Here is a 288,358-nt window from a genome sequence, read left to right on the forward strand (position 1 = left end):
TCTGAAATGAAACCAAGCCTAAGGAAAAAGTATAAGAAAAGTCATGTCCAATTGTCAGACTTCTCCACCTCCTTTTACCTCTACTCCCGGCCAGCCAGTGTCTTAACACAAAATCCTAAAAGCCTGGGTTCCTACCACTGTGGTTCCCTACATGCTCTCAAATATTAAGTATACACCTGTACTCTCTCTGCATCAACTTTATTGGATCTAAGTTCTATTGCTTTGTGCTCTTATTCTTCCAATAGGTCACTGAGAAGTATTATGCTTCTGATTTAAAGGCCTGTCCGTTACTGAAAATATTTCCTCAACTCTTTTTTTTTAACCTCCTCTACTCTTTATGGTCAATGTGGACCTCTGACTCTCTCTAATGAAAAAAAATGTCTCAGTCCTAAGACTGTGGCAGATTGTTTTATTTGTTAACAATTCTTCCTTCCCTCCCTGTCCTTGACATGGTTCCCTGTGGGCAGAGGTTAGTACTGAGGCATGCCACTTGATACCAGAGAAATCATTTCTAATCCGCATCATGAAGAAACATTTTTCTTGCTCCACAGATATCTTACACCACAGATAAAATATCATATGAGCACCTTTCCCCTAAACAGCCAGGGCACCTCAGCACAGAGAAGCAGCTTTATACTCCCTGCCCATCACTTTGCACAGCACATGCAGATACTCAGGGGCCGCAAATTGGCTGTACCCAGTTTTTACTTTTAGTATTTCCTCAAGATCAGAAGGTGCTACATCTTCACTGTGAATGGAAGAGCATGTGGATTGGCTTCTAGGTACAACGTCTTTTCTTCATGAACCCATCAACTTCTTATCTGTACATGAAACTTATGCTCTGTCAGTCCTGCCTCCTGAGGACTTTTCCAGTCTCATATATAATGGTGAACCAAAAGAAAAATCTCTTCCCCTATAGCACAAGTTTTCAGTGATAAATGAACAAAGCATCACCAAGTGCTCCTCCCTGAACAAATGCCAAAAGCTGATTCATTCTCTGCATGACATTGGTGGTTTCATCCAACCATAAAGTGAAATATCTGCTAGCGTGCACTTGATAGTAATCGCTCTTCCCTACTCCACTGATATTATGCAACAGCCAACCATGTCATTTGACAAAGGAATTCTCTCAATAACTTCTGGTTTCTCTCTAAGGATAATGTTTGTCTTTAACTTTCCAGCTGATTTTCCAGGCGTCTCTTCAATAAAATGACTTATACTTACTTCTGTTACAAGGATCCTTTAATGAAGCTACTAGCGTTTTAATCTCTTACCCACCGTTAGCAGTATAATACATTAATTTTGTAACAGAAAACATCATTGGGTACTTTCCCTGGGAAACTTGAATAGTATAACAAGGAAGCCACTGTGCTTTGTTTGAACATGACACCAAAACATCCATGGCTTCACAGACAACGTTTCATAACAGGCAATGACTGGGGACTAGGAGCGAATGGATGGCATGCCCAATAAAAAGCAGTTTTGAGATAGTCATCATCATACTTCCATATGCACTTTTCCATTTCAGCTACAGTTTTGAAATCATCACTCTCACAAGCGTCCTTGTTTTTACACATACAGATACACATTTTATATTCGGAATGGGATTCGTTTCTGTAAGTATGTTTATGACATTCTGAACTGCAGCATTTACATCACTATTTTCATCACTATTTTCACACTGCAATGAACCACTTTTGAGCCACTGATCTATTTTTGTGAAATTGAGATACAATTTAAGACCAGCAACAACAAACTATACTATATTAACAAATAAAAAATAAGCAAATGACATAAAAAGTATATTAACCAAGATGAAGTGCACCATGATAAAGTGCTTATGAAATGTAAGCTATATTGACCCGTGCAGTCTTCACAGCATGAACACAGTTTTTCATACCATAATAACTTTTAAGAACATAATGGGATTTCTGCTGAAATTATAATTACTCTCACATCTCAAGGTCCTACATACTCTGCCACTCCTACACCATCTTTTTGATTCACATTTCAAAGTCCCCCCCAACACCCCACCCCCTTGTGTTGGTCTTCTTGCTAACCTTTGAACACATCCAAACACATCCTCTCCTTCAGGCCTTCGCACTGGCTGTTCCCTCTGCCTGGAACACTCCTCCCCAGGTATCTGTATGAGTAACTTCTGTCACTTCCTTTAAGTTTTTCTTAAGGTCTCTTTCTTCATGAAAGCTACTCAACTACATTTATCCTGTTCTACTTTCTTTCTTTCAAAGCACTTCTCCCCTTCTACCATGCTATATAATTTGGTTTATTGTGCATCTCCCACTCCTACCCCTCCACTCCCAACTGAAAGAAAACTTCACAAGGGCAGTTTTATTCATTCAGCACCTAGATTCATGGAAGGTGCTCAATAAATAGTAGTTGAATGAATGAATGAATAAGTGAAATTTTTCACTGCTTTTCCTTTTTAACCACCAATCTGTCTGTGGATCTTACTTTGAGAATTAAACAGAAAACGGAGAACTATCAAATGATTTAAGCAAGAGAACTACACAAGTTCAGAAGATGATTTAAAGTCTGGAGAGGCTGGACATTTTTTTAGTTTCAAAGTCAACCCATGAAAGAAATGATGAAAGTCACAATTTTCCAGATGACTAGGTCTTCATAAGTAGTTAATTTCAACCCCACAATACACATCTCTATAGATATATGATCAATGTTTGTATATATACACATACACACATATGGATGCACACAATAGACATATGTTGAACAAATCTAGAAGAAGCTAGGGACATTTTTCCATCATATGGGTATTCTTCATATAAAAGCTAATGACTTAGGTAATAGTTAAGACAACCATCCATCATAATTTTCTTGGGGTAGCCCCGTTTATACTGTTTGATCTGGTGCCCCTTCCAGTTAGTATCCCCTTTTACCCTCAAAAGTGTCCTTATCTGAGCAAAAATAACTACATGGTTATCCTACTCATAAAGAAGATACATACATTTCTTCTTCTTCTTCTTCTTCTTTTTTTTTTTTTTTTTTGCAGTACGCAGGCCTCTCACTGTTGTGGCCTCTCCCATTGTGGAGCACAGGCTCCGGACGCACAGGCTCAGTGGCCATGGCTCACTCTGCGGCACATACATTTCTTCTTATTCAAGCATGCCAACCAAGCTTTTGAGGATTTTAGTGGAGTGGGTGTGGAAAAAAGTGACAGCCATAATTAATTGTAACACCTGCTGGCCAACACTGCAAGTGAACTCTTTCAAACAGGCAATTCTTTAGCCAAGGAGCACAGCCATTGTTGAAGTACATGCCACAAGCTTCATATATCTAGCTTTAGAACTCAAATCCCCCACCAGGTCACCTGCACAATCTCCAGCCCCTATGAGAATGTTCACGTGATGAGTGGGCACAGCACATTCTTCTCTGCAAGCCCTTTGTCTGAAAAACTGAGACCCAAACCCAAGACTCTAGTCAGAAGAGAGGGCAGAAAACAAAGGCTGTTCTATTATCCTCGTGGCCTAGAGGGCTTGGAAACTAGGAGAATGTGGAGTCAAGTCTTCACAACAACACATGTGTTTTGGTCTCTCAGTAAATTCCAAGAACTTGACCAAACACTAGATCTTGAAACTTTCATTCATATCTGCAAATGCCATGCACCCATCAGGTCTGCAAACAGAATTTTGTTGAAGCTGCTCTCCCAAATCATAGTTGTTCCAATTCATGCCGGCCCTAGGTAAACAGGTACTCATTCTTACTGTGCTCAAAGACAATAATAACCTGGGCTCAGAGCCAGAGTAGACACTTAATATGTCAAGGAAAAAAACTATTTTATTTCTTATATGTATAAATAGATGACAAGCAACCAATTACGTCAGTCTTTTGTCTTCCTTGCTATTTCTTTTTTACTTATGCATTGTTGGGAGTTTTGGGTTTTTTTTTTTTTTTTTTTTTTTTTTTTGCGGTACATGGGCCTCTCACTGCTGTGGCTTCTCCCGTTGCAGAGCACAGGTTCCGGACATGCAGGCTCAGCGGCCATGGCTCATGAGCCTAGCCACTCTGCGGCATGTGGGATCCTCCCGGTCCGGGGCACGAACCCATGTTCCCTGCCTTGGCAGGCGGACTCTCAACCACTGCGCCACCAGGGAAGCCCTGGGTGTTTTTTTTTTTTTTTTTACCTTTCTTACCTTTGCATTTAACAAATTAAAGAATGAAATAAAGCCAGACTCAAAATTTGAAGTCAGGAGAGGGTGGTGAAGAAAATAGTGAAGATTCCTTAATATCTAGGGTGACCACATAATGTATCATCCAAACCAGGGCACTCTGAAATGTGAAAGGGGATGCATTTGATAATTCAGATAGGTCAAGAGGAAAAAAAAACAGGACTACTGCAGGCTAAGCAGAGGGTGTAGTCACCTTTCTAACCCCTCATACATTTTCCCACACAAAAGGCATCCTGTGCATAAAGAAGCAATTCTGCCTCTGCTACATCAAGTGAACTTCAAATATAGTCCTCTCTCTTTTAAGCCAGGCATGGCTTTCCACAAGGGAGCTGAAAATGTTTTCACTCCACCCTGCCATTCCCTATTCATGCAAAACTGGTTCCATTTTTACTCAAGAAAGCAGGCAGCAACACACTAGAATGTGGATACAGGCCAGGTGCCCAGTAAGCCCCAGGTCTGGTGCCTCGGGTTTCTCATAAAGGAATATTTCACTAGAAAGGAAGCAACCTGGTGAGAAGGTACACAGATACCAGCCTCAGATTTAACGATCTGAATGTGAATGTTAGACCCTTTTGTTGATGCCAAGGCACACGCTGAAACAGAACAGAGCCTGAAAGCCACCTTTCCAGCAGCACACATTCATCCAAAAGAAATAGCTATGGCATCTGTCCTCAGCTACAGGCAACAACCTTGGTTTCTTTGCCTTTTGCTGAGATCAGTTGTGCAGAAGGATTTGAAAAAAGTAAGAAGATATGTTTTTTTCGCTCAAGATCACAGTTCTCACGTTAAACAGAGCCAGTGCTTACTATTACCCCATACTTCCTGTTCAGGGGGGTCAAACATTGCTCATGCTCTTCATTACATTTAGTCCTGTGGTTAGTGACTATTAATTTACTGGAATAGTCTCCCTCACATGCATCCAGAGGGGAGACCAATTTTGCAATCTAATTGGAATCTACAGCACATAAAGAATCTATGATGGTGGCAGGAGCAGAAAAGCTCCAGTGGGCTTATCTCAAATGGTCAGAATGACTGATTTCTTCACAGACTCCACAGTCATTCAAAAAGATTCACTGCCCAAGGCTGTTCAATGCTGTGATGGAGGCAATGATAAAGCAAATGTCTTAGGCTGTTAAGCCTTATAAAAGTAGAGTACTACCCATAGCTGAGAGTCTCATGACAAATGCTGGGAGCCAGGGAACCACCTGTCACGGAGATGGTAGAAGAAACTCCTTTTGGATTCATGCAGATTGGACTAAAGTCCTTCCAGCTAGGAGACACTATGAGTCCAATGAGGAGGCCATTTGTATACAAGAACTGCTGTTTTCCCAGTGGTATGATAATCTTAAATTCAAAGACATTTTTGTTAATATAACTGTTTAAACTGCTTCACATAACCACAATTGAGGCCAAAATGGGCCGAAGGAATAATTAAAACAAACAGCTCAATAATGACTTTTTAAATGTTCAAAGAAAGAAGAAACTAACTGGTTAGGCTGCTGGATGATAAGGTTACAATGCCTCCTTTGGGAGATGAAAATTATGTCTTCCCCACCTGACCCCATCTCCCAACAGTGAAGTGGATAATTTCTGAAGAATACAATGACCCTTTATGCTGGGCTTCTCTTGTCTGCTAGGGATGCCATCTGTCTCCCACACTATATAAACAATCCCTGCAGGAATCTTCTGATGCCCAAACAGATTAGCAAACTCCAGATTTTCACACCATTAATAATATCCCTATCCATATTAGGCTCCTTGCTTTAATAACTCCAAAGATAAGCCTAATAACTGATCCTTTTTGTTTACAAGTAATGTGAGTGTCATTTTAAAGAAAACCTCTCAGAACACACAGCCATCTGTTGGAGGGGGAGCGAGTGGAGCTCTCTCTAGGTAACAGAAGAAATGAGCCCTTGAGGGAACAGGAGAAATAGTAAAATGAAAATTATACTTATGAGACAAATGAAAGCATGAAATTTCACAGGTCTAATAGAAGACTCTAATAATTACATTAAAATCTTTTTCTTCCAAATGACAAACTAGAAAAGTATTCAAAAAAAGACAAGTTTCACACTTAGACAAAGGCATACGTACAATGAGAATTCAGAGTTTGCTTGACTCTAGGACGGTGAAAGCAGAAACCGTACTGGGAAGGCTAAAGGCCCCCGGGGAAGTTTGCCTACTGTTCACCTCTACCTACGAGGACTGCTGATGCTTGCCTTCTCCAAGTTTAATATCGATTGATCCCCTGTGATCAATCTGTGAGCTTGATCTGTGAGCTCTCTGTATTGTCTCCAAAGACTTCCAACTCTAAAAGAAATAAATGTACCTGTAAAGATGTTCCTAAATTAATAATAATAATCAAGGAAAAACACCTGAGCTCTGCTAATAGCGGAAAACACAAGGCATGGAAGAGCCAGACCTCTGCAGTTGCACGTCCTCGGAAACGTCTACGTCTAAATCTGCAGCCCCAGCTTCCTCCAGGCCCCAAGCCCCCACAGAGGATGTTCACAACACGTTCCGAACCAAAACGGAAATGAAGCCTCCGCTCCCTCAAGTGACGCTCAGATGGACCCAAAAGTCTCAGCTCCCCGGGAGAAACAAACCTTGAAACACGTCCCAGTGCCTCTCACCCGCGTCTCTGGGCAGCGGAAGCCGAAATGTCAAATGAATGACCGCGCCGGACCGAGAGGGAGGAAAACAAAGCCACCTCCCGCTGTCCGGTACCTGCGGCGCGAGGGCCGGGCCAGGGCCGCGCACTCACCTGGGTCTCGGCGCCCACTGCCGCCGACTGCGGGTGGGGACGGGGCCGCCAGGCAGCAGGGCGCCCCCACAGTCGCCCGGACCCGCGGCCCCGGCGCCCTCCGGCCGGCCGAGCACGCCGCGGGGAAAGCAGACGACCAGGAGCGCCGCCGCGCGTAGCATGCAGCTCCCAACTGCGGTGGCCGCTGCCACGGGGCCGAGGGATCCTACGCGGCCGTCTCCGACCCGGCGACTCCGAGGCAGCGACGAGAGACGCAGCGCGGAGCCGACCGCGCCCAGCGCAGCGCTCAGCGGATCTTCCCGCCGCCTTCCGCAGCGGGCCGGGTCTCGGCTCGCCTTTGTGCTGGCATCCTCCTTCGCTCCCGACGACACCCGGAGCTTCCCGGGCGGCTCCGCGCCGCCGCCCAGCCCCGGGTTACGCCGCGCCCCCCGCGCGGCCCGCCGATACTGTCGAGTCAGCGGCGGCGGCGGCGGCGGCGGCGGCGGCGGCGGCGGGGACGCGCGAAGCCATATCTCCCGCCCGCGCTCGGGAAGGCGCCAGGGGTCTGGGCGTCCGGAGCGGGTTTACGGGCGAGCTCGCCGGCCCAGGCGCGGCGCGTCCCCGAGCGGCCCCGCAGCGCCTTGCTCCCCGCCGCTCGCTCTCCAGGCGTCGCCCGCGAGCCGCGCGCCGGCCCGCCCGCGTCGCCCTCTCTCGCCGCTCCCCGCGGGCTCGCCCGGCCTCCCTCGCGCTGCCACCTTCCTCGGGCCCAGCGTGCCCGGTGCCCGCCCTTGCCCTCGGGGGGCGAAGGGTGCGGGCCGCTCACCTCCCGCGGCGTCGGCGCCCCTCCCGCTGGACACCCGGGCGGCATCTGCCCACACCTCCCTGCGGGTCGCTGGGCTGGGGGCTTCCTGCACGTCAGGAACCAGAGTGGGGGAGGCGAGACGGGTGAGGGGAGAGGACGGGAGGGACTGCCAGACCTTGGCCAGTTGGACCTTCCCAGGGAAGGTGTGGGAGAGCGGGGCAGATGCAGCTGGGCGAAGGACGAATGCGGAGGCTGCGGCGGAGACCGTGCTGCTCTCCTTCTGCGACGCCGAAGGACGTGAGGGTTCCGAGAGGCGCCGCGGAGGAAGAAGACCCTCTGAGGTCAAGCAGGCTGGACTCTTCCTAAATCCCTCCGCAAGTTTGAATGGAGGCGTGTCATGCCTCGGTTTCCCCAACTGCAAGGGCAAGACGGTAATACTCAGGTCACCTACACGGGGCGTGGTCACGATTAAAAATGGATTATTGAAAGCCCTCCCAGCTACTTTGCCTAAAGAGGGCACTCAAATTAAAAATTACCGTATTAATACTTTCAGCTTTCTGTTTACTTCTTTTGTAGCATCTTCATTGACTCAGTCCCACTTAGGAGAAAGAGTAAAAACGCTGACATATAAAACGATTACCCCCTATGCGTGATATCTATCTGGATAAGGGAAAGATTTACTCGATTTTACAGTTTAACTACAACCATAGGAAAGAAGTCCCAAAACATTTTTTCCACAAATAATGGATATCCTTATTTATGGTGTTTTGAGGATGTACTTTTAGTATTATCCATTTCTCTGATAACAGCTATTCATTTTTCCTTTGGGAACTACCCCTCCCCACTTGCCCACGAGTCTTTGTGGTTCCAGGATACTGACACCTCCCACCCTCACTCCCCAGAACTGGCCAGTCTTCATATTCCAGACCACAGTGATTGGTTCTGGGATGGACATATTGGTCCAGGAACTCAATCTGGGGCTTTTGCTGAATCAGTTCAGAAAAAGAAGCCCTTCAAACTAGAATAACTTATTTGGAAGGATATAAGCCAGTGATAAGTACCACCAATGCCTGTAAATGAAGTCAAGTCAACTTCAAGAGAAGGCAAAGTGTGGGAGAGGGGATGATATCTTTGGAGACTTAGGAGGCAAATGTATCTGAAGTGAACTCTACCCCCAAGGCAAAAATCCCCCTCCTTTCCTCAAGGCAGTTTCAGTTGTGTTCTGTCACATGTCACAAAAAGCCCTGACTCATTATTCCTCTGGATCTTTCCATCCCAGGCATCATTGCTAGGCTACACTAATGAATTGATGAACAACCCCCCCCCACACACACACACAAAGGAAAAAAATGGTCCTATTCTTGTACTTGCTGGAAGAGTAGGGATCCCGAAAGATCCCACATGATATTCTCTTTCTACAACTTGCTCTAGACTCAGCAACCCCACAACTGCAACCCTTAATCGCCTGTGTTGATTAAGCACTGTCTTACAATCTGGCTTTAAACAAAAAAGCATAAAATTAAATAGAGCTAAAATGGATCATTCTTGCTGCCCTTAGGTTTAAATAAACAAAAACAAAACCTTTTTCTCTCACCTTAAAAGCGGTCCCATCTATCTTTAAAACTCTCTATGTATCAGGCATTAAACATGAGGCCGAGGCTTCAAATAAGGTTAATAGCAAAGTCATCTTAAAATCTCAGACTTGCAAAAGTGTGTAAACGTTAGGTTCTTTCATACCACACTCCCCATCCCTGTCACTACCACTCCCCGAACTGGGGCCTCCCCTTCACAGGATCCCTGACTGGTTCTCATTTAGCCTCTTCCTGAGCTATTCCTGTGAAGAAAACTCAGTATTTCATTAGCTAGTCAATTCTACATTTAAACTGGCCTAACATTAGATAGCGATTCCTTATATTGAGTTGAAATACTTCTTTCACCTCACAGGACTACAAGGACTAAAGACAGACTTGGGAACCCCTTGAATTTTCTCTTCCAAGATCTTTGCATGGCCCTTAGCTGTTTATCATAAGGCAGAGAGTCCTGACCCTTCGTCATCCTCCATTACCTCCTTTCTATGAACGTGCTCACCTTTGAGCACTCCTCCTGAAGCATTCAAAGCTAAACCCAAAGGCAGATTCCAGGAAGCTTAAAATTCAAGCCTCTTCCAGCACCACAAGAAGGGTCCTAGAAGTATATTCATGTGGTATTATGTTTCTGTAAAAGTTTTGGAAGTAAAATATTTTCATCTTAAAAGATTGCTGTCTCTGTGTACTCTAACTTCGCTTCAGTCATAATTTTCCTTGTGTCCAGAAGCACTGAAGTGATTGCTGGCATTTTGGGGATCTGGCTAAGGGGAAGCTGAGTTAGTTAAATGGAAAAAAATTATGTGGTTCATGGGCATTACAGCCCATTGGAACAGTAGCATCTATTCTGACTGCTTGAAGGCCTACTGTCACCTGGGTCACTTGGTATTGTGACACGAAGGTGGATGGCCAGAGGCCCATCAGCAAATGAATGCTTTGGGACCCAGCACAGAAGCATGGGGTAATGTTTGAAATGTATGGATCCAGAACTAGAACTGGAAAATCCTCCCACATCTTATTCTGTATATGTAAAAGAAATTTGGTACAGATTTTCCCAAATTTGACCACTATCTTAAAAAATGTATGTAACTTTCGCAATAATGAGTTGTAGACTGGAAAGAAACTCTTCTAAACTACCAATAATAAAAACAAATTTCAATCAACTCCACTAGTACAAAGACTGAACTATCTATTAACTCTATGGAACAAAATGTAACAAAATCATTTTCATATGAAGAAGAAATCAAAGAGCATGCAGTCAAAAGATGTCGGAAAATGTATTGTTAAAGGTATACTAGGCAGTTAATTAATTTAAAACATCAAGATATTTTTCTGAATTTGGTGATGTCTGGTTCTTGTGAATTTTTAAATTTGTAATTGGTTGTGACTTTTATTCTAAATAAATACTTTTTGTACCTTCTTTTATACTTGTGGGTTTTTTCTTAAAGAAGCCTCTGTATTGTGTAAAATTCAGACTCCACAAAATGTGGATCTATCCCCTATTGAACCTGATACTCTGAATGTAGTCTAATCACTGTAGCATTCAGGGAGTGGGAGCTTCCAATGGAAGAAATAACTAAGCACAATAATACTTGAGACATCCATTACTGTCCTATTTCATCTGTCAACCATCATAGAGAAATGAATGACTAGTTACAACTAGGGAATTTAGGGCATGACTGAAGAATGTCCATTTGAACACACAAAAAAAGAAAATTTCGAGGAGCTGTGAGAACAAAGAAGAGAAAGGGAAACCTCTCCCAGCAGCCTCAGAAGCAGCGGATTAAAGCTCCACAATCAACTTCATGTACCCTGCATCTGTGGAATACATGAATAGACAACAAATTATCCCAAATTGAGGAGCCAGGAGTCAGTGCTGTGCCTCTGAGGTGGGAGAGCCAACTTCAGGACACTGGTCCACAAGAGACCTCCCAGCTCCACATAATATCAAACGGCGAAAATCTTCCAGAGATCTCCATCTCAACACCAGCACCCAGCTTCACTCAACGACCAGCAAGCTACAGTGCTGGACACCCTATGCCAAACAACTAGCAAGACAGGAACACAACACCACCCATTAGCAGAGAGGCTGCCTCAAATCATAAAAAGTCCGCAAACACCCCAAAACACACCACCAGACGTGGACCTGCCCACCAGAAAGACAAGATCCAGCCTCATCCACCAGAACACAGGCAGTAGTCCCCTCCACCAAAAAGCCTACACAACCCACTAAACCAACCTTAGCCACTGGGGACAGACACCAAAAACAACGGGAACTACGAACCTGCAGCCTGCAAAGAGGAGACCCCAAACACAGTAACATAAGCAAAATGAGAAGACAGAAAAACACACAGCAGGAGAAGGAGCAAGATAAAAACCCACCAGACCTAACAAATGAAGAGGTAATAGGCAGTCTATCTGAAAAAGAATTCAGAATAATGATGGTAAAGATGATCCAAAATCTTGGAAATAGAATAGACAAAATGCAAGAAACGGTTAACAAGGACCTAGAAGAACTAAAGACGAATCAAGCATCGATTAAAAACACAATAAATGAAATAAAAAATACTCTAGATGGGATCAATAGCAGAATAACTGAGGCAGAAGAACGGATAAGTGAGGTGGAAGATAAAATAGTGGAAATAACTGCTGCACAGCAAAATAAAGAAAAAAGAATGAAAAGAACAGAGGACAGTCTCAGAGACCTCTGGGACAACATTAAACGCACCAACATTCGAATTATAGGGGTTCCAGAAGAAGAAGAGAAAAAGAAAGGGACTGAGAAAATATTTGAAGAGATTATAGTTGAAAACTTCCCTAATATGGGAAAGGAAATAGTTAATCAAGTCCAGGAGGCACAGAGAGTCCCATACAGAATAAATCCAAGGAGAAATACACCAAGACACATATTAATCAAACTGTCAAAAATTAAACACAAAGAAATCATATTAAAAGCAGCAAGGCAAAAACAACAAATAACACACAAGGGAATCCCCATCAGGATAACAGCTGATCTCTCAGCAGAAACTCTACAAGCCAGAAGGGAGTGGCAGGACATACTTAAAGTGATGAAGGAGAAAAACCTGCAACCAAGATTACTCTACCCAACAAGGATCTCATTCAGATTTGATGGAGAAATTAAAACCTTTACAGACAAGCAAAAGCTGAGAGAGTTCAGCACCACAAAACCAGCTTTACAACAAATGCTAAAGGACCTTCTCTAGGCAAGAAACACAACAGAAGGAAAAGAACTACAATAACGAACCCAAAACAATTAAGAAAATGGGAATAGGAACATACATATCAATAATTACCTTAAATGTAAATGGACTAAATGCTCCCACCAAAAGACACAGACTGGCTGAATGGATACAAAAACAAGACCCATATATATGCTGTCTACAAGAGACCCACTTCAGACCTAGAGATACATACAGACTGAAAGCAAGGGGATGGAAAAAGATATTCCATGCAAATGGAAACCAAAAGAAAGCTGGAGTAGCAATTCTCATATCAGACAAAATAGACTTTAAAATAAAGACTACTAGAAGAGACAAAGAAGGACACTACATAATGATCAAGGGATCAATCCAAGAAGAAGATATAACAATTGTAAATATTTATGCACCAAACATAGGAGCACCTCAATACATAAGGGAAATATTAACAGCCATAAAAGGAGAAATCCACAGTAACACAATCATAGTAGGGGACTTTAACACCCCACTTTCACCAATGGACAGGTCATCCAAAATGAAAATAAATAAGGAAACACAAGCTTTAAATGATACATTAAACAAGATGGACTTAATTGATATTTATAGGACATTCCATCCAAAAACAACAGAATACACATTTTTCTCAAGTGCTCATGGAACATTCTCCAGGATAGATCATATCTTGGGTCACAAATCAAGCCTTGGTAAATTTAAGAAAATTGAAATTGTATCAAGTATCTTTTCCGACCACAATGCTATGAGACTAGATATCAATTACAGGAAAAGATCTGTAAAACATACAAACACATGGAGGCTAAACAATACACTACTTAATAACGAAGTGATCACTGAAGAAATCAAAGAGGAAATTAAAAAATACCTAGAAACAAATGACAATGGAGACACGACGACCCAAAACCTATGGGATGCAGCAAAAGCAGTTCTAAGAGGGAAGTTTATAGCAATACAATCCCACCTTAAGAAACAGGAAATATCTCGAATAAACAACCTAACCTTGCACCTAAAGCAATTAAAGAAAGAAGAACAAAAAAACCCCAAAGTTAGCAGAAGGAAAGAAATCATACAGATCATATCAAAAATAAATGAAAAACACATGAAGGACACAATAGCAAATATCGATAAAACTTAAAGCTGGTTCTTTGAGAAAATAAACAAAATTGATAAACCATTAGCCAGACTCATCAAGAAAAAAAGGGAGAAGACTCAAATCAATAGAATTAGAAATGAAAAAGGAGAAGTAACAACTGACACCGCAGAAATACAAAAGATCATGAGAGATTACTATAAGCAACTCTATGCCAATAAAATGGACAACCTGGAACAAATGGACAAATTCTTAGAAATGCACAACCTGCCAAGAATGAATCAGGAAGAAATAGAAGATATGAACAGACCAATCACAAGCACTGAAATTGAAACTGTGATTAAAAATCTTCCAACAAACAAAAGCCCAGGACCAGATGGCTTCACAGGCGAAAAAAAAAAAAATTTCTTAAATGTATTACAACTTTTCTGCCTTTTTTAAGAAAGTATACCACCTAACTGATTCATCATTTTCATAGTGGCTGTAATTTATTTACTATGCTATGATTCAGTGATACCCTTAGGACCTATCTAGGCATAAATGTTTTTGCCGCTACACTAAATGGCCTCAGGCTCCTACAGTTTTCATTGTTGCTGTTGTACTGTAAAAGTAACTTTTTCCTTTGAACCCCATATTTTTCCTATAACCTTTTCTTTTCTTGATAATCTTTCTTGTCTCACTTTAAGTTCCTGTTTATGGTCTGGTATGGAATTGATAAACTATATAAACCTTCTCATTAGAACTCTGTTTAAAATGCCTTGTGGGAGGGGGGAGGTTCAGTGAATAATATGCGTGAGCTTTAGTGCATACATTTCATGATATCTGTTGTGGTTGCTTGGAATCCTTTCTTATTTTCTTCCAATTTCTTACTCACTCGTAATGGTAAGAATCCCTGGATTCTCCTTTTCACATATTCTCTAAGTAAATATTTAATAACCGTTAACCATAACCAATAACTATGAGCCAGGCATTCTTCTAAGTGTTAAGGATACAGAAGTAAAGGGAACAGAAAAAAAATTCTCTGCCCTTGTGAAGCTTATATTCTGATAGAATAGGGAAGAAGAGGTCAAATAATAACTTGTGGCAGCAAATGTTAGTGTTTACAATATCCATGTGTTCCTATATGTTTTCCAGTGTCCTTTGCATTTAGGATAGCTGTGTGACTACTTCTGGCAAATAGAATTTAAGCAGCAGTGATGGGTATCACTTCTCACAGTGGAGCTAAAAATCCAATGGGACTTCTTTCCTTCTCTTCACCTTCACTGGATACCACAGAGGCCACCTGTTGAAATGGTGTCATCCCAAGATGGAAGGAGCCTGCATCACTGAGCCATCACTTGGAGGAAAGCTAACTGATATAAGACTGTGATGGGAGCAAGAAATAAAGTGTTAAGCTACTTATTTGTTACAGCAGCCAGCATTAATGATCCTGACTAGGGACTTCCCTGGTGGTACAGTGGTAAAGAATCTGCCTTCCAATGCATGGGACGTGGGTTCGATCCCTGGTCGGGGAGCTAGGTTCCCACATGTGGTGGGGCAGCTAAGCCCACACTCCACAGCTACTGAGCTCACGCTCCTCAACTATTGGAAAACCCGCACACAACATCTAGAGAGAAGCCCATGCACCGCAGGGAAAGCTTCTGCACGCGTCAACAAGATCCCGCGTGCTGCAACTAAGACCCGACGCAGCCAAAAATAAATAAATAAATAGATGATCCTGACTACAATGGAAATTAATACCTTGAAATAGGGTATTGCTATAATTAAAACCTAAAATATGTGGCATTTACTTAGGAGTTCAGTAGCAAGTAGCAAAAAACTAACATTGGAAGCTAGAAAGATGGTGATAATAGTATGCAGTGGCAAAACAATGAGTAAAATGTTACCATTACCACATAACTTATCTCGAGCCACTAAGTCAGCAGCAGTAAGATAAGTGATTGGAAAGAATCAATTAGGAAGTGATAGAGACTACTGATTGCATATGGCAAAGTATCACAAAAAGATAGGAGTTGAGGAAAGAACCAGTTTTCAAAAATAAATGAGAGATTACAGAAAGTCTAGATATTTCATTCTTCACAGAGGTGGAAAACCTGACTGGTTTTATATTCCAAACAGTAAAAGATGGGATTTATAAAAGCTTTGACGAAACCCCAGTAAAATTCAGCCCGGGAAAAGATAACATTTAAGGGTGTGGTTAGATAGGTTCAAGGTTACCACTAAGTTGAGGAAGGTTTAGTCTTATATTTACAAAAACACTGGGTATAGTTACTGGCACACGTAACTGACTGGAAGAAAAAGATCAGAAACCTATTTCTTTGTTTTTTTCTAATGTTTTTAATGTTATTATGATTTTATTTATTGTTTTTAACACCTGTATTGAAGTATAATTGCTTTACAATGCTGTGTTCGTTTCTGCTTTTTAACAAAGTGAATCAGCTATACATGTACATGTATCCCCGTGTCTCCTCCCTCTTGCGTCTCCCTCCCACTCTCCTTTTCCCACCCCTCCAGGTGGTCACAAACCACAGAGCTGATCTCCCGGTGCCATGCAGCTGCTTCCCACTAGCTAGCTATTTTACAGTTGGTAGTGTATATACGTCCATGCCACTCTCTCACTTCATCCCAGTTTACCCTTCCCGCTCCCCGTATCCTCAAGTCCATTCTCTACATCTGCGTCTTTATTCCTGTCCTGCCCCTAGGTTCTTCAGAGCCTTTTTTTTTAGATTCCATACATATGTGTTAGCATATGGTATTTGTTTTTCTCTTTCTGACTTACTTCACTCTTTCTGAGAGAATCTAGGTCCATGCACCTCACTACAAATAACTCAGTTTCGTTCCTTTTTATGGCTGAGTGATATTCCATTGTATATATGTGCCACATCCTCTTTATCCATTCATCTGCAATGGACACTTAGGTTGCATCCATGTCCTGGCTATTGTAAATAGAGCTGCAATGAACATTGCGGTACATGACTCTTTTTGAATTATGGTTTTCTCAGGGTATATACCCAGTAGTGGGATTGCTGGGTTGTATGGTAGTTCTATTTATAGTTTTCTAAGGAACCTCCATACTGTTCTCCACAGTGGCTGTATCAATTTACATTCCCACCAACAGTGCAAGAGGGTTCCCTTTCCTCCACACCCTCTCCAGCATTTATTGTTTGTAGAATTTTGATGATGGCCATTCTGATTGGTGTGAGGTGATACCTCATTGTAGTTTTGATTTGCATCTCTCTAATGATTAGTGATGTTGAGCATTCTTTCATATGTTTGTTGGCAATCTGTATATCTTCTTTGGAGAAATGTCTATTTAGGCCTTCTGCCCATTTTTGGATTGGGTTGTTTGGTTTTTTTGATATTGAGTTGCATGAGCTGCTTGTAAATTTTGGAGATTAATCCTTTGTCAGTTGCTTCATTTGCAAATGTTTCCTCCCATTCTGAGGGTTGTCTTTTCCTCCTGTTTATGGTTTCCTTTGCTGTGCAAAAGCTTTTAAGTTTCATTAGGTTCCATTTGTTTATTTTTGTTTTTATTTCCATTTCTTTAGGAGGTGGGTCAAAAAGGATCTTGCTCTGATTTATGTCATAGTGTGTGTTCTGCCTATGTTTTCCTCTAAGAGTTTGATAGTGTCTGTCCTTACATTTAGGTCTTTAATCCATTTTGGGTTTATTTTTGTGTATGGTGTTAGGGAGTGTTCTAATTTCATCCTTTTACATGTATCTGTCCCGTATTCCCAGCATGACTTATTGAAGAGGCTGTCTTTTCTCCACTGTATATTCTTGCCTCCCTTATCAAAAATAGGTGACCGTATGTTCGTGGGTTTATCGCTGGGCTTTCTATCCTGTTCCACGAGCTATATTTCTGGTTTTGTGCCAGTACCATTGTGTCTTGATTACTGTAGCTTTGTAGTACAGTCTGAAGTCCGGGAGACTGATTCGTCCAGCTCCGTTTATCTTTCTCAAGATTGCTTTGGTTATTTGGGGTCTTTTGTGTTTACATACAAATTGTGAAATTTTTCGCTTTGGTTCTGTGAAACCTGCCATTGGTGATTTGATAGGGATTGCATCAAATCTGTAGATTGCTTTGGGAAGTATAGTCATTTTCACAATATTGATTTTTCCAATCCAACAACATGGGATAGCTCTCCATCTGTTTGTATACTCTTTAATTTCTTTCATCAGTGTCTTATAGTTTTCTGTATACAATTCTTTTGTCTCCTTAGGTAGGTTTCTTCCTCCTAAGTATTTTATTCTTCTTTTTGCAATGGTAAGCAGGAGTGTTTCCTTAATTTTTCTTTCAGATTTTTCGTCATTAGTGTATTCAAATGCAAGACATTTCTGTGCATTAATTTTGTATACTGCTAGTTTACCAAATTTATTGATTAGCTCTAGTAGTTTTCTGGTAGCATCGTTAGGATTTTCTATATGTTGTAACAATGTCATCTGCAAACGGCGACAACTTCTTCATTTCTGACTTGGTTTCCTTTTATTTCTTTTTCATCTTTGTTTGTTGTGGCTAAAATTTCCAATACTATGTGGAATAATAGGGGTGAGAGTGGACAACCTTGTCTTGTTCCTGATTTTAGAGGAAATTGTTTCAGTTTTTCACCATTGAGAATTATGTTGGCTGTGGGTTTGTTATATGGCCTTTATTATGTTGAGGTAAGTTCCCTCTATGCCTACTTTCTGGAGGGTTTTTATCATAACTGGGTGTTGAATTTTGTCAAAAGCTTTTTCTGCATCTCTTGAGATGATCATATGGTTTTACTCTCTCAGTTTGTTAATATGCTGTATCACATTGATTGATTTGTGTATATTGAAGAATTCTTGCATTCCTGGGATAAATCCCACTTGCTCATGGTGTATGATCCTTTTAATGTGCTGTTGGATTCCGTTTGTAAGTATTTTGTTGAGGATTTTTGCATCTATGTTCATCAGTGATATTGACCTGTAGTTTTCTTTCTTTGTGACATCTTCGGTTTTGGTATCAGGGTGATGGTGGCCTCGTAGAATGAGTTTGGGAGTGTTCCTCCCTCTGCTGTATTTTGGAAGAGTTTGAGAAGGATAGGTGTTAGCTCTTCTCTAAATGTTGTAGAATTCGCCTGTGAAGCCATCTAGTCCTGGGCTTTTGTTTGTTGGAAGATTTTTTTGTTTGTTTGTTTGTTTGTTTTTGTTTTTTTGTGGTATGCGGGCCTCTCACTGTTGTGGCCTCCCCCGTTGCGGAGCACAGGCTCCGGACGCGCAGGCTCAGCGGCCATGGCTCACGGGCCCAGCCGCTCCGCGGCACATGGGATCCTCCCAGACCGGGGCACGAACCCGCATCCCCTGCATCGGCAGGCGGACTCTCAACCACTTGCGCCACCAGGGAGGCCCTGTTGGAAGATTTTTAATCACAGTCTCAATTTCAGTGCTTCTGATTGGTCTGTTTATATTTTCTATTCTTCCTGCTTCAGTCTCAGAAGGTTGTGGTTTTCTAAGAATTTGTCCATTTCTTCCAGGTTTTCCATTTTATTGGCATATAGTTGCTTGTAGTAATCTCTCATGATCCTTTGTATTGCTGCAGTATCAGATGTTACTTCTCCCTTTTCACTTCTAATTCTCTTAATTTGAGTCTTCTCCCTTTTTTTCTTGATGAGTCTGGCTAATGGTTTATCAATTTTGTTGATCTTCTCAAAGAATCAACTTTCAGTTTTACTGATCTTTGCTATTGTTTCCTTCATTTCTTTTTCATTTATTTCTGATCTGATCTTTATGATTTCTTTCCTTCTGCTAACTTTGGGGTTATTTTGTTCTTCCTTCTCTAATTACTTTAGTTGTAATGTTAGGTTGTTTATTTGAGATGTTTCTTGTTTCTTGAGGTAGGATTGTATTGCTATAAACTTCACTCTTAGGACTGCTTTTGCTGCATTCCATAGATTTTGTGTTGTCGTTTTTTGGTCATTTGTTTCTAGGTTTTTTTTATTTCCTCTTTGATTTCTTCAGTGATCTCTTGGTTATTTAGTTGTGTATTGTTTAGCCTCCATGTATTTGTATTTCTTACAGAATTTTTCCTGTAATTGATATCTAGTCTTATAGCGTTGTGATCAGAAAAGATACTTGATACAATTTCAGTTTTCTTCAATTTACCAAGGCTTGATTTGTGACCCATGATATGATCTATTCTGAGAATGTTCCATAAACACTTGAGAAGAAACTGTATTCTGTTGGTTTTGGATGGAATGTCCTATAAATATCAGTTAAGTCCACCTTGTTTAATGTATCATTTGAGGCTGTGTTTCCTTATTTATTTTCATTTTGAATGATCTGTCCATTGGTGAAAGTGGGGTGTTAAAGTCCCCTACTGTGACTGTGTTGCTGTCAATTTCCCCTTTTATGGCTGTTAGCATTTGCCTTATGTATTGAGGTGCTCCTATGTTGGGTGCATAAATATTTACAGTTGTTATATCTTCTCTTGGATTGATCCCTTGATCATTATGTAGTGTCCTTCTTTGTCTCTTGTAATGGTCTTGATTTTAAAGTCTATTTTGTCTGATATGAGACTCCAGCTTTCTTTTGATTTTCATTTACATGGAATAGCTTTTCCCATACCCTAACTTTCAGTCTGTATGTGTCCCTAGGTCTGAAGTGGGTCTCTTGTAGACAGCATATATATGGGTCTTGTTTTTGTATTCATTCAGCCAGTCTATGTCTTTTGGTTGGAGCATTTAATCCATTTACACTTAAGGTAATTATCAATATGTATGTTCCTATTACTATTTTCTTATTGTTTTGGTTTTGTTATTGTAGGTCTTTTCCTTCTCTTGTGTTTCCTGTCTAGAAAAATTCCTTTAGCATTTGTTGCAAATCTGGTTTGGTGGTGCTGAATTCTCTTAGCTTTTGCTTGTCTGTAAAGGTTTTAATTTCTCTTTCAAATCTGAATGAGATCCTTGCTGGGTAGAGTAATCTTGGTTGTAGGTTTTTCTCTTTCATCATTTGAAACATGTCCTGCTGCTCCCTTCTGGCTTGCAGAGTTTCTGCTGAAAGATCAGCTGTTAACCTTATGGGGATTTCCCTTGTTTTTTTTTTTTTTTTTTTTTGCGGTAAATGGGCCTCTCACCATTGGGGCCTCTCCCGCCGCAGAGCACAGCCTCCGGATGCACAGGCTCAGCGGCCATGGCTCATGGGCCAAGCTGCTCCGCGGAATGTGGGATCTTCCTGGACCGGGGCACAAACCCACGTCCCCTGCATCGGCAGGCGGACTCTCAACCACTGTGCCACCACTGAAGCCCTTCCCTTGTATTTTATTTGTCGTTTTTCCTTGCTGCTTTTAATATTTTTCTTTGTATTTAGTTTTTGATAGTTTGATTAATATGTGTCCTCTTGTGTTTCTTCTTGGATTTATCCTGTATGGTTTTCTCTGTGTTTCTTGGACTTGATTGACTATTTCCTTTCCCATATTAGGGAAGTTTTCAACTATTATCACTTCAAATATTTTCTCAGTTCCTTTCTTTTTTGCTTTTTCTTCTGGAACCCCTATAATTTGAATGTTGATGTGTTTAATGCTGTCCCAGAGGTCTCTAATACTGCCCTCAATTCTTTTCATTCTTTTTTCTTTATTCTTCTCTGCAGTAGTTACTTCCACTATTTTATCTTCCAGGTCACTTATCCATTATTCTGACTCAGTTATTCTCCTATTGATTCCTTGTAGTGAATATTAATTTCATTTATTGTGTTGTTCATCATTATTTGTTTCTCTTTAGTCCTTCTAGGTCGTTGTTAAACATTTCTTGTATTTTCTTCATTCTATTTCCAACATTTTGGATCATCTTTACTATGACTGTTCTGAATTCTTTTTCAGATAGACTGCTTATTACCTCTTCAATTGTTTGGTCTGGTGGGTTTTTACCTTACTCCTTCATCTGCTGTGTGTTTCTCTGTCTTCTCATTTTGTTTCACTTTCTGTGTTTGGGTCTTCTTTTCCAGTGCTGCAGGTTTGTAGTTCCCATCATTTTTGGTGTCTGCCCCCAGTGGCTTAGGTTGCTTCAGTGTGTTGTGTAGGCTGGTGGAGGAGACTCATGCCTGTGTTCTGCTGAATGAGGCTGGATCTTGTCTTTCTGGTGGGCAGGAGCACGTCCAGTGTTGTGTTTTGGTGTTGTCTGTGACCTTATTACGATTTTAGGCACCCTCTCTGTTAATGGGTGGGGTTGTGTTCCTGTCTTGCTAGTTGTTTGGCATAGGGTGTCCAGCACTGTAGCTTGCTGGTCATTGAGTGGTGCTGGGTCTTAGCTTTGAGATGGAGATCTCTGGGAGAGCTTTTGCCATTTGATATTACATGGAGCCAGGAGGTTTCTGGTGGACCAGTGTCCTGAACTTAGCTCTCTCACCTCAGAGGCACAGGCCTGACACCCAGCTGGAGCACGAAGACCCTGTCAGTCACATGGCTCAGAAGAAAAGGGAGGGAGGGATGGAGGAAGGAAAGAAGGAAGAAAGAAGAAAGTTATTAAAATAAATATTTTTTAATTATTAAAAATTAAAAAGTAATAAAAAAGAAAAAAATGAAAGAAAGAAAGAAAGAAGAGAGTAACCAAACCAAAAAACAAATCCACCAATGATAACAAGCCATAAAAACTATACTAAAAAAAACCCCAAAATGGACATACAGAACCCTAGGACAAATGGTAAAAGCAAAGCTATACAGACAAAATCACACAAAGAAGTATACACATATACACTCACAAAAAGAAAAAAAGGAAATAAAATATATTTTTTTAAAAAGGAAGAGAGCAACCAAATCAATAAACAAATCTACCAATGATAATGAACTCTAAATACTAAACTATGATAAACATAAAACCAGAAACAAATTAGATGCAGAAAGCAAACCTCAAGTCGACAGTTGCTCCCAAAGTCCACTGCCTCAATTTTGGGATGATTTGTTGTCTAGTCAGGTATTCCACAGTTGCAGGGTACATCAAGTTGATTCTGGAGATTAAATCCGCTGTTCCTGAGGCTGCTGGGAGAGATTTCCCTTTCTCTTCTTTATTCGCACAGCTCCTGGGGTTCAGCTTTGGATTTGGCCCTGCCTCTGCATGTAGGTCACCTGAGGGCGTCTGTTCTTTGCTCAGACAGGATGGAGTTAAAGTAGCAGCTAATTAAGGGGCTTTGGCCCACTCAGACCATGGGGAGGGTGAGCCTGCAGTGGCAGAGGCCGGCATAACATTGCAACAGCCTGAGGTGTGCTGTGTATTCTCCAGGGAAGTTGTCCCTGGATCACGGGACCCTGGCAGTGGCAGGCTGCACAATCTCCCAGGAGGGGAAGTGTGGATAGTGACCTGTGCTTGCACACAGGATTCTTGGTGGCTGCAGCAGCAGACTTAGTGTTTCATGCATGTCTCTGGTGTCTGTGCTGATTGTCGTGGCTCGTGCCCATCTCTTGAGCTCATTTAGGCGGTTCAAGAATCCCCTCTCCTAGCCCACCCCAAAACAATGGTCTCTTGCCTCTTAGGCATGTCCAGACTTTTTCCTGGACTCCCTCCTGGCTAGCTGTGGTGCACTAGCCCCCTTCAGTCTGTGTTCACGCAGCCAGCCCCAGTCCTCTCCCTGTGATCTGACCTCTGAAGCCGGAGCCTCAGCTCCTAGACCCCACCCGCCATGGCAGGTGAGCAGAAAAGCCTCTTGGGCTGGTGAGTGCTGGTCGGCTCGGAGCCTCTGTGCATGAATCTCTCCACTTTGCCCTCTGCACCCCTGTTGCTGCGCTTTCCTCCATGGCTCCAAAGCTTCCCCCCGCCGCTCACCCCTGTCTCCACCTGTGAAGGGGATTCCTAGTGTGTGGAAACTTTTCCTCCTCCACAGTTCCCTCCCACTGGTGCAGGTCCCATCCCTATTCTTTTGTCTCTGTTTATTCTTTTGTCTTTTGCCCTACCCAGGTACGTGGGGAATTTCTTGCCTTTTGGGAGGTCTGAGGTCTTCTGCCAGCGTTCAGTAGGTGTTCTGTAGGAGTTGTTCCACACGTAGATGAATTTCTGATGTATTTGTGGGGAGGATGGTGATCTCCATGTCTTACTTCTCTGCCATCTTGAAGGTCGAGACAGAAACCTATTTATTTGGGAAGAAATTATATTACCAGAGAAATTATTAGCCCACCCAGACTAAAAAGTTATTTATCAGTTTAAGTTTCAGAGCAATTTTCCATGTGAGGAAGCAGGTTTTGAATGCTATACACACCCCACCAAGGAGATCCCTCAAAGGATCTCAAGGAGAGTAATGGGAAAGAACCTCACAGAGGAGAAAAAGGAAAGGATAGAGGTAGAGGGAACAATGTACAAGGGTGCTCCTCCCTGAGGGCAGAACCAGAATTTAATCATGAAACTTCCCAAACTGCCAGGGCAGGTGGGGATATATCACAGTGCCTACTCACAGCGTTTCAGAATTACTCTGGACAAGAGACTGCTGTGTGTTTTCCGTTCTTTTTTTTCCAAATGTGAGTATCTATTGTGGGTGTCCATTATCTATTGGATCTCAGAGGAGGCAGATCTCTTGTCCTTTTGACCATGGGTTGCTATATACCCTAAGTTGCTATACCAGGAGTCACCACATCTGGACTTGATGGAGAGAACTGCACATCACCCAAAGATCTAGGGAAAATGACTGTATTTTCTTCCTTAGTAAAAAAATGAATGTTTTTTTTTTTTTTTTTTTTTTTTTGCTGTACGCGGGCTTCTCACTGTTGTGGCCTCTCCTGTTGCAGAGCACAGGCTCCAGACGCGCAGGTTCAGCGGCCATGGCTCACGGGCCCAGCCGCTCCGCGGCACGTGGGATCTTCCCGGACCGGGGCACGAACCCGTGTCCCCTGCATCGGCAGGCGGTCTCTCGACCACTGCGCCACCAGGGAAGCCCTGAATGTTTTTTTTAAAATATAGGAATGTATTGGTTTTTTATTGTTGCATAACAAATTACCACAACCTTAGTGACTTAACACAGCACACAGTTATTACCTGACAGTTTCTGTGGGTTGAAAATCTGAGCAAAGCTTAATTGGGATGTCTGCTCATGGTCTCACAAGGTGTCTGCTGGGTTACATTCTCATCTGAAGGCTTGACTGTGCAAAAATCTACCCACTCAATGTGTTGGCAAAATTCATTTCCTTATGGCTCTAGAACTAATGGCATCTTGTTCCTTCAAAGCTAGCAGGAGAATCTACCTTTCCAGTCTTCTAAGACAGAGTCTTATACAGTATACCTTAATCAATTGAGTAACATTCTATCATTTTTGCCATATTCTATTGGTTAGAAGCAAGTCACAGATCTCATCCACACTCAAGGAAAGCTATTTTACAAGGGGACTTAGCTCATTGTCTGCCACAGGGAAAAGGGGAACAAATAGATATTTGGTGGCCAGAAGGCAAATATATTGGTTTTTACCAATCACTATGTGCTTCTATATTTTCCAGGCTGCCTTATGATTAAGTGGCCATGTGACTAGTTCTAGCCAATGAAATGTGAGCAGAACTAACGTTGGTCATTTCTAGACTGAGATGATTAATTATACAATGTACCTTCCTTATCACCTTTTCTCCCTTCCCTAGACCATGAAGGCTACATGTTGAAAGATGGCAGCATTACAACATAAAAGAAGTATGGCTTTTGGAGCAGTGCTTAGAGACAAGCCACCCAGGAGAATAGCACCTATGCCCAGACCAGGACAGGAGTAAGAAATAAACACTTCTCATGTTAAGGCACTCATATTTGGGACTTATTTGTATGGAAGGTTGGAAGGGGGTGGAATATTATATAGGGGAGGAAGACAGCCTCCCTGAGAAAATGACTTAAATAAGAATCTGATAGCAGTAAAGTCTCAGCCACTCAGGCATTTTGGGGAAGAACTTTCCAGGAAGAAGGAACAGTAAGTATAGAGGTGCTGAAATGGGAGCTGGATAAATAGTATCTTACTGTGTCAGAAGCTATGTTGTTAATCAAATTGTTTTTAAGATATTTTACAGTAGTGTTTCCCAATCCCAAAATTATTTTGTTTAATATATTACTTTTATGAGCTTCATTCAGAGAATTAAGTGTTTCAGGGACTAATATAAAATGTGAGTAAATTTGTGATTCCATTGCAAAGATATTATTATCATTAATACTTCTATATTTCTTTATTTTGTCCTTGATTTGATCTTTTCTTCTTGGTAACAAAAATCTTGTTTTAGATTTAAGAAAGAAATCCTACCTGGTAAAATTTGTCTGATAAGTTTAAAGAGTCTCTTTAGATTAATTCTGTCTTTTTAACTTAAAAAAGCTCAGTTTCCCAGATTCTTCCCCCCACATCCAGGATAGTGCCCGTGAAAAGAGGTGGCAGTGGAGGCTTATGTGATCATGTGTCAGCAGCTGGGGAGCTGGATCCATGGCATCCTCTGGATCTATGCTGGCCTCTCATGGGGAACGGCCATCTGGACTGCCTGGGTTGTGGAAAGCCAACTGGTCCCACCTCTGGCTATTCAGCTGATGGAGTCTGCTGAAGCCTGTGGCTAATGTGACTCATCATCCGATCTCTCAGGTTCTGGTAGGCCCAGCATTGCTCTCTGGCTGATTAGGCCTCCTCCCAGTTGCAGCTGCTGCTATAGACGCTTCTAAATATCTGTCATATGTGCTATCTACTCCATGGCCTAGGCTATGCCTCCCTTGGGCTCTACCATGGTATCACCTCATCTTTCATCACTGCTGGCCCTACGACACTCACTCTATTCTCAGTGCAGCTGCTTTCATGTTTCTCATCACCATGTGGTTAGTTCTGAGGCCTATCCACAACAAGGAAACTGAGGTAGACTCAGTAAGGTAAAACTCAGGGTTTCCCTCTGTCCAACTACACTGTACCCCTGCACTTACTTTTTTTTTTGCCATACGTGGGCCTCTCACTGTTGTGGCCTCTCCCATTGCAGAGCACAGGCTCCGGATGCACAGGCTCAGCAGCCATGGCTCACGGGCCCAGCCACTCCATGGCATGTAGGATCTTCCTGAACCAGGGCACGAACCCGTGTCCCCTGCATCGGCAGGCGGACTCTCAACCACTGCACCACCAGGGAAGCCCCCCCTGAACTTACTGTGATGCAGCTACCCTCAGGTGGGTGCCAGAGCAACCTGTGAGGCAATCTTCTTACTAAACCTTAAATATAAATTGAAGAAGATTCTGGGAAGATAGTGGAGTAGGAAGCACCAGGAATCTGTCTCCCCACCTAGACAATGATTGCACTATCAGAATCTGTCTGATGTAACTATTTTAGAGCACTGGAGTCTGTTGAAGGCTTGAAACTTCCAGGGGAGACTTGGATGGCAAATTGTGGTTAATTTTTGCCAATTTTAGCTCTCAGCACAGTAGCAGCTACCCAACTCCCACACCCAGCCATGTGTCTGGCAGCTATATACATGTTCTTAGAGCAGCTTGTACACAGCTTACAGGAAACAGGGTGGTCAAAAAAGACTATATCCTCCAAATATCAAGTATCTGTACTCTGAGCACTGATTGCTGCCTCTGATCACAGAGGTGCAGACAAAGAGGTGGGTAGCCATTGTTGCTGTACCTACTCTCTCATTTACGCAAGTCCATCCCCATCCAGCTGGAGTGATTTCCAGGGGATTTAAAGAGCTGGTACCGTTTTCCCCCTTCATTTTTCATTTTTTTTTCCCTTTCTGGAGGCAGACATTAAAGACTAGGGCATTCAAACACTACTGCCTTTATCAAGAAAATTAGAAGCTGACTGTGTATTCCCAGGGAAAGGCTCAAAAAAGACCTGCAAAGACCTTAAGTTACATCTCTGTCTGATCCTTGGCACAGAGACAGCCTGCAACAATATAAATATAAATATAAATATAAATATAAATATAAATATAAATATAAATACAACAAACCCTGGAAAGGGAGAGAATCTGATTTCTAGAGTTACCACGTTATTAGATTCAAATGTTCAAGGTTAAACTAAAAATCACAAGGCATACAAAGAAACAGGAATGCATAGCCCACTCAAAAGAAAAAATAAATCAACAGAAACCGTTCCTTTAAAAGATCTAATGGCAAGTATACTAGACAAAGTTTTCAAAACAACTGTCTTAAAGATGCTCAGAGAACTAAAGGAAGATGTAGAGAAAGTCAAGAAAATGATTTATGAACAAAATGGAAATATCAATATCAATAAAGAGATAGAAAACCTGGGGAAAAAAGAAATCCTGGAGCTGAAAAGTACAATAGCTAAAATGAAAAATTGGCTAGAGGGATTCAAAGGCAGATTGGAGCAGGCAGAAGAAAGAATTAGCAAACTTGGAAATATGACAGTGAAAATTATTGAGTCTGAGGAATAGAAAGAGAAAAGATTGAAGAAACATAAACAGAGCCTAAGGAATCAGTAGGATACCATCAAACAAACCAACATATGCATCATGGGAGTCCCAGAAGAAGAAGAGGGAGAAAAGGGGGCAGAGAAAATATCTGAAGAAAGAATGGCTGAAAACTCCCAAGTAAGATGAAATACATGAATATAAATGTCCAAGAAGCCCAACAAAGTCCAAGCAAGATCAACTCAAAAAGAGACCTACACCAAGATACATTATAATCAAACTATCAAAAATCAAAGAGAAAATCTTGAAAGCAGCAAGAGAGAGAAGCAAAGCATCACATATCAGCTATTCTCAGATTAATCCTAAGACTATCAGCAGATTCCTCACCAGAAATTTTGGAGACCAGTAGAGAGTGGGCTAATATATTCAAGATTCTAAAAGAAAAAAAAACCCCGCCAGCTAAGAATTCTATATCCAGCAAAACTGTCCTTCAAAAGTGAGGGAGAAATTAAGACATTCTCAGATAAACAAAAGTTGAGGGAGTCGGTGACCACTAGACCTGTCCTGCAAGTGAAATGAAAGGACACTCAACAGTAACTTGAAGCCATATGGATAAATAAGATCTCAATAAAGGTAAATACATGAGTAATTATAAAAGCTAGTATTATTGTAACAATTGTTTGACACTGCACTTTTTGTTTTCTACTTGATTTAAGAGACTAATACAGTTAAAGAAAAAAATTAATGAAACAGCTAGTATTACTGTAACTTTGTTTTCTATATAATTTAAGAGACTAATGCATTTAAAAGAATTATCAGTTTATGTTTTGGAGCATACAGTGCATAAAGATGTAATTCTATGACATTATCAGCCTAATGTGGTGGGACTAGAACTGTAAAGCAGAGTTTTTATTATGTTATTAAAGTTTTAAATTTTTGTGCATCAAAATACCCTATGAAGAGCGTAAAAAGGCAACACACAGAATGGGAGAAAATATTTGCAAGTCATATCTATGGTAAGGGACCAATATCCAGAATATAGACAGAACTCCTAAAAATCAACAACAACAACAACAGAAAAAAAACCCTAATTCACAAATGGGCAAAGGACTTGAATAGACATTTCTCCATAGAAGATATTTGAATGGCCAATCAGCACATGAAAACATGATCAACATCACTAAACATTAGGGAGATGCAAATAAAAACTATAATGAGATACCTCACACCCATTAGGATGGTGACTATTTAAAAAAACAGAAAACAACAATTCTTGATGAGGATGTGGAGATATTGGAACCCCTGTGCTCTGTTGGTGGGAATCTAAAATGATACAGCCACTGTGGAACAGTATGGTGGTTCCACAAAAAGTTAAAAATAGAATTCCCATATGATCCAGTAATTCCACTTTTGAATATATACCCCAAAGAATTAAAAGTTGTGTCTCAAAACATGTGCTATATACATACAATGAAATATTATTCAGCCTTAAAAGGGAAGGAAATTCTACAATATGCTACAACATGGATGAACCTAGAGGACATTATGCTAAGTGAAATAAGCTAGTCACAAAAAGGCAAATATTATATGATTTCACTTACATGAGGTACTTAGAGTAGTCAAAATCATAAAGACAGAAAGGAGAATGGTGGTTGCCAGGGGCTGGAGGGAGAGGAGAATGAGGAGTTATTGTTTAATGAGTATAGAATTTCAGTTTACAGGGTGAAAAGAATTATAGGGACGGGTGTTGGTGATGGTGGTACAACAATGTGAATGTATTTAATACATAAAATGGTTAAGATGGTAAATTTTATGCTATGTGTCTTTTACCCCAATAAAATAAATACACAAATAAATGAAAAAATAAAAGAAATCAAAGCAAGAGTCCCTGCCCTAACATATTCACCCCCTTGAGGCCAGAGCCTAAAGAAGGCATAGAGTTTGAGAGACACATCTGGGTTGCTCTTATCTCTGTCTGCCTTCTTTTCTATGACCTGCTGGCACTGGAAGAGACAATTTTCTTTTACTTCTCCTTCCTTGTTTCTTACTTTCTTATTGTTTTCATCTTTTCAGCATCTTCCTTAATACCACAACTCCTTATAGCATTTTTAATAATATTCACATAGGAAGAGCCCCAATTTGCTTTCTGAATGAATATATCTTCACAATTTCTTGAGATGAGAGGCCAAAATGAACTTAATGATACAGAAAGAGATCTATCTCCCACAAGGATATTCTGATTATGTTAGAAATGTGATGAATGCTTTAAAAATCCAAAATGTATACTATAGTTGGCATATTTCTCTGGTTGACGAACAAATATTTATCTCGGATAAACCCAGCATTTCCACTGGGCTCAAAATTCCAACCCAAAACATGATTCTGTTGGGATAGAAGACTATGAGTGATGCTGTAGCTTTTGGCCAAAGAAAATACATCTTTCCCAGAAGCTGTAACATTATTGAAACTTGTGCCAAGGAGTTTATATTGTGATTTAGTTCAAGGTCATGCAGAGGTAGCAGGTGATGCATCATTTAATCAAAGAAGACTTAAAGTGGAACAGAAACATAGAAAATACATTGTGAAATTAAAATCAAGGGTGAGGTCCTAGAAACATAATATAAATTTTATAAAAAGTTTGATTATAGTGTCATTTTTTAGTGTTATTCTTTCCTCATGTCCTGGAGTCAGTGATATACCACATACAGCTTATCCATTTATACTGGTTTTCTTTGTATGCCAAGCCACGTCCTCTAGAGACCCATGCTCCACCCTTTTCCACCCTGCTTTGTGTCCTGGAAGACTGACCCATACAGACTGCACAACAGGCTCCCTTGCTCCCTGGCATTGGAGGAGATTGGATGGTAGGACAACAGAGGGGTTGGAGTGTTTTCTCCCAAGCTCCCTCCTGGACTTGGTGATGCAGTTCCAGAGTCCCCCATTAGGCAGTTCCCTTTCTACTCCTTCAGCCCTCACTGGACTATGGGACATCGTTGTCCTTTCTGCCTATGGATAAGAGCAGCTTCCCCCTGTGGCTGGTCCCTAGCTACCTCAACATTCTTGCTAGGTTACTTAACTCTGGCCAAGCCTCTGTGAACAGAGTTTTTGTGACATTCTGTACTACAGTCCAACTCAGCATGTGTTCTATATTCTGCTGGGCTCTCAACTGGCATCCTTTTCCAGGATATTTATACTTTGAGAAATGATAGATTTAGACATGGTTAGAAGTACATTTAAATTACATGGTCTTTACAGTTCAGATCAATAGCGTTCAGGTCAATAGAGCTCAGATCAATTGCCATCAGGTAATTTCATAAGGGACTATTTTTTCAATGTTTAAAAAATATATTTTATTTTTTAATTTTTGGTTGTGTTGTGTCTTTGTTGCTGGGTGTGCACTTTCTCTAGTTGCAGCGAGCGGGGGCTACTCTTCATTGCGGTGCACAGGCTTCTCACTGTGGTGGCTTCTCTTGTTGTGGAGCACGGGCTCTAGGCACACAGGCTTCAGTAGTTGTGGCACGCGGGCTCAGTAGTTGTGGCTCACAGGTTTAGTTGCTCCGCAGCATGTAGGATCTTCCTGGACCAGGGATCAAACTGGTGCCCTCTGCATTGGCAAGCAGATTCTTAACCACTGCGCCACCAGAGAAGTCCTGCCATCAGGTTATTTCAGACCTAGATTCATTGAGAGTTGATATCTCAGTTTTGAAGGTTCAAAAACTTCAATTTTATCAACTCACCTAGAGATGACAGAACCATAGGGGATCTGTTCATGCCAACTAAACTCATAGGACACAGAGTTCTATTTCTAGACTTCTGTTTATTAACTTACAGAAGGGAATCTCTGGCACCAGAACTGTTAGACCATCAGTTCAGGGTTCTCCTTTTAGGTGGATAATATCATGTAGAGTCTCAAATTACAAATCAGAGGTTTGCATCATGGTGAGCACAGAGTTAGAATTAGAGGCATTAGATATTTTTAAGGTCTTTTCCCATGTATTTACATCAACACAATGAATTGCTCTTATACACTTCAGGCATTTGCCTACATGAGCACAACAAAAAACAAACAGTATTCACATGGAATACTATAAAGTAATGGGAATGAACAAGTTACAACCAAATAACAATATGGGTGACTCTCGCAAACATGAAGTTGAGTGAAAGATGGAGACACAAAAGAGCATAGATTGTATAATACATTAATTAATGTCATTTAGAAGTCAGGACAGTGGTTACCTTGGGGTGGGGTGGGAGGTTATGACAGGAAGAGAGCCTCGAGGGGGATTCTGGGAAGCTGGTGATGTTCTCTTTTTTAATCTGGGTGCTAGTGACACAAGGGGATCAGTTTGTGAAAATTTATCAAGTTATACATTTATAATAGGGGTGCACGTTTTTGTATTTATATTATACTTCAATAAAGTTTTTCAAAACTACCAGTACCACTCCTAGAAACGGAGCTTGCCCTCTATTGGAAAATACTGTAGATCCACTGACCAACTACCATCAATTTTGCTTTTCGGATGGGGTAGTCATTGTCAGTACTAAAGCTTCTATCATGACATTATCTCAAATAATAATGTCTAACATCACAACTATTTTACATTAGCACCTCATACTTCCTTGATGTCTTCCAGACGAAACATAATGATAAGTCTGTGGTTCTAGTCACAAAACACTCTTGGAAATAATATCTTAGATTAGGCTATTTCTGGAGAGAGTTCCATTGACCTCTTTTACAGTATGCGGGCCTCTCACTGTTGTGGCAATCTCCCATTGCGGGGCACAGGCTCCGGACATGCAGGCTTAGCAGCCATGGCTCACGGGCACAGCTGCTCAGTGGCATGTGGGATGTTCCCGGACCGGGGCACGAACCCATGTCCCCTGCATCGGCAGGCAGACTCTCAACCACTGCGCCACTAGGGAAGCCCTCCATTGACCTCTTTTAAAACTTTAATCTCAATTTTTATGTGCCTTCCTGATACACCAGAGCAGTGATTTGTAATCAGATGTATGCCTTGGAATCTCACCCCACACCTGTTGAATCAAAGCCTCTGTAGTCTCCCACTTTCTTGTCATATGTATTTTGAAAATGTGCCCTAGATGAATCAGATACACTTCTCTATATAAGAACCGCTCTCTTATTTGGACAGATATTGGCTACATCAACGTTCATAGCTACATTACTCACAATAGCAAAAAGGCAGAAACAACAAATTTCTGTGACCAGATGATTGGATGAACAAAATCTGGTATATACATGCCATGAAATATTATTCAGACTTAAAAAAGAATGAAATTCTGGCACATGCTACAACATGGATGAAGACATTATGCTAAGTCAGACACCAAAGGACAAATATTGTATCATTCCACTTATATGAGGTACTTAGAGTAGTCAAATTCATAGAAACAGAAAGTGGAATGGTGATTTCCAGGAATGAGGGAGAGGCCGGATGGACAGTTAGTGTTTAATGGGTACAGAGTTTGCCTGAGCAGATGAAAAAGTTCTGGAGATGAATGGTGGTGATGGTTGCACAACACTGTGAATGCATTTAATGCCACTAAACTGTACACTCAAAAATGGTTAATATGGTAAATTTTATGTTACATATATTTTACCACACAAATCAAAACACTCTCCCCGGGCTTCCCTGGTGGCTCAGTGGTTGAGAGTCCGCCTGCCAATGCAGGGGACGTGGGTTCGTGCCCCGGCCCGGGAAGATCCCACATGCTGTGGAGTGGCTGGGCCCATGAGCCATGGCCGCTGAGCCTGCACGACTGGAGCTTGTGCTTCGCAACGGGAGAGGCCACAACTGTGAGAGGCCCGTGTACCGCAAAAAAAAAAAAAAAGAAAAAAAAAAAAGAAAGAAAACCACTCTCCTGGAGGCTTATTTAACTTATTTTATGCCAAAACAAACTAAGGGTTCACACTATTGGAGGAAGATAATAAAATCAAACTCAAGGGCCATCTAATGGCACCAGCAGCCCACTACTTGAAGGCCAGGGTGACCCATAGCCTTGCATGTAGATAGAGATTTCTACAGTACCATTTTTGTTCTTGCTTATTTGATCTGGACATTGACTAGTGGGAGGAAGCATTAGGTGCTCAGCCTACAGACTACATATGGTTCCTCTGGCTTGTTGATTAAAAGCAGCCTCTTATCTCATTGAACTCCTTAGGAAGCTAAGCCCTACCTGGCAACAGTTGCCATGCCAGAGGGACTTTGTCTAAACAGCATTCAGAAATGTCACTCATGAGCATTAAAGAAACCCTCCAATAAAGAATTTCATTCCATTTTGCCTTGACTCCTCTAAAGAAAATATCATTTTTCTTTGAGCACTGTCATATAATTGTTTCTAATAATAATAATAGTTTATTACTTTAGGCATTTGATTATTATTTTGGTTTAGTTTGTTTATAACAAGATTTATCTCACCCACCTAGCTGTCAAAAGAAACAGGATCCCTTCATGGCCTTCATAAGAAGCCCCTGGCTCATGACAGCCAGACTTCCAGTGGGAGGTTTTCTAATGCAATTATAAAGCACTCTAATCTACTTTTTGAAATCCAGTTGCAAATATGTTCTTTTTCCTTTGGCTAGCTAAAGCTGTGGCAAATATAGGTGCTATTACTCCCCAACACCCCGTCCCACCACCAAAACCAAAACCAAAACCAAACAAAAAAATCCCTTACTTTTTACGAACTAAAGACCTGATGAAATGACAATGTGGGGACTTCTTTTCAGCTAACTATGGTTCCAAATTAAAGTACATCGACTAAGGCACTCTCTTTAGATGAGCCTGCTTTTATGATTAGAAGAATGTAATGGTAATTGTCTTGTAAACTGGCTGTACCCAAGCAGCGACAGGTTTGGGGATGCACAACCCTCCACATGTATATTACCTCCCACTCCGGCAGAAACTGATAGAGCACATTTCCTTGGTAAAAGAACACTGACTTCACCTGGAGTAGTGTATTAGTTTCTTATCATTGCTATGACAAATCACCACAAATTTAGTGCCTTAAAAATACAAATGTATTATTTTGCAGTTCTGAAGGTCAGAAGTCTGGAATCAGTCTCACTGGACAAAAAGTCAAGGTATCATCAGGCCTACCTTCTGGAGGCTCTCGGGAAAAATCTATTTCCTTGCCTTTTCCAGCTTCTAGAGGCTGCCTGTACTCCCTGTTTTGGGACTCCCTCATCCATTTTCAAGGCTCATCACTCCAACCTCTCCTTCCATTGTCCCATCTCCTTCTTCTACCTTGAACCCTCTTGCCTCCCTCTTATAAGGATCCTTGTGAATACATTAGACCCACCTGGAAAATTCAGGATAATCCTCCTGTCTCAAGATCCTTAACTTAGTCATATCAGCAAAGTAACTTTTGCCATGTTCACAGATTTGAGGGATTAAGGGGGCCATGATTCGGTCTACCATGGGAACCTATAGCTCCAGATAAAATATTATACTTACCAGCTTCTTTTCCAGATACAATTATAAGATTAAAATTTGGCCAATGAAATGTAATAAGTGGGCCTTCCAGAAAGAATGGTTAAAGGAAGTTGATTTAACTGGAAGGTGTACCCTTCCTTTTGTTCGTCCTCTTTTCTTCCTATCTTCTGCCTCAAATACAGAGGCTGGGGTTCAGCAGCTTCTATGGACTCCAGGGTTAACACTGGAAGTGGAATCCATGACTAGGGCAGTGAAGCAAAAAAGGTAGAATAAGCCTGAGCCTTTGCAGGGTCACTGTACCAGCTTGAAATGTCAAACTCTGGACTTACTGTCCATGAGATAATAAACTCTTGGGTACACAAGTTACTAATTGTGTCTGTTATTATCATCCAAATACAAGTCTTGCCTGATTTGACTCCCTGTATAATTCAGCAAATCTACCTTTTCAGTTGATCAGAGGGTATTTGTTAAGAGTCACACTGCACTATGTGCCTCTACATTAGTAGGGCTTTCAAACTAAATGTAGAAGGAAGGAAGGAAGGAAGGAAGAAAAGAACGGAAGAAATGAAGAAAGGAAGAAATGAAGGAAAGAAGAAAGAAAGAAAGAAAGAAAGGCAGGAAGGAAGGAAGAGGGAGGGGGGAAGGAAGGAAAGAAGGGAGGGAGGGAGGGAAGGAGGAAGGAAAGTGCAGGGAAGGGAAGGAAAGAAAAATGTGTCAGCCCCCATAACTTCAGTTAGGGCTGGCACCAGGCACAGCCTGACTTCAGGCCAAACTAGAACCCTAGGATCCATGTTGGCTTTGCCTCCTCAGGGCTTCATCATCAATCTGGTTCCTCTCCTGATGGTACAATGGCTGCAGCAATCCCATCTTCCTCGTATCCTTAATTCCCTAAACCCAGAGGAAGAGTGAAAGCCTCTCTGTTCTTGAAGTCCCTCAAGGTCTTATTAGGCCTCATTACTTCTGTTTAGATTATGTGCATATTCCTGAGCCAGTTGCTGTGGGGACTGAGGGTTGGGATAATCTGATTGAATTGGTTTATACCAATCTGGACCTGCCCTTATGGCTGGGAGTGGGGTCCATCCCCCACATACAATATGGCTGAGAACAAGGGAGGGTGTATGTTATAGAGACAATGAGTATTCAGAGGCAGTCTAGAAGACTTAGTGTGTCAGCCCACCAGTTTCATCAGAGACTTCTCCAAGGCCCTAGAAGAAGAATTTGAGCCACATAATAATTAGCAAAAAATGCTTCTAGGTTAGAAAGTGAGGATTTACAGCAAACACCTTTAATTCCTAGTCCCTGGCCACCCTCACAGTCTTCCATTCTGCTTATACTATTGCTCATGGACTCTTTTCCTCCCCAAACCAGAAGCTGCCAGGGCCAATAAAGATTTCTCTTTGCAGTAGCCTCAAGGTTAAATATGCTCCAACTTTATCTGTATATACATTTTTCAAGAGATTATGTGGCCCTGAGACACTGTTTCCATGAGAACTCTAAGATGGGTAATGTCATCACTTCTCCTGGGAAAAATAGGAACTTATCTTTGTTACTATGTGTATAGACTCAGCTAAGATTTTGTGTGCAATTCAACCAGTCTAGGACCTTAAATGTTCAGGCATGGTTTTCCCTTTCCTTAGTCCATGAACACAAATCTGCATTCATGTGTACATCCAACCTGTCATACAGAGTAGATTCTTTTAAAAACAGGTTAAATTTAAAATAAGGTAAATTTTATTTCATTTCTTATTTTTCAAATACAGAAAAAAGACATCCATGTGTCCATGACTGAGATTAAACAAGCATTAATTAATTGCCATATTTATTTTACTTTTTTGTTGTTATTGTTAAGTATTAGTTTCAGAACTAAGACAGTTTAGAAATAGCTTAAAAACAAACAAAACAAACAAATAAAACCCCTAACTCTCACTTTCCTCCTTCCCTCTCTTCCTCAAAAATAACCACTACCCTGAAGCTGATGTACATCATTCCCATTCTGTTTTGTTTTAAGGGGGTTGGCAACATTTTTCTCCCTGTGTGTATATCCAGAAATAAGATATGCTATGGTTAAATCAGTTAGGATCCCAGCAAGAAGGAGATGGCACACTCAAAGGAGTAATTAGAGAGAGGTTACGGAGGGTAAAAAGGGACTGTTCACGGAGGGATGGGCAGTTATGAAGAAAAGCAAGACGTGGTGAAGCAGCCAGGAAGTAGCAACGGTGGGAAGTCCTGACCACCTGTGCATTTGAAAGGGCAAGGGGAGGGAGTCATGTTTCTAGAACCTGGTGTGAGCTGCAGTTTAGGACAGGGGTCTGATGGAGCTTTGACCTGTAGTACAGGAATTAGAGGATCTCAGTTGTTGCCTAAACCAAGGCCTTCTAGGGAAAATCAATACCAGCCTCTCTTCCTCCCTCCTCTGATCGTTTGCCTGTGCCTTCCATTGTCCACAACCAACTAAAAGCCAAGATAGCTTGTCTGATGCTCTCCATAAGGGTCAGTTTCCTGTGGCACAGAACAGGGAATAGAAGGGTGAAAATGCGATCTGGAAAGTCAAACAGATAACAGAATGGTTCTGTATTTTAAAAGTTAACATAAAGACTATCATAAAGTACATAAATCTAATTTTAAAATGATATATAAACTGTTTCCTTCAACCATAAGTTAAGAAACCAAGTTACTGAACTACAAGTTTTATCCCTGAGCACTACAGTTATTCATCAGTATGCATTTGATAATCAAAAAAAAAGAAAGAAGAGAAAAAGAGGTTGAGGTGGAGGGCGTGAAGAGAGGGCAGATGAGAGGGGGTTGGGAAGCGGGGGTGGGACACAGAGAGGTTGGTCGATTCCAGAGTTCGTTGAACAAAGGGGTAGATTTATGTTTCCTCTATGATGGCTTAGAGAAGCAGCAAGAGCACAGAAGTTTCTTATTTCCTGTCAACTGAGCATCTTCAGAATCACTACGGGTTCTACCCTTCACCTTGCCCTAGTGGAGAATAGAGATATAGCACCTAAAAAAATGCATAAGCAAATAAGCACCATTATCCCATCTTAAAAACAAAACAAACAAAAAACTTTGAGATATAATACAAATACTATACAATTCACCCATTAAAATTGTGCAATTCAATTACTTTTGTATATTCATAGAGCTGTGTATCCATCATCACAACCAATTTTAGAACATTTTCATTATCCAAAATAGAAAGTCCACACCCCTTAGCCACCACCCCAATACTTTCTCTTTTTCAACTCTTTGGTCACTTGCTGTAACACTGCAAAAAGTAATATTGTTATCTAATTTATGCAACTCCCTAACTTACACAATCTACAATTTTCCTGTAAATTCTGACTCCAGAAATCTAAAGAACTAGACCAGATATATTATAGTAACCTATTGAATGTACTGGAAACATTGTTAACATTCTTCCCTTATTTATTACCCTTCAACACAGATGCCCAAATTAATCCATCAAACCTGTCAATAACTATATGTTCCTTCTCACTCTTTAAATTACTATTAGATATGCTCTGAGGTTTTTAATTACTTTGAGGAGACTTCAATTATTTTTTGCTTCTTTCAGTATTGTCTTTGGTAAGTGAAATACCTTTTAGGATACAATAAATTATTTAAAATCTTTGAATTATATTAATGGGGACAAACAAAAAAGACGTTGAAATTCCTTGGAGGTAGTTCTGCTTTGTTGGGGATTAATCATAACCTTTATTAATGAACTGCCTCTTATTTTAGTTCCTTCATTTAAGCATATCATACAAAAACAAGTGAATGTCCAGAGGGGAACAAAGGAAATAAAGGATTATAAAAATGAGTAGGTACGGAGAAATTAGAGATGGGTGTTTAGTATTGTTTCACTCTGAAAAGAAGAAGGCTGAGGAAAAACTTGGCCGTCCTCAAGTTTACAGAGAGGATATTAATTCATCTCCATCTCCACAGACCCTTACATATACACTCTTCCTGGACAACATCATCTACTTCCATCATTTCACCTGCCATTTATATTCAACATGGATTGTGGGTTTATAGCTTCAGCCCTAAGCTTCTCTTTTGGTTCTAGACTCACATATCCCACTGGACATCTTTACTTAGATGTTACATGAAACTCAACATGTCCAGACTGAACTCATCTTTCCCCTCTGTGGCCCTTGATTCCAGCCTCATAGTGTTCACACCTTTGTGTAACCCTTTCCCCCTGACAGTGGGTGGGACCTGAGACTTGCTTCTAACCAGTAGAATATGGCAAAGTTGGTGGGATGGCACTCCTGTGGCGTTAAGTTATACTAGATTCTGTCTTGCTAGCAGACTTCCTCTAGAGACTCCTTGTTGGCTAAAAAAAAGTTAGTAGTCTTGTTGGGAGGGTCCAAGTGGTGAGGATCTGTGGCCAGCCTCTAGAAACTGCAAGGGGCCTCAAGGAGCTGAGGGCAGCCTCCAGCTGTCATCATTAATAAGCTGGGGCACTCAGTTCTACAATCACAGGACATGAATTTTGCCAACAATCTGAGTGGGCTTAGAAGCATATACTTTCCCAGTTGACCCTCCAGATGAGAATGCAAACTTGGCCAATACCTTGACTACAGCATTGTGAGACATTAAGCAGAGGACCCAACTAAGTCATGCCCAGATTTCTGGCTCACAGAAACTGTGAGATAATGTGTTTTTTTTTTTTTTTCTTTTTGCGGTATGTGGGCCTCTCACTGTTGTGGCCTCTCCCGATGCGGAGCACAGGCTCCGGATGCGCAGGCCCAGCGGCCATGGCTCACGGGCCCCGCCGCTCCGTGGCATATGGGATCCTCCCAGACCGAGGCACGAACCCGTATCCCCTGCATCAGCAGGCGGACTCTCAACCACTGTGCCACCAGGGAGGCCCTAATGTGTTGTTTTGAGCTACTAAGTTTATGGAAATTTGTTACACAGCAGCGATAACTAATATACCCCAGAATCTCATCCACTTCCGCTTTTCTCTGTCTCCTTATGGCTATATGTTCTACCCTGTTAAGCAAGCCATCCTGAATTCTTCCCTCTTCACCTCTACATTCAACCAGTCTCTGTGGGCCACCATTGCTGCCTCCTGAATAGCTTCTTAATTTAACAATTCGAAAACTCTGTTCCACAGACTGTAAGTAGATACTGCACACACAAAAATTTTTCAGTGATATATCAAGTATGCCATATATAAATTCAGATCTTCAGAATCGTTTGCCTGGATATTGCTATAGCCTTTTAATCAGTTTCTCTATATCTATCCTTTCCTGTTTCCAATCTGTTCTCATAGAACTACAAATCTATCTTTCTAAAGCGTAAATCTAACCATTCCGCTCCCTAGGCAATAACTTCATATTTACTGACAAAATTCCTTAGTATAACTTTGATCCAACTACCCTTGTCTAGTTGCATTTCTCACCATTTCTGCTCTACTCACACTGCACTTTCAGTTCCCATATACATCTTACTTTTCCCCACAAACACTTGCACAGACTGTTCTTCCATCCTGGAATTCCCTTTCTGTCCTTAAGTCAACAGGACAACACCTACTCATCTCTTTTTACTTAATCTTGGCATTATTTCCTCCAGAAAATTGTCTCAGACCTCACTACCTGGATCCATGTGAGATGTCCTCTTGAGATGCCTTTCCTATGTACTCTCTGGGCCTTATTAGGCTTGATCACAGCAGATGGGTTGTTTGCATTTCAGTCTCTTTTATGAGATAGTGATCCCCTTGTCTTCTGGATTCTTGTCTTATTAATTTCTGTTCCCCCTGTAGTTAGCATTGTGTCTGACCCAAGCAATAAATGGTTGTTTAATTAATGAATCAATAAGCTTGCACCTTTAAGATACATGGAAGTTGGCAGAGAATGCAGTTAACTACACAGTGAGAAGGTATTGACTCGTGGAGCAAGATGTGAGAGAGAAAAGTAGCCTTTCCTCTGCCCTCAGCTCAAGGTTAAGTTCCCATTTCTAAGGCATGTGCTTCACAGGCACTTCATCTTTGCAGAGAGAGCTGGAGGGGTATTGAACATGGTTCTTTAAGCTTCAGTCTTGGCTCAACACATTTCTAAGATCTTTGAGGCACTGATGGAAATAGTAGAAATCTGGGGATGGGGAAAAATGTCATCTCAGAGCTACAATCAGTCTTTGAGTATTGGAAGATATAGAGAATTGAATGCAGCTTTGATACGAGTTATTTTTAATTTGAAAAAAAAGCCACCCAAGTAGAACATTTAAATATACAAAAGAAAACTGGAGCACACGGAAAACGGTGTAGAATTGGAGTTCTGTGATTTTTAGTTTGGGTCTTCCCAATACCTGAAACAGAATCAGGACTTGGGTGCACGTTGCTTATTTAGGAGGTGATCCCAGGAAGCTGAAATAAAAGGGTGGAAAGAATGAAATAGAGAAAGGAGAAGAGCTAACAAAGAGTGCCTCATTGACCTGTGGGCAATTGGGGTTTGATTCCCCCTGGGAACCCTCTGAAGAACCATGTAGAATGTGCTCCAGAATCATTTTATTAAAGAACTGGAGGGGGACTGGTTATTCTCTCACCTGCCTCCACCATTGGTTGATAGTTGCCCACAGGGCAGTTAACTATCCCCTCTCCCAACTTTCCAGCTGAGCCTGCTTGTTCTGAGTGGCCTTCTGTGGCTTCAGAGAAAACCGTGAGCTAGACAGGTGGAGAGATTTCACTGCCCACATCGAGACTAGACACTGGCACTGTGCTTGGAATTGTCCACCACCTCTGTGCTGGAATCACATGAGCTAATGGGATATGACATGGGGCACCCAAGTGTCTGCTTTGTGTGTTCTAAAAAGCTGAACTGAATTTGTGATCATGGATTTGTCTCTTTGCTTGAGCCAGAACTGAATCTCTGCAATCTGGTTCCTCTTTGGAGAAAAGTTTACTGTGAGTAGATTTAAATTGCACTGTGCCTATAGAATGTTGCCGGGTTCTGATGAGATGGCTGTGTTCTCACTTGAGTAGTGATCACAGATAAGACCCCGTAATCCTAAGAATGGCAGTAGCATGTGCATATATTTTCATCTCACACTGGAGAAGAGGTCATAAAAGAAACTAGACTGGGTTTGACAAAGCTCATCTCAGACTGAATTGCTGCTGTCCCACGTATATTATTTAAAATATAATAACACAGGGTTGAGAAATGTTTTTAAAAATCTGTCTCTCTGTTATTTGGAAGTAGGGGATTTAAGGTTGCAATTTCTCTGTTGCTGGGAGTGCATCTCCCGTACTCATATCAGATACTGTGCATTGAGCTGTCATGTCAGGGACGGTATTCGAGCTGTTATGAAGGGTGTGATTATTGTCACGGTCAATCATCTTTGGAAGATAAAGACCTTAAATAGGGTGAGAAGGGAATTCTCCCCCCTTCTCCAGGCCTGGGTTCCAAGTACATGAAGCTATTCATAAGAGGAGAAGGAAACCAGCCTCTGCCACAGAAACAATGTGGTAACTAGGCAGAAGAGAAGCTGTATGGATGAACCAGGGTTACAAAACCAGCCACACCAGGTAGTCAGTAGTCTGTACTGGGTTTCCCTTCCATATCCTCTGAGTCTTCAGTGAAGCTTTTTTTTTTTTACAGAATAGAGTCTAGCTTCAAGCTCAGCTTTGAGGATTTAAGTTTGTGCTTGATTTGGAGTGCTCTATTCTAAAATTCAAGTGAAGAGAGTATGTCCAAAAGGATAAGGGTGATAATGGGGTCATATCTGCACAGAGGTCGGGAGGAATGGTGGCAAATAAAAGCCATTGGGATTCTGCAAAATGGAGGTCAACAGTGCCATTTCAAATGGCCATTACAGGAAAGTACTGAAGCTAGTCACCCAATTACAATATCTAACGAGAGATAAGAGAAATGGAAAACAATCAGTTCAGAACAATCTTTCCATTACAAACGAAGAGAAATAATGTGTTTTTTTAGTTAAAAATTATTTTAACTGTCATACCCTCAAATTTAAACTGAGACTTAGATTATGACTTCCTAAAGTTTTTCTCCCTCAAGTTCAATTATTTTCCAGCTGGAGACCTTCAAGATGACAGAGGAGTAAGACGTGGAGATCACCTTCCTCCTCATAAATACATAAACAATACATCAACATGTGGAACAACTCTGATAGAACACCTACTGAATGCCGGCAGAAGACCTTGGACTTCTCAAAAGGCAAGAAAATCCCCATGTACCTGGGTAGGGCAAAAGAAAAAAGAAAATCAGAGACAAAAGAATAGGGATGGGACCCGTACCTCTGGGAGGCAGCTGTGAAGAGGGAAAAGTTTCCACACATTAAGAAGTCCCTTCCTTTTCTTCTGAGCCATGTGGCTGTCAGGGTCTTGGTGCTCTGGCAAGGCAAGAGAATAGCTAACACCTATCTTTCTCAAACTCTTCCAAAATACAGCAGAGGGAGGAACACTCCCAAACTCATTCTACAAGGCCACCATCACCCTGATACCAAAACCAGACAAAGATGTCACAAAAAAAGAAAACTACAGGCCAAAACCACTGATGAACATAGATGAAAAATACTCAACAAAATACTAGCAAACAGAATCCAACAACACATTAAAAGAATCATACACCAGGATCAAGTGGGGTTTATCCCAGGAATGCAAGGTTTCTTCAGTATACGCAAATCAATCAATGTGATAAAACATATTAACAAACTGAAGGAGAAAAACCATATGATCATCTCAATAGATGCAGAAAATGCTTTTGACAAAATTCAACACCCATTCATGGTAAAACCCTCCAGAAAATAGGCATAGAGGGAACTTACCACAAGATAATAAAGGCCATATATGACAAACCCACAGCCAACATCGTCCTCAATGGTGAAAAACTGAAACCATTTCCACTAAGATCAGGAACAAGACAAGGTTGCCCACTCTTACTACTATTATTCAACATAGTTTTGGAAGTTTTAGCCACAGCAATCAGAGAAGAAAAAGAAATAAAAGGAATGCAAATGGGAAAAGAAGAAGTAAAGCTGTCACTATTTGTAGATGATATGATACTATACATACAGAATCCTAAAGATGCTACCAGAAAACTACTAGAGCAAATCAGTGAATTTGGTAAAGTAGCAGGATACAAAATTAATGCACAGAAATCTCATGCATTCCTATACACTAATGATGAAAATTATAAAAGAGAAATTAAGGAAACACTCCCATTTACCACTGCAACAAAAAGAATAAAATACTTAGGAATGAACCTACCTAAGGAGACAAAAGACCTGTATGCAGAAATCTATAAGACACTGATGACAGAAATTAAGGATGATACAAACAGATGGAGAGATATATCATGTTCTTGGATTGGAAGAATCAACATTGTGAACATGACTCTACTAACCAAAGCAATCTACAGATTCAATGCAATTCCTATCAAACTACCAATGGCATTTTTCACAGAACTAGAACAAAAAATTTCACAATTTGTATGGAAACACAAAAGACTCCAAATAGCCAAAGCAATCTTGAGAACGAAAAATGGAGCTGGAGGAATCAGGCTCCTGGACTTCAGACTGTACTACAAAGCTACAGTAATCAAGACAGTATGGTACTGGCACAAAAACAGAAACACAAATCCATGGAACAGGATAGAAAGCCCAGAGATAAACCCAAGCACATATGGTCACCTTATTTTTGATAAAGGAGGCAAGAGTAAACAATGGATAAAAGATAGCCTCTTAAATAAGTGGTGCTGGGAAAACAGGAGAGCTACATGTCAAAGAATGAAATTAGAACACTCCCCAACACCATACACAAAAATAAACTCAAAATGGATTAAAGACCTAAATGTAAGGCCAGACACTATCAAACTCTTAGAGGAAAACATAGGCAGAACACTCTATGACACACATCACAGCAAGACCCTTTTTGACCCACCTCCTAGGGAAATGGAAATAAAAACAAAAATAAACAAATGGGACCTAATGAAACTTCAAAGCTTTTGCACAGCAAAGGAAACCTTAAACAAGACAAAAAACCACCCTCAGAATAGGAGAAAATATTTGCAAATGAAGAAACTGACAAAGGCTTAACCTCCAAAATATACAAGCAGCTCATGCAGCTCAATATCAAAAAACAAACAACCCAATCCAAAAGTGGGCAGAAGACCTAAGTAGACATTTCTCCAAAGAAGATATACAGATGGACAACAAACACATGAAAAGATGCTCAACATCACTAATCATTAGAGAAATGAAAATCAAAACTACAATGAGGTATCACCTGACACCAGTCAGAATGGCCATCATCAAAAAATTTACAAACAATAAATGCTGGAGAGGGTGTGGAGAAAAGGGAACCCTCTTGCACTGTTGGTGGGAATGTAAATTGATACAGCCACTATGGAGAACAGTATGGAGGTTCCTTAAAAAAATAAAAATAGAACTACCATATAACCCAGTAATCCCACTACTGGGCAAATACCCTGAGAAACCATAATTCAAAAAGAGTCATATACCACAATGTTCATTGCATCTCTATTTATAATAGCCAGGACATGGAAGAAACCTAAGTGTCCATCGACAGATGAATGGATAAAGAAGATGTGGCACATAAATACAATGGAATATTACTCAGCCATAAAAAGAAACGAAATTGAGTTATTTGTAGTGAGGTGGATGGACCTAGAGTCTGTCATACAACGTGAAGTAAGTCAGAAAGAGAAAATCAAATACCGTATGCTAACACATACATATGGAATCTAAAAACACAAAAACAAAACAATGGTCATGAAGAACCTAGGGGCAAGACGGGAATAAAGACACAGACCTACTAGAGTATGGACTTGAGGAGACAGGGAGGGGGAAGGGTAAGCTGACCCGAAGTGAGAGAGTGGCAATGACATATATACACTACCAACTGTAAATCAGATAGGTAGTGGGAAGCAGCTGCATAGAACAGGGAGATCAGCTTGGTTCTTTGCGAACACCTAGAGGGGTGGGATGAGGAGGGTGGGAGTTAGACACAAGAGGGAGGGGATATGGGGGTATACGTATGCATATAGCTGATGCACTTTGTTGTACAGCAGAAACTAACACAACATGTAAAGCAAATATACTCCAATAAAGATTTTTTTTTAAAAAAAAGAGAGACATGTACCACAATGTTCATTGCAGCACTATTTACAATAACCAGGACATGGAAGCAATCTAAATGTCCATCAACAGATGAATGGATAAAGAAAATGTGGCACATATATACAATGGAATATTACTCAGCCATAAAAAGAAACGAAATTGAGTTATTTGTAGTGAGGTGGAAGGATCTAGAGTCTGTCATACAGAGTAAAGTAATTCAGAAACAGAAAAACAATGGGAGGGAGATGCAAGAGGGAGGAGATATGGGGATATGTGTATATGTATAGATGACTCACTTTGTTATAAAGCAGAAACTAATGCACCATTTTGGGGCAATTGTACTCCAATAAAGTTGTTTAAAAAAACAAACAGATACCGTATGCTAACACATATATATGGAATCTAAAAAAGAAAATGGTTCTGATGAACCTAGGGGCAGGACAGGAATAAAGACAGACATAGAGAATGGACTTGAGAACATGGGGAGGGGAAGGGTAAGCTGGGATGAAGTGAAAGAGTAGCATTGATGTCTATACACTACCAAATGTAAAATAGTTAGTGGGAAGCAGCTGCATAGCACAGGGAGATCAGGTCGGTGCTTTTTGACCACCTAGAAGGGTGGGAGGGAGGCGCAAGAGGGAGGGGATATGGGGATATATGTATGCATGTAACTGATTCACTTTGTTATACAGCAGAAACTAACACAACATTGTAAAGCAATTATATTCCAATAACGATGTTAAAAAAATATTTTCCAGTAGCTTTCAGGAAATAAGCCTGTGGCTTGAGAACGAGGCTATGTGACTATTTTGATCAACTGGATGTGTTTAACTTCCAGGGAATATCTTTAGGAAGGAGAGGTGCTCCTCTTTATTTCTTCTTTTCTGCCTTGTGTGGTACAAAAATGATGGATAGAGCCTGAGGAGCCATCTGGAACCATAACGTGGAAGTCCCTTTTAAGGATGGTAGACAAGAAATGTTTAGAACCCTGGCACCAAGGAGCATCTGCCAGCCCTTAACTGTCCACCTCCTGATTTCATTCACATGACTGAGAAACAATCCCTCCCCCAACACCATCTTATTTAAGCCACTGTTATTTTCAGTTTACTGTCACTTAATGCAAAATCTAACATTAACTGAGCATCTGGGGATGTGAGCAAGTGACTGCAGCCACGTTGATAGAAAAGGATATGGACTGTGGTCTTAGTTGGTAATCTCAATGGAAATTCAGGTTTATGTATTGACATTATCCTTGCTGGGTCTAGCTAGTAAAATGACTAGTTGTCATGGACATTTGTTCACTTTGTCTGAGTGCACCCCTTTCTCCTTCGGAGAATTTGTTATTTTTTCCACATGCTTCTAGTGGGACTGCCATTTCATTACCTTCCACATAGTTGCGGGGGAGGGGTCTGCAGGTAACTCAGGCAGTTCTGGCTTATCATTATTCCCTCTTCCATTTATTGGGATAATTGGTTCAATGGTTGGGCGCCTGACCCTAGCCAAGCCAATTAAAGTCCTCCTCTGAGATTCTAAATGGCTCTAGGGCATAAAGTCCCATTTGACTCCAAAGACACAGGGCTAGAAAGAGGTGAAATTGGTGCTGCTTACAGCCATGTTCCTTACCATGTGGGAAAAGCCTGTATCTGTAATAGAAGTGAGGTCAAGTAGAGATAAACAGAAGGAAGGGTAAGTTGGTGGAAGTTGGGGGGGAGGGAGGGAGAGAGAGGGAGGAGTTGGGCCCTAGCCTTGCTAAGAATAATTTAAGTCATTGGATCCATTTTGTGGCTGAGCTAACTGTATTAGTTTCCTATTGCTGCCATAACAAATTGCTACAAATTTAGTGGCTTAAGACAATATAATTTATTACCTTACACTTCTGGAGGGCAGAAATCCAAAATCAGTGTCACTGGGCTAAAGTCAAGTTATTGACAGGATTTATTCCTTCTGGAGACTCTAGAGGAGAATCTGGTTCCTTGCTTTTTCCAGATTCTAGAGGCTACCTGAATTATTTGGCTCATGGCCCTTTCCTCCATTTTCAAAGCTCTCTCTCTCTCTCTCTCTCTCTCTCTCTCTCTCTCTCTCTCTGACCCCTGCTTCCATTATGTCATCTTCTTCTATCATTCTGACATTCCTGCCTTCCTCTTTCCCTTATAAAATCCCTTGTGATTACTTGGACCCAGAAAATCCAGGAGAATCTCTCCATGACAAGATCTTCATCTATGAAGTTCCTTTCGCCACGCAAGGTAACATACTCACAGGTGCTGGGGATTAGGATGTGGACATCTTTGGGGGGCCATTGGTCTTTCTACCACACTAAATCCCCCCTGGACTTGTAAAAAATTATTTTCTTCTTCTCTTCCTCTTGTCACTTGCAAATAAGAGTCCTGGCCTCACTGACTGACCACAAAACTCCTCATATTAAATCTTACAGAATAAATAGTTTGAGTCCACTTGGATTTATCATGGTCTGTAAACCTCTTCACCCAGGTCAATGAGGATTCATCATGGAAATTCATTCACCTGTTACATTCTAGTATAAATTCTCAGGATTCATGAGGATCGATGGTCTTGGGTAAATCAAACATGATATTGCCTTTTGCATATTCTGAATCCCACAAAGTCCAAAATTTTAGAGCAAAATTATTACCAAACAGTGCTATATGGATTATTAAGATATTGCTTAGGATGTGTTTATGCCCTGGAAATCTCAACCCCTTAATTCCATGCAGGAGCTAAAACCTTGTACAAATATAAACTATGGACAGTATATGAATAGCAACTACCTGGGGACTTCAGGGAGAAAAATAACAGGGGGACCATGGAGAGGACTCAAAATTTGAAGAATGGCCTGTGCAGGGGTTAATTTTCCTTTCTTCTTCTTTTTTTCTTTTTCTCTTTTATCTGCTGGTGTTAACCTAAGGAAAACTCCAGTTGTGTGTAACTGTGTAGTACCATGGGCAACTATAACTCTGAGAGAAATACCATCTTTCTAGTCGGAAGACTGGGAAAAGGGGCCCTAAAAAGTTGGAGAAAATGATGGAAATATCAGAGAGGACAGAGCTAAAGGAGATCCTTTGGTTCTGTGTATGAACCAACATAAGTCACAAGCTCACCACCGAGCTGTACACACATGGAATAAATGTAAAGTAGCATTGAAAAGCCTTCCAAAATTGAAATGATATTGGAGCCACTCCCACAGAAGTTGAGACAGAGCTTAAAGTGTGAGCCTAACTAGGTGGATTTCTGTTAAATCAAAAAGTAATCAACATTCTCCAGAGGACTTTAACAGGTCCCAGAGTCTCACTATATATTATTCAAAATGTCCAGAGCACAATCCAAAATTACTCAACATACAAAAAGCTAGGAACATGTGGCCAATTCTTAACGGAAAAGACACTCAACAGATGCAAAGCCTGAGATAACCCAGATCAGGTGCAAACTTTTTATGTAAACAGCCAAATGGAAGGAATATTTTCGGTTATTTGGGCCATATGATGTGTGTCACAACAACTCAGCTCTGTCATTGTGGTACAAAAGCAGTCACATACAATATGTAGATGAATAAGCATGGCTGTGTTCCAATAAATTTGTATTTATGGAAAGTGAAATTTTAAGTTCATGTAATTTTCACAGCACAAAATATTAGCCTTTTAAAAAATTTTTTCCCAACCATTTAAAAGTTTAGCTTTGGTTAAAACTGTAGTGTGAAAACAATTCTTTGCTCATGAACCAAACAATACCAGACAATAGGTTGGATTTGGTTTACAGGCTGTAGCTTGCTGGCTCTTGATACAGATAGTGGAAACATCAGACAAAGATTCTAAAGTAGCTCTTTTAGCAATACGTCATATGGTAAAGGTAAACACTTGAAATGGATGAAAAGATAGAGATCTTCTCAACTAAGAAATAGAAACTAGGGTTTCCCCGGTGGCGCAGTTGTTAAGAATCCTCCTGCCAATGCAGGGGACACGGGTTCAGGCCACGGTTTCGGGCCCTGGTCCGGGAAGATCCCACGTGCCGTGAGGCAACTAAGTCCGTGCGCCACAGCTACTGAGCCTGAGCTCCAGAGTCCGCGAGCCACAAGTACTGAGGCCACGTGCCACAACTACTGAAGCACGTGCACCTAGAGCCCGTGCTCCGCAACAAGAGAAGCCACCACAACGAGAAGCCCATGCACCACAACGAAGAGTAGCCCCCCACTCACCACAGCTAGAGAAAGCCCGGGTGCAGCAACGAAGACCCACCACAGCCAAAAATAAAGTAAGAAATAAAGAAATTTATTTAAAAAATAAAGAAATAGAAACAATAGTAATAAAAAACAATAAAAAACAATAGTAATAAAAAATAACCAAATGGGAATTTTAAAACAGAAAAACTACATATCTGAAATAAATGTCGAGAAACTCAGAAAATCCTCAAATATTATTAGGAATTCTCTGCTCTACCGAGAGACCCAACAGTATCAAAATGTATCATATAAGTCTAAAGGTACTTATGTGGAATGAAACCAATCATTTCTGAAGCAAAATGAAGTTTTGTAGGGGCAGGATCTGAGACCAAAATCTTCTAGGTGTTAGAATTATTTTATTCTTATGTATACTGGGGAAAGGGAATGGAAAATGAGTCATCAACTAAAAAATACCTGGAAGCTAAAAACATTTTTGTCATTTTCTTTTAGTATTTTTTGTCTTATCTTTATCAGGTTTTTTATTACAAAAGTAAAACATATTTATAAAACATTTTTTCTAATAATACAAAAGTGCATAAAGCATAAAGTGGAAGGAATTTATCCCTTATCTCCCAATTCCAATCCTGAAGATAAATACTAACGGTTTGTGTATCTATGCAAGCTCTTTATTGTCCATATAAAATAAATACATGTATTCAAAGGTTTTTCTTTTAAATGAAAATAGGATCTTATGCATATCTCACAATTTGTTCTTTTCATTCAGTAATGTATTGTATACATTTTCCATTTTAGAACATTCAGATTCACTCATTCTTTCTGATGGCTGCTTAGTATGAATACACTGTATTTAGTTAGCCACTTTCCTATTGATTATGGTAGAGTAAATTGTGGATTCCAATCCTTCACTCTTCTATAGTACATTGAACATCCTTACCATGGCTTTGGGGTGGTCTTGGTATAATTTCCCATATCTTGACTTTGGGCTTGGCTGTGTTACTTGCTTTGACCATTAGGATATTATCAGATGTGACACAAGCAGAGGCTTGAAACATGCTTATGCAATTTGGCTTGCCCTCTTGTTCTTCCGTCATTCCCAAGAAGTGTATACCCCAGATAGTCACTGCCCCCTTTTGTCTGGGCCCCAGAAGGGGACACATGGAGCAGAGTTTTCCCAGCCAACTTACAGACATCACGAGTGTGAAAATAAATGCTTGGCTTTATGCCACTGAGTTTTAGAATGGCTGTGTTTGATGGTATTACTGTGGTGATAGCATTTTTATAGGATGGTCATTTATGTTTATTCCAATTTTTATTAAAAATTTACAATGAATATCTAGCACTTTACACATATCTCACAACCTTCAGCCTGACAAATTCCCAGAAGTATAATTGCTAGGTCAAATCTTAGTATTTTTGATGCTAAATAATGTTGATGGTGATAAATATTAAGATTTGTTGAACATTTTCTACATTCCAGACTCCAAGCTGTCATATGTGCCAAAAACTGTAAAGGATCTCAGATTTTACCCTACTTTCAAGCTAATAAGTTATTCTGCCACAGTTTCATGGATGCTGACAGAGACACGAGACTCCTGGGTAAGAGACAAAGGACTTTGTTACTCTGGACACAGCAAGCAGCATAAGGATCAGCATGTTTGCATTAGTTCCCTTTTCCTCAAATTACCAGAGGGGTCTCATTGCATATGAAGTGGATGGTGTTACAGGAAGGGATCCCTGAGCTTTGGGAATCCAAATCTTTTATAATGGACGGTAAGCAAGCCTTCCCTTTGCTCCAGAGGCAGACTCTATCTCTATTTTCCCTCTAAAAATATTCTTGAAAAGATTGTCCAGAGAAAGGGCAATCAGTGCCTTTCTTCACAAGTCATAGAGAAATGTGAGAGACCTAGAGACAATTGTATCCTGGTGGTGTTATAAACTTACTTAATCCTCTCTACTTTACAAATATGGAAACTAAAGTACGGAGAGTCTAGTAACTTTCCCAAGATCATACAGCTAAAGAGTCAGGCATATTGGTTAATATTTCTAGAACAAAGATAGATTTCTGTTTAAGAAAAATCTTTAATACTGTAATCCTAGAATAAGGAATATATGAACTCAATTTCTTCATTATCATATTAAATAGTAGTCCTTTGACTTCATTAAGCTGTTGAGTTTATATAAGGAAAAATATTATATCTTCATAGCACTGTATATAGAGAGAATGTTTTCCACGAGCAGTTATTTTAAGAAGCCAGGACGCTTTCCAGGTAGAGAATACACGGGGGTAGAAAATGAAACCAGCCAAGTTGTCAAAGGTTTCAAGAGACAGTATGCACTTCAGAGCTAATGTAGAAGCTTGATTTTATCATCAATATGTTTGACTGAATTTACTATCTTTGTGGGTTTTCAGTACTGATTGTTATGGAGGAAACAAAGAAGAAAGCAATGTGAATATGGATTTTTCTGTTTGTTGAGTGCCAGAGGAGAAACAGTTCTACTTTGTCATATAATCTTATTAAATAATGTTTTATAAAGATTTAACCTTTTACCATTTGATCATTGTTTCACCGAGATATCCAAGTGATACCTTGATCTCGATTTGAATGTTTTTAGTGGAATACATATATTTATATTCTGTAGGGATTATCACTATTGTAACAAGGTGTCATCTCTGTCCAAATATAATTATGAGAGGTCTATAAAGGAATCATAGAACCTTAACAATAATGGAACAGATTCTGAGAAATAATATCTATAAATTGGCTGTTTAGAATTCAATGTCTGGGTAAAACATTATTTTGATTTCCACCTTTTTCACCCACCTGCAATTTCCTATATTTTAGATGAGACACATTCCTGTTGTAATACTGACCTATAGCATATTCCAGAGCCTTGTGTTTTGAAGGGCGGAGTTAATCTTTGATTATTAAAAATAGGAGCATTCTTATTATTTATAGGAACACTTATCTGAATTCATTACTTACATTTAACTTATCAGATCAGTTCTTTAAGAACCTTTTTTCATTCCATAAATAAAAATTTTATTCTATTCATATGATTTATTGACTCACGGAACTCAAGGAGGTACTGAATATACAATAATGCAGCTAAATTTCAGAAACAAATGAACTAAGGTCCTTGCTGCAGTTATAACATTTCACCCCTTGAATTCTAAACAACCACTTTATATATTTTATTTCTCATCAATTTTCCCATTACTGTGCAGCTTCTCTTGGCTAAAAACTATGTGGAAAAGACTCTGGCTGTGCTGGAGACATATATACAGAACAAAGTATGAAAATGGAAATCTCCACAGTAACCCTGGAGATGAGGCACAGGTTCTGAGGAAAAGGAACAGCGCTGAGGAAACCCTCAATGATGCCCTCTGCAGGACCTCAATGATGCCCCTTTCTTTTCTCCCAATTTTCTACAGTAAGTTGCAGTTTACTCTTTCTTCATATGTAAGATGCTTCAAATAAATCAAAAAGCAGGCAAAGAAAGATATAAATAATGAGAACAATATAACCAAGTCTGAGATAATAATATTCATGTCACCAAACCTGCAGGTTAGGAATACAGAGCAAACTAATCATTCAATTCTGATACATATGTTGTAGGCTTTCAGAGTTGGATATATAATGATTATCCCATTTTCTCCAATGAAACTCGGGTAATCACCAATGATAACTAATTGACTGATTCATTCATTTATTCAACAGCATACACTGAGATCTTACTTTATGCCAGATATTTAAAGAAGTACATTTATTTTATTTTTAATAGGTTATACATTCAAATGATTAAAAATGAAAATAATACTAAAAGGTATACACTGTAAAGTTTTATTCCCACAGAGGTTCCCAGCTACCATTTTCCCCATCCCACGTATCCTATAGGCAGAGTGACCATACACCCTGGTTTTCCTGGAACATATCCAGTTTGTGCTTTTTATCTTGGTTTAATTATTAATAGTACCCCCTTTTTATTCTTGAAAATGTTCTGGTTTAAATAATAAACATGAGAGACAAAAATCAATAAATTTGAAAACAGAAAATCAATAGAGAGAATCAATGAAACCAAAAGCTTGTTCTTTGAAAAAAAATCAATAAAATTGATAAACCTCTAGCCATATTGACCAAGAAAACAGACAGAAGACAAAAATTGCCAATATTAGGAATGAAAGAGGAACTATCACAACAGATCCTATAGAGAATAAAAGGATAATAAAAGAAGACTGCAAACAACTCTATGCCTATAAATCAACTCAGATAAAAGAGACCAATTATTAAAAGACAAAAATTACTTAAACTCACTAAAAACACTGCAATAACAAGAAAAAAAACAAAGAAAAAAGAAAAAAAAAACAGTCCTATAGCTATTAAAGAAACTGAATTTGTAGTTCAAAACCTTTCAACAGAGAAAACTCCAGGCCCAAATGTTCACTGGCAAATTCTAAAAAACACTTAAGGAAGAAATAATATCAATTCTAAATAATCCCTTTCAGAAAATATAAGAAGAGGAAACACTTCTCATTTATTTTATACTGCTAGGATTATCCTAATATCACAGCCAAACACATTATAATAAACTGAAAATAAATACCAGTATCCCCCCTACAAACATAGATACAAAAATCCTCAATAAACTATTAGCAATAAGAATGGTACATATATAAATGGAATATTACTCAGCCATAAAAATGAACGAAATAATGCCATTTGCTGCAACCTGCATGGGCCTAAAGATTATCATACTAAGTGAAGTAAGTCAGACAGAGAAAGACAAATATCATATGATATCACTTATATGTGGAATCTGAAAAGATGATACAAATGAACTTATTTACAAAACAGAAACACTCACAGACTTAGAAAACAAACTTCTGGTTACCAAAGGGGAAAGGTTGCAGGGAGGGATAAATTAGGAGGTTGGGATTAACATATACACACTACTAAATATAAAATAGATAATCAGGGCTTCCCTGGTGGCACAGTGGTTGAGAGTCCGCCTGCCGATGCAGGGGATACGGGTTCGTGCCCCAGTCCAGGAAGATCCCACATGCCGCAGAGAGGCTGGGCCCGTGAGCTATGGCCACTGGGCCTGAAGGTCCAGAGCCTGTGCTCCGCAGTGGGAGAGGCCACAACAGTGAGAGGTCCGCATACCGCAAAAAACAAAACAAAACAAAAACAAATAAAATAGATAATCAATAAGGACCCACTGTATAGCACAGGGAACTCTACTCAATATTCTGTAATAACCTATATGGGAAAAGAATCTGAAAAAGAATAAATATACGTATACGTATAACTGAATCACTTTGTGTACACCTGAAAGTAGCACAACATTGTAAATCAACTATAGTCCAATATAAAATAAAAATTAAAAGAAAAACTATTAGCAAATCAAATCTAGGCATATATAACAAAAATAATACAGACTGACCAAGTCAGGCAAAACCTAGGAATACAAGGTTGGTTCAACTTCTGAAAACACAGTGTAATTCACCACATTACCAGACTAAAGAAGAAAACAAAACAAAACAAAACATGATTATCTCAATAGCATTTGACAAAATTCAACACCTCTTCATAATAAAAACTCTCAACAAACTAGAAATGGAAGGAAAATTCCTTAACCTGATAAAGGATAACCATAAAAAAACCTACAACTAATATCAAACTTAATGGGAACATGGTAAAGATAATCTCCTTTCACCACTCCTACTCAGCACCACAGTGAAAGTCCTAGCCAGTGCAACAAGGTGAGAAAAATAAAGTCATTTCAGACTGTAAGGGGGGAAAATACTCTATATACAGTTGACAGGATTTTTACATAGAAAATCCCCCAAAATAGAGCAAAAACAGTTCCTAAAACTAGTAAGTGAATTTACCAAAGTCACAGGATAAGAGATAAATACAAAAGTCAGTTACATTTCTATAAGCTAACTTGGATTTAAAATTTTAAAAACAATATTTACAATAGCACCAAAAAAAAGAAAACATAGATATAAATCAAAGTATGAATAGGATCTATATGCTGAAAACTACAAAATACTGATAAAATAAATCAAAGAAGACTTAAATAAGTAGAGAGATATATCATGTTTGTGGATTGATAGACTCAATAATATTAATCCTAAATTCTCCCCAACTTGATATACAGATTCAGCATATTCCCCATCAAAACCTTAGCAGAATTTTTTGTAGGTATCAACAAGTTGATTTTTAAATTTCTAGGGAAAGGCAAAAGAATTAGAATAGCCAAAATAAAGTTGAAAAAGAAGAACAAAGTTGGAAGACTACGCTTTCTGATTTCAAGAAATACTGTAAACTACACTAACCAAAGACAGTGTTGCACTAGAAGAAAGGATGGATAATCTTTCCAACAATAGTGCTAGAATAATTGGATGTCCATAACCAAAAACAAAACAACTTATACCTCATACCTAATTTTAAAAAATAACTCTAGATCATAGACCTAAAAGTAAAACACCAAATGGTACAACTTCCAGAAGAAATCATAGGAAAAACTCTGCATGACCTAGGGTTAGGCAAGGGATTTTTAGGTATGACACCTAAAGAGCAATACATAAAAGAAAAAAAACTGGTAAGTTGGTTCTATCAAAATTAAAAACTTTTGCTCTGCAAAACACCGTTCAGAGAATGAAAAGACAAGCCACAGACTAAGAGAAAATGTTGTCAAATCATATTCTGATAAAGGACTTGTATCTCAAAAAATTGATCAGAAAAAAACCACCCCATTTTTAAAATGGGCAAAAGGTATGAACAGACAAATTATTATAAAAGATACATTCATGTCAAATAAACATATGAAAATATGTTCAACATCATTAGTCACTGAGGAGATGTGAACTAAACCACAAGATACTACTACACACTTACTAGAATGGCTAAAGAAAAAAAGTACTGACACTATCAAGTGTGGACAAGGATGAGAAGCAACTGGGAATGCCATACATTGTTGATGTATATGCAAGATGGTAGAGCCACTGTGGAAAGCAGTTTGGCAGTGTCTTACAAATTTAAACATGTACCTACTATATAATCCAGAAATCCCACTCCTAAGTGTTTAATCCAAGAGAAATGAAAAATTTATTTTTACACAAAAACTTCTATGCAAATATTTATAGAAGCTTTATTAACAACCACCTCCCCAAACTGGAAACAACTGAGATGTCCTTCAACCAGTGAATGAATAAGCAAACTGATATATCAATACAGTGGAATGCTAGTCAGCTATAAAAATGAATATTTTTTTTATGGTACACGGGCCTCTCACTGTTGTGGCCTCTCCCGTTGCGGAGCACAGGCTCCGGACACGCAGGCTCAGCGGCCATGGCTCACGGGCTTAGCTGCTCTGCGGCATGTGGGATCTTCCCGGACCGGGGCACGAACCCGTGTTCCCTGCATCGACAGGCGGACTCTCAACAACTGCGCCACCAGGGAAGCCCAAAAATGAATTATTGATTCATGCAACAACATGGATAAATCTTAAATGCATTTGCTAAATGAAAGAGGTCAGACCTAAAGGGTATGACTGCATTAACATGACATTTTGGAAAAGCAAAATTATGGGTATGGAAAACATATCAGTAGTTGTCAGAGGCTGGGAGGTAGGGGGGGAGGGATTGACTATTAAGGGGTAGAATGATGGAATTTTGAGGGTGAGGAAACTTCTGTATACAACTGTGGTGGGAGATAGAAAACTCTAATAATTTGTTGAAACTCATTGGACTGGACACCACAAATAGTACCTTTTACCATATGGAAATTAGAGAAAACCAACCAGGATTTGGACAGAACACAAGCTGGAATGCAGACTGGGACATATAAATCTAACTGTATTCCAAATAAATCCAATAGCCACCCTGAAGCAGGTGGAGAAGAAAGGAGTGACCCAAGTAACTTTGGAAAATGGTGTTTGGACTGGGTGCTATAAGGCTAAAGACAAAAAGATCTGTGCCCAAGCAACATGCTCTAGTTTTAAATGTGTTTCTTTTCCGGTATGGATTAGCAATTTTTAAAACTGCTTTTTATGTGTACTAGGGTTGAACAAACAAGTAGATGTATTGTGGATAATGAGAGCCAGGTTTCCCACAGTCACAGAAAGAAGTTAAAAGAAAAGGGCAAAAGTTAGAATAAACTGTGGTGCTGGATTTGAGTGGGAATATCAGTATGAACTCATGTCTTGTTTATATATCCACGCATTTACATACATGTAAAACATATATATATATATATATATATATATATATATACACACAGATAGATACAGAAATATAGATATATTAATGTATATGCATGGGGTGGTATTTATACATATATTTCCTATCTCTGTCTTCTGAGAGGAACTAGAAGCAGTGATAGCCTAGCATTCAGATTTTAAATACCATTCTTTAATAAAAAGAAACAGGGCTCCTTGGAGAAGTGGTTGAATCTAGGGCTGGGCCAGGAAAATACAAGATGAGCCTGGAAATCTTGCAATGATAGAAAGTAGGGTAGTGCTTAAAGAAAAAAAATGAGACACAGTGGCTCCTTAATGGTCTCTGAATGGCCAAAGCTGGAACAATTTCAGAAATAAAAGAATAATGGTATTGAATTATAACCTAAAGAATAAAATAAATATCCTTAAGCTCATACTGATGTAAATAACTGAATAAATCAATAAATGGGAGAAAACATACAACTCGTCTCTACAAAAGAACTCAAACTAGTAAATGAGGAAAAGAGAAAGCCACCATTAACACACCATAAAAGCTGTTAGCAAGAAAAACCAGCTAAATTTAGTGGGTGAAAGTTTAAGGAGAAACAGGATATTTGCACAGGCTTGAAGTGTCTCTCCCCAAATACTTATTAGTTACAGAGAAGAACACAGTAAGATTACTGGAGAAATCTAACAGGCATCACCCTAAGCAAGGGATGAATATTAACTTAAACAGTAATAAGGCAGGCATATCATGTCCCCCCGAATATGAGGCACCAAGAAGTACACAATATCACTTCTGTGGTATTTTTCCCAAATTGCATAACCTCGATCTAGTCATGAGAAATCATGACAAACCCAAATTGAGGGACATTTTACAAAATAACTGACCAGTAGTCTTCAAAGATCCTAAGGTCATGAAAGACAAAGGCTGAGGAAGGAGACAGGACAAGTAAATGCAATGTAGGCTCCTGGATTGCATCCTGAAACAGAAAAAAGACATTAGTGGATAAACTGATGAAATCCAAATGCAGCTTGTTGTTTCATTAACTGTATCATACCAGTACTAATTTCTTAGTTTTGATCACTGTACCATGATTATATAAGATTAGTCAGGAGAGTGAGACATAACCTCTGTAGAAGCATTCAAAATGTATTCATTAAGACATTCACTAAACAAGAACTTACCAAGCCTCTACTGTCTGCCAGGCATTGTGCTTGCTGTTGAAAATTTAAAAATCAAAATAAAGAGAACAAAGGTCCTGTCCTCAAGTAGCTTACAGCCTAATGAAGGGGAGGTAAGGCACACTGACAATTACGCTGTACAATAAACACTTTGGGAGGGAACAGAATGGCTCTACAGAAGAGGTTACATTTCTGTTGAATTCACCACACTGATAAGAGGCAGGGCATGCCTGGCGGAGGGCGCAGAGCCTGCAAGCACAAAGACGTGCCTGTAGGCTTGAATTCAAGGTTCCCTTGGGGGGCCAGATGCAGATGAGGCTGGTGGATTAGGCTGAAGCCATTAGAAACTTGGGCTTCATACTGTTCAATGGGAAACTAAAAGTTCAAGTGGGGAACTATTAAATGTTTTTAAGCAAAGGAATAAGATAATCAGATTTACTTTCTCAAAAGATCATTTTAGTAGCTATATGAAGGATGCTTTGGGAAGAGTGATCAGAAAACCAGTTAGAAGGCTATCATACTAGTCATGAGAGAGGATGGTCCTCATGGAATCCCTAGGATTTCCATGGCTGAAAAGACCTTGTTTTTGAGTGGGGTCAAGAAGTGTGAAACTATTTATCAATTGAAAATCAAGAGGGAAATCAGAAAAAAAATCAATATGTTCAGGCACTTAGAATAAAAACAGACTTTTAGGGCTTCCCTGGTGGCGCAGTGGTTGAGGGTCCGCCTGCCGACGCAGGGGACACGGGTTCATGCCCCGGTACGGGAGGATCCCACGTGTCGCGGAGCGGCTGGGCCCATGAGCCATGGCCGCTGAGCCTGCGCGTCTGGAGCCTGTGCTCCACAACGGGAGAGACCACAACAGTGAGAGGCCCGCGTACCACACACACACACACACAAAACCCCAGACTTTTAATAAAGTAAATTCTCAGGTGTCCAGAAACCCCTTCTCTAACAAATGAATTAGTTTATTGACGACTTCAGATTCTTTAACTCTGTAATTGCCTGACTTAAGTTCTAATGTGGTTTACCAAATGGTAGACAGAGGAAAATAAATTAAAAACACTAAATTTAATCAATTTGGCTCCCTGACTGCTGTTTAATATGGAGAGTCAAGGAGAAGGTGAAAACTGTCATTACACTGAAGTGTGCAGATTATCTACCAGGTGCATACACATATCCCCCATCTTCATCCATAAATCAGAGGTCACTGCAAGAGAAAACTTACGAGTAATTGGCTCTTTGTATTGACGCTCTAAAATACTCTCCCACTTTTCATATTAAAAGCTTTATTTGGCCCCTTCACCTGAATGACGTTTGCGGTGCTCGTTTCTCTTTCACCGAATGGCCCCACAGTTTGATGAATATGCCTTACAGCTGTGGTTTGGACATTCTCTCCATCTCACGTGAGTCTCACCTATCAGAATAAGAATTGCCAGATCAATTCAGCCAGCCACTCGCTAAGCAAAGGAGGACTCATCTCGGATCTGACTGCATTCACTTGAGGGCTAAAGTTCTTCTCAGCTGCAACCCCAGAGAGACGAGAAGAATACATTAATTGCCCTGGTGCTGGTAAAAGGTGTTCTGTCCAGCTACCTAAAGCAAAGCCGTGTTGCCTTTTCACTGTAGAAGACTTCCCGGTAAGTGTGAATTCCCAGTCTTAACAGCAAAACTCAGAAACGACTGCAGTTTTACTCTCGGTGCTCTCTCTCGTTTCGCAGCTACTTACAGTCAAACAGAAATACCTACTCACCTGTAGACAAAGCAAGAAATAAATTATGCTGAAGAGACAAAAAACCGGAGAGCAGACATGTGTTTTACTCTCGGTCTGGCCATGATGAATGAGGATGAAGAGGGGCTTGTTTTTTTCTTCAATGAGAATGTTTGAGCTCAGTATTTTTACCATTTTTTATGCTCATTAACAAAATCTTATTTTCCTGTCGTTCATAAGTTACTTGATACTTTCATCCTTCTAAAACTCAAAACATTTTCTTCTCTTGGACTCTGACCGGATGCAGGGTATGTGTCAAATGACCCAAACGCCGCACGCTCACCGGCATGGGACGAGTAATTCCGCAAAGCGGACGCCGCAGGACCTCCGGGACGTGAGTGGGCTGAAACTACCTATCCCGGCGTGCCCCGCTCGCGAGCACAACGAAGATCTGTAGTCGTCCGGGTCACGGGGCTGCGCGCTCCGTGCGCGCCCCCGGGTAGCGGCCTGGGTCCCGCCCAGGGCGGAGGGCCCTCCAGGGCCGGGAAAACTGTGATTCCCGGCATGCCCTGCCACGGGTGCGCCTGCGTACGGGAGCTACCGCGCGGAAGAGCGGGTAGGTTTAAGCGCTGTCTTAGTTCCATAGAAACCAGCCCACCTGCTGCAGGACAGAGCCACAGGCGGACCGATGGACTGTGGGGTGAGGCTGCGGGGCCATGGGAGGTCCGGAGTCCGCGGGGGCGGGTCGGCAGTTCAGATAAGGTCCCAGTCATCTCTCCCTGCCGCCCTCTCCCCTAGCTGGCGGAGTTTACTCTTGCCCTCTGGACCTCAGGACCCTGATTAATGGCGCTTCTGCGCTGGATGCTGATGAAAACCGTTTAGGAGCGAGGTTTGCATTGACCTGGCTCCAACGGGGGAAGGATAGCCACCAGAGAGGGCCGCGCATAAGCCCCAGTCCGACTTTTCTTTATTTATATGTTAGGTTGATGTTATAGGTTCCTGGGAAAGCCATTTCGTTAATTTTATGGTTTTGCCACCGGTTATCTTCCCTGGCCCACTCGTTAGAATGCAGGTGTCAGGAATTTACATTCGTTCATTGCTGTTTCCCCAGCTCCTACCAGTTAGGCTGGAACAAAGTTAAGTTTTTGTTGAACTCTACCGCTGTTTGCCACCCACAATGTCCCATGTACTGTCTGGGCTCTGAAGATAGAAAATGATTAAGAATCTGACCTTACTGAGGTGAAGCTCGGGTTAGTCTGGCTTGAATGCTCCACACTGATCTTGGAGCGCCCAGGACTGGGTCCTTGAATCTTTTCTGTTCTCTGTTATCCAGTCTTCACGGCTTTAAAAGCCATGTATATATTGACAACTTCAGAATTTATATCCCTTATTTGGAGTCAGGGGAGAAAGGTCCACCTTTCTCCCCTGACTCCAAATCTACAAATTCAGTCAGGTATTGGGCATCTTTCGTGTTTTAAATTTAACATTTCCAAAACAACTCTTGATCTTTCCTCCTGAAACTTGTTCTTCCTAAAGGCTTTCATTGTCTCAGTTAATGGCATCCAATGCATCCTTCCAATGCATCCTTTCTCATCTAATCTATCAACCAAACCTATCTTTAACATATGTCTGGACTCTGACCACTTCTGACTGTTCCGTTGCTAGCACCCTGGTCCTAGCCAGCGGCATCTCCCTTGGGTTATCGTAGTAGCTTTACAAGTGGTCTTCCTACTTTGCTGTTGTCTTTCTACCATCTCTGCCTGGCTACCATCTAGGCAGGCTGATCGAGTTAAAAGTTAAGGTAGATCACAACACTTCTCCACTCTAAACCCTCCAATAGCTCTGAAAGTAAAGGCAGACCTTTACAATAGCCTTTAAGGCTCTATGTAACCTGTCCTGTTATTACTCTCTGACCTTATCTCCCACTATTCTCTCCTTCACTTTGTGCTTCCCAGTCAAACTGACCTCCTTACTGTTTGTGGACCCATCAGGCCTTCTGACTTGCACTCTCTGTTCACTCTTTCTGGACCTTTCTGTCCCATCCAGATGTCACTCCTGTACCTCCTTCCCAGGTCTTTGCTTAAATATCATCTCAGGGAGGTTTCCTTTGACCGCTCTGTTTAAAATGGAAGCCTGCACCACAGCCTCCCTCCCATCCTCTTTCCTGCTTTTTCTCCATTGTACTTATCACCAGTGAACAAACTATATATTTTACTTATTTCTTCAACTGGAATATAAGCTCCAGGAGGGCAGGGAGTTAGTCTCTTTCTATCACTGCTGTATTGCCTGGTGTCAAAACAGTTTCTGGCTCATGGTAGGCGTTCAGGCGTTTATTGGACATATGAGTGAATGAAGAAAATATTTCTGACCAAATTATTTTCCAGTGATTGTGGTAAGCAACACTGAGTTCCTGGCCTGTTACTTTGGAACCAAGAGCATCTAGTTGTAGCTATTGCCAGATATAAGAATGGAGCCTGTGCCTACAGAAGCAAGTGTTGCCTTTTCAAAGCCACCTGGCTTTTACTAGTATATTACTTATGACATTTGTCTTATTCATGCCATGCTTTCAGTGAGGTAACCTGAGCTCTCTGGAAATACTTGCCCTAAACATAGAGACAGCACTGTATTAATTTGATAATGATATATTTTTAAAAATAAAAGCTTATATCTTCGTATTTTTATTCTCGTTGCTATCAAGCATCAGGGCTTAGGTTCAAGGCTGCATTCAATGATATTTACTCCCTTTCAAAAACAGCAAAGCACAGATATGTTCAAGCTATAGTCTCTTTGCTGGAATATTAGCAATTAGAGCTAAGTTCTCTTCTTGTAAGAAGAGTTATGGCTTCTATCCCCATAAGTTATAGATAGAGTTGAAAGTCTGTAACTTCTTAATAACATATAGAGTTATAAGTCTACTGAGCATGGAAGTCATAGAGTTATGGCCACTGACCTCCAGGTGGCCTGTGGATTGTGTGTGGAGGCATGGTGTTTCTGTTACCCTTGCTTGGACCTGCCGGATGAGGGAGGAGAGGCAGGGGTATGAGCAACTGCAACGAAAATGAGAATCTCTCCTGACCCTAAACCTCAACTCAACGGATTCACTGGATCCCAAGTTCTTACTTTACTCTTCCTTTAACAGGCTCGCAGGTACTCAGGGACTTCCTGGTGGATATTAAGGCTGTCCTGCTCTCGCTCCTGGGCCACCATTGCTTCCATTTTGTTTCTGAGGGCTCTCCTGACCTTGACATTGTTTTTCTCCCCATGTGGAGAGCAGGTAGGGAAGAATTTTCAACTAACCCTGAGACCTGTTTGTAATAAATCCTCAAAGGGTAGATTGTCTTGTTTCGTTTTTGAATCCACTTCTTTGATGACCTGAACCTCACTGATTGACTAAGACGATATTTCAAGGACAACACCATGTATTTCACTCAAAAGCTTTATCCTCTGCCCACCGTCAGTCAGTGCCCCAGGCACCTCGATCTCTCCCTCCTTAGGATGAATTTTCTATAAACCTCCTCTCCCTCAGAGGCTGGGGGCCAAGTTTCTTCTTCCTTTTTGCTTGAGAGTATTTTTTCTCTCCAGAAGCCTGAGACGCTCCAGTATAGACCAGGTTCAGGTGGGTGTGAGTGATGATGCCAATCAAATTCTTACCTAAACATATATAGACTTACTTTCTCTTTTCTGAGAAAATGAAGCCATTTAATTTGTGTTGTTTTCCATCTTGTTTTTATGGCTGAATGCGCACACATACCTTGTAAGATTATGTAAGCCTTTTTTTTGTTTGTTTTGTTTTGTTTCTAGATTATTTATCATTTTAGAGTCACAAGAATATTATTCTATACCTGTGCATTTGCTTTTTTTTCGCTTTATAACAAATTTAATCAGTTATATATATGTTCCCATATCCCCTCCCTTTTGCGTCTCTCTCCCACCCTCCCTATCCCACCCCTCCAGGCGGTAACAAAGCACCGAGCTGATCTCCCTGTGCTATGCGGCTGCTTCCCACTAGCTATCTACCTTACGTTTGGTAGTGTATATATGTCCATGCCGCTCTTTCACTTTGTCACAGCTTACCCTTCCCCCTCCCCATATCCTCAAATCCATTCTCTAGTAGGTCTGTGTCTTTATTCCTGTCTTACCCCTATGTTCTTCATGACATTTTTTTTCTTAAATTCCATATATATGTGTCAGCATACAGTATTTGTCTTTCTCTTTCTGACTTACTTCACTCTGTATGACAGACTCTAGGTCCATCCACCTCATTACAAATAGCTCAATTTCATTTCTTTTTATGGCTGAGTAATATTCCATTGTATATATGTGCCAGATCTTCTTTACCCATTCATCCGATGATGGACACTTAGGTTGTTTCCATCTCCGGGCTATTGTAAATAGGGCTGCTATGAACATTTTGGTACATGTCTCTTTTTTTTTTTTTTTTTTTTGCGGTATGCGGGCCTCTCACTGTTGTGGCCTCCCCCGTTGCGGAGCACAGGCTCCGGACGCGCAGGCTCCGGACGCGCAGGCTCAGCGGCCATGGCTCACGGGCCCAGCCGCTCCGCGGCATATGGGATCCTCCCAGACCGGGGCACGAACCCGTATCCCCTGCATCGGCAGGCGGACTCTCAACCACTTGCGCCACCAGGGAGGCCCTACATGTCTCTTTTTGAATTATGGTTTTCTCAGGGTATATGCCCAGTAGTGGGATTGCTGGGTCATATGGTAGTTCTATTTGTAGTTTTTTAAGGAACCTCCATACCGTTCTCCATAGTGGCTGTACCAATTCACATTCCCACCAGCAGTGCAAGAGTGTTCCTTTTTTTTCCACACCCTCTCCAGCATTTATTGTTTGTAGATTTTTTGATGATGGCCATTCTGACTGGTGTGAGATGATATCTCATTGTAGTTTTGATTTGCATTTCTCTAATGAGTAAAGATGTTGAGCATCCTTTCATGTGTTTGTTGGCAGTCTGTATATCTTCTGTGGAGAAATGTCTATTTAGGTCTTCTGCCCATTTTTGGATTGGGTTGTTTGTGTTTTTGTTATTGAGCTGCATGTGCTGCTTATAAATTTTGGAGATTAATCCTTTGTCAGTTGCTTCATTTACAAATATTTTCTCCCATTTTTAGGGTTGTCTTTTGGTCTTGTTTATGGTTTCCTTTGCTGTGCAAAAGCTTTTAAGTTTCATTAGGTCCCATGTGTTTATTTTTGTCTTTATTTCCATTTCTCTAGGAGGTGGGTCCAAAAGGATCTTGCTGTGATTTATGTCATAGAGTGTTCTGCCTATGTTTTCCTCTAAGAGTTTGATAGTGTCTGGCCTTACATTTAGGTCTTTAATACATTTTGAGCTTATTTTTGTGTATGGTGTTAGGGAGTGATCTAATCTCATACTTTTTCATGTCCCTATCCAGTTTTCCCAGCACCACTTATTGAAGAGACTGTCCTTTCTCCACTGTACATTCCTGCCTCCTTTATCAAAGATAAGGTGACCATATGTCCGTGGGTTTATCTCTGGGCTTTCTATCCTGTTATGTAAGCCTTTTTTTTTTTTTTTTTTTTTTTTTTTTTGCGGTACGCGGGCCTCTCACTGCTGTGGCCTCTCCCGTTGCGGAGCACAGGCTCCGGACGTGCAGGCTCAGCGGCCATGGCTCACGGGCCCAGCCACTCCGCGGCATGTGGGATCTTCCCGGACCGGGGCACGAACCCGTGTCCCCTGCATCGGCAGGCGGACTCTCAACCACTGCGCCACCAGGGAAGCCCTAGCCTTTTATATCTATTTTGGGTACCTTGGGGAAATAACAGCAAAATTATGACATTTGGACAATTACACGAAAAAAATTTAGGTGGGAATCTGCATCTTATTAAAAATATGTGGGAAACTTGTACTCCATTTTCTGTATTTTCTTTCCAAAAATGAACTTTTATATTTGTCTTAGTATTATGTATCTGACTTCTGACATAAATTAATTAGACAGTCCTTTATATTATAACCAGCTCCCTGGGCCTAACAAGTTGCCACAGAAATTGCCCTCCCCTCCCACCTCCGGCACCGCTTGTCATTTTCTTTAACTCCTCCTTCTTCCTATTTCTCTACCAACTATTATCTGGGACTACTATGTATTCCAGGACTGCTTTTGTTGCAAGCAACAGGAAAGTGTGACTCAACAGAAGTTTATGTTTCTCACATAAGCAAAGTTTGGAGGTTACTAGTTTTATTTCAAAAAGTCAGGTTAATCTGAGCTTCTCTGGCCTTTTCCTTGTTTCTCAGATGCTGGTGATCCCCGACTCTTTGTTTACATTTAACAGTGAGGTACTGCATGGCTGACTTAAAGAGAGCCCTCAGAGCTCCAGGCACCATACAGGGGAAGGAAAGGACAGGTGCCATCATTTCTGTTCTTTTTATCAGAAAAAAAAAGTCTTCCCAGAAGCTTCTTGCAAACTTCTGCCTAAAGTCTCACTGGCCAGGATATGTGACATGGATGTGCCAGCTGTAAGGGAGGGTGGAGACATGAACTTTTCAACTTCTTTTGGAGGTAGGACAAAGGAGCCAACTGCCTGTCACAAACCCCATTAAACACCTTTTCCATCCTTTTTCTCCCAACCCCAGGCCTGGTTTCTTTCTATGTTGGCAGTAGCCAGACAGCAGGTGACAGAAAATGGAATGGAGGGTAAACCCATCTGGTGTTTCTTCACTGTTACCTCTCTCTTTTCTTCCCACCCCACACTATTGGTAGTTCCCCCAACCCTAGCCCTTGTTTCATGGCAGTAGAACCAGCCCTAAGGTTTGTCTTCGAGGCTCTTCTTTCTGTTATCTGAGGCACACTGTCCTGGCCCATGTGGTCACCTGAGCAGGAAACTCCAAACCTGGCTTTTTTCAGAAATGTAGCTGAACCTTGCTTCACATCTTTGTGTATCCAGAGCCTCTATTAATATCTGTGTCTACTTTTGTCATTCCCTTCAAGAATGACTTGAAAGCATGAAAAGCAGTTAATAGAAGAGAACTTCTTTACCCCCTGTCCTTAAGCTGTTTCTTAACAGAAAATCTAAAGAATTCAAAAAGGTTATGTGTGTCGGAAATGCATTCTGTTTTATAGAGCAGCACAAAGGAGAGAAATCTTGGTCAGGAGCACAAAATAAGAATAAAAAGAAAATTTGTACCCTTTGACCTACATCATTCCATTTCCCCTATCTTCCAGCCCCTGGCAACCACCATTCTATTCTCTGTTTCTATGAAATCAGATTTTTTTGTTTGTTTGGTTTTTAGAGTCCATATATAAGTGATAACCACACACTGTTTTTTCTCTGCCCAGCTTATTTCACTTAGCATAATGCCCTCCAGATTCATCCTGCAAATGGCAGGATTTCCCCTCATGTGGCTGAATAACATTCCATATATATATATATATATATATATATATATATATATGTAAATCACATCTTTATCTGTTCATCCACTGAAGGACGTTTAGGTTGTTTCCATCTCTTGGCTATTGTGAATAATGGTGCAGTGAACATGGATATGCAGATATCTCAAGATATTGATTTTAGTTCCTTCAGATATATACCCAGGAGTGGAGTTGCTGGATCATATGGTAGTTCAAGTTTTAATTTTTTGAGAAACCTCCATACTGTTTTCCATTATGGCTGTACCAGTTTACATTCCCACCAACAGTACATAAGGTTCCCTTTCCTCCACATCCTTGCCAACGTTTGTTACCTGTCTTTTAAAACTAGCCATTCTAACAGGTGTGAGCTACTATCTTGTGATTTCGATTTGCATTTCCCTGATGATTGGTGATGTTGAGCATCGTTTCATGTACCTGTTGGCCACCTGTATATTTTCTTTAGAAAAATGTCTATTTAGGCCCTCTGCCCATTTTTTAATTGGATTATTTCTTCCTTTGCTACTGAGTTGTATGAGTTCTTTATATATTTTGGATATTAACCCTTTATCAGATATATGGTTTGCGAATATTTTCTCCCATTCTGCAGGTTGCCTTTTCAAATAAGACATTCTGAGGATCAAATGTATAACATGGTGACTATAGTTACTTGAAAGTTGCTGAGAGTAGATCTTTAAGTATTCTTAGCACAAAGAAAAAAAGTTACTTACGTCAACTATGTGAGGTTTTTAATTATGTGGATGTGTTAATTATTTTGATCTTGGTAACCATCCTGCAAGGTATATGTATATAAAATCATCGTGTTGTACACTTTAAATGTATACAATTATATTTGTCAACTCTTCCTCAGTAAAGTATTTGTTTGTTTGTTTGGGGTTTGTTTTGTTTTGTTTTAAGTAAAAAGAGAGAAACAGGCCGTTCTCTGGGACCAGTGGGGGAAAGACAGAAGGTGGTTAGAGAGCTGTCCTCAGTGGCTGTAACAGTGTTACATTGGCAAGACGCTCAGCCTTTCCGCTGGTGCCCCCTTAAATCCTGCCACCAGTTTTAAGACTTCTTTAATTCCTTCCCTGGGTCCTGGGGACCACCTTCAGTGACTTGAACCTAAGGGAGTCCCCACTTCCATTGCCTGGGATACCTTGGGGAGGCATCTAATCACACAGCAAGTGGGAGAGAAAGTTGTATTACGAATATCCCAGGTGGGGCCTTTGTGAACACATTCCCACAGATACACCATTGCTAGTGATGCTTAAAGTTTATGGTTTGATTAGTATAGAACTGTCTGTACAGGATAGAGTTGCAGGAAAATGTCCTTAAAGTTTCCACCAATGATCTTGTCATTGAACTTTGAGCACATGATTCGTTTAAATGTTGGGACTTCTTATAAGCTGATTCTGCTTCTGTCACTAATACCTGAAAGAGTAGTCTCACTACTCCCATTTACTCTCATGTGGTCTTGCGGGAGGAGTCTGGAAATTTGATGTCAGTAAGTGTAAAAGAGTCTTTGCTATGAAGTTATGTTTGCAAGTTCTTTTTAAAAGTCACTGCTTCAAGGTAGTTGGTAAACCTATTTTATGACAACTGCTCAGAGATCCAAGTACTGTAGAGTGTTGTTTTGTTTTGTTTTCAGAACGGTTGGATGGGAATATGTTAAAATGAAAATGGCTGGCAATGAAAAGAGGTAATAACTTCTTCAGCCAAATCATAGGTCCTAGTGTATGTCTAATAGTAGCAGACAGGTTAGACTAGACTGTGCTGCAGTACCAAACTACCTAACAATCTGTGGCTTATAACAACATTAGTTTCTTGCTCACTCACACTGTATGTCAAGGATGGGCCATGGCTCTGCTCATGTAATCTTTACTCTGGGATCTTGGCACATGGAGCAGGCCCTATCTTGGATGATGCTCATCGCATGGAGAAGGGAAAAGAGATGATGAATGACAAGTTGGCTCTTAAAGCTTCTACCCACATTTAATTGACCAAGGCAGGACACATGACCATTTCCAAGCTCAACAGGACAGGGATGTATAATCCTCCACAGGAAGGGGCAGTGGCTATTCTGAACAATAATAGAACCGACTACACTAATATTGTGACTTTAATCTCAGGTACATATGGAAACTGCAATGTCCAGAGCAGTCTTCTCTCCAGCCCGCTTCAATGTTACAGCTTCTGAAACATTCACGGTACTTCAGCAAAGGATGAGAATAGTTGAGAAACAGACCAGTTCTCTGAGGGATGACCTAATAATGTTGGACTTTGGTGAAAAAAAGGTAACAAATAAAAAAATTGTGTTACAATATCTTTGTAGGTTGAAGAAATTTTGCCTCACTGGTTACTAATAATGAGTCACAGTGTGGGTGGTTTGGCAGGTGAAATAAGTACTTAGAAAAGAATTGAGAAATAACATTAGAATACTAATTAGGAAATATTTGCAAGATAAAGAGTTGTCCTCCTGTAATGGAGCTACTACCACTATTCTAAACAGATTTTTAAAGTGTGTTAATTAGGTGCACAAACTTTGATATCCTATTCTCCCTCAATACTTGATTAAAAACAAATGTAATTTTTTACATAATTAGAAAAAAAATTGGGGCCTTTTTTAAAAATAAAAATAGACTTTGATATTAGTTAAGGTGAACATCTACAACTTGATTCATGCCATTAATATGGTCTGTATTTTCTTTCTCCAAATTTATTGTAAATTAAAAGAAAGGTTATAAGTCTTAAAAAAATTCATAGTTTAGAATGAAGTACTCAAAAGAAGAACTGTGTTTTTCCTTTGTGCTCCTGAAGAAGTTATTGCCATTAAAAGTTAGATTGTCAAAAGGCCTTGAGGAATCTGGGTGCTTAAGTGGCCAATGTTGAATTTACTGGTGTGATTGTCTTTAAAATTACGTATGTATTTCCTGAGTGTCTCTTATGAAGACCTAAAATTGGTATAGTTGGTATTATAGCACACATAGAATAAATAACTCTTCAGCAAAGATTAAATTTGTACCAATGTTGAGTATGTTAGAACAAAATGGGAATATTTATTATCACCTTGTTTACAAATTTTCTAAAAAGGATGTGAAATACTGCCTCCATGCTAACTTTAATTCTTAGTTTACCATTATAGAATTAGCATTTAACCTGTTTTATATATCACTTGCTTTTACATACAAAATAAGTTTACAAAAAATTCCGATTAAAATAACCGTTAAAAAATCAGTGGTCTTGGGCTTCCCTGCTAGTGCAGTGGTTGATAGTCCACCTGCCGATGCAGGGGACACAGGTTCGTCCCCCGGTCTGGGAAGATCCCACAGGCCGCGGAGTGGCTGGGCCCATGAGCCATGGCCACTGAGCCGGCATGTCCGGAGCCTGTGCTCAGCAAAGGGAGAGGCCACAACAGTGAGAGGCCCACGTACCGCAAAAAAAAAAAAAAAATCAGTGGTCTTTACCCATCCCACATTGGTCTCATCCTCTTTACCTAATAGTGCTCTCTATGTTTAAATTTGCAGGGGCTATCAGATACTGGTTAACTAAAGACTATAGTTTTTATACTCAGTAGAAGTGTTACATTGATTCGATGGTTGGGATTACCCTATAATATTGTTATATTGGGATCTTTGTCCAGAGTCCACTTGGAAACACCAAAATATTTAGAAGAGCCTGTGAGCCAGAACATCATTAGCCCTATCCAGAATGAAATAATTTGTTCAGGAAAAACTGATATTTTATGGAAGAACTGTGAGTTTCTGGTAAATCGAATGTGCCATCTGGAAAGCCTCATCCAGTCCTTGAAGATGAACATCTTCATCTGCAAACTGAAAAAGATTTGAACCCACAGAAAACAGGTATAAAGAGAAGAGAGTCATCAGAAATTCGGTCCTGTGTGGGTGCTTGATGAGTTCATGATTCTTTTCCTTTCCTGACCTTCTTTAAACTGCTTGATGACCCTCCTGTCCTGTCTGATAGATTTTCTAAAGGAAAGACTGAATACCACACAGGAGGAGCATTGCAAGGATCTGAAGCTATTGCAACTGGAAGTGATGAATTTGTGCCAGCAACTAAGAGATGTAAAAGAGAAAGAAGACACGGCACAAGATGAGGTGCAAAGGTTGACTGTGACTCTGCAGCTTGCCTCAGAGACAAAGGTTTGAGTCCAGAGTTCTGGAATACAAACTCACTGTTAATGTGTTAGCTGGAGGAGGCAACAGACCCATAAAGCTGACTTTTAAAAATAGGTGATGTTGGTGTGAGGATTCTTGACATCTGAAATTTATCTACATCGATAGCCTATAACATTGTGTGCTGTCGGTAATTGAGTATTTATAGATTCCTACCCTCTACCTGTGACTGTGCGGATCCAGAGATATGAGGGAGTCTGTGCTCTACAAGAGCTTGTATGCTAGCTGGGAGCACAAGGCACAGCAGGAGAAAAGAGAGAAAAGAAGGGTATAAGAAATATTAAAGGACAGTGTAGGACAATAAGCAAATATTGCCAACCAAGTGTTCTGTATTCAGGTGGGTTTGAGAAGGTACGCATGTCCTGTCTAGAACAGATTAGGCTAGGCTTCAAGGAAGACATGGGACTTGAGATGAGCCTTTGGAAGGCAAAGCAGTGAGGTGAGGACATTTAAAAGATCTCACACAGAGGCAGCAAAAAATAAGACTAGGGAAAAAAAAACTAATGATTTTGTTTTCCCTTCACAGGCCAGGCAGTGTAACAGATGTTATTTTGTTTAAAACATGTTTTGTTTAATCTCTGCAAAACCTCAAGATGGAGGATATTGTTGTCTCTCTCTCTCTCTCTCTTTTTTTTTTTTTTTCTGTACACGGGCATCTCAGTGTTGTGGCCTCTCCCGTTGCAGAGCACAGGCTCCAGACGCCCAGGATCAGCAGCCATGGGTTACGGGCCCAGCCGCTCTGCGGCATGTGGGATCTTCCCGGACCGGGGCACGAACCCGTGTCCCCTGCATCGGCAGGCGGACTTCAACCACTGCGCCACCAGGGAAGCCCTACTGTCTCTATTTTAATGATGAGTGTACTGGGGCTCAGAGAGAAGTCATCTCTCTGAGATCACACTTGCCTGTTTTCTTCCTGTAACTCAGACTTGAACCTAGATCTTTCCCTTGGGTGCAGTTAGGAGGCAATGCATAAACTAGCTGGACAGGAGTGAGGATTTGTTTGTGTAAAATAAGTTGGAAATTGGCAAGGGATAACGTCATAGAGGATCTCAAAATCAATAATTAAGTAGTTGGGCTTGATCCTATGGGGAGTGATTAAATTTTTGATAAGAAAGTGACATAATTGAAAACAAGAAAACTAATCTAGCAGTAGTGTAGAGTATCAATTATAGGAGAAGAGATTGGAGATAGGAAAACCCATTAGGAATCCATTGCCTTATTTGAGACATAGACCTTATTAGGTCTGAACTACGGTTGTGGCATTTTGAGAGGAAAGATTTGTTAGAATGTGGTATTGGATAGGGGCTGAAGGTAGAGAAGAAGGTAAGGACAGCTTTGAGTTTTTACATCTTAGATTATAGTGCCATTAATAATAATATAAAAGAGGATGAATAGTGAAAGCTGTGTTTTTCATCCTCAACTCCTAAGCATAGATAATATTTGAGGCTACAAAAAATGGAGTACTTAAAAAAATAGGACTATACCCTGTAAGAAAAATGTCTAGCAATTACCAGGTTTTCCTGTGATTATTGAATTTTACATAGGAGGTACATGTGACTAATCATTTTTTAATTATCTGAAAGGGAAGATGATAGAAGTCATGAATGAAAGTAATAAAATAACTTTAAATATCTCATTGTAATAATTACTTTAGACTCATAATAAGAAGTGTTTATAACTGTATTCAGATTAGCATTTATAGGTTGCCCCAAAAAAGTCTAGATTTGAACTGTGATATACCATAGACAGTTTCTTCCTGTCATTTCAGATTATTTAGAACCTTTTCTCCTTCTATTTTTAGAAGAATGCAGCCATTATTGAAGAGGAACTGAAGACCACAAAACATAAAATGAACCTTAAAATTCAGGAGGTAAGATAAAAAGGAAGCTGGAAGGTGAAGGAGGCATTGGAATTGCAGAGGGGGAAGTCAAGGTAGTGGATAGAATGAAAAGAAACCATTGAAGAAGAAAATATGTGGCTGTTTATTCGGAAGATTTTAAAAATATGCCACATGATGTTATACCTGCCCGTATGTGACATCAAGACTTCCTTTCACCTCAGTACTGCCACAAAACCAGAAATAAAAAATAAATGCTCTCTGAGCCAGGAGGGAAACAGTTACCGTGAAACTAATGCAGTTGCCCATATACTAGAGTTAAGTGGACATAAAAAGGCCTTTTACACTAAAGTTGTGTTTAAAATAAAAAGCTTTTAATAAGTCTGCTCATCTAATTTTACCTTAAAACTTTCATTTCAGTCTAAATTTCAGTAGATAACAGATTGGAATTATGGAGTAGGTGGCTGCTAAAAGTTGTTGGACTAAAAATTTGCAGCTGAAAGTAGTGGAAGAGTCAGAAGAATTACCAGTTCAATACACCTTGACAGTGGCCTAAAAACCTCAATATTCCCTGACAGAATAATAGTTGACATTAGTCCAAACCAAAAGGATCAAGTTATATTTAAAATATTCTGTTATACAAAACAGAAATAGATATACTATTTTAAAAATTATGAATTTCAGTGTGTTTAGGGTGGTAAGTGTAGCTATCTGGGACATTCTTTCACGTAGAGTATTTTTTTTGCCAATAGTTACTGATAAAAGCAAGATTGTTCATTGTTAGTTGGAGTATATTGTTTCATGCTTTAAAAAATATTTTGGCTATTTTAATAGATTCCTTTTAGAGCAGTTTTAAGTTTTTAGAAAAACTGTACAGAAACAGCGTTCCCATATATCCTTTCTCCCCACCCCCAGAGCTTCCTCTGTTATTCACATTCTGTATTAGTCTGTGATGAACCAGTTTTGATACATGATTACTAAATTCACAGTTTAGATTAAGTTTTACTTTTTGGTCATCACAGTATACAGAATAGCTTCACTGCCCTAAAAATGCCCTGTGCTCTACATACACATCACCCCGCGCCTCTCTCCCCCACCCCTGTCTTTCCCCAAGCCCCTGGCAACCACTGATCTTTTCACTGTCTCTCTAGTTGGAATCATACAGCATGTAGCCTTTTTGGACTGGCTTCTTTCGCTTAGCATATGCATTTAATCCTCCATGTCTTTTCATGGTTTGATAGCTCATTTCTTTTTATCAGTGAACAATAATCCATTGTCTGGATGTACCTTAGTTTATCCATTCACCTACTGAAGGACATCTTAGTTGCTTCCAAGTTTGGCAGTTATGAATAAAGCTGCTGTAAACATTCATATGCAGTTTTTTATATGGACATAAGTTTTCAACTCCTTTGGATAAATATCTAGGAGTACGATTCATACTTATCATATGATAAGCTTATGTTTAGCTTTCCAAGAAATTGCCAACCTGTTGCAGTGGCTATGCCATGTTGTGTTCCCACCAGCAGTGAATGAGAGTTCCTTTTGTTCCACATCCTCACCAGCATTTTGTGTTGTCAGTGTTTGGGATTTTTGCCAAATTTATAGGCGTAGGTACAGTATCTTGTTTTAATTTGCAGTTTTCTACGGACGTGATATTGAGCATCTTTTCATATGCTTATTTGCCATCTGTCTATCTTCTTTGGTGAGGTATCCTAGATCATTTGCTCACTTTGCAGCTGGGTTTTTTTTTTCTTATTGTTGAGTTTTTAGAGTTCTTTTTATATTTTTGATACCAATCCTTTATCCAGTATGTGTTTTACAAATATTTAATCCCAATCTTTAGCTTATCTTTTCATTCTCTTAACAGTGTCTTTTGCAGAGCAGACACTTTTAATTTTTGTGTGTGTGTGTGTGGTACGCAGGCCTCTCACTGTTGTGGCCTCTCCCGTTGTGGAGCACAGGCTCCGGACGTGCAGGCTCAGTGGCCATGGCTCACAGGCCCAGCTGCTCCATGGCACGTGGGATCTTCCCAGACCGGGGCATGAACCTGTGTTCCCTGCATCGGCTGGTGGACTCTCAACCACTACACCACCAGGGAAGCCCCAGATGCTTTTAATTTTAATGAAGTACAACTTACCCATTTTTTTTCCTGGATTGTACTTTTGGTATTATATCTATTAATAAAATATCATTGCCAAACCCAAGGTCACCTAGATTTTTCTATGTTATCTTTTAGAAGTTTTATAGCTTGCATTTTACATTTAGGTTTTGAATTATTTTTTGTGAAAGGTGTGAGGTCTGTATCTAGATTCTTTGGGTGAGTTTGTGTATGTGTATGTCTAGTTGTTCCAGCACCATTTGTTGAAAAGACTATCCTTTGGATTGCCACTTAACACTATTTTTTTTATTGGGGAAGTCTTAATTCTTGGTGCTGTAGTAAAATGTTGAATTTTCATGGAACTTGTCAAGGACCTGTAGAAGGAATGTGCTAGTCAAATAGGGACACTTTGAGGGTATGTGAGGCAGGAAGGATGTATTAGTCTGCTGGGGCTGCCATAACAAAGTACCACAGACTGGTGGCTTTAACAACAGAAATTTATGTCTCACCATTCTGGAGGTGAAAAGTTCAAGGTCAAAATATCATCAGCAGGTTTGGTTTTTTCCTGAGTCCTTTCTCCTGGGCTTGCAGATGGCTGCCTTTTTTTCTGTGTCCTCACATGGTCTTTTCTCTGAGTACACATCCCTGGTGTCTCTTTGAGTACAAATTTCCTCTTCTTATAAGGACAACAGTCATGTTGGATTAGGGCCCACCCCAGCGGCCTCATAACTGAAACAACTCTTTAAAGGCCCTATCTCCAAACACTGTCATATTTTGAGATACTGGAGTTTAGGGCTTCAACATATGGATTTCAGAGGGATGCAGTTCAGCCCATAACAAAGGACTATACAAAGATAAAGTAAATGCAGTATATATCTTTCTAAGAGATAAGAAATATATATATATATGAAATCTGGTTCTGATGAACATGAAATAGATTAACTGATAGCCCTTCATAATGCTTTAGGGATGAATATCTTAGTAGTATAGTTATCAAATAAAGATTCCCTTTATAAGGCACTTAAATTATATCTTGAGCAAATTATACTATATAATTTGATGTAGAGCTTAGAAAAATATATTATGCTACTCTAAATTATAAAGTGATTATAATCTGATACTAAAATAAAACCTGAAAAATATAGCCCAAAACAAACACTATAGCTCATTCTTAAATAAGATTCTAATATTAATATTTAACTGATTATTGGATAAGGAAGGAATTTCTAAGCTTGAAAAGAAGGAACAGGATTATAAAAAGCTCGATAAGTTTGACCATATAAAAATTAAAATCTTATATATATGTATAAAAAAAGCAAAACTAATACAACATAACAAAACTAGACAGTTAATAATCTTCCCTTTTAAAGAACTTAAATTGACTTAAAAAACAGAGGGCAAAGGATAAGAACAGTTCAGAAAATATATAAAGAACTAATAACCATATTAGAAAATGTTTAATCTCACTAGGAACCAAAGAAATGCAAAAATATTAAGGTGTTGTTTTTCATTTATTAGCAAAGATTTAAGAAAGTGATAATCTGTAGTGCTGATGAGATTTATTCAAATACTACTGATAAGGTAAAATTGGAAGGAGAATTACAAAATGTATCAAAAGTCTAAAAAATGTTTATACCTTTAACCTAGTGATTCCTTTTGTAGGATTTATCCCAAGGAAATAATCAGAAATTCAGTGAAAGGTTTATTCACAAGCATGTTCAGCAGAACAGTATTTAGAATAGCAAAACACTGGAAATATCCAAATGTTCAATATTAGGTGTATGGTTAAGAAAATCATAGAACATTTCCAAAATGGGCTATCTTGTAACTATTTCATGTCAACATATTTTTCATCTCATTTCACTTTTTAAAAACTTCTGAAATTGTTAAATATATCATCCTTCAAGAAAACACATATAAAGTGCATATGTACAATGTAGAGAAGGGTTATAAAGTGTACTCTTACGTCATGTTTACTGGGGTTTAAAAATAGAATTTCTGGAACTTCCCTCGTGGCGCAGTGGTTAAGAATCTGCCTGCCAATGCAGGGGTCATGGGTTCGAGCCCTGGTCCGAGAAGATCCCACATGCTGTGGAGCAACTAAGCCTGTGCGCCACAACTACTGAAACCCACTCACCTAGAGCCCATGCTCCACAACAAGAGAAGCCTCCACAACAAGAGAAGCCACCACAACAAGAAACCCGCACACCACAACGAAGAGTAGCCCCCACTCACCGCAACTAGAAAAAGCCCACGTGCAGCAACGAAGACCCAACGCAGCCAAAAATAAATAAATAAGTAAATAAATTAAAAAAGAAATTCTTTCAATTTAACGTCACTTCATAAAAGGAACAGCATTTTTCAGTTCCCATTTAAATTAGAAAGGATTTCTTTACTTCATGATAAAAGAGACTCTTAACCTTCTTTGTATCTTTATCTGACTCATTTTATAGTAATTTATTGATAGAAATAAGGTCAGTGTACCCAAATTCTTGAGTGTTGTTTTTGTCTGCTGCTTAACAACTACTTCATTATTTGTTTTGATCTTTAAGTTCCAATACATGAAAAAAAAATTCCAGTACATAATTGAAACAGCTTTCAGAGGAATGTTTATAATACTATGGGATAAATATATATATATATAGGTGAAGAAATCAAAATAGAGGAAAATAAAGAGTTAAAAAATAAAGTTAGAAAATAGAGAAATACAGAAAATACATATACTAAGACATATTCGTGTTTTTCAAACTTCTTTTGACAGCAATACATTGTAAGACATATTTTACACTGCAACACCATACATACATGCATATACACAAACATTTCATGAAGCAGTACTTACCCTTCCTTACTACTTGCTATGTGCTCTGATATTTTCTTTGTATTCTTTTCTCCCCCCTTTTTGAAGTGCTTCTTGCAACTTACTAATGCGTCTTGACCCACAGTTTGGAAAACAGACTTACACAGTAGGAAGATGAGGGTAACAAATTTGACTCTGCATTTCCTAGAAGGTTATCCGTTAGGGAGAAACAAAAGCATGTTTCTGAGTAGTCATAAATGAACAAAGAATGGGGGTGAGATGGCGTGTCTGGTAAACTTTTTATGGTGACTTTGATCTTTGTTAAACTGCTATGAAGTTCCCTTGGTCTTGCCTAACTGCAGTGTTGCTCTATAGCTAAGGAGACAGCTGTCTCAAGAGAAGCACCTAAGGGAATCTCTTGAGAAATCTGGATCAGCCATGCTACTCAAAATTCAAGAAATGGGATCAACAGTGGAGGTGGAATGGAAACATGTAGAGAGATTTTCTCTCCTTGTTTATGTTGGGAAAGTGAAACCAAAAGGGAAAAGCCAATGTTTTACCTACAAACCTATAGTTTTGCTTATTTCCTCTAGATTTATTAAATTCCTTTCTTTAGTATTCCTCTATTAACATTCTTACTACAATTTAAAAAATTTTAGTGCAAAATAAGAAAGGACTCTGATGCCATTTAGTCCAGCGCTCTCAATTTATGAATGAGGGAGCTAAGGACAGAGAGGTTATTTTGTCTCAGGCTTTACAGAAGTGAACTCTTAGTTCCTGGGAGGGAATGCTTCCCTCTACACCATATAATCTCTGTTACAAGAGTTGATTTTGGAAGGCACTGACCTAGTCTCATGCTATATGTATTGTATATGATGTGCATAGAAAAGAAAGATTAAACTGAGCTGACATTTGAAGCAAGGAATAAGTCAGATAATCAGGAATGTGTTTACATTGCTGTTTTCAAGTCTCATTATTTTAGCATAATATTTTTGCTTTCATCAAAGTTGTTATTTGAAATATCTATATGTAATTTAGAATATTTTAAATTCTAAGTACTGAGGCAATTAGTAGTTTCAAATCATAATACCTATTATTAGATTACATAATTTTTATTATTTTAATGAGTGCTGTCCTTCTACAATGTCCTTAAGTAGAATAAAGAGGATTCTACTTAAAGAATTTGCAAATGATCCTTTATTGCTATACTTTATACTGCCAATATAGTAGGCACTAGCCACATGTGGCTATTTAAATGAAAATTAATCTTATTTGTTAAAATTAAACAAAATTAAAGATTCAGTTCCTCACTCACTCTGGCCACATTTTGAGTGCTGTTGAAGAGTGCACAGAAAGTTCTCCTGAACAGCACTGCTGTAAGACACTGCACTCTGTTGAGATCTTTTAACTGTAACATATAAACACCGCTTCTTCCTCCAGGAACATTAAGATCAGAAAAATCTGCCTTACACCTGTGCTATAAGTTAGCTTAGTAGAAATCTTTGCCTTACAGAAAAGGAGTTTTTCTTATACGATTTCAGGTGCAAATTTTGCAGCAAAACTGCGTTGCTGTTTTCAGACCACCCAAGAACTACTGGCACAGGAGCGACAACAGAAAGGAGAGTTGGAGACCGCTACCTCACAGCTCAAGTCTGATCTAGGTATGAAAACAGATGCTAGAAATTACACTTTTGTTAGTTTTTTTGAGATTTCATGTGAAAACTCTTAAGATTCCAAATTCTCGAAGTGGCCAGTGTTACTGGTATTTCCCACAGACCTGAATGTAAAAAGTTGCTGATTTCCTTTTCATCTGTGGCACTGAGAAAGACAGAGAATGTTGGTAATAAAATAGAATTTGACCCTCTTAATTGTAAACTTATGTGGATTTTTTTCAGGTTTATTTAACTGTGGACTTGGGAACATTTGGGTTCTATAAATCTAGATTGAATATTGGATAATAGAATGCTAATAAGGAAATGAGGTCATTAATCCTTGCTATCCTACTGATTCTAACGATTTATCATGTCAGACTCTCCATTCTTCAGGTTATCGACCTATTTTGGTCAACTGGTATTTGTATTAAAGGATAGTTGTAAGGTACCATAGAGAGAGGTTAGATTAACTACTCGTTTGAGGAGGAAAAAATGTCTGTTTTAAAAAATAGCCCTAAAAGGTGACAGAGCTAGGAAATGGAAGTGTCTAGACTTGATCCCAGGCTGCTCAGAGACATGCTTCTTCCAACCCAACAGCCCTTATCAGACGACTGTTTGTTAATATATAATTGTAACAGCAGTGTTCAGGTAGATCTCACTATAGAGATCACACAGAGTTCCAGTGCAGTGCTTTACGCATGAATAACACTTCATGGTTTACACAGGGCTTTCACATACGTTATCTCATGTAATACACAAAACTATCTGTAATTCCTAAAGTTACACAATGAATAAATGGTGAAGTGAGGCCTCAACCTGGATCTTCTAACTCCAAACCCAATGTTCTTGCCACTGTGGCCCGCCTGCTCGTTGGCTGTAATGAGGACAGGGAATACCAAAAGGGAAATGAAAATTAGAAAAAAAGAAACCATAAAGGGTAACCCATTCAATGCTTTTACTTACTGCTTTTAGCAGAAAGTATTCTTTTTCCATATAGTTGTTGAATAATGAATTATTCTGTGAACTTCTGACTGATAATGTCCCTAAATAATTTTCTGTCTTCCTGTGACTGCATGCCTACAAAAATACATGTTACATTTTATTGTACTACCACATTAGCCCATTTGAGCCTTACAGCAAACTAGTGAGAAAGATAAGAAAATGTACCCCATTCTACAAAAGGATGAAAAGATCAATAGTGAAGGACCCACAGTAAATAGAATAGCTGGGGCTAAACACAGATTTTTCTATTATATTAGTTGCCCTTCTGATTAAGTGATTTTTAAAAATGTTACTTTCTTAATGGATTAATGCTTTTTGAATTTTGTAAGAATATATGGAAGACCATTAAAAACATTGACATTATAATAACAGTAATTCAAATTAACATAAAAAAGGAAGCCTGTCTGAATACCAGCTATATGCTTCATAGTGAATAATAGATGCTTTACATGCATGCAATTTTATTACTTTAAGGTACAAATAGTTATTCTAACTATATTAATAAAAGGAATGCCTTTAGATATTTGCTTCAATGAATTTTAAAATGTATTTATTAATAATTATTTATTAGCAATAAACATTATATGTATATATGTGTGTGTTTATGTGTGTGTATTACACACACATTAATTAAAGTGATTAAATTGTTCTCCAAAGTAGGATAAACATTCCCCTTTTAGTCTTTCTTTGGCTAGTGGAATTTTCAAAATAGATCATGTAGTTTATCTGTTTTGATCCTTCACATATGTTAAATTAGAATTGACTTAAAATGAGTCTTGGACTCATTTTCAAGAAGTACAGTTTTTCTGAGTATATCCTAAATAAAATGAGTTTTTATATGTTTTATAATTTTCTGGCTTTAGAATTTTTAAGTGAAACAAAACTAATAGATCTTTATGAATTTTCTATGAAGCCAAACATTAACCTCAGAAAAGTTTATATCTCTTGGCTACTAGTATACAGTGCCAAACTGTTCTCCTATTTCTGCCTTTGGTTTTATTTTCACTGTATATACATACTCTGAGTGGTTTCAAATCTTTTTTTTTTCCTACACCAAATCATCCTCCTGAGCTCCAGATGGTATCTTACTGCCAACTAATCATCTATATTTAGATGCTTTGCAGATACCGCAAAACACATGATGAAAGCTTAAGTGTTGCAGTCATTTTTACTCATTATATCCCCCAAACCTGCTCCTTGCCCTGAATTCCCTATTAGAATCCACCAACCACCCCCACTGTCCAGGTCTGTACACTAGATATTTTCCTTGACTCATCTATTGCCTTTACACCACTGGTCAGTCACCAAGTCCCGACAATTCTCCCTGCTTGCTTTTCACAAGTCTTTTCCTTCTGCATCATTACCTCAGAGCCAGCTCTCATTGTTTTACACTTGGATTACTGCAAAAGCTACTAAACTGATCTCCTTGTCTTTATTGAGCCTTTGTCAGAGTAATCTAACAAAAGGCTTTTTGATCTTTTTGTGTGCCTCTCTGTCTTGAAATCCCTCAGACTCATCATCATCTATGTATTGAGTAAAACGTGACCTCATTTACCATAGTACGTGACTGTGGACTAGTTTCTTGATAATTTCAGGATTTAGTTTCCAGTCTATAAAAATATGATAGAAATACTTGTGTTCTCCTTATTTCTGCAAAGTACAGATGAAAACAATTTTTTTAATCAAAGTTTCTCAGGGAAAATACCATGTGATTTCAATGTACTTGTAAATTATTATCATCATAGTTATGTGGACTTTCTTTGTTTTTAGTTTCTAGAGATGACCTCATTTCCAAGTTGGTTGAAGAAAATAAGGTAGGTTTTGAGGTTTTGAGTACAGAGGTTTTCTTTCATCTCTTCACTAAATAGTATTTCCTTACTCATGTTGGTTTACAGGCCTTCTGATTCTCCTAAAATCTTTATGAAAAAAAGTTTCAGTGTAAATGAGTGTATATCCAGAACTGTTGTCAACTGGGTATTAGGAAATAAATCATTTCATGCAGGTTAGTATAGTTTGAAAAAAGGTGAGTTGGCAAAACTAATGAGACTTATTTGCATTTTATACCTATTGCAAATGAATTGCTGTGAAGCTTTTTTTATGAAATGTAAGAAATATTAACTATTTTTGGTGATGGTTTATCAACAACATGAATGTATGTACTTACTACCACTGAATTTAACACTTAATACTTAAATAGTTTTAAGTGAACTGTACTCTTAGAAATAGTTAAAATGAGTATAGTGCTATACAGTAGGCCCTTGCTGGTTATCTATTTTATATAGAGTAGTGTGTATATGTTAATCCCAACCTCCTAATTTATCCTTCCCCGCCCCTTTCCCCTACAGGGGAAAAGAATCTGAAAAAGAATACATATTGTATTATGTAAGAATACATATTGTTATATGTAATTATATAATAGTATAATGTATATTTGTATATAATATTAATAGTATTATTATTATATATAACTGAATCACTGTGCTGTACATCTGAAACTAACACAATATTGTAAGTCAACTATACTTCAATAAAAAAGGCATTTCATTAAAAAGACTTAAAAATGGTTAAAATGATAAATTTTGTTATGTGTATTTTACCACAATAAAAAATAAAAAATAGGATAAATGTTACTACTTTTATATCAAGACATTTCTAAATCAATCTCATGGTGTAGATGTTATATGATGTTAACTTTTCTTGAGATGCTTCTTCTGGAAAGCTATAAAAGTGGTTCTCTCTCTGAAGGAAGAGGACTTAGACTTTGTTCTTCCCCATTTGACTAAGTACCTATTAGGTAAAACCCAGCCCAAAACTCACATCCCTATCACCTGTCCCTCATCTCAAAGAGAACATTTTTTTTTCACAGAGCAAAGGTGCTTTCTTCTGCTCCACCCTCAGGTATTCCTTGATGAAAATCTCTTCCCCTACTTATAATTTTAAAAGATCCTTGCATGTGTTTCTTTGAAATAATAAGCTCATACTACTAATAGGAAGAAACGTGTATGTAACATAAACTAAAAATATTTCATCTTAGTAGAATTTTTTTGACATAAGGATACCAGGTAAATATCAAGGTTTGTTTTTAGGCAAATTCTTTCTAATTGGAGTCCCAGTATGAGAATATTTTTAATAAATAGTTTTGATAAATAATTTATAAATTAAGAGAAGTTTGGGAGTTGGATATATCAAGATTTTAAAACATCCTTTATAAGACACTTATCTATGTATATTAGAACTTGAATTGGTACTAGCCACAATACAGAACAGGTATTTTGATAGAGGTACATGTAATAGCTCTTACATGTAGAAAAAGAGAAATTCTTTTTTTTTTCCTGTAGGATATACAGTTGTCTTTCAACAAGGAACATGAGGAAAATGCATATTTGAGGTCTGAAATAATATCCCTTCATGAAGCATCAGAAAAAGCACAGGTAAATCTTCCCGTTTCTCTAGTGTTTAGATGTTAATTTTGTTCAGGCAAAGAACCAAGAACCAAGATTAATCCCGGTTACATGAATTCATACCATTGCCATCATCCAAAATTTTTATTTCCATAAGATTTACTTCATTTGTGAAACATTATCAAATTAACCACGTTTCCCATTTCACCCTCTAAATTCCTGTGATACGTAGGTATTTGAGATATACTGCTAAACCATGCACTAGTTTAAACTTTGCCTTGTTTGCTTTCTAATTTACTCACTAAATGTATACCTTTTATTTCCCCCTATGAAACTCTAAGCAGTTCAATGCCAAGGGCAATCTTATACTTTCTTTGTATCTTCTATGGCAAAGCACAGTTGGAACCGAATAAATACTTGCTGATTTTGGAGTTATGTGTAATCCTTTTACGTGGGATGGTGGTTCCCAAATTCAGCTGATGTTTTCTCTATATGCATGCATATGGAAAGGAGTCACCACATATGCAAGCAACCGAGTTATTTCTCATAGGGCCCAAAGAAATAGTATCGATCGTTTAAAAGAACTTTTTGTTAGTACAATTTGATTATTTCAATGTTAGGATCATAGTGTTGTTATGCTGTCTTTATGATAAAGAAAATACAAAATGTGATCTTTCATAAAATAATGATAACAGTAACTACTACTACTCTTACTATAAATGATAGTTAACATTTACTGAATCCATACTACAGTCATGGCACAATTCTAAGCACTTCATGTTACTAACAAATTGTAATCCTCTCAATAGGACTTCTTTAGAACTATTATTATTCCCATTTTAAAGATAAGAAAGTTGATATACAGAGAAGTTAATAATATAGCTAGAGCTTCCCTGGTGGCACAGTGGTTAAGAATCTGCCTGCCAATGCAAGGAACAGGGTTCAAGCCCTGTTCTGGGAGGATCCCACATGCTGCAGAGCAGCTAAGCCTGTACGCCACAACTACTGAGCCTGCTCTCTAGAGCCTGCGAGCCACAACTACTGAGCCCGCGTGCCACAACTACTGAAGCCCTCGAGCCTAGAGCCCGTGCTCTGCAACAAGAGGAGCCACCGCAATGAGAGGCCCACACACTGCAATGAAGAGTAGCCCCTGCTCACCGCAACTAGAGAAAACCAGCGTGCAACAATGATGACCCAACGCAGCCAAAAATAAATTTAAATATATATATAGCTAGTAAGTGACCCAGTTGGAATTTGAGCCCAGCAATCTAGCTGTAAAGAAAATTAGCTATTTCTTTTCAAGGAGCAAGAGTTCTCCTCTTACCCCCAAGTATTCCTTGATAAGTAGTTTGTGCATCTGGTTATAACTCTAAAATGCCCATGAATGTATTCCTGTCTTATGATGCTGTCCCACTTATGATGCTGTCCAGATAATCTTTATCTCTCCTTTCTTGTTACTGTTGTTTTTGAGGGATTTTTCTATTAACGCTTCAGAGTTATTTGCCCCATCCTTAAAGAGTTTATACATTAAAACATGAGATCCTTACCAAATATACTTTGCAAAAATAACTGAGAATTAAGATAAATATTTTCCACAGGAATACAAATTTCAAAATACCAGAAGGACAAGAGAATTATAAACTAACTACATGTATGTTACAGAAAAGATTTTTGTTTTATTTTGGAAGGTTAATCTTGTGAAATGGCACAGTGATCTGTATTTTGCTTTTTTGAATACCGTAATTGGTGATGAAGGAACTTAGATATTTTGTTATCAGCTAAACAGTTCTGAAAGCTCATCATCCAGTTTTGAGAATGGATTTCTATAACATGGGCCATGCATCTACATTGTAAATTCCATTCTGTAGATGTCTTGCTGTAATTGACCAGCATTCAAAATTATGAAGAATGGAAGATTGGTAAACTGCCAAATGCTTCAGTTGTTCCACTGTATCACCAAATTTCCCCTTTTAATTTACAGTTGTTTAGGATGATGACTCCAAATATTTGAAAGTATTTTATAATCTAATGAAATATCAATTGAAATTAGGTTAAATAAATTAGAGTTCACATGTATGATGAAATACTATGCCATTGTTAAAAATGATGATACATAAGTAAAAAGACTTATTTATTGGAGAGATCTGTGCTTTGCTGTATATGTTGTCTTAGGTTTTGAATGACCAACTGACTAGAAAGTGTTCAGAGCTGAACAGAATGCTTCAGACTGTTAGAATGGAAAATACCAGAATCATTGCTGACCACCAAGCCATTCTGCAGGTATTCATTTTTAACACTAGTCAATTTCTGGTAGAGTCATCAGGAAGCCTCCTTGGCTAAGAGATCAGGAAATACAAATAGCCAACTGGATACATAAAATATCTTAGCAATTAATTTCAAGGATTTTTCTGAATTATTTTATTTTTTAATTAGTTGTTTTCTGTTTTCATCAGAGGGGTCATTTGGCCTTACACTCAGAGCTTTCTTAATGGTTTCTTCTCAAAAATCATTACTTTAGGAAAAGTAATTACCTGTCCCAATATTGATAGAATTATGGAGAATACTTATGACTGACCCTAAAGTATTTATCTTTTCCCCAAAGACCTGTGCTTTCCCATTTTGCTTATACCATTCCCTCTGCTGAGAATGGTCTTTACTTCATTTTCAACTGTTTGAGATTGTGTTCATTCTTTAAGACTCACTTTCACCCAGAAGCTTGATCACTCCAATCAGAAAAAATCAGTTTTGTCTTTTAATTTCTACTTCTAGGACACTAAACAGGCTGTAATAATAAGGCTCTCTCTTTTTTTTTTCTTTTTTGAGCGTACTTACTATATACCAAGCATTGTGCTAAGGATTTTACATATATTACCTCCTTTAATCCTAGCAGTTACATAAAGGGATATTTATCACCCTCGTTTTACAGATAATAAAAATAAGATTTAGAGAAGTTAATCAACTTGCCCAAAATCACCCAGCTAGTATAGGGTGGAGCCAGATTTCACTCTAGACTTGACTCCAGACTCAGTGTTTTTAACCATTTATGTTATGTTGCTTCTCTTGTTCTGCATTCTATAGTAGTAGTTTATGTGCATGGCTCATTTCCTGTACTACATTCCTAGGACATTGTCTTACATACCTTTGTTATTACCTATAGGGCTAAGCGTGTTTTGCACATAACAGGTACTCAATAAATATTTTTTATTCAGCAAGCATTTAGTGTTTACCTCATGCAAGTATGTTGCTAGATCTAGATAGAATGATGGCAGTGAACAAGACAAGTCCCTACTTTCATGGAACTTACAATTTAGTAGACTGAAGAATGTGACTCATGTATGTAACACTTTCACAAACATTTTAAAGCCTTGGAATATGACACAAGTGAGATCCCATTTTACCAAGTATGAAGGTGTGAAGGTTTACCTTGCAATCAAATATTGTTCAAAAAGAAGTGTTTTAAAATATGTTTACAAATATAATTATTAATATGTACTATATTTACAAAAGCTTTGTAAATTGTAGGTAGAGGAAGTGTGCATAAAAATGCTGTTTTGATAATTGAAAATAGTAAGCAAGAGGAAATTGTGCAGAACAGTTATAGACGTCTGCTGTAGCAGTGTCTGAGTGCAATTTCAGATACTGTCAAAAGAATTTAAACTATGAAACATGATTGTCCCTGGAGAATGGAATTATTTGGAAGAGATGTGGGGGAGATAGAGGTGGAGCGATCATTTTACTTTATATACGTTGATATTGTTTTACTTTTTAAAATATAGTATCATGTTGAAATTTTGAAGTACCAAAATATACTTAATATAGTTCTTTTTTCATCTTTTTTGGAGTATGGTTGCTTTACAATGTTGTGTTAGCCTCCACTGCACAACAAAATGAATCAGCCGTACACATACAGATATCCCCTCCCTTTTGGACTTCCCTCCCATTTAGGTTACCACAGTGCATTAGGTAGAGTTCCCTGTGCTCTACAGCATGTTCCTATCAGTTGTCTATTTTATACATGGTATCTAAAAATTTGTTCATGTTAGGAGTTTTATCAATTTTGCAGCAAGCTGGATAAATAATGCCTCTTGATTATTGGCTAGAAGAGCTATAAAATGATAGAATTGTGGTCAGGCCAGGGTAGGTACAAAGAGCAAGCTGGACATTAAGATAAATTCTTTTAAAAAGGGGTTTTATTTATATAAATTAAATTTGACTTTTGTAAGTATCAGTATCTTTGATCAGTTGTTTAGAGTGATACCCTATCAAATGACTTCTGGCATCTCAACTTTTAATATTGCTTCTAACACTCAGGAAGAACAGAAAATGATGACACAGACATTTCAAGAACAAAACTTACTGCTGGATGCAGCCCATGCCAGTATCACAAGTGAGCTTCAGACTGTTCAGAATGAGAAAACACAACTCCAAATGCATCTGTAAGTAAACTGTGGGCAACTTTTGTTTTTGCATTTGTATTTCTTATCTTTAATGAAAATGTTTAATTCTGCATTTGCTGGGCCAGTCACAAAAATAAAGACTCTGCCCTAAAGGAACTAGTTTTGTTAGAACATTTTGGTAACTGCTCTCAGGCAGGAGATATGTTCTGTAAGAACATTTAGTCTTTCTGTTAAGGAAGAACTCTCATTCAGCTTTCATATCTCCTTGTTCTCTTCCTGCAGGGACCATTTAGTCCTTGAGCATAACCAGTGTATCCAGAAAGCACAGGATGCTGAGAAGAGGGCAGCTGTGCAAAAAGAGCTGCTAGAATCAACTATTGTAAGATTGCGAAGTGAACTGGAAGCATCAATGCAAGGGAAGACCTCTCTGCTAGAGGAGAAAGAAGGACTTCAGGGAGAGGTAGGTAGAGGCAGATTTATGTTACCTCCTGGTTGTGGTGATGATCTTGTTTTAAATTTTTCTTGTAAGTGCAAAAGACAAGAAATACAACCCAGAGGCAGTTTGTCTGAGTTGCCCATGAAAGAAACCTTTGGGTGGCTAATCTGTGTCTTTTAGCATGTGAGTGCACTGTGCCAAATAGTTGCCCTTATATAGCGTGAGTGAATGTTAACCATTCACACATCCTCATGTTAGTTAAGGAGTCAGATTTAAAACTCGATTTTCCCAGTAGAAGTGGGACAGTGTAGCGGAAACAATGTAAGGGGAAACAGCCCTGTCTTCCTAGTTAGGAAAGAACCGGCAGAGTCTGACATGCAGACGTGTCTTTCTAATTTCAGGGCTATTTGTGAAGTCTGCTCTGCCTCAGAGACTCCCCGAGTGGCCCCTTTTCTGAGAGGATGTGCTATCTCTGCAGTGTAGGTATTAATTGACATGCAGGGTGTATCTGCTATAGTAGAGCCTGTCTGCTGTTTTTAAAATGACCCATTTCTTTTTTTTTCCCTTCTCTTGGGCAGGTTAATAAAACTGAGAAAGAAATAGCAGAAGAAAAATGCAACTTGGAAGAGGAATTAGCTAAAAGCAAGGTATTCCACATTTTATTTGTTGTTATGTCATTATATTTAATTCCTTCTGTATTGCTGCCTCCTGTATCAGCTTATCTGAATGAGGAGATGGGTTATTTTGTTGAATACCAAAACATGGGGGAAATAGAGAAGCCGCGAAGCTGGATGCACTTGGAGCGCCCCAGTCACTTCAGCATAAGGCTGCGTCTGGGGAATGTTTGCTTGTTGAGCATCTCACGTTTGCCAGTGAGTCATCACTGCCTCGGACCCTAGTGTTCACCGAGTAGTTTAGCCACGGAGTCCCCTGAGAGTGAGCTAATGGGCCTGTGGGCTGCAAAGGGATGATTGCTGACGATGCTGGTGTTTGTGTGTTTGTTTGTTGTTTTTTTTTAACTAAGCTTCCTAACTTGTTAGCACTTGCCACTTTATTTGTGAGATACCCCTTTCTGGGTTCTATGAAGGTAGAATGGCCAGAGAAACAAATACAATCCTTATTCAAACAAAAAAAAATCTTTCAGACATTGCTGTTTGCATTTCAAAATTTGAACAGGGTAAAGATTATGTATCACTATCATCTAGAGAATATATCTGGAGCATCAAGGACTCTCAGCCCATCCGCATGCAATAAACCCAGCAACAGGTGTCAGATATAGTCATCAAGCCTTGACTGTTTCTTGGCTCAAGTAAATAGCATTCTTAGTACCATATATGTGAACTTTTAGTTTAAGAACTGGGGAGAGAAGAAAAGCTAAATTCTGAGCTGGAGCTCAAAGACAGTTCACTAAGCTGGCAGGTACCTTCTGTGGTTTAGTCACTCATATCTAGTGACTTGAAAACAGTCCACCCCAAAAATCTTTTAAATAAAGCTGACTTCCTGTGGCAAGGACTTTGCTGGTATCAATGTGGCCTCAAATATGTTTTTTAAAATTTGGGAATTTGGTGGATACCATTCAATTCATTAATACTTTTTGCTTTAAAATGCTAGTGAATATTTCATGGCTAAGGCAAATGCTATTTGTGATTAAAACATGGTATTATTATTTTGCTTGTCTGATTTCATTTGTTTTAATGTAGACTAAGTGTATGTTCATGGGGCTGAAAGATACTTGCTCGTTAGAGAGGTTCTATTAAGCCAAATGACAGTGCTTCTACAGAGTTCCGTTTTTTGGTCTAACTTGATATTTTTTACATGTGTACTCATTGTAAAGCTATGTTTTCTTAAAGTCAGGCTTATTGAGTTATAATTTAGAGTGAAATTCACCCTTTTTTTACTGTACAGTTCTGTGAGCTTTGATAAACACAATCATGTAACCACCACCACAACAATCAAAATATAGAACATTTCTATCACCCTGGAAAGTTCCCTTGTGCCTTTTAGTAGTCAGCCTCTTCCTCCATCCCCATCCCCTGGCAACCACTGCTCTGTTTTTCTATCCCTGTAGTTATACCTTTTCCAGAATATCGTGTAAATTGTATCATACAATATGTAGCATTATAAGTCTGGCTGCTTTTATTTAGCATAAAGCATTTGAGATTTGAGATTCATGCATGTTACTGTATGTATCAGTAGTTTATGTTCTGTTATATCACAGTTTCTTTACCCATTTGCCAATTGAAGAACATTTGGATTGCTTCCAGATTTTGGCAGTTATGAAAAAACCTGTATAAATATTCATATGTGAACATGTATTTTTATTTCTCTTGGATACATATCAGGAATTGGACTTCTAGATCCTACAGTAAATATATGTTCAACTGTCTTCCAAAGGATGTGTGCCATCTTGCATTCCTACCAGGAATATATGAGTTCCAGTTTCTCTACACTCTCACCAACACTTGACATTGTCAGTTCTTTCAGTTTCAGCCATTCTGATTGGTGTGTAGGGGTATGTCATTGTGGTGTACTTTGCTTTTCTCCAGTGACTAGTAACATTGAGTACCTTTTCATCTGCTTATTTGCCATCAACAACTTAAAGTGTCTCTTCAAATCTTTTAACCATTTTTAATTCAGTTGTTTGTTTTCTTATAATTTACATTTCAGAGCTTTAAAAATAGTATCCTATTAATCCTCATGTAATAGTTATTACTATTTGTATATAAATAAATTTTCTCTGTGCTTTACCTACTTTTCTTCTGTATTATGCCTTTTCATGCTCTTTTAAAGAGCAGAAGTTTTATATTTTGATTAAGTCCAGTTTATCAATTCTTCAACTTTTATGGATGATACTTTTTGTGTTGTAGCTAAGAAATTTTTGCCTAATCTAAGATTACATAGATTTTCTCCTTTGTTCTCTAGAACTTTTTTGTTCAATATGAGGTGTATGATCCACTTCAAGTTAATTTTTGTATATCATGCAAGATGTAGTCCAAGGTTCATTTATTCTTAGGTGGATCATCTGATTGTTTTAGTACCTTTTTATTATTGAGATATAATTAATATACCATAAATTCACCTTCTTAAAATATACAAGTTAGTGATTTCTTAGTATATTCACAAGTTTGCACAAATACCACCACCATCTTATTCTAGAACCTTTTTTATCATCCTAAAAAGAAACCCAGTACCCATTAGGAGTCACTCCCTATTTACCCCTGCCCACCTCTGGCAACTACTATTCTACTTTCTACCTCAGTGGATTTGTCTGTTCTGGACATGTCATGTAAATAGAATCAAATAGTATGTGGCCTTTTGGGTCTAGCTTCCTAGCATGATGATTTCAAAGTTTGTCCATTTTGTAGTATATATAAGTACTTCGTTTCTTTTATGGCTGAATAATATTGCATGAATATAACACACTTCATTATCCATTCATCAGTTGATAGACATTTAAGCTGTTTCCATTTTTTGGCTATTAAGAATAATGCTATGAACATTTGTGTACAGTTCTTTTTGTGAGCATATGTTTTCAGTTCTCCAGGAGCAAAACTACTGGGTCATGTGATAACTCTGTTTATCATTTTGAGAAACTGCCAAACTGTTTCACAAGTAAGGTAGTTGCACCATTTTACAATCCCACTAGCAATGTATGAGCATTCCACTATCTACGTCCTCACCTAAACTTGTTTAAAAAAACTTTAAAAAAAATAACACCCATCCTAGTAGGTGTGAAGTATCTCATTGCAGTTCTTTTTTTTAACTGAGGTGAAATTCACATACTATAAAATCAGCCATTTAAAAGTGAACAATTCAGTGGCATTTAGTACAATATTCACAATATTGTGCAACCACCACCTCTGTCTAGTTCCAAAGCATTTCAATACCCCGAAAGGAAACTCCATACCCACTAAGCAATCACTCCTTATTCCCTCCTTCCCCCAGCCCCTGACAACCACTACTCTGCATTCTGTCTCTATGGATTTACCTATTATGGATATTTCATATGAATATAACGATACAATATGGGATCTTTTGTATGTGGCTTCTTTCACGTAGCATAATGTTTTTGAGGGTCATCCATGTTTTTGTATCAGTATGTATCAGTACTTCATTCCTTTTTATGGTTGAGTAATATTCATTTTGTGTGTGTTTGTGTGTGTGTGTGTGTGTGTGTGTGTGTGTGTTGAGTTGGCTAAAAAGTTCGTTTGGGTTTTTTGTAAGATTTTACAGGAAACCCAAACGAATTTCTTGGCCAACCCAATATATGTATGTGTGTGTGTATACATGCACACACACACACGTATATATATGTACACACACACATACCACAATTTCTTTATCTGTTTATCTGTTGATGGATGTTTGCATTGTTTCTGCCTTTTGGCTGTTGTGATTAGTGCTGCTATAAACACTTGTATGTGTATTTGTAAGTACCTCTTTTCATATCTTTGAGATATATAGCTATGAGTGGAATTGCAGGGTCGTATGGTAATTTTATGTTTAACTTTCTGAAGAACCACCAGACTGTTTTCCACAGTGCTGAACCACTTTTTCTTCCCACCAGCAGTGTACAAAGGCTCCAGTTGCTCCACATTCTCACCAACACGTTATTTATTTATTTATTTATTTATTTATTTATTTATTTATTTATTTATTTTATTTTACTTTTGGCTGTGTTGGGTCTTTGTTGCTGCATGTGGGCTCTCTCTAGTTGCATCCAACGGGGGCTACTCTTCCTTGCAGTGTGCGGGCTTCTCATTGCAGTGGCCTCCCTTGTGGTGGAGCGCAGGCTCTAGGGTTGTGGGCTTCAGTAGTTGTGGCACGTGGGATCCAGAGCGCAGGCTCAGTAGTTGTGGCACACGGGTCCAGTTGCTCCACAGCATGTGAGATCTTCCTGGACCAGGGCTCGAACCCATGTCCCCTGCATCAGCTGGCAGATTCTTTTTTATTTTTTACATCTTTATTGGAGTATAATTGCTTTACAATGGTGTGTTAGTTTCTGCTTTATACCAAAGTGAATCAGTTATACATATGCATATGTTCCCATATCTCTTCCCTCTTGTGTCTCCCTCCCTCCCACCCTCCCTATCCCACCCCTCTAGATGGTCACAAAGCACCGAGCTGATCTCCCTGTGCTATGCGGCTGCTTCCCACTACCTATCTATTTTACATTTGGTGTGTATATGTCCAGGCCACTCTCTCCCTTTGTCACAGCTTCCGCCTCCCCACATCCTCAAGTCCATTCTCTAGTAGGTCTGTGTCTTTATTCCTGTCTTACCCCTAGGTTCTTCATGACATTTTTTTCCTTAAATTCCATATATATGTGTTAGCATACAGTATTTGTCTTTCTCTTTCTGACTTACTTCACTCTGTATGACACACTCTAGGTCCATCCACCTCATTACAAATAGCTCAATTTCGTTTCTTTTTATGGCTGAGTAATATTCCATTGTATATATATGCCACTCCTTCTTTATCCATTCATCCGATGATGGACACTTAGGTTGTTTCCATCTCCTGGCTATTTCAAACAGAGCTGCAATGAACATTTTGGTACATGACTCTTTTTTTCCCCCCAAGGTTTTCGCTTTAATGGCACCATAGATCTTTCCATACTAAAACTTATAAAAGTCTTTCATCTACCTTCTTACTGGATTAAAAAGAATGTGCAATTTAAGGGAAAGTTATGATACATTAGTTTAAGCAGTCTAATGTTATTTTGCTAGTAATTAAGTCTAATATCTATTTCTCCCTCCCAAGAAGCCTAAATATCAGAAGAATGCATTTATTCTTTTTTTTTACTTTCTGCTTTACAACAAAGTGAATCAGTCACATATATACATCTGTTCCCACATCCCTTCCCTCCTGCGTCTCCCTCCCTCCCACACTCCCTATCCCACCCCTCCAGGCGGCCGCAAAGCACCGTGCTGATCTCCCTGTGCTATGCGGCTGCCTCCCGCCAGCTATCTACCTTACGTTTGGTTGTGTATATATGTCCATGCCTCTCTCTCGCTTTATGACAGCTTACCCTTCCCCCTCCCCATATCCTCAAGTCCGTTCTCAATTAGGTCTGTGTCTTTATTCCTGTTTTACCCCTAGGTTCTGCATGACATTTTTTTTTCTTAAATTCCATATATATGTGTTAGCATACGGTATTTGTCTTTCTCTTTCTGACTTACTTCACTCTGTATGACAGACTCTAGGTCTATCCACCTCATTACAAATAGCTCAATTTTGTTTCTTTTTATGGCTGAGTAATATTCCATTGTATATATGTGCCACATCTTTATTCATTCATCCGATGATGGACACTTAGGTTGTTTCCATCTCTGGGCTATTGTAAATAGAGCTGCAATGAACATTTTGGTACATGTCTCTTTTTGAATTATGGTTTTCTCAGGGTATATGCCCAGTAGTGGGATTGCTGGGTCATATGGTAGTTCTATTTGTAGTTTTTTAAGGAACCTCCATACTGTTCTCCATAGTGGCTGTACCAATTCACATTCCCACCAGCAGTGCATGAGTGTTCCCTTTTCTCCACACCCTCTCCAGCATTTATTGTTTCTAGATCTTTTGATGATGGCCATTCTGACTGGTGTGAGATGATATCTCATTGTAGTTTTCATTTGCATTTTTCTAATGATTAATGATATTGAGAATTCTTTCATGTGTTTGTTGGCAGTCTGTATATCTTCTTTGGAGAAATGTCTATTTAGATCTTCTGCCCATTTTTGGATTGGGTTTGTTTTTTTGATATTGAGCTGTATGAGCTGCTTATAAATTTTGGAGATTAATCCTTTGTCAGTTGCTTCATTTGCAAATATTTTCTCCCATTCTGAGGGTTGTCTTTTTGTCTTGTTTATGGTTTCCTTTGCTGTGCAAAAGCTTTGCAGTTTCATTAGGTCCCATTTGTTTATCTTTGTTTTTATTTCCTTTTCTCTAGGAGGTGGGTCAAAAAGGATCTTGCTGTGATTTATGTCATAGAGTGTTCTGCCTTTGTTTTCCTCTAAGAGTTTGATAGTTTCTGGCCTTACATTTAGGTCTTTAATCCATTTTGAGCTTATTTTTATGTATGGTGTTAGGGAGTGATCTAATTTGTTACTTTAACATGTCCCTCTCCAGTTTTCCCAGCACCACTTAATGAAGAGGCACTCCTTTCTCCATTGTACATTCCTGCCTCCTTTATCAAAGATAAGGTGACCATATGTATGTGGGTTTATCTCTGGGCTTTCTATCCTGTTCCATTGATTTATCTGTCTGTTTTTGTGCCAGTACCATACTGTCTTGATTACTGTAGCTTTGTAGTATAGTCTGAAGTCAGGGAGCCTGGTTCCTCCAGCTCCGTTTTTCGTTCTCATGATTGTTTTGGCTATTCGGGTTCTTTTGTGTTTCCATACAAATTGTGAAATTTTTTGTTCTAGTTCTGTGAAAAATGCCAATGTTAGTTTGATAGGGATTGCATTGAATCTGTAGATTGCTTTGGGTAGTAGAGTCATTTTCACAATGTTGATTCTTCCAATCCAAGAACATGATATATCTCTCCATCTATTTGTATCATCTTTAATTTCTTTCAAAAGTGTCTTATAATTTTCTGCATATAGGTCTTTTGTCTCCTTAGATAGGTTTATTCCTAGATATTTTATTCTTTGTGTTGCAGTGGTAAATGGGAGTATTTTCTTGATTTCACTTTCAGATTTTTCATCATTAGTGTATAGGAATGCCAGAGATATCTGTGCATTTATTTTGTATCCTGCTCCTTTACTGAATTCATTGATTAGCTCTTGCAGTTTTCTGGTAGCATCTTTAGGATTCTTTGTGTATAGTATCATGTCATCTGCAAACAATGACAGCTATACTTCTTCTTTTCCGATATGCATAACTTTTATTTCCTTTTCTTCTCTGATTGCTGTGGCTAAAACTTCCAAAACTATGTTTAATAAGAGTGGTGAGAGTGGGCAACCTTGTCTTGTTCCTTATCTTAGTGGAAATGCTTTCAGTTTCACCATTGAGGATGATGTTGGCTGTGGGTTTGTCATATATAGCCTTTATTATGTTGAGGAAAGTTCTCTCTGTGCCTACTTTCTGGAGGGTTTTTATCATAAATGGGTGTTGAATTTTGACAAAAGCTTTCTCTGCATCTATTGAGATGACCATATGGTTTTTCTCCTTCAGTTTGTTAATATGGTGTATTACATTGATTGATTTGTGTATATTGAAGAATCCTTGCATTCCTGGAATAAACCCCACTTGATCATGGTGTATGATCCCCTTAATATGCTGTTGGATTCTGTTTGCTAGTATTTTGTTGAGGATTTTTGCATCTATGTTCATCAGTGATATTGGCCTGTAGTTTTCCTTCTTTGTGACATGCTTGTCTGGTTTTGGTATCAGGGTGATGTTGGCCACGTAGAATGAGTTTGGAAGTGTTCCTCCCTCTGCTCTATTTTGGAAGAGTTTGAGAAGGATAGGTGTTAGCTCTTCTCTAAATGTTTGATAGAATTCGCCTGTGAAGACATCTGGTCCTCGGCTTTTGTTTGTTGGAAAATTTTTAATCACAGTTTCAATTTCAGTGCTTGTGATTGGTCTGTTCATATTTTCGGTTTCTTCCTGATTTCATCTTGGCAGGTTGTGCATTTCTAATAATTTCTCCATTTCTTCCAGGTTGTCCATTTTATTGGCACAGAGTTGCTTGTAGTAATCTCTCATGATCTTTTGTATTTCTGCAGTGTCAGTTGTTACTTCTCCTTTTTCATTTCTAATTCTATTGATTTGAGTCTTCTCCCTTTTTTTCTTGATGAGTCTGGCTAATGGTTTATCAATTTTGTTTATCTTCTCAAAGAACCAGCTTTTAGTTTTGTTGATCTTTGCTATCGTTTCCTTCATTTCTTTTTCATTTATTTCTGATCTGATCTTTATGATTTATTTCCTTCTGCTAACCTTTGGGGTTTTTTGTCTTCTTTCTCTAATTGCTTTAGGTGCAATGTTAGGTTGTTTATTCAAGATGTTTCTTAAGGTAGGATTGTATTGCTATAAACTTCCCTCTTAGAACAGCTTTTGCTGCATCCCATAGGTTTTGGGTCGTTGTGTTTCCATTGTCATTTGTTTCTAGGTATTTTTTTATTTCCTCTTTGATTTCTTCAGTGATCACTTCGTTATTAAGTAGTGTATTGTTTACACTCCATGTGGTTGTATTTTTACAGATCTTTTCCTGTAATTGATATCTAGTCTCGTAGCGTTCTGGTCGGAAAAGATACTTGATACAATTTCAGTTTTTTAAATTTACCAAGGCTTGATTTGTGACCCAAGATATGATCTATCCTGGAGAATGTTCCATGAGTACTTGAGAAAAATGTGTATTCTGTTGTTTTTGGGTGGAATGTCCTATAAATATCAATTAAGTCCATCTTGTTTAATGTATCATTTAAAGCTTGTGTTTCCTTGTTTACTTTCATTTTGGATGATCTGTCCATTGGTGAAAGTGGGTTGTTAAAGTTCCCTACTATGATTGTGTTACTGTCGATTTCCCCTTTTATGGCTGTTACTATTTGCCTTATGTATTGAGGTGCTCCTATGTTGGGTGCATAAATATTTACAATTGTTATATCTTCTTCTTGGATCAATCCCTTGATCATTATGTCATTTCCTTCCTTGTCTCTTGTAATAGTCTTTATTTTAAAGTCTATTTTGTCTGATATGAGAATTGCTACTCCAGCTTTCTTTTGATTTCCATTTGCCTGGAACATCTTTTTCCATCCCCTCACTATCAGTCTGTATGTGTCTCTAGGTCTGAAGTGGGTCTCTTGTAGACAGCATATATATGGGTCTTGTTTTTGTATCCATTCAGCCAGTCTGCTTCTTTTGGTGGGAGCATTTAATCCATTTACGTTTATGGTAATTATCCATATGTATGTTTCTATTCCCATTTTCTTAATTGTTTTGGGTTTGTTATTGTAGGTCTTTTCCTTCTCTTGTGTTTCTTGCCTAGAGAAGTTCCTTTAGCTTTTGCTGTAAAGCTGGTTTGGTGGTGCGGAACTCTCTCAGCTTTTGACTGTCTGTAAAGGTTTTAATTTCTCCATCAAATCTGAATGAGATCCTTGCTGGGTAGAGTAATCTTGATTGTAGGTTTTTCTCCTTCATCACTTTAAATATGTCCTGCCAGTCCCTTCTGGCTTGCAGAGTTTCTGCTGAAAGATCAGCTGTTAACCTTATGGGGATTCCCTTGTGTGTTATTTGTTGTTTTTCCCTTGCTGCTTTTAATATGTATTCTTTGTATTTAATTTTCGACAGTTCGATTAATATGTGTCTTAATGTGTTTCTCCTTGGATAGCATGCAGATTCTTAACCACTGAACCATCAGGGAAGCACCTATTTTTTGTTTTCTGATAATAGCCATCCTAGTAAATGTGAAAGTGGTACCTCATTTTGGTTTTGATTTGCATTTCCTTAATGGCTAATAATGTTGAGCATCTTATTATGTGTTTATTGGCCATTTGTATATCTTCTTTGGAGAGCTGTTCACTCAGATCCTTTACCAATTTTTAAGGTGGGTTATTTAATGTATTTTAATTGTTGAGTTGTAAGAGTTCTTTATATATTTTGCATGGTAGACTCTTATCAGATATGTGACTTGCAGATATTTTTCTCCCATTCTGTGGGTTCTGTTTAAATTTTTATATTTTTATAAAGTCCAGTTTATCAATTTTTTCTTTAGTTGCCTGTCCTTTAAGTGTCACATCTGAGAAACTGTTGCCTGATCCAAGGTCACAAAGATTTACACCTTTTGGTTTTGTTTTGTTTTTATATCGGAGTATAGTTGATTAAGAATGTTGTGTTAGTTTCAGGTGTACAGCCAAGTGATTCAGTTATACATGTACCTATTCTTTTTCATATTCTTTTTCAATTTAGGTTATTACAGAATATTGTACAGTTTCCTGTGCTATACAGTAGGTCCTTGTTGGTTATCTGTTTTAAATATAGCAGTGTGTACATGTCAGTCCCAAACTCCCAATCCCTCCCCTCCCCCACCCTTCCCCCTGTAACCATAAGATCATTCTCTAAGTCTGTGAGTCTCTTTCTGTTTTGTAAATAAGTTCATTTGTATCTTTTTATTTTACATTCCACATATAAGTGATATCATGATATTTGTCTTTTTCTGTCTGACTTACTTTACTTAGTATAATAATCTCCAACTCCATCTATGTTGCTGAAAATAGGATTATTTCATTCTTTTCAATGGCTGAGTAATATTCCATTATATTTATGTACCTTATCTTCTTTATCCACTCCTTTGTCAATGGACATTTAGGTTGCTTCCATGTCTTGGCTCTTGTAAACAGCGCTGCAGTGAACATTGGGGTGCATGTATCCTGTCAAACCATGTTTTTTTTTGCAGATATGTGCCCAAGAGTGGGATTCCTAGATCATATAGTAGTTCTAATTTTAGTTTTTTAAGGAACCTCCGTATTGTTCTCCACAGTGGCTGCACCAACTTACATTACCACCAGCAGTGTAGGAGGGTTCCCTTTTCTCCACACCCTCTTTAGCATTTATTTCTTGTAGACTTTTTGATAATGGCCATTCTGACTGGTGTGAGGGGATATCTCATTGTAGTTTTGAGTTGCATTTCTGTAATAATTAACAGTGTTGAGCATCTTTTCGTGTACCTCTTGGCCATCAGTATGTCTTCTTTGGAGGAATGTCTATTTAGGTCTTCTGCCCAGTTTTTGATTGGGTCATTTTTTTGGTATTGAGCTGCATGAGCTGTTGGTATGTTTTGAAGACTAATCCCTTGTCGGTTGCATCGTTTACAAATATTTTCTCCCATTCTGTGGGCTGTCTTCATTTTGTTTATGGTTTTTTTTTGCTGTTCAAAAGCTTTTGAGTTTAATTTGGTCCCATTTGTTTATTTTTGTTTTTATTTTCATTACTCTAGTAGGTGGGTCAAAAAAGATCTTGCTGTGGTTTATGTCAAAGAGGTTTTTCCTATGTTTTCCTCTAAGAGTTTTATAGTGTCCAGTATTACATTTAGGTCTTTAATCCATTTTGAGTTTATTTTTCTGTATGGTGTTAGGGAGTGTTCTGATTTCATTCTTTTACATGTAGCTCTCCAGTTTTCCCAACACCACTTATTGAAGAGGCTATCTTTCCTCCATTGTATAGTCTTACCTCCTTTATTGTAGATTAATTGATGATAGGTTGGTGGTTTATTTCTGGGCTTTCTATCCTGTTCCATTGAATTATATTTCTGTTTTTGTGCCAGTATGATACTACTGTTTTGATTACTGTAGCTTTGTAGTATGGTCTGAACTCAGGGAGCCTGATTCCTCCAGCTTCGTTTTTCTTTCTCAAGAGTGCTTTGGCTATTCAGGGTCTTTTGTGTCTCCATACAGATTTTAAGATTTTTTGTTCTAGTTCTGTGAAAAACGCCATTGGTAATTTGGTAGGGATTTCATCGAATCTGTAGATTGTCTTGGGTAGTATAGTCATTTTGACAATATTGCTTCTTCCAGTCCTAGAACATGGTATATCTTTCCATCTGTGTCATCTTTGATTTCTTTCATCAGCATCTTACAGTTTTCAGAATAATGGTCTTTTGCCTCCTTAGGTAAGTTTATTCCTAGGTGTTTTATTCTTTTTAATATGATGGTAACTGTGATTGTTTCCCTAATTTCTCCTTCTGATCTCTCATTGTTAGTGTATAGAAATGCAACAGATTTCTGTGTATTAATTTTGTATCCTGAAACTTGACTGAATTCATTGATGAGCTCTAGTAGTTTTCTGGTAGCATCTTTAGGATTTTCTATGTATAGTATCTGCAAACACCTGCAAACAGTGACAGTTTTACTTCTTCTTTTCCAGTTTTGTTTCCTTTATTTTTTTTTCTTCTCTGATTACCATGACTAGGACTTCCAAAACTGTGTTGAATGAAAGTGGTGAGAGTGGACATCCTTGTCTTGTTCCTGATGTTAGGGGAGGTGTTTTCAGCTATCCACAGTTGAGTATGACGTTAGCTGTAGGTTTGTCATATACAGTATTTATTATGTTGAGGTAGGTTCTCTCTAGACCCACTTTCTGTAGAGTTTTTATCATAAATAGGTGTTGAATTTTGTCAAAAGCTTTTTCTGCATCTATTGAGAGGATCATATGGTTTTTATTCTTCAATTTGTTGATGTGGTGTATCACACTGATTAATTTGTAGAGACTGAAAACTCCTTGCATTCCTGGGATAAATTCCACTTGATCGTAGTGTATGATCCTTTTAATGTATTGTTGGATTTGGTTTGCTAGTATTTTGTTGAGGATGTTTGCTCCTGTGTTCATCAGTGATATTGGCCTATAATTTTCCTTTTTTGTGGTATCTTTGTCTGGTTTTGGTATCAGGGTGATGGTGGCCTCATAGAATGAGCTTGCAAGTCTTCCCTCCTCTGCAGTGTTTTGGAATAGTTTCAGAAGGATAAGTGTTAACACTTCTCTAAATGTTTGATAGAAGTCGCCTGTGAAGCCATCTGGTCCTGGACTTTTGTTTGTTGGGAGTTTTTAAAGCACAGTTTTAATTTCAGGGCTTGTGGTTGGTCTGTTCATATTTTCTATTTCTTTCTGGTTCAGTCTTGGGAGATTATATTTTTCTAAGAACTTGTCCATTTCTTCTAGGTTGTCTGTTTTATTGGTATATAGTTGCTTTTAGCAGTCTCTTATGATCCTTTGTATTTCTATGGTGATTGTTGTAACTTCTCCTTTGCCATATCTAAGTTTACTGATTTGAGTCCTCTCCCTCTTTTTCTCGATGAGTCTGGCTAAAGGTTTATCAATTTTACCTTCTCAAAGAACCAGCTTTTCGTTTCATTGATCTTTTCTGTTGTTTTCTTTGTCTCGATTTCATTTCTTTCCGCTCTGATCTTTGTAATTTTTTCCCTTCTAACTTTGGGTTTTGTTTGTTCTTCTTTCTCTAGTTGCTTTAGGTGTAAGGTTAGGTGGTTTATATGTGATTTTTCTTGTTTCCTAAGGTAAGATTTTATTGCTAGAAACTTCCCTGTTAGAACTGCTTTTGCTGCATCCCATAGATTTTGGATCATTGTGGTTTGGTTTTCATTTGTCTGTTAGTATTGTTTTATTTCCTCTTTGATTTCTTCAGTGATCCATCGGTTGTTTAGTAACATATTGTTTAGCCTCCACATGTTTGTGTTTTTTTACAGTTTTTTTTCTTGTAGTTTATTTCTAATCTCATAGCATTGTGGTTGGAAAAGATGCTTGATATGATTTCAATTTCCTTAAAGTTACCAAGACTCGCTTTGTGATCAGTCCTGGAGAATGTTCCATGTGCACTTCAGAAGAATGTTTACTCTGCTGCTTTTGAATGAAATGCTCTATAAATATCAGTTAGGTGCATCTGGTCTAATGTGTCATTTAAGGCCTTTGTTTCCTTATTGATTTTCTTTCTGGATGATCTGTTCTTGGATGAAAGTGGGGTGTTAAAGTCCCCCACTATTATTGTATTACTGTCAATTTCTCCTTTTATGGCTGTTAGTATGTGCCTTATATATTGGAGTGCTCCTATGTTGGGTACATATACGTTTTCGATTGTTATAGCTTCTTCTTAGATCGATCACTTGATCATTATGTAGTGGCCTTCTTTATCTCTTGTAACAGTCTTTATTTTAAAGTCTATTTTGTCTGATATGAGTATGGCTACTTTAGCTTTCTTTTGATTTCTATTTGCATGGAATATCTTTTTCCATCCTCTCAATTTCAGTCTGTATGTGTCCCTAGATCTGAGGTGGGTCTCTTATAGACAACATATATACGGATCTTGTTTTTGTATCCATTCAGCCAGTCTGTGTCTTTTGGTTGGAGCATTTAATCCATTTACATTTAAGGTAATTATCAATATGTGTGTTCCTCTTGCCATTTTCGTAATTGTTTTGGATTTGGGTTTTTCTGTGGGTTTTTTTGGCTGCATCCGTTGTTTTGGGACATGGCAGTGAAAGTGCCAAGTCCTAACCACTGGACCACCAGGGAATTCCCTGGATTTGTTTTTGTAGGTCTTTCTTCTTTCCTTCCTCTTTTGTTCTCTTATATTGTGATTTGATGACCAACTTTAATGTTGTGTTTCAATTCCTTTTACTTTTTTGTGTGTATCTATTGCAGATTTTTGGTTTATGGTTCCCTTGAGCTTTTGATACAGCAGTCTGTATATAAAGAAGATTGCTTTAAGTTTCTAGTGTTTTAATTTCAAATGCAATTCCAATATCCTGCATTTGTGCTCTCCTCTTCTCACAGTTACTGGTTTTGATATCATATTTGTGTGCAGATGATTTCCTACATTAACTGTATGTTTACGTTTACTGCTGAGCTTTCCATTCATAATTTTCTTGTTTCTAGTTGTGGCCTTTTCTTTTCCACCTAGAGAAGTTCCTTTAGTGTTTGTTGTAAAGGAGGCCTGGTGGTGCTGAATTCTCTTGGCTTTTGCTTGTCTATAAAGCTTTTGATTTCTCCTTCAAATCTGAAAGAGAGCCTTGGTGGGTAGAGTATTCCTGGTTTTAGGTTCTTGCCTTTAATCACTTTAAATATATCTTGCCACTCCCTTCTGGCCTGCAGAGTTTCTGCTGAGAGATCACTTGATAGCCTTACGGGAATTCCTTTGTATGTTACTTGTTGCTTTTCCCTTGTTGCTTTTAATATCTTTTCTTTGTCTTTAATTTTTGTCAGTTTGATTACTGTGTGTCCTGGCATATTCCTCCTTGGGTTCATCCTACCTGGGAGTCTCTCTGCATCCTGGACTTGGGTTACTGTTTCCTTTTCCATGTTAGGGAAGTTTTCAGCTATTATCTCTTCAAATATTTTCAAAGGTTCTTTCTCTCTCTATTCTTCTTCTGGGAGGCCTATAATGTGAATGTTGGTGCATTTAATGTTGTCCCGAAGTCTCTTAGACTGTCTTCATTTCTTTTCATTCTTTTTTCTTTATTCTGCTCCATAGCAGTGATTTCCACCTTTCTGTCTTCCACCTCATTTATCCATTCTTCTGCCTGAGTTATTCTGCTATTGATTCCTTCTAGTGTATATTTCATTTCAGTTATTGTATTGTACATCTCTGTTTGTTTGGTCTTTAGTTCCTGTATGTCTTTTTTAAACATTTCTTGTATCTTCTCAGTCTGTGCCTCCATTCTTTTCCTGAGATCGTGGAACATCTTCAATATCATTACTCTGAATTCTTTTTCCAGTAGATGGCCTATCTCCACTTCACTTAGTTATTCTTCTGGCGTTTTATCTTTTTCTTTCATCTGGGACATATTCCTTTGCCGTCTCATTTTGTCTAACTTTCTGTGATTGTGGTTTCCATTCCACAGGCTGTAGGATTGTAGTTCTTCTTGCTTCTGCTGTCTGCCCTCTGGTGGATGAGGCTGTCTAAGAGGCTTGTGCAGGCTTCCTGGTTCCTGCCCACTGGTGGGTAGAGCTGGTTCTTGTCCCTCTGGGCAGGGCCATGCTCAGGAAGACTTTAAGCAGCCTGTCTGCTGATGGGTATGACTGTATTCCCGCCCTGTTGGTTGTTTGGCCTGAGGCGTCCCAGCACTGGAGCCTACAGGCTGTTGGGTGGGGCTAGGTCATTGGGAGGAAATGGCAGCGTCCAGGAGTGCTCATGCTAATGATTACTCCCCACAACTACTGCTGCCAGTGTCTTTGTACCTGCAGTGAGCCATAGCACCTCCCCTGCCTCTCCAGGAGACCCTCCAATACTAGCAGGTAGGTCTGGCCCAGTCTCTTACGAGGTCACTGCTTTTTTTCCCTGGGTCCTGGTGCACATGAGACCTTGCCTGTGCTCTCCAAGAGTGGAGTTTCTGTTTCCCCAGTCCTGTGGAATTCCTGCGATCAAACCCCACTGGCCTTCAAAACCAGATTCTCTGGGGGCTCTTCCTCCTCTTACCAGGCCCCCATGCTGGGAAGGCTGACATGGGGCTCTGAACTTTCAGTCCTGTGGGAAACCTTTTCAGGTATAATTACTTTCTAGTTTGTGGGTCGCCCACCCAGTGGGTATGGGATTTGATTTTATTGCAGTTGTGCCCCTCCTACCATCTCGTTGTGGCTTCCTCTTTGTCTTTGGCTGTAGGGTGTCTCTTTAGGTAGGTTCTAGTGTTTTATTTTCTATGGTTGTTCAGCAGTTAGTTGTGATTTTGGTGTTTTTGTATGAAGGAGTGAGCTCATGTCCTTCTACTCCCCCATCTTGCATCTGTCATCCTGCACCCATTTTTTATTCTAACAGTTTTATAGTTTTACAGATTACATTTTGGTCTTTGATCCATTTTGTGTTAAATTTTATATATGGTATGAGGTAGAGGTTTAACTTCATTATTTTGCCTGTGGATATCCAGTTCTCCCAGGACGATTTGTTGGAAGACTGTTCTTTCTATTGAATGATCTTGGCTCCCTTGTCAAAATCTAGTTAAACATAGATGCATGGGCTTATTTCTGGACTCTCAATTCCATTGCATTGATATATATGACTGTACGTATGCCAGTACCACATGGTCTTGATTACTGTAGCTTTGTCATAAGTTTTAAAATTGAGACGTGTGAGCCCTCCAACTTTATTTTTTTTGAGATTGTTCTGGCTATTCTGGATCCTTGCATGTCTATATGAATTTCAGGATCTGATTTTCCATTTCTGCAAAAAAAGAGGAGCTGGAATTTTGATAGGGTTTGTATGATCCTGTAGATCAATTTGGAGAGTATTGTGATCTTAACAATAGAGTATATATTTTCTCTATATAAGATTGTGCCATCTGCAAATGGAGATAGTTTTATTTTTTCCTTTCCAATTTGTTGCTGTTTGTTTCTTTTTCTTGTGTAATTGCTTTGGCTAGAACCTCCAGCCATGAGAGGTTGAATAGAAGTGATGAGAGCAGACATCCTTGTTTTGTTCCTGAGTTTACAGGGTTAGCTTTCAGTTTGGCACCATTAAGTATGATGTTAGCTGTGTGCTTTTCCTAAATGCCCATGATCAGGATGAGGAAATTCCCTTCTATTCCTAGTTTGTTGGGAATTCTTATCATGAAAATATGTTGAACTTGTTCAGTTGCTTTTTCTATATCTGTTGGAATAATCTTGTGGATTTTGTCCTTTATTCTATTAGTAAGGTGTATTACATTGATTGATTTCAAATGTGGAACCAAGTTTTCCTTTGGGGGATAAATTTCACTTGATCATGGTGTATAATCCTTTTCATATATTGTTTGATTTGGCTTGCTATTATTTTGTTGAGGATTTAAAAATTATATTAATAAGGGTTATCACATAGTTTTTTTTTTCTTGTGACATCTTTGGTTTTGTTCTCAAGGTATTGAATAATATTGGCCTCTTAAAATGATTTGATAGTGTTCCCTCTCCTATTTTGAGAAGACTTTGTGAGGGATTGGTGTTAATTCTTTCAGTGTTTTGTAGAATTCAACAGTAAAGCCATCTGGTTCTAGGTTTTTCTTTGTGGGGAGTGTTTTGTTTTTAATTATTATTATTATTGATCCAGTCTCTTTATTTGTTACAGTTCCATTCATATTTCTACTTCTTTTTGAGTTTTAGTCATGTGGGTCTTTCTAGGAATTTGTCCATTTCATCTAGGCTATGTAATTAACTGGCATACAGTTGTTCATAGTAGCCCCTTTTTAATTTCTGGGAGTTCAATACAATCTCTCTTCTTTCATTTCTAATTTTAGCAATTTGTGTATTCTTTATATTTTTTTTCTTGGTTAATACCACAGTGGTTTGTCAATTTTGTTGATCTTGTCAAAGAACCAACTTCTGGTTTTACTGATTTTCTCTATTGTTTTTCTAGCCTCTGTTTTATTTCTGCTATAATCCTTATTATTTTCTTCCTTTTGCTTGCTTTGAGTTTAATTTTCTTTTTCTAGGTTCTTAAGATGGATGCTTAGGTTATTGATATGAGATATTTCTCTTTTTTAAAATACAAGTTTATACAGCTACATATTTCCCTCTAAGCACCACTTTAGCTGCATACCATACATTTTCTTTATCATGTTATATTTTCATTTTCATTCATCTCAAAATATTCTTTAATTTCCTTTGTAATTTCCTCTTTGACCCATTGATTATTTAGAAATATGTTGTTGATATCCCCATATATGTGAATTTCCAAATTTCCTTCTTTTATTCATTTAATTTTATTTCATTGGTGTTGGAGAACATACTTTATATAATTTCAGTCCTTTCAGATTTATTGAGAGTTGTTTTATGGTTTAACATGTGGTATATCCTAGAGCATGCTTCATGTGCACTTGAGAAAAATGTGTATTCTATTATTGTTTGGTGGAGTGTTCTAAAGATGTCTGTTAGGTCCAGTTGCTTTATAGTGTTGTTCAAGTCATCAGCTGTTGCTTCATTGATCATCTAACTGTTCCACCTATTATTGAAAGAGGTATATTGAAGTCTTCAACTGTTAGTGTTGAATTGTTATTTCTCCCTTCAATTCTGTCAGTTTTTGCTGTATTGTTTTTGCTTCATTGGGGTTGTGTTGTTAGATGCAAATGCATTTATAAATGTTATCTTCTTAATGGGTTGATCCTTTTTTCAATATATAATGTCCTTCTTCTTTTTTTTTTTTTTTTTTTGTTTCGTGGGCCTCTCACTGTTGTGGCCTCTCCCGTTGTGGAGCACAGGCTCTGGATGCGCAGGCTCAGCAGCCATGGCTCACGGGCCCAGCTGCTCCGCAGCATGTGGGATCTTCCCGAACTGGGGCACGAACCCGTGTCCCCTGCATCGGCAGGCGGACTCTCAACCACTGCGCCACCAGGGAAACCCTATAATGTCCTTCTTTATCTCACAGATTCTTGTCTTAATATCTACTTTGTCTCATGTTAGTGTAGCCACTCCAGCTCTTTTCAGATTACTGTTTACATCATATATCTTTTCCCATCCTTTTATTTTCAACCCATTTGTGTCTTTGGATCTAAAGTGTGTCTCTTATAAACAGCATACAGTTGGGTCTTTTAAAAAATTTATTCTGCCTGTCTCTGCTTCTTAGTTGGATTGTTTAATCCATTAATATTTAACATCATTACCCATAAGGTAGGATTTACATCTGCCACTTTACTATTTTTTTATATGTTTTATGTGATATTTGTTCCTCTCTTTCTCCAGTATTGCCTTCCTTTGTGTTAAGTAGATATTTCTGGTGCACTATTTTAATTCCCTTAACCTTTCTTTTACTATCTATTTTTGATTTATAGATAACTGAGTTACAAACAAAAACTACATATTTATATGTCTTCTACATGTACCTACGTTGCTACATTTTCTGGTACCCTTTATTTCTTTATGTGGATTCCAGTTATTATCTAATCCCCTTTTATTTCAGCCTGAAGAGCTCCCTTTAGCATTTCTTACAGGGCATTTTTTTCTAGCCTCACAGTCTAGACCCCACCAAAGGGTGGACACTGGTAAATTATCCCACACAATTTAAATTGGGATTAGAGAGAATTGACATCTTAGCAATATTGTATCTTCCTAATACAGGGACACAGTATGTCTCTCCATTTTATTTAGGCTTTTGATTTGTCTTGTCAGCATACTGTAATTTTCAGCATGTCAAATATTGGACATATTTTTTCTTAGATTTGTACCTAAGAATTTCATGGATTTTGGTGCTGTTATAAATGGAACTTTTAAGAAATATCAATTTCCAATTGTTTGTTGCTAATATATAGAAATACAATTGATTTGACCTTGTATTCTTCAACCTTACAAAACTCACTTATTCTAGGATTTCTTTTGTAGATTCTTTGGGATTTCCTATGTAGACTATCATTTCTGATGTAAGTAGACACAGTTTTATTTCTCCCTTTCCAATTTCTATGCTTTTTATTACTTTTCCTTACCTTGTTACACCAGCTAAGGCCTCCCGTATGATACTGAATAGGAATGGCAAGAGCAGATATCCTTGCCTTTTTCCCATTCTTAAGGGAAAACATTCAGTCTTCCACCAATACTGATATTAGTTGTAGGTTTTTACAGACATAACTGATCACATAGAGATGGTTCCCTTTCATTTCTAGGTTACTGGGTTTTTATCATAAATTAATTTGAATTTTGTGAAATGCTTTTTCTGTGTCTATTGAGATGGTCATATGGTTTTTCTTCTATAGTCTATTGATGTGGTGAATTATAGTAATTAATTTTGAATGTTGAACAAGCCTTGTATTACCAGAATAAACTACACTTAGTCCTGATTTGTTATCCTTTTATTTATTGCTGGATTCATTTTGCTAATATTCTTGGAGTATTTTTGCCTCTATATTTATATGCTCGAGTTAATATATAAATAGGTACCAAGTACCAGAAGGACTTTCACTTCTAGTAAATGCACACTATGCAATTTGTAATGTCTCCTGCTAAAGACAACTAAAAAGCAGGGAAACATATTCATAAGATACCATTTATTTTACAGTTAAAAATGTCATTTTAAAAACAAGATAAGGGCTTCTATGGTGGTGCAGTGTTTGAGAGTCCGCCTGCCGATGCAGGGGACATGGGTTAGTGCCCCGGTCCGGAAAGATCCCACATGCAGTGGAGCGGCAAGGCCCGTGGGCCATGGCTGCTGAGCCTGCACGTCCTTAGCCTGTGCTCCACAATGGGAGAGGCCACAACAGTGAGAGGCCTGCGTACCGCAAAAAAACAAAAACTACAACAATAACAAAAAAAAACAAGATAATATTTTTGGATCTGGCATAGAATTCTTTTCTCTTTTTTCTTCTAAAGGTAGGCATAAATGCATTAACCTGCAACCTGCAAACTCTAGAGGAAAAGAATAAGCAACTGGCAGATCAAATTGCTTCCCTAGAACTTGAGCAAGCAACTTCTGATTACCATTGGGGGTATGAAAAGTCAGTCTAAAGTAGCAATTAATGACTATGAGTTTTAAAAACAATCAGAAATCAGGAGATGGGTTTCCTTCATTTTTTTTGATAATTATCACAAGTCTGAATAATGCAGGCTAAATATGTCAGAGAGTCCTACGGTATTCAGACAATACAGGATTTAGGAAAACAAGAGTTTAAGACAGCCTTTAAATGTCTGCCTACACAGATGATCTATAATGCTGAAAAGCACCAATATTTCTAACGTTTTAAAATATTTTCTTTTCCATAAATTGTGAGGAACAAACTTGTATTTTTTTTCTCTTTCTGACAGTTCCATCCATTAGGAAATCAATAGTAAGTTTGATTCCTAAAAGCTACTTGACAAGGTCAATCCATTACAAATAAATGGTAGAATTCTTAAAACATCTTCAGGTGAAGGAGATTTAAGAAGATGATTGTTATGTTAAACAGCTAATAAGTTTTCCATGTGCTTCTGAATACTTGAGAAAGAATTAGCCATTGCTTCTATAACATGCAAATCATCTTTCAAAATTCCAAAGAAGGCCCTGTTGTGAAGTCTGCCTTAATCTGAACTAAATTCTTTCAAACTCTGTCATAAGCTGCTCATTACTTCAACTATAAAAAAATTACAGAGACTAAATATAAATCCTGGGACTTCCCTGGTGGTGCAGTGGTTAAGAATCCGCCTGCCAATGCAGGAGACATGGGTTCAAGCCCTGGTCCAGTAAGATCCCACATGCCACGGAGCAACTAAGCCCGTGTGCCCCAACTACTGAGCCTGTGCTCTAGGGCCCACGGGCCACAACTGCTGAGCCCTCGTGCCACAACTACTGAAGCCCGCATGCCTAGAGCCTGTGCTCTGCAACAAAGAGAAGCCACCTCAATGAGAAGCTCATACACTCCAATGAAGAGTAGCCCCCGCTCACTGCAACTAGGGAAAGTCCGTGTGCAGCAACGAAGACTCCATACAGCCAAAACTAAATAAATGAATAAAAATTAAAAATATATGTATAAATACTCTTATATTTTCATGGCTTTAGAGCCAGACTATCTATATTTCAATTTTGGCTGTGACCTTGGGTGTGATCCTTAACCTCTCAGAGCCTGAGTTTCTTAATCTCTCAAAATGGGGATAATCATACTATTATTAGGAATTTGTTGAGGTTAAGTAAGTTAATACATGTAAAGCATGTAGAGCATTCTAACATTTATTGAATTCTTAGTATCTCAACTGTCTTAGAAGAAAGCCTGTAAGTTCCTATCAGAGCAACAAGGTGCATTAGCTCTAATTCCTGGTACTGTCTCAAACCACGCCTCCCTCCCCCAAGATTAAAGGTTCATCCATGTCCTTTCCTGTTGGCCAGGCCTCAGCTGGGCTTATCCACCCACCTGGTTTGGGTCTCTCTGGAAGACCATATCTCAGTCTGCATGATTCTTTCATGCTGCTACTGCCAGTGAGCAGGCCTGTGACCTTATCCTATTAGTGACTTTGACGGGTCATGCAAGTGATTTGCTCAATGCTGTTTCTTGCCTGTCCACAGCATCTCTTGATTAAGGTCTCCCAGTGATATCGCATACCTCAGTTCCAGCTTATATGTCTATGCATAGAATCTTCTCTGACCAAACCTGCCTGGAAGTGCTTCACTTGGCTGTATGAGTCTTGAGGAAAGAGGTTAAGAAATTTTTTTTTTTTTCAATCTGAGCAATGTCATTAAACCTATTGTTCTTTGAGAATTAACACTTGAAATTCTCAATAAAAACTACCCTCTAGTATAACCTCTTACTGATTTTTAGAGATATACATATGAATGTGTGTTGTGTATGCCACACCACAGATTTAAATTCAGACCTGGTTACAATACTTGGCTCCATTTACTGTGTGACCTGGGCAAGTTCTTAACCTCTATGGCCTTCAGCGCCAAGGGGATCTGCCCTAACTGTGGGGTTCTACTGTGCAAACCTATATCAAGTTAGTTACTACATTTCTAACTGCTAAGTTAGAAATCGACCTGCCTATGCATCTGCCTTCACTCTCTTCTAATGCAAGAAGAGTAGTTACTCATCTGTATACTCCCTTGCCTACCGTAATGCCTAATACATAATAGGTGTTTAAGAAATGTTGATTGGGTAGAGCACAAAGAGGGTCATGTGTGTCTTACCAGGCTGTGAGGATTAAATGTCATACTGCGAGTAAAGTGCCCCTCACAGGGCCAACATATACAGTATACTTGTATAAATATAATTTCTTCTTTTTCTCACACTTCCTAATTTTAGGTTTATGTTTGCCATTTCAGCCTTTAATGACTGTGTAATTTTAAAATTTTTCTATTGAAATATAGTTGATTTACAACGTTGTGTTAATTTCTGCTGTACAGGAAAGTGACTCGGTTATACTTTTATATTTTTAAATATTCTTTTCCATGTGGTTTATCACAGGATATTGAATATAGTTCCCTGTGCTATACAGTAGGACCTTGTTGTTTATATATTCTATATATAATAGTTTGCATCTGCTAACCCCAAACTCCCACTCCCTCCCTCCCCCATTCTCCCCTCCCCCTTGGCAACCACAAGTCTGTTTGCTATGAATAATGGTGTAATTTAAGTCCATTACCACAGGCAGTCATGCAGGGATACACAATGAGAAAAGATCCAAATGTGAGAAGGTTACTATTCCTGGATTCAAGTTAAATGACTATTTGCCCCACTTCTCATTTGTATTTTAAACATACGTTTTCAAATGGTAGCACCAGACAGAAGTAGAATTAGTTGCATACACAACTAGGATTATAATGACTTGAAATTAAACAATGTATTAAATGTAGTATTTCTTAAAACTAGGGTGACATTCAGTCAGTGTATACTTGTGAGGGTGACAGAGTTGGTTCCATTTGCGGGGGCCTATGTCATACTGGTTGTTAAACATTTTGAATAAAATTCGTACTTAACAATCTACTTATAAAACAGCTTTACCAAGATGCTACTATCTCTTGGTTTTATGTATCCTTCTAACAGCTTCTGCTAACTTTTAGAGCTTACCCAGATTTTTAAAATTATTTTAGAAATTACTTTGTGGCTTACTGTTGATCCTTGTCAACCTACCTTTCATATCTTAAGATAATTCTTTCTGTGTTAGCTTCCTGCTTTTCCAAGGAGTGATGTTTTTGTGCTTGAGTTAAAATGTATATTCTAACCATTAGCATTTTTCTTTGTATGCTGTTTCTCAGGTGATTCTCCAGTTTCTGTTTTGCTCTGTATATTAATAAATTTTATAGTATATTGCCAAGATTATTTAAGCAAAGGTTACATTGAGTTCTGCATGCCACAACTCAGAATCTGAGATATTCACTCATTTAAGTGGTCTCTCTCTAATTTTTGGTGTTCCACCAATTTTCTTAAGTACAGGGGCTATTTAAATAATCTGAAAACAGTAATTTAAGTGACTGCCTTAACATCTACTTTCCTTTAGCAACTGGAACAATTTATTTTTGTTTGTCATAAATTTAAATAAGTGACTTTATGTCAAACAGTATCACATTTTGATTTTTCTTAGTTTTCACTTACCAGTGCATTAGTGTTCTCTTGGGTGGCAAAAAGGGGAAATTATTTTAAAAGTGTATTTGAAAGAGTAATAGAATTCTTTATGCCTTTGCCTAAAAGACGGAATTTTATTGAAGAAAAAAGTGCCATTATTTTATTTTTTATTTTTTTATTAGTTTCTGCTTCATAACAAAGTGAATCAGTCATACATATACATCTGTTCCCCCGTACCTTCCCTCTTGCGTCTCCCTCCCTCCCACCCTCCCTATCCCACCCCTCCAGGTGGTCACAAAGCACCGAGCTGATCTCCCTGTGCTATGCGGCTGCTTCCCACTATCTATCTACCTTACGTTTGGTACTGTATATATGTCCATGCCTCTCTTTTGCTTTGTCACAGCTTACCCTTCCCCCTCCCCATATCCTCAAGTCCATTCTCTAGTAGGTCTGTGTCTTTATTCCTGTTTTACCCCTAGGTTCTTCATGACATTTTTTTTTAATTCCATATATATGTGTTCACATACGGTATTTGTCTTTCTCTTTCTGAGTTATTTCACTCTGTATGACAGACTCTAGGTCTATCCACCTCATTACAAATAGCTTAGTTTCATTTCTTTTTATGGCTGAGTAATATTCCATTGTATACATGTGCCACATCTTCCTTATCCATTCATCTGATGATGGACACTTAGGCTGTTTCCATCTCCGGGCTATTGTGAATAGAGCTGCAATGAACATTTTGGTACATGTCTCTTTTTGAATTATGGTTTTCTCAGGGTATATGCCCAGTAGTGGGATTGCTGGATCATATGGTAGTTCTATTTTTAGTTTTTTAAGGAACCTCCATACTGTTCTCCATAGTGGCTGTACCAATTCACATTCCCACCAGCAGTGCAAGAGTGTTCCCTTTTCTCCACACCCTCTCCAGCATTTATTGTTTGTAGATTTCTTCATGATGGCCATTCTGACTGCTGTGAGATGATACCTCATTGTAGTTTTTACTTGCATTTCTCTAATGATTACTGATGTTGAGCATTCTTTAATGTGTTTCTTGGCAGTCTGTATATCTTCTTTGGAGAAATACCTATTTAAGTCTTCTGTCCATTTTTGTATTGGGTTGTGGTTTTTTTTTTTTTTTTTTTTTTGCTATTGAGCTGTATGAGCTGCTTATAAATTTTGGAGATTAATCCTTTGTCAGTTGCTTCATTTGCAAATATTTTCTCCCATTCTGAGGGTTGTCTTTTTGTCTTGTTTATGGTTTCCTTTGCTGTGCAAAAGCTTTGCAGTTTCATTAGGTCCCATTTGTTTATCTTTGTTTTTATTTCCTTTTCTCTAGGAGGTGGGTCCAAAAGGATCTTGCTGTGATTTATGTCATAGAGTGTTCTGCCTATGTTTTCCTCTAAGAGTTTGATAGTTTCTGGCCTTACATTTAGGTCTTTAATCCATTTTGAGCTTATTTTCGTGTATGGTGTTAGGGAATGATCTAATCTCATACTTTTACATGTCCCTGTCCAGTTTTCCCAGCACCACTTATTTATTTTTTTTCTTTTTGCGGTATGTGGGCCTCTCACTGTTGTGGCCTCTCCCGTTGCGGAGCACAGGCTCCGGATGCGCAGGCCCAGCGGCCATGGCTCACGGGCCCAGCCGCTCCGCGGCATATGGGATCCTCCCAGACCGGGGCACGAACCCGTATCCCCTGCATCGGCAGGCGGACTCTCAACCACTGCGCCACCAGGGAGGCCCCAGCACCACTTATTGAAGAGGCTCTCCTTTCTCTAGTGTACATTCCTGCCTCCTTTATCAAAGATAAGGTGACCATATGTGTGTGGGTTTATCTATGGGCTTTCTATCCTGTTCCATTGATCTATCTTTCTTTTTTTGTGCCAGTACCACACTGTCTTGATTACTGTAGCTTTGTAGTATAGTCTGAAGTCAGGGAGCCTGATTCCTCCAGCTCCATTTTTCGTTCTCAAGATTGCTTTGGCTATTCGGGTTCTTTTGTTTTTCCAAACAAATTTTGAAATTTTTTGTTCTAGTTTTGTGAAAAATGCCAGTGGTAGTTTGATAGGGATTGCATTGAATCTGTAGATTGCTTTGGGTAGCAGAGTCATTTTCACAATATTGATTCTTCCAATCCAGGAGCATGGTATATCTCTCCATCTATTTGTATCATCTTTAATTTCTTTCATCAGTGTCTTATAATTTTCTGCATACAGGTCTTTTGTCTCCTTAGGTAGGTTTATTCCTAGATATTTTATTCTTTTTGTTGCAATGGTAAATGGGAGTGTTTTCTTGATTTCACTTTCAGATTTTTCATCATTAGTGTACCGAAATGCCTGAGATTTCTGTGCCTTAATTTTGTATCCTGCTACTTTACCGAATTCATTGATTAGCTCTAGTAGTTTTCTGGTAGCGTCTTTAGGAGTCTCTGTGTATAGTGTCATGTCATCTGCAAACAGTGACAGCTATACTTCTTCTTTTCTGATATGCATAACTTTTATTTCCTTTTCTTCTCTGATTGCTGTGGCTAAAACTTCCAAAACTAAGTTGAATAAGAGTGGTGAGAGTGGGTAGCCTTGTCTTGTTCCTGATCTTAGTGGAAATGCTTTCAGTTTTTCACCATTGAGGATGATGTTAGCTGTGGGTTTGTCATATATGGCCTTTATTATGTTGAGGCAAGTTCCCTCTATGCCTGCTCTCTGCAGGGTTTTTATCATAAATGTTTGTTGAATTTTGTCGAAAGCTTTCTCTGCAGCGATTGGGATGATCATATGGTTTTTCTTCTTCAATTTGTTAATATGCTGTATCACATTGATTGATTTGCATATATTGAAGAATCCTTGCATTCCTGGAATAAACCCCACTTGATCATGGTGTATGATCCTTTTAATGTGCTGTTGGATTCTGTTTGCTAGTATTTTGTTGAGGATTTTTGCATCTATGTTCATCAGTGATATTAGCCTGTAGTTTTCTTTCTTTGTGACATCCTTGCCTGGTTTTGGTATCAAGGTGATGGTGGCCTCGTCAAATGAGTTTGGGAGTGCTCCTCCCTCTGCTATATTTTGGAAAAGTTTGAGAAAGATAGGTGTTAGCTCTTCTCTAAATGTTTGATAGAATTCGCCTGTGAAGCCGTCTGGTCCTGGGCTTTTGTTTGTTGGAAGATTTTTAATCACAGTTTCAATTTCAGTGTTTGTGATTGGTCTATTCATATTTTCTATTTCTTCCTGATTCAGTCTTGGCAGCTCGTGTATTTCTAAGAATTCGTCCATTTCTTCCAGGTTGTCCATTTTATTGGCATAGAGTTGCTTGTAGTAATCTCTCATGATCTTTTGTATTTCTGCAGTGTCAGTTGTTACTTCTCCTTTTTCATTTCTAATTCTATTGATTTGAGTCTTCTCCCTTTTTTTCTTGATGAGTCTGGCTAATGGTTTATCAATTTTGTTTATCTTCTCAAAGAACCAGCTTTTAGTTTTATTGATCTTTGCTATCATTTCCTTCATTTCTTTGTCATTTATTTCTGATCTGATCTTTATGATTTCTTTCCTTCTGATAACTTTGGGGGTATTTTTCTTCTTCTTTCTCTAATTGCTTTAGGTGCAGGGTCAGGTTGTTTACTCGAGATGTTTCCTGTTTCTTAAGCTGGGATTGTATTGCTATAAACTTCCCCCTTAGAACTGCTTTTGCTGTGTCCCATAGGTTTTGGGTCATCGTGTCTCCATTGACATTTGTTTCTAGGTATTTTTAAATTTCCTCTTTGATTTCTTCAGTGATCACTTTGTTATTGAGTAGTGTATTGTTTAGCCTCCCTGTGTTTGTATTTTTTACAGATCTTTTCCTGTAATTGATATCTAGTCTCATAGCATTGTGGTCGGAAAAGATACTTGATACAATTTCAATTTTCTTAAATTTACCAAGGCTTGTTTTGTGACCCAAGATATGATCTATCCTGGAGAATGTTCCATGAGCAAAAAGTGCCATTATTTGAAAAATTCTCGGACACATTTTATAAGAGACCCAGACTATCCAAGTTATTTAAAAAAATAAAAAGCCTTCCACATTCCAAAAAGGCAAGCAAAGTTATTTTTGCGTGTTTTTATTTGTAATAGCTAGCATATTTTTGGTTAAATGTGGCTCTTCACTTTTTATAAGCTATACCTACATTTTGCAGCACATTGGGAACCTTGATTTATAGGACTTGGTACTGAATTTTAAGTTTTAAATAATTCAGCTTTTATGGTTATGGTGTGCTTTGTTTTTGTAACATTATTGGCCATCCTTGTCATATATTTTCTGCTGAAGGCTTGATCAAAACATAATCCCAGGGTTTCCCCTGTGGCGCAGTGGTTGAGAGTCCGCCTGCCGATGCAGGGGATACGGGTTCATGCCCCGGTCCAGGAAGATCCCGCATGCTGCGGAGTGGCTGGGACCGTGAGCCATGGCTGCTGAGCCTGAGCATCCGGAGCCTGTGCTCCACAACGGGAGAGGCCACAACAGTGAGAGGCCTGCATACCCCAAAACAAACAAACAAAAAACCCTCATTATTAAAGGCTGTTTGAATGATTAAATATGTAATTTCATGAAATATAGAGACTTCAGTAATGTTTGTCCTAGATAACATTATGTTGAGTACTTGATCAAACAATGTTGGAGTTTCCAACAAATATTTCTCTTTTTTTCAGTTTTTTTTTTCCTTTTTTTTTTACTGCCTTTTACTATGGTAACTGAGGTGTCTGCTATTGACCAAATGGTTGTGATCATTTGTAGCTCCCATTGTCTTAAATAACTACAATCATCCCTCAGTATCTGTGGGGGATTGGTTCCAGGACCCCCCAGATACCAAAATCTGTGGATGCTCAAGTCCCTTATATAAAATGGTGTGATATTTGCATATAATCTATGCACATCCTTCCATATACTTTAAATCATCTCTAGATTATTTATAATACCTAACACAATGTAATGTTATTTAAATAGTTGTCTGTTGCCCGTGTGTGACAAATTCAAGTTTTGCTTTTTGGAACTTACTGGAAATTAATTTTTCCTGAATATTTTTGATCCACGGTTTAACCAGTGGATGTGGAACCTGTGGATACAGAGGGCTGACTGCATATAATCCTCAAACTGTATATCTGCAACCACTGATAAAACCACCCCACATCTGGGTTAGGTTGCAACTGCGAAGGAATACTTGACGTAACAAAAACAGAATTAGGAAACAAAGAACAACCGTGAGTCTACAATGAGAGAGGCCACAACAGTGAGAGGCCCGCATACCACACACACACACACAAAACTACAATGACATATCACCTCACACCAGTTAGAATGGGCATCATCAGAAAATCTACAAACAACAAATGCTGGAGAGGGTGTGGAGAAAAGGGAACCCTCTTGCACTGTTGGTGGGAATGCAAATTGATACAGCCACTATGGAGAACAGTATGGAGGTTCCTTAAAAAACTAAAAATAGAATTACCATATGATCCAGCAATCCCACTGTAAAAAATGCTATTGGTAATTTGATAGTGATAGCATTGAATCTGTAGATTGCTTTGTGTTGCATAGTCATTTTCACAATATTGATTCTTCCAATCCAAGAACATGGTATATCTCTCCATCTGTTTGTATCATCTTTAATTTCTTTCATCAGTATCTTAATAGTTTTCTGCATACAGGTCTTTTGTCTCCCTAGGTAGATTTATTCCTAGGTATTTTATTCTTTTTGTTGCAGTGGTAAATGGGAGTGTTTCCTTAATTTGTCTTTCAGATTTTCCATCAATGCAAGAGATTTCTGTGCATTAATTTTGTATCCTGCAACTTTACCAAATTCATTGATTAGCTGTAGTAGTTTTCTGCTGGCATCTTTAGAATTCTCTCTATATAGTATCATGTCATCTGCAAACAGTGACAGTTTTATTTCTTTTCCAATTTGTATTCCTTTTATTTCTTTTTCTTCTCTGATTGCTGTGGCTAGGACTTCCAAACCAATGTTGAATAATAGTGGTGAGAGTGGGCATCCTTGTTCCTGATCTTAGAGGAAATGCTTTCAGTTTTTCACCACTGAGAATGATGTTTGCTGTGGGTTTGTCATATATGGCTTTTATTATGTTGAGGAAAGTTCCCTCTATGCCCACTTCTGGAGAGTTTTTATCATAAATGGGTGTTGAATTTTGTCAGAAGCTTTTTCTGAATCTATTGAGGTGATCATATGGTTTTTATTCTTCAAATTTTTACTATGGTGTATCACATTGATTGATTTGCATATATTGAAGAATCCTTTCATCCCTGGGATAAATCCCATTTGATCATGGTGTATGATTCTTTTAATGTGTTGTTGGATTCTGTTTGCTAGTATTTTGTTGAGGATTTTTGCATCTATATTCATCAGTGATATTGGTCTGAAATTTTCTTCTTTTTTGTAGTATCTTTGTCTGGTTTTGTTATCGTGGTGATGGTGGCCTCATAGAATGAGTTTGGGAGTGTTCCTTCCTCTGCAGTTTTTGGAAGAGTTTGAGAAGGATGTGTGTTAGCTCTTCTCTACATGTTTGATAGAATTCACCTGTGAAGCCATCTGGTCCTGGACTTTTGTTTGTTGGAAGATTTTTAATCACAGTTTCAATTTCATTACTTGTGATTGGTCTGTTCATATTTTCTATTTCTTCCTGGTTCAGACTTGGAAGGTTATACCTTTCGAAGAATTTGTCCATTTCTTCCAGCTTGTCCATTTTATTGGCATAGAGTTGCTTGTAGTAGTTTCTTAGGATACTTTGTATTTCTGCGGTGTCTGTTGTAACTAACTTCTCCTTTTTCATTTCTAATCTTATTGATTTCAGTCCTCTCCCTCCTTTTCTTGATGAGTCTGGCTAATGGTTTATCAATTTTGTTTATCTTTTCAAAGAACCAGCTTTTAGTTTTATTGATCTTTGCTATTGTGTTCTTTGTTTCTATTTCATTTATTTCTGCTCTGAGCTTCATGAATTCTTTCCTTCTGCTAACTTTGGGTTTTGTTTGTTGTTCTTTCTCTAGTTCCTTTAGGTGTAAGGTTAGATTGTTTATTTGAGATTTTTCCTGTTTCTTGAGGTAGGCTTGTATAGCTATAAACTTCCCTCTTAGAACTGCTTTTGCTGCATCCCATAGGTTTTGGGTCGTCATGTTTTCATTGTCATGTTCTCTAGGTATTTTTTGATTTCCTCTTTGATTTCTTCAGTAATCTCTTGGTTATTTAGTAACGTATTGTTTAGCCTCCATGTGTTTTTGTTTTTTTATGTAATTTTCCCTGTAATTGATGTCTAATCTCATAGCATTTTGCTCAGAAAAGATGCTTGATATGATTTCAATTTTCTCAGATTTACTGAGGCTTGATTTGTGAACCAAGATGTGATCTATCCTGAAGACTGTTCCATGCGCACTTGAGAAGAAAGTGTAATCTGCTGTTTTTGGATCAAATGTCCTATAAATATCAATTAAATCTATCTGGTTTATTGTGTCATTTAATGCTTGTGTTTCCTTATTAAGTTTCTGTTTGGATGATCTGTCCATTGGTGTAAGTGAGGTGTTAAAGTCCCCCACTATTATTGAACATTGGGGTTTTTGAATTAGTATTTTCATTTTCTTCAGATATATACTTGGGAGAAATTGCTGGATCATATGGTAGTTCTATTTTTAGTTTTTTGAGGAACCTCCATACTGTTTTCCATATGGCTGCAACAATTTACATTCCCACCTACATTGCACTAGGGTTCCCTTTTCTCCACATCCTTGCCAATGTTTGTTATTTGTGGTCTTTTTGATGATAGCCTTTCTGACAGGTGTTAGGTGATATATCATCATGGTTTTGATTTGCATTTCCCTGATGATAAGCAGTGTTGAGCATCTTTTCACGTGCATGTTGGCCCTCTGTACATCTTCTTTGAAGAAATGTCTATTCAGGTTTTCTGACCATTTTTTTTTAATTGGGGTGTTTGGGTTTTTTGATATTGAGTTGTATTAGCTGTTTATGTAGTTTGGATATTAACCCCTTATCAGTCATTCCATTTGCAAACATTTTCTCCCACTCAGTAGGTTGTCTTTTCATTTTGTCAATGGTTTTCTTTGCTGTGCAAAAAGGTTTTAAGCTTAATTAGGTCCCATTTGTTTTATTTTTGCTTTTGTTTCCTTTGCCTTAGGAGAAAGAACCAAAGAAAGATTGCTACAATGTATGTCAAAGAGTGTTCTCTGTTTTCGTCTAGGAGTCTTGTGGTTTCAGGTCTTATGTTCAAGTCTTTAATCCATTTCAAGTTAATTTTTGTAAATGGTATAAGTTAGTGGTCCATTTTCTTTCTTTGTCAAGTGCCTGTCCACTTTCCACAACACAGTTTATTGAAGAGACTACCTTTTTCCCATTGTATATTCTTGGTTCCTTTGTTGTAAAATAATTGACCATATATGTGTGGGTTTCTTTCTGGACTCTCTGTTTTGTTCCATTGATCTATGTGTCTCTTTTTATTCCAGTACCATACTATTTTGATTACTGTAGCTTTGTAGTATAGTCTGAAGTCAGGGAGCATATGTTAACTCCAACTTTGCTCATTTTTCTCAAGATTGCTTTGGCTATTCAGGATCTTTTGTGGTTCAATATAAATTTTATGATTATTCTGGTTCTGTGAAAAATGCCATGGGTTTTTGATAGGGATTGCATTAAATCTGTAGATTGCTTTGTGTAGTATGGACATTTTACCAAAATTTCTGTGAACATGGGATATCTTTCCCTTTCCTTATATCATCTTAAATTTCCTTCACCAGTGTTTTATTGTTTTGGAGAGTATAGGTCTTTCACCTTCTTGGTTAAGATCATTCCTAGGTATTTTATTCTTTTGGTGTGATTTTAAACAGGATTGTTTTGCTTTCTCTTTGTGATTGTTCATTGTAAGAATATAGAAAAGCAACAGATTTCTGTATATTAATCTTGTATCCTGCAACTTTACTGAATTAATTTATTCTAATAGTTTTTTGGTGGAGACTTTAGGGTTTTATATATAAGTATAATGTCATCTGCAAATAGTAACAGATTTACCTTTTCCCTTCCAGTTTGATGCCTTTTATTTCTTTTTCTTGTCTGATTCCTGTGTCTAGGATTTCCAATACTGTGTAAAATATAAATGGAAGAGTAGGCATCCTTGTCTTGTTTCTGATTTTAGGGGAAAAGCTTTCAGTTTTCCAACACTGTGTATGATGTTAGCTGTCGGTTTGTCATAAGTGGCCTTTATTTATGTTGAGATATGTTTCATCTATACCAACTTTGATGAAAGTTTGTATTATGAATGTTTGTTGAAGTTTGTCAAATACTTTTTCTACATCTGTTGAGATGATCATGTGATTTTTATCCTTTGTTTTGTTAATGTGGTGTATCACATTGATTAATTTGTAGGTATTAAACCATCCTTGCATCCCTGGAATAAATCCCGCTTGATCACAGTATATAATCCTTTTTATAATTGTTGAATTCAGTTTTCTAATATATTGTTGAGGATTTTTGCAACTATATTAATCAGAGATGTTGGCCTGTAATTTCCTCTTTTTTTTGTGGTGTCTTTGTCTGATTTTGGTATCAGGATAATCGTAGGCTCATAGAATGAATTTGGGAGTGTTCCCTCCTGTTCAGTTTTTTGGAGTAGTTTGAGAAGGATAGGTATCAGTTCTTCTTATATGTTTGTTATTGATAGAATTTCTCTGTGAAGCTGTCAGGTCCTGGACTTTTGTTTGCTGGGAGTTTTTTGATTACTAATTCAATTCCACTACTAGTGATCAGTCTGTTCAGATTATCTCTTTCTTCCTCATTCAGTCTTGAAAGATTGTATGTTTCTAGAAATGTATCCATTTCTTCTACATTGTCCAATTTGTTGGCATATAGCTGTTCATAGTATTCTCTTCTGATGTTTTTTTGTACCTCTGTGATATCAGTTGTAATTTCTCCTCTTTCAGGTATTATTTTGTTCATTTGTGTCCTCTGTCTTTTTTTCTTAAAGTGCCTGACTGAAGGCTTATTGATTTTATTTATCTTTTCAAAAATCCAGCTCTTAGTTTCATTGATCCTTTCTATTGGTGTTTTTTTTTAGTCTCCTTTTCATTTATTTCCTCTCTGATCTTTATTATTTCCTTCCTTTTGCTGACTTTGGCCTTTGTTCTTTTTTCTAATTCCTTTAGATGGTATGTTAGGTTGTTCATTTGAAATTTTTCTTTTTTCTTGAGGTTGTCCTGTGTTGCCATAAACTTCCCTCTTAGGACTGTTTCTGCTGCATCTCATAGATTTTGGAAAGTTGTGTTTTTATTTTCATTTGTTTTAAGGTATTTTCTGATTTCCTCTTTGATTTCTTTACCTACCCATAGATTTTAATAGCATGTTGTGTAGGCTCCACATGGTTGTGGTTTTCCCATTTTTCTTCCTGTAGTTGATTTCTAGTTACATACCATTGTGTTCATAAAAAATGCTTGATATAATTTCTGTTCTCTTCAATTTGTTGAGACTTGTTTTATGGCCTAGCATGTGATCTATCCTGGAAAACATTCCATATGCATTTAAATTTTATTTATTTTTTATTTTTTAAAATTTTTGGCTGCATTGGGTCTTCATTGCTGTGCGCAGGCTTTCTCTGGTTGTGGCACGCAGGGGCTGTTCTTCATTGCGGTGCGCAGGATTCTCATTGCAGTGGCTTCTCTTGTTGTGGAGCACGGGCTCTAGGTGCACAGCCTTCAGTAGTTGTGGCACGCGAGCTCCAGAGCGCAGGCTCAGCAGCTGTGGCGCATGGGCTTAGTTGCTCCGTGGCATGTGGGATCTTCCCAGGCCAGGGCTCGAACCTGTGTCCCCTGCATTGGCAGGTGGACTCCCAACCACTGTGCCACCAGGGAATCCCCTATATGCATTTAAAAAGAATGTGTATTCTTCTGTTTTTGGACGAAAGTCCCGTAGATATCTATTAAGTCCAACTGGTCTAATGTGCCGTTTAAGACCACTGTTTCCTTATTGATTTTCTGTCCATTGATACAAGTGGAGTGTTAAAGTCCCATACTATTATTGTATTGTTGTCATTTTCTCCCTTTATGTCTGTTAATATTTGCTCTATATGTTTAGATGCTCCTGATTAGGTTCACCTGTTTTATGTACATATATGTTAATGAAAGTTAATCCTATTCTTGTACAGATCCCTTTATTATTATATAATGCTGTTTGTTGTCTTTTATTATAGACTTTATTTTAAAGTCTACTTTGTCTGCTATGAGTATTGCTACATCAGCATTTTTTTCCTCTTCCATTTACATGAACTATCTTTTTCCATCCTCTCACTTTCAGGCTGTGTGTGTGTCTCTGAGATGTATCTCTTGCAGGCAGCATATAGATGGGTCTTCATTTTTATCCAGTCAGCCACCCTATGTCTTTTGACTGGAGCATTTAGCCCATTGATATTTAAAGTGATTATTGATAAGTGTGTACTTATTGCCATTTTGTCACTAGTTTTCTGGTTGTTTTTATAGTTCTTCTCTGTTATCTTCTTCTTTTACTTCCTTGCCTTGTGGTTTGATGATTTTCTTTAGTGGTGTGCTTGTATTCTTTTCTCTAGTTTCTGTGTATCTATTGTAGGTTTTTTATTTGTGGTTACTGTGGAGTTCATATATGTTGACCTAGAACTTTATGTGCTTATTTTAAACCGATAGTCATTTAAGTTCAGATACATTTATACACTTTTAAAAAGCTACATTTTTTATTCCCTCCCCCCACATTTTGTGTTTTCAATGTCATATTTTACGTATTCATGTCTATCCCTTAACTATTTATTGTAGTTATGGTTGATTTTATAATTTTTGTCTCTTAATCTTGTACTAGCTTACTTAAGTAGTTGATCCACAACCTTTATCTTATATTTGCCTTTACTAGTGGGATTTTCCTTTCCTATAAATTCTTCTTGTAGCCTTTTCCACTTAGAGAAGACCCTTTAACACGTGTAACATCAGTTAGATGAGCTCTCTTAGTTTTTGCTTCTCTGAGAAGTTGTTCATCTCTCTTTCAATTCTGAATAATAATTTTGCTGGGTAGAGTATTCTGGCTTGTGGGTTTTTCCCTTTCAATACTTTAAATATATCATGCCACTCCCTTCTGACCTGCCAAGTTTCTATGGAAAAATCCGCTGATAGCCTTATGGAGGTTCCTTTGTATGTTACTCTGTATTTTTTTTCTTGCTGCCTTTAAAATTCTCTTGTTAACTTTTGCCATTTTAATTATATGTCTTGGTGTGGGTCTTTTTAGGTTCATCTTATTTGGAACTCTTTGTACTTCCTATACCTAGAAATCTGTTTCTTTCTTCATCCTCAGGAATAAATTTTTTCAGCCATAATTTCATCAAATACATTTTTAACCTTCTTCTCTTGCTCTTCTCCTTCTAGGACCCCTAAAATGGGAATGTTGTCCCAGAGGTTCCTTCAACTAGCCTCATTTTTTTAAATTTGTTTTCCTTTTTGCTCTTCTGAATTGGTGCTTTCCAATATTGTATCTTCCTGATTACTTATGCATTCTTCTGTATCTCCTAGTCTGTTATTAATTCCTTTTAGTGTACCTTTTTTTTTTTGCGGTACGTGGGCCTCTCACTGTTGTGGCCTGTGCCGCTGCCGAGCACAGGCTCCGGACGCGCAGGCCCAGCAGCCATGGCCCACGGAACCATCCACTCCGCCGCATGTGGGATCCTCCCGGACCGGGGCACGAACCCGTGTCCCCTGAATCGGCAGGCAGACTCTCAACCACTGCGCCACCAGGGAAGCCCTTTAGTGTACTTTTCATTTCAGTTATTATGATTTTCAGCTCCAACTGGTTCTTTTTTATATTTTCTAGTCCCTTGTTAAAATTCTTACTCTGTTCATCTATTCTTTTCCCAAGTTCAGTTAGCATTCTTATTACTAATGCTTGGACCTCTATATCTGGTAAATTATTTATCTCTATTTCATTAGTTGTTTTTTTCAGGGTTGTTTTTTGTTCTTTTGTTTCAAATACATTCTTTTATCTCTCATTTTGCTTTACTTTCTGTATCTCTATGTAAAAGTTACTTATCCCAAACTTAAAGGGGTGTCCTTGTGTGGGAGTGTCCCTGTGCAGTCTGCTCGTGTCCAGTGGCTTTGTTGGGAGAGCCGAATCTGAAGTGAGCACAGGTTACATCTTCCCCCAGTGTGTGCTGGCAGTTACCACCTTGGTGGCAGGTAGGGCCAGAGATGGAGGGGATAGAGCCAGAGCAAGGTGTGAGCTGGCATTTCTCCTCTGCTCAATGGCTATAGCCACCCTATCAGGTGTAGGGCCAGGTATCAAGGTGCTGGAGCAGAAGCCCTAAGGGTTAGGCCCAGGCTGGCTTTTTTCCCTCTTAAGTGTGCACTCCCTCTCCCGTCCAGCAATGGCAGCCTTTGCCCTAGTGGGCAGCTGCATAGGAGCAAAAGGGTGCAGAGGAGGTGCCTGGCATGGGCTGGGGTATGAACTGGGATGGTCCCAGCACATCAGTAGGAGTTCCAGGTTTCTCCTGCCCCACCACTTCTTCACACACTGGTAATGATTGCCCTCACCCTATTCAGATGCAGGGCCCAGTCTGAACTGCTCCATCTCCCCCAAGTGTTTATCCTCCTTGACTGTGGCAGCCTTTACCTAGTGCGGAGCTGCTCCAGAGCAAGAGGGGCTGGAGCTGGCTTCCGTGCAGGCTAGGGCAGCTGTTGGGGTGGTATTGGGAAACCGGCCAGAGCCCCAGACCATTTTAATCTGTTTCCTCTCCATTGTTCCTGGGAGTAAGCAAGCATGTGTGCACTCTTCAGGAGCGGAGTCTCAGGTTCTTACAGCTCTCTGGTATGTCCCACTGATTTTCAAACCAGCTAGTGGGATTCATCTTTCCATTGTTGGTCCCCAGGACTGGGGTTCCTAATATGTGGTTCAAGCCCCAAAATCCCCAGGGAGGATCTCTGAACCTGTGATATCCCCTCTTCTTCTGTATCCCTACTAGGGACATAGGTCCCGACCTGATCACGTCTCCCTTCCTACCAAACTCTGTGGATCTTTCTTTGCAGCCTTGGTTGTAGACATCTTCCTGCCAGTCTCCAGTTTGTTTTCACTGAGAGCTGCTACACATATAGATGTGTTTTTGATTTGTTTGTAGGGTTAGGTGAGCTCAGAATCATCCTACTCCACCATCTTGATTCCCTCCATCGCATACGTTTTCCTTTTTGCAGAATTTTAATAACATCCCTAAAAAGAAGTAACCCTGGAAATTGAGATGCAAGGCAATAGAATTGACTTCTGCATGAGATGGTACTGTTCTTTCATTCCATGTGAGTTTTGTCCCTGAAGTGTCCTCAGAGCAGGAAGCTTGCCACTAATAAGGCTAGACCTGCCTTAAACCAACTTCAGTAGAAACACTGAAGTCTAAATTAGTGGTTCTCAGCCTTAGCTGAACAGTAGGCTCCCATGGGGAATTTTAAAAAATCTTCATGCTAGGAAGTATATGATGTCTGCCATTTACTTTTAAATGAAACATTAAAAAAAGAAAAAATAAAATAGTTGGGTAGGGCCTCCCTGGTGGCGCAGTGGTTAAGAGTCCGCCTGCCGATGCAGGGGATACGGGTTCGTGCCCCGGTCTGGGAGGATCCCATATGCCGCAGAGTGGCTGGGCCCGTGAGCCATGGCCGCTGGGCCTGCGCATCCGGAGCCTGTGCTCCGCAACGGGAGAGGCCACAACAGTGAGAGGCCCGCATACCGCAAAAAGAAAAAAAAAAAAAAAAGTTGGGTAGATCGATACAGAAAATAATGGATGGATATATGATAAATAAGAATAAAAATGTTAATGGTTGAATTTGAAAGGCAGGTGTATGCACATTTCAATTTTTCTGTATATTTAATTTTTTTCATAATAAAATATAAAGGGAAAACTCCCCATGACCGGGCTTGCACCCCAGAGCACTTAAATCAGAATCTCAGGAAATAAGTCATAGGCTTCAATACCTTTTAAATCCCCCTTGATTCCAATGTGCACCCATAGTTGAGCACCACTGGACTGAATGGTATGAAGTGAAGTCTGGTTAGGCTTGGCAGCTATAGAGCTGACTGAATAAGTAATCTCCCTAGAGATTTGCCGAACACCTCAGTGTTAATCTAATCTCATTTTCCCAAGGGACTTATCATAGGGTTAGCAGACAAAATACAGCCCAGAAATGGCAGGTGATCTGAAAGGCAGTTGATAAATCATGGTTGTGAAACAGTATGTTGTCCAGTAAAACGATAAAGCTGGGCTTCCCTGGTGGTGCAGTGGTTGAGAGTCCGCCTGCCGACGCAGGGGACGCGGGTTCGTGCCCCGGTCCGGGAAGATGCCACATGCCGCGGAGCGGCTGGGCCCGTGAGCCATGGCCGCTGAGCCTGCGTGTCCGGAGCCTGTGCTCCGCAACGGGAGAGGCCACAACAGTGAGAGGCCCACGTACCACACACACACACACACACACACACACACACAGTTCCTTTTCATCCATTTCTTAGGTGTCTCACAGTTTCTATAGTGTTATGTTTTTATAGTTTTATATTAGAGAATATATGTAAGGGGCAATATTAGGGTAGGAGATTAAGAAGTACAGACTACTGTGTATAAAATAAGCTACAAGGATATATTGTACATTACATGGAATATAGCCGATATTTTATAATAACTCTAAATGGAGTATAATCTTTAAAAATTGTGAATCCCTATGTTGTATAGTTGAAACTTACATAATATTATAAATCAACTCTACCTCAATTTTTAAAAATATGTATCTATATATATTTAGATCATTTGAAACAGTAGGAGGATATGACCTTGACCTAAATACTGGTATTTCCGAGACTGCCTGGTAAGCTAGCTGTGGAAGCTACTTGGATTTTAATGACACAGGAACATCAGATCTCTGAGGGCAGCAGGATTTATTTGCTTCTGTGTTCTTCCCCATTTCAGTGTCCTGAATTAGAAATTCTTCCAAAAAAGAAACCCAGTATAAAAAGTAAAGTGCTTTATAGATGAGAACATGCCATCTGACAAGTTTCAGGGCATTTTATTGCGTACTCTGAGGCTGGGGGTAGCGTAAGTTACCTGAGAAATATTGTGGAATAAGGATATTCTGTGTTTTGTTTGAAGAGAGGCAAATCGAAAATTCTTGAGTGTTCATCAGTATTTTCCACTGAGTTCTAAGGTTAACAGCAGTTTGCTTACGTTTAAAATGAGAATAAGTGTTGCATCAATACCTCTCTTTAGAGGCAGCCATTCTAATTCTGAACCTTAAGTGAATACACTTAAGGGGGAGCCATGGAACATGTTTTATACTGTACACTGTGGAAAAGAGCACCAGAAACAGGCAAAGATGAGAAAAAGGATTCTGCTGATGGAACAAGAGAGATTTCCTAAGACAAAATGTGTTTTCATGTAGCCTTTCTAAAAAAAACGAAGTATTAGCACTCAAATTTTAACAGCTCTTGAAAACAATCAGTGGCTACAACCAAGAGGAGTTTGCCCTTCAGAGGTGGGAAACAAGAAAAGATACTGAGAGAGGAAAAGGTTGATTTAAATTAAAAATTTTGGATGAATTTTTTTCTGATTCAGAGATAAGCTCAGTAATGTTAATTGTCGATTTGTATTGAGAGGGTTGGGAATAAGAGGAAGAAAATGTAGAAAAACACACAAGTTGGAGATTTGTGAGTAACTATTAATGATTTTATTCCCCCAAATCATCTTTTCTTTAAAGTGAAAGATGTGAGTAGTCAGCTTTATGAGTTAGTTTTCAAATATAATTCAGCCTATAAGAATTCTGTTAATTCAACTTTCGTAATTCTCTGTGGGTAAACACAAGACTCTTGTCTCCTTACATATGGACAATTCTAATTATCCGTACTCAGAAAGGGTTTTGAATACTAGATACCACAATTTCTTTAAAATTGAAATATTTTACCCACAAAGTCTCACTGTTATATTCATGAGTCATGTTAATTTGGAGTTTCCATAAATGCTACAAACCAAATGAATTATCTCAGTACATGTATAGGGCTATAGCCTATTTTATTTGTTGAAATAGCTATTTTAGTTGAAATAGCATCATTAGAAAAACAGGATCGCTTTTTACAAGTTTTAAGGGTTTTCTGTGATTTTTTTCTGCAAAACTTGTGACATCTTAATTTTTTCTGTTTTGGAGTGTGTGTGTGTATATATATATATATATATTTCTTTAATGAAACTTGTTTTTTTATTCTTCTGTTTTCCCTCTAGATAAAAGTTAAGCAGCTAGAAGAACAACTACATTCTTTTACTGAAACCAGTTCACAGAACGACCATCTACGCAAGTTGAATAAGGCACTAGAGGGCAAATATGCTCAGGTGTGATGAATAGCTATAAAACAGATTGCTTCTATGTTGTTTTAATTAGCTTTTTAAGAATTTGGTGACTTTCTCCCCACCTCACCGTATGATCCCAGAAAGATGAATATTCTCTCACTTGACTCAATTTATCAAAAATATTTTAAACACCCTCGATGTACAAGGTTCCACTCAACCACAGAAGAGTTCATAAAGATGCCTGAAGCAGTATTGGGACATTCAACTTGCATGCTCTGATTGCAGGATTAGGAATGTACTCGGCAGACTTTATTATAGAATAGAAGGTTATGCCTTTCAGAAACAAAATAGATTGTATTGTGAGCATGCATAGGGAACATCATCATGATGAAAGCCTCGAGAATCTCTATCATAGAGGAAGTGTTTTTTTTAATTTGAACCTTAAAACTTTTGGCAGAGGTGAGGAACAAGTATCTTTGGGTTTTTAATTACAGGCGAACGCAGAACTCATTGCCAACAAGATATACTTGCAATAGCGCACTTGAAAGAGGTAACAGTAGTGAAGGTGCTTACTTGTTAGCATGGTGGCTATTGAGACTGAGACTATTGAGACTATTAACAATGATTTACAAATTTATCACATGATTTATTTTTAATTTTTAACAGTGTAAGCATGTGTGACTTCTTTAACTATAACGTTTGTGTATGTCTACCCTTGGTAACCAAGCAACTAGAATGTGTCTTCAAATGGGTTCTAACAATCTGACTATACTGGTAAAGGGGACCTCATTAGATATGCTTTGTTTCTGCATGAGGACATACTTTACGCTAGTATTTTCTTCATTCTGAAAGCAAAGGAACACATTTTAAAGTATATTTTCCATCCCAGCTTCATTTAGAACGTTGTGTTGTTTCTCATAGTAAAGGTGGCACTCACTGAAAAATAATTCTAGGTTTAGTTGATTTCGTCTTTTTAAATTGCTGATGCTTCCAAGAAGGAGGAAGTCTCCAGAGAGGCCTGCATCTTCAAAATTACTTTAAAGCCACAGGCCCCGTGTCAACACTGTAAAGGAACGAAGTTCATCAGTTGTTTTGCCCAGTGTTAGGCCAAACCCTACACACCATGTGACCTTTGCACCTACCCTGACTTCTGTGAGGTCTTCTCAGGAGATTGGAGACTCTGGGATCTCTCTAAAGACTCTTTTGAATGCCATTAAAACCATGGAGGGAAGACTGGAAGGTAAAATAGACATTCTTGCCTCAAGACCATTAAAAAATGATGAGTCACCAAATTTTCTTCACCGGGATTCGGTAAGTGAAGGCCACAAATTAAATCATAAGGAAATTTCAGATTTATACAACAATGAAGAAAAGTAGTAACATCTAGAAAGATAACGTTTGGAGGTGTGAGTAACAACAAGGAAAGAACTTCTTCACAAACAGCAAAAACTGATGATGTAGATCAAAACCATCATTCTGGCTATTGCATACTTAGTTTTTGATTTGGACACAGAAATGTCATATTTGGCTTAAGAGTAACCATTGAGATTTTTAATCTAATTTTCGCTTTAAAAATTAATGCTAATAGTCTTAACATTTACGGTAAAATGGGTAAAGCCTGATTTTCAAGTAGAAATACATAAATAGAAGCCCTGAGAACTTGAACACTGGAAACTACTTCCCAAAGAAAACTTACTAGAGCATCCATCTTTGTTTGGTATTTAAAAATAGAAAGTACTATAGCTTGTCTTCTAGAGTTAACTACAATTTAGACCCTTTCTGTAAGCACTTTTGCTAGTGGCCTTTTCATTTTTTATAAATAATTTATTATAAGCACTGGTAAAATTATAAAAACTATATTCTTCCTAATGTGCTTTTCTAGAACAAAATCCAATAGGCTTTCAAAACCTTATAAGTGAGCATCTTTTGTACTATTCTTGAATCCTTACAGAAGACGTTAAAGTATTTTTAACGTTACAGGTTAAAAGTTATAAGGAAGTATAATATTGAGGAAGATGTGGGGAAAAGGCATTCTTCTTTGCTGCTGTTTGGAGTGCCCTTTTCCTGTGGAGGACAATTTGGCTTTGTTTATCACTTTACACCCACAGTTGTACTCTTTCCTACAGATACACTAGCTTGTACATAAGACATGTTTACAAGGTTACTTTCTGAAGTATTGTTTGTTATTAGCAAAAGACTAGAAACAACCAAAATTCCATCAGTAAGAGGCTGGCTAAATAAATCATGGTATATCCATAGTTTGGAATACTGTTTGAAGATATATTTATCTTAATCATAGCATATCTATTATTAGGTTAAAACAGTCCAGGTTCAGAAGAGCATACAGAGTATTTTACTATTTGTGTGCAAAAGGGTTGGGGCGATGAAGTCTACATATGTATTCACTTTTGAATAGAGTCTCTCTAAAATGAATCGTGATAAATGGGCAACATTATTTTCGAGGAAGGAAACTGGGTGGCTGGGAGATTTTTCACTTTATCCTTTTGTACCTTAAGAGTAATGTGAATGTGCTACCCATCCAGAAAAATTTTATGAACATTTTATTTTCAACAGAAGTAAAAGTAGAGAAAGGATGGTCTTTTCAACAAATGTGCTAGAGCAATTGGGTATCATATGCAGAAACAAAAAAACAAAATACCTTTGATCCATACCTCTTACCATATATAAAAATTAACTCAAAATGGATGAAAGCCCTAAAGGTAAAACTTAAAACTGTAAAACTTCTGAAACATAGGATGAAACCATTGTGATCTTGGATTACACTAAGATTTCTTAGATTTGACATCAAAAGCATGATCCATAAAGGAAAAAAAGGTAACATTGACAACGTATGCTCTTCAAAGACATTGTTAAGAAAATGAAAAGCTACAGGCTGGGGGAAAAAAAAAAACATTTTCAAATCACATATCTGATAAAGGTCTTGTCTCCACAGTTTATTAAAAACTCTCCAAACTCACTAAGAAGGAAAAACAATCCTAAAAAAAACGGTGCAAAGTATTTTATTTATTTGGTGAACACACGTTTCACCAAAGAAGATATACGGATGATAAATAAGCACCTGAAAAGATGTTAAACATCAGTCATTAGGGAAATGCAAATTAAAACTGCAGTGAGGTACTACCACACACTATTAGGATGTCTAAGATTGAAAAACTGATTACCCCAAGTGTTAGTGAAGATGTGGAGGAACTCTCATACCTTGCTGAAGGGAATGTAAAATCACTCAGCCACTCTGGAAAATAGTTTGGTAGTTTCTTTAAAAGTGAGACATACTACTACCATACAACCCAGCCAGTCCACTCCTATGCATTCACCAAAGATAAATGAAAGCATATATCTACACGAAGATCTGTATACAACTGCCCAGAGCAGCTGTACTTGTAACAGCTTAAAACTGGAACAACTCCAGTGTTCAGCAGAACACTATTCAGCAACAGAAAGGAAGAACTATTGATATATAAAGAAGAGTGAGTGAATCTCACAATAATTGTGCTGAGTGGAAAATCATTCAAAAATGAGTACATCAACTATGATTTCATTTATATAAAATCCTAGGAAATAAAAGTGAATTGATTGTGACAGAAAACAGGTCAGTGGTAGCCTTGGGTGGATGTGTAGGAACAGGGAGATATAGAAGTGGGGGAAATTACAAAAAGGCATAAGGGAACTTTGGGGATAATGGAAGTGTTCATTATCATGATTATGGTTTATACATATATCAAAATTGTACACTTTAAATATTCATAGCTTATTGTATTTCAACTATATCTCAGTAAGGCTGTTTTTAAAAATGTGAATGTATTATACTAAAATTAATTATTTTTAAATGTTTAAAATAACATTCTTGAAATGACAAAAACAGTAGCGATAGAGAACAAATTACTGGTTGCCAGGGGACATGGGATGAGTTTGGGGGAGGGTGTGAACACAGAGAAGTAGCACAAGTGAGTTGTTTGCGGCAGTGGAGCAGTTCTGTATCTTGGTTGTCGTGATCACAGGAATATGTGCATGGGGTCAGATTACATAGAGCTATGTGCATGTGTGCATACACAGATGAATGCAGGTTAAAAAAAATGGTGAAGGGCTTCCCTGGTGGCGCAGTGGTTGAGAGTCCGCCTGCCGACGCAGGGGACGCGGGTTCGTGCCCCGGTCCGGGAAGATGCCACATGCCGCGGAGCGGCTGGGCCCGTGAGCCATGGCCGCTGAGCCTGCGTGTCCGGAGCCTGTGCTCCGCAACGGGAGAGGCCACAACAGTGAGAGGCCCACGTACCACACACACACACACACACACACACACACACACACACAGTTCCTTTTCATCCATTTCTTAGGTGTCTCACAGTTTCTATAGTGTTATGTTTTTATAGTTTTATATTAGAGAATATATGTAAGGGGCAATATTAGGGTAGGAGATTAAGAAGTACAGACTACTGTGTATAAAATAAGCTACAAGGATATATTGTACATTACATGGAATATAGCCGATATTTTATAATAACTCTAAATGGAGTATAATCTTTAAAAATTGTGAATCCCTATGTTGTATAGTTGAAACTTACATAATATTATAAATCAACTCTACCTCAATTTTTAAAAATATGTATCTATATATATTTAGATCATTTGAAACAGTAGGAGGATATGACCTTGACCTAAATACTGGTATTTCCGAGACTGCCTGGTAAGCTAGCTGTGGAAGCTACTTGGATTTTAATGACACAGGAACATCAGATCTCTGAGGGCAGCAGGATTTATTTGCTTCTGTGTTCTTCCCCATTTCAGTGTCCTGAATTAGAAATTCTTCCAAAAAAGAAACCCAGTATAAAAAGTAAAGTGCTTTATAGATGAGAACATGCCATCTGACAAGTTTCAGGGCATTTTATTGAGTACTCTGAGGCTGGGGGTAGCGTAAATTACCTGAGAAATATTGTGGAATAAGGATATTCTGTGTTTTGTTTGAAGAGAGGCAAATCGAAAATTCTTGAGTGTTCATCAGTATTTTCCACTGAGTTCTAAGGTTAACAGCAGTTTGCTTACGTTTAAAATGAGAATAAGTGTTGCATCAATACCTCTCTTTAGAGGCAGCCATTCTAATTCTGAACCTTAAGTGAATACACTTAAGGGGGAGCCATGGAACATGTTTTATACTGTACACTGTGGAAAAGAGCACCAGAAACAGGCAAAGATGAGAAAAAGGATTCTGCTGATGGAACAAGAGAGATTTCCTAAGACAAAATGTGTTTTCATGTAGCCTTTCTAAAAAAAAACGAAGTATTAGCACTCAAATTTTAGCAGCTCTTGAAAACAATCAGTGGCTACAACCAAGAGGAGTTTGCCCTTCAGAGGTGGGAAACAAGAAAAGATACTGAGAGAGGAAAAGGTTGATTTAAATTAAAAATTTTGGATGAATTTTTTTCTGATTCAGAGATAAGCTCAGTAATGTTAATTGTCGATTTGTATTGAGAGGGTTGGGAATAAGAGGAAGAAAATGTAGAAAAACACACAAGTTGGAGATTTGTGAGTAAATATTAATGATTTTATTCCCCCAAATCATCTTTTCTTTAAAGTGAAAGATGTGAGTAGTCAGCTTTATGAGTTAGTTTTCAAATATAATTCAGCCTATAAGAATTCTGTTAATTCAACTTTCGTAATTCTCTGTGGGTAAACACAAGACTCTTGTCTCCTTACATATTGACAATTCTAATTATCCGTACTCAGAAAGGGTTTTGAATACTAGATACCACAATTTCTTTAAAATTGAAATATTTTACCCACAAAGTCTCACTGTTATATTCATGAGTCATGTTAATTTGGAGTTTCCATAAATGCTACAAACCAAATGAATTATCTCAGTACATGTATAGGGCTATAGCCTATTTTATTTGTTGAAATAGCTGTTTTAGTTGAAATAGCATCATTAGAAAAACAGGATCGCTTTTTACAAGTTTTAAGGGTTTTCTGTGATTTTTTTCTGCTAAACTTGTGACATCTTAATTTTTTCTGTTTTGGAGTGTGTGTGTGTATATATATATATATATATATATATATATATATATATATATATATATATATATATATTTCTTTAATGAGACTTGTTTTTTTATTCTTCTGTTTTCCCTCTAGATAAAAGTTAAGCAGCTAGAAGAACAACTACATTCTTTTACTGAAACCAGTTCACAGAACGACCATCTACGCAAGTTGAATAAGGCACTAGAGGGCAAATATGCTCAGGTGTGATGAATAGCTATAAAACAGATTGCTTCTATGTTGTTTTAATTAGCTTTTTAAGAATTTGGTGACTTTCTCCCCACCTCACCGTATGATCCCAGAAAGATGAATATTCTCTCACTTGACTCAATTTATCAAAAATATTTTAAACACCCTCGATGTACAAGGTTCCACTCAACCACAGAAGAGTTCATAAAGATGCCTGAAGCAGTATTGGGACATTCAACTTGCATGCTCTGATTGCAGGATTAGGAATGTACTCGGCAGACTTTATTATAGAATAGAAGGTTATGCCTTTCAGAAACAAAATAGATTGTATTGTGAGCATGCATAGGGAACATCATCATGATGAAAGCCTCGAGAATCTCTATCATAGAGGAAGTGTTTTTTTTAATTTGAACCTTAAAACTTTTGGCAGAGGTGAGGAACAAGTATCTTTGGGTTTTTAATTACAGGCGAACGCAGAACTCATTGCCAACAAGATATACTTGCAATAGCGCACTTGAAAGAGGTATTAGTAGTGAAGGTGCTTACTTGTTAGCATGGTGGCTATTGAGACTGAGACTATTGAGACTATTAACAGTGATTTACAAATTTATCACATGATTTATTTTTAATTTTTAACAGTGTAAGCATGTGTGACTTCTTTAACTATAACGTTTGTGTATGTCTACCCTTGGTAACCAAGCAACTAGAATGTGTCTTCAAATGGGTTCTAACAATCTGACTATACTGGTAAAGGGGACCTCATTAGATATGCTTTGTTTCTGCATGAGGACATACTTTACGCTAGTATTTTCTTCATTCTGAAAGCAAAGGAACACATTTTAAAGTATATTTTCCATCCCAGCTTCATTTAGAACGTTGTGTTGTTTCTCATAGTAAAGGGGGCACTCACTGAAAAATAATTCTAGGTTTAGTTGATTTTGTCTTTTTAAATTGCTGATGCTTCCAAGAAGGAGGAAGTCTCCAGAGAGGCCTGCATCTTCAAAATTACTTTAAAGCCACAGGCCCCGTGTCAACACTGTAAAGGAACGAAGTTCATCAGTTGTTTTGCCCAGTGTTAGGCCAAACCCTACACACCATGTGACCTTTGCACCTACCCTGACTTCTGTGAGGTCTTCTCAGGAGATTGGAGACTCTGGGATCTCTCTAAAGACTCTTTTGAATGCCATTAAAACCATGGAGGGAAGACTGGAAGGTAAAATAGACATTCTTGCCTCAAGACCATTAAAAAATGATGAGTCACCAAATTTTCTTCACCGGGATTCGGTAAGTGAAGGCCACAAATTAAATCATAAGGAAATTTCAGATTTATACAACAATGAAGAAAAGTAGTAACATCTAGAAAGATAACGTTTGGAGGTGTGAGTAACAACAAGGAAAGAACTTCTTCACAAACAGCAAAAACTGATGATGTAGATCAAAACCATCATTCTGGCTATTGCATACTTAGTTTTTGATTTGGACACAGAAATGTCATATTTGGCTTAAGAGTAACCATTGAGATTTTTAATCTAATTTTCGCTTTAAAAATTAATGCTAATAGTCTTAACATTTACAGTAAAATGGGTAAAGCCTGATTTTCAAGTAGAAATACATAAATAGAAGCCCTGAGAACTTGAACACTGGAAACTACTTCCCAAAGAAAACTTACTAGAGCATCCATCTTTGTTTGGTATTTAAAAATAGAAAGTACTATAGCTTGTCTTCTAGAGTTAACTACAATTTAGACCCTTTCTGTAAGCACTTTTGCTAGTGGCCTTTTCATTTTTTATAAATAATTTATTATAAGCACTGGTAAAATTATAAAAACTATATTCTTCCTAATGTGCTTTTCTAGAACAAAATCCAATAGGCTTTCAAAACCTTATAAGTGAGCATCTTTTGTACTATTCTTGAATCCTTACAGAAGACGTTAAAGTATTTTTAACGTTACAGGTTAAAAGTTATAAGGAAGTATAATATTGAGGAAGATGTGGGGAAAAGGCATTCTTCTTTGCTGCTGTTTGGAGTGCCCTTTTCCTGTGGAGGACAATTTGGCTTTGTTTATCACTTTACACCCACAGTTGTACTCTTTCCTACAGATACACTAGCTTGTACATAAGACATGTTTACAAGGTTACTTTCTGAAGTATTGTTTGTTATTAGCAAAAGACTAGAAACAACCAAAATTCCATCAGTAAGAGGCTGGCTAAATAAATCATGGTATATCCATAGTTTGGAATACTGTTTGAAGATATATTTATCTTAATCATAGCATATCTATTATTAGGTTAAAACAGTCCAGGTTCAGAAGAGCATACAGAGTATTTTACTATTTGTGTGCAAAAGGGTTGGGGCGATGAAGTCTACATATGTATTCACTTTTGAATAGAGTCTCTCTAAAATGAATCGTGATAAATGGGCAACATTATTTTCGAGGAAGGAAACTGGGTGGCTGGGAGATTTTTCACTTTATCCTTTTGTACCTTAAGAGTAATGTGAATGTGCTACCCATCCAGAAAAATTTTATGAACATTTTATTTTCAACAGAAGTAAAAGTAGAGAAAGGATGGTCTTTTCAACAAATGTGCTAGAGCAATTGGGTATCATATGCAGAAACAAAAAAACAAAACACCTTTGATCCATACCTCTTACCATATATAAAAATTAACTCAAAATGGATGAAAGCCCTAAAGGTAAAACTTAAAACTGTAAAACTTCTGAAACATAGGATGAAACCATTGTGATCTTGGATTACACTAAGATTTCTTAGATTTGACATCAAAAGCATGATCCATAAAGGAAAAAAAGGTAACATTGACAACGTATGCTCTTCAAAGACATTGTTAAGAAAATGAAAAGCTACAGGCTGGGGGAAAAAAAAAAACATTTTCAAATCACATATCTGATAAAGGTCTTGTCTCCACAGTTTATTAAAAACTCTCCAAACTCACTAAGAAGGAAAAACAATCCGAAAAAAAACGGTGCAAAGTATTTTATTTATTTGGTGAACACACGTTTCACCAAAGAAGATATACGGATGATAAATAAGCACCTGAAAAGATGTTAAACATCAGTCATTAGGGAAATGCAAATTAAAACTGCAGTGAGGTACTACCACACACTATTAGGATGTCTAAGATTGAAAAACTGATTACCCCAAGTGTTAGTGAAGATGTGGAGGAACTCTCATACCTTGCTGAAGGGAATGTAAAATCACTCAGCCACTCTGGAAAATAGTTTGGTAGTTTCTTTAAAAGTGAGACATACTACTACCATACAACCCAGCCAGTCCACTCCTATGCATTCACCAAAGATAAATGAAAGCATATATCTACACGAAGATCTGTATACAACTGCCCAGAGCAGCTGTACTTGTAACAGCTTAAAACTGGAACAACTCCAGTGTTCAGCAGAACACTATTCAGCAACAGAAAGGAAGAACTATTGATATATAAAGAAGAGTGAGTGAATCTCACAATAATTGTGCTGAGTGGAAAATCATTCAAAAATGAGTACATCAACTATGATTTCATTTATATAAAATCCTAGGAAATAAAAGTGAATTGATTGTGACAGAAAACAGGTCAGTGGTAGCCTTGGGTGGATGTGTAGGAACAGGGAGATATAGAAGTGGGGGAAATTACAAAAAGGCATAAGGGAACTTTGGGGATAATGGAAGTGTTCATTATCATGATTATGGTTTATACATATATCAAAATTGTACACTTTAAATATTCATAGCTTATTGTATTTCAACTATATCTCAGTAAGGCTGTTTTTAAAAATGTGAATGTATTATACTAAAATTAAATATTTTTAAATGTTTAAAATAACATTCTTGAAATGACAAAAACAGTAGCGATAGAGAACAAATTACTGGTTGCCAGGGGACATGGGATGAGTTTGGGGGGGGGTGTGAACACAGAGAAGTAGCACAAGTGAGTTGTTTGCGGCAGTGGAGCAGTTCTGTATCTTGGTTGTCGTGATCACAGGAATATGTGCATGGGGTCAGATTACATAGAGCTATGTGCATGTGTGCATACACAGATGAATGCAGGTTAAAAAAAATGGTGAAGGGCTTCCCTGGTGGCGCAGTGGTTGAGAGTCCGCCTGCCGACGCAGGGGACGCGGGTTCGTGCCCCGGTTCGGGAAGATGCCACATGCCGCGGAGCGGCTGGGCCCGTGAGCCATGGCCGCTGAGCCTGCGTGTCCGGAGCCTGTGCTCCGCAACGGGAGAGGCCACAACAGTGAGAGGCCCACGTACCACACACACACACACACACACACACACACACAGTTCCTTTTCATCCATTTCTTAGGTGTCTCACAGTTTCTATAGTGTTATGTTTTTATAGTTTTATATTAGAGAATATATGTAAGGGGCAATATTAGGGTAGGAGATTAAGAAGTACAGACTACTGTGTATAAAATAAGCTACAAGGATATATTGTACATTACATGGAATATAGCCGATATTTTATAATAACTCTAAATGGAGTATAATCTTTAAAAATTGTGAATCCCTATGTTGTATAGTTGAAACTTACATAATATTATAAATCAACTCTACCTCAATTTTTAAAAATATGTATCTATATATATTTAGATCATTTGAACAGTAGGAGGATATGACCTTGACCTAAATACTGGTATTTCCGAGACTGCCTGGTAAGCTAGCTGTGGAAGCTACTTGGATTTTAATGACACAGGAACATCAGATCTCTGAGGGCAGCAGGATTTATTTGCTTCTGTGTTCTTCCCCATTTCAGTGTCCTGAATTAGAAATTCTTCCAAAAAAGAAACCCAGTATAAAAAGTAAAGTGCTTTATAGATGAGAACATGCCATCTGACAAGTTTCAGGGCATTTTATTGAGTACTCTGAGGCTGGGGGTAGCGTAAGTTACCTGAGAAATATTGTGGAATAAGGATATTCTGTGTTTTGTTTGAAGAGAGGCAAATCGAAAATTCTTGAGTGTTCATCAGTATTTTCCACTGAGTTCTAAGGTTAACAGCAGTTTGCTTACGTTTAAAATGAGAATAAGTGTTGCATCAATACCTCTCTTTAGAGGCAGCCATTCTAATTCTGAACCTTAAGTGAATACACTTAAGGGGGAGCCATGGAACATGTTTTATACTGTACACTGTGGAAAAGAGCACCAGAAACAGGCAAAGATGAGAAAAAGGATTCTGCTGATGGAACAAGAGAGATTTCCTAAGACAAAATGTGTTTTCATGTAGCCTTTCTAAAAAAAACGAAGTATTAGAACTCAAATTTTAACAGCTCTTGAAAACAATCAGTGGCTACAACCAAGAGGAGTTTGCCCTTCAGAGGTGGGAAACAAGAAAAGATACTGAGAGAGGAAAAGGTTGATTTAAATTAAAAATTTTGGATGAATTTTTTTCTGATTCAGAGATAAGCTCAGTAATGTTAATTGTCGATTTGTATTGAGAGGGTTGGGAATAAGAGGAAGAAAATGTAGAAAAACACACAAGTTGGAGATTTGTGAGTAAATATTAATGATTTTATTCCCCCAAATCATCTTTTCTTTAAAGTGAAAGATGTGAGTAGTCAGCTTTATGAGTTAGTTTTCAAATATAATTCAGCCTATAAGAATTCTGTTAATTCAACTTTCGTAATTCTCTGTGGGTAAACACAAGACTCTTGTCTCCTTACATATGGACAATTCTAATTATCCGTACTCAGAAAGGGTTTTGAATACTAGATACCACAATTTCTTTAAAATTGAAATATTTTACCCACAAAGTCTCACTGTTATATTCATGAGTCATGTTAATTTGGAGTTTCCATAAATGCTACAAACCAAATGAATTATCTCAGTACATGTATAGGGCTATAGCCTATTTTATTTGATGAAATAGCTATTTTAGTTGAAATAGCATCATTAGAAAAACAGGATCGCTTTTTACAAGTTTTAAGGGTTTTCTGTGATTTTTTTCTGCTAAACTTGTGACATCTTAATTTTTTCTGTTTTGGAGTGTGTGTGTGTATATATATATATATATTTCTTTAATGAGACTTGTTTTTTTATTCTTCTGTTTTCCCTCTAGATAAAAGTTAAGCAGCTAGAAGAACAACTACATTCTTTTACTGAAACCAGTTCACAGAACGACCATCTACGCAAGTTGAATAAGGCACTAGAGGGCAAATATGCTCAGGTGTGATGAATAGCTATAAAACAGATTGCTTCTATGTTGTTTTAATTAGCTTTTTAAGAATTTGGTGACTTTCTCCCCACCTCACCGTATGATCCCAGAAAGATGAATATTCTCTCACTTGACTCAATTTATCAAAAATATTTTAAACACCCTCGATGTACAAGGTTCCACTCAACCACAGAAGAGTTCATAAAGATGCCTGAAGCAGTATTGGGACATTCAACTTGCATGCTCTGATTGCAGGATTAGGAATGTACTCGGCAGACTTTATTATAGAATAGAAGGTTATGCCTTTCAGAAACAAAATAGATTGTATTGTGAGCATGCATAGGGAACATCATCATGATGAAAGCCTCGAGAATCTCTATCATAGAGGAAGTGTTTTTTTTAATTTGAACCTTAAAACTTTTGGCAGAGGTGAGGAACAAGTATCTTTGGGTTTTTAATTACAGGCGAACGCAGAACTCATTGCCAACAAGATATACTTGCAATAGCGCACTTGAAAGAGGTATTAGTAGTGAAGGTGCTTACTTGTTAGCATGGTGGCTATTGAGACTGAGACTATTGAGACTATTAACAATGATTTACAAATTTATCGCATGATTTATTTTTAATTTTTAACAGTGTAAGCATGTGTGACTTCTTTAACTATAACGTTTGTGTATGTCTACCCTTGGTAACCAAGCAACTAGAATGTGTCTTCAAATGGGTTCTAACAATCTGACTATACTGGTAAAGGGGACCTCATTAGATATGCTTTGTTTCTGCATGAGGACATACTTTACGCTAGTATTTTCTTCATTCTGAAAGCAAAGGAACACATTTTAAAGTATATTTTCCATCCCAGCTTCATTTAGAACGTTGTGTTGTTTCTCATAGTAAAGGGGGCACTCACTGAAAAATAATTCTAGGTTTAGTTGATTTTGTCTTTTTAAATTGCTGATGCTTCCAAGAAGGAGGAAGTCTCCAGAGAGGCCTGCATCTTCAAAATTACTTTAAAGCCACAGGCCCCGTGTCAACACTGTAAAGGAACGAAGTTCATCAGTTGTTTTGCCCAGTGTTAGGCCAAACCCTACACACCATGTGACCTTTGCACCTACCCTGACTTCTGTGAGGTCTTCTCAGGAGATTGGAGACTCTGGGATCTCTCTAAAGACTCTTTTGAATGCCATTAAAACCATGGAGGGAAGACTGGAAGGTAAAATAGACATTCTTGCCTCAAGACCATTAAAAAATGATGAGTCACCAAATTTTCTTCACCGGGATTCGGTAAGTGAAGGCCACAAATTAAATCATAAGGAAATTTCAGATTTATACAACAATGAAGAAAAGTAGTAACATCTAGAAAGATAACGTTTGGAGGTGTGAGTAACAACAAGGAAAGAACTTCTTCACAAACAGCAAAAACTGATGATGTAGATCAAAACCATCATTCTGGCTATTGCATACTTAGTTTTTGATTTGGACACAGAAATGTCATATTTGGCTTAAGAGTAACCATTGAGATTTTTAATCTAATTTTCACTTTAAAAATTAATGCTAATAGTCTTAACATTTACAGTAAAATGGGTAAAGCCTGATTTTCAAGTAGAAATACATAAATAGAAGCCCTGAGAACTTGAACACTGGAAACTACTTCCCAAAGAAAACTTACTAGAGCATCCATCTTTGTTTGGTATTTTAAAATAGAAAGTACTATAGCTTGTCTTCTAGAGTTAACTACAATTTAGACCCTTTCTGTAAGCACTTTTGCTAGTGGCCTTTTCATTTTTTATAAATAATTTATAAGCACTGGTAAAATTATAAAAACTATATTCTTCCTAATGTGCTCTTCTAGAACAAAATCCAATAGGCTTTCAAAACCTTATAAGTGAGCATCTTTTGTACTATTCTTGAATCCTTACAGAAGACGTTAAAGTATTTTTAACGTTACAGGTTAAAAGTTATAAGGAAGTATAATATTGAGGAAGATGTGGGGAAAAGGCATTCTTCTTTGCTGCTGTTTGGAGTGCCCTTTTCCTGTGGAGGACAATTTGGCTTTGTTTATCACTTTACACCCACAGTTGTACTCTTTCCTACAGATACACTAGCTTGTACATAAGACATGTTTACAAGGTTACTTTCTGAAGTATTGTTTGTTATTAGCAAAAGACTAGAAACAACCAAAATTCCATCAGTAAGAGGCTGGCTAAATAAATCATGGTATATCCATAGTTTGGAATACTGTTTGAAGATATATTTATCTTAATCATAGCATATCTATTATTAGGTTAAAACAGTCCACGTTCAGAAGAGCATACAGAGTATTTTACTATTTGTGTGCAAAAGGGTTGGGGCGATGAAGTCTACATATGTATTCACTTTTGAATAGAGTCTCTCTAAAATGAATCGTGATAAATGGGCAACATTATTTTCGAGGAAGGAAACTGGGTGGCTGGGAGATTTTTCACTTTATCCTTTTGTACCTTAAGAGTAATGTGAATGTGCTACCCATCCAGAAAAATTTTATGAACATTTTATTTTCAACAGAAGTAAAAGTAGAGAAAGGATGGTCTTTTCAACAAATGTGCTAGAGCAATTGGGTATCATATGCAGAAAAAAAAAACAAAATACCTTTGATCCATACCTCTTACCATATATAAAAATTAACTCAAAATGGATGAAAGCCCTAAAGGTAAAACTTAAAACTGTAAAACTTCTGAAACATAGGATGAAACCATTGTGATCTTGGATTACACTAAGATTTCTTAGATTTGACATCAAAAGCATGATCCATAAAGGAAAAAAAGGTAACATTGACAACGTATGCTCTTCAAAGACATTGTTAAGAAAATGAAAAGCTACAGGCTGGGGGAAAAAAAAACATTTTCAAATCACATATCTGATAAAGGTCTTGTCTCCACAGTTTATTAAAAACTCTCCAAACTCACTAAGAAGGAAAAACAATCCGAAAAAAAACGGTGCAAAGTATTTTATTTATTTGGTGAACACACGTTTCACCAAAAAAGATATACGGATGATAAATAAGCACCTGAAAAGATGTTAAACATCAGTCGTTAGGGAAATGCAAATTAAAACTGCAGTGAGGTACTACCACACACTATTAGGATGTCTAAGATTGAAAAACTGATTACCCCAAGTGTTAGTGAAGATGTGGAGGAACTCTCATACCTTGCTGAAGGGAATGTAAAATCACTCAGCCACTCTGGAAAATAGTTTGGTAGTTTCTTTAAAAGTGAGACATACTACTACCATACAACCCAGCCAGTCCACTGCTATGCATTCACCAAAGATAAATGAAAGCATATATCTACACGAAGATCTGTATACAACTGCCCAGAGCAGCTGTACTTGTAACAGCTTAAAACTGGAACAACTCCAGTGTTCAGCAGAACACTATTCAGCAACAGAAAGGAAGAACTATTGATATATAAAGAAGAGTGAGTGAATCTCACAATAATTGTGCTGAGTGGAAAATCATTCAAAAATGAGTACATCAACTATGATTTCATTTATATAAAATCCTAGGAAATAAAAGTGAATTGATTGTGACAGAAAACAGGTCAGTGGTAGCCTTGGGTGGATGTGTAGGAACAGGGAGATATAGAAGTGGGGGAAATTACAAAAAGGCATAAGGGAACTTTGGGGATAATGGAAGTGTTCATTATCATGATTATGGTTTATACATATATCAAAATTGTACACTTTAAATATTCATAGCTTATTGTATTTCAACTATATCTCAGTAAGGCTGTTTTTAAAAATGTGAATGTATTATACTAAAATTAATTATTTTTAAATGTTTAAAATAACATTCTTGAAATGACAAAAACAGTAGCGATAGAGAACAAATTACTGGTTGCCAGGGGACATGGGATGAGTTTGGGGGAGGGTGTGAACACAGAGAAGTAGCACAAGTGAGTTGTTTGCGGCAGTGGAGCAGTTCTGTATCTTGGTTGTCGTGATCACAGGAATATGTGCATGGGGTCAGATTACATAGAGCTATGTGCATGTGTGCATACACAGATGAATGCAGGTTAAAAAAAATGGTGAAGGGCTTCCCTGGTGGCGCAGTGGTTGAGAGTCCGCCTGCCGACGCAGGGAACGCGGGTTCGTGCCCCGGTCCGGGAAGATGCCACATGCCGCGGAGCGGCTGGGCCCGTGAGCCATGGCCGCTGAGCCTGCGTGTCCAGAGCCTGTGCTCCGCAACGGGAGAGGCCACAACAGTGAGAGGCCCACGTACCACACACACACACACACACACACACACACACACACACAAAGTTCCTTTTCATCCATTTCTTAGATGTCTCACAGTTTCTATAGTGTTATGTTTTTATAGTTTTATATTAGAGAATATATGTAAGGGGCAATATTAGGGTAGGAGATTAAGTACAGACTACTGTGTATAAAATAAGCTACAAGGATATATTGTACATTACATGGAATATAGCCGATATTTTATAATAACTCTAAATGGAGTATAATCTTTAAAAATTGTGAATCCCTATGTTGTATAGTTGAAACTTACATAATATTATAAATCAACTCTACCTCAATTTTTAAAAATATGTATCTATATATATTTAGATCATTTGAAACAGTAGGAGGATATGACCTTGACCTAAATACTGGTATTTCCGAGACTGCCTGGTAAGCTAGCTGTGGAAGCTACTTGGATTTTAATGACACAGGAACATCAGATCTCTGAGGGCAGCAGGATTTATTTGCTTCTGTGTTCTTCCCCATTTCAGTGTCCTGAATTAGAAATTCTTCCAAAAAAGAAACCCAGTATAAAAAGTAAAGTGCTTTATAGATGAGAACATGCCATCTGACAAGTTTCAGGGCATTTTATTGAGTACTCTGAGGCTGGGGGTAGCGTAAGTTACCTGAGAAATATTGTGGAATAAGGATATTCTGTGTTTTGTTTGAAGAGAGGCAAATCGAAAATTCTTGAGTGTTCATCAGTATTTTCCACTGAGTTCTAAGGTTAACAGCAGTTTGCTTACGTTTAAAATGAGAATAAGTGTTGCATCAATACCTCTCTTTAGAGGCAGCCATTCTAATTCTGAACCTTAAGTGAATACACTTAAGGGGGAGCCATGGAACATGTTTTATACTGTACACTGTGGAAAAGAGCACCAGAAACAGGCAAAGATGAGAAAAAGGATTCTGCTGATGGAACAAGAGAGATTTCCTAAGACAAAATGTGTTTTCATGTAGCCTTTCTAAAAAAAACGAAGTATTAGCACTCAAATTTTAGCAGCTCTTGAAAACAATCAGTGGCTACAACCAAGAGGAGTTTGCCCTTCAGAGGTGGGAAACAAGAAAAGATACTGAGAGAGGAAAAGGTTGATTTAAATTAAAAATTTTGGATGAATTTTTTTCTGATTCAGAGATAAGCTCAGTAATGTTAATTGTCGATTTGTATTGAGAGGGTTGGGAATAAGAGGAAGAAAATGTAGAAAAACACACAAGTTGGAGATTTGTGAGTAACTATTAATGATTTTATTCCCCCAAATCATCTTTTCTTTAAAGTGAAAGATGTGAGTAGTCAGCTTTATGAGTTAGTTTTCAAATATAATTCAGCCTATAAGAATTCTGTTAATTCAACTTTCGTAATTCTCTGTGGGTAAACACAAGACTCTTGTCTCCTTACATATGGACAATTCTAATTATCCGTACTCAGAAAGGGTTTTGAATACTAGATACCACAATTTCTTTAAAATTGAAATATTTTACCCACAAAGTCTCACTGTTATATTCATGAGTCATGTTAATTTGGAGTTTCCATAAATGCTACAAACCAAATGAATTATCTCAGTACATGTATAGGGCTATAGCCTATTTTATTTGTTGAAATAGCTATTTTAGTTGAAATAGCATCATTAGAAAAACAGGATCGCTTTTTACAAGTTTTAAGGGTTTTCTGTGATTTTTTTCTGCTAAACTTGTGACATCTTAATTTTTTCTGTTTTGGAGTGTGTGTGTGTATATATATATATATATTTCTTTAATGAGACTTGTTTTTTTATTCTTCTGTTTTCCCTCTAGATAAAAGTTAAGCAGCTAGAAGAACAACTACATTCTTTTACTGAAACCAGTTCACAGAACGACCATCTACGCAAGTTGAATAAGGCACTAGAGGGCAAATATGCTCAGGTGTGATGAATAGCTATAAAACAGATTGCTTCTATGTTGTTTTAATTAGCTTTTTAAGAATTTGGTGACTTTCTCCCCACCTCACCGTATGATCCCAGAAAGATGAATATTCTCTCACTTGACTCAATTTATCAAAAATATTTTAAACACCCTCGATGTACAAGGTTCCACTCAACCACAGAAGAGTTCATAAAGATGCCTGAAGCAGTATTGGGACATTCAACTTGCATGCTCTGATTGCAGGATTAGGAATGTACTCGGCAGACTTTATTATAGAATAGAAGGTTATGCCTTTCAGAAACAAAATAGATTGTATTGTGAGCATGCATAGGGAACATCATCATGATGAAAGCCTCGAGAATCTCTATCATAGAGGAAGTGATTTTTTTAATTTGAACCTTAAAACTTTTGGCAGAGGTGAGGAACAAGTATCTTTGGGTTTTTAATTACAGGCGAACGCAGAACTCATTGCCAACAAGATATACTTGCAATAGCGCACTTGAAAGAGGTATTAGTAGTGAAGGTGCTTACTTGTTAGCATGGTAGCTATTGAGACTGAGACTATTGAGACTATTAACAATGATTTACAAATTTATCACATGATTCATTTTTAATTTTTAACAGTGTAAGCATGTGTGACTTCTTTAACTATAACGTTTGTGTATGTCTACCCTTGGTAACCAAGCAACTAGAATGTGTCTTCAAATGGGTTCTAACAATCTGACTATACTGGTAAAGGGGACCTCATTAGATATGCTTTGTTTCTGCATGAGGACATACTTTACGCTAGTATTTTCTTCATTCTGAAAGCAAAGGAACACATTTTAAAGTATATTTTCCATCCCAGCTTCATTTAGAACGTTGTGTTGTTTCTCATAGTAAAGGGGGCACTCACTGAAAAATAATTCTAGGTTTAGTTGATTTTGTCTTTTTAAATTGCTGATGCTTCCAAGAAGGAGGAAGTCTCCAGAGAGGCCTGCATCTTCAAAATTACTTTAAAGCCACAGGCCCCGTGTCAACACTGTAAAGGAACGAAGTTCATCAGTTGTTTTGCCCAGTGTTAGGCCAAACCCTACACACCATGTGACCTTTGCACCTACCCTGACTTCTGTGAGGTCTTCTCAGGAGATTGGAGACTCTGGGATCTCTCTAAAGACTCTTTTGAATGCCATTAAAACCATGGAGGGAAGACTGGAAGGTAAAATAGACATTCTTGCCTCAAGACCATTAAAAAATGATGAGTCACCAAATTTTCTTCACCGGGATTCGGTAAGTGAAGGCCACAAATTAAATCATAAGGAAATTTCAGATTTATACAACAATGAAGAAAAGTAGTAACATCTAGAAAGATAACGTTTGGAGGTGTGAGTAACAACAAGGAAAGAACTTCTTCACAAACAGCAAAAACTGATGATGTAGATCAAAACCATCATTCTGGCTATTGCATACTTAGTTTTTGATTTGGACACAGAAATGTCATATTTGGCTTAAGAGTAACCATTGAGATTTTTAATCTAATTTTCACTTTAAAAATTAATGCTAATAGTCTTAACATTTACAGTAAAATGGGTAAAGCCTGATTTTCAAGTAGAAATACATAAATAGAAGCCCTGAGAACTTGAACACTGGAAACTACTTCCCAAAGAAAACTTACTAGAGCATCCATCTTTGTTTGGTATTTAAAAATAGAAAGTACTATAACTTGTCTTCTAGAGTTAACTACAATTTAGACCCTTTCTGTAAGCACTTTTGCTAGTGGCCTTTTCATTTTTTATAAATAATTTATAAGCACTGGTAAAATTATAAAAACTATATTCTTCCTAATGTGCTTTTCTAGAACAAAATCCAATAGGCTTTCAAAACCTTATAAGTGAGCATCTTTTGTACTATTCTTGAATCCTTACAGAAGACGTTAAAGTATTTTTAACGTTACAGGTTAAAAGTTATAAGGAAGTATAATATTGAGGAAGATGTGGGGAAAAGGCATTCTTCTTTGCTGCTGTTTGGAGTGCCCTTTTCCTGTGGAGGACAATTTGGCTTTGTTTATCACTTTACACCCACAGTTGTACTCTTTCCTACAGATACACTAGCTTGTACATAAGACATGTTTACAAGGTTACTTTCTGAAGTATTGTTTGTTATTAGCAAAAGACTAGAAACAACCAAAATTCCATCAGTAAGAGGCTGGCTAAATAAATCATGGTATATCCATAGTTTGGAATACTGTTTGAAGATATATTTATCTTAATCATAGCATATCTATTATTAGGTTAAAACAGTCCAGGTTCAGAAGAGCATACAGAGTATTTTACTATTTGTGTGCAAAAGGGTTGGGGCGATGAAGTCTACATATGTATTCACTTTTGAATAGAGTCTCTCTAAAATGAATCGTGATAAATGGGCAACATTATTTTCGAGGAAGGAAACTGGGTGGCTGGGAGATTTTTCACTTTATCCTTTTGTACCTTAAGAGTAATGTGAATGTGCTACCCATCCAGAAAAATTTTATGAACATTTTATTTTCAACAGAAGTAAAAGTAGAGAAAGGATGGTCTTTTCAACAAATGTGCTAGAGCAATTGGGTATCATATGCAGAAACAAAAAAACAAAATACCTTTGATCCATACCTCTTACCATATATAAAAATTAACTCAAAATGGATGAAAGCCCTAAAGGTAAAACTTAAAACTGTAAAACTTCTGAAACATAGGATGAAACTATTGTGATCTTGGATTACACTAAGATTTCTTAGATTTGACATCAAAAGCATGATCCATAAAGGAAAAAAAGGTAACATTGACAACGTATGCTCTTCAAAGATATTGTTAAGAAAATGAAAAGCTACAGGCTGGGGGAAAAAAAAACATTTTCAAATCACATATCTGATAAAGGTCTTGTCTCCACAGTTTATTAAAAACTCTCCAAACTCACTAAGAAGGAAAAACAATCCGAAAAAAAACGGTGCAAAGTATTTTATTTATTTGGTGAACACACGTTTCACCAAAAAAGATATACGGATGATAAATAAGCACCTGAAAAGATGTTAAACATCAGTCATTAGGGAAATGCAAATTAAAACTGCAGTGAGGTACTACCACACACTATTAGGATGTCTAAGATTGAAAAACTGATTACCCCAAGTGTTAGTGAAGATGTGGAGGAACTCTCATACCTTGCTGAAGGGAATGTAAAATCACTCAGCCACTCTGGAAAATAGTTTGGTAGTTTCTTTAAAAGTGAGACATACTACTACCATACAACCCAGCCAGTCCACTCCTATGCATTCACCAAAGATAAATGAAAGCATATATCTACACGAAGATCTGTATACAACTGCCCAGAGCAGCTGTACTTGTAACAGCTTAAAACTGGAACAACTCCAGTGTTCAGCAGAACACTATTCAGCAACAGAAAGGAAGAACTATTGATATATAAAGAAGAGTGAGTGAATCTCACAATAATTGTGCTGAGTGGAAAATCATTCAAAAATGAGTACATCAACTATGATTTCATTTATATAAAATCCTAGGAAATAAAAGTGAATTGATTGTGACAGAAAACAGGTCAGTGGTAGCCTTGGGTGGATGTGTAGGAACAGGGAGATATAGAAGTGGGCGAAATTACAAAAAGGCATAAGGGAACTTTGGGGATAATGGAAGTGTTCATTATCATGATTATGGTTTATACATATATCAAAATTGTACACTTTAAATATTCATAGCTTATTGTATTTCAACTATATCTCAGTAAGGCTGTTTTTAAAAATGTGAATGTATTATACTAAAATTAATTATTTTTAAATGTTTAAAATAACATTCTTGAAATGACAAAAACAGTAGCGATAGAGAACAAATTACTGGTTGCCAGGGGACATGGGATGAGTTTGGGGGAGGGTGTGAACACAGAGAAGTAGCACAAGTGAGTTGTTTGCGGCAGTGGAGCAGTTCTGTATCTTGGTTGTCGTGATCACAGGAATATGTGCATGGGGTCAGATTACATAGAGCTATGTGCATGTGTGCATACACAGATGAATGCAGGTTAAAAAAAATGGTGAAGGGCTTCCCTGGTGGCGCAGTGGTTGAGAGTCCGCCTGCCGACGCAGGGGACGCGGGTTCGTGCCCCGGTCCGGGAAGATGCCACATGCCGCGGAGCGGCTGGGCCCGTGAGCCATGGCCGCTGAGCCTGCGTGTCCGGAGCCTGTGCTCCGCAACGGGAGAGGCCACAACAGTGAGAGGCCCACGTACCACACACACACACACACACACACACACACACACACACACACACACACACACACACACACAAAGTTCCTTTTCATCCATTTCTTAGGTGTCTCACAGTTTCTATAGTGTTATGTTTTTATAGTTTTATATTAGAGAATATATGTAAGGGGCAATATTAGGGTAGGAGATTAAGTACAGACTACTGTGTATAAAATAAGCTACAAGGATATATTGTACATTACATGGAATATAGCCGATATTTTATAATAACTCTAAATGGAGTATAATCTTTAAAAATTGTGAATCCCTATGTTGTATAGTTGAAACTTACATAATATTATAAATCAACTCTACCTCAATTTTTAAAAATATGTATCTATATATATTTAGATCATTTGAAACAGTAGGAGGATATGACCTTGACCTAAATACTGGTATTTCCGAGACTGCCTGGTAAGCTAGCTGTGGAAGCTACTTGGATTTTAATGACACAGGAACATCAGATCTCTGAGGGCAGCAGGATTTATTTGCTTCTGTGTTCTTCCCCATTTCAGTGTCCTGAATTAGAAATTCTTCCAAAAAAGAAACCCAGTATAAAAAGTAAAGTGCTTTATAGATGAGAACATGCCATCTGACAAGTTTCAGGGCATTTTATTGAGTACTCTGAGGCTGGGGGTAGCGTAAGTTACCTGAGAAATATTGTGGAATAAGGATATTCTGTGTTTTGTTTGAAGAGAGGCAAATCGAAAATTCTTGAGTGTTCATCAGTATTTTCCACTGAGTTCTAAGGTTAACAGCAGTTTGCTTACGTTTAAAATGAGAATAAGTGTTGCATCAATACCTCTCTTTAGAGGCAGCCATTCTAATTCTGAACCTTAAGTGAATACACTTAAGGGGGAGCCATGGAACATGTTTTATACTGTACACTGTGGAAAAGAGCACCAGAAACAGGCAAAGATGAGAAAAAGGATTCTGCTGATGGAACAAGAGAGATTTCCTAAGACAAAATGTGTTTTCATGTAGCCTTTCTAAAAAAAACGAAGTATTAGCACTCAAATTTTAACAGCTCTTGAAAACAATCAGTGGCTACAACCAAGAGGAGTTTGCCCTTCAGAGGTGGGAAACAAGAAAAGATACTGAGAGAGGAAAAGGTTGATTTAAATTAAAAATTTTGGATGAATTTTTTTCTGATTCAGAAATAAGCTCAGTAATGTTAATTGTCGATTTGTATTGAGAGGGTTGGGAATAAGAGGAAGAAAATGTAGAAAAACACACAAGTTGGAGATTTGTGAGTAAATATTAATGATTTTATTCCCCCAAATCATCTTTTCTTTAAAGTGAAAGATGTGAGTAGTCAGCTTTATGAGTTAGTTTTCAAATATAATTCAGCCTATAAGAATTCTGTTAATTCAACTTTCGTAATTCTCTGTGGGTAAACACAAGACTCTTGTCTCCTTACATATGGACAATTCTAATTATCCGTACTCAGAAAGGGTTTTGAATACTAGATACCACAATTTCTTTAAAATTGAAATATTTTACCCACAAAGTCTCACTGTTATATTCATGAGTCATGTTAATTTGGAGTTTCCATAAATGCTACAAACCAAATGAATTATCTCAGTACATGTATAGGGCTATAGCCTATTTTATTTGATGAAATAGCTATTTTAGTTGAAATAGCATCATTAGAAAAACAGGATCGCTTTTTACAAGTTTTAAGGGTTTTCTGTGATTTTTTTCTGCAAAACTTGTGACATCTTAATTTTTTCTGTTTTGGAGTGTGTGTGTGTATATATATATATATATTTCTTTAATGAGACTTGTTTTTTTATTCTTCTGTTTTCCCTCTAGATAAAAGTTAAGCAGCTAGAAGAACAACTACATTCTTTTACTGAAACCAGTTCACAGAACGACCATCTACGCAAGTTGAATAAGGCACTAGAGGGCAAATATGCTCAGGTGTGATGAATAGCTATAAAACAGATTGCTTCTATGTTGTTTTAATTAGCTTTTTAAGAATTTGGTGACTTTCTCCCCACCTCACCGTATGATCCCAGAAAGATGAATATTCTCTCACTTGACTCAATTTATCAAAAATATTTTAAACACCCTCGATGTACAAGGTTCCACTCAACCACAGAAGAGTTCATAAAGATGCCTGAAGCAGTATTGGGACATTCAACTTGCATGCTCTGATTGCAGGATTAGGAATGTACTCGGCAGACTTTATTATAGAATAGAAGGTTATGCCTTTCAGAAACAAAATAGATTGTATTGTGAGCATGCATAGGGAACATCATCATGATGAAAGCCTCGAGAATCTCTATCATAGAGGAAGTGATTTTTTTAATTTGAACCTTAAAACTTTTGGCAGAGGTGAGGAACAAGTATCTTTGGGTTTTTAATTACAGGCGAACGCAGAACTCATTGCCAACAAGATATACTTGCAATAGCGCACTTGAAAGAGGTATTAGTAGTGAAGGTGCTTACTTGTTAGCATGGTAGCTATTGAGACTGAGACTATTGAGACTATTAACAATGATTTACAAATTTATCACATGATTCATTTTTAATTTTTAACAGTGTAAGCATGTGTGACTTCTTTAACTATAACGTTTGTGTATGTCTACCCTTGGTAACCAAGCAACTAGAATGTGTCTTCAAATGGGTTCTAACAATCTGACTATACTGGTAAAGGGGACCTCATTAGATATGCTTTGTTTCTGCATGAGGACATACTTTACGCTAGTATTTTCTTCATTCTGAAAGCAAAGGAACACATTTTAAAGTATATTTTCCATCCCAGCTTCATTTAGAACGTTGTGTTGTTTCTCATAGTAAAGGGGGCACTCACTGAAAAATAATTCTAGGTTTAGTTGATTTTGTCTTTTTAAATTGCTGATGCTTCCAAGAAGGAGGAAGTCTCCAGAGAGGCCTGCATCTTCAAAATTACTTTAAAGCCACAGGCCCCGTGTCAACACTGTAAAGGAACGAAGTTCATCAGTTGTTTTGCCCAGTGTTAGGCCAAACCCTACACACCATGTGACCTTTGCACCTACCCTGACTTCTGTGAGGTCTTCTCAGGAGATTGGAGACTCTGGGATCTCTCTAAAGACTCTTTTGAATGCCATTAAAACCATGGAGGGAAGACTGGAAGGTAAAATAGACATTCTTGCCTCAAGACCATTAAAAAATGATGAGTCACCAAATTTTCTTCACCGGGATTCGGTAAGTGAAGGCCACAAATTAAATCATAAGGAAATTTCAGATTTATACAACAATGAAGAAAAGTAGTAACATCTAGAAAGATAACGTTTGGAGGTGTGAGTAACAACAAGGAAAGAACTTCTTCACAAACAGCAAAAACTGATGATGTAGATCAAAACCATCATTCTGGCTATTGCATACTTAGTTTTTGATTTGGACACAGAAATGTCATATTTGGCTTAAGAGTAACCATTGAGATTTTTAATCTAATTTTCGCTTTAAAAATTAATGCTAATAGTCTTAACATTTACAGTAAAATGGGTAAAGCCTGATTTTCAAGTAGAAATACATAAATAGAAGCCCTGAGAACTTGAACACTGGAAACTACTTCCCAAAGAAAACTTACTAGAGCATCCATCTTTGTTTGGTATTTAAAAATAGAAAGTACTATAGCTTGTCTTCTAGAGTTAACTACAATTTAGACCCTTTCTGTAAGCACTTTTGCTAGTGGCCTTTTCATTTTTTATAAATAATTTATAAGCACTGGTAAAATTATAAAAACTATATTCTTCCTAATGTGCTTTTCTAGAACAAAATCCAATAGGCTTTCAAAACCTTATAAGTGAGCATCTTTTGTACTATTCTTGAATCCTTACAGAAGACGTTAAAGTATTTTTAACGTTACAGGTTAAAAGTTGTAAGGAAGTATAATATTGAGGAAGATGTGGGGAAAAGGCATTCTTCTTTGCTGCTGTTTGGAGTGCCCTTTTCCTGTGGAGGACAATTTGGCTTTGTTTATCACTTTACACCCACAGTTGTACTCTTTCCTACAGATACACTAGCTTGTACATAAGACATGTTTACAAGGTTACTTTCTGAAGTATTGTTTGTTATTAGCAAAAGACTAGAAACAACCAAAATTCCATCAGTAAGAGGCTGGCTAAATAAATCATGGTATATCCATAGTTTGGAATACTGTTTGAAGATATATTTATCTTAATCATAGCATATCTATTATTAGGTTAAAACAGTCCAGGTTCAGAAGAGCATACAGAGTATTTTACTATTTGTGTGCAAAAGGGTTGGGGCGATGAAGTCTACATATGTATTCACTTTTGAATAGAGTCTCTCTAAAATGAATCGTGATAAATGGGCAACATTATTTTCGAGGAAGGAAACTGGGTGGCTGGGAGATTTTTCACTTTATCCTTTTGTACCTTAAGAGTAATGTGAATGTGCTACCCATCCAGAAAAATTTTATGAACATTTTATTTTCAACAGAAGTAAAAGTAGAGAAAGGATGGTCTTTTCAACAAATGTGCTAGAGCAATTGGGTATCATATGCAGAAACAAAAAAACAAAATACCTTTGATCCATACCTCTTACCATATATAAAAATTAACTCAAAATGGATGAAAGCCCTAAAGGTAAAACTTAAAACTGTAAAACTTCTGAAACATAGGATGAAACCATTGTGATCTTGGATTACACTAAGATTTCTTAGATTTGACATCAAAAGCATGATCCATAAAGGAAAAAAAGGTAACATTGACAACGTATGCTCTTCAAAGACATTGTTAAGAAAATGAAAAGCTACAGGCTGGGGGAAAAAAAAACATTTTCAAATCACATATCTGATAAAGGTCTTGTCTCCACAGTTTATTAAAAACTCTCCAAACTCACTAAGAAGGAAAAACAATCCGAAAAAAAACGGTGCAAAGTATTTTATTTATTTGGTGAACACACGTTTCACCAAAAAAGATATACGGATGATAAATAAGCACCTGAAAAGATGTTAAACATCAGTCATTAGGGAAATGCAAATTAAAACTGCAGTGAGGTACTACCACACACTATTAGGATGTCTAAGATTGAAAAACTGATTACCCCAAGTGTTAGTGAAGATGTGGAGGAACTCTCATACCTTGCTGAAGGGAATGTAAAATCACTCAGCCACTCTGGAAAATAGTTTGGTAGTTTCTTTAAAAGTGAGACATACTACTACCATACAACCCAGCCAGTCCACTCCTATGCATTCACCAAAGATAAATGAAAGCATATATCTACACGAAGATCTGTATACAACTGCCCAGAGCAGCTGTACTTGTAACAGCTTAAAACTGGAACAACTCCAGTGTTCAGCAGAACACTATTCAGCAACAGAAAGGAAGAACTATTGATATATAAAGAAGAGTGAGTGAATCTCACAATAATTGTGCTGAGTGGAAAATCATTCAAAAATGAGTACATCAACTATGATTTCATTTATATAAAATCCTAGGAAATAAAAGTGAATTGATTGTGACAGAAAACAGGTCAGTGGTAGCCTTGGGTGGATGTGTAGGAACAGGGAGATATAGAAGTGGGGGAAATTACAAAAAGGCATAAGGGAACTTTGGGGATAATGGAAGTGTTCATTATCATGATTATGGTTTATACATATATCAAAATTGTACACTTTAAATATTCATAGCTTATTGTATTTCAACTATATCTCAGTAAGGCTGTTTTTAAAAATGTGAATGTATTATACTAAAATTAATTATTTTTAAATGTTTAAAATAACATTCTTGAAATGACAAAAACAGTAGCGATAGAGAACAAATTACTGGTTGCCAGGGGACATGGGATGAGTTTGGGGGAGGGTGTGAACACAGAGAAGTAGCACAAGTGAGTTGTTTGCGGCAGTGGAGCAGTTCTGTATCTTGGTTGTCGTGATCACAGGAATATGTGCATGGGGTCAGATTACATAGAGCTATGTGCATGTGTGCATACACAGATGAATGCAGGTTAAAAAAAATGGTGAAGGGCTTCCCTGGTGGCGCAGTGGTTGAGAGTCCGCCTGCCGACGCAGGGGACGCGGGTTCGTGCCCCGGTCCGGGAAGATGCCACATGCCGCGGAGCGGCTGGGCCCGTGAGCCATGGCCGCTGAGCCTGCGTGTCCGGAGCCTGTGCTCCGCAACGGGAGAGGCCACAACAGTGAGAGGCCCACGTACCACACACACACACACACACACACACACACACACAGTTCCTTTTCATCCATTTCTTAGGTGTCTCACAGTTTCTATAGTGTTATGTTTTTATAGTTTTATATTAGAGAATATATGTAAGGGGCAATATTAGGGTAGGAGATTAAGTACAGACTACTGTGTATAAAATAAGCTACAAGGATATATTGTACATTACATGGAATATAGCCGATATTTTATAATAACTCTAAATGGAGTATAATCTTTAAAAATTGTGAATCCCTATGTTGTATAGTTGAAACTTACATAATATTATAAATCAACTCTACCTCAATTTTTAAAAATATGTATCTATATATATTTAGATCATTTGAAACAGTAGGAGGATATGACCTTGACCTAAATACTGGTATTTCCGAGACTGCCTGGTAAGCTAGCTGTGGAAGCTACTTGGATTTTAATGACACAGGAACATCAGATCTCTGAGGGCAGCAGGATTTATTTGCTTCTGTGTTCTTCCCCATTTCAGTGTCCTGAATTAGAAATTCTTCCAAAAAAGAAACCCAGTATAAAAAGTAAAGTGCTTTATAGATGAGAACATGCCATCTGACAAGTTTCAGGGCATTTTATTGAGTACTCTGAGGCTGGGGGTAGCGTAAGTTACCTGAGAAATATTGTGGAATAAGGATATTCTGTGTTTTGTTTGAAGAGAGGCAAATCGAAAATTCTTGAGTGTTCATCAGTATTTTCCACTGAGTTCTAAGGTTAACAGCAGTTTGCTTACGTTTAAAATGAGAATAAGTGTTGCATCAATACCTCTCTTTAGAGGCAGCCATTCTAATTCTGAACCTTAAGTGAATACACTTAAGGGGGAGCCATGGAACATGTTTTATACTGTACACTGTGGAAAAGAGCACCAGAAACAGGCAAAGATGAGAAAAAGGATTCTGCTGATGGAACAAGAGAGATTTCCTAAGACAAAATGTGTTTTCATGTAGCCTTTCTAAAAAAAACGAAGTATTAGCACTCAAATTTTAGCAGCTCTTGAAAACAATCAGTGGCTACAACCAAGAGGAGTTTGCCCTTCAGAGGTGGGAAACAAGAAAAGATACTGAGAGAGGAAAAGGTTGATTTAAATTAAAAATTTTGGATGAATTTTTTTCTGATTCAGAGATAAGCTCAGTAATGTTAATTGTCGATTTGTATTGAGAGGGTTGGGAATAAGAGGAAGAAAATGTAGAAAAACACACAAGTTGGAGATTTGTGAGTAACTATTAATGATTTTATTCCCCCAAATCATCTTTTCTTTAAAGTGAAAGATGTGAGTAGTCAGCTTTATGAGTTAGTTTTCAAATATAATTCAGCCTATAAGAATTCTGTTAATTCAACTTTCGTAATTCTCTGTGGGTAAACACAAGACTCTTGTCTCCTTACATATGGACAATTCTAATTATCCGTACTCAGAAAGGGTTTTGAATACTAGATACCACAATTTCTTTAAAATTGAAATATTTTACCCACAAAGTCTCACTGTTATATTCATGAGTCATGTTAATTTGGAGTTTCCATAAATGCTACAAACCAAATGAATTATCTCAGTACATGTATAGGGCTATAGCCTATTTTATTTGATGAAATAGCTATTTTAGTTGAAATAGCATCATTAGAAAAACAGGATCGCTTTTTACAAGTTTTAAGGGTTTTCTGTGATTTTTTTCTGCAAAACTTGTGACATCTTAATTTTTTCTGTTTTGGAGTGTGTGTGTGTATATATATATATATATTTCTTTAATGAGACTTGTTTTTTTATTCTTCTGTTTTCCCTCTAGATAAAAGTTAAGCAGCTAGAAGAACAACTACATTCTTTTACTGAAACCAGTTCACAGAACGACCATCTACGCAAGTTGAATAAGGCACTAGAGGGCAAATATGCTCAGGTGTGATGAATAGCTATAAAACAGATTGCTTCTATGTTGTTTTAATTAGCTTTTTAAGAATTTGGTGACTTTCTCCCCACCTCACCGTATGATCCCAGAAAGATGAATATTCTCTCACTTGACTCAATTTATCAAAAATATTTTAAACACCCTCGATGTACAAGGTTCCACTCAACCACAGAAGAGTTCATAAAGATGCCTGAAGCAGTATTGGGACATTCAACTTGCATGCTCTGATTGCAGGATTAGGAATGTACTCGGCAGACTTTATTATAGAATAGAAGGTTATGCCTTTCAGAAACAAAATAGATTGTATTGTGAGCATGCATAGGGAACATCATCATGATGAAAGCCTCGAGAATCTCTATCATAGAGGAAGTGATTTTTTTAATTTGAACCTTAAAACTTTTGGCAGAGGTGAGGAACAAGTATCTTTGGGTTTTTAATTACAGGCGAACGCAGAACTCATTGCCAACAAGATATACTTGCAATAGCGCACTTGAAAGAGGTATTAGTAGTGAAGGTGCTTACTTGTTAGCATGGTAGCTATTGAGACTGAGACTATTGAGACTATTAACAATGATTTACAAATTTATCACATGATTCATTTTTAATTTTTAACAGTGTAAGCATGTGTGACTTCTTTAACTATAACGTTTGTGTATGTCTACCCTTGGTAACCAAGCAACTAGAATGTGTCTTCAAATGGGTTCTAACAATCTGACTATACTGGTAAAGGGGACCTCATTAGATATGCTTTGTTTCTGCATGAGGACATACTTTACGCTAGTATTTTCTTCATTCTGAAAGCAAAGGAACACATTTTAAAGTATATTTTCCATCCCAGCTTCATTTAGAACGTTGTGTTGTTTCTCATAGTAAAGGGGGCACTCACTGAAAAATAATTCTAGGTTTAGTTGATTTTGTCTTTTTAAATTGCTGATGCTTCCAAGAAGGAGGAAGTCTCCAGAGAGGCCTGCATCTTCAAAATTACTTTAAAGCCACAGGCCCCGTGTCAACACTGTAAAGGAACGAAGTTCATCAGTTGTTTTGCCCAGTGTTAGGCCAAACCCTACACACCATGTGACCTTTGCACCTACCCTGACTTCTGTGAGGTCTTCTCAGGAGATTGGAGACTCTGGGATCTCTCTAAAGACTCTTTTGAATGCCATTAAAACCATGGAGGGAAGACTGGAAGGTAAAATAGACATTCTTGCCTCAAGACCATTAAAAAATGATGAGTCACCAAATTTTCTTCACCGGGATTCGGTAAGTGAAGGCCACAAATTAAATCATAAGGAAATTTCAGATTTATACAACAATGAAGAAAAGTAGTAACATCTAGAAAGATAACGTTTGGAGGTGTGAGTAACAACAAGGAAAGAACTTCTTCACAAACAGCAAAAACTGATGATGTAGATCAAAACCATCATTCTGGCTATTGCATACTTAGTTTTTGATTTGGACACAGAAATGTCATATTTGGCTTAAGAGTAACCATTGAGATTTTTAATCTAATTTTCACTTTAAAAATTAATGCTAATAGTCTTAACATTTACAGTAAAATGGGTAAAGCCTGATTTTCAAGTAGAAATACATAAATAGAAGCCCTGAGAACTTGAACACTGGAAACTACTTCCCAAAGAAAACTTACTAGAGCATCCATCTTTGTTTGGTATTTAAAAATAGAAAGTACTATAGCTTGTCTTCTAGAGTTAACTACAATTTAGACCCTTTCTGTAAGCACTTTTGCTAGTGGCCTTTTCATTTTTTATAAATAATTTATAAGCACTGGTAAAATTATAAAAACTATATTCTTCCTAATGTGCTTTTCTAGAACAAAATCCAATAGGCTTTCAAAACCTTATAAGTGAGCATCTTTTGTACTATTCTTGAATCCTTACAGAAGACGTTAAAGTATTTTTAACGTTACAGGTTAAAAGTTGTAAGGAAGTATAATATTGAGGAAGATGTGGGGAAAAGGCATTCTTCTTTGCTGCTGTTTGGAGTGCCCTTTTCCTGTGGAGGACAATTTGGCTTTGTTTATCACTTTACACCCACAGTTGTACTCTTTCCTACAGATACACTAGCTTGTACATAAGACATGTTTACAAGGTTACTTTCTGAAGTATTGTTTGTTATTAGCAAAAGACTAGAAACAACCAAAATTCCATCAGTAAGAGGCTGGCTAAATAAATCATGGTATATCCATAGTTTGGAATACTGTTTGAAGATATATTTATCTTAATCATAGCATATCTATTATTAGGTTAAAACAGTCCAGGTTCAGAAGAGCATACAGAGTATTTTACTATTTGTGTGCAAAAGGGTTGGGGCGATGAAGTCTACATATGTATTCACTTTTGAATAGAGTCTCTCTAAAATGAATCGTGATAAATGGGCAACATTATTTTCGAGGAAGGAAACTGGGTGGCTGGGAGATTTTTCACTTTATCCTTTTGTACCTTAAGAGTAATGTGAATGTGCTACCCATCCAGAAAAATTTTATGAACATTTTATTTTCAACAGAAGTAAAAGTAGAGAAAGGATGGTCTTTTCAACAAATGTGCTAGAGCAATTGGGTATCATATGCAGAAACAAAAAAACAAAATACCTTTGATCCATACCTCTTACCATATATAAAAATTAACTCAAAATGGATGAAAGCCCTAAAGGTAAAACTTAAAACTGTAAAACTTCTGAAACATAGGATGAAACCATTGTGATCTTGGATTACACTAAGATTTCTTAGATTTGACATCAAAAGCATGATCCATAAAGGAAAAAAAGGTAACATTGACAACGTATGCTCTTCAAAGACATTGTTGTTAAAATGAAAAGCTACAGGCTGGGGGAAAAAAAAACATTTTCAAATCACATATCTGATAAAGGTCTTGTCTCCACAGTTTATTAAAAACTCTCCAAACTCACTAAGAAGGAAAAACAATCCGAAAAAAAACGGTGCAAAGTATTTTATTTATTTGGTGAACACACGTTTCACCAAAAAAGATATACGGATGATAAATAAGCACCTGAAAAGATGTTAAACATCAGTCATTAGGGAAATGCAAATTAAAACTGCAGTGAGGTACTACCACACACTATTAGGATGTCTAAGATTGAAAAACTGATTACCCCAAGTGTTAGTGAAGATGTGGAGGAACTCTCATACCTTGCTGAAGGGAATGTAAAATCACTCAGCCACTCTGGAAAATAGTTTGGTAGTTTCTTTAAAAGTGAGACATACTACTACCATACAACCCAGCCAGTCCACTCCTATGCATTCACCAAAGATAAATGAAAGCATGTATCTACACGAAGATCTGTATACAACTGCCCAGAGCAGCTGTACTTGTAACAGCTTAAAACTGGAACAACTCCAGTGTTCAGCAGAACACTATTCAGCAACAGAAAGGAAGAACTATTGATATATAAAGAAGAGTGAGTGAATCTCACAATAATTGTGCTGAGTGGAAAATCATTCAAAAATGAGTACATCAACTATGATTTCATTTATATAAAATCCTAGGAAATAAAAGTGAATTGATTGTGACAGAAAACAGGTCAGTGGTAGCCTTGGGTGGATGTGTAGGAACAGGGAGATATAGAAGTGGGGGAAATTACAAAAAGGCATAAGGGAACTTTGGGGATAATGGAAGTGTTCATTATCATGATTATGGTTTATACATATATCAAAATTGTACACTTTAAATATTCATAGCTTATTGTATTTCAACTATATCTCAGTAAGGCTGTTTTTAAAAATGTGAATGTATTATACTAAAATTAATTATTTTTAAATGTTTAAAATAACATTCTTGAAATGACAAAAACAGTAGCGATAGAGAACAAATTACTGGTTGCCAGGGGACATGGGATGAGTTTGGGGGAGGGTGTGAACACAGAGAAGTAGCACAAGTGAGTTGTTTGCGGCAGTGGAGCAGTTCTGTATCTTGGTTGTCGTGATCACAGGAATATGTGCATGGGGTCAGATTACATAGAGCTATGTGCATGTGTGCATACACAGATGAATGCAGGTTAAAAAAAATGGTGAAGGGCTTCCCTGGTGGCGCAGTGGTTGAGAGTCCGCCTGCCGACGCAGGGGACGCGGGTTCGTGCCCCGGTCCGGGAAGATGCCACATGCCGCGGAGCGGCTGGGCCCGTGAGCCATGGCCGCTGAGCCTGCGTGTCCGGAGCCTGTGCTCCGCAACGGGAGAGGCCACAACAGTGAGAGGCCCACGTACCACACACACACACACACACACACACACACACACACACACACACACACACAAAGTTCCTTTTCATCCATTTCTTAGATGTCTCACAGTTTCTATAGTGTTATGTTTTTATAGTTTTATATTAGAGAATATATGTAAGGGGCAATATTAGGGTAGGAGATTAAGTACAGACTACTGTGTATAAAATAAGCTACAAGGATATATTGTACATTACATGGAATATAGCCGATATTTTATAATAACTCTAAATGGAGTATAATCTTTAAAAATTGTGAATCCCTATGTTGTATAGTTGAAACTTACATAATATTATAAATCAACTCTACCTCAATTTTTAAAAATATGTATCTATATATATTTAGATCATTTGAAACAGTAGGAGGATATGACCTTGACCTAAATACTGGTATTTCCGAGACTGCCTGGTAAGCTAGCTGTGGAAGCTACTTGGATTTTAATGACACAGGAACATCAGATCTCTGAGGGCAGCAGGATTTATTTGCTTCTGTGTTCTTCCCCATTTCAGTGTCCTGAATTAGAAATTCTTCCAAAAAAGAAACCCAGTATAAAAAGTAAAGTGCTTTATAGATGAGAACATGCCATCTGACAAGTTTCAGGGCATTTTATTGAGTACTCTGAGGCTGGGGGTAGCGTAAGTTACCTGAGAAATATTGTGGAATAAGGATATTCTGTGTTTTGTTTGAAGAGAGGCAAATCGAAAATTCTTGAGTGTTCATCAGTATTTTCCACTGAGTTCTAAGGTTAACAGCAGTTTGCTTACGTTTAAAATGAGAATAAGTGTTGCATCAATACCTCTCTTTAGAGGCAGCCATTCTAATTCTGAACCTTAAGTGAATACACTTAAGGGGGAGCCATGGAACATGTTTTATACTGTACACTGTGGAAAAGAGCACCAGAAACAGGCAAAGATGAGAAAAAGGATTCTGCTGATGGAACAAGAGAGATTTCCTAAGACAAAATGTGTTTTCATGTAGCCTTTCTAAAAAAAACGAAGTATTAGCACTCAAATTTTAACAGCTCTTGAAAACAATCAGTGGCTACAACCAAGAGGAGTTTGCCCTTCAGAGGTGGGAAACAAGAAAAGATACTGAGAGAGGAAAAGGTTGATTTAAATTAAAAATTTTGGATGAATTTTTTTCTGATTCAGAAATAAGCTCAGTAATGTTAATTGTCGATTTGTATTGAGAGGGTTGGGAATAAGAGGAAGAAAATGTAGAAAAACACACAAGTTGGAGATTTGTGAGTAAATATTAATGATTTTATTCCCCCAAATCATCTTTTCTTTAAAGTGAAAGATGTGAGTAGTCAGCTTTATGAGTTAGTTTTCAAATATAATTCAGCCTATAAGAATTCTGTTAATTCAACTTTCGTAATTCTCTGTGGGTAAACACAAGACTCTTGTCTCCTTACATATGGACAATTCTAATTATCCGTACTCAGAAAGGGTTTTGAATACTAGATACCACAATTTCTTTAAAATTGAAATATTTTACCCACAAAGTCTCACTGTTATATTCATGAGTCATGTTAATTTGGAGTTTCCATAAATGCTACAAACCAAATGAATTATCTCAGTACATGTATAGGGCTATAGCCTATTTTATTTGATGAAATAGCTATTTTAGTTGAAATAGCATCATTAGAAAAACAGGATCGCTTTTTACAAGTTTTAAGGGTTTTCTGTGATTTTTTTCTGCAAAACTTGTGACATCTTAATTTTTTCTGTTTTGGAGTGTGTGTGTGTATATATATATATATATTTCTTTAATGAGACTTGTTTTTTTATTCTTCTGTTTTCCCTCTAGATAAAAGTTAAGCAGCTAGAAGAACAACTACATTCTTTTACTGAAACCAGTTCACAGAACGACCATCTACGCAAGTTGAATAAGGCACTAGAGGGCAAATATGCTCAGGTGTGATGAATAGCTATAAAACAGATTGCTTCTATGTTGTTTTAATTAGCTTTTTAAGAATTTGGTGACTTTCTCCCCACCTCACCGTATGATCCCAGAAAGATGAATATTCTCTCACTTGACTCAATTTATCAAAAATATTTTAAACACCCTCGATGTACAAGGTTCCACTCAACCACAGAAGAGTTCATAAAGATGCCTGAAGCAGTATTGGGACATTCAACTTGCATGCTCTGATTGCAGGATTAGGAATGTACTCGGCAGACTTTATTATAGAATAGAAGGTTATGCCTTTCAGAAACAAAATAGATTGTATTGTGAGCATGCATAGGGAACATCATCATGATGAAAGCCTCGAGAATCTCTATCATAGAGGAAGTGATTTTTTTAATTTGAACCTTAAAACTTTTGGCAGAGGTGAGGAACAAGTATCTTTGGGTTTTTAATTACAGGCGAACGCAGAACTCATTGCCAACAAGATATACTTGCAATAGCGCACTTGAAAGAGGTATTAGTAGTGAAGGTGCTTACTTGTTAGCATGGTAGCTATTGAGACTGAGACTATTGAGACTATTAACAATGATTTACAAATTTATCACATGATTCATTTTTAATTTTTAACAGTGTAAGCATGTGTGACTTCTTTAACTATAACGTTTGTGTATGTCTACCCTTGGTAACCAAGCAACTAGAATGTGTCTTCAAATGGGTTCTAACAATCTGACTATACTGGTAAAGGGGACCTCATTAGATATGCTTTGTTTCTGCATGAGGACATACTTTACGCTAGTATTTTCTTCATTCTGAAAGCAAAGGAACACATTTTAAAGTATATTTTCCATCCCAGCTTCATTTAGAACGTTGTGTTGTTTCTCATAGTAAAGGGGGCACTCACTGAAAAATAATTCTAGGTTTAGTTGATTTTGTCTTTTTAAATTGCTGATGCTTCCAAGAAGGAGGAAGTCTCCAGAGAGGCCTGCATCTTCAAAATTACTTTAAAGCCACAGGCCCCGTGTCAACACTGTAAAGGAACGAAGTTCATCAGTTGTTTTGCCCAGTGTTAGGCCAAACCCTACACACCATGTGACCTTTGCACCTACCCTGACTTCTGTGAGGTCTTCTCAGGAGATTGGAGACTCTGGGATCTCTCTAAAGACTCTTTTGAATGCCATTAAAACCATGGAGGGAAGACTGGAAGGTAAAATAGACATTCTTGCCTCAAGACCATTAAAAAATGATGAGTCACCAAATTTTCTTCACCGGGATTCGGTAAGTGAAGGCCACAAATTAAATCATAAGGAAATTTCAGATTTATACAACAATGAAGAAAAGTAGTAACATCTAGAAAGATAACGTTTGGAGGTGTGAGTAACAACAAGGAAAGAACTTCTTCACAAACAGCAAAAACTGATGATGTAGATCAAAACCATCATTCTGGCTATTGCATACTTAGTTTTTGATTTGGACACAGAAATGTCATATTTGGCTTAAGAGTAACCATTGAGATTTTTAATCTAATTTTCGCTTTAAAAATTAATGCTAATAGTCTTAACATTTACAGTAAAATGGGTAAAGCCTGATTTTCAAGTAGAAATACATAAATAGAAGCCCTGAGAACTTGAACACTGGAAACTACTTCCCAAAGAAAACTTACTAGAGCATCCATCTTTGTTTGGTATTTAAAAATAGAAAGTACTATAGCTTGTCTTCTAGAGTTAACTACAATTTAGACCCTTTCTGTAAGCACTTTTGCTAGTGGCCTTTTCATTTTTTATAAATAATTTATAAGCACTGGTAAAATTATAAAAACTATATTCTTCCTAATGTGCTTTTCTAGAACAAAATCCAATAGGCTTTCAAAACCTTATAAGTGAGCATCTTTTGTACTATTCTTGAATCCTTACAGAAGACGTTAAAGTATTTTTAACGTTACAGGTTAAAAGTTATAAGGAAGTATAATATTGAGGAAGATGTGGGGAAAAGGCATTCTTCTTTGCTGCTGTTTGGAGTGCCCTTTTCCTGTGGAGGACAATTTGGCTTTGTTTATCACTTTACACCCACAGTTGTACTCTTTCCTACAGATACACTAGCTTGTACATAAGACATGTTTACAAGGTTACTTTCTGAAGTATTGTTTGTTATTAGCAAAAGACTAGAAACAACCAAAATTCCATCAGTAAGAGGCTGGCTAAATAAATCATGGTATATCCATAGTTTGGAATACTGTTTGAAGATATATTTATCTTAATCATAACATATCTATTATTAGGTTAAAACAGTCCAGGTTCAGAAGAGCATACAGAGTATTTTACTATTTGTGTGCAAAAGGGTTGGGGCGATGAAGTCTACATATGTATTCACTTTTGAATAGAGTCTCTCTAAAATGAATCGTGATAAATGGGCAACATTATTTTCGAGGAAGGAAACTGGGTGGCTGGGAGATTTTTCACTTTATCCTTTTGTACCTTAAGAGTAATGTGAATGTGCTACCCATCCAGAAAAATTTTATGAACATTTTATTTTCAACAGAAGTAAAAGTAGAGAAAGGATGGTCTTTTCAACAAATGTGCTAGAGCAATTGGGTTACATATGCAGAAACAAAAAAACAAAATACCTTTGATCCATACCTCTTACCATATATAAAAATTAACTCAAAATGGATGAAAGCCCTAAAGGTAAAACTTAAAACTGTAAAACTTCTGAAACATAGGATGAAACCATTGTGATCTTGGATTACACTAAGATTTCTTAGATTTGACATCAAAAGCATGATCCATAAAGGAAAAAAAGGTAACATTGACAACGTATGCTCTTCAAAGACATTGTTAAGAAAATGAAAAGCTACAGGCTGGGGGAAAAAAAAACATTTTCAAATCACATATCTGATAAAGGTCTTGTCTCCACAGTTTATTAAAAACTCTCCAAACTCACTAAGAAGGAAAAACAATCCGAAAAAAAACGGTGCAAAGTATTTTATTTATTTGGTGAACACACGTTTCACCAAAAAAGATATACGGATGATAAATAAGCACCTGAAAAGATGTTAAACATCAGTCATTAGGGAAATGCAAATTAAAACTGCAGTGAGGTACTACCACACACTATTAGGATGTCTAAGATTGAAAAACTGATTACCCCAAGTGTTAGTGAAGATGTGGAGGAACTCTCATACCTTGCTGAAGGGAATGTAAAATCACTCAGCCACTCTGGAAAATAGTTTGGTAGTTTCTTTAAAAGTGAGACATACTACTACCATACAACCCAGCCAGTCCACTCCTATGCATTCACCAAAGATAAATGAAAGCATGTATCTACACGAAGATCTGTATACAACTGCCCAGAGCAGCTGTACTTGTAACAGCTTAAAACTGGAACAACTCCAGTGTTCAGCAGAACACTATTCAGCAACAGAAAGGAAGAACTATTGATATATAAAGAAGAGTGAGTGAATCTCACAATAATTGTGCTGAGTGGAAAATCATTCAAAAATGAGTACATCAACTATGATTTCATTTATATAAAATCCTAGGAAATAAAAGTGAATTGATTGTGACAGAAAACAGGTCAGTGGTAGCCTTGGGTGGATGTGTAGGAACAGGGAGATATAGAAGTGGGGGAAATTACAAAAAGGCATAAGGGAACTTTGGGGATAATGGAAGTGTTCATTATCATGATTATGGTTTATACATATATCAAAATTGTACACTTTAAATATTCATAGCTTATTGTATTTCAACTATATCTCAGTAAGGCTGTTTTTAAAAATGTGAATGTATTATACTAAAATTAATTATTTTTAAATGTTTAAAATAACATTCTTGAAATGACAAAAACAGTAGCGATAGAGAACAAATTACTGGTTGCCAGGGGACATGGGATGAGTTTGGGGGAGGGTGTGAACACAGAGAAGTAGCACAAGTGAGTTGTTTGCGGCAGTGGAGCAGTTCTGTATCTTGGTTGTCGTGATCACAGGAATATGTGCATGGGGTCAGATTACATAGAGCTATGTGCATGTGTGCATACACAGATGAATGCAGGTTAAAAAAAATGGTGAAGGGCTTCCCTGGTGGCGCAGTGGTTGAGAGTCCGCCTGCCGACGCAGGGGACGCGGGTTCGTGCCCCGGTCCGGGAAGATGCCACATGCCGCGGAGCGGCTGGGCCCGTGAGCCATGGCCGCTGAGCCTGCGTGTCCGGAGCCTGTGCTCCGCAACGGGAGAGGCCACAACAGTGAGAGGCCCACGTACCACACACACACACACACACACACACACACACACAGTTCCTTTTCATCCATTTCTTAGGTGTCTCACAGTTTCTATAGTGTTATGTTTTTATAGTTTTATATTAGAGAATATATGTAAGGGGCAATATTAGGGTAGGAGATTAAGAAGTACAGACTACTGTGTATAAAATAAGCTACAAGGATATATTGTACATTACATGGAATATAGCCGATATTTTATAATAACTCTAAATGGAGTATAATCTTTAAAAATTGTGAATCCCTATGTTGTATAGTTGAAACTTACATAATATTATAAATCAACTCTACCTCAATTTTTAAAAATATGTATCTATATATATTTAGATCATTTGAAACAGTAGGAGGATATGACCTTGACCTAAATACTGGTATTTCCGAGACTGCCTGGTAAGCTAGCTGTGGAAGCTACTTGGATTTTAATGACACAGGAACATCAGATCTCTGAGGGCAGCAGGATTTATTTGCTTCTGTGTTCTTCCCCATTTCAGTGTCCTGAATTAGAAATTCTTCCAAAAAAGAAACCCAGTATAAAAAGTAAAGTGCTTTATAGATGAGAACATGCCATCTGACAAGTTTCAGGGCATTTTATTGAGTACTCTGAGGCTGGGGGTAGCGTAAGTTACCTGAGAAATATTGTGGAATAAGGATATTCTGTGTTTTGTTTGAAGAGAGGCAAATCGAAAATTCTTGAGTGTTCATCAGTATTTTCCACTGAGTTCTAAGGTTAACAGCAGTTTGCTTACGTTTAAAATGAGAATAAGTGTTGCATCAATACCTCTCTTTAGAGGCAGCCATTCTAATTCTGAACCTTAAGTGAATACACTTAAGGGGGAGCCATGGAACATGTTTTATACTGTACACTGTGGAAAAGAGCACCAGAAACAGGCAAAGATGAGAAAAAGGATTCTGCTGATGGAACAAGAGAGATTTCCTAAGACAAAATGTGTTTTCATGTAGCCTTTCTAAAAAAAACGAAGTATTAGCACTCAAATTTTAACAGCTCTTGAAAACAATCAGTGGCTACAACCAAGAGGAGTTTGCCCTTCAGAGGTGGGAAACAAGAAAAGATACTGAGAGAGGAAAAGGTTGATTTAAATTAAAAATTTTGGATGAATTTTTTTCTGATTCAGAGATAAGCTCAGTAATGTTAATTGTCGATTTGTATTGAGAGGGTTGGGAATAAGAGGAAGAAAATGTAGAAAAACACACAAGTTGGAGATTTGTGAGTAAATATTAATGATTTTATTCCCCCAAATCATCTTTTCTTTAAAGTGAAAGATGTGAGTAGTCAGCTTTATGAGTTAGTTTTCAAATATAATTCAGCCTATAAGAATTCTGTTAATTCAACTTTCGTAATTCTCTGTGGGTAAACACAAGACTCTTGTCTCCTTACATATGGACAATTCTAATTATCCGTACTCAGAAAGGGTTTTGAATACTAGATACCACAATTTCTTTAAAATTGAAATATTTTACCCACAAAGTCTCACTGTTATATTCATGAGTCATGTTAATTTGGAGTTTCCATAAATGCTACAAACCAAATGAATTATCTCAGTACATGTATAGGGCTATAGCCTATTTTATTTGTTGAAATAGCTATTTTAGTTGAAATAGCATCATTAGAAAAACAGGATCGCTTTTTACAAGTTTTAAGGGTTTTCTGTGATTTTTTTCTGCAAAACTTGTGACATCTTAATTTTTTCTGTTTTGGAGTGTGTGTGTATATATATATATATATATATTTCTTTAATGAGACTTGTTTTTTTATTCTTCTGTTTTCCCTCTAGATAAAAGTTAAGCAGCTAGAAGAACAACTACATTCTTTTACTGAAACCAGTTCACAGAACGACCATCTACGCAAGTTGAATAAGGCACTAGAGGGCAAATATGCTCAGGTGTGATGAATAGCTATAAAACAGATTGCTTCTATGTTGTTTTAATTAGCTTTTTAAGAATTTGGTGACTTTCTCCCCACCTCACCGTATGATCCCAGAAAGATGAATATTCTCTCACTTGACTCAATTTATCAAAAATATTTTAAACACCCTCGATGTACAAGGTTCCACTCAACCACAGAAGAGTTCATAAAGATGCCTGAAGCAGTATTGGGACATTCAACTTGCATGCTCTGATTGCAGGATTAGGAATGTACTCGGCAGACTTTATTATAGAATGCCTTTCAGAAACAAAATAGATTGTATTGTGAGCATGCATAGGGAACATCATCATGATGAAAGCCTCGAGAATCTCTATCATAGAGGAAGTGATTTTTTTAATTTGAACCTTAAAACTTTTGGCAGAGGTGAGGAACAAGTATCTTTGGGTTTTTAATTACAGGCGAACGCAGAACTCATTGCCAACAAGATATACTTGCAATAGCGCACTTGAAAGAGGTATTAGTAGTGAAGGTGCTTACTTGTTAGCATGGTAGCTATTGAGACTGAGACTATTGAGACTATTAACAATGATTTACAAATTTATCACATGATTCATTTTTAATTTTTAACAGTGTAAGCATGTGTGACTTCTTTAACTATAACGTTTGTGTATGTCTACCCTTGGTAACCAAGCAACTAGAATGTGTCTTCAAATGGGTTCTAACAATCTGACTATACTGGTAAAGGGGACCTCATTAGATATGCTTTGTTTCTGCATGAGGACATACTTTACGTTAGTATTTTCTTCATTCTGAAAGCAAAGGAACACATTTTAAAGTATATTTTCCATCCCAGCTTCATTTAGAACGTTGTGTTGTTTCTCATAGTAAAGGGGGCACTCACTGAAAAATAATTCTAGGTTTAGTTGATTTTGTCTTTTTAAATTGCTGATGCTTCCAAGAAGGAGGAAGTCTCCAGAGAGGCCTGCATCTTCAAAATTACTTTAAAGTCACAGGCCCCGTGTCAACACTGTAAAGGAACGAAGTTCATCAGTTGTTTTGCCCAGTGTTAGGCCAAACCCTACACACCATGTGACCTTTGCACCTACCCTGACTTCTGTGAGGTCTTCTCAGGAGATTGGAGACTCTGGGATCTCTCTAAAGACTCTTTTGAATGCCATTAAAACCATGGAGGGAAGACTGGAAGGTAAAATAGACATTCTTGCCTCAAGACCATTAAAAAATGATGAGTCACCAAATTTTCTTCACCGGGATTCGGTAAGTGAAGGCCACAAATTAAATCATAAGGAAATTTCAGATTTATACAAAAATGAAGAAAAGTAGTAACATCTAGAAAGATAACGTTTGGAGGTGTGAGTAACAACAAGGAAAGAACTTCTTCACAAACAGCAAAAACTGATGATGTAGATCAAAACCATCATTCTGGCTATTGCATACTTAGTTTTTGATTTGGACACAGAAATGTCATATTTGGCTTAAGAGTAACCATTGAGATTTTTAATCTAATTTTCGCTTTAAAAATTAATGCTAATAGTCTTAACATTTACAGTAAAATGGGTAAAGCCTGATTTTCAAGTAGAAATACATAAATAGAAGCCCTGAGAACTTGAACACTGGAAACTACTTCCCAAAGAAAACTTACTAGAGCATCCATCTTTGTTTGGTATTTAAAAATAGAAAGTACTATAGCTTGTCTTCTAGAGTTAACTACAATTTAGACCCTTTCTGTAAGCACTTTTGCTAGTGGCCTTTTCATTTTTTATAAATAATTTATTATAAGCACTGGTAAAATTATAAAAACTATATTCTTCCTAATGTGCTTTTCTAGAACAAAATCCAATAGGCTTTCAAAACCTTATAAGTGAGCATCTTTTGTACTATTCTTGAATCCTTACAGAAGACGTTAAAGTATTTTTAACGTTACAGGTTAAAAGTTATAAGGAAGTATAATATTGAGGAAGATGTGGGGAAAAGGCATTCTTCTTTGCTGCTGTTTGGAGTGCCCTTTTCCTGTGGAGGACAATTTGGCTTTGTTTATCACTTTACACCCACAGTTGTACTCTTTCCTACAGATACACTAGCTTGTACATAAGACATGTTTACAAGGTTACTTTCTGAAGTATTGTTTGTTATTAGCAAAAGACTAGAAACAACCAAAATTCCATCAGTAAGAGGCTGGCTAAATAAATCATGGTATATCCATAGTTTGGAATACTGTTTGAAGATATATTTATCTTAATCATAACATATCTATTATTAGGTTAAAACAGTCCAGGTTCAGAAGAGCATACAGAGTATTTTACTATTTGTGTGCAAAAGGGTTGGGGCGATGAAGTCTACATATGTATTCACTTTTGAATAGAGTCTCTCTAAAATGAATCGTGATAAATGGGCAACATTATTTTCGAGGAAGGAAACTGGGTGGCTGGGAGATTTTTCACTTTATCCTTTTGTACCTTAAGAGTAATGTGAATGTGCTACCCATCCAGAAAAATTTTATGAACATTTTATTTTCAACAGAAGTAAAAGTAGAGAAAGGATGGTCTTTTCAACAAATGTGCTAGAGCAATTGGGTTACATATGCAGAAACAAAAAAACAAAATACCTTTGATCCATACCTCTTACCATATATAAAAATTAACTCAAAATGGATGAAAGCCCTAAAGGTAAAACTTAAAACTGTAAAACTTCTGAAACATAGGATGAAACCATTGTGATCTTGGATTACACTAAGATTTCTTAGATTTGACATCAAAAGCATGATCCATAAAGGAAAAAAAGGTAACATTGACAACGTATGCTCTTCAAAGACATTGTTAAGAAAATGAAAAGCTACAGGCTGGGGGAAAAAAAAACATTTTCAAATCACATATCTGATAAAGGTCTTGTCTCCACAGTTTATTAAAAACTCTCCAAACTCACTAAGAAGGAAAAACAATCCGAAAAAAAACGGTGCAAAGTATTTTATTTATTTGGTGAACACACGTTTCACCAAAAAAGATATACGGATGATAAATAAGCACCTGAAAAGATGTTAAACATCAGTCATTAGGGAAATGCAAATTAAAACTACAGTGAGGTACTACCACACACTATTAGGATGTCTAAGATTGAAAAACTGATTACCCCAAGTGTTAGTGAAGATGTGGAGGAACTCTCATACCTTGCTGAAGGGAATGTAAAATCACTCAGCCACTCTGGAAAATAGTTTGGTAGTTTCTTTAAAAGTGAGACATACTACTACCATACAACCCAGCCAGTCCACTCCTATGCATTCACCAAAGATAAATGAAAGCATGTATCTACACGAAGATCTGTATACAACTGCCCAGAGCAGCTGTACTTGTAACAGCTTAAAACTGGAACAACTCCAGTGTTCAGCAGAACACTATTCAGCAACAGAAAGGAAGAACTATTGATATATAAAGAAGAGTGAGTGAATCTCACAATAATTGTGCTGAGTGGAAAATCATTCAAAAATGAGTACATCAACTATGATTTCATTTATATAAAATCCTAGGAAATAAAAGTGAATTGATTGTGACAGAAAACAGGTCAGTGGTAGCCTTGGGTGGATGTGTAGGAACAGGGAGATATAGAAGTGGGGGAAATTACAAAAAGGCATAAGGGAACTTTGGGGATAATGGAAGTGTTCATTATCATGATTATGGTTTATACATATATCAAAATTGTACACTTTAAATATTCATAGCTTATTGTATTTCAACTATATCTCAGTAAGGCTGTTTTTAAAAATGTGAATGTATTATACTAAAATTAATTATTTTTAAATGTTTAAAATAACATTCTTGAAATGACAAAAACAGTAGCGATAGAGAACAAATTACTGGTTGCCAGGGGACATGGGATGAGTTTGGGGGAGGGTGTGAACACAGAGAAGTAGCACAAGTGAGTTGTTTGCGGCAGTGGAGCAGTTCTGTATCTTGGTTGTCGTGATCACAGGAATATGTGCATGGGGTCAGATTACATAGAGCTATGTGCATGTGTGCATACACAGATGAATGCAGGTTAAAAAAAATGGTGAAGGGCTTCCCTGGTGGCGCAGTGGTTGAGAGTCCGCCTGCCGACGCAGGGGACGCGGGTTCGTGCCCCGGTCCGGGAAGATGCCACATGCCGCGGAGCGGCTGGGCCCGTGAGCCATGGCCGCTGAGCCTGCGTGTCCGGAGCCTGTGCTCCGCAACGGGAGAGGCCACAACAGTGAGAGGCCCACGTACCACACACACACACACACACACACACACACACACAGTTCCTTTTCATCCATTTCTTAGGTGTCTCACAGTTTCTATAGTGTTATGTTTTTATAGTTTTATATTAGAGAATATATGTAAGGGGCAATATTAGGGTAGGAGATTAAGAAGTACAGACTACTGTGTATAAAATAAGCTACAAGGATATATTGTACATTACATGGAATATAGCCGATATTTTATAATAACTCTAAATGGAGTATAATCTTTAAAAATTGTGAATCCCTATGTTGTATAGTTGAAACTTACATAATATTATAAATCAACTCTACCTCAATTTTTAAAAATATGTATCTATATATATTTAGATCATTTGAAACAGTAGGAGGATATGACCTTGACCTAAATACTGGTATTTCCGAGACTGCCTGGTAAGCTAGCTGTGGAAGCTACTTGGATTTTAATGACACAGGAACATCAGATCTCTGAGGGCAGCAGGATTTATTTGCTTCTGTGTTCTTCCCCATTTCAGTGTCCTGAATTAGAAATTCTTCCAAAAAAGAAACCCAGTATAAAAAGTAAAGTGCTTTATAGATGAGAACATGCCATCTGACAAGTTTCAGGGCATTTTATTGAGTACTCTGAGGCTGGGGGTAGCGTAAGTTACCTGAGAAATATTGTGGAATAAGGATATTCTGTGTTTTGTTTGAAGAGAGGCAAATCGAAAATTCTTGAGTGTTCATCAGTATTTTCCACTGAGTTCTAAGGTTAACAGCAGTTTGCTTACGTTTAAAATGAGAATAAGTGTTGCATCAATACCTCTCTTTAGAGGCAGCCATTCTAATTCTGAACCTTAAGTGAATACACTTAAGGGGGAGCCATGGAACATGTTTTATACTGTACACTGTGGAAAAGAGCACCAGAAACAGGCAAAGATGAGAAAAAGGATTCTGCTGATGGAACAAGAGAGATTTCCTAAGACAAAATGTGTTTTCATGTAGCCTTTCTAAAAAAAACGAAGTATTAGCACTCAAATTTTAACAGCTCTTGAAAACAATCAGTGGCTACAACCAAGAGGAGTTTGCCCTTCAGAGGTGGGAAACAAGAAAAGATACTGAGAGAGGAAAAGGTTGATTTAAATTAAAAATTTTGGATGAATTTTTTTCTGATTCAGAGATAAGCTCAGTAATGTTAATTGTCGATTTGTATTGAGAGGGTTGGGAATAAGAGGAAGAAAATGTAGAAAAACACACAAGTTGGAGATTTGTGAGTAACTATTAATGATTTTATTCCCCCAAATCATCTTTTCTTTAAAGTGAAAGATGTGAGTAGTCAGCTTTATGAGTTAGTTTTCAAATATAATTCAGCCTATAAGAATTCTGTTAATTCAACTTTCGTAATTCTCTGTGGGTAAACACAAGACTCTTGTCTCCTTACATATGGACAATTCTAATTATCCGTACTCAGAAAGGGTTTTGAATACTAGATACCACAATTTCTTTAAAATTGAAATATTTTACCCACAAAGTCTCACTGTTATATTCATGAGTCATGTTAATTTGGAGTTTCCATAAATGCTACAAACCAAATGAATTATCTCAGTACATGTATAGGGCTATAGCCTATTTTATTTGTTGAAATAGCTATTTTAGTTGAAATAGCATCATTAGAAAAACAGGATCGCTTTTTACAAGTTTTAAGGGTTTTCTGTGATTTTTTTCTGCAAAACTTGTGACATCTTAATTTTTTCTGTTTTGGAGTGTGTGTGTGTATATATATATATATATTTCTTTAATGAGACTTGTTTTTTTATTCTTCTGTTTTCCCTCTAGATAAAAGTTAAGCAGCTAGAAGAACAACTACATTCTTTTACTGAAACCAGTTCACAGAACGACCATCTACGCAAGTTGAATAAGGCACTAGAGGGCAAATATGCTCAGGTGTGATGAATAGCTATAAAACAGATTGCTTCTATGTTGTTTTAATTAGCTTTTTAAGAATTTGGTGACTTTCTCCCCACCTCACCGTATGATCCCAGAAAGATGAATATTCTCTCACTTGACTCAATTTATCAAAAATATTTTAAACACCCTCGATGTACAAGGTTCCACTCAACCACAGAAGAGTTCATAAAGATGCCTGAAGCAGTATTGGGACATTCAACTTGCATGCTCTGATTGCAGGATTAGGAATGTACTCGGCAGACTTTATTATAGAATAGAAGGTTATGCCTTTCAGAAACAAAATAGATTGTATTGTGAGCATGCATAGGGAACATCATCATGATGAAAGCCTCGAGAATCTCTATCATAGAGGAAGTGATTTTTTTAATTTGAACCTTAAAACTTTTGGCAGAGGTGAGGAACAAGTATCTTTGGGTTTTTAATTACAGGCGAACGCAGAACTCATTGCCAACAAGATATACTTGCAATAGCGCACTTGAAAGAGGTATTAGTAGTGAAGGTGCTTACTTGTTAGCATGGTAGCTATTGAGACTGAGACTATTGAGACTATTAACAATGATTTACAAATTTATCACATGATTCATTTTTAATTTTTAACAGTGTAAGCATGTGTGACTTCTTTAACTATAACGTTTGTGTATGTCTACCCTTGGTAACCAAGCAACTAGAATGTGTCTTCAAATGGGTTCTAACAATCTGACTATACTGGTAAAGGGGACCTCATTAGATATGCTTTGTTTCTGCATGAGGACATACTTTACGCTAGTATTTTCTTCATTCTGAAAGCAAAGGAACACATTTTAAAGTATATTTTCCATCCCAGCTTCATTTAGAACGTTGTGTTGTTTCTCATAGTAAAGGGGGTACTCACTGAAAAATAATTCTAGGTTTAGTTGATTTTGTCTTTTTAAATTGCTGATGCTTCCAAGAAGGAGGAAGTCTCCAGAGAGGCCTGCATCTTCAAAATTACTTTAAAGCCACAGGCCCCGTGTCAACACTGTAAAGGAACGAAGTTCATCAGTTGTTTTGCCCAGTGTTAGGCCAAACCCTACACACCATGTGACCTTTGCACCTACCCTGACTTCTGTGAGGTCTTCTCAGGAGATTGGAGACTCTGGGATCTCTCTAAAGACTAGTTTGAATGCCATTAAAACCATGGAGGGAAGACTGGAAGGTAAAATAGACATTCTTGCCTCAAGACCATTAAAAAATGATGAGTCACCAAATTTTCTTCACCGGGATTCGGTAAGTGAAGGCCACAAATTAAATCATAAGGAAATTTCAGATTTATACAACAATGAAGAAAAGTAGTAACATCTAGAAAGATAACGTTTGGAGGTGTGAGTAACAACAAGGAAAGAACTTCTTCACAAACAGCAAAAACTGATGATGTAGATCAAAACCATCATTCTGGCTATTGCATACTTAGTTTTTGATTTGGACACAGAAATGTCATATTTGGCTTAAGAGTAACCATTGAGATTTTTAATCTAATTTTCGCTTTAAAAATTAATGCTAATAGTCTTAACATTTACAGTAAAATGGGTAAAGCCTGATTTTCAAGTAGAAATACATAAATAGAAGCCCTGAGAACTTGAACACTGGAAACTACTTCCCAAAGAAAACTTACTAGAGCATCCATCTTTGTTTGGTATTTAAAAATAGAAAGTACTATAGCTTGTCTTCTAGAGTTAACTACAATTTAGACCCTTTCTGTAAGCACTTTTGCTAGTGGCCTTTTCATTTTTTATAAATAATTTATTATAAGCACTGGTAAAATTATAAAAACTATATTCTTCCTAATGTGCTTTTCTAGAACAAAATCCAATAGGCTTTCAAAACCTTATAAGTGAGCATCTTTTGTACTATTCTTGAATCCTTACAGAAGACGTTAAAGTATTTTTAACGTTACAGGTTAAAAGTTATAAGGAAGTATAATATTGAGGAAGATGTGGGGAAAAGGCATTCTTCTTTGCTGCTGTTTGGAGTGCCCTTTTCCTGTGGAGGACAATTTGGCTTTGTTTATCACTTTACACCCACAGTTGTACTCTTTCCTACAGATACACTAGCTTGTACATAAGACATGTTTACAAGGTTACTTTCTGAAGTATTGTTTGTTATTAGCAAAAGACTAGAAACAACCAAAATTCCATCAGTAAGAGGCTGGCTAAATAAATCATGGTATATCCATAGTTTGGAATACTGTTTGAAGATATATTTATCTTAATCATAACATATCTATTATTAGGTTAAAACAGTCCAGGTTCAGAAGAGCATACAGAGTATTTTACTATTTGTGTGCAAAAGGGTTGGGGCGATGAAGTCTACATATGTATTCACTTTTGAATAGAGTCTCTCTAAAATGAATCGTAATAAATGGGCAACATTATTTTCGAGGAAGGAAACTGGGTGGCTGGGAGATTTTTCACTTTATCCTTTTGTACCTTAAGAGTAATGTGAATGTGCTACCCATCCAGAAAAATTTTATGAACATTTTATTTTCAACAGAAGTAAAAGTAGAGAAAGGATGGTCTTTTCAACAGATGTGCTAGAGCAATTGGGTATCATATGCAGAAACAAAAAAACAAAATACCTTTGATCCATACCTCTTACCATATATAAAAATTAACTCAAAATGGATGAAAGCCCTAAAGGTAAAACTTAAAACTGTAAAACTTCTGAAACATAGGATGAAACCATTGTGATCTTGGATTACACTAAGATTTCTTAGATTTGACATCAAAAGCATGATCCATAAAGGAAAAAAGGTAACATTGACAACGTATGCTCTTCAAAGACATTGTTAAGAAAATGAAAAGCTACAGGCTGGGGGAAAAAAAAAACATTTTCAAATCACATATCTGATAAAGGTCTTGTCTCCACAGTTTATTAAAAACTCTCCAAACTCACTAAGAAGGAAAAACAATCCGAAAAAAAAAACGGTGCAAAGTATTTTATTTATTTGGTGAACACACGTTTCACCAAAAAAGATATACGGATGATAAATAAGCACCTGAAAAGATGTTAAACATCAGTCATTAGGGAAATGCAAATTAAAACTGCAGTGAGGTACTACCACACACTATTAGGATGTCTAAGATTGAAAAACTGATTACCCCAAGTGTTAGTGAAGATGTGGAGGAACTCTCATACCTTGCTGAAGGGAATGTAAAATCACTCAGCCACTCTGGAAAATAGTTTGGTAGTTTCTTTAAAAGTGAGACATACTACTACCATACAACCCAGCCAGTCCACTCCTATGCATTCACCAAAGATAAATGAAAGCATGTATCTACACGAAGATCTGTATACAACTGCCCAGAGCAGCTGTACTTGTAACAGCTTAAAACTGGAACAACTCCAGTGTTCAGCAGAACACTATTCAGCAACAGAAAGGAAGAACTATTGATATATAAAGAAGAGTGAGTGAATCTCACAATAATTGTGCTGAGTGGAAAATCATTCAAAAATGAGTACATCAACTATGATTTCATTTATATAAAATCCTAGGAAATAAAAGTGAATTGATTGTGACAGAAAACAGGTCAGTGGTAGCCTTGGGTGGATATGTAGGAACAGGGAGATATAGAAGTGGGGGAAATTACAAAAAGGCATAAGGGAACTTTGGGGATAATGGAAGTGTTCATTATCATGATTATGGTTTATACATATATCAAAATTGTACACTTTAAATATTCATAGCTTATTGTATTTCAACTATATCTCAGTAAGGCTGTTTTTAAAAATGTGAATGTATTATACTAAAATTAATTATTTTTAAATGTTTAAAATAACATTCTTGAAATGACAAAAACAGTAGCGATAGAGAACAAATTACTGGTTGCCAGGGGACATGGGATGAGTTTGGGGGAGGGTGTGAACACAGAGAAGTAGCACAAGTGAGTTGTTTGCGGCAGTGGAGCAGTTCTGTATCTTGGTTGTCGTGATCACAGGAATATGTGCATGGGGTCAGATTACATAGAGCTATGTGCATGTGTGCATACACAGATGAATGCAGGTTAAAAAAAATGGTGAAGGGCTTCCCTGGTGGCGCAGTGGTTGAGAGTCCGCCTGCCGACGCAGGGGACGCGGGTTCGTGCCCCGGTCCGGGAAGATGCCACATGCCGCGGAGCGGCTGGGCCCGTGAGCCATGGCCGCTGAGCCTGCGTGTCCGGAGCCTGTGCTCCGCAACAGGAGAGGCCACAACAGTGAGAGGCCCACGTACCACACACACACACACACACACACACACACAGTTCCTTTTCATCCATTTCTTAGGTGTCTCACAGTTTCTATAGTGTTATGTTTTTATAGTTTTATATTAGAGAATATATGTAAGGGGCAATATTAGGGTAGGAGATTAAGAAGTACAGACTACTGTGTATAAAATAAGCTACAAGGATATATTGTACATTACATGGAATATAGCTGATATTTTATAATAACTCTAAATGGAGTATAATCTTTAAAAATTGTGAATCCCTATTTTGTATAGTTGAAACTTACATAATATTATAAATCAACTCTACCTCAATTTTTAAAAATATGTATCTATATATATTTAGATCATTTGAAACAGTAGGAGGATATGACCTTGACCTAAATACTGGTATTTCCGAGACTGCCTGGTAAGCTAGCTGTGGAAGCTACTTGGATTTTAATGACACAGGAACATCAGATCTCTGAGGGCAGCAGGATTTATTTGCTTCTGTGTTCTTCCCCATTTCAGTGTCCTGAATTAGAAATTCTTCCAAAAAAGAAACCCAGTATAAAAAGTAAAGTGCTTTATAGATGAGAACATGCCATCTGACAAGTTTCAGGGCATTTTATTGAGTACTCTGAGGCTGGGGGTAGCGTAAGTTACCTGAGAAATATTGTGGAATAAGGATATTCTGTGTTTTGTTTGAAGAGAGGCAAATCGAAAATTCTTGAGTGTTCATCAGTATTTTCCACTGAGTTCTAAGGTTAACAGCAGTTTGCTTACGTTTAAAATGAGAATAAGTGTTGCATCAATACCTCTCTTTAGAGGCAGCCATTCTAATTCTGAACCTTAAGTGAATACACTTAAGGGGGAGCCATGGAACATGTTTTATACTGTACACTGTGGAAAAGAGCACCAGAAACAGGCAAAGATGAGAAAAAGGATTCTGCTGATGGAACAAGAGAGATTTCCTAAGACAAAATGTGTTTTCATGTAGCCTTTCTAAAAAAAACGAAGTATTAGCACTCAAATTTTAACAGCTCTTGAAAACAATCAGTGGCTACAACCAAGAGGAGTTTGCCCTTCAGAGGTGGGAAACAAGAAAAGATACTGAGAGAGGAAAAGGTTGATTTAAATTAAAAATTTTGGATGAATTTTTTTCTGATTCAGAGATAAGCTCAGTAATGTTAATTGTCGATTTGTATTGAGAGGGTTGGGAATAAGAGGAAGAAAATGTAGAAAAACACACAAGTTGGAGATTTGTGAGTAAATATTAATGATTTTATTCCCCCAAATCATCTTTTCTTTAAAGTGAAAGATGTGAGTAGTCAGCTTTATGAGTTAGTTTTCAAATATAATTCAGCCTATAAGAATTCTGTTAATTCAACTTTCGTAATTCTCTGTGGGTAAACACAAGACTCTTGTCTCCTTACATATGGACAATTCTAATTATCCGTACTCAGAAAGGGTTTTGAATACTAGATACCACAATTTCTTTAAAATTGAAATATTTTACCCACAAAGTCTCACTGTTATATTCATGAGTCATGTTAATTTGGAGTTTCCATAAATGCTACAAACCAAATGAATTATCTCAGTACATGTATAGGGCTATAGCCTATTTTATTTGTTGAAATAGCTATTTTAGTTGAAATAGCATCATTAGAAAAACAGGATCGCTTTTTACAAGTTTTAAGGGTTTTCTGTGATTTTTTTCTGCAAAACTTGTGACATCTTAATTTTTTCTGTTTTGGAGTGTGTGTGTGTATATATATATATATATTTCTTTAATGAGACTTGTTTTTTTATTCTTCTGTTTTCCCTCTAGATAAAAGATAAGCAGCTAGAAGAACAACTACATTCTTTTACTGAAACCAGTTCACAGAACGACCATCTACGCAAGTTGAATAAGGCACTAGAGGGCAAATATGCTCAGGTGTGATGAATAGCTATAAAACAGATTGCTTCTATGTTGTTTTAATTAGCTTTTTAAGAATTTGGTGACTTTCTCCCCACCTCACCGTATGATCCCAGAAAGATGAATATTCTCTCACTTGACTCAATTTATCAAAAATATTTTAAACACCCTCGATGTACAAGGTTCCACTCAACCACAGAAGAGTTCATAAAGATGCCTGAAGCAGTATTGGGACATTCAACTTGCATGCTCTGATTGCAGGATTAGGAATGTACTCGGCAGACTTTATTATAGAATAGAAGGTTATGCCTTTCAGAAACAAAATAGATTGTATTGTGAGCATGCATAGGGAACATCATCATGATGAAAGCCTCGAGAATCTCTATCATAGAGGAAGTGATTTTTTTAATTTGAACCTTAAAACTTTTGGCAGAGGTGAGGAACAAGTATCTTTGGGTTTTTAATTACAGGCGAACGCAGAACTCATTGCCAACAAGATATACTTGCAATAGCGCACTTGAAAGAGGTATTAGTAGTGAAGGTGCTTACTTGTTAGCATGGTAGCTATTGAGACTGAGACTATTGAGACTATTAACAATGATTTACAAATTTATCACATGATTCATTTTTAATTTTTAACAGTGTAAGCATGTGTGACTTCTTTAACTATAACGTTTGTGTATGTCTACCCTTGGTAACCAAGCAACTAGAATGTGTCTTCAAATGGGTTCTAACAATCTGACTATACTGGTAAAGGGGACCTCATTAGATATGCTTTGTTTCTGCATGAGGACATACTTTACGCTAGTATTTTCTTCATTCTGAAAGCAAAGGAACACATTTTAAAGTATATTTTCCATCCCAGCTTCATTTAGAACGTTGTGTTGTTTCTCATAGTAAAGGGGGCACTCACTGAAAAATAATTCTAGGTTTAGTTGATTTTGTCTTTTTAAATTGCTGATGCTTCCAAGAAGGAGGAAGTCTCCAGGGAGGCCTGCATCTTCAAAATTACTTTAAAGCCACAGGCCCCATGTCAACACTGTAAAGGAACGAAGTTCATCAGTTGTTTTGCCCAGTGTTAGGCCAAACCCTACACACCATGTGACCTTTGCACCTACCCTGACTTCTGTGAGGTCTTCTCAGGAGATTGGAGACTCTAGGATCTCTCTAAAGACTCTTTTGAATGCCATTAAAACCATGGAGGGAAGACTGGAAGGTAAAATAGACATTCTTGCCTCAAGACCATTAAAAAATGATGAGTCACCAAATTTTCTTCACCGGGATTCGGTAAGTGAAGGCCACAAATTAAATCATAAGGAAATTTCAGATTTATACAACAATGAAGAAAAGTAGTAACATCTAGAAAGATAACGTTTGGAGGTGTGAGTAACAACAAGGAAAGAACTTCTTCACAAACAGCAAAAACTGATGATGTAGATCAAAACCATCATTCTGGCTATTGCATACTTAGTTTTTGATTTGGACACAGAAATGTCATATTTGGCTTAAGAGTAACCATTGAGATTTTCAATCTAATTTTCACTTTAAAAATTAATGCTAATAGTCTTAACATTTACAGTAAAATGGGTAAAGCCTGATTTTCAAGTAGAAATACATAAATAGAAGCCCTGAGAACTTGAACACTGGAAACTACTTCCCAAAGAAAACTTACTAGAGCATCCATCTTTGTTTGGTATTTAAAAATAGAAAGTACTATAGCTTGTCTTCTAGAGTTAACTACAATTTAGACCCTTTCTGTAAGCACTTTTGCTAGTGGCCTTTTCATTTTTTATAAATAATTTATAAGCACTGGTAAAATTATAAAAACTATATTCTTCCTAATGTGCTTTTCTAGAACAAAATCCAATAGGCTTTCAAAACCTTATAAGTGAGCATCTTTTGTACTATTCTTGAATCCTTACAGAAGACGTTAAAGTATTTTTAACGTTACAGGTTAAAAGTTGTAAGGAAGTATAATATTGAGGAAGATGTGGGGAAAAGGCATTCTTCTTTGCTGCTGTTTGGAGTGCCCTTTTCCTGTGGAGGACAATTTGGCTTTGTTTATCACTTTACACCCACAGTTGTACTCTTTCCTACAGATACACTAGCTTGTACATAAGACATGTTTACAAGGTTACTTTCTGAAGTATTGTTTGTTATTAGCAAAAGACTAGAAACAACCAAAATTCCATCAGTAAGAGGCTGGCTAAATAAATCATGGTATATCCATAGTTTGGAATACTGTTTGAAGATATATTTATCTTAATCATAGCATATCTATTATTAGGTTAAAACAGTCCACGTTCAGAAGAGCATACAGAGTATTTTACTATTTGTGTGCAAAAGGGTTGGGGCGATGAAGTCTACATATGTATTCACTTTTGAATAGAGTCTCTCTAAAATGAATCGTAATAAATGGGCAACATTATTTTCGAGGAAGGAAACTGGGTGGCTGGGAGATTTTTCACTTTATCCTTTTGTACCTTAAGAGTAATGTGAATGTGCTACCCATCCAGAAAAATTTTATGAACATTTTATTTTCAACAGAAGTAAAAGTAGAGAAAGGATGGTCTTTTCAACAAATGTGCTAGAGCAATTGGGTATCATATGCAGAAACAAAAAAACAAAATACCTTTGATCCATACCTCTTACCATATATAAAAATTAACTCAAAATGGATGAAAGCCCTAAAGGTAAAACTTAAAACTGTAAAACTTCTGAAACATAGGATGAAACCATTGTGATCTTGGATTACACTAAGATTTCTTAGATTTGACATCAAAAACATGATCCATGAAGGAAAAAAGGTAACATTGACAACGTATGCTCTTCAAAGACATTGTTAAGAAAATGAAAAGCTACAGGCTGGGGGAAAAAAAAAACATTTTCAAATCACATATCTGATAAAGGTCTTGTCTCCACAGTTTATTAAAAACTCTCCAAACTCACTAAGAAGGAAAAACAATCCGAAAAAAAAAACGGTGCAAAGTATTTTATTTATTTGGTGAACACACGTTTCACCAAAAAAGATATACGGATGATAAATAAGCACCTGAAAAGATGTTAAACATCAGTCATTAGGGAAATGCAAATTAAAACTGCAGTGAGGTACTACCACACACTATTAGGATGTCTAAGATTGAAAAACTGATTACCCCAAGTGTTAGTGAAGATGTGGAGGAACTCTCATACCTTGCTGAAGGGAATGTAAAATCACTCAGCCACTCTGGAAAATAGTTTGGTAGTTTCTTTAAAAGTGAGACATACTACTACCATACAACCCAGCCAGTCCACTCCTATGCATTCACCAAAGATAAATGAAAGCATATATCTACACGAAGATCTGTATACAACTGCCCAGAGCAGCTGTACTTGTAACAGCTTAAAACTGGAACAACTCCAGTGTTCAGCAGAACACTAATCAGCAACAGAAAGGAAGAACTATTGATATATAAAGAAGAGTGAGTGAATCTCACAATAATTGTGCTGAGTGGAAAATCATTCAAAAATGAGTACATCAACTATGATTTCATTTATATAAAATCCTAGGAAATAAAAGTGAATTGATTGTGACAGAAAACAGGTCAGTGGTAGCCTTGGGTGGATGTGTAGGAACAGGGAGATATAGAAGTGGGGGAAATTACAAAAAGGCATAAGGGAACTTTGGGGATAATGGAAGTGTTCATTATCATGATTATGGTTTATACATATATCAAAATTGTACACTTTAAATATTCATAGCTTATTGTATTTCAACTATATTTCAGTAAGGCTGTTTTAAAAAATGTGAATGTATTATACTAAAATTAATTATTTTTAAATGTTTAAAATAACATTCTTGAAATGACAAAAACAGTAGCGATAGAGAACAAATTACTGGTTGCCAGGGGACATGGGATGAGTTTGGGGGAGGGTGTGAACACAGAGTAGTAGCACAAGTGAGTTGTTTACGGCAGTGGAGCAGTTCTGTATCTTGGTTGTCGTGATCACAGGAATATGTGCATGGGGTCAGATTACATAGAGCTATGTGCATGTGTGCATACACAGATGAATGCAGGTTAAAAAAAATGGTGAAGGGCTTCCCTGGTGGCGCAGTGGTTGAGAGTCCGCCTGCCGACGCAGGGGACGCGGGTTCGTGCCCCGGTCCGGGAAGATGCCACATGCCGCGGAGCGGCTGGGCCCGTGAGCCATGGCCGCTGAGCCTGCGTGTCCGGAGCCTGTGCTCCGCAACGGGAGAGGCCACAACAGTGAGAGGCCCACGTACCACACACACACACACACACACACACACACACACACACAGTTCCTTTTCATCCATTTCTTAGGTGTCTCACAGTTTCTATAGTGTTATGTTTTTATAGTTTTATATTAGAGAATATATGTAAGGGGCAATATTAGGGTAGGAGATTAAGAAGTACAGACTACTGTGTATAAAATAAGCTACAAGGATATATTGTACATTACATGGAATATAGCCGATATTTTATAATAACTCTAAATGGAGTATAATCTTTAAAAATTGTGAATCCCTATGTTGTATAGTTGAAACTTACATAATATTATAAATCAACTCTACCTCATTTTTTAAAAATATGTATCTATATATATTTAGATCATTTGAAACAGTAGGAGGATATGACCTTGACCTAAATACTGGTATTTCCGAGACTGCCTGGTAAGCTAGCTGTGGAAGCTACTTGGATTTTAATGACACAGGAACATCAGATCTCTGAGGGCAGCAGGATTTATTTGCTTCTGTGTTCTTCCCCATTTCAGTGTCCTGAATTAGAAATTCTTCCAAAAAAGAAACCCAGTATAAAAAGTAAAGTGCTTTATTGATGAGAACATGCCATCTGACAAGTTTCAGGGCATTTTATTGAGTACTCTGAGGCTGGGGGTAGCGTAAGTTACCTGAGAAATATTGTGGAATAAGGATATTCTGTGTTTTGTTTGAAGAGAGGCAAATCGAAAATTCTTGAGTGTTCATCAGTATTTTCCACTGAGTTCTAAGGTTAACAGCAGTTTGCTTACGTTTAAAATGAGAATAAGTGTTGCATCAATACCTCTCTTTAGAGGCAGCCATTCTAATTCTGAACCTTAAGTGAATACACTTAAGGGGGAGCCATGGAACATGTTTTATACTGTACACTGTGGAAAAGAGCACCAGAAACAGGCAAAGATGAGAAAAAGGATTCTGCTGATGGAACAAGAGAGATTTCCTAAGACAAAATGTGTTTTCATGTAGCCTTTCTAAAAAAAACGAAGTATTAGCACTCAAATTTTAACAGCTCTTGAAAACAATCAGTGGCTACAACCAAGAGGAGTTTGCCCTTCAGAGGTGGGAAACAAGAAAAGATACTGAGAGAGGAAAAGGTTGATTTAAATTAAAAATTTTGGATGAATTTTTTTCTGATTCAGAGATAAGCTCAGTAATGTTAATTGTCGATTTGTATTGAGAGGGTTGGGAATAAGAGGAAGAAAATGTAGAAAAACACACAAGTTGGAGATTTGTGAGTAACTATTAATGATTTTATTCCCCCAAATCATCTTTTCTTTAAAGTGAAAGATGTGAGTAGTCAGCTTTATGAGTTAGTTTTCAAATATAATTCAGCCTATAAGAATTCTGTTAATTCAACTTTCGTAATTCTCTGTGGGTAAACACAAGACTCTTGTCTCCTTACATATGGACAATTCTAATTATCCGTACTCAGAAAGGGTTTTGAATACTAGATACCACAATTTCTTTAAAATTGAAATATTTTACCCACAAAGTCTCACTGTTATATTCATGAGTCATGTTAATTTGGAGTTTCCATAAATGCTACAAACCAAATGAATTATCTCAGTACATGTATAGGGCTATAGCCTATTTTATTTGTTGAAATAGCTATTTTAGTTGAAATAGCATCATTAGAAAAACAGGATCGCTTTTTACAAGTTTTAAGGGTTTTCTGTGATTTTTTTCTGCTAAACTTGTGACATCTTAATTTTTTCTGTTTTGGAGTGTGTGTGTGTATATATATATATATATATTTCTTTAATGAGACTTGTTTTTTTATTCTTCTGTTTTCCCTCTAGATAAAAGTTAAGCAGCTAGAAGAACAACTACATTCTTTTACTGAAACCAGTTCACAGAACGACCATCTACGCAAGTTGAATAAGGCACTAGAGGGCAAATATGCTCAGGTGTGATGAATAGCTATAAAACAGATTGCTTCTATGTTGTTTTAATTAGCTTTTTAAGAATTTGGTGACTTTCTCCCCACCTCACCGTATGATCCCAGAAAGATGAATATTCTCTCACTTGACTCAATTTATCAAAAATATTTTAAACACCCTCGATGTACAAGGTTCCACTCAACCACAGAAGAGTTCATAAAGATGCCTGAAGCAGTATTGGGACATTCAACTTGCATGCTCTGATTGCAGGATTAGGAATGTACTCGGCAGACTTTATTATAGAATAGAAGGTTATGCCTTTCAGAAACAAAATAGATTGTATTGTCAGCATGCATAGGGAACATCATCATGATGAAAGCCTCGAGAATCTCTATCATAGAGGAAGTGTTTTTTTTAATTTGAACCTTAAAACTTTTGGCAGAGGTGAGGAACAAGTATCTTTGGGTTTTTAATTACAGGCGAACGCAGAACTCATTGCCAACAAGATATACTTGCAATAGCGCTCTTGAAAGAGGTAACAGTAGTGAAGGTGCTTACTTGTTAGCATGGTGGCTATTGAGACTGAGACTATTGAGACTATTAACAATGATTTACAAATTTATCACATGATTTATTTTTAATTTTTAACAGTGTAAGCATGTGTGACTTCTTTAACTATAACGTTTGTGTATGTCTACCCTTGGTAACCAAGCAACTAGAATGTGTCTTCAAATGGGTTCTAACAATCTGACTATACTGGTAAAGGGGACCTCATTAGATATGCTTTGTTTCTGCATGAGGACATACTTTACGCTAGTATTTTCTTCATTCTGAAAGCAAAGGAACACATTTTAAAGTATATTTTCCATCCCAGCTTCATTTAGAACGTTGTGTTGTTTCTCATAGTAAAGGGGGCACTCACTGAAAAATAATTCTAGGTTTAGTTGATTTCGTCTTTTTAAATTGCTGATGCTTCCAAGAAGGAGGAAGTCTCCAGAGAGGCCTGCATCTTCAAAATTACTTTAAAGCCACAGGCCCCGTGTCAACACTGTAAAGGAACGAAGTTCATCAGTTGTTTTGCCCAGTGTTAGGCCAAACCCTACACACCATGTGACCTTTGCACCTACCCTGACTTCTGTGAGGTCTTCTCAGGAGATTGGAGACTCTGGGATCTCTCTAAAGACTCTTTTGAATGCCATTAAAACCATGGAGGGAAGACTGGAAGGTAAAATAGACATTCTTGCCTCAAGACCATTAAAAAATGATGAGTCACCAAATTTTCTTCACTGGGATTCGGTAAGTGAAGGCCACAAATTAAATCATAAGGAAATTTCAGATTTATACAACAATGAAGAAAAGTAGTAACATCTAGAAAGATAACGTTTGGAGGTGTGAGTAACAACAAGGAAAGAACTTCACAAACAGCAAAAACTGATGATGTAGATCAAAACCATCATTCTGGCTATTGCATACTTAGTTTTTGATTTGGACACAGAAATGTCATATTTGGCTTAAGAGTAACCATTGAGATTTTTAATCTAATTTTCGCTTTAAAAATTAATGCTAATAGTCTTAACATTTACAGTAAAATGGGTAAAGCCTGATTTTCAAGTAGAAATACATAAATAGAAGCCCTGAGAACTTGAACACTGGAAACTACTTCCCAAAGAAAACTTACTAGAGCATCCATCTTTGTTTGGTATTTAAAAATAGAAAGTACTATAGCTTGTCTTCTAGAGTTAACTACAATTTAGACCCTTTCTGTAAGCACTTTTGCTAGTGGCCTTTTCATTTTTTATAAATAATTTATTATAAGCACTGGTAAAATTATAAAAACTATATTCTTCCTAATGTGCTTTTCTAGAACAAAATCCAATAGGCTTTCAAAACCTTATAAGTGAGCATCTTTTGTACTATTCTTGAATCCTTACAGAAGACATTAAAGTATTTTTAACGTTACAGGTTAAAAGTTATAAGGAAGTATAATATTGAGGAAGATGTGGGGAAAAGGCATTCTTCTTTGCTGCTGTTTGGAGTGCCCTTTTCCTGTGGAGGACAATTTGGCTTTGTTTATCACTTTACACCCACAGTTGTACTCTTTCCTACAGATACACTAGCTTGTACATAAGACATGTTTACAAGGTTACTTTCTGAAGTATTGTTTGTTATTAGCAAAAGACTAGAAACAACCAAAATTCCATCAGTAAGAGGCTGGCTAAATAAATCATGATATATCCATAGTTTGGAATACTGTTTGAAGATATATTTATCTTAATCATAGCATATCTATTATTAGGTTAAAACAGTCCAGGTTCAGAAGAGCATACAGAGTATTTTACTATTTGTGTGCAAAAGGGTTGGGGCGATGAAGTCTACATATGTATTCACTTTTGAATAGAGTCTCTCTAAAATGAATCGTGATAAATGGGCAACATTATTTTCGAGGAAGGAAACTGGGTGGCTGGGAGATTTTTCACTTTATCCTTTTGTACCTTAAGAGTAATGTGAATGTGCTACCCATCCAGAAAAATTTTATGAACATTTTATTTTCAACAGAAGTAAAAGTAGAGAAAGGATGGTCTTTTCAACAAATGTGCTAGAGCAATTGGGTATCATATGCAGAAACAAAAAAACAAAATACCTTTGATCCATACCTCTTACCATATATAAAAATTAACTCAAAATGGATGAAAGCCCTAAAGGTAAAACTTAAAACTGTAAAACTTCTGAAACATAGGATGAAACCATTGTGATCTTGGATTACACTAAGATTTCTTAGATTTGACATCAAAAGCATGATCCATAAAGGAAAAAAAGGTAACATTGACAACGTATGCTCTTCAAAGACATTGTTAAGAAAATGAAAAGCTACAGGCTGGGGGAAAAAAAAAACATTTTCAAATCACATATCTGATAAAGGTCTTGTCTCCACAGTTTATTAAAAACTCTCCAAACTCACTAAGAAGGAAAAACAATCCTAAAAAAAACGGTGCAAAGTATTTTATTTATTTGGTGAACACACGTTTCACCAAAGAAGATATACGGATGATAAATAAGCACCTGAAAAGATGTTAAACATCAGTCATTAGGGAAATGCAAATTAAAACTGCAGTGAGGTACTACCACACACTATTAGGATGTCTAAGATTGAAAAACTGATTACCCCAAGTGTTAGTGAAGATGTGGAGGAACTCTCATACCTTGCTGAAGGGAATGTAAAATCACTCAGCCACTCTGGAAAATAGTTTGGTAGTTTCTTTAAAAGTGAGACATACTACTACCATACAACCCAGCCAGTCCACTCCTATGCATTCACCAAAGATAAATGAAAGCATGTATCTACACGAAGATCTGTATACAACTGCCCAGAGCAGCTGTACTTGTAACAGCTTAAAACTGGAACAACTCCAGTGTTCAGCAGAACACTATTCAGCAACAGAAAGGAAGAACTATTGATATATAAAGAAGAGTGAGTGAATCTCACAATAATTGTGCTGAGTGGAAAATCATTCAAAAATGAGTACATCAACTATGATTTCATTTATATAAAATCCTAGGAAATAAAAGTGAATTGATTGTGACAGAAAACAGGTCAGTGGTAGCCTTGGGTGGATGTGTAGGAACAGGGAGATATAGAAGTGGGGGAAATTACAAAAAGGCATAAGGGAACTTTGGGGATAATGGAAGTGTTCATTATCATGATTATGGTTTATACATATATCAAAATTGTACACTTTAAATATTCATAGCTTATTGTATTTCAACTATATCTCAGTAAGGCTGTTTTTAAAAATGTGAATGTATTATACTAAAATTAATTATTTTTAAATGTTTAAAATAACATTCTTGAAATGACAAAAACAGTAGCGATAGAGAACAAATTACTGGTTGCCAGGGGACATGGGATGAGTTTGGGGGAGGGTGTGAACACAGAGAAGTAGCACAAGTGAGTTGTTTGCGGCAGTGGAGCAGTTCTGTATCTTGGTTGTCGTGATCACAGGAATATGTGCATGGGGTCAGATTACATAGAGCTATGTGCATGTGTGCATACACAGATGAATGCAGGTTAAAAAAAATGGTGAAGGGCTTCCCTGGTGGCGCAGTGGTTGAGAGTCCGCCTGCCGACGCAGGGGACGCGGGTTCGTGCCCCGGTCCGGGAAGATGCCACATGCCGCGGAGCGGCTGGGCCCGTGAGCCATGGCCGCTGAGCCTGCGTGTCCGGAGCCTGTGCTCCGCAACGGGAGAGGCCACAACAGTGAGAGGCCCACGTACCACACACACACACACACACACACACACACACACAGTTCCTTTTCATCCATTTCTTAGGTGTCTCACAGTTTCTATAGTGTTATGTTTTTATAGTTTTATATTAGAGAATATATGTAAGGGGCAATATTAGGGTAGGAGATTAAGAAGTACAGACTACTGTGTATAAAATAAGCTACAAGGATATATTGTACATTACATGGAATATAGCCGATATTTTATAATAACTCTAAATGGAGTATAATCTTTAAAAATTGTGAATCCCTATGTTGTATAGTTGAAACTTACATAATATTATAAATCAACTCTACCTCAATTTTTAAAAATATGTATCTATATATATTTAGATCATTTGAAACAGTAGGAGGATATGACCTTGACCTAAATACTGGTATTTCCGAGACTGCCTGGTAAGCTAGCTGTGGAAGCTACTTGGATTTTAATGACACAGGAACATCAGATCTCTGAGGGCAGCAGGATTTATTTGCTTCTGTGTTCTTCCCCATTTCAGTGTCCTGAATTAGAAATTCTTCCAAAAAAGAAACCCAGTATAAAAAGTAAAGTGCTTTATAGATGAGAACATGCCATCTGACAAGTTTCAGGGCATTTTATTGAGTACTCTGAGGCTGGGGGTAGCGTAAGTTACCTGAGAAATATTGTGGAATAAGGATATTCTGTGTTTTGTTTGAAGAGAGGCAAATCGAAAATTCTTGAGTGTTCATCAGTATTTTCCACTGAGTTCTAAGGTTAACAGCAGTTTGCTTACGTTTAAAATGAGAATAAGTGTTGCATCAATACCTCTCTTTAGAGGCAGCCATTCTAATTCTGAACCTTAAGTGAATACACTTAAGGGGGAGCCATGGAACATGTTTTATACTGTACACTGTGGAAAAGAGCACCAGAAACAGGCAAAGATGAGAAAAAGGATTCTGCTGATGGAACAAGAGAGATTTCCTAAGACAAAATGTGTTTTCATGTAGCCTTTCTAAAAAAAACGAAGTATTAGCACTCAAATTTTAACAGCTCTTGAAAACAATCAGTGGCTACAACCAAGAGGAGTTTGCCCTTCAGAGGTGGGAAACAAGAAAAGATACTGAGAGAGGAAAAGGTTGATTTAAATTAAAAATTTTGGATGAATTTTTTTCTGATTCAGAGATAAGCTCAGTAATGTTAATTGTCGATTTGTATTGAGAGGGTTGGGAATAAGAGGAAGAAAATGTAGAAAAACACACAAGTTGGAGATTTGTGAGTAACTATTAATGATTTTATTCCCCCAAATCATCTTTTCTTTAAAGTGAAAGATGTGAGTAGTCAGCTTTATGAGTTAGTTTTCAAATATAATTCAGCCTATAAGAATTCTGTTAATTCAACTTTCGTAATTCTCTGTGGGTAAACACAAGACTCTTGTCTCCTTACATATGGACAATTCTAATTATCCGTACTCAGAAAGGGTTTTGAATACTAGATACCACAATTTCTTTAAAATTGAAATATTTTACCCACAAAGTCTCACTGTTATATTCATGAGTCATGTTAATTTGGAGTTTCCATAAATGCTACAAACCAAATGAATTATCTCAGTACATGTATAGGGCTATAGCCTATTTTATTTGTTGAAATAGCTATTTTAGTTGAAATAGCATCATTAGAAAAACAGGATCGCTTTTTACAAGTTTTAAGGGTTTTCTGTGATTTTTTTCTGCAAAACTTGTGACATCTTAATTTTTTCTGTTTTGGAGTGTGTGTGTATATATATATATATATATATTTCTTTAATGAGACTTGTTTTTTTATTCTTCTGTTTTCCCTCTAGATAAAAGTTAAGCAGCTAGAAGAACAACTACATTCTTTTACTGAAACCAGTTCACAGAACGACCATCTACGCAAGTTGAATAAGGCACTAGAGGGCAAATATGCTCAGGTGTGATGAATAGCTATAAAACAGATTGCTTCTATGTTGTTTTAATTAGCTTTTTAAGAATTTGGTGACTTTCTCCCCACCTCACCGTATGATCCCAGAAAGATGAATATTCTCTCACTTGACTCAATTTATCAAAAATATTTTAAACACCCTCGATGTACAAGGTTCCACTCAACCACAGAAGAGTTCATAAAGATGCCTGAAGCAGTATTGGGACATTCAACTTGCATGCTCTGATTGCAGGATTAGGAATGTACTCGGCAGACTTTATTATAGAATAGAAGGTTATGCCTTTCAGAAACAAAATAGATTGTATTGTCAGCATGCATAGGGAACATCATCATGATGAAAGCCTCGAGAATCTCTATCATAGAGGAAGTGATTTTTTTAATTTGAACCTTAAAACTTTTGGCAGAGGTGAGGAACAAGTATCTTTGGGTTTTTAATTACAGGCGAACGCAGAACTCATTGCCAACAAGATATACTTGCAATAGCGCTCTTGAAAGAGGTAACAGTAGTGAAGGTGCTTACTTGTTAGCATGGTGGCTATTGAGACTGAGACTATTGAGACTATTAACAATGATTTACAAATTTATCACATGATTTATTTTTAATTTTTAACAGTGTAAGCATGTGTGACTTCTTTAACTATAACGTTTGTGTATGTCTACCCTTGGTAACCAAGCAACTAGAATGTGTCTTCAAATGGGTTCTAACAATCTGACTATACTGGTAAAGGGGACCTCATTAGATATGCTTTGTTTCTGCATGAGGACATACTTTACGCTAGTATTTTCTTCATTCTGAAAGCAAAGGAACACATTTTAAAGTATATTTTCCATCCCAGCTTCATTTAGAACGTTGTGTTGTTTCTCATAGTAAAGGGGGCACTCACTGAAAAATAATTCTAGGTTTAGTTGATTTCGTCTTTTTAAATTGCTGATGCTTCCAAGAAGGAGGAAGTCTCCAGAGAGGCCTGCATCTTCAAAATTACTTTAAAGCCACAGGCCCCGTGTCAACACTGTAAAGGAACGAAGTTCATCAGTTGTTTTGCCCAGTGTTAGGCCAAACCCTACACACCATGTGACCTTTGCACCTACCCTGACTTCTGTGAGGTCTTCTCAGGAGATTGGAGACTCTGGGATCTCTCTAAAGACTCTTTTGAATGCCATTAAAACCATGGAGGGAAGACTGGAAGGTAAAATAGACATTCTTGCCTCAAGACCATTAAAAAATGATGAGTCACCAAATTTTCTTCACCGGGATTCGGTAAGTGAAGGCCACAAATTAAATCATAAGGAAATTTCAGATTTATACAACAATGAAGAAAAGTAGTAACATCTAGAAAGATAACGTTTGGAGGTGTGAGTAACAACAAGGAAAGAACTTCTTCACAAACAGCAAAAACTGATGATGTAGATCAAAACCATCATTCTGGCTATTGCATACTTAGTTTTTGATTTGGACACAGAAATGTCATATTTGGCTTAAGAGTAACCATTGAGATTTTTAATCTAATTTTCGCTTTAAAAATTAATGCTAATAGTCTTAACATTTACAGTAAAATGGGTAAAGCCTGATTTTCAAGTAGAAATACATAAATAGAAGCCCTGAGAACTTGAACACTGGAAACTACTTCCCAAAGAAAACTTACTAGAGCATCCATCTTTGTTTGGTATTTAAAAATAGAAAGTACTATAGCTTGTCTTCTAGAGTTAACTACAATTTAGACCCTTTCTGTAAGCACTTTTGCTAGTGGCCTTTTCATTTTTTATAAATAATTTATTATAAGCACTGGTAAAATTATAAAAACTATATTCTTCCTAATGTGCTTTTCTAGAACAAAATCCAATAGGCTTTCAAAACCTTATAAGTGAGCATCTTTTGTACTATTCTTGAATCCTTACAGAAGACGTTAAAGTATTTTTAACGTTACAGGTTAAAAGTTATAAGGAAGTATAATATTGAGGAAGATGTGGGGAAAAGGCATTCTTCTTTGCTGCTGTTTGGAGTGCCCTTTTCCTGTGGAGGACAATTTGGCTTTGTTTATCACTTTACACCCACAGTTGTACTCTTTCCTACAGATACACTAGCTTGTACATAAGACATGTTTACAAGGTTACTTTCTGAAGTATTGTTTGTTATTAGCAAAAGACTAGAAACAACCAAAATTCCATCAGTAAGAGGCTGGCTAAATAAATCATGGTATATCCATAGTTTGGAATACTGTTTGAAGATATATTTATCTTAATCATAGCATATCTATTATTAGGTTAAAACAGTCCAGGTTCAGAAGAGCATACAGAGTATTTTACTATTTGTGTGCAAAAGGGTTGGGGCGATGAAGTCTACATATGTATTCACTTTTGAATAGAGTCTCTCTAAAATGAATCGTGATAAATGGGCAACATTATTTTCGAGGAAGGAAACTGGGTGGCTGGGAGATTTTTCACTTTATCCTTTTGTACCTTAAGAGTAATGTGAATGTGCTACCCATCCAGAAAAATTTTATGAACATTTTATTTTCAACAGAAGTAAAAGTAGAGAAAGGATGGTCTTTTCAACAAATGTGCTAGAGCAATTGGGTATCATATGCAGAAACAAAAAAACAAAATACCTTTGATCCATACCTCTTACCATATATAAAAATTAACTCAAAATGGATGAAAGCCCTAAAGGTAAAACTTAAAACTGTAAAACTTCTGAAACATAGGATGAAACCATTGTGATCTTGGATTACACTAAGATTTCTTAGATTTGACATCAAAAGCATGATACATAAAGGAAAAAAAGGTAACATTGACAACGTATGCTCTTCAAAGACATTGTTAAGAAAATGAAAAGCTACAGGCTGGGGGAAAAAAAAAACATTTTCAAATCACATATCTGAGAAAGGTCTTGTCTCCACAGTTTATTAAAAACTCTCCAAACTCACTAAGAAGGAAAAACAATCCTAAAAAAAACGGTGCAAAGTATTTTATTTATTTGGTGAACACACGTTTCACCAAAGAAGATATACGGATGATAAATAAGCACCTGAAAAGATGTTAAACATCAGTCATTAGGGAAATGCAAATTAAAACTGCAGTGAGGTACTACCACACACTATTAGGATGTCTAAGATTGAAAAACTGATTACCCCAAGTGTTAGTGAAGATGTGGAGGAACTCTCATACCTTGCTGAAGGGAATGTAAAATCACTCAGCCACTCTGGAAAATAGTTTGGTAGTTTCTTTAAAAGTGAGACAGACTACTACCATACAACCCAGCCAGTCCACTGCTATGCATTCACCAAAGATAAATGAAAGCATATATCTACACGAAGATCTGTATACAACTGCCCAGAGCAGCTGTACTTGTAACAGCTTAAAACTGGAACAACTCCAGTGTTCAGCAGAACACTATTCAGCAACAGAAAGGAAGAACTATTGATATATAAAGAAGAGTGAGTGAATCTCACAATAATTGTGCTGAGTGGAAAATCATTCAAAAATGAGTACATCAACTATGATTTCATTTATATAAAATCCTAGGAAATAAAAGTGAATTGATTGTGACAGAAAACAGGTCAGTGGTAGCCTTGGGTGGATGTGTAGGAACAGGGAGATATAGAAGTGGGGGAAATTACAAAAAGGCATAAGGGAACTTTGGGGATAATGGAAGTGTTCATTATCATGATTATGGTTTATACATATATCAAAATTGTACACTTTAAATATTCATAGCTTATTGTATTTCAACTATATCTCAGTAAGGCTGTTTTTAAAAATGTGAATGTATTATACTAAAATTAATTATTTTTAAATGTTTAAAATAACATTCTTGAAATGACAAAAACAGTAGCGATAGAGAACAAATTACTGGTTGCCAGGGGACATGGGATGAGTTTGGGGGAGGGTGTGAACACAGAGAAGTAGCACAAGTGAGTTGTTTGCGGCAGTGGAGCAGTTCTGTATCTTGGTTGTCGTGATCACAGGAATATGTGCATGGGGTCAGATTACATAGAGCTATGTGCATGTGTGCATACACAGATGAATGCAGGTTAAAAAAAATGGTGAAGGGCTTCCCTGGTGGCGCAGTGGTTGAGAGTCCGCCTGCCGACGCAGGGAACGCGGGTTCGTGCCCCGGTCCAGGACGATGCCACATGCCGCGGAGCGGCTGGGCCCGTGAGCCATGGCCGCTGAGCCTGCGTGTCCGGAGCCTGTGCTCCGCAACGGGAGAGGCCACAACAGTGAGAGGCCCACGTACCACACACACACACACACACACACACACACAGTTCCTTTTCATCCATTTCTTAGGTGTCTCACAGTTTCTATAGTGTTATGTTTTTATAGTTTTATATTAGAGAATATATGTAAGGGGCAATATTAGGGTAGGAGATTAAGAAGTACAGACTACTGTGTATAAAATAAGCTACAAGGATATATTGTACATTACATGGAATATAGCCGATATTTTATAATAACTCTAAATGGAGTATAATCTTTAAAAATTGTGAATCCCTATGTTGTATAGTTGAAACTTACATAATATTATAAATCAACTCTACCTCAATTTTTAAAAATATGTATCTATATATATTTAGATCATTTGAAACAGTAGGAGGATATGACCTTGACCTAAATACTGGTATTTCCGAGACTGCCTGGTAAGCTAGCTGTGGAAGCTACTTGGATTTTAATGACACAGGAACATCAGATCTCTGAGGGCAGCAGGATTTATTTGCTTCTGTGTTCTTCCCCATTTCAGTGTCCTGAATTAGAAATTCTTCCAAAAAAGAAACCCAGTATAAAAAGTAAAGTGCTTTATAGATGAGAACATGCCATCTGACAAGTTTCAGGGCATTTTATTGCGTACTCTGAGGCTGGGGGTAGCGTAAGTTACCTGAGAAATATTGTGGAATAAGGATATTCTGTGTTTTGTTTGAAGAGAGGCAAATCGAAAATTCTTGAGTGTTCATCAGTATTTTCCACTGAGTTCTAAGGTTAACAGCAGTTTGCTTACGTTTAAAATGAGAATAAGTGTTGCATCAATACCTCTCTTTAGAGGCAGCCATTCTAATTCTGAACCTTAAGTGAATACACTTAAGGGGGAGCCATGGAACATGTTTTATACTGTACACTGTGGAAAAGAGCACCAGAAACAGGCAAAGATGAGAAAAAGGATTCTGCTGATGGAACAAGAGAGATTTCCTAAGACAAAATGTGTTTTCATGTAGCCTTTCTAAAAAAAAACGAAGTATTAGCACTCAAATTTTAGCAGCTCTTGAAAACAATCAGTGGCTACAACCAAGAGGAGTTTGCCCTTCAGAGGTGGGAAACAAGAAAAGATACTGAGAGAGGAAAAGGTTGATTTAAATTAAAAATTTTGGATGAATTTTTTTCTGATTCAGAGATAAGCTCAGTAATGTTAATTGTCGATTTGTATTGAGAGGGTTGGGAATAAGAGGAAGAAAATGTAGAAAAACACACAAGTTGGAGATTTGTGAGTAAATATTAATGATTTTATTCCCCCAAATCATCTTTTCTTTAAAGTGAAAGATGTGAGTAGTCAGCTTTATGAGTTAGTTTTCAAATATAATTCAGCCTATAAGAATTCTGTTAATTCAACTTTCGTAATTCTCTGTGGGTAAACACAAGACTCTTGTCTCCTTACATATTGACAATTCTAATTATCCGTACTCAGAAAGGGTTTTGAATACTAGATACCACAATTTCTTTAAAATTGAAATATTTTACCCACAAAGTCTCACTGTTATATTCATGAGTCATGTTAATTTGGAGTTTCCATAAATGCTACAAACCAAATGAATTATCTCAGTACATGTATAGGGCTATAGCCTATTTTATTTGTTGAAATAGCTATTTTAGTTGAAATAGCATCATTAGAAAAACAGGATCGCTTTTTACAAGTTTTAAGGGTTTTCTGTGATTTTTTTCTGCTAAACTTGTGACATCTTAATTTTTTCTGTTTTGGAGTGTGTGTGTGTATATATATATATATATATATATATATATATATATATATATTTCTTTAATGAGACTTGTTTTTTTATTCTTCTGTTTTCCCTCTAGATAAAAGTTAAGCAGCTAGAAGAACAACTACATTCTTTTACTGAAACCAGTTCACAGAACGACCATCTACGCAAGTTGAATAAGGCACTAGAGGGCAAATATGCTCAGGTGTGATGAATAGCTATAAAACAGATTGCTTCTATGTTGTTTTAATTAGCTTTTTAAGAATTTGGTGACTTTCTCCCCACCTCACCGTATGATCCCAGAAAGATGAATATTCTCTCACTTGACTCAATTTATCAAAAATATTTTAAACACCCTCGATGTACAAGGTTCCACTCAACCACAGAAGAGTTCATAAAGATGCCTGAAGCAGTATTGGGACATTCAACTTGCATGCTCTGATTGCAGGATTAGGAATGTACTCGGCAGACTTTATTATAGAATAGAAGGTTATGCCTTTCAGAAACAAAATAGATTGTATTGTCAGCATGCATAGGGAACATCATCATGATGAAAGCCTCGAGAATCTCTATCATAGAGGAAGTGTTTTTTTTAATTTGAACCTTAAAACTTTTGGCAGAGGTGAGGAACAAGTATCTTTGGGTTTTTAATTACAGGCGAACGCAGAACTCATTGCCAACAAGATATACTTGCAATAGCGCTCTTGAAAGAGGTAACAGTAGTGAAGGTGCTTACTTGTTAGCATGGTGGCTATTGAGACTGAGACTATTGAGACTATTAACAATGATTTACAAATTTATCACATGATTTATTTTTAATTTTTAACAGTGTAAGCATGTGTGACTTCTTTAACTATAACGTTTGTGTATGTCTACCCTTGGTAACCAAGCAACTAGAATGTGTCTTCAAATGGGTTCTAACAATCTGACTATACTGGTAAAGGGGACCTCATTAGATATGCTTTGTTTCTGCATGAGGACATACTTTACGCTAGTATTTTCTTCATTCTGAAAGCAAAGGAACACATTTTAAAGTATATTTTCCATCCCAGCTTCATTTAGAACGTTGTGTTGTTTCTCATAGTAAAGGGGGCACTCACTGAAAAATAATTCTAGGTTTAGTTGATTTCGTCTTTTTAAATTGCTGATGCTTCCAAGAAGGAGGAAGTCTCCAGAGAGGCCTGCATCTTCAAAATTACTTTAAAGCCACAGGCCCCGTGTCAACACTGTAAAGGAACGAAGTTCATCAGTTGTTTTGCCCAGTGTTAGGCCAAACCCTACACACCATGTGACCTTTGCACCTACCCTGACTTCTGTGAGGTCTTCTCAGGAGATTGGAGACTCTGGGATCTCTCTAAAGACTCTTTTGAATGCCATTAAAACCATGGAGGGAAGACTGGAAGGTAAAATAGACATTCTTGCCTCAAGACCATTAAAAAATGATGAGTCACCAAATTTTCTTCACCGGGATTCGGTAAGTGAAGGCCACAAATTAAATCATAAGGAAATTTCAGATTTATACAACAATGAAGAAAAGTAGTAACATCTAGAAAGATAACGTTTGGAGGTGTGAGTAACAACAAGGAAAGAACTTCTTCACAAACAGCAAAAACTGATGATGTAGATCAAAACCATCATTCTGGCTATTGCATACTTAGTTTTTGATTTGGACACAGAAATGTCATATTTGGCTTAAGAGTAACCATTGAGATTTTTAATCTAATTTTCGCTTTAAAAATTAATGCTAATAGTCTTAACATTTACAGTAAAATGGGTAAAGCCTGATTTTCAAGTAGAAATACATAAATAGAAGCCCTGAGAACTTGAACACTGGAAACTACTTCCCAAAGAAAACTTACTAGAGCATCCATCTTTGTTTGGTATTTAAAAATAGAAAGTACTATAGCTTGTCTTCTAGAGTTAACTACAATTTAGACCCTTTCTGTAAGCACTTTTGCTAGTGGCCTTTTCATTTTTTATAAATAATTTATTATAAGCACTGGTAAAATTATAAAAACTATATTCTTCCTAATGTGCTTTTCTAGAACAAAATCCAATAGGCTTTCAAAACCTTATAAGTGAGCATCTTTTGTACTATTCTTGAATCCTTACAGAAGACGTTAAAGTATTTTTAACGTTACAGGTTAAAAGTTATAAGGAAGTATAATATTGAGGAAGATGTGGGGAAAAGGCATTCTTCTTTGCTGCTGTTTGGAGTGCCCTTTTCCTGTGGAGGACAATTTGGCTTTGTTTATCACTTTACACCCACAGTTGTACTCTTTCCTACAGATACACTAGCTTGTACATAAGACATGTTTACAAGGTTACTTTCTGAAGTATTGTTTGTTATTAGCAAAAGACTAGAAACAACCAAAATTCCATCAGTAAGAGGCTGGCTAAATAAATCATGGTATATCCATAGTTTGGAATACTGTTTGAAGATATATTTATCTTAATCATAGCATATCTATTATTAGGTTAAAACAGTCCACGTTCAGAAGAGCATACAGAGTATTTTACTATTTGTGTGCAAAAGGGTTGGGGCGATGAAGTCTACATATGTATTCACTTTTGAATAGAGTCTCTCTAAAATGAATCGTGATAAATGGGCAACATTATTTTCGAGGAAGGAAACTGGGTGGCTGGGAGATTTTTCACTTTATCCTTTTGTACCTTAAGAGTAATGTGAATGTGCTACCCATCCAGAAAAATTTTATGAACATTTTATTTTCAACAGAAGTAAAAGTAGAGAAAGGATGGTCTTTTCAACAAATGTGCTAGAGCAATTGGGTATCATATGCAGAAACAAAAAAACAAAATACCTTTGATCCATACCTCTTACCATATATAAAAATTAACTCAAAATGGATGAAAGCCCTAAAGGTAAAACTTAAAACTGTAAAACTTCTGAAACATAGGATGAAACCATTGTGATCTTGGATTACACTAAGATTTCTTAGATTTGACATCAAAAGCATGATCCATAAAGGAAAAATAGGTAACATTGACAACGTATGCTCTTCAAAGACATTGTTAAGAAAATGAAAAGCTACAGGCTGGGGGAAAAAAAAAACATTTTCAAATCACATATCTGATAAAGGTCTTGTCTCCACAGTTTATTAAAAACTCTCCAAACTCACTAAGAAGGAAAAACAATCCTAAAAAAAACGGTGCAAAGTATTTTATTTATTTGGTGAACACACGTTTCACCAAAAAAGATATACGGATGATAAATAAGCACCTGAAAAGATGTTAAACATCAGTCATTAGGGAAATGCAAATTAAAACTGCAGTGAGGTACTACCACACACTATTAGGATGTCTAAGATTGAAAAACTGATTACCCCAAGTGTTAGTGAAGATGTGGAGGAACTCTCATACCTTGCTGAAGGGAATGTAAAATCACTCAGCCACTCTGGAAAATAGTTTGGTAGTTTCTTTAAAAGTGAGACAGACTACTACCATACAACCCAGCCAGTCCACTGCTATGCATTCACCAAAGATAAATGAAAGCATATATCTACACGAAGATCTGTATACAACTGCCCAGAGCAGCTGTACTTGTAACAGCTTAAAACTGGAACAACTCCAGTGTTCAGCAGAACACTATTCAGCAACAGAAAGGAAGAACTATTGATATATAAAGAAGAGTGAGTGAATCTCACAATAATTGTGCTGAGTGGAAAATCATTCAAAAATGAGTACATCAACTATGATTTCATTTATATAAAATCCTAGGAAATAAAAGTGAATTGATTGTGACAGAAAACAGGTCAGTGGTAGCCTTGGGTGGATGTGTAGGAACAGGGAGATATAGAAGTGGGGGAAATTACAAAAAGGCATAAGGGAACTTTGGGGATAATGGAAGTGTTCATTATCATGATTATGGTTTATACATATATCAAAATTGTACACTTTAAATATTCATAGCTTATTGTATTTCAACTATATCTCAGTAAGGCTGTTTTTAAAAATGTGAATGTATTATACTAAAATTAATTATTTTTAAATGTTTAAAATAACATTCTTGAAATGACAAAAACAGTAGCGATAGAGAACAAATTACTGGTTGCCAGGGGACATGGGATGAGTTTGGGGGAGGGTGTGAACACAGAGAAGTAGCACAAGTGAGTTGTTTGCGGCAGTGGAGCAGTTCTGTATCTTGGTTGTCGTGATCACAGGAATATGTGCATGGGGTCAGATTACATAGAGCTATGTGCATGTGTGCATACACAGATGAATGCAGGTTAAAAAAAATGGTGAAGGGCTTCCCTGGTGGCGCAGTGGTTGAGAGTCCGCCTGCCGACGCAGGGAACGCGGGTTCGTGCCCCGGTCCAGGACGATGCCACATGCCGCGGAGCGGCTGGGCCCGTGAGCCATGGCCGCTGAGCCTGCGTGTCCGGAGCCTGTGCTCCGCAACGGGAGAGGCCACAACAGTGAGAGGCCCACGTACCACACACACACACACACACACACACACACAGTTCCTTTTCATCCATTTCTTAGGTGTCTCACAGTTTCTATAGTGTTATGTTTTTATAGTTTTATATTAGAGAATATATGTAAGGGGCAATATTAGGGTAGGAGATTAAGAAGTACAGACTACTGTGTATAAAATAAGCTACAAGGATATATTGTACATTACATGGAATATAGCCGATATTTTATAATAACTCTAAATGGAGTATAATCTTTAAAAATTGTGAATCCCTATGTTGTATAGTTGAAACTTACATAATATTATAAATCAACTCTACCTCAATTTTTAAAAATATGTATCTATATATATTTAGATCATTTGAAACAGTAGGAGGATATGACCTTGACCTAAATACTGGTATTTCCGAGACTGCCTGGTAAGCTAGCTGTGGAAGCTACTTGGATTTTAATGACACAGGAACATCAGATCTCTGAGGGCAGCAGGATTTATTTGCTTCTGTGTTCTTCCCCATTTCAGTGTCCTGAATTAGAAATTCTTCCAAAAAAGAAACCCAGTATAAAAAGTAAAGTGCTTTATAGATGAGAACATGCCATCTGACAAGTTTCAGGGCATTTTATTGCGTACTCTGAGGCTGGGGGTAGCGTAAGTTACCTGAGAAATATTGTGGAATAAGGATATTCTGTGTTTTGTTTGAAGAGAGGCAAATCGAAAATTCTTGAGTGTTCATCAGTATTTTCCACTGAGTTCTAAGGTTAACAGCAGTTTGCTTACGTTTAAAATGAGAATAAGTGTTGCATCAATACCTCTCTTTAGAGGCAGCCATTCTAATTCTGAACCTTAAGTGAATACACTTAAGGGGGAGCCATGGAACATGTTTTATACTGTACACTGTGGAAAAGAGCACCAGAAACAGGCAAAGATGAGAAAAAGGATTCTGCTGATGGAACAAGAGAGATTTCCTAAGACAAAATGTGTTTTCATGTAGCCTTTCTAAAAAAAAACGAAGTATTAGCACTCAAATTTTAGCAGCTCTTGAAAACAATCAGTGGCTACAACCAAGAGGAGTTTGCCCTTCAGAGGTGGGAAACAAGAAAAGATACTGAGAGAGGAAAAGGTTGATTTAAATTAAAAATTTTGGATGAATTTTTTTCTGATTCAGAGATAAGCTCAGTAATGTTAATTGTCGATTTGTATTGAGAGGGTTGGGAATAAGAGGAAGAAAATGTAGAAAAACACACAAGTTGGAGATTTGTGAGTAAATATTAATGATTTTATTCCCCCAAATCATCTTTTCTTTAAAGTGAAAGATGTGAGTAGTCAGCTTTATGAGTTAGTTTTCAAATATAATTCAGCCTATAAGAATTCTGTTAATTCAACTTTCGTAATTCTCTGTGGGTAAACACAAGACTCTTGTCTCCTTACATATTGACAATTCTAATTATCCGTACTCAGAAAGGGTTTTGAATACTAGATACCACAATTTCTTTAAAATTGAAATATTTTACCCACAAAGTCTCACTGTTATATTCATGAGTCATGTTAATTTGGAGTTTCCATAAATGCTACAAACCAAATGAATTATCTCAGTACATGTATAGGGCTATAGCCTATTTTATTTGTTGAAATAGCTATTTTAGTTGAAATAGCATCATTAGAAAAACAGGATCGCTTTTTACAAGTTTTAAGGGTTTTCTGTGATTTTTTTCTGCTAAACTTGTGACATCTTAATTTTTTCTGTTTTGGAGTGTGTGTGTGTGTATATATATATATATATATATATATATATATATATATATATATATATATATATATATATATTTCTTTAATGAGACTTGTTTTTTTATTCTTCTGTTTTCCCTCTAGATAAAAGTTAAGCAGCTAGAAGAACAACTACATTCTTTTACTGAAACCAGTTCACAGAACGACCATCTACGCAAGTTGAATAAGGCACTAGAGGGCAAATATGCTCAGGTGTGATGAATAGCTATAAAACAGATTGCTTCTATGTTGTTTTAATTAGCTTTTTAAGAATTTGGTGACTTTCTCCCCACCTCACCGTATGATCCCAGAAAGATGAATATTCTCTCACTTGACTCAATTTATCAAAAATATTTTAAACACCCTCGATGTACAAGGTTCCACTCAACCACAGAAGAGTTCATAAAGATGCCTGAAGCAGTATTGGGACATTCAACTTGCATGCTCTGATTGCAGGATTAGGAATGTACTCGGCAGACTTTATTATAGAATAGAAGGTTATGCCTTTCAGAAACAAAATAGATTGTATTGTCAGCATGCATAGGGAACATCATCATGATGAAAGCCTCGAGAATCTCTATCATAGAGGAAGTGTTTTTTTTTAATTTGAACCTTAAAACTTTTGGCAGAGGTGAGGAACAAGTATCTTTGGGTTTTTAATTACAGGCGAACGCAGAACTCATTGCCAACAAGATATACTTGCAATAGCGCACTTGAAAGAGGTATTAGTAGTGAAGGTGCTTACTTGTTAGCATGGTGGCTATTGAGACTGAGACTATTGAGACTATTAACAATGATTTACAAATTTATCACATGATTTATTTTTAATTTTTAACAGTGTAAGCATGTGTGACTTCTTTAACTATAACGTTTGTGTATGTCTACCCTTGGTAACCAAGCAACTAGAATGTGTCTTCAAATGGGTTCTAACAATCTGACTATACTGGTAAAGGGGACCTCATTAGATATGCTTTGTTTCTGCATGAGGACATACTTTACGCTAGTATTTTCTTCATTCTGAAAGCAAAGGAACACATTTTAAAGTATATTTTCCATCCCAGCTTCATTTAGAACGTTGTGTTGTTTCTCATAGTAAAGGGGGCACTCACTGAAAAATAATTCTAGGTTTAGTTGATTTCGTCTTTTTAAATTGCTGATGCTTCCAAGAAGGAGGAAGTCTCCAGAGAGGCCTGCATCTTCAAAATTACTTTAAAGCCACAGGCCCCGTGTCAACACTGTAAAGGAACGAAGTTCATCAGTTGTTTTGCCCAGTGTTAGGCCAAACCCTACACACCATGTGACCTTTGCACCTACCCTGACTTCTGTGAGGTCTTCTCAGGAGATTGGAGACTCTGGGATCTCTCTAAAGACTCTTTTGAATGCCATTAAAACCATGGAGGGAAGACTGGAAGGTAAAATAGACATTCTTGCCTCAAGACCATTAAAAAATGATGAGTCACCAAATTTTCTTCACCGGGATTCGGTAAGTGAAGGCCACAAATTAAATCATAAGGAAATTTCAGATTTATACAACAATGAAGAAAAGTAGTAACATCTAGAAAGATAACGTTTGGAGGTGTGAGTAACAACAAGGAAAGAACTTCTTCACAAACAGCAAAAACTGATGATGTAGATCAAAACCATCATTCTGGCTATTGCATACTTAGTTTTTGATTTGGACACAGAAATGTCATATTTGGCTTAAGAGTAACCATTGAGATTTTTAATCTAATTTTCGCTTTAAAAATTAATGCTAATAGTCTTAACATTTACAGTAAAATGGGTAAAGCCTGATTTTCAAGTAGAAATACATAAATAGAAGCCCTGAGAACTTGAACACTGGAAACTACTTCCCAAAGAAAACTTACTAGAGCATCCATCTTTGTTTGGTATTTAAAAATAGAAAGTACTATAGCTTGTCTTCTAGAGTTAACTACAATTTAGACCCTTTCTGTAAGCACTTTTGCTAGTGGCCTTTTCATTTTTTATAAATAATTTATTATAAGCACTGGTAAAATTATAAAAACTATATTCTTCCTAATGTGCTTTTCTAGAACAAAATCCAATAGGCTTTCAAAACCTTATAAGTGAGCATCTTTTGTACTATTCTTGAATCCTTACAGAAGACGTTAAAGTATTTTTAACGTTACAGGTTAAAAGTTATAAGGAAGTATAATATTGAGGAAGATGTGGGGAAAAGGCATTCTTCTTTGCTGCTGTTTGGAGTGCCCTTTTCCTGTGGAGGACAATTTGGCTTTGTTTATCACTTTACACCCACAGTTGTACTCTTTCCTACAGATACACTAGCTTGTACATAAGACATGTTTACAAGGTTACTTTCTGAAGTATTGTTTGTTATTAGCAAAAGACTAGAAACAACCAAAATTCCATCAGTAAGAGGCTGGCTAAATAAATCATGGTATATCCATAGTTTGGAATACTGTTTGAAGATATATTTATCTTAATCATAGCATATCTATTATTAGGTTAAAACAGTCCACGTTCAGAAGAGCATACAGAGTATTTTACTATTTGTGTGCAAAAGGGTTGGGGCGATGAAGTCTACATATGTATTCACTTTTGAATAGAGTCTCTCTAAAATGAATCGTGATAAATGGGCAACATTATTTTCGAGGAAGGAAACTGGGTGGCTGGGAGATTTTTCACTTTATCCTTTTGTACCTTAAGAGTAATGTGAATGTGCTACCCATCCAGAAAAATTTTATGAACATTTTATTTTCAACAGAAGTAAAAGTAGAGAAAGGATGGTCTTTTCAACAAATGTGCTAGAGCAATTGGGTATCATATGCAGAAACAAAAAAACAAAATACCTTTGATCCATACCTCTTACCATATATAAAAATTAACTCAAAATGGATGAAAGCCCTAAAGGTAAAACTTAAAACTGTAAAACTTCTGAAACATAGGATGAAACCATTGTGATCTTGGATTACACTAAGATTTCTTAGATTTGACATCAAAAGCATGATCCATAAAGGAAAAAAAGGTAACATTGACAACGTATGCTCTTCAAAGACATTGTTAAGAAAATGAAAAGCTACAGGCTGGGGGAAAAAAAAAACATTTTCAAATCACATATCTGATAAAGGTCTTGTCTCCACAGTTTATTAAAAACTCTCCAAACTCACTAAGAAGGAAAAACAATCCGAAAAAAAACGGTGCAAAGTATTTTATTTATTTGGTGAACACACGTTTCACCAAAAAAGATATACGGATGATAAATAAGCACCTGAAAAGATGTTAAACATCAGTCATTAGGGAAATGCAAATTAAAACTGCAGTGAGGTACTACCACACACTATTAGGATGTCTAAGATTGAAAAACTGATTACCCCAAGTGTTAGTGAAGATGTGGAGGAACTCTCATACCTTGCTGAAGGGAATGTAAAATCACTCAGCCACTCTGGAAAATAGTTTGGTAGTTTCTTTAAAAGTGAGACAGACTACTACCATACAACCCAGCCAGTCCACTCCTATGCATTCACCAAAGATAAATGAAAGCATATATCTACACGAAGATCTGTATACAACTGCCCAGAGCAGCTGTACTTGTAACAGCTTAAAACTGGAACAACTCCAGTGTTCAGCAGAACACTATTCAGCAACAGAAAGGAAGAACTATTGATATATAAAGAAGAGTGAGTGAATCTCACAATAATTGTGCTGAGTGGAAAATCATTCAAAAATGAGTACATCAACTATGATTTCATTTATATAAAATCCTAGGAAATAAAAGTGAATTGATTGTGACAGAAAACAGGTCAGTGGTAGCCTTGGGTGGATGTGTAGGAACAGGGAGATATAGAAGTGGGGGAAATTACAAAAAGGCATAAGGGAACTTTGGGGATAATGGAAGTGTTCATTATCATGATTATGGTTTATACATATATCAAAATTGTACACTTTAAATATTCATAGCTTATTGTATTTCAACTATATCTCAGTAAGGCTGTTTTTAAAAATGTGAATGTATTATACTAAAATTAATTATTTTTAAATGTTTAAAATAACATTCTTGAAATGACAAAAACAGTAGCGATAGAGAACAAATTACTGGTTGCCAGGGGACATGGGATGAGTTTGGGGGAGGGTGTGAACACAGAGAAGTAGCACAAGTGAGTTGTTTGCGGCAGTGGAGCAGTTCTGTATCTTGGTTGTCGTGATCACAGGAATATGTGCATGGGGTTAAATTACATAGAGCTATGTGCATGTGTGCATACACAGATGAATGCAGGTTAAAAAAATGGTGAAGGGCTTCCCTGGTGGTGTAGTGGTTGAGAGTCCGCCTGCCGATGCAGGGGACGCGGGTTCGTGCCCCGGTCCGGGAAGATCCCACATGCCGCGGAGCGGCTGGGCCCGTGAGCCATGGCCGCTGAGCCTTTCTGGAGCCTGTGCTCCGCAACGGGAGAGGCCACAACAGTGAGAGGCCCGTGTACTGAAAAAAATAACAAGTGAAAATTGTAAGTTTTGTAGTGTAGTTATTCTCATTAAAGTCTATATCCTGGTTTTAATGTTGAACTACAATATAAGATGTCATCATTAGAAGCAGGGAAAAGAGTGCATGGGGACTCTGCACTAATTTTGTAAAGTCCTGTGACTCTGTATTTCAAGATAAAGTATTTTTTAAAAGAGTAGTATTTAGATTAGTATGATGCATCTGAAACAACTGTGTAGATGTACTAAAAGTGTTGCAGATATGTAAAAGTCGAATACTTCTAATTAGGATTAGGACACTATTTAGAACACTTCTGTAACACTATTTTCTTGATGCTATTTAGTTCTTATGCACCTTTGCTATTATGATATTAATTTACGTTGTATTTTCAAATTCTGTGATAATCTGTTTCTCCCCCGTTTTTCATCTTAGCATCATTCTCTCATCTCCCTTACCTTCATTCTGCGCTGTCATAGAGATTGACATATATTAGAGATTTGCCCATGTTTATTAACAGATTTTTTTTTGCTTTGTAGTTTTAAGGGGAAAAACAGCTACTAAAGCTAGTTTTTATTTACAATAATATATAAGCATATTTAATTAAACATTTTAAATTTGGTTTCTAAATTGCTGTGTCTTATTCTAATTGCTGATTGACTGTGCTTTGGGAGAATCATTTATCATTTCTTTTTTTCTACTAAGGTGAAATCCATTCCTGAAAAGAAAGAACGTGAGCTCTCACGAGTTGTGAAGGGTCGTGCTGCAGCCCTGAAAGAGAGTCAGAAGTTGAAACATGACCTCAAAGCTTTGGAGGACAGGGAGAACAAGAAGGCAAGACATCAATCCTTTCTGAAGTCTGTTACTGAAATGAAGCGCTTCTGAAATTTTTCATGAGCCATATTCTTTCTTTTCTTGTTACCTTTATTAAAAAAGAATGATGATTGATCAGAGGAGGATTTTTTTTTCCTAAAGGAAGGATACCTTTAGAAGAGCTCTAAGATATTTCCTTTAAAAATACATGATTTAACTCCCAATGTTTTTTTTTTCTTACTGTCTTAAAATAATCAAAAGTCCTATTTTTTTTCTGTTGAAACACATCTGACCTTGGTAATAATAACCACCTACTTATGTATTATTAATGTGATATAACACTGTTAAGATTTTATGTTAAGTCAAATTACCAAATGCTTTCTGCTTAACAGTGTGTGTACTTAGTGGGAAGAGAGGTAACATCCCAAAATTCATGACAGCAGGTGCTAGATTTTGCCCCTCTGAAGAGGGCTGTGAGTCACATCATTCTTCAGCAGCTTCCACTTATGGTCCTCTTTCCTCAGATAATTCTGATGGGCTTCAAATGTGTTATCTTCTTCTGACCCCATGATAAGATAGCTGAGGAGGGCTAGCACAGGCCAGTCTGGGACCACCTCTAGCCCCAAGAAGCTGTTGGTCCTTATGTCTCTAGTTAATATATGTGCTGTGACACGACAATAGTTAGGATGCACTGCAGAGTTCTTCATAGGATCCATATGATCTAGGGTCTAGTTTTCTTTTTCTCAAAGTCAAAATAACTTAAGATACAAAATAAATATAAAATATACTTTAATTATTCCTCTTAGCATTCTACCAGACCTGGTTTCCATACTCTTCTAGAAGTCATGGGACTCAGCAGAAGAATAACCAGAAAGGATCAAATATCTTTGTCTTATTTCATTTTCTATTAGGTGGGAAACTTTCAGCAACAACTGGCAGAAGCTAAAGAAGACAACTGCAAAGTTAAAATCATGTTGGAGAATGTGTTGGCTTCTCACAGTAAGATGCAAGGCGCTCTGGAAAAAGTGCAAATAGAGCTTGGGCGGAGGGATGCAGAGATTGCAGGCCTCAAGAAAGAAAGGTACCAGAGATTATTTTTCTGTCTTTGTACTTGTATTTTTCTGCGACATTGTAGTAAAGAACAGAGTGCAGTCAAGAAACAGTCATTTTCTATTGATTTCCTTGTGAAAATAAAGTAGTAAAATGGTATGTAAAGAACTAGCAAATTCAGGAAAATCTGGAATTATAAATAAAAATGATATCCAAAAATTCTCATATTTTGTAGCGTTGTAAATAAGTATGTATTCTAGAAATTCATGTGATATATGCTGTTTTATCCTTGCTGTTTTCTACACCATTTATACCTGCCCTTGGGTCTACAGAATGATAATTGTCAAGATTAAAGCCAAGTGTCTACTTCTGTTTGAATTAATTATCCATTAATTAGTATCCTATTTATTTTAGATGAATCATTCTGAGAACTACTTTTAGCCATGTTTTGTAAGTGAACTCCTTTAAAGGTTTCAAAAATTACATAAAAGTTTCCCTTTTAGGTTAATGAACAAATGGTTTGAGTTTACTCAGACCTCTAAGACCTATTGTAATACATTAGTGGTGAATATTGCCTCTGTGTTATGGGAGAACAAGTGACTTTTATATTCTTCATTGTGCTTGTTTTTTTACATATTATGAATCTGTATTACCTCTGAACTTAAAAAAAAGTCAAGGGGATGGTATTAAAAATTGTTTACTATTCACAATAAAATTCTGGGTAAAAAGCAGAAATCTCAACAGCAAGCCAGTCCATACAGAGGTGATATATTTTTGTACTAGTAATATATATATAGTATAAAGTTACCAGCCCATAAGTTAGTCATTAACATGTACTGATACTTTAATATATAAAGCCAAATTGAATCATAAATGGGACAAGTTTTTAATCCATAGGAAAATTAGTTTCTTAACCTGAAGCTGAGGCTACTAATTGTCACCTGCCAACTCTCAGATATTCTGAGCATCTGTAGCCCACTACATATGCCATTTGGGCTTCCTGGAAGGTGCCCTGTAACTCCCAGTGGTATCACTCCTAGATAGTACTTTTCTGTGGTCACTCTCCCTGTTCCCTTCATTTACAGGGCTCTAAATCAACAGTGGGTACAGAAGCTGGAAGCAGAAGTGGACCAGATGCGGTCCAGAATCCTTGTCGTGGTTGCCCAGCACAACAGTAAGGTAGAAGCCAGGTTTTTATAGATAGATAACGTTGATATTTTTTATTTTATTGGCATATTGCTATTTTGGAAAAATGGAGTAAAACAATCGGGTAAATTTCCTTTCCATTCAAGTCTGAGTTTTGAACAGTGACATATTTCCAAATGGGAAATGGGTCTGTGATCTTACAGTGAACCATTTATTGGCAAACCAGGACCATAATTATGCCTAACTCTCTTTGTCTTATATGGTCTGCATTCTTTTCATGTATTAATGCATAAGTGAACTTAAAGGGCTTAGAAAACAACATAACTTTAGTCAGAAGTAGCGAGAGTGATCCCACTTAATAAGGAGGCATACTCACATGTTTATAGGTGTATACACACATGAATATGTATCTACACATATGCACACATATAAAATAGAGATATTTCCTATAAAAAGCTTTTTCTAGAAGGATATACAAGGGACAGTTGCCAGTTCTTATCTCTCTAGACAGTGAGACCAGAGGGTCATAGGATCAGGAAGGGGAGTTTAACTGGTTTAAAACCTTAGAAATTAGGATAAATAAGTTGGCTCTATTTTCCAAAACTCTCTAGTGACCAGTGGAGCATACCCTTCCCATCACCTTCTAAGAGTTTCCTAAGGACTGTCTGTAATAAGTTCTCACATATATATATTCCAGGCATCTGGAGTCTTTGGTTCTGGTTCCAAATAATTATTGTTTCAACGTTTAAAGAGTGAATATACAGTGTTATGGACTTCTTGTATCTGTTACAGTGGAATTAAAAACAATCTTCTTTCTTCTCTCTTTCAGATGGAGGCTCTACAAAAAGCTCTAGATGTAGCTAGAGAAGAAAACAGGAGACTGGCTATGAGCCTGGAGCAAGCTCTCCAGACAAATCATCAGCTGCAAACAAAGCTTGATCCTGTTCAAGAGAAATTGGAAAGCAAAGAACTTGAGCTACGGAATTTGGAAACCTTCATGTAAGGGCAGTATAGTCACAGTGGAATTAGGGAAGAGCCTCTGGGAGAGAAAGTTTGGCTAATTCACATAAACCCGTTAAACCCTTTCCCCCTACTTTGAGCTAGTACTCCCTGCAGAGCCATGTGAAGGAAGCAGGCATAGTTGAGCAGAGCAGATATTAGCTGGCTGGGGTACGCTCCTTTTCAGCTCTTCCCTCATCTAGTGTCGGTCTTCTTCTGTACATGAAGGTTTAAACCAAGTTGGAAGGGATACTTACATGTTTCTGCCAAACCTTTTCTATCAGAAGCTTATGTGTCCTTTAAAAGCATGATTTGGAAAGGTAGAAACAGAAGGATGGATGGGAATAACCCCTCCAGGAGTGGGATAATTCAATTTAAGCAGCTGCTAAACCATTCATTGTTTTCAACTTTTTCCCTGAGATTAGTGAGGTCAAACCCATCAAGTTCAGGTCAACCCACTAAAGTTTTTTTGTTAAATTTTATCTAGGCAAATAGGATTTAGATATTAATAACATCCCATGAAAATTTATACCCAAGGGAAATGCATTGTGCACGTGGATCTTTATTCCTTTCACGTAGTGGACATACTGATATAGCAGACAAGTATAAGCTAAAGCAAAGAAGGTAGTTTTCATATTTGTAATCTGTACAAATTTTATATTCTGGTGAAATGTTGCTGGCTCAAGACTACTCAGTATTGGTTAAATCAAGAGTATGTGTTTCACTCTTTTGGGTGGATCTCTTTATATTGAATAACTTTTTGTTTTTGAATGCCGTAGGTAAATGCTTATTTCTTCTTCTGTTAATGAGTTCCAGATCAGTGATTTTTACCTGGTGACTGATCTGCTTCTCATTGGTAAATGACGCCTACTAAGATGTTTTCTAAAGGTGATTTATCATGTCTCTTTTTCAAAACAGAGAACAGATGAGTGAAGAAGCCAAAATAGAAGCAGAATTGTATGCTGAACGCATAGATGCTCTAAGGAAGCAGTTTCAAATTGAGAGAGAAACTGCAAAGAAAGCAGCACAACGGGAAGTGACTGAGGTATGGAGGCAAGTGACAAAAGTCTCCCTCTAGGTGAATGCCTTTGAAGAGGAGAACCAGCCACAGGATTTCCGAGAATGGCTACAGATGTTCTTTGGTTCTTCTAATCCCCCTTTTGCCAGGAGGCCAGATACATCACTATGCTGTTTGTAACTTAACACACAAAAAGTTTCTGATATACAGTTATCTGCCCAATGAATGAATGCCTTGGTGACAGCCTTCCCATTGGAGAATAATAACTGAGTGGGAAGGAGGAGACTGCCATCTGCTAGACAGATGGCCAATCACCTGTCTCCTCTATTCACTTAACTAGCATCCATCATGCACCTTCCTGCTCCTAAGAGGCACAAGTAAAAACAGCAGAAGATGTGGTCCGTGCTAAATTACCCCTTATTTAACTGTCATCTCCACTCTTTACATGAGACAACTAGGAAGACATCAGAAGATGTTTCCTGGATAGCTAGAAGCTGTGTACAATTTTAAAGGAATTCAGAAGTAAGGGAAAGTTTGTTTTAGGCTGGTTGGGTGATCGAAGAAGAGGGGAAGCTTGACGAAATTCTACAGGGTTGAGACTGGCAGAGCTGACAGGGCTGTGACACTCTATGTAAGAGGATGAACAAAGCTTAGTTACAGAAATAAATAGGACATGTGAGCAAAGAAAAAGGATTTGCCTCTCTTGATCAGAGCAGAGACTTTAGGAAATTTCTGAGAAAAGGGGGTTAGCTTAGATGAGACCAGCTGGTAGATGGCCTTGACTCCCAGAATGTTGGATGGAAAGTATTAGGTAAAAGGAGAGCACTGTAGGTTTCTGAGAAGGCTGTGAGCACAATGTTAGGTCAGTTAGTCTGTTAGCAGTGGAGAGTAGGTAAGAATGAAGAGAAACTGGAAACATGGAGGCTAAGGGGAACTAGAGCATTTACTCTGGGCTTCAGATGATTAGAGCCAAGCAAAGTGTTTCTGTTGAAAATAGAGAACAATCAAATCAAAAATCCATTTTAATTAATAGAAAAATCAGACACTAAATGTATCATAAGCAAAGGGGAGGGAGTAATTAAAATAATTCCAAGACTTGGTTGGGGTGGCCAGTCTGTATTTTGCCAAATTTAGCGTATTTAGCAATTGCACTTGACAGCGCACAGTCACAAAATCAGATTCAACCGTTTATATGATGCTTTGTAAATTGACAAAGCACTGTATAAGTGTTAAAAATATTACAGAAATAATTTCTGTGGGAAACAAAAATGGCCACTGAAATTAAAAGTACCTTTATTCAGAGAGAGTTGTTCAGAATATTTAAAAATTAAATCCTTTTAACAGGGATCAGTAAAGATGGTGAACTTGTGCAGGAGAGACCAAGGAACAGTATGAGTGTGATGTCTTGAGCAGTTAGTGGCAGAGGTGGGCTCAGGGTGCACTGTTTAAGACTCCCAGCACTGCCTCTAATTAGCAATGTGTAAATTTACTATCTGTGCAGATGACTTCACTTCTGAGTCTCAGTTTCCTCAATCAAAATGGAAATCATCACAAATGTTTTCCAGGGTGCTTTTGAGGGATAGTTTTTAGGGCTTACTCAGTTTTGACAAAGCTCTGATTGAGGAAATGGTGGAATATCTAACAGAAATTTAGTTGGGTGATAATAAAAGACTAACACTGTAGTGTGAGGTTAGGATCTGAGGGAATGAGCAAGTATAAAGAGAAAGGTAACAATTTTGACTTTTTACTTTGACAAGTTAAATACTTACAAACCACAGAGAATACCACACTCCTATCGTCTCCCTTCTCAGCTGCAGTGTTTTCATCCTAAAAATCCAGTGGTACTCATTTAAGGGCATATGAGGAAGAGGGGGAACTCTGTAAAATGATTTCAGTAATGTTAAAAGATAAATTGAGGAATAATAAAATTAAGAGTTTATTTGAACAAAAATCAATTTGAGTCAGGCAGTATGCAATCGGTTGCAATAGAAAGGCACTCTGAGGAGTTGTATAAAATGAAAGACTTTTATAGGCAGAGGGGCGCAGGAACAAGGAAGTTATACTAGGCATAAAAGTAGATTAGTTACTAGTAGCAGAGTTACTTCCTTTAAGGGATGGCAGGGGTCTGTCAGGCAGATTACTCACCTAATGCTGATCAGGCCATTCCTGATTGACTGGTTTAAGAGTCCTTTTCTGGGAGAGCCAAAACTGTAATTAAGTCTCAGTTTGGTGACATAAGGTTTAGCATAAGTGACGTCATTGTGGGCCTGTTGTCTTGTTTTGAATAGTAATCACTATGTTATTATTCCAGTAGACAAGTTTATTTAAATTTCTAAACAAAAAGCAATATTCATAAGAAGTATAAACTACTATGTAAATAAGCTACAAGGATATATTGTACAGCACAGGGAATATAGCCAGTATTTTATAATAAATGATGTATAATCTATAAAAATTTTTAATCTCTATGTCCTACACATAAAATTAATACAATATCATAAATCAACTATACGTCAATAGAAAAAAAAGCAATATTATAAAAATACATGCAAGGATAGTCAATAACTGACAGGTGTATTTACATACACTCCATATAATTTATTTTCACTTCTCCATACATGAGGTCCCAAGTGAGAGAAAGAGACAAGCTTAAGCTTTAAAAAAAAAAAAAAAACCTTTAAAGCACAGCAATGAGCACTGAGCAATTAGTGTGTGCCAGGCTCTATATTCCTTCTCTGCCTCCTCTTGTATACCTGTTACATGAATCCTATGAAGTAGACTATTCTCATACTTTTCCAATGATGAACCTGCAGCTTAGGGAAGTTAATTATCTGAAATTGCTTGACTAGTGTGTGGTGAAGCTGAGATTTTAACTTCTGTCTGATTCCAAAGCCATGCTCTTAGAAAGCAAATGACGAACATACATTTACATTATCTGTTCTAAGAAAAATTGTGTTCTTTAGTGTTAAAAATTATGAAAATCACTGAGAGTGTTTCTCCACAAATCTACTTCTTAATATTGCCTCACTTACCCTCCTCTTTAAAATATCTATTTATTTGGCTGTGCCAGGTCTTAGTTGCAGCACACAGGATCTTTAGTTGTGGCACACAGGATCTAGTTCCCTGACCAGGGATCAAACCCGGCCCCCATGCATTGGGAGCACAGAGTCTTAGCCACTGAACCACCAGGGAAGTCCCATCACTTAACCTCCTTTTTAAAAGAAAGGTCCAAAAAGAACAAAATATAGGGACACAGCTAAACATAAGCTTCTCTTACTGAATGGAAGGTTAAAATGTTCTAATTTTCCCTTTGTATCCCACAGCTGAAGAAAGCCCTTGATGAAAGCAACTTCAGAGAAGTGGAAGTATCCCGGACCAACCAGGAGCTGCAGCAGAAACTGACAGAGTTGGAAAAGGTACTGAACAGCAGCAAGGAGAAAATAAAGGATCAAAAGGCCCAAATTAAGTTCCACTTATCAGCTAAGGCGAATAATGCTCAGAACATAGAGAGGAGGAAGGTTGTATGAGAAACCCTGACTCTCCTCTCCTCCTTAGTATCTGATGAGGATCCAGGCAGGGAGTGGTGTCTGGGGAAGATGGTTTCAGAGCCCCACCACCACCATGTGTTCTCTGGGAATTACAGCTACACCTGGGAAGTGGGCAGATTGCCTGGGGGGAGGTGGGGGGAGACTCTTTGTCCTGCAGAGATACTGCTGCATCAGTGTTTGGTTTCTCATTAGCTGCCAGTGTCACATTCTGGTTCCCAGCTGTCTCTTCCACAGTGATTGTACAAGACTTAGCTCTTTCGGGGTCAGGGGGCTGGATGGGAAGGAGAGCCCAGCAGGAACTGGTAACTGTGGATCTCATGTGGGATTCTTTCTGTCAGCCTATAGGCAAAAAGAGCAAGCCAGTTTTTCCACTGATCATCTTTCTATGTTATTTCCACATTTACATTCAGCAAATAGAAACAGAATTGAGGCAAAGGGAGCTAATTAAGGATCAGTATCAGAAAGAAAGCTATGAAAGGGTAGATTATTTCCACACACTGTTTACCATTCACACGAAATCCCAAACTTGGACAGGTTCACCAACCGTCTCCCTCTTTGTGCCCTACCAGTCACTGAGTATCCAGAAATGTGTATCTGAAACGACTAACCTACAGCAGGAAATGCAGCCATTGGCCAAGAGCCAGCATGATCTGTCAGCTCAGAATAAACAGCAAAAGCTGCAACTCGAGGCAGAGCAGAAGAGGAGGTGGGAGCTGGAGCATCGGTGCCAGGTAAAAGGGTTCCTAAGACTCACCTCAGAGATTACCAGCAAAGGCCATGTGCAAAACCCAGCATGAGGGCACCTGGCTTTTCTAGGCTCTATAGAAGAAGACAAACTTACAAGTCGTTCATCTTAGCTAAGTCCTTAGAATCATATGTAGGAATGAAGCCTGGAGCTTTGACTATGGCACCTCGTCTTCATGTTCAACTTAATAAAAATGATACTCATTTTTGAAGAACGGCTAAAGCTCACAGATGCAAAGTACTAGTTACTAAGTAAGACTTGTGAACTTCATAGTCTTTCAGGAACTTTACACCCCTTGGTTCTTCCCCGTAGCTCAGATACATCTGTTGCCGTTACAGGACTTTTATCTACTCCCAACCTAATGAAAAGCACATTTTATTACTAAAAAGGGATTTCAAGAGACCATCAAGCTCTTGCCTTCCAACAGAGATTGTCTGCTATGAAAAGTATTCTCCAGTTCTGGAAAGAGATGTTAATCATCTTTTCTCAGGAGAATCTGTAAATCAAAATCTATAATCATATACACAAATGTATACTGTAGGTTCAACTGAAAATAATAGTTTTTATCCTATAGTCTGGTAGCACCTGGAGTTAGAAAGTACCCCATCATACTTTCATAATTTGGTGGCTCATTTATTACAATATTGAGGCTTTTTCTTCCATATATAGTACATTGGGAGTTTGTCAAAAATCTCTGTATCACGTTTTCAGGAATTGGAAGAAACAGTTAGACACCTGAAGAAATGGAATGAGGCAACAGAGGATAAACTGAAAGAAGCTAGTGTAGAATCAGAACAGGTAAGGCAGACACACGGACATGAAGACGTAGACAAGCTTCCTCAGGCACGATGACCCTGAAACACAAGTCCGTGTAATATCCTTCAGTAACACAGTTGTCAGGAGTGCAAAAGTCAAGAACCAATACCTTAGTATAGCCTCCGTTATACAGAATAGTTTTAGATTAAGATTCTGTGTCTTGATGAGACATCATAGAATGCTAAAAGATTGATTGACATTGACTAATATTAACTTGGTCGTCCAAGCCCCTGAAATTCCAGAAATCCCTGGAATTGGGATTGACATATCTACACTAATATGTATAAAATAGATAACCAATAAGAACGTGCTGTATAATAAATAAATAAAATTCGAAAACGAAGAGATTCTTAATCTAAAGGTATCATAGTGACATTGCTGCCAGTTTATCCCCTTTATAGACTTTAAGTTACATGATAATATGACTGTCAGAATGGTATATTAAAAGGAATATGGGGGGGCTTGGTGAAGACGGTGCACTAGGAGGATGCGGAATCCGCGTCTGCTCACAACGAGGGCACCTGGGGGACCACGGACACCTAAGGGTTCGGGAGGAACCCCCAGAGACCAGGTAGGACCTGGGGCGTGTGGGGGAGTGAAGGGGGAGGAGAGCTGCCGTCTCTTCTTCCTACAAATCCAGTGGTACTCATTTAAGGGCATATGAGGAAGAAGGGGAACTCTGTAAAATGATTTCAGTACTGTTAAAAGATAAATTGAGGAATAATAAAATTAAGAGTTTATTTGAACAAAAATCAATTTGAGTCAGGCAGTATGCAATCGATTGCAATAGAAAGGCACTCTGAGGAGTTGTATAAAATGAAAGACTTTTATAGGCAGAGGGGAGCAGGAACAAGGAAGTTATACTAGGCAAAAAAGTAGATTAGTTACTAGTAGCAGAGTTACTTCCTTTAAGGGATGGCAGGGGTCTGTCAGGCAGATTACTCAACTAATGCTGATCAGGCCATTTCTGATTGACTGGTTTAAGAGTTCTTTTCTGGGAGAGCCAAAACTGTAATTAAGTCTCAGTTTGGTGACATAAGGTTTAGCATAAGTGACTTCATTGTGGGCCTGTTGTCTTGTTTTCAATAGTAATCACTATGTTATTTTTCCACTAGAGAAGTTTAGTAAAATTTCTAAACAAAAAGCAATATTCATAAGAAGTATAAACTACTATGTAAATAAGCTGCAAGGATATATTGTACAGCACAGGGCATATAGCCAGTATTTTATAATAATGAGTATAATCTATAAAAATTTTTAATCACTATGTCATACACCTAAATCTAATATAATATAATAAATCAACTATACCTCTAGAGAAAATAAAGCAAGATTATAAAAATAGATGCAAGGATAGTCAATAACTGACAGGTGTACTTACATACACTCCATATAATTTATTTTCACTTCTCCATACATGAGGTCACAAGTGACAGAAAGAGACGAACTTAAGCTTTAAAAAAAAAAAAACCTTTAAAGCACAGCAATGAGCACTGAGCAATTATTGTGTGCCAGGCTCTATATTCCTTCTCTGCCTCCTCTTGTTTAACTGTTACATGAACCCTATGAAGTAGGCTATTCTCATACTTTTCCAATGATGAACCTGAAGCTTAGGGAAGTTAATTATCTGAAATTACTTGACTAGTGTGTGGTGAAGCTGAGATTTTAACTTCTGTCTGATTCCAAAGCCATGCTCTTAGAAAGCAAATGACGAACATACATTTACATTATCTGTTCTAAGAAAAATTGTGTTCTTTAGTGTTAAAAATTATGAAAATCACTGAGAGTGTTTCTCCACAAATCTACTTCTTAATATTGCCTCACTTACCCTCCTTTTTAAAATATCTATTTATTTGGCTGTGCCAGGTCTTAGTTGCAGCACACAGGATCTTTAGTTGTGGCACACAGGATCTAGTTCCCTGACCAGGGATCAAACCCGGCCCCCATGCATTGGGAGCACACAGTCTTAGCCACTGAACCACCAGGGAAGTCCCATCACTTAACCTCCTTTTTAAAAGAAAGGTCCAAAAAGAACAAAATATAGGGACACAGCTAAACATAAGCTTCTCTTACTGAATGGAAGGTTAAAATGTTCTAATTTTCCCTTTGTATCCCACAGCTGAAGAAAGCCCTTGATGAAAGCAACTTCAGAGAAGTGGAAGTATCCCGGACCAACCGGGAGCTGCAGCAGAAACTGACAGAGTTGGAAAAGGTACTGAACAGCAGCAAGGAGAAAATAAAGGATCAAAAGGCCCAAATTAAGTTCCACTTATCAGCTAAGGCGAATAATGCTCAGAACATAGAGAGGAGGAAGGTTGTATGAGAAACCCTGACTCTCCTCTCCTCCTTAGTATCTGATGAGGATCCAGGCAGGGAGTGGTGTCTGGGGAAGATGGTTTCAGAGCCCCACCACCACCATGTGTTCTCTGGGAATTACAGCTACACCTGGGAAGTGGGCAGATTGCCTGGGGGGAGGTGGGGGGAGACTCTTTGTCCTGCAGAGATACTGCTGCATCAGTGTTTGGTTTCTCATTAGCTGCCAGTGTCACATTCTGGCTCCCCAGCTGTCTCTTCCACAGTGATTGTACAAGACTTAGCTCTTTCGGGGTCAGGGGGCTGGATGGGAAGGAGAGCCCAGCAGGAACTGGTAACTGTGGATCTCATGTGGGATTCTTTCTGTCAGCCTATAGGCAAAAAGAGCAAGCCAGTTTTTCCACTGATCATCTTTCTATGTTATTTCCACATTTACATTCAGCAAATAGAAACAGAATTGAGGCAAAGGGAGCTAATTAAGGATCAGTATCAGAAAGAAAGCTATGAAAGGGTAGATTATTTCCACACACTGTTTACCATTCACACGAAATCCCAAACTTGGACAGGTTCACCAACCGTCTCCCTCTTTGTGCCCTACCAGTCACTGAGTATCCAGAAATGTGTATCTGAAACGACTAACCTACAGCAGGAAATGCAGCCATTGGCCAAGAGCCAGCATGATCTGTCAGCTCAGAATAAACAGCAAAAGCTGCAACTCGAGGCAGAGCAGAAGAGGAGGTGGGAGCTGGAGCATCGGTGCCAGGTAAAAGGGTTCCTAAGACTCACCTCAGAGATTACCAGCAAAGGCCATGTGCAAAACCCAGCATGAGGGCACCTGGCTTTTCTAGGCTCTATAGAAGAAGACAAACTTACAAGTCGTTCATCTTAGCTAAGTCCTTAGAATCATATGTAGGAATGAAGCCTGGAGCTTTGACTATGGCACCTCGTCTTCATGTTCAACTTAATAAAAATGATACTCATTTTTGAAGAACGGCTAAAGCTCACAGATGCAAAGTACTAGTTACTAAGTAAGACTTGTGAACTTCATAGTCTTTCAGGAACTTTACACCCCTTGGTTCTTCCCCGTAGCTCAGATACATCTGTTGCCGTTACAGGACTTTTATCTACTCCCAACCTAATGAAAAGCACATTTTATTACTAAAAAGGGATTTCAAGAGACCATCAAGCTCTTGCCTTCCAACAGAGATTGTCTGCTATGAAAAGTATTCTCCAGTTCTGGAAAGAGATGTTAATCATCTTTTCTCAGGAGAATCTGTAAATCAAAATCTATAATCATATACACAAATGTATACTGTAGGTTCAACTGAAAATAATAGTTTTTATCCTATAGTCTGGTAGCACCTGGAGTTAGAAAGTACCCCATCATACTTTCATAATTTGGTGGCTCATTTATTACAATATTGAAGCTTTTTCTTCCATATATAGTACATTGGGAGTTTGTCAAAAATCTCTGTATCACGTTTTCAGGAATTGGAAGAAACAGTTAGACACCTGAAGAAATGGAAAGAGGCAACAGAGGATAAACTGAAAGAAGCTAGTGTGGAATCAGAACAGGTAAGGCAGACCCACGGACATGAAGACTTAGACAAGCTTCCTCAGACACGATGACCCTGAAACACAAGTCCGTGTAATATCCTTCAGTAACACAGTTGTCAGGAGTGCAAAAGGCAAGAACCAATACCTTAGTATAGCCTCCGTTATAAAGAATAGTTTTAGATTAAGATTCTGTGTCTTGATGAGACATCATAGAATGCTAAAAGATTGACATTGACTAATATTAACTTGGTCGTCCAAGCCCCTGAAATTCCAGAAATCCCTGGACTTGGGATTGACATATCTACACTAATATGTATAAAATAGATAACCAATAAGAACGTGCTGTATAATAAATAAATAAAATTCGAAAACGAAGAGATTCTTAAGCTAAAGGTATCACAGTGACATTGCTGCCAGTTTATCCCCTTTATAGACTTTAAGTTACATGATAATATGACTGTCAGAATGGTATATTAAAAGGAATATGGGGGGGGCTTGGTGAAGACGGTGCACTAGGAGGATGCGGAATCCGCATCTGCTCACAACGAGGGCACCTGGGGGACCTCGGACACCTAAGGGGACGGGAGGAACCCCCAGAGACCAGGTAGGACCTGGGGCGTGTGGGGGAGTGAAGGGGGAGGAGAGCTGCCGTCTCTTCTTCCTACAAATCCAGTGGTACTCATTTAAGGGCATATGAGGAAGAAGGGGAACTCTGTAAAATGATTTCAGTACTGTTAAAAGATAAATTGAGGAATAATAAAATTAAGAGTTTATTTGAACAAAAATCAATTTGAGTCAGGCAGTATGCAATCGATTGCAATAGAAAGGCACTCTGAGGAGTTGTATAAAATGAAAGACTTTTATAGGCAGAGGGGAGCAGGAACAAGGAAGTTATACTAGGCAAAAAAGTAGATTAGTTACTAGTAGCAGAGTTACTTCCTTTAAGGGATGGCAGGGTCTGTCAGGCAGATTACTCACCTAAGGCTGATCAGGCCATTTCTGATTGACTGGTTTAAGAGTTCTTTTCTGGGAGAGCCAAAACTGTAATTAAGTCTCAGTTTGGTGACATAAGGTTTAGCATAAGTGACTTCATTGTGGGCCTGTTGTCTTGTTTTCAATAGTAATCACTATGTTATTTTTCCACTAGAGAAGTTTAGTAAAATTTCTAAACAAAAAGCAATATTCATAAGAAGTATAAACTACTATGTAAATAAGCTGCAAGGATATATTGTACAGCACAGGGCATATAGCCAGTATTTTATAATAACGAGTATAATCTATAAAAATTTTTAATCACTATGTCATACACCTAAATCTAATATAATATAATAAATCAACTATACCTCTAGAGAAAATAAAGCAAGATTATAAAAATAGATGCAAGGATAGTCAATAACTGACAGGTGTACTTACATACACTCCATATAATTTATTTTCACTTCTCCATACATGAGGTCACAAGTGACAGAAAGAGACGAACTTAAGCTTTAAAAAAAAAAAAACCTTTAAAGCACAGCAATGAGCACTGAGCAATTATTGTGTGCCAGGCTCTATATTCCTTCTCTGCCTCCTCTTGTTTAACTGTTACATGAACCCTATGAAGTAGGCTATTCTCATACTTTTCCAATGATGAACCTGAAGCTTAGGGAAGTTAATTATCTGAAATTACTTGACTAGTGTGTGGTGAAGCTGAGATTTTAACTTCTGTCTGATTCCAAAGCCATGCTCTTAGAAAGCAAATGACGAACATACATTTACATTATCTGTTCTAAGAAAAATTGTGTTCTTTAGTGTTAAAAATTATGAAAATCACTGAGAGTGTTTCTCCACAAATCTACTTCTTAATATTGCCTCACTTACCCTCCTTTTTAAAATATCTATTTATTTGGCTGTGCCAGGTCTTAGTTGCAGCACACAGGATCTTTAGTTGTGGCACACAGGATCTAGTTCCCTGACCAGGGATCAAACCCGGCCCCCATGCATTGGGAGCACACAGTCTTAGCCACTGAACCACCAGGGAAGTCCCATCACTTAACCTCCTTTTTAAAAGAAAGGTCCAAAAAGAACAAAATATAGGGACACAGCTAAACATAAGCTTCTCTTACTGAATGGAAGGTTAAAATGTTCTAATTTTCCCTTTGTATCCCACAGCTGAAGAAAGCCCTTGATGAAAGCAACTTCAGAGAAGTGGAAGTATCCCGGACCAACCGGGAGCTGCAGCAGAAACTGACAGAGTTGGAAAAGGTACTGAACAGCAGCAAGGAGAAAATAAAGGATCAAAAGGCCCAAATTAAGTTCCACTTATCAGCTAAGGCGAATAATGCTCAGAACATAGAGAGGAGGAAGGTTGTATGAGAAACCCTGACTCTCCTCTCCTCCTTAGTATCTGATGAGGATCCAGGCAGGGAGTGGTGTCTGGGGAAGATGGTTTCAGAGCCCCACCACCACCATGTGTTCTCTGGGAATTACAGCTACACCTGGGAAGTGGGCAGATTGCCTGGGGGGAGGTGGGGGGAGACTCTTTGTCCTGCAGAGATACTGCTGCATCAGTGTTTGGTTTCTCATTAGCTGCCAGTGTCACATTCTGGCTCCCCAGCTGTCTCTTCCACAGTGATTGTACAAGACTTAGCTCTTTCGGGGTCAGGGGGCTGGATGGGAAGGAGAGCCCAGCAGGAACTGGTAACTGTGGATCTCATGTGGGATTCTTTCTGTCAGCCTATAGGCAAAAAGAGCAAGCCAGTTTTTCCACTGATCATCTTTCTATGTTATTTCCACATTTACATTCAGCAAATAGAAACAGAATTGAGGCAAAGGGAGCTAATTAAGGATCAGTATCAGAAAGAAAGCTATGAAAGGGTAGATTATTTCCACACACTGTTTACCATTCACACGAAATCCCAAACTTGGGCAGGTTCACCAACCGTCTCCCTCTTTGTGCCCTACCAGTCACTGAGTATCCAGAAATGTGTATCTGAAACGACTAACCTACAGCAGGAAATGCAGCCATTGGCCAAGAGCCAGCATGATCTGTCAGCTCAGAATAAACAGCAAAAGCTGCAACTCGAGGCAGAGCAGAAGAGGAGGTGGGAGCTGGAGCATCGGTGCCAGGTAAAAGGGTTCCTAAGACTCACCTCAGAGATTACCAGCAAAGGCCATGTGCAAAACCCAGCATGAGGGCACCTGGCTTTTCTAGGCTCTATAGAAGAAGACAAACTTACAAGTCGTTCATCTTAGCTAAGTCCTTAGAATCATATGTAGGAATGAAGCCTGGAGCTTTGACTATGGCACCTCGTCTTCATGTTCAACTTAATAAAAATGATACTCATTTTTGAAGAACGGCTAAAGCTCACAGATGCAAAGTACTAGTTACTAAGTAAGACTTGTGAACTTCATAGTCTTTCAGGAACTTTACACCCCTTGGTTCTTCCCCGTAGCTCAGATACATCTGTTGCCGTTACAGGACTTTTATCTACTCCCAACCTAATGAAAAGCACATTTTATTACTAAAAAGGGATTTCAAGAGACCATCAAGCTCTTGCCTTCCAACAGAGATTGTCTGCTATGAAAAGTATTCTCCAGTTCTGGAAAGAGATGTTAATCATCTTTTCTCAGGAGAATCTGTAAATCAAAATCTATAATCATATACACAAATGTATACTGTAGGTTCAACTGAAAATAATAGTTTTTATCCTATAGTCTGGTAGCACCTGGAGTTAGAAAGTACCCCATCATACTTTCATAATTTGGTGGCTCATTTATTACAATATTGAAGCTTTTTCTTCCATATATAGTACATTGGGAGTTTGTCAAAAATCTCTGTATCACGTTTTCAGGAATTGGAAGAAACAGTTAGACACCTGAAGAAATGGAAAGAGGCAACAGAGGATAAACTGAAAGAAGCTAGTGTGGAATCAGAACAGGTAAGGCAGACCCACGGACATGAAGACTTAGACAAGCTTCCTCAGACACGATGACCCTGAAACACAAGTCCGTGTAATATCCTTCAGTAACACAGTTGTCAGGAGTGCAAAAGGCAAGAACCAATACCTTAGTATAGCCTCCGTTATAAAGAATAGTTTTAGATTAAGATTCTGTGTCTTGATGAGACATCATAGAATGCTAAAAGATTGACATTGACTAATATTAACTTGGTCGTCCAAGCCCCTGAAATTCCAGAAATCCCTGGACTTGGGATTGACATATCTACACTAATATGTATAAAATAGATAACCAATAAGAACGTGCTGTATAATAAATAAATAAAATTCGAAAACGAAGAGATTCTTAAGCTAAAGGTATCACAGTGACATTGCTGCCAGTTTATCCCCTTTATAGACTTTAAGTTACATGATAATATGACTGTCAGAATGGTATATTAAAAGGAATATGGGGGGGGCTTGGTGAAGACGGTGCACTAGGAGGATGCGGAATCCGCATCTGCTCACAACGAGGGCACCTGGGGGACCTCGGACACCTAAGGGGACGGGAGGAACCCCCAGAGACCAGGTAGGACCTGGGGCGTGTGGGGGAGTGAAGGGGGAGGAGAGCTGCCGTCTCTTCTTCCTACAAATCCAGTGGTACTCATTTAAGGGCATATGAGGAAGAAGGGGAACTCTGTAAAATGATTTCAGTACTGTTAAAAGATAAATTGAGGAATAATAAAATTAAGAGTTTATTTGAACAAAAATCAATTTGAGTCAGGCAGTATGCAATCGATTGCAATAGAAAGGCGCTCTGAGGAGTTGTATAAAATGAAAGACTTTTATAGGCAGAGGGGAGCAGGAACAAGGAAGTTATACTAGGCAAAAAAGTAGATTAGTTACTAGTAGCAGAGTTACTTCCTTTAAGGGATGGCAGGGGTCTGTCAGGCAGATTACTCACCTAAGGCTGATCAGGCCATTTCTGATTGACTGGTTTAAGAGTTCTTTTCTGGGAGAGCCAAAACTGTAATTAAGTCTCAGTTTGGTGACATAAGGTTTAGCATAAGTGACTTCATTGTGGGCCTGTTGTCTTGTTTTCAATAGTAATCACTATGTTATTTTTCCACTAGAGAAGTTTAGTAAAATTTCTAAACAAAAAGCAATATTCATAAGAAGTATAAACTACTATGTAAATAAGCTGCAAGGATATATTGTACAGCACAGGGCATATAGCCAGTATTTTATAATAACGAGTATAATCTATAAAAATTTTTAATCACTATGTCATACACCTAAATCTAATATAATATAATAAATCAACTATACCTCTAGAGAAAATAAAGCAAGATTATAAAAATAGATGCAAGGATAGTCAATAACTGACAGGTGTACTTACATACACTCCATATAATTTATTTTCACTTCTCCATACATGAGGTCACAAGTGACAGAAAGAGACGAACTTAAGCTTTAAAAAAAAAAAAACCTTTAAAGCACAGCAATGAGCACTGAGCAATTATTGTGTGCCAGGCTCTATATTCCTTCTCTGCCTCCTCTTGTTTAACTGTTACATGAACCCTATGAAGTAGGCTATTCTCATACTTTTCCAATGATGAACCTGAAGCTTAGGGAAGTTAATTATCTGAAATTACTTGACTAGTGTGTGGTGAAGCTGAGATTTTAACTTCTGTCTGATTCCAAAGCCATGCTCTTAGAAAGCAAATGACGAACATACATTTACATTATCTGTTCTAAGAAAAATTGTGTTCTTTAGTGTTAAAAATTATGAAAATCACTGAGAGTGTTTCTCCACAAATCTACTTCTTAATATTGCCTCACTTACCCTCCTTTTTAAAATATCTATTTATTTGGCTGGGCCAGGTCTTAGTTGCAGCACACAGGATCTTTAGTTGTGGCACACAGGATCTAGTTCCCTGACCAGGGATCAAACCCGGCCCCCATGCATTGGGAGCACACAGTCTTAGCCACTGAACCACCAGGGAAGTCCCATCACTTAACCTCCTTTTTAAAAGAAAGGTCCAAAAAGAACAAAATATAGGGACACAGCTAAACATAAGCTTCTCTTACTGAATGGAAGGTTAAAATGTTCTAATTTTCCCTTTGTATCCCACAGCTGAAGAAAGCCCTTGATGAAAGCAACTTCAGAGAAGTGGAAGTATCCCGGACCAACCGGGAGCTGCAGCAGAAACTGACAGAGTTGGAAAAGGTACTGAACAGCAGCAAGGAGAAAATAAAGGATCAAAAGGCCCAAATTAAGTTCCACTTATCAGCTAAGGCGAATAATGCTCAGAACATAGAGAGGAGGAAGGTTGTATGAGAAACCCTGACTCTCCTCTCCTCCTTAGTATCTGATGAGGATCCAGGCAGGGAGTGGTGTCTGGGGAAGATGGTTTCAGAGCCCCACCACCACCATGTGTTCTCTGGGAATTACAGCTACACCTGGGAAGTGGGCAGATTGCCTGGGGGGAGGTGGGGGGAGACTCTTTGTCCTGCAGAGATACTGCTGCATCAGTGTTTGGTTTCTCATTAGCTGCCAGTGTCACATTCTGGCTCCCCAGCTGTCTCTTCCACAGTGATTGTACAAGACTTAGCTCTTTCGGGGTCAGGGGGCTGGATGGGAAGGAGAGCCCAGCAGGAACTGGTAACTGTGGATCTCATGTGGGATTCTTTCTGTCAGCCTATAGGCAAAAAGAGCAAGCCAGTTTTTCCACTGATCATCTTTCTATGTTATTTCCACATTTACATTCAGCAAATAGAAACAGAATTGAGGCAAAGGGAGCTAATTAAGGATCAGTATCAGAAAGAAAGCTATGAAAGGGTAGATTATTTCCACACACTGTTTACCATTCACACGAAATCCCAAACTTGGGCAGGTTCACCAACCGTCTCCCTCTTTGTGCCCTACCAGTCACTGAGTATCCAGAAATGTGTATCTGAAACGACTAACCTACAGCAGGAAATGCAGCCATTGGCCAAGAGCCAGCATGATCTGTCAGCTCAGAATAAACAGCAAAAGCTGCAACTCGAGGCAGAGCAGAAGAGGAGGTGGGAGCTGGAGCATCGGTGCCAGGTAAAAGGGTTCCTAAGACTCACCTCAGAGATTACCAGCAAAGGCCATGTGCAAAACCCAGCATGAGGGCACCTGGCTTTTCTAGGCTCTATAGAAGAAGACAAACTTACAAGTCGTTCATCTTAGCTAAGTCCTTAGAATCATATGTAGGAATGAAGCCTGGAGCTTTGACTATGGCACCTCGTCTTCATGTTCAACTTAATAAAAATGATACTCATTTTTGAAGAACGGCTAAAGCTCACAGATGCAAAGTACTAGTTACTAAGTAAGACTTGTGAACTTCATAGTCTTTCAGGAACTTTACACCCCTTGGTTCTTCCCCGTAGCTCAGATACATCTGTTGCCGTTACAGGACTTTTATCTACTCCCAACCTAATGAAAAGCACATTTTATTACTAAAAAGGGATTTCAAGAGACCATCAAGCTCTTGCCTTCCAACAGAGATTGTCTGCTATGAAAAGTATTCTCCAGTTCTGGAAAGAGATGTTAATCATCTTTTCTCAGGAGAATCTGTAAATCAAAATCTATAATCATATACACAAATGTATACTGTAGGTTCAACTGAAAATAATAGTTTTTATCCTATAGTCTGGTAGCACCTGGAGTTAGAAAGTACCCCATCATACTTTCATAATTTGGTGGCTCATTTATTACAATATTGAAGCTTTTTCTTCCATATATAGTACATTGGGAGTTTGTCAAAAATCTCTGTATCACGTTTTCAGGAATTGGAAGAAACAGTTAGACACCTGAAGAAATGGAAAGAGGCAACAGAGGATAAACTGAAAGAAGCTAGTGTGGAATCAGAACAGGTAAGGCAGACCCACGGACATGAAGACTTAGACAAGCTTCCTCAGACACGATGACCCTGAAACACAAGTCCGTGTAATATCCTTCAGTAACACAGTTGTCAGGAGTGCAAAAGGCAAGAACCAATACCTTAGTATAGCCTCCGTTATAAAGAATAGTTTTAGATTAAGATTCTGTGTCTTGATGAGACATCATAGAATGCTAAAAGATTGACATTGACTAATATTAACTTGGTCGTCCAAGCCCCTGAAATTCCAGAAATCCCTGGACTTGGGATTGACATATCTACACTAATATGTATAAAATAGATAACCAATAAGAACGTGCTGTATAATAAATAAATAAAATTCGAAAACGAAGAGATTCTTAAGCTAAAGGTATCACAGTGACATTGCTGCCAGTTTATCCCCTTTATAGACTTTAAGTTACATGATAATATGACTGTCAGAATGGTATATTAAAAGGAATATGGGGGGGGCTTGGTGAAGACGGTGCACTAGGAGGATGCGGAATCCGCATCTGCTCACAACGAGGGCACCTGGGGGACCTCGGACACCTAAGGGGACGGGAGGAACCCCCAGAGACCAGGTAGGACCTGGGGCGTGTGGGGGAGTGAAGGGGGAGGAGAGCTGCCGTCTCTTCTTCCTACAAATCCAGTGGTACTCATTTAAGGGCATATGAGGAAGAAGGGGAACTCTGTAAAATGATTTCAGTACTGTTAAAAGATAAATTGAGGAATAATAAAATTAAGAGTTTATTTGAACAAAAATCAATTTGAGTCAGGCAGTATGCAATCGATTGCAATAGAAAGGCACTCTGAGGAGTTGTATAAAATGAAAGACTTTTATAGGCAGAGGGGAGCAGGAACAAGGAAGTTATACTAGGCAAAAAAGTAGATTAGTTACTAGTAGCAGAGTTACTTCCTTTAAGGGATGGCAGGGTCTGTCAGGCAGATTACTCACCTAAGGCTGATCAGGCCATTTCTGATTGACTGGTTTAAGAGTTCTTTTCTGGGAGAGCCAAAACTGTAATTAAGTCTCAGTTTGGTGACATAAGGTTTAGCATAAGTGACTTCATTGTGGGCCTGTTGTCTTGTTTTCAATAGTAATCACTATGTTATTTTTCCACTAGAGAAGTTTAGTAAAATTTCTAAACAAAAAGCAATATTCATAAGAAGTATAAACTACTATGTAAATAAGCTGCAAGGATATATTGTACAGCACAGGGCATATAGCCAGTATTTTATAATAACGAGTATAATCTATAAAAATTTTTAATCACTATGTCATACACCTAAATCTAATATAATATAATAAATCAACTATACCTCTAGAGAAAATAAAGCAAGATTATAAAAATAGATGCAAGGATAGTCAATAACTGACAGGTGTACTTACATACACTCCATATAATTTATTTTCACTTCTCCATACATGAGGTCACAAGTGACAGAAAGAGACGAACTTAAGCTTTAAAAAAAAAAAAACCTTTAAAGCACAGCAATGAGCACTGAGCAATTATTGTGTGCCAGGCTCTATATTCCTTCTCTGCCTCCTCTTGTTTAACTGTTACATGAACCCTATGAAGTAGGCTATTCTCATACTTTTCCAATGATGAACCTGAAGCTTAGGGAAGTTAATTATCTGAAATTACTTGACTAGTGTGTGGTGAAGCTGAGATTTTAACTTCTGTCTGATTCCAAAGCCATGCTCTTAGAAAGCAAATGACGAACATACATTTACATTATCTGTTCTAAGAAAAATTGTGTTCTTTAGTGTTAAAAATTATGAAAATCACTGAGAGTGTTTCTCCACAAATCTACTTCTTAATATTGCCTCACTTACCCTCCTTTTTAAAATATCTATTTATTTGGCTGTGCCAGGTCTTAGTTGCAGCACACAGGATCTTTAGTTGTGGCACACAGGATCTAGTTCCCTGACCAGGGATCAAACCCGGCCCCCATGCATTGGGAGCACACAGTCTTAGCCACTGAACCACCAGGGAAGTCCCATCACTTAACCTCCTTTTTAAAAGAAAGGTCCAAAAAGAACAAAATATAGGGACACAGCTAAACATAAGCTTCTCTTACTGAATGGAAGGTTAAAATGTTCTAATTTTCCCTTTGTATCCCACAGCTGAAGAAAGCCCTTGATGAAAGCAACTTCAGAGAAGTGGAAGTATCCCGGACCAACCGGGAGCTGCAGCAGAAACTGACAGAGTTGGAAAAGGTACTGAACAGCAGCAAGGAGAAAATAAAGGATCAAAAGGCCCAAATTAAGTTCCACTTATCAGCTAAGGCGAATAATGCTCAGAACATAGAGAGGAGGAAGGTTGTATGAGAAACCCTGACTCTCCTCTCCTCCTTAGTATCTGATGAGGATCCAGGCAGGGAGTGGTGTCTGGGGAAGATGGTTTCAGAGCCCCACCACCACCATGTGTTCTCTGGGAATTACAGCTACACCTGGGAAGTGGGCAGATTGCCTGGGGGGAGGTGGGGGTGTGACTCTTTTTCCCGCAGAGATACTGCTGCATCAGTGTTTGGTTTCTCATTAGCTGCCAGTGTCACATTCTGGCTCCCCAGCTGTCTCTTCCACAGTGATTGTACAAGACTTAGCTCTTTCGGGGTCAGGGGGCTGGATGGGAAGGAGAGCCCAGCAGGAACTGGTAACTGTGGATCTCATGTGGGATTCTTTCTGTCAGCCTATAGGCAAAAAGAGCAAGCCAGTTTTTCCACTGATCATCTTTCTATGTTATTTCCACATTTACTTTCAGCACATAGAAACAGAATTGAGCCAAATGGAGTTAATTAAGGATCAGTATCAGAAAAAAAGGCTAAGAATGGGTAGATGATTTCCACACACTCTGTTTACCATTCACATGAAATCCCAAACTTGGACAGGTTCACCAACCGTCTCCCTCTTTGTGCCCTACCAGTCACTGAGTATCCAGAAATGTGTATCTGAAATTACTAACCTACAGCAGGAGATGCAGCTGTTGGCCAAGAGCCAACATGATCTGTCGGCTCAGAAGAAAGAGCAAAAGCTGCAACTCGAGGCAGAGCAGAAGAGGAGTTGGGAGCTGGAGCATTGGTGCCAGGTAAAAGGGTTCTTAAGATTCATCTCAGAGATTACCAGCAAAGGGCATGTGCAAAACCCGGCATGTGGGCACCTGGCTTTTCTAGGCTCTATAGAAGAAGACAAACTTACAAGTCGTTCATCTTAGCTAAGTCCTTAGAATCATATGTAGGAATGAAGCCTGGAGCTTTGACTATGGCACCTCGTCTTCATGTTCAACCTAACACAAATGATACTCATTTTTAAAGAATGGCTAAAGCTCACATATGCAAAGTACTAGTTACTAAGTAAGACTTGTGAACTTCATAGTCTTTCAGGAACTTTACACCCCTTGGTTCTTCCCCGTAGCTCAGATATATCTGTTGCCATTACAGGACTTTAACTACTCCCAACCTAATGAAAAGCACATTTTATTAAGGAAAAGGGACTTCAAGAGACCGTCAAACTCTTGCCTTCCAACAGATATTGTCTGCTATGAAAAGTATTCTCCAGTTCTGGAAAGAGATGTTAATCATCTCTCAGGACAATCTGTAAATCAAAATCTATAATCATATACAAAAATGTATACTGTAGGTTCAACTGAAAATAATTGTTTTTATCCTATAGTCTGGTAGCACCTGGAGTTAGAAAGTACCCCATCATACTTTCATAATATGGTGGCTTATTTATTAACATATTGAAGCTTTTTCTTCCATATATAGTACATTGGGAGTTTGTCAAAAATCTCTGTATCACGTTTTCAGGAATTGGAAGAAAGAGTTAGACACCTGAAGAAATGTAAAGAGGCAACAGAGGATAAACTGAAAGAAGCTAGTGTGGAATCAGAACAGGTAAGGCAGACCCACGGACATGAAGACTTAGACAAGCTTCCTCAGGCACGATGACCCTGAAACACAAGTCCGTGTAATATCCTTCAGTAACACAGTTGTCAGGAGTGCAAAAGGCAACAACCAATACCTTAGTATAGCCTCCGTTATAAAGAATAGTTTTAGATTAAGATTCTGTGTCTTGATGAGACATCATAGAATGCTAAAAGATTGATTGACATTGACTAATATTAACTTGCTCCTCCAAGCCCCTGAAATTCCAGAAATCCCTGGAATTGGGATTGACATATCTACACTAATATGTATAAAATAGATAACCAATAAGAACGTGCTGTATAATAAATAAATAAAATTCGAAAACGAAGAGATTCTTAAGCTAAAGGTATCACAGTGACATTGCTGCCAGTTTATCCCCTTTATAGACTTTAAGTTACATGATAATATGACTGTCAGAATGGTATGTTAAAAGGAATATGGGGGGGCTTGGTGAAGACGGTGCACTAGGAGGATGCGGAATCCGCGTCTGCTCACAACGAGGGCACCTGGGGGACCACGGACACCTAAGGGTTTGGGAGGAACCCCCAGAGACCAGGTAGGACCTGGGGCGTGGAGGAGAGTGAAGGGGGAGGAGAGCTGCCGTCTCTTCTTCCTACAAATCCAGTAGTACTCATTTAAGGGCATATGAGGAAGAAGGGGAACTCTGTAAAATGATTTCAGTACTGTTAAAAGATAAATTGAGGAATAATAAAATTAAGAGTTTATTTGAACAAAAATCAATTTGAGTCAGGCAGTATGCAATCGATTGCAATAGAAAGGCGCTCTGAGGAGTTGTATAAAATGAAAGACTTTTATAGGCAGAGGGGAGCAGGAACAAGGAAGTTATACTAGGCAAAAAAGTAGATTAGTTACTAGTAGCAGAGTTACTTCCTTTAAGGGATGGCAGGGGTCTGTCAGGCAGATTACTCACCTAATGCTGATCAGGCCATTTCTGATTGACTGGTTTAAGAGTTATTTTCTGGGAGAGCCAAAACTGTAATTAAGTCTCAGTTTGGTGACATAAGGTGTAGCATAAGTGACTTCATTGTGGGCCTGTTGTCTTGTTTTCAATAGTAATCACTATGTTATTTTTCCACTAGAGGTTTAGTAAAATTTCTAAACAAAAAGCAATATTCATAAGAAGTATAAACTACTATGTAAATAAGCTGCAAGGATATATTGTACAGCACAGGGCATATAGCCAGTATTTTATAATAACGAGTATAATCTATAAAAATTTTTAATCACTATGTCATACACCTAAATCTAATATAATATAATAAATCAACTATACCTCTAGAGAAAATAAAGCAAGATTATAAAAATAGATGCAAGGATAGTCAATAACTGACAGGTGTACTTACATACACTCCATATAATTTATTTTCACTTCTCCATACATGAGGTCACAAGTGACAGAAAGAGACGAACTTAAGCTTAAAAAAAAAAAACCTTTAAAGCACAGCAATGAGCACTGAGCAATTATTGTGTGCCAGGCTCTATATTCCTTCTCTGCCTCCTCTTGTTTAACTGTTACATAAATCCTATGAAGTAGGCTATTCTCATACTTTTCCAATGATGAACCTGAAGCTTAGGGAAGTTAATTATCTGAAATTACTTGACTAGTGTGTGGTGAAGCTGAGATTTTAACTTCTGTCTGATTCCAAAGCCATGCTCTTAGAAAGCAAATGACGAACATACATTTACATTATCTGTTCTAAGAAAAATTGTGTTCTTTAGTGTTAAAAATTATGAAAATCACTGAGAGTGTTTCTCCACAAATCTACTTCTTAATATTGCCTCACTTACCCTCCTGTTTAAAATATCTATTTATTTGGCTGTGCCAGGTCTTAGTTGCAGCACACAGGATCTTTAGTTGTGGCACACAGGATCTAGTTCCCTGACCAGGGATCAAACCCGGCCCCCATGCATTGGGAGCACAGAGTCTTAGCCACTGAACCACCAGGGAAGTCCCATCACTTAACCTCCTTTTTAAAAGAAAGGTCCAAAAAGAACAAAATATAGGGACACAGCTAAACATAAGCTTCTCTTCCTGAATGGAAGGTTAAAATGTTCTAATTTTCCCTTTGTATCCCACAGCTGAAGAAAGCCCTTGATGAAAGCAACTTCAGAGAAGTGGAAGTATCCCGGACCAACCGGGAGCTGCAGCAGAAACTGACAGAGTTGGAAAAGGTACTGAACAGCAGCAAGGAGAAAATAAAGGATCAAAAGGCCCAAATTAAGTTCCACTTATCAGCTAAGGCGAATAATGCTCAGAACATAGAGAGGAGGAAGGTTGTATGAGAAACCCTGACTCTCCTCTCCTCCTTAGTATCTGATGAGGATCCAGGCAGGGAGTGGTGTCTGGGGAAGATGGTTTCAGAGCCCCACCACCACCATGTGTTCTCTGGGAATTACAGCTACACCTGGGAAGTGGGCAGATTGCCTGGGGGGAGGTGGGGGGAGACTCTTTGTCCTGCAGAGATACTGCTGCATCAGTGTTTGGTTTCTCATTAGCTGCCAGTGTCACATTCTGGCTCCCCAGCTGTCTCTTCCACAGTGATTGTACAAGACTTAGCTCTTTCGGGGTCAGGGGGCTGGATGGGAAGGAGAGCCCAGCAGGAACTGGTAACTGTGGATCTCATGTGGGATTCTTTCTGTCAGCCTATAGGCAAAAAGAGCAAGCCAGTTTTTCCACTGATCATCTTTCTATGTTATTTCCACATTTACATTCAGCAAATAGAAACAGAATTGAGGCAAAGGGAGCTAATTAAGGATCAGTATCAGAAAGAAAGCTATGAAAGGGTAGATTATTTCCACACACTGTTTACCATTCACACGAAATCCCAAACTTGGACAGGTTCACCAACCATCTCCCTCTTTGTGCCCTACCAGTCACTGAGTATCCAGAAATGTGTATCTGAAACGACTAACCTACAGCAGGAAATGCAGCCATTGGCCAAGAGCCAGCATGATCTGTCAGCTCAGAATAAACAGCAAAAGCTGCAACTCGAGGCAGAGCAGAAGAGGAGGTGGGAGCTGGAGCATCGGTGCCAGGTAAAAGGGTTCCTAAGACTCACCTCAGAGATTACCAGCAAAGGCCATGTGCAAAACCCAGCATGAGGGCACCTGGCTTTTCTAGGCTCTATAGAAGAAGACAAACTTACAAGTCGTTCATCTTAGCTAAGTCCTTAGAATCATATGTAGGAATGAAGCCTGGAGCTTTGACTATGGCACCTCGTCTTCATGTTCAACTTAATAAAAATGATACTCATTTTTGAAGAACGGCTAAAGCTCACAGATGCAAAGTACTAGTTACTAAGTAAGACTTGTGAACTTCATAGTCTTTCAGGAACTTTACACCCCTTGGTTCTTCCCCGTAGCTCAGATACATCTGTTGCCGTTACAGGACTTTTATCTACTCCCAACCTAATGAAAAGCACATTTTATTACTAAAAAGGGATTTCAAGAGACCATCAAGCTCTTGCCTTCCAACAGAGATTGTCTGCTATGAAAAGTATTCTCCAGTTCTGGAAAGAGATGTTAATCATCTTTTCTCAGGAGAATCTGTAAATCAAAATCTATAATCATATACACAAATGTATACTGTAGGTTCAACTGAAAATAATAGTTTTTATCCTATAGTCTGGTAGCACCTGGAGTTAGAAAGTACCCCATCATACTTTCATAATTTGGTGGCTCATTTATTACAATATTGAAGCTTTTTCTTCCATATATAGTACATTGGGAGTTTGTCAAAAATCTCTGTATCACGTTTTCAGGAATTGGAAGAAACAGTTAGACACCTGAAGAAATGGAAAGAGGCAACAGAGGATAAACTGAAAGAAGCTAGTGTGGAATCAGAACAGGTAAGCAGACCCACGGACATGAAGACTTAGACAAGCTTCCTCAGGCACGATGACCCTGAAACACAAGTCCGTGTAATATCCTTCAGTAACACAGTTGTCAGGAGTGCAAAAGGCAAGAACCAATACCTTAGTATAGCCTCCGTTATAAAGAATAGTTTTAGATTAAGATTCTGTGTCTTGATGAGACATCATAGAATGCTAAAAGATTGATTGACATTGACTAATATTAACTTGGTCGTCCAAGACCCTGAAATTCCAGAAATCCCTGGACTTGGGATTGACATATCTACACTAATATGTATAAAATAGATAACCAATAAGAACGTGCTGTATAATAAATAGATAAAATTCGAAAACGAAGAGATTCTTAAGCTAAAGGTATCACAGTGACATTGCTGCCAGTTTATCCCCTTTATAGACTTTAAGTTACATGATAATATGACTGTCAGAATGGTATATTAAAAGGAATATGGGGGGGCTTGGTGAAGACGGTGCACTAGGAGGATGCGGAATCCGCGTCTGCTCACAACGAGGGCACCTGGGGGACCTCAGACACCTAAGGGGACGGGAGGAACCCCCAGAGACCAGGTAGGACCTGGGGCGTGTGGGGGAGTGAAGGGGGAGGAGAGCTGCCGTCTCTTCTTCCTACAAATCCAGTGGTACTCATTTCAGGGCATATGAGGAAGAAGGGGAACTCTGTAAAATGATTTCAGTACTGTTAAAAGATAAATTGAGGAATAATAAAATTAAGAGTTTATTTGAACAAAAATCAATTTGAGTCAGGCAGTATGCAATCGATTGCAATAGAAAGGCACTCTGAGGAGTTGTATAAAATGAAAGACTTTTATAGGCAGAGGGGAGCAGGAACAAGGAAGTTATACTAGGCAAAAAAGTAGATTAGTTACTAGTAGCAGAGTTACTTCCTTTAAGGGATGGCAGGGGTCTGTCAGGCAGATTACTCACCTAAGGCTGATCAGGCCATTTCTGATTGACTGGTTTAAGAGTTCTTTTCTGGGAGAGCCAAAACTGTAATTAAGTCTCAGTTTGGTGACATAAGGTTTAGCATAAGTGACTTCATTGTGGGCCTGTTGTCTTGTTTTCAATAGTAATCACTATGTTATTTTTCCACTAGAGAAGTTTAGTAAAATTTCTAAACAAAAAGCAATATTCATAAGAAGTATAAACTACTATGTAAATAAGCTGCAAGGATATATTGTACAGCACAGGGCATATAGCCAGTATTTTATAATAACGAGTATAATCTATAAAAATTTTTAATCACTATGTCATACACCTAAATCTAATATAATATAATAAATCAACTATACCTCTAGAGAAAATAAAGCAAGATTATAAAAATAGATGCAAGGATAGTCAATAACTGACAGGTGTACTTACATACACTCCATATAATTTATTTTCACTTCTCCATACATGAGGTCACAAGTGACAGAAAGAGACGAACTTAAGCTTTAAAAAAAAAAAAACCTTTAAAGCACAGCAATGAGCACTGAGCAATTATTGTGTGCCAGGCTCTATATTCCTTCTCTGCCTCCTCTTGTTTAACTGTTACATGAACCCTATGAAGTAGGCTATTCTCATACTTTTCCAATGATGAACCTGAAGCTTAGGGAAGTTAATTATCTGAAATTACTTGACTAGTGTGTGGTGAAGCTGAGATTTTAACTTCTGTCTGATTCCAAAGCCATGCTCTTAGAAAGCAAATGACGAACATACATTTACATTATCTGTTCTAAGAAAAATTGTGTTCTTTAGTGTTAAAAATTATGAAAATCACTGAGAGTGTTTCTCCACAAATCTACTTCTTAATATTGCCTCACTTACCCTCCTTTTTAAAATATCTATTTATTTGGCTGTGCCAGGTCTTAGTTGCAGCACACAGGATCTTTAGTTGTGGCACACAGGATCTAGTTCCCTGACCAGGGATCAAACCCGGCCCCCATGCATTGGGAGCACAGAGTCTTAGCCACTGAACCACCAGGGAAGTCCCATCACTTAACCTCCTTTTTAAAAGAAAGGTCCAAAAAGAACAAAATATAGGGACACAGCTAAACATAAGCTTCTCTTCCTGAATGGAAGGTTAAAATGTTCTAATTTTCCCTTTGTATCCCACAGCTGAAGAAAGCCCTTGATGAAAGCAACTTCAGAGAAGTGGAAGTATCCCGGACCAACCGGGAGCTGCAGCAGAAACTGACAGAGTTGGAAAAGGTACTGAACAGCAGCAAGGAGAAAATAAAGGATCAAAAGGCCCAAATTAAGTTCCACTTATCAGCTAAGGCGAATAATGCTCAGAACATAGAGAGGAGGAAGGTTGTATGAGAAACCCTGACTCTCCTCTCCTCCTTAGTATCTGATGAGGATCCAGGCAGGGAGTGGTGTCTGGGGAAGATGGTTTCAGAGCCCCACCACCACCATGTGTTCTCTGGGAATTACAGCTACACCTGGGAAGTGGGCAGATTGCCTGGGGGGAGGTGGGGGGAGACTCTTTGTCCTGCAGAGATACTGCTGCATCAGTGTTTGGTTTCTCATTAGCTGCCAGTGTCACATTCTGGCTCCCCAGCTGTCTCTTCCACAGTGATTGTACAAGACTTAGCTCTTTCGGGGTCAGGGGGCTGGATGGGAAGGAGAGCCCAGCAGGAACTGGTAACTGTGGATCTCATGTGGGATTCTTTCTGTCAGCCTATAGGCAAAAAGAGCAAGCCAGTTTTTCCACTGATCATCTTTCTATGTTATTTCCACATTTACATTCAGCAAATAGAAACAGAATTGAGGCAAAGGGAGCTAATTAAGGATCAGTATCAGAAAGAAAGCTATGAAAGGGTAGATTATTTCCACACACTGTTTACCATTCACACGAAATCCCAAACTTGGGCAGGTTCACCAACCGTCTCCCTCTTTGTGCCCTACCAGTCACTGAGTATCCAGAAATGTGTATCTGAAACGACTAACCTACAGCAGGAAATGCAGCCATTGGCCAAGAGCCATCATGATCTGTCAGCTCAGAATAAACAGCAAAAGCTGCAACTCGAGGCAGAGCAGAAGAGGAGGTGGGAGCTGGAGCATCGGTGCCAGGTAAAAGGGTTCCTAAGACTCACCTCAGAGATTACCAGCAAAGGCCATGTGCAAAACCCAGCATGAGGGCACCTGGCTTTTCTAGGCTCTATAGAAGAAGACAAACTTACAAGTCGTTCATCTTAGCTAAGTCCTTAGAATCATATGTAGGAATGAAGCCTGGAGCTTTGACTATGGCACCTCGTCTTCATGTTCAACTTAATAAAAATGATACTCATTTTTGAAGAACGGCTAAAGCTCACAGATGCAAAGTACTAGTTACTAAGTAAGACTTGTGAACTTCATAGTCTTTCAGGAACTTTACACCCCTTGGTTCTTCCCCGTAGCTCAGATACATCTGTTGCCGTTACAGGACTTTTATCTACTCCCAACCTAATGAAAAGCACATTTTATTACTAAAAAGGGATTTCAAGAGACCATCAAGCTCTTGCCTTCCAACAGAGATTGTCTGCTATGAAAAGTATTCTCCAGTTCTGGAAAGAGATGTTAATCATCTTTTCTCAGGAGAATCTGTAAATCAAAATCTATAATCATATACACAAATGTATACTGTAGGTTCAACTGAAAATAATAGTTTTTATCCTATAGTCTGGTAGCACCTGGAGTTAGAAAGTACCCCATCATACTTTCATAATTTGGTGGCTCATTTATTACAATATTGAAGCTTTTTCTTCCATATATAGTACATTGGGAGTTTGTCAAAAATCTCTGTATCACGTTTTCAGGAATTGGAAGAAACAGTTAGACACCTGAAGAAATGGAAAGAGGCAACAGAGGATAAACTGAAAGAAGCTAGTGTGGAATCAGAACAGGTAAGCAGACCCACGGACATGAAGACTTAGACAAGCTTCCTCAGGCACGATGACCCTGAAACACAAGTCCGTGTAATATCCTTCAGTAACACAGTTGTCAGGAGTGCAAAAGGCAAGAACCAATACCTTAGTATAGCCTCCGTTATAAAGAATAGTTTTAGATTAAGATTCTGTGTCTTGATGAGACATCATAGAATGCTAAAAGATTGATTGACATTGACTAATATTAACTTGGTCGTCCAAGACCCTGAAATTCCAGAAATCCCTGGACTTGGGATTGACATATCTACACTAATATGTATAAAATAGATAACCAATAAGAACGTGCTGTATAATAAATAGATAAAATTCGAAAACGAAGAGATTCTTAAGCTAAAGGTATCACAGTGACATTGCTGCCAGTTTATCCCCTTTATAGACTTTAAGTTACATGATAATATGACTGTCAGAATGGTATATTAAAAGGAATATGGGGGGGCTTGGTGAAGACGGTGCACTAGGAGGATGCGGAATCCGCGTCTGCTCACAACGAGGGCACCTGGGGGACCTCAGACACCTAAGGGGACGGGAGGAACCCCCAGAGACCAGGTAGGACCTGGGGCGTGTGGGGGAGTGAAGGGGGAGGAGAGCTGCCGTCTCTTCTTCCTACAAATCCAGTGGTACTCATTTCAGGGCATATGAGGAAGAAGGGGAACTCTGTAAAATGATTTCAGTACTGTTAAAAGATAAATTGAGGAATAATAAAATTAAGAGTTTATTTGAACAAAAATCAATTTGAGTCAGGCAGTATGCAATCGATTGCAATAGAAAGGCACTCTGAGGAGTTGTATAAAATGAAAGACTTTTATAGGCAGAGGGGAGCAGGAACAAGGAAGTTATACTAGGCAAAAAAGTAGATTAGTTACTAGTAGCAGAGTTACTTCCTTTAAGGGATGGCAGGGGTCTGTCAGGCAGATTACTCACCTAAGGCTGATCAGGCCATTTCTGATTGACTGGTTTAAGAGTTCTTTTCTGGGAGAGCCAAAACTGTAATTAAGTCTCAGTTTGGTGACATAAGGTTTAGCATAAGTGACTTCATTGTGGGCCTGTTGTCTTGTTTTCAATAGTAATCACTATGTTATTTTTCCACTAGAGAAGTTTAGTAAAATTTCTAAACAAAAAGCAATATTCATAAGAAGTATAAACTACTATGTAAATAAGCTGCAAGGATATATTGTACAGCACAGGGCATATAGCCAGTATTTTATAATAACGAGTATAATCTATAAAAATTTTTAATCACTATGTCATACACCTAAATCTAATATAATATAATAAATCAACTATACCTCTAGAGAAAATAAAGCAAGATTATAAAAATAGATGCAAGGATAGTCAATAACTGACAGGTGTACTTACATACACTCCATATAATTTATTTTCACTTCTCCATACATGAGGTCACAAGTGACAGAAAGAGACGAACTTAAGCTTTAAAAAAAAAAAAACCTTTAAAGCACAGCAATGAGCACTGAGCAATTATTGTGTGCCAGGCTCTATATTCCTTCTCTGCCTCCTCTTGTTTAACTGTTACATGAACCCTATGAAGTAGGCTATTCTCATACTTTTCCAATGATGAACCTGAAGCTTAGGGAAGTTAATTATCTGAAATTACTTGACTAGTGTGTGGTGAAGCTGAGATTTTAACTTCTGTCTGATTCCAAAGCCATGCTCTTAGAAAGCAAATGACGAACATACATTTACATTATCTGTTCTAAGAAAAATTGTGTTCTTTAGTGTTAAAAATTATGAAAATCACTGAGAGTGTTTCTCCACAAATCTACTTCTTAATATTGCCTCACTTACCCTCCTTTTTAAAATATCTATTTATTTGGCTGTGCCAGGTCTTAGTTGCAGCACACAGGATCTTTAGTTGTGGCACACAGGATCTAGTTCCCTGACCAGGGATCAAACCCGGCCCCCATGCATTGGGAGCACACAGTCTTAGCCACTGAACCACCAGGGAAGTCCCATCACTTAACCTCCTTTTTAAAAGAAAGGTCCAAAAAGAACAAAATATAGGGACACAGCTAAACATAAGCTTCTCTTACTGAATGGAAGGTTAAAATGTTCTAATTTTCCCTTTGTATCCCACAGCTGAAGAAAGCCCTTGATGAAAGCAACTTCAGAGAAGTGGAAGTATCCCGGACCAACCGGGAGCTGCAGCAGAAACTGACAGAGTTGGAAAAGGTACTGAACAGCAGCAAGGAGAAAATAAAGGATCAAAAGGCCCAAATTAAGTTCCACTTATCAGCTAAGGCGAATAATGCTCAGAACATAGAGAGGAGGAAGGTTGTATGAGAAACCCTGACTCTCCTCTCCTCCTTAGTATCTGATGAGGATCCAGGCAGGGAGTGGTGTCTGGGGAAGATGGTTTCAGAGCCCCACCACCACCATGTGTTCTCTGGGAATTACAGCTACACCTGGGAAGTGGGCAGATTGCCTGGGGGGAGGTGGGGGTGTGACTCTTTTTCCCGCAGAGATACTGCTGCATCAGTGTTTGGTTTCTCATTAGCTGCCAGTGTCACATTCTGGCTCCCCAGCTGTCTCTTCCACAGTGATTGTACAAGACTTAGCTCTTTCGGGGTCAGGGGGCTGGATGGGAAGGAGAGCCCAGCAGGAACTGGTAACTGTGGATCTCATGTGGGATTCTTTCTGTCAGCCTATAGGCAAAAAGAGCAAGCCAGTTTTTCCACTGATCATCTTTCTATGTTATTTCCACATTTACTTTCAGCACTTAGAAACAGAATTGAGCCAAATGGAGTTAATTAAGGATCAGTATCAGAAAAAAAGGCTAAGAATGGGTAGATGATTTCCACACACTCTGTTTACCATTCACATGAAATCCCAAACTTGGACAGGTTCACCAACCGTCTCCCTCTTTGTGCCCTACCAGTCACTGAGTATCCAGAAATGTGTATCTGAAATTACTAACCTACAGCAGGAGATGCAGCTGTTGGCCAAGAGCCAACATGATCTGTCGGCTCAGAAGAAAGAGCAAAAGCTGCAACTCGAGGCAGAGCAGAAGAGGAGTTGGGAGCTGGAGCATTGGTGCCAGGTAAAAGGGTTCTTAAGATTCATCTCAGAGATTACCAGCAAAGGGCATGTGCAAAACCCGGCATGTGGGCACCTGGCTTTTCTAGGCTCTATAGAAGAAGACAAACTTACAAGTCGTTCATCTTAGCTAAGTCCTTAGAATCATATGTAGGAATGAAGCCTGGAGCTTTGACTATGGCACCTCGTCTTCATGTTCAACCTAACACAAATGATACTCATTTTTAAAGAATGGCTAAAGCTCACATATGCAAAGTACTAGTTACTAAGTAAGACTTGTGAACTTCATAGTCTTTCAGGAACTTTACACCCCTTGGTTCTTCCCCGTAGCTCAGATATATCTGTTGCCATTACAGGACTTTAACTACTCCCAACCTAATGAAAAGCACATTTTATTAAGGAAAAGGGACTTCAAGAGACCGTCAAACTCTTGCCTTCCAACAGAGATTGTCTGCTATGAAAAGTATTCTCCAGTTCTGGAAAGAGATGTTAATCATCTCTCAGGACAATCTGTAAATCAAAATCTATAATCATATACAAAAATGTATACTGTAGGTTCAACTGAAAATAATTGTTTTTATCCTATAGTCTGGTAGCACCTGGAGTTAGAAAGTACCCCATCATACTTTCATAATATGGTGGCTTATTTATTAACATATTGAAGCTTTTTCTTCCATATATAGTACATTGGGAGTTTGTCAAAAATCTCTGTATCACGTTTTCAGGAATTGGAAGAAAGAGTTAGACACCTGAAGAAATGTAAAGAGGCAACAGAGGATAAACTGAAAGAAGCTAGTGTGGAATCAGAACAGGTAAGGCAGACCCACGGACATGAAGACTTAGACAAGCTTCCTCAGGCACGATGACCCTGAAACACAAGTCCGTGTAATATCCTTCAGTAACACAGTTGTCAGGAGTGCAAAAGGCAACAACCAATACCTTAGTATAGCCTCCGTTATAAAGAATAGTTTTAGATTAAGATTCTGTGTCTTGATGAGACATCATAGAATGCTAAAAGATTGATTGACATTGACTAATATTAACTTGGTCGTCCAAGCCCCTGAAATTCCAGAAATCCCTGGAATTGGGATTGACATATCTACACTAATATGTATAAAATAGATAACCAATAAGAACGTGCTGTATAATAAATAAATAAAATTCGAAAACGAAGAGATTCTTAAGCTACAGGTATCGCAGTGACATTGCTGCCAGTTTATCCCCTTTATAGACTTTAAGTTACATGATAATATGACTGTCAGAATGGTATATTAAAAGGAATATGGGGGGGCTTGGTGAAGATGGTGCACTAGGAGGATGCGGAATCCGCGTCTGCTCACAACGAGGGCACCTGGGGGACCACGGACACCTAAGGGTTTGGGAGGAACCCCCAGAGACCAGGTAGGACCTGGGGCGTGTGGGGGAGTGAAGGGGGAGGAGAGCTGCCGTCTCTTCTTCCTACAAATCCAGTGGTACTCATTTAAGGGCATATGAGGAAGAAGGGGAACTCTGTAAAATGATTTCAGTACTGTTAAAAGATAAATTGAGGAATAATAAAATTAAGAGTTTATTTGAACAAAAATCAATTTGAGTCAGGCAGTATGCAATCGATTGCAATAGAAAGGCGCTCTGAGGAGTTGTATAAAATGAAAGACTTTTATAGGCAGAGGGGAGCAGGAACAAGGAAGTTATACTAGGCAAAAAAGTAGATTAGTTACTAGTAGCAGAGTTACTTCCTTTAAGGGATGGCAGGGGTCTGTCAGGCAGATTACTCACCTAATGCTGATCAGGCCATTTCTGATTGACTGGTTTAAGAGTTCTTTTCTGGGAGAGCCAAAACTGTAATTAAGTCTCAGTTTGGTGACATAAGGTTTAGCATAAGTGACTTCATTGTGGGCCTGTTGTCTTGTTTTCAATAGTAATCACTATGTTATTTTTCCACTAGAGAAGTTTAGTAAAATTTCTAAACAAAAAGCAATATTCATAAGAAGTATAAACTACTATGTAAATAAGCTGCAAGGATATATTGTACAGCACAGGGCATATAGCCAGTATTTTATAATAACGAGTATAATCTATAAAAATTTTTAATCACTATGTCATACACCTAAATCTAATATAATATAATAAATCAACTATACCTCTAGAGAAAATAAAGCAAGATTATAAAAATAGATGCAAGGATAGTCAATAACTGACAGGTGTACTTACATACACTCCATATAATTTATTTTCACTTCTCCATACATGAGGTCACAAGTGACAGAAAGAGACAAGCTTAAGCTTCAAAAAAAAAAAAAAACCTTTAAAGCACAGCAATGAGCACTGAGCAATTAGTGTGTGCCAGGCTCTATATTCCTTCTCTGCCTCCTCTTGTTTAACTGTTACATGAACCCTATGAAGTAGGCTATTCTCATACTTTTCCAATGATGAACCTGAAGCTTAGGGAAGTTAATTATCTGAAATTACTTGACTAGTGTGTGGTGAAGCTGAGATTTTAACTTCTGTCTGATTCCAAAGCCATGCTCTTAGAAAGCAAATGACGAACATACATTTACATTATCTGTTCTAAGAAAAATTGTGTTCTTTAGTGTTAAAAATTATGAAAATCACTGAGAGTGTTTCTCCACAAATCTACTTCTTAATATTGCCTCACTTACCCTCCTTTTTAAAATATCTATTTATTTGGCTGTGCCAGGCCTTAGTTGCAGCACACAGGATCTTTAGTTGTGGCACGCAGGATCTAGTTCCCTGACCAGGGATCAAACCCGGCCCCCATGCATTGGGAGCACAGAGTCTTAGCCACTGGACCACCAGGGAAGTCCCATCACTTAACCTCCTTTTTAAAAGAAAGGTCCAAAAAGAACAAAATATAGGGACACAGCTAAACATAAGCTTCTCTTCCTGAATGGAAGGTTAAAATGTTCTAATTTTCCCTTTGTATCCCACAGCTGAAGAAAGCCCTTGATGAAAGCAACTTCAGAGAAGTGGAAGTATCCCGGACCAACCGGGAGCTGCGGCAGAAACTGACAGAGTTGGAAAAGGTACTGAACAGCAGCAAGGAGAAAATAAAGGATCAAAAGGCCCAAATTAAGTTCCACTTATCAGCTAAGGCGAATAATGCTCAGAACATAGAGAGGAGGAAGTTTGTATGAGAAACCCTGAATCTCCTCTCCTCCTTAGCATCTGATGAGGATCCAGGCAGGGAGTGGTGTCTGGGGAAGATGGTTTCAGAGCCCCACCACCACCATGTGTTCTCTGGGAATTACAGCTACACCTGGGAAGTGGGCAGATTGCCTGCGGGGAGGTGTGGGGAGACTCTTTTTCCCGCAGAGATACTGCTGCATCAGTGTTTGGTTTCTCATTAGCTGCCAGTGTCACATTCTGGCTCCCCAGCTGTCTCTTCCACAGTGATTGTACAAGACTTAGCTCTTTCGGGGTCAGGGGGCTGGATGGGAAGGAGAGCCCAGCAGGAACTGGTAACTGTGGATCTCATGTGGGATTCTTTCTTTCAGCCTATATGCAAAAAGAGCAAGCCAGTTTTTCCACTGATCATCTTTCTATGTTATTTCCACATTTACTTTCAGCACTTAGAAACAGAATTGAGCCAAATGGAGTTAATTAAGGATCAGTATCAGAAAAAAAGTCTATGAATGGGTAGATGATTTCCACACATTCTGTTTACCATTCACATGAAATCCCAAACTTGGACAGGTTCACCAACCGTCTCCCTCTTTGTGCCCTACCAGTCACTGAGTATCCAGAAATGTGTATCTGAAATTACTAACCTACAGCAGGAGATGCAGCTGTTGGCCAAGAGCCATCATGATCTGTCAGCTCAGAATAAACAGCAAAAGCTGCAACTCGAGGCAGAGCAGAAGAGGAGTTGGGAGCTGGAGCATTGGTGCCAGGTAAAAGGGTTCTTAAGATTCATCTCAGAGATTACCAGCAAAGGGCATGTGCAAAACCCGGCATGAGGGCACCTGGCTTTTCTAGGCTCTATAGAAGAAGACAAACTTACAAGTCGTTCATCTTAGCTAAGTCCTTAGAATCATATGTAGGAATGAAGCCTGGAGCTTTGACTATGGCACCTCGTCTTCATGTTCAACCTAACAAAAATGATACTCATTTTTAAAGAATGGCTAAAGCTCACATATGCAAAGTACTAGTTACTAAGTAAGACTTGTGAACTTCATAGTCTTTCAGGAACTTTACACCCCTTGGTTCTTCCCCGTAGCTCAGATACATCTGTTGCCATTACAGGAATTTTATCTACTCCCAACCTAATGAAAAGCACATTTTATTAAGGAAAAGGGACTTCAAGAGACCGTCAAACTCTTGCCTTCCAACAGAGATTGTCTGCTATGAAAAGTATTCTCCAGTTCTGGAAAGAGATGTTAATCATCTCTCAGGACAATCTGTAAATCAAAATCTATAATCATATACAAAAATGTATACTGTAGGTTCAACTGAAAATAATAGCTTTTATCCTATAGTCTGGTAGCACCTGGAGTTAGAAAGTACCCCATCATACTTTCATAATTTGGTTGCTCATTTATTACAATATTGAAGCTTTTTCTTCCATATATAGTACATTGGGAGTTTGTCAAAAATCTCTGTATCACGTTTTCAGGAATTGGAAGAAATAGTTAGACACCTGAAGAAATGTAAAGAGGCAACAGAGGATAAACTGAAAGAAGCTAGTGTGGAATCAGAACAGGTAAGGCAGACCCACGGACATGAAGACTTAGACAAGCTTAGTCAGGCACGATGACCCTGAAACACAAGTCCGTGTAATATCCTTCAGTAACACAGTTGTCAGGAGTGCAAAAGGCAACAACCAATACCTTAGTATAGCCTCCGTTATAAAGAATAGTTTTAGATTAAGATTCTGTGTCTTGATGAGACATCATAGAATGCTAAAAGATTGATTGACATTGACTAATATTAACTTGGTCGTCCAAGCCCCTGAAATTCCAGAAATCCCTGGAATTGGGATTGACATATCTACACTAATATGTATAAAATAGATAACCAATAAGAACGTGCTGTATAATAAATAAATAAAATTCAAAAAAGAAGAGACTCTTAAGCTAAAGGTATCACAGTGACATTGCTGCCAGTTTATCCCCTTTATAGACTTTAAGTTACATGATAATATGACTGTCAGAATGGTATATTAAACGGAATATGGGGGGGCTTGGTGAAGACGGTGCACTAGGAGGATGCGGAATCCGCGTCTGCTCACAACGAGGGCACCTGGGGGACCTCGGACACCTAAGGGTTTGGGAGGAACCCCCAGAGACCAGGTAGGACCTGGGGCGTGGAGGAGAGTGAAGGGGGAGGAGAGCTGCCGTCTCTTCTTCCTACAAATCCAGTGGTACTCATTTAAGGGCATATGAGGAAGAAGGGGAACTCTGTAAAATGATTTCAGTACTGTTAAAAGATAAATTTAGGAATAATAAAATTAAGAGTTTATTTGAACAAAAATCAATTTGAGTCAGGCAGTATGCAATCGATTGCAATAGAAAGGCGCTCTGAGGAGTTGTATAAAATGAAAGACTTTTATAGGCAGAGGGGAGCAGGAACAAGGAAGTTATACTAGGCAAAAAAGTAGATTAGTTACTAGTAGCAGAGTTACTTCCTTTAAGGGATGGCAGGGGTCTGTCAGGCAGATTACTCACCTAAGGCTGATCAGGCCATTTCTGATTGACTGGTTTAAGAGTTCTTTTCTGGGAGAGCCAAAACTGTAATTAAGTCTCAGTTTGGTGACATAAGGTTTAGCATAAGTGACTTCATTGTGGGCCTGTTGTCTTGTTTTCAATAGTAATCACTATGTTATTTTTCCACTAGAGAAGTTTAGTAAAATTTCTAAACAAAAAGCAATATTCATAAGAAGTATAAACTACTATGTAAATAAGCTGCAAGGATATATTGTACAGCACAGGGCATATAGCCAGTATTTTATAATAACGAGTATAATCTATAAAAATTTTTAATCACTATGTCATACACCTAAATCTAATATAATATAATAAATCAACTATACCTCTAGAGAAAATAAAGCAAGATTATAAAAATAGATGCAAGGATAGTCAATAACTGACAGGTGTACTTACATACACTCCATATAATTTATTTTCACTTCTCCATACATGAGGTCACAAGTGACAGAAAGAGACGAACTTAAGCTTTAAAAAAAAAAAAACCTTTAAAGCACAGCAATGAGCACTGAGCAATTATTGTGTGCCAGGCTCTATATTCCTTCTCTGCCTCCTCTTGTTTAACTGTTACATGAACCCTATGAAGTAGGCTATTCTCATACTTTTCCAATGATGAACCTGAAGCTTAGGGAAGTTAATTATCTGAAATTACTTGACTAGTGTGTGGTGAAGCTGAGATTTTAACTTCTGTCTGATTCCAAAGCCATGCTCTTAGAAAGCAAATGACGAACATACATTTACATTATCTGTTCTAAGAAAAATTGTGTTCTTTAGTGTTAAAAATTATGAAAATCACTGAGAGTGTTTCTCCACAAATCTACTTCTTAATATTGCCTCACTTACCCTCCTTTTTAAAATATCTATTTATTTGGCTGTGCCAGGTCTTAGTTGCAGCACACAGGATCTTTAGTTGTGGCACACAGGATCTAGTTCCCTGACCAGGGATCAAACCCGGCCCCCATGCATTGGGAGCACACAGTCTTAGCCACTGAACCACCAGGGAAGTCCCATCACTTAACCTCCTTTTTAAAAGAAAGGTCCAAAAAGAACAAAATATAGGGACACAGCTAAACATAAGCTTCTCTTACTGAATGGAAGGTTAAAATGTTCTAATTTTCCCTTTGTATCCCACAGCTGAAGAAAGCCCTTGATGAAAGCAACTTCAGAGAAGTGGAAGTATCCCGGACCAACCGGGAGCTGCAGCAGAAACTGACAGAGTTGGAAAAGGTACTGAACAGCAGCAAGGAGAAAATAAAGGATCAAAAGGCCCAAATTAAGTTCCACTTATCAGCTAAGGCGAATAATGCTCAGAACATAGAGAGGAGGAAGGTTGTATGAGAAACCCTGACTCTCCTCTCCTCCTTAGTATCTGATGAGGATCCAGGCAGGGAGTGGTGTCTGGGGAAGATGGTTTCAGAGCCCCACCACCACCATGTGTTCTCTGGGAATTACAGCTACACCTGGGAAGTGGGCAGATTGCCTGGGGGGAGGTGGGGGTGTGACTCTTTTTCCCGCAGAGATACTGCTGCATCAGTGTTTGGTTTCTCATTAGCTGCCAGTGTCACATTCTGGCTCCCCAGCTGTCTCTTCCACAGTGATTGTACAAGACTTAGCTCTTTCGGGGTCAGGGGGCTGGATGGGAAGGAGAGCCCAGCAGGAACTGGTAACTGTGGATCTCATGTGGGATTCTTTCTGTCAGCCTATAGGCAAAAAGAGCAAGCCAGTTTTTCCACTGATCATCTTTCTATGTTATTTCCACATTTACTTTCAGCACTTAGAAACAGAATTGAGCCAAATGGAGTTAATTAAGGATCAGTATCAGAAAAAAAGGCTAAGAATGGGTAGATGATTTCCACACACTCTGTTTACCATTCACATGAAATCCCAAACTTGGACAGGTTCACCAACCGTCTCCCTCTTTGTGCCCTACCAGTCACTGAGTATCCAGAAATGTGTATCTGAAATTACTAACCTACAGCAGGAGATGCAGCTGTTGGCCAAGAGCCAACATGATCTGTCGGCTCAGAAGAAAGAGCAAAAGCTGCAACTCGAGGCAGAGCAGAAGAGGAGTTGGGAGCTGGAGCATTGGTGCCAGGTAAAAGGGTTCTTAAGATTCATCTCAGAGATTACCAGCAAAGGGCATGTGCAAAACCCGGCATGTGGGCACCTGGCTTTTCTAGGCTCTATAGAAGAAGACAAACTTACAAGTCGTTCATCTTAGCTAAGTCCTTAGAATCATATGTAGGAATGAAGCCTGGAGCTTTGACTATGGCACCTCGTCTTCATGTTCAACCTAACACAAATGATACTCATTTTTAAAGAATGGCTAAAGCTCACATATGCAAAGTACTAGTTACTAAGTAAGACTTGTGAACTTCATAGTCTTTCAGGAACTTTACACCCCTTGGTTCTTCCCCGTAGCTCAGATATATCTGTTGCCATTACAGGACTTTAACTACTCCCAACCTAATGAAAAGCACATTTTATTAAGGAAAAGGGACTTCAAGAGACCGTCAAACTCTTGCCTTCCAACAGAGATTGTCTGCTATGAAAAGTATTCTCCAGTTCTGGAAAGAGATGTTAATCATCTCTCAGGACAATCTGTAAATCAAAATCTATAATCATATACAAAAATGTATACTGTAGGTTCAACTGAAAATAATTGTTTTTATCCTATAGTCTGGTAGCACCTGGAGTTAGAAAGTACCCCATCATACTTTCATAATATGGTGGCTTATTTATTAACATATTGAAGCTTTTTCTTCCATATATAGTACATTGGGAGTTTGTCAAAAATCTCTGTATCACGTTTTCAGGAATTGGAAGAAAGAGTTAGACACCTGAAGAAATGTAAAGAGGCAACAGAGGATAAACTGAAAGAAGCTAGTGTGGAATCAGAACAGGTAAGGCAGACCCACGGACATGAAGACTTAGACAAGCTTCCTCAGGCACGATGACCCTGAAACACAAGTCCGTGTAATATCCTTCAGTAACACAGTTGTCAGGAGTGCAAAAGGCAACAACCAATACCTTAGTATAGCCTCCGTTATAAAGAATAGTTTTAGATTAAGATTCTGTGTCTTGATGAGACATCATAGAATGCTAAAAGATTGATTGACATTGACTAATATTAACTTGGTCGTCCAAGCCCCTGAAATTCCAGAAATCCCTGGAATTGGGATTGACATATCTACACTAATATGTATAAAATAGATAACCAATAAGAACGTGCTGTATAATAAATAAATAAAATTCGAAAACGAAGAGATTCTTAAGCTACAGGTATCACAGTGACATTGCTGCCAGTTTATCCCCTTTATAGACTTTAAGTTACATGATAATATGACTGTCAGAATGGTATATTAAAAGGAATATGGGGGGGCTTGGTGAAGACGGTGCACTAGGAGGATGCGGAATCCGCGTCTGCTCACAACGAGGGCACCTGGGGGACCTCGGACACCTAAGGGTTTGGGAGGAACCCCCAGAGACCAGGTAGGACCTGGGGCGTGGAGGAGAGTGAAGGGGGAGGAGAGCTGCCGTCTCTTCTTCCTACAAATCCAGTGGTACTCATTTAAGGGCATATGAGGAAGAAGGGGAACTCTGTAAAATGATTTCAGTACTGTTAAAAGATAAATTTAGGAATAATAAAATTAAGAGTTTATTTGAACAAAAATCAATTTGAGTCAGGCAGTATGCAATCGATTGCAATAGAAAGGCGCTCTGAGGAGTTGTATAAAATGAAAGACTTTTATAGGCAGAGGGGAGCAGGAACAAGGAAGTTATACTAGGCAAAAAAGTAGATTAGTTACTAGTAGCAGAGTTACTTCCTTTAAGGGATGGCAGGGGTCTGTCAGGCAGATTACTCACCTAAGGCTGATCAGGCCATTTCTGATTGACTGGTTTAAGAGTTCTTTTCTGGGAGAGCCAAAACTGTAATTAAGTCTCAGTTTGGTGACATAAGGTTTAGCATAAGTGACTTCATTGTGGGCCTGTTGTCTTGTTTTCAATAGTAATCACTATGTTATTTTTCCACTAGAGAAGTTTAGTAAAATTTCTAAACAAAAAGCAATATTCATAAGAAGTATAAACTACTATGTAAATAAGCTGCAAGGATATATTGTACAGCACAGGGCATATAGCCAGTATTTTATAATAACGAGTATAATCTATAAAAATTTTTAATCACTATGTCATACACCTAAATCTAATATAATATAATAAATCAACTATACCTCTAGAGAAAATAAAGCAAGATTATAAAAATAGATGCAAGGATAGTCAATAACTGACAGGTGTACTTACATACACTCCATATAATTTATTTTCACTTCTCCATACATGAGGTCACAAGTGACAGAAAGAGACGAACTTAAGCTTTAAAAAAAAAAAAACCTTTAAAGCACAGCAATGAGCACTGAGCAATTATTGTGTGCCAGGCTCTATATTCCTTCTCTGCCTCCTCTTGTTTAACTGTTACATGAACCCTATGAAGTAGGCTATTCTCATACTTTTCCAATGATGAACCTGAAGCTTAGGGAAGTTAATTATCTGAAATTACTTGACTAGTGTGTGGTGAAGCTGAGATTTTAACTTCTGTCTGATTCCAAAGCCATGCTCTTAGAAAGCAAATGACGAACATACATTTACATTATCTGTTCTAAGAAAAATTGTGTTCTTTAGTGTTAAAAATTATGAAAATCACTGAGAGTGTTTCTCCACAAATCTACTTCTTAATATTGCCTCACTTACCCTCCTTTTTAAAATATCTATTTATTTGGCTGTGCCAGGTCTTAGTTGCAGCACACAGGATCTTTAGTTGTGGCACACAGGATCTAGTTCCCTGACCAGGGATCAAACCCGGCCCCCATGCATTGGGAGCACACAGTCTTAGCCACTGAACCACCAGGGAAGTCCCATCACTTAACCTCCTTTTTAAAAGAAAGGTCCAAAAAGAACAAAATATAGGGACACAGCTAAACATAAGCTTCTCTTACTGAATGGAAGGTTAAAATGTTCTAATTTTCCCTTTGTATCCCACAGCTGAAGAAAGCCCTTGATGAAAGCAACTTCAGAGAAGTGGAAGTATCCCAGACCAACCGGGAGCTGCAGCAGAAACTGACAGAGTTGGAAAAGGTACTGAACAGCAGCAAGGAGAAAATAAAGGATCAAAAGGCCCAAATTAAGTTCCACTTATCAGCTAAGGCGAATAATGCTCAGAACATAGAGAGGAGGAAGGTTGTATGAGAAACCCTGACTCTCCTCTCCTCCTTAGTATCTGATGAGGATCCAGGCAGGGAGTGGTGTCTGGGGAAGATGGTTTCAGAGCCCCACCACCACCATGTGTTCTCTGGGAATTACAGCTACACCTGGGAAGTGGGCAGATTGCCTGGGGGGAGGTGGGGGTGTGACTCTTTTTCCCGCAGAGATACTGCTGCATCAGTGTTTGGTTTCTCATTAGCTGCCAGTGTCACATTCTGGCTCCCCAGCTGTCTCTTCCACAGTGATTGTACAAGACTTAGCTCTTTCGGGGTCAGGGGGCTGGATGGGAAGGAGAGCCCAGCAGGAACTGGTAACTGTGGATCTCATGTGGGATTCTTTCTGTCAGCCTATAGGCAAAAAGAGCAAGCCAGTTTTTCCACTGATCATCTTTCTATGTTATTTCCACATTTACTTTCAGCACTTAGAAACAGAATTGAGCCAAATGGAGTTAATTAAGGATCAGTATCAGAAAAAAAGGCTAAGAATGGGTAGATGATTTCCACACACTCTGTTTACCATTCACATGAAATCCCAAACTTGGACAGGTTCACCAACCGTCTCCCTCTTTGTGCCCTACCAGTCACTGAGTATCCAGAAATGTGTATCTGAAATTACTAACCTACAGCAGGAGATGCAGCTGTTGGCCAAGAGCCAACATGATCTGTCGGCTCAGAAGAAAGAGCAAAAGCTGCAACTCGAGGCAGAGCAGAAGAGGAGTTGGGAGCTGGAGCATTGGTGCCAGGTAAAAGGGTTCTTAAGATTCATCTCAGAGATTACCAGCAAAGGGCATGTGCAAAACCCGGCATGTGGGCACCTGGCTTTTCTAGGCTCTATAGAAGAAGACAAACTTACAAGTCGTTCATCTTAGCTAAGTCCTTAGAATCATATGTAGGAATGAAGCCTGGAGCTTTGACTATGGCACCTCGTCTTCATGTTCAACCTAACACAAATGATACTCATTTTTAAAGAATGGCTAAAGCTCACATATGCAAAGTACTAGTTACTAAGTAAGACTTGTGAACTTCATAGTCTTTCAGGAACTTTACACCCCTTGGTTCTTCCCCGTAGCTCAGATATATCTGTTGCCATTACAGGACTTTAACTACTCCCAACCTAATGAAAAGCACATTTTATTAAGGAAAAGGGACTTCAAGAGACCGTCAAACTCTTGCCTTCCAACAGAGATTGTCTGCTATGAAAAGTATTCTCCAGTTCTGGAAAGAGATGTTAATCATCTCTCAGGACAATCTGTAAATCAAAATCTATAATCATATACAAAAATGTATACTGTAGGTTCAACTGAAAATAATTGTTTTTATCCTATAGTCTGGTAGCACCTGGAGTTAGAAAGTACCCCATCATACTTTCATAATATGGTGGCTTATTTATTAACATATTGAAGCTTTTTCTTCCATATATAGTACATTGGGAGTTTGTCAAAAATCTCTGTATCACGTTTTCAGGAATTGGAAGAAAGAGTTAGACACCTGAAGAAATGTAAAGAGGCAACAGAGGATAAACTGAAAGAAGCTAGTGTGGAATCAGAACAGGTAAGGCAGACCCACGGACATGAAGACTTAGACAAGCTTCCTCAGGCACGATGACCCTGAAACACAAGTCCGTGTAATATCCTTCAGTAACACAGTTGTCAGGAGTGCAAAAGGCAACAACCAATACCTTAGTATAGCCTCCGTTATAAAGAATAGTTTTAGATTAAGATTCTGTGTCTTGATGAGACATCATAGAATGCTAAAAGATTGATTGACATTGACTAATATTAACTTGGTCGTCCAAGCCCCTGAAATTCCAGAAATCCCTGGAATTGGGATTGACATATCTACACTAATATGTATAAAATAGATAACCAATAAGAACGTGCTGTATAATAAATAAATAAAATTCGAAAACGAAGAGATTCTTAAGCTACAGGTATCACAGTGACATTGCTGCCAGTTTATCCCCTTTATAGACTTTAAGTTACATGATAATATGACTGTCAGAATGGTATATTAAAAGGAATATGGGGGGGCTTGGTGAAGATGGTGCACTAGGAGGATGCGGAATCCGCGTCTGCTCACAACGAGGGCACCTGGGGGACCACGGACACCTAAGGGTTTGGGAGGAACCCCCAGAGACCAGGTAGGACCTGGGGCGTGGAGGAGAGTGAAGGGGGAGGAGAGCTGCCGTCTCTTCTTCCTACAAATCCAGTGGTACTCATTTAAGGGCATATGAGGAAGAAGGGGAACTCTGTAAAATGATTTCAGTACTGTTAAAAGATAAATTGAGGAATAATAAAATTAAGAGTTTATTTGAACAAAAATCAATTTGAGTCAGGCAGTATGCAATCGATTGCAATAGAAAGGCGCTCTGAGGAGTTGTATAAAATGAAAGACTTTTATAGGCAGAGGGGAGCAGGAACAAGGAAGTTATACTAGGCAAAAAAGTAGATTAGTTACTAGTAGCAGAGTTACTTCCTTTAAGGGATGGCAGGGGTCTGTCAGGCAGATTACTCACCTAATGCTGATCAGGCCATTTCTGATTGACTGGTTTAAGAGTTCTTTTCTGGGAGAGCCAAAACTGTAATTAAGTCTCAGTTTGGTGACATAAGGTTTAGCATAAGTGACTTCATTGTGGGCCTGTTGTCTTGTTTTCAATAGTAATCACTATGTTATTTTTCCACTAGAGAAGTTTAGTAAAATTTCTAAACAAAAAGCAATATTCATAAGAAGTATAAACTACTATGTAAATAAGCTGCAAGGATATATTGTACAGCACAGGGCATATAGCCAGTATTTTATAATAACGAGTATAATCTATAAAAATTTTTAATCACTATGTCATACACCTAAATCTAATATAATATAATAAATCAACTATACCTCTAGAGAAAATAAAGCAAGATTATAAAAATAGATGCAAGGATAGTCAATAACTGACAGGTGTACTTACATACACTCCATATAATTTATTTTCACTTCTCCATACATGAGGTCACAAGTGACAGAAAGAGACAAGCTTAAGCTTCAAAAAAAAAAAAAAACCTTTAAAGCACAGCAATGAGCACTGAGCAATTAGTGTGTGCCAGGCTCTATATTCCTTCTCTGCCTCCTCTTGTTTAACTGTTACATGAACCCTATGAAGTAGGCTATTCTCATACTTTTCCAATGATGAACCTGAAGCTTAGGGAAGTTAATTATCTGAAATTACTTGACTAGTGTGTGGTGAAGCTGAGATTTTAACTTCTGTCTGATTCCAAAGCCATGCTCTTAGAAAGCAAATGACGAACATACATTTACATTATCTGTTCTAAGAAAAATTGTGTTCTTTAGTGTTAAAAATTATGAAAATCACTGAGAGTGTTTCTCCACAAATCTACTTCTTAATATTGCCTCACTTACCCTCCTTTTTAAAATATCTATTTATTTGGCTGTGCCAGGCCTTAGTTGCAGCACACAGGATCTTTAGTTGTGGCACGCAGGATCTAGTTCCCTGACCAGGGATCAAACCCGGCCCCCATGCATTGGGAGCACAGAGTCTTAGCCACTGGACCACCAGGGAAGTCCCATCACTTAACCTCCTTTTTAAAAGAAAGGTCCAAAAAGAACAAAATATAGGGACACAGCTAAACATAAGCTTCTCTTCCTGAATGGAAGGTTAAAATGTTCTAATTTTCCCTTTGTATCCCACAGCTGAAGAAAGCCCTTGATGAAAGCAACTTCAGAGAAGTGGAAGTATCCCGGACCAACCGGGAGCTGCGGCAGAAACTGACAGAGTTGGAAAAGGTACTGAACAGCAGCAAGGAGAAAATAAAGGATCAAAAGGCCCAAATTAAGTTCCACTTATCAGCTAAGGCGAATAATGCTCAGAACATAGAGAGGAGGAAGTTTGTATGAGAAACCCTGAATCTCCTCTCCTCCTTAGTATCTGATGAGGATCCAGGCAGGGAGTGGTGTCTGGGGAAGATGGTTTCAGAGCCCCACCACCACCATGTGTTCTCTGGGAATTACAGCTACACCTGGGAAGTGGGCAGATTGCCTGCGGGGAGGTGTGGGGAGACTCTTTTTCCCGCAGAGATACTGCTGCATCAGTGTTTGGTTTCTCATTAGCTGCCAGTGTCACATTCTGGCTCCCCAGCTGTCTCTTCCACAGTGATTGTACAAGACTTAGCTCTTTCGGGGTCAGGGGGCTGGATGGGAAGGAGAGCCCAGCAGGAACTGGTAACTGTGGATCTCATGTGGGATTCTTTCTTTCAGCCTATATGCAAAAAGAGCAAGCCAGTTTTTCCACTGATCATCTTTCTATGTTATTTCCACATTTACTTTCAGCACTTAGAAACAGAATTGAGCCAAATGGAGTTAATTAAGGATCAGTATCAGAAAAAAAGGCTAAGAATGGGTAGATGATTTCCACACACTCTGTTTACCATTCACATGAAATCCCAAACTTGGACAGGTTCACCAACCGTCTCCCTCTTTGTGCCCTACCAGTCACTGAGTATCCAGAAATGTGTATCTGAAATTACTAACCTACAGCAGGAGATGCAGCTGTTGGCCAAGAGCCAACATGATCTGTCGGCTCAGAAGAAAGAGCAAAAGCTGCAACTCGAGGCAGAGCAGAAGAGGAGTTGGGAGCTGGAGCATTGGTGCCAGGTAAAAGGGTTCTTAAGATTCATCTCAGAGATTACCAGCAAAGGGCATGTGCAAAACCCGGCATGTGGGCACCTGGCTTTTCTAGGCTCTATAGAAGAAGACAAACTTACAAGTCGTTCATCTTAGCTAAGTCCTTAGAATCATATGTAGGAATGAAGCCTGGAGCTTTGACTATGGCACCTCGTCTTCATGTTCAACCTAACACAAATGATACTCATTTTTAAAGAATGGCTAAAGCTCACATATGCAAAGTACTAGTTACTAAGTAAGACTTGTGAACTTCATAGTCTTTCAGGAACTTTACACCCCTTGGTTCTTCCCCGTAGCTCAGATATATCTGTTGCCATTACAGGACTTTAACTACTCCCAACCTAATGAAAAGCACATTTTATTAAGGAAAAGGGACTTCAAGAGACCGTCAAACTCTTGCCTTCCAACAGAGATTGTCTGCTATGAAAAGTATTCTCCAGTTCTGGAAAGAGATGTTAATCATCTCTCAGGACAATCTGTAAATCAAAATCTATAATCATATACAAAAATGTATACTGTAGGTTCAACTGAAAATAATTGTTTTTATCCTATAGTCTGGTAGCACCTGGAGTTAGAAAGTACCCCATCATACTTTCATAATATGGTGGCTTATTTATTAACATATTGAAGCTTTTTCTTCCATATATAGTACATTGGGAGTTTGTCAAAAATCTCTGTATCACGTTTTCAGGAATTGGAAGAAAGAGTTAGACACCTGAAGAAATGTAAAGAGGCAACAGAGGATAAACTGAAAGAAGCTAGTGTGGAATCAGAACAGGTAAGGCAGACCCACGGACATGAAGACTTAGACAAGCTTCCTCAGGCACGATGACCCTGAAACACAAGTCCGTGTAATATCCTTCAGTAACACAGTTGTCAGGAGTGCAAAAGGCAACAACCAATACCTTAGTATAGCCTCCGTTATAAAGAATAGTTTTAGATTAAGATTCTGTGTCTTGATGAGACATCATAGAATGCTAAAAGATTGATTGACATTGACTAATATTAACTTGGTCGTCCAAGCCCCTGAAATTCCAGAAATCCCTGGAATTGGGATTGACATATCTACACTAATATGTATAAAATAGATAACCAATAAGAACGTGCTGTATAATAAATAAATAAAATTCGAAAACGAAGAGATTCTTAAGCTACAGGTATCACAGTGACATTGCTGCCAGTTTATCCCCTTTATAGACTTTAAGTTACATGATAATATGACTGTCAGAATGGTATATTAAAAGGAATATGGGGGGGCTTGGTGAAGATGGTGCACTAGGAGGATGCGGAATCCGCGTCTGCTCACAACGAGGGCACCTGGGGGACCACGGACACCTAAGGGTTTGGGAGGAACCCCCAGAGACCAGGTAGGACCTGGGGCGTGGAGGAGAGTGAAGGGGGAGGAGAGCTGCCGTCTCTTCTTCCTACAAATCCAGTGGTACTCATTTAAGGGCATATGAGGAAGAAGGGGAACTCTGTAAAATGATTTCAGTACTGTTAAAAGATAAATTGAGGAATAATAAAATTAAGAGTTTATTTGAACAAAAATCAATTTGAGTCAGGCAGTATGCAATCGATTGCAATAGAAAGGCGCTCTGAGGAGTTGTATAAAATGAAAGACTTTTATAGGCAGAGGGGAGCAGGAACAAGGAAGTTATACTAGGCAAAAAAGTAGATTAGTTACTAGTAGCAGAGTTACTTCCTTTAAGGGATGGCAGGGGTCTGTCAGGCAGATTACTCACCTAATGCTGATCAGGCCATTTCTGATTGACTGGTTTAAGAGTTCTTTTCTGGGAGAGCCAAAACTGTAATTAAGTCTCAGTTTGGTGACATAAGGTTTAGCATAAGTGACTTCATTGTGGGCCTGTTGTCTTGTTTTCAATAGTAATCACTATGTTATTTTTCCACTAGAGAAGTTTAGTAAAATTTCTAAACAAAAAGCAATATTCATAAGAAGTATAAACTACTATGTAAATAAGCTGCAAGGATATATTGTACAGCACAGGGCATATAGCCAGTATTTTATAATAACGAGTATAATCTATAAAAATTTTTAATCACTATGTCATACACCTAAATCTAATATAATATAATAAATCAACTATACCTCTAGAGAAAATAAAGCAAGATTATAAAAATAGATGCAAGGATAGTCAATAACTGACAGGTGTACTTACATACACTCCATATAATTTATTTTCACTTCTCCATACATGAGGTCACAAGTGACAGAAAGAGACAAGCTTAAGCTTCAAAAAAAAAAAAAAACCTTTAAAGCACAGCAATGAGCACTGAGCAATTAGTGTGTGCCAGGCTCTATATTCCTTCTCTGCCTCCTCTTGTTTAACTGTTACATGAACCCTATGAAGTAGGCTATTCTCATACTTTTCCAATGATGAACCTGAAGCTTAGGGAAGTTAATTATCTGAAATTACTTGACTAGTGTGTGGTGAAGCTGAGATTTTAACTTCTGTCTGATTCCAAAGCCATGCTCTTAGAAAGCAAATGACGAACATACATTTACATTATCTGTTCTAAGAAAAATTGTGTTCTTTAGTGTTAAAAATTATGAAAATCACTGAGAGTGTTTCTCCACAAATCTACTTCTTAATATTGCCTCACTTACCCTCCTTTTTAAAATATCTATTTATTTGGCTGTGCCAGGCCTTAGTTGCAGCACACAGGATCTTTAGTTGTGGCACGCAGGATCTAGTTCCCTGACCAGGGATCAAACCCGGCCCCCATGCATTGGGAGCACAGAGTCTTAGCCACTGGACCACCAGGGAAGTCCCATCACTTAACCTCCTTTTTAAAAGAAAGGTCCAAAAAGAACAAAATATAGGGACACAGCTAAACATAAGCTTCTCTTCCTGAATGGAAGGTTAAAATGTTCTAATTTTCCCTTTGTATCCCACAGCTGAAGAAAGCCCTTGATGAAAGCAACTTCAGAGAAGTGGAAGTATCCCGGACCAACCGGGAGCTGCGGCAGAAACTGACAGAGTTGGAAAAGGTACTGAACAGCAGCAAGGAGAAAATAAAGGATCAAAAGGCCCAAATTAAGTTCCACTTATTAGCTAAGGCGAATAATGCTCAGAACATAGAGAGGAGGAAGTTTGTATGAGAAACCCTGAATCTCCTCTCCTCCTTAGTATCTGATGAGGATCCAGGCAGGGAGTGGTGTCTGGGGAAGATGGTTTCAGAGCCCCACCACCACCATGTGTTCTCTGGGAATTACAGCTACACCTGGGAAGTGGGCAGATTGCCTGCGGGGAGGTGTGGGGAGACTCTTTTTCCCGCAGAGATACTGCTGCATCAGTGTTTGGTTTCTCATTAGCTGCCAGTGTCACATTCTGGCTCCCCAGCTGTCTCTTCCACAGTGATTGTACAAGACTTAGCTCTTTCGGGGTCAGGGGGCTGGATGGGAAGGAGAGCCCAGCAGGAACTGGTAACTGTGGATCTCATGTGGGATTCTTTCTTTCAGCCTATATGCAAAAAGAGCAAGCCAGTTTTTCCACTGATCATCTTTCTATGTTATTTCCACATTTACTTTCAGTACATAGAAACAGAATTGAGCCAAATGGAGTTAATTAAGGATCAGTATCAGAAAAAAAGTCTATGAATGGGTAGATGATTTCCACACATTCTGTTTACCATTCACATGAAATCCCAAACTTGGACAGGTTCACCAACCGTCTCCCTCTTTGTGCCCTACCAGTCACTGAGTATCCAGAAATGTGTATCTGAAATTACTAACCTACAGCAGGAGATGCAGCTGTTGGCCAAGAGCCATCATGATCTGTCAGCTCAGAATAAACAGCAAAAGCTGCAACTCGAGGCAGAGCAGAAGAGGAGTTGGGAGCTGGAGCATTGGTGCCAGGTAAAAGGGTTCTTAAGATTCATCTCAGAGATTACCAGCAAAGGGCATGTGCAAAACCCGGCATGAGGGCACCTGGCTTTTCTAGGCTCTATAGAAGAAGACAAACTTACAAGTCGTTCATCTTAGCTAAGTCCTTAGAATCATATGTAGGAATGAAGCCTGGAGCTTTGACTATGGCACCTCGTCTTCATGTTCAACCTAACAAAAATGATACTCATTTTTAAAGAATGGCTAAAGCTCACATATGCAAAGTACTAGTTACTAAGTAAGACTTGTGAACTTCATAGTCTTTCAGGAACTTTACACCCCTTGGTTCTTCCCCGTAGCTCAGATACATCTGTTGCCATTACAGGAATTTTATCTACTCCCAACCTAATGAAAAGCACATTTTATTAAGGAAAAGGGACTTCAAGAGACCGTCAAACTCTTGCCTTCCAACAGAGATTGTCTGCTATGAAAAGTATTCTCCAGTTCTGGAAAGAGATGTTAATCATCTCTCAGGACAATCTGTAAATCAAAATCTATAATCATATACAAAAATGTATACTGTAGGTTCAACTGAAAATAATAGCTTTTATCCTATAGTCTGGTAGCACCTGGAGTTAGAAAGTACCCCATCATACTTTCATAATTTGGTTGCTCATTTATTACAATATTGAAGCTTTTTCTTCCATATATAGTACATTGGGAGTTTGTCAAAAATCTCTGTATCACGTTTTCAGGAATTGGAAGAAATAGTTAGACACCTGAAGAAATGTAAAGAGGCAACAGAGGATAAACTGAAAGAAGCTAGTGTGGAATCAGAACAGGTAAGGCAGACCCACGGACATGAAGACTTAGACAAGCTTAGTCAGGCACGATGACCCTGAAACACAAGTCCGTGTAATATCCTTCAGTAACACAGTTGTCAGGAGTGCAAAAGGCAACAACCAATACCTTAGTATAGCCTCCGTTATAAAGAATAGTTTTAGATTAAGATTCTGTGTCTTGATGAGACATCATAGAATGCTAAAAGATTGATTGACATTGACTAATATTAACTTGGTCGTCCAAGCCCCTGAAATTCCAGAAATCCCTGGAATTGGGATTGACATATCTACACTAATATGTATAAAATAGATAACCAATAAGAACGTGCTGTATAATAAATAAATAAAATTCAAAAAAGAAGAGACTCTTAAGCTAAAGGTATCACAGTGACATTGCTGCCAGTTTATCCCCTTTATAGACTTTAAGTTACATGATAATATGACTGTCAGAATGGTATATTAAACGGAATATGGGGGGGCTTGGTGAAGACGGTGCACTAGGAGGATGCGGAATCCGCGTCTGCTCACAACGAGGGCACCTGGGGGACCTCGGACACCTAAGGGTTTGGGAGGAACCCCCAGAGACCAGGTAGGACCTGGGGCGTGGAGGAGAGTGAAGGGGGAGGAGAGCTGCCGTCTCTTCTTCCTACAAATCCAGTGGTACTCATTTAAGGGCATATGAGGAAGAAGGGGAACTCTGTAAAATGATTTCAGTACTGTTAAAAGATAAATTGAGGAATAATAAAATTAAGAGTTTATTTGAACAAAAATCAATTTGAGTCAGGCAGTATGCAATCGATTGCAATAGAAAGGCGCTCTGAGGAGTTGTATAAAATGAAAGACTTTTATAGGCAGAGGGGAGCAGGAACAAGGAAGTTATACTAGGCAAAAAAGTAGATTAGTTACTAGTAGCAGAGTTACTTCCTTTAAGGGATGGCAGGGGTCTGTCAGGCAGATTACTCACCTAAGGCTGATCAGGCCATTTCTGATTGACTGGTTTAAGAGTTCTTTTCTGGGAGAGCCAAAACTGTAATTAAGTCTCAGTTTGGTGACATAAGGTTTAGCATAAGTGACTTCATTGTGGGCCTGTTGTCTTGTTTTCAATAGTAATCACTATGTTATTTTTCCACTAGAGAAGTTTAGTAAAATTTCTAAACAAAAAGCAATATTCATAAGAAGTATAAACTACTATGTAAATAAGCTGCAAGGATATATTGTACAGCACAGGGCATATAGCCAGTATTTTATAATAACGAGTATAATCTATAAAAATTTTTAATCACTATGTCATACACCTAAATCTAATATAATATAATAAATCAACTATACCTCTAGAGAAAATAAAGCAAGATTATAAAAATAGATGCAAGGATAGTCAATAACTGACAGGTGTACTTACATACACTCCATATAATTTATTTTCACTTCTCCATACATGAGGTCACAAGTGACAGAAAGAGACGAACTTAAGCTTTAAAAAAAAAAAAACCTTTAAAGCACAGCAATGAGCACTGAGCAATTATTGTGTGCCAGGCTCTATATTCCTTCTCTGCCTCCTCTTGTTTAACTGTTACATGAACCCTATGAAGTAGGCTATTCTCATACTTTTCCAATGATGAACCTGAAGCTTAGGGAAGTTAATTATCTGAAATTACTTGACTAGTGTGTGGTGAAGCTGAGATTTTAACTTCTGTCTGATTCCAAAGCCATGCTCTTAGAAAGCAAATGACGAACATACATTTACATTATCTGTTCTAAGAAAAATTGTGTTCTTTAGTGTTAAAAATTATGAAAATCACTGAGAGTGTTTCTCCACAAATCTACTTCTTAATATTGCCTCACTTACCCTCCTTTTTAAAATATCTATTTATTTGGCTGTGCCAGGTCTTAGTTGCAGCACACAGGATCTTTAGTTGTGGCACACAGGATCTAGTTCCCTGACCAGGGATCAAACCCGGCCCCCATGCATTGGGAGCACACAGTCTTAGCCACTGAACCACCAGGGAAGTCCCATCACTTAACCTCCTTTTTAAAAGAAAGGTCCAAAAAGAACAAAATATAGGGACACAGCTAAACATAAGCTTCTCTTACTGAATGGAAGGTTAAAATGTTCTAATTTTCCCTTTGTATCCCACAGCTGAAGAAAGCCCTTGATGAAAGCAACTTCAGAGAAGTGGAAGTATCCCGGACCAACCGGGAGCTGCAGCAGAAACTGACAGAGTTGGAAAAGGTACTGAACAGCAGCAAGGAGAAAATAAAGGATCAAAAGGCCCAAATTAAGTTCCACTTATCAGCTAAGGCGAATAATGCTCAGAACATAGAGAGGAGGAAGGTTGTATGAGAAACCCTGACTCTCCTCTCCTCCTTAGTATCTGATGAGGATCCAGGCAGGGAGTGGTGTCTGGGGAAGATGGTTTCAGAGCCCCACCACCACCATGTGTTCTCTGGGAATTACAGCTACACCTGGGAAGTGGGCAGATTGCCTGGGGGGAGGTGGGGGTGTGACTCTTTTTCCCGCAGAGATACTGCTGCATCAGTGTTTGGTTTCTCATTAGCTGCCAGTGTCACATTCTGGCTCCCCAGCTGTCTCTTCCACAGTGATTGTACAAGACTTAGCTCTTTCGGGGTCAGGGGGCTGGATGGGAAGGAGAGCCCAGCAGGAACTGGTAACTGTGGATCTCATGTGGGATTCTTTCTGTCAGCCTATAGGCAAAAAGAGCAAGCCAGTTTTTCCACTGATCATCTTTCTATGTTATTTCCACATTTACTTTCAGCACTTAGAAACAGAATTGAGCCAAATGGAGTTAATTAAGGATCAGTATCAGAAAAAAAGGCTAAGAATGGGTAGATGATTTCCACACACTCTGTTTACCATTCACATGAAATCCCAAACTTGGACAGGTTCACCAACCGTCTCCCTCTTTGTGCCCTACCAGTCACTGAGTATCCAGAAATGTGTATCTGAAATTACTAACCTACAGCAGGAGATGCAGCTGTTGGCCAAGAGCCAACATGATCTGTCGGCTCAGAAGAAAGAGCAAAAGCTGCAACTCGAGGCAGAGCAGAAGAGGAGTTGGGAGCTGGAGCATTGGTGCCAGGTAAAAGGGTTCTTAAGATTCATCTCAGAGATTACCAGCAAAGGGCATGTGCAAAACCCGGCATGTGGGCACCTGGCTTTTCTAGGCTCTATAGAAGAAGACAAACTTACAAGTCGTTCATCTTAGCTAAGTCCTTAGAATCATATGTAGGAATGAAGCCTGGAGCTTTGACTATGGCACCTCGTCTTCATGTTCAACCTAACACAAATGATACTCATTTTTAAAGAATGGCTAAAGCTCACATATGCAAAGTACTAGTTACTAAGTAAGACTTGTGAACTTCATAGTCTTTCAGGAACTTTACACCCCTTGGTTCTTCCCCGTAGCTCAGATATATCTGTTGCCATTACAGGACTTTAACTACTCCCAACCTAATGAAAAGCACATTTTATTAAGGAAAAGGGACTTCAAGAGACCGTCAAACTCTTGCCTTCCAACAGAGATTGTCTGCTATGAAAAGTATTCTCCAGTTCTGGAAAGAGATGTTAATCATCTCTCAGGACAATCTGTAAATCAAAATCTATAATCATATACAAAAATGTATACTGTAGGTTCAACTGAAAATAATTGTTTTTATCCTATAGTCTGGTAGCACCTGGAGTTAGAAAGTACCCCATCATACTTTCATAATATGGTGGCTTATTTATTAACATATTGAAGCTTTTTCTTCCATATATAGTACATTGGGAGTTTGTCAAAAATCTCTGTATCACGTTTTCAGGAATTGGAAGAAAGAGTTAGACACCTGAAGAAATGTAAAGAGGCAACAGAGGATAAACTGAAAGAAGCTAGTGTGGAATCAGAACAGGTAAGGCAGACCCACGGACATGAAGACTTAGACAAGCTTCCTCAGGCACGATGACCCTGAAACACAAGTCCGTGTAATATCCTTCAGTAACACAGTTGTCAGGAGTGCAAAAGGCAACAACCAATACCTTAGTATAGCCTCCGTTATAAAGAATAGTTTTAGATTAAGATTCTGTGTCTTGATGAGACATCATAGAATGCTAAAAGATTGATTGACATTGACTAATATTAACTTGGTCGTCCAAGCCCCTGAAATTCCAGAAATCCCTGGAATTGGGATTGACATATCTACACTAATATGTATAAAATAGATAACCAATAAGAACGTGCTGTATAATAAATAAATAAAATTCGAAAACGAAGAGATTCTTAAGCTACAGGTATCACAGTGACATTGCTGCCAGTTTATCCCCTTTATAGACTTTAAGTTACATGATAATATGACTGTCAGAATGGTATATTAAAAGGAATATGGGGGGGCTTGGTGAAGATGGTGCACTAGGAGGATGCGGAATCCGCGTCTGCTCACAACGAGGGCACCTGGGGGACCACGGACACCTAAGGGTTTGGGAGGAACCCCCAGAGACCAGGTAGGACCTGGGGCGTGGAGGAGAGTGAAGGGGGAGGAGAGCTGCCGTCTCTTCTTCCTACAAATCCAGTGGTACTCATTTAAGGGCATATGAGGAAGAAGGGGAACTCTGTAAAATGATTTCAGTACTGTTAAAAGATAAATTGAGGAATAATAAAATTAAGAGTTTATTTGAACAAAAATCAATTTGAGTCAGGCAGTATGCAATCGATTGCAATAGAAAGGCGCTCTGAGGAGTTGTATAAAATGAAAGACTTTTATAGGCAGAGGGGAGCAGGAACAAGGAAGTTATACTAGGCAAAAAAGTAGATTAGTTACTAGTAGCAGAGTTACTTCCTTTAAGGGATGGCAGGGGTCTGTCAGGCAGATTACTCACCTAATGCTGATCAGGCCATTTCTGATTGACTGGTTTAAGAGTTCTTTTCTGGGAGAGCCAAAACTGTAATTAAGTCTCAGTTTGGTGACATAAGGTTTAGCATAAGTGACTTCATTGTGGGCCTGTTGTCTTGTTTTCAATAGTAATCACTATGTTATTTTTCCACTAGAGAAGTTTAGTAAAATTTCTAAACAAAAAGCAATATTCATAAGAAGTATAAACTACTATGTAAATAAGCTGCAAGGATATATTGTACAGCACAGGGCATATAGCCAGTATTTTATAATAACGAGTATAATCTATAAAAATTTTTAATCACTATGTCATACACCTAAATCTAATATAATATAATAAATCAACTATACCTCTAGAGAAAATAAAGCAAGATTATAAAAATAGATGCAAGGATAGTCAATAACTGACAGGTGTACTTACATACACTCCATATAATTTATTTTCACTTCTCCATACATGAGGTCACAAGTGACAGAAAGAGACAAGCTTAAGCTTCAAAAAAAAAAAAAAAACCTTTAAAGCACAGCAATGAGCACTGAGCAATTAGTGTGTGCCAGGCTCTATATTCCTTCTCTGCCTCCTCTTGTTTAACTGTTACATGAACCCTATGAAGTAGGCTATTCTCATACTTTTCCAATGATGAACCTGAAGCTTAGGGAAGTTAATTATCTGAAATTACTTGACTAGTGTGTGGTGAAGCTGAGATTTTAACTTCTGTCTGATTCCAAAGCCATGCTCTTAGAAAGCAAATGACGAACATACATTTACATTATCTGTTCTAAGAAAAATTGTGTTCTTTAGTGTTAAAAATTATGAAAATCACTGAGAGTGTTTCTCCACAAATCTACTTCTTAATATTGCCTCACTTACCCTCCTTTTTAAAATATCTATTTATTTGGCTGTGCCAGGCCTTAGTTGCAGCACACAGGATCTTTAGTTGTGGCACGCAGGATCTAGTTCCCTGACCAGGGATCAAACCCGGCCCCCATGCATTGGGAGCACAGAGTCTTAGCCACTGGACCACCAGGGAAGTCCCATCACTTAACCTCCTTTTTAAAAGAAAGGTCCAAAAAGAACAAAATATAGGGACACAGCTAAACATAAGCTTCTCTTCCTGAATGGAAGGTTAAAATGTTCTAATTTTCCCTTTGTATCCCACAGCTGAAGAAAGCCCTTGATGAAAGCAACTTCAGAGAAGTGGAAGTATCCCGGACCAACCGGGAGCTGCGGCAGAAACTGACAGAGTTGGAAAAGGTACTGAACAGCAGCAAGGAGAAAATAAAGGATCAAAAGGCCCAAATTAAGTTCCACTTATTAGCTAAGGCGAATAATGCTCAGAACATAGAGAGGAGGAAGTTTGTATGAGAAACCCTGAATCTCCTCTCCTCCTTAGTATCTGATGAGGATCCAGGCAGGGAGTGGTGTCTGGGGAAGATGGTTTCAGAGCCCCACCACCACCATGTGTTCTCTGGGAATTACAGCTACACCTGGGAAGTGGGCAGATTGCCTGCGGGGAGGTGTGGGGAGACTCTTTTTCCCGCAGAGATACTGCTGCATCAGTGTTTGGTTTCTCATTAGCTGCCAGTGTCACATTCTGGCTCCCCAGCTGTCTCTTCCACAGTGATTGTACAAGACTTAGCTCTTTCGGGGTCAGGGGCTGGATGGGAAGGAGAGCCCAGCAGGAACTGGTAACTGTGGATCTCATGTGGGATTCTTTCTTTCAGCCTATATGCAAAAAGAGCAAGCCAGTTTTTCCACTGATCATCTTTCTATGTTATTTCCACATTTACTTTCAGTACATAGAAACAGAATTGAGCCAAATGGAGTTAATTAAGGATCAGTATCAGAAAAAAAGTCTATGAATGGGTAGATGATTTCCACACATTCTGTTTACCATTCACATGAAATCCCAAACTTGGACAGGTTCACCAACCGTCTCCCTCTTTGTGCCCTACCAGTCACTGAGTATCCAGAAATGTGTATCTGAAATTACTAACCTACAGCAGGAGATGCAGCTGTTGGCCAAGAGCCATCATGATCTGTCAGCTCAGAATAAACAGCAAAAGCTGCAACTCGAGGCAGAGCAGAAGAGGAGTTGGGAGCTGGAGCATTGGTGCCAGGTAAAAGGGTTCTTAAGATTCATCTCAGAGATTACCAGCAAAGGGCATGTGCAAAACCCGGCATGAGGGCACCTGGCTTTTCTAGGCTCTATAGAAGAAGACAAACTTACAAGTCGTTCATCTTAGCTAAGTCCTTAGAATCATATGTAGGAATGAAGCCTGGAGCTTTGACTATGGCACCTCGTCTTCATGTTCAACCTAACAAAAATGATACTCATTTTTAAAGAATGGCTAAAGCTCACATATGCAAAGTACTAGTTACTAAGTAAGACTTGTGAACTTCATAGTCTTTCAGGAACTTTACACCCCTTGGTTCTTCCCCGTAGCTCAGATACATCTGTTGCCATTACAGGAATTTTATCTACTCCCAACCTAATGAAAAGCACATTTTATTAAGGAAAAGGGACTTCAAGAGACCGTCAAACTCTTGCCTTCCAACAGAGATTGTCTGCTATGAAAAGTATTCTCCAGTTCTGGAAAGAGATGTTAATCATCTCTCAGGACAATCTGTAAATCAAAATCTATAATCATATACAAAAATGTATACTGTAGGTTCAACTGAAAATAATAGCTTTTATCCTATAGTCTGGTAGCACCTGGAGTTAGAAAGTACCCCATCATACTTTCATAATTTGGTTGCTCATTTATTACAATATTGAAGCTTTTTCTTCCATATATAGTACATTGGGAGTTTGTCAAAAATCTCTGTATCACGTTTTCAGGAATTGGAAGAAATAGTTAGACACCTGAAGAAATGTAAAGAGGCAACAGAGGATAAACTGAAAGAAGCTAGTGTGGAATCAGAACAGGTAAGGCAGACCACGGACATGAAGACTTAGACAAGCTTAGTCAGGCACGATGACCCTGAAACACAAGTCCGTGTAATATCCTTCAGTAACACAGTTGTCAGGAGTGCAAAAGGCAACAACCAATACCTTAGTATAGCCTCCGTTATAAAGAATAGTTTTAGATTAAGATTCTGTGTCTTGATGAGACATCATAGAATGCTAAAAGATTGATTGACATTGACTAATATTAACTTGGTCGTCCAAGCCCCTGAAATTCCAGAAATCCCTGGAATTGGGATTGACATATCTACACTAATATGTATAAAATAGATAACCAATAAGAACGTGCTGTATAATAAATAAATAAAATTCAAAAAAGAAGAGACTCTTAAGCTAAAGGTATCACAGTGACATTGCTGCCAGTTTATCCCCTTTATAGACTTTAAGTTACATGATAATATGACTGTCAGAATGGTATATTAAACGGAATATGGGGGGGCTTGGTGAAGACGGTGCACTAGGAGGATGCGGAATCCGCGTCTGCTCACAACGAGGGCACCTGGGGGACCTCGGACACCTAAGGGTTTGGGAGGAACCCCCAGAGACCAGGTAGGACCTGGGGCGTGGAGGAGAGTGAAGGGGGAGGAGAGCTGCCGTCTCTTCTTCCTACAAATCCAGTGGTACTCATTTAAGGGCATATGAGGAAGAAGGGGAACTCTGTAAAATGATTTCAGTACTGTTAAAAGATAAATTGAGGAATAATAAAATTAAGAGTTTATTTGAACAAAAATCAATTTGAGTCAGGCAGTATGCAATCGATTGCAATAGAAAGGCGCTCTGAGGAGTTGTATAAAATGAAAGACTTTTATAGGCAGAGGGGAGCAGGAACAAGGAAGTTATACTAGGCAAAAAAGTAGATTAGTTACTAGTAGCAGAGTTACTTCCTTTAAGGGATGGCAGGGGTCTGTCAGGCAGATTACTCACCTAAGGCTGATCAGGCCATTTCTGATTGACTGGTTTAAGAGTTCTTTTCTGGGAGAGCCAAAACTGTAATTAAGTCTCAGTTTGGTGACATAAGGTTTAGCATAAGTGACTTCATTGTGGGCCTGTTGTCTTGTTTTCAATAGTAATCACTATGTTATTTTTCCACTAGAGAAGTTTAGTAAAATTTCTAAACAAAAAGCAATATTCATAAGAAGTATAAACTACTATGTAAATAAGCTGCAAGGATATATTGTACAGCACAGGGCATATAGCCAGTATTTTATAATAACGAGTATAATCTATAAAAATTTTTAATCACTATGTCATACACCTAAATCTAATATAATATAATAAATCAACTATACCTCTAGAGAAAATAAAGCAAGATTATAAAAATAGATGCAAGGATAGTCAATAACTGACAGGTGTACTTACATACACTCCATATAATTTATTTTCACTTCTCCATACATGAGGTCACAAGTGACAGAAAGAGACGAACTTAAGCTTTAAAAAAAAAAAAACCTTTAAAGCACAGCAATGAGCACTGAGCAATTATTGTGTGCCAGGCTCTATATTCCTTCTCTGCCTCCTCTTGTTTAACTGTTACATGAACCCTATGAAGTAGGCTATTCTCATACTTTTCCAATGATGAACCTGAAGCTTAGGGAAGTTAATTATCTGAAATTACTTGACTAGTGTGTGGTGAAGCTGAGATTTTAACTTCTGTCTGATTCCAAAGCCATGCTCTTAGAAAGCAAATGACGAACATACATTTACATTATCTGTTCTAAGAAAAATTGTGTTCTTTAGTGTTAAAAATTATGAAAATCACTGAGAGTGTTTCTCCACAAATCTACTTCTTAATATTGCCTCACTTACCCTCCTTTTTAAAATATCTATTTATTTGGCTGTGCCAGGTCTTAGTTGCAGCACACAGGATCTTTAGTTGTGGCACACAGGATCTAGTTCCCTGACCAGGGATCAAACCCGGCCCCCATGCATTGGGAGCACACAGTCTTAGCCACTGAACCACCAGGGAAGTCCCATCACTTAACCTCCTTTTTAAAAGAAAGGTCCAAAAAGAACAAAATATAGGGACACAGCTAAACATAAGCTTCTCTTACTGAATGGAAGGTTAAAATGTTCTAATTTTCCCTTTGTATCCCACAGCTGAAGAAAGCCCTTGATGAAAGCAACTTCAGAGAAGTGGAAGTATCCCGGACCAACCGGAGCTGCAGCAGAAACTGACAGAGTTGGAAAAGGTACTGAACAGCAGCAAGGAGAAAATAAAGGATCAAAAGGCCCAAATTAAGTTCCACTTATCAGCTAAGGCGAATAATGCTCAGAACATAGAGAGGAGGAAGGTTGTATGAGAAACCCTGACTCTCCTCTCCTCCTTAGTATCTGATGAGGATCCAGGCAGGGAGTGGTGTCTGGGGAAGATGGTTTCAGAGCCCCACCACCACCATGTGTTCTCTGGGAATTACAGCTACACCTGGGAAGTGGGCAGATTGCCTGGGGGGAGGTGGGGGTGTGACTCTTTTTCCCCGCAGAGATACTGCTGCATCAGTGTTTGGTTTCTCATTAGCTGCCAGTGTCACATTCTTGCTCCCCAGCTGTCTCTTCCACAGTGATTGTACAAGACTTAGCTCTTTCGGGGTCAGGGGGCTGGATGGGAAGGAGAGCCCAGCAGGAACTGGTAACTGTGGATCTCATGTGGGATTCTTTCTGTCAGCCTATAGGCAAAAAGAGCAAGCCAGTTTTTCCACTGATCATCTTTCTATGTTATTTCCACATTTACTTTCAGCACTTAGAAACAGAATTGAGCCAAATGGAGTTAATTAAGGATCAGTATCAGAAAAAAAGGCTAAGAATGGGTAGATGATTTCCACACACTCTGTTTACCATTCACATGAAATCCCAAACTTGGACAGGTTCACCAACCGTCTCCCTCTTTGTGCCCTACCAGTCACTGAGTATCCAGAAATGTGTATCTGAAATTACTAACCTACAGCAGGAGATGCAGCTGTTGGCCAAGAGCCAACATGATCTGTCGGCTCAGAAGGAAAGAGCAAAAGCTGCAACTCGAGGCAGAGCAGAAGAGGAGTTGGGAGCTGGAGCATTGGTGCCAGGTAAAAGGGTTCTTAAGATTCATCTCAGAGATTACCAGCAAAGGGCATGTGCAAAACCCGGCATGTGGGCACCTGGCTTTTCTAGGCTCTATAGAAGAAGACAAACTTACAAGTCGTTCATCTTAGCTAAGTCCTTAGAATCATATGTAGGAATGAAGCCTGGAGCTTTGACTATGGCACCTCGTCTTCATGTTCAACCTAACACAAATGATACTCATTTTTAAAGAATGGCTAAAGCTCACATATGCAAAGTACTAGTTACTAAGTAAGACTTGTGAACTTCATAGTCTTTCAGGAACTTTACACCCCTTGGTTCTTCCCCGTAGCTCAGATATATCTGTTGCCATTACAGGACTTTAACTACTCCCAACCTAATGAAAAGCACATTTTATTAAGGAAAAGGGACTTCAAGAGACCGTCAAACTCTTGCCTTCCAACAGAGATTGTCTGCTATGAAAAGTATTCTCCAGTTCTGGAAAGAGATGTTAATCATCTCTCAGGACAATCTGTAAATCAAAATCTATAATCATATACAAAAATGTATACTGTAGGTTCAACTGAAAATAATTGTTTTTATCCTATAGTCTGGTAGCACCTGGAGTTAGAAAGTACCCCATCATACTTTCATAATATGGTGGCTTATTTATTAACATATTGAAGCTTTTTCTTCCATATATAGTACATTGGGAGTTTGTCAAAAATCTCTGTATCACGTTTTCAGGAATTGGAAGAAAGAGTTAGACACCTGAAGAAATGTAAAGAGGCAACAGACGGATAAACTGAAAGAAGCTAGTGTGGAATCAGAACAGGTAAGGCAGACCCACGGACATGAAGACTTAGACAAGCTTCCTCAGGCACGATGACCCTGAAACACAAGTCCGTGTAATATCCTTCAGTAACACAGTTGTCAGGAGTGCAAAAGGCAACAACCAATACCTTAGTATAGCCTCCGTTATAAAGAATAGTTTTAGATTAAGATTCTGTGTCTTGATGAGACATCATAGAATGCTAAAAGATTGATTGACATTGACTAATATTAACTTGGTCGTCCAAGCCCCTGAAATTCCAGAAATCCCTGGAATTGGGATTGACATATCTACACTAATATGTATAAAATAGATAACCAATAAGAACGTGCTGTATAATAAATAAATAAAATTCGAAAACGAAGAGATTCTTAAGCTACAGGTATCACAGTGACATTGCTGCCAGTTTATCCCCTTTATAGACTTTAAGTTACATGATAATATGACTGTCAGAATGGTATATTAAAAGGAATATGGGGGGGCTTGGTGAAGATGGTGCACTAGGAGGATGCGGAATCCGCGTCTGCTCACAACGAGGGCACCTGGGGGACCACGGACACCTAAGGGTTTGGGAGGAACCCCCAGAGACCAGGTAGGACCTGGGGCGTGGAGGAGAGTGAAGGGGGAGGAGAGCTGCCGTCTCTTCTTCCTACAAATCCAGTGGTACTCATTTAAGGGCATATGAGGAAGAAGGGGAACTCTGTAAAATGATTTCAGTACTGTTAAAAGATAAATTGAGGAATAATAAAATTAAGAGTTTATTTGAACAAAAATCAATTTGAGTCAGGCAGTATGCAATCGATTGCAATAGAAAGGCGCTCTGAGGAGTTGTATAAAATGAAAGACTTTTATAGGCAGAGGGGAGCAGGAACAAGGAAGTTATACTAGGCAAAAAAGTAGATTAGTTACTAGTAGCAGAGTTACTTCCTTTAAGGGATGGCAGGGGTCTGTCAGGCAGATTACTCACCTAATGCTGATCAGGCCATTTCTGATTGACTGGTTTAAGAGTTCTTTTCTGGGAGAGCCAAAACTGTAATTAAGTCTCAGTTTGGTGACATAAGGTTTAGCATAAGTGACTTCATTGTGGGCCTGTTGTCTTGTTTTCAATAGTAATCACTATGTTATTTTTCCACTAGAGAAGTTTAGTAAAATTTCTAAACAAAAAGCAATATTCATAAGAAGTATAAACTACTATGTAAATAAGCTGCAAGGATATATTGTACAGCACAGGGCATATAGCCAGTATTTTATAATAACGAGTATAATCTATAAAAATTTTTAATCACTATGTCATACACCTAAATCTAATATAATATAATAAATCAACTATACCTCTAGAGAAAATAAA

General features: G+C 38.1%; 1 pseudogene; it reads left to right on the forward strand.

The window, feature by feature from the left end:
• The first annotated feature begins 62,122 nt into the window (after positions 1 to 62,122).
• Positions 62,123 to 232,332, forward strand: LOC132494738 (coiled-coil domain-containing protein 150-like; annotated as a pseudogene).
• The last annotated feature ends 56,026 nt before the right edge of the window (positions 232,333 to 288,358 follow it).

The sequence above is a fragment of the Mesoplodon densirostris genome, chromosome 8 (assembly GCF_025265405.1).
Source record: "Mesoplodon densirostris isolate mMesDen1 chromosome 8, mMesDen1 primary haplotype, whole genome shotgun sequence".
Lineage (NCBI taxonomy): Eukaryota > Metazoa > Chordata > Mammalia > Artiodactyla > Ziphiidae > Mesoplodon > Mesoplodon densirostris.